The sequence below is a fragment of the Oncorhynchus tshawytscha genome, linkage group LG06 (assembly GCF_018296145.1).
Source record: "Oncorhynchus tshawytscha isolate Ot180627B linkage group LG06, Otsh_v2.0, whole genome shotgun sequence".
Lineage (NCBI taxonomy): Eukaryota > Metazoa > Chordata > Actinopteri > Salmoniformes > Salmonidae > Oncorhynchus > Oncorhynchus tshawytscha.
The window spans coordinates 44106410-44350202 of NC_056434.1; the positions used below are offsets into that span (position 1 = coordinate 44106410).

A 243793-nucleotide genomic window follows, 5' to 3' on the forward strand; every position below is an offset into this window, starting at 1 on the left:
AGCTGTAGGTGGCTGGGGAGCAGAGGCTCTTTGGGATGAATGCATTTCTTGTGCTCGGCAGTGTGGAGGTGACTGGGTATCAGGTCACACTCCTCCTGCTTCTTACTGCATAGCACAGACATTTTCCATTCTGTCAGCGCGAGCACACTGGCTCCTTCCAAACTCAGCGCCACTTCATTAAATGACTTTAGACTCTTGGCAGAGGCAGTGGGAAAAGTCTATATTAACTGTGTGTGAGATGCACTGGGCGGCCAACAAAGGCCATAGTTGTTCGTCTGCTGTGGGTGCTGCTGAGGGGGATTTCTAGGACTAGAGGGGTACCCCTGGCCTTTACACCACGGACGACTCTGCATCCCCACACCCCCCTCAGGGGGACTGACCCCTATCCCACCTCAGCGGAAGTGTGGTCAGAGAAGTGACTGAAACACCTGGCCCAGCTACGTATTGGGGGAGGGGAGGGGGGGCGACGTCACCCCGAAGGGTCCAGCAGGTTTCCTCATGTGTTTACAGGAGGTTGGTATGTTGTGCAGTAGGCAATGGCCATGTGGGGAACCTGGCAGATAAACTGGACCGTTTACTCAGCTCATTTGGAGGATTAGGTCATTTAAGAGTACAGTTCTGCAGAAAACATGCTGTAGTTACACCAGAAAGTCAGCATCATCTGTTCTAGTGTTCTTTCTATGTCCAGTTAACATACATCTGCAACCGCATCATAGCTTTTTAATCAAAGGGGAAACTATGTGAACATATTAGTGCATAAGCCAGATAACCGTAAACACACACTTCCAGCTCTGTGTATTACCATGCGGATGTACTGTAAGGAAGCATTTCACGGTAAGGTCTACACTTGTTGCATTCGGCGCATGTGACAAATAAGGTTGGATTTGATGTAAGCAGTGTACACTTGGTGGTGATAGATCTAAGAGCCTTACTGACCTAAAATGAAATCCCGCTGCAACATTCAAAGTTAGTATTAAAATTACTATTCTTTGAAGGCGTACTTCTGACCCTCTCTGCCATACACCCGTAGTGCTGGGCCATATGGCCAAAAAAGATTATCTGGATTTTTTCAAAGTTATGGGCAATTCACAATATATATATATATATACACACTGCTCAAAAAAATAAAGGGAACACTTAAACAACACAATGTAACTCCAAGTCAATCACACTTCTGTGAAATCAAACTGTCCACTTAGGAAGTAACACTGATTGACAATAAATTTCACATGCTGTTGTGCAAATGGAATAGACAACAGGTGGAAATTATAGGCAATTAGCAAGACACCCCCAATAAAGGAGTGGTCCTGCAGGTGGTGACCACAGAACACTTCTCAGTTCCTATGCTTCCTGGCTGATGTTTTGGTCACTTTTGAATGCTGGCGGTGCTTTCACTCTAGTGGTAGCATGAGACGGAGTCTACAACCCACACAAGTGGCTCAGGTAGTGCAGCTCATCCAGGATGGAACATCACTGCGAGCTGTGGCAAAAAGTTTTGCTGTGTCTGTCAGGGTAGTGTCCAGAGCATGGAGGCGCTACCAGGAGACAGGCCAGGACATCAGGAGACGTGGAGGCCAACAACCCAGCAGCAGGACCGCTACCTCCGCCTAAGAATATTTCATTCATTCAGATCTAGGATGTGTTATTTTAGTGTTCCCTTTATTTTTTGAGCAGTATATATATATATATATAGTGAATTGCCCATAACTTTGAAAAAAATCCAGATATATAAATATATTTAAGTTCTATAAATAAGCTCTGCTGTTAAAAGTCAATACATTGCATGTCAAACAGTCAGGCAATAATCTAATGAATGCAGGGCTTGTAAAAATATACCTAGGGTAAATATAAGCCTTCCACAACCATAAGACCCACTAATAATGTAAGTATTTTGTTCTCTCTGCTACAAGCGGTACCAGGCCGCCAAGTCTGGGACCAAAAAGGCTCCTGAACAGCTTCTACCTCCAAGCCATAAGACTGCTGAACACTTAATCAAATGGCCACCCAGACTATTTGCATTGACCTCATTTATTTATCATTTCTTTGCACTGACATCCTTACGTTGGATCTATTCACACTCACTGGACTCTACCCACACACTAATCACACTAACACACACTACACACGCTCACATACACACGCATATTGACACCACACACATACTTTTACACTCTTCACATACGCTGCTGCTACTCTGTTTATTATCTATCCTGATTGCCTAGTCACTGTTACCCCTACCTACATGTACATACTGTATTACCTCAACTACCTCGTACCCCTGCACATCGACTCGGTACTGGTAGTCCTTGCATAAAGCCTCGTTATTGTTACATTATTATGTTACCATTTCCTTCTTTTTTTTGATAATCTTTTCTTACTTTTTAACTCTGCATTGTCGGGAGAGGGCTCGTAAATAAGGATTTCACGGTAAAGTCTACACCTGTAATAAAATTGGATTTGATTCATCATTTGCTCCACAGCCAGAGATAAAGACAGGGAAGAAACCACAATTTAGCTACCTATAGGTCGCTATAGCCTTCATATTTATTTTGTCATTATATTGTTTTCATAGAACTTTAGCAATTAAATTATTAATTTTGAAATTATCAGAATAAATGTTCCATAAATATTTTTACTAAATAGTGCCATCTTCTGTATACCACCCCTATCTTGTCACAACACAACTGATTGGTTCAAACACATTTAGGAAAGAAATTCCACAAAATAACCTTTAACAAGGCACACCAGTTAATTGAAATGCATTCCAGGTGACTATCTCATGAAGCAGGTTGAGAGAATGCCAAGAGTGTGAAAAGCTGTCATCAAGGCAAAGGGTGGCTAATTTTAAGAATCTCAAATATACAACACCTTTTTGGTTACTACATGATTTCAAATGTGTTATTTCATAGTTTTGATGTCTTCCTTATTATTCTACAATGTAGATAATAGTACAAAAAAAACTAGAATGAGTAGGTGTATCCACACTTTTGACTGGTACTGTATTTTTATATAAGATCATCTTTGAGAACTAACCATCACCAAAATAATAACTAGACAGTCAGGGAGAATCTACTATTTAAAAATATGTCATGGCATTGTCCCCCATTGATTTTGTTATAATGTTTGGGTTTCTCAGATGGCATAATAACACGGCATAAGCCATGGCCAAATGTGTAGAACTGCAGGAAACTAGCTTTAAAACTGTAAAATTCTATGATTGGTTACGGTTTGGTCCGTTCATGGCGTAACGACCAATATTTCTACGTCCATGGACGTCTGGTGTCGGTCGGTGCTCAGTGGGTGAGGATGCTGGTTACAGTAAACGTAAAGAGGGTAGGTGTCACGGTAGGTGCCAGTCAGAGCTGGGAGAGGTGACATTAACTAGAGAGAGAGAAGAGAGAGTAGCAGAGAAAGAGAGAGAGAGAGAGTGAAGGGTTGTCTAGACTGTTTTCACAGTCTTGCTTTGACCACCAGACGACAGAAAGAGAAAAAACAGTTATGAGCTGAACATAACAGTATGTCAGTGAAAGGGTGGACAGTAGCAGGTGACCAAACTGTGTTTTGTGACTACTATGATTTCTCATTGTAGCCAATTCAATTGCAGTAATTCCGTTACTGATTATTCAGCATGATCATTACCGATTTGGTAGCAGAATTATGAGTTTTAATCACTTAATCATTCATTTAAAAAACTTTATATCAGTAAAAACACTATAACTAAATTGGTAGGTCTCCCTTTACTGGTTACTTCTGTGAACTTTCATTATCCTCCATCTTTCTAAGGGAGAGAAATGAGAAAATATCTTACCAAGATATGTGGGGTTTTGATAACGGAATTACAGGGCAATGTTTCTTAAACTTACAGAATGCAAATCATTTCTCCAAAACTAAATATAAAAGTGTCGATATTAGCTGGCAGGGGTATTTATTTCAACGTTGTGTTTTCATGTTTTAAGACTGTTTCTGGAAGACGTTGTCTAAGAACCCTTTACATCTGTTTGGTCAGAAATCAAAGCCTTTGCTTATTCCTAATTTTTGGGATGGAAAATGGTTGAAAAATGTATATTTGTGCCTTCCTTTCCCCAAAACATAGACTTTTAGCTTTAATTTGGCACCCAATTTGACATGCCCCTGTGAGCTTCACATGTTGGTGCTCATGGGTCCTTTTAGGACCCAAGCTAGACTAAGCTACCTCACCAAACCCCAGCTACTCAATGGTCACCTTTTATTGCAAACCCAACATCAAGGGCATTTCATATTCTTTTTCACCGCAGAAAGGCAGAGGTGATGTCAAGATTTACGGCTTGTTCAAGAGAGGTACAGTAAAACTGAAGTGTTGCCTGTGTCCAAGCACGGCGCAAGGCTGCCAGGGAGCAGACAGGCCAGGGGCAGCAGGGAGAGGGCGAGAGAGTTCTCCTGGGTCAGGAATCCATCACTGTCCACAGGTTCCCAGTCTGCCCAAATGCCTTCCCTAATTAAGATTTTAATCTTGCCGTGTCAAGACAAAAAGGAAAGGCCAATTACCCACAGGAAGGTTACTGATCCCCTCAATGCAGGAAGATGATTGGTCTGTCAGAAAGGGTTAACACAGAGGCACGCACGCACACACATACATACACACTCACAGAGGGCCAGTGTGTGGGATTATGGGGGAGAAACAATCAGAGTTCTCTGCTCTGCTTATCCAGACTGGCGGAGGAGCCCTTTCAATGAGCTGGTTCAGCTCAGACGAGCTCCCGCCGGCTCCAGCGCCTGTTTATGTAGACATTGTGGACTAATTTCAAGCCTTGAGCAGTATTTTGTTGGGCCTTTTTTTTACCGGGAATGTGTACATCGTCGTGCTGCAGACCTGAGTTTCACACTATAGGGTTGTTTCAGCCAGGAAGCAAAGCGGGCCAGTGAGTTGCACAGGGGGATTAGGAGCAAATAATGAAGAATAACAACACAACAATATAGCACAGTTCTTCTCACAGTATGGTTTTCGCACTGAAAGTCAAAAGCAGTAGCCTACTGTATACCCTATCCTTCGCATGAAATGTCAAGATGTGAATGGAGCTCTGTGCTGAGTTCTGACCATCTCTCTGCTTTATCAGCACTACCCACACAACCACCTACAGGATCAGTCCTCCCACATTCCCAGGTAATCCACAGGCACACTATATTGGTTTTCCAGTGTAAGCTTCCAGACGGGGGTCATCCGGCAGGTCAAGGAGACTTTAGTAGGCCACGTAGGTTCAACTTCAAAGGAGGTCAACAGGCCTGGAACAACTGAGCCCTCAATTGTGGCTTATTACCTTCTCGCTCGTCGACTACACAGACACATCCCAACACAACACACGCCGCATGTTCCTGGAGGCACACTGTCAATAGACTTCAACATGTCACATGGTTGAAAATAGTAAAGAGGCGACAAACGACTGACCGGCAATTATAACGCATTATGGGTAAAATGGTACTCAAATGGTCCTCGCAACACTTCTTCGCAATTTGAAAACAATGTAGAAAGAGGGTAGCATTGACATTGAAGTCACATTACTTTTGCTGTATCAGCGCCGATCAAACTGCCCGATAATATACATTTATAGAGTTGCAAAGGTGACAAACATGCTTGATGTTGTTTATATGTTTCCACAGCCAGCAACTTACTTAGACTGCATTATGTTGGGTAATGGTAGAACTTTACTGCCCCCCAGTGGTTATGAGTAGGCCAATGCATGGCTGGAAGAAAAAAGGCCTTAACTGAATACAGTTGATTTAATGTCCTTTAAAGAAGGCAACAAAAAAAAAGCTGAGGCAAGATAAGTGAAACATCCCATTGATACTGTCTGCTGTGTCACCTGCATTACCAATACATTTAAAAAATCACCTACCCTCCAATTGTCCATGGACATTAAACATCATTAAAGCATTTCTTTTTTCTTCAATCATAAATCATAATTGAGTTATGTCAAGATATTGAACATGTCCCAAAAGCATCGTAGCACTAAAATAATCTTTCATCCATTTAGTTTCAATAGAATTAAGAAGATCTCAGTGTCACGATGCTTTTGGGAACCGAGCCCAGGTAATCTAAATTGTCTGTCCTGTATTCATGTATTTTACAGTTGTTTTGGGAGTTCAGCGCCCTGTCAGTGTTTCCTTTTTTATGAAATTACATATTACTTATTACTCATCATATGGGCATTTCCATGTAAAAGAACCTATGAGAGACAGCGTGAAGTTTATAGGAGCAGTGTTTTCCATAAGCAGCGGCTGTTGACGAAATAGCTGATAACAGACTCGTTGTACGCTGGCTACTTTTCCACGTCAAAAAATACCTAGGCTTGTTTTAAGTTAAAAGTTTCAATGCGATGGTCAGAAAAGTATGTACAGCTTTCTCCCGTTAGAATGAGCATAGGCATCTTCTAGTAATCTATTGATAGGACAGGCGCCTGTCAGTCACAAAGCGAGCGATGACAGGGAAACTGCTGGTCTGTCCCACCTCTCTGTACCTGTGTTATTTTTGTACCCTCTGGTGAGTTGTAGTCAAATTTCTTTTCACGGAGGAGGGAGAGTTTGATGCTTCTTCATCATCTCCTGATTGTGATTTACACAACCCATGTAATGTAAGTGGTAATGATGAGTTGAAAACCACTTAAGTGTTGTTTTGTAGCACAGTCATTTATTTTGCGTGTTTCATAGGCCTATACAGCCACAGTCGGGCGCATAGGCTATTTACTGTGCTTTGACTGAAGACGGAACAGCAAGTGTTGACTACTTTATAAAAGTCAATCTCTCTTTGACATTCATAAATCATGCAGCGTATTTTATATGTCCATGGTATCGCATCGCGACAAGTAAACCAAAATCTTGTTTGTACTTTCCTGGCCAGGGCAATAAATTGCAATGTCTGTACTGTGAGACGCCTAAGACAGAGCTACAGGGAGACAGGACGGACAGCTGATCGTCCTCTCAGTGGCAGACCATGTGTAACAACACCTGCACAGGACCGGGTACATCCGAACATCACACCTGCGGGACAGGTACAAGATGGCAACAACTGCCTGAGTTACACCAGGAATGCACAATCCCTCCATCAGTGCTCAGACTGTCCGCAATAGGCTGAGAGAGGCTGGACTGAGGGCTTGTAGGCCTGTTGTAAGGCAGGTCCTCACCAGACATCACCGGCAACAACGTCGCCTATGGGCACAAACCCACCGTCACTGGACCAGACAGGACTGGCAAAAAGTGCTCTTCACTGACGAGTCGTGGTTTTGTCTCATCAGGGGTGATGGTCAGATTCGCGTTTATCGTTGAAGGAATGAGCATTACACCGAGGCCTGTACTCTGGAGCGGGATCGATTTGGAGGTGGAGGGTCCGTCATGGTCTGGGGCGGTGTGTCACACCATCCTTGGACTGAGCTTGTTGTCATTGCAGGCAATCTCAACTCTGTGTGTAACAGGGAAGACAACCTCCTCCCTCATTTGGTACCCTTCCTGCAGGCTCATCCTGACATGACCTTCCAGCATGACAACGCTACCAGCCATACTGCTCGTTCTGTGCATGATTTCCTGCAACACAGGAATGTCAGTGTTCTGCCATGGCCAGCGAAGGGCCTGGATCGCAGTCCCATTGAGCACGGCTGGGACCTGTTGGATCGGAGGGTGAGGGCTAGGGCCATTCCCCCCAGAAATGTCCGGGAACTTTCAGGTGCCTTGGTGGAAGAGTGGGGTAACATCTCACAGCAAAAACTGGCAAATCTGGTACAGTCCATGAGGAGGAGATGCACTGCAATACTTAATGCAGCTGGTGGCCACACCAGATACTGACTGTTAGTATTGATTTTGACCCCCTCCCTTTGTTCAGGGACACATTATTCCATTTTTGTTAGTCACATGTCTGTGGAACTTGTTCAGTTTATGTCTGAGTTGTTGAACCTTATGTTCATACAAATATTTACACATGTTAAGCTTGCTGAAAATAAACGCAGTTGACAGTGAAAGGACGTTTTGTTATATATTGTAATTAAGCATGATCCGGTATCACTACAGTATATCATGAATTTGAGCCAATTCTTGAATAGCTTTTCTTACTTTTAGAAAAAAAGGAATAGTCTTTTGTCAGTGGGAATAGTAATTTCCAGGTATCCTATAAATTATTTGTAATGTTGAAATTTTTTAGCCTCTTTGGAGGCTCCCTAAATTTGCCATTTCTATTACTATGTCTGTCAATCTTATCAAACGTGTGATTTAGGTCACCTGCTAAAATAATATATTGAATGCTATCTAAATCAAATCAAATGTATTTATATAGCCCTTCGTACATCAGCTGATATCTCAAAGTGCTGTACAGAAACCCAGCCTAAAACCCCAAACAGCAAGAAGGTGTAGAAGCATGGTGGCTAGGAAAAACTCCCTAGAAAGGCCAAAACCTAGGAAGAAACCTAGAGAGGAACCAGGCTATGAGGGGTGGCCAGTCCTCTTCTGGCTGTGCCGGGTGGAGATTATAACAGAACATGGCCAAGATGTTCAAATGTTCATAAATAAAAACTCAACATTAGAAAATGTCATTCTTGGTCCATATGCTTGGATATAAGGGGAAATTGTGTATTCTTATTTATCAAGATGGCTACACCTCTGCTGTTACTACAGTATGTGGCAGCATAGGTCTCTATAACTCGGCTCCTCTTTAAATGTAAAATGTCTCTTTTTTTATCTTTAGGTGTTTGAGTACCACCTGCTTTCTTTATTATTCATAATGGCGCCCGTGGACATTCCTTGTGATACGTTTTTTGTTGGTCTTTACTTGTACAAAATCAAACTTATCTGTTCCATCTATCATTGAAGAAGCAAGAAAAACATTTTAACAGACATGACATATGAGGGCTGTGGGCATTCCATAAAATGGGAGGATCATCGTATAAATACATAGTTATTGTATTTAACAAAAAAAACACACAAAAACAAAGTACATCTGTACTTGAGGCGCTATGCCTTTTTAGTACTTTTTTAGCTCTGACTCCTCTCCTAATGTACCCCCTAAAAATAGTCTGGATGCATACATTGTACATACTTTATTTTTTTTTCACCCCAATTTCACGGTATCCAATTGGTAGTAGTTACAGTCTTGTCTCATCGCTGCAACTCCCGTACGTACTTGGGAGAGGCGAAGGTCAAGAGCCATGCATCCTCCGAAACACAATTCAACCAGGCCACACTGCTTCTTGACACATTGCCCATCCAACCCGGAAGCCAGCTGCACCGGAGGAAAGAGGAAACACCGTACACCTGGCGACCGTGTCAGCGTGCACACAAAAAAACTAGTGAAACAGACGTCAATGATTGTTTCAGATTTATTCTGGTCCGGATCAACCAAATGTGGTCTTGTTTGGGGCAGAGCTCATTACAATAATAGCCTGTGTGTAAAATAATATCCACATATGCAAAAGAAGGATATTTCATATTAAAGTGAAAAATCTGAGTCAAAGCGTAATTCCATTACTGTGAAATTGCCCATATGGGAGATTTTCCCGGTCAGGTCTAGCCTCGCAAGCCGCCTGATCTTGCAAGTTTACATGGACATTCGCAACACAGATAACCTGCTATAATTACCAGACGGATTACCGCTGCGCTATGTCAAGTCATGTGGTCAGGAAAAAAAAAAGTTTACACGCTTACAACTGAAGTACAATTTGACCATAACCATTTGAGCATACAAAAGGCTGTTATCCAATTTCTACTGAATTAAATCCCACCTGGACTGTGTTTTAGCACTGCTGCACAGGGTAGATGAAGACATTGGTTGCAATATCTCCTAACTAAACAAAATAATCAAGGCTACTGTTACATTTTTAAAAACTCAGCAGAGGACAGAGGATGTATATGAGTTTTACAGAATCACCAAGACTATCTCTAGAGATTGTTAGGGGAATTGGCTGGGTTTACACCACATAGATATACAGTGGCTTTTGAAAGTACTCACACCCCTTGACTTTTTCCACATTTTGTTGTGTTGCAAGGTGGGATTAAAAATGGATTTAATTGTCATTTGTTTGTCAATGATTTACACAAAATACTCTAATGTCAAAGTGGAAGAAGAATTGTATCATTTGTAGAAGATTAATAAAAACTAGAATACTAATATATACTGTTTTGCAAAAGTATGTGGAGACCCCTTCAAATTTGTGGATTCATCTATTTCAGCCACACCCGTGGCTGACAAGTGTATATAATCGAGCACACAGCCATGCGATCTCCATAGACAAACATTGGCAGTAGAATGGCCTTACTGAAGAGCTCAGTGACTTTGAACGTGGCACCGTCATAGGATGCCACCTTTCCAACAAGTCAGTTAGTCAAATTTCTGCCCTGCTAGAGCTGCCCCGGTCAACTGTAAGTGCTGTAATTGTGAAGGAGCAACAACGGCTCGCAGAAGGAGACCGCCAAGTGCTGAAGCGCCTACAAATTGTCTGTCCTCGTTTGCAACACTCACTACAGATTTCCAAACTGCCTCTGGAAGCAACGTCAGCACAATAACTGTTCGTCGGGAGCTTCATGAAATGGGTTGTCATGGCCGAGCCGTCGCACACAAGCCTAATATAACCATGCGCAATGCCAAGCGTCGGCTGGAGTGGTATAAAGTTTGCCGCAATTGGACTGGAGCAGTGGAAACACGTTCTCTGCAGTGATGAATCACACTTCACCATCTGGCAGTCCAACAGATGAATCTGGGTTTTTGCAGATGCCAGGAGAACGCTACCTGCCCCAATGCATAGTACCAACTGTAAAGTTTTGTGAAGGAGGGATAATGGTCTGGGGCTGTTTTTCTTGGTTCGGTCTAGGCCCCTTAATTCTAGTGAAGGGAAATTGTACCTCTACAGCACATAATGACATTCTAAACAATTCTGTGCTTCCAACTTTGTGGCAACAGTTTGGGGAAGGCCCTTTCCTGTCTCAGCATGACAATGCCCCCATGCACAAAGCGAGGTCCCATACAGAAATGGATTGTCGAGATCGGTGTGGAAGAACTTGACTGGCCTGCACAGAGCCCTGACCTTCACCCCATCAAACACCTTTGGGATGAATTGGAATGTCGACTGCAAGCCAGGCCTAATCGCCCAACATCAGTGTCCGACCTAACCGCCCAAAATCAGTGTCCGACCTAACCGCCCAAAATCAGTGTCCGACCTAACCGCCCAACATCAGTGTCCGACCTAACCGCCCAACATCAGTGTCCGACCTAACCGCCCAACATCAGTGTCCGACCTAACCGCCCAACATCAGTGCCCGACCTCACTAATGCTCTTGTGGCTGAATGGAAGCAAGTCCTCCCATCAATGTTTCACCATCTAGTGGAAAGCCTTCCCAGAAGAGTTGAGGCTGTTGTGGCAGCAAAAGGGGGACCAACTCCGAATTAATCCCTATGATTTTGGAATTAGATGTTCGACGAGCAGGTGTCCACATACTTTTGGTCATGTAGTGTATCTTGATTACATAAGTATTTTACCCCATGAGTCAATAAATGTTAGAATCACCTTTGGTAGCGGTTACAGCTGTGAGTCTTTCTAAGTAAGTCTCTAAGAGCTTTGCACACCTGGATTGTACAATATTTGCACATTATTCTTTAAAAAAATGATCCTAGCTCTGTCAAGTTGGTGGTTGATCTTTGCTAGACAGCCATTTTCAAGTCTTGCATAGATTTTCAAGCCAATTTAAGTCAAAACTGTAACTAAGCCACTTGGTAAGCAACTTGTGTATATTTGGCCTTGTGTTTTAGGTTATTGTCCTGCTAAACGGTGAATTTGACTCCCAATATCTGTTGGAATGCAGACTGAACCAGGTTATCCTCTACGATTTTGCCTATACTTAGCTCTATAGCGTTTTTAAAAACTTTTTAGTTATTGCTGATGACAAGCATATGTACCCATAACATGATGCAGCCACCACCATACTAAGAAATATGAAGAGTGGTACTCTTCATATTGTATGTGTTGTGTTGGATTTACTTCATACATAATGTATTCAGGCCATGAAGTTAATTTCTTTGCCACATTTCTTTTCACATGTTCCACCACAAATTGTCATAAACAAATCACACAAATATGAAACCGCAAGCTCCCAGCTACTATCTAATCAATGCAACATTGGCATTATCCCCCTCTTCATTTTTAATTCATTTGTAAACATTTCAAAAACATTATTCCACTTTGACATTATGGGGTAGTGTGTGTAGGCCAGTGACACAAAATCTCAATTTAATCCATTTTAAATTCAAGCTGTAACACAAAATGTGGAAAAAGTCAAGGGGTGTGAATACTTTCTGAAGGCACTGTATAGGGGAATTCTCAACACTACCATATACGCATCAATAGCATTTACCAGAATACTGAGAATTAAACATGAGTCACTCCTTAGAACAGCTGTGATGACTGCCACACAAACAAACATTTTCACTTCACTGATCACTTCACAATCTACTCTGTCAAAAAGATGTCTCTTATTGCTGTCAATAAATGAAACAATATGTATTTTACCATAGGCTTTAGGCTATAATGTATAATTTAAAGTTGTCACAAGACCATGTAATGTTTGTTTACTTATTTCCATGTCACTGCGGTGATATTTCTTTGTATTTGAGATACGACAGGAAATGGTGACGTCAATCTGTTTCTACTAAAGCTGTTTGATATCTGAAGGACAGTGACTTATGAAAGTGAGAAAATGTGTAATTTCCTTCTTGAAAATTCACAAAATATTCCAGATAATACCTTTTCTGTTTTCAAGTCACTGCAAAGTATGATTTATTCATAAACAAATACAAACAATTCTTGTCAATAAGACCATTTGCACATTGCAGTGTGCAAATGAGAAAATGCATATGGGAATAAAGGGAATTCGTTAGTGTGTGCTCTTGAAAAAATACTACCAATGCATTCTAATGGAAATTATTTTGGTGATTTTAATATAGAAACATGTATTCTCCTTGACACCAGCTACAGTTGAAGTCTGAAGTTTATGTACACCTTAGCCAAAAACATTTAAACTCAGTTTTTCACAATTCCTTACATTTAATCCTAGTAAAAATTCCCTGTTTTAGGTCAGTTAGGATCACCACTTTATTTTGAGAATGTGAAATGTCAGAATAATAGTAGATAGAATTATTTCTTTCAGCTTTTATTTCTTTCATCACATTCCCAGTGGGTCAGACATTTACATACACTCAATTAGTATTTGGTAGCAATTCCTTCAAATGGTTTAACTTGGGTCAATTGTTTTGGGAAGCCTTCCACAAGCTTCCCACAATAAGCTGGGTGAATTTTGGTCCATTCCTCCTGACAGAGCTGGTGTAACTGAGTCAGGTTTGTAGGCCTCCTTGCTCGCACACACTTTTTCAGTTCTGCCCACAAACGTTCTATAGGATTGAGGTCAGGGCCTTGTGATGGCCACTCCAATACATTGACTTTGTTGTCCTTAAGCCATTTTGCCACACCTTTAGAAGTATGCTTTTGGTCATTCTCCATTTGGAAGACTCATTTGCAACCAAGCTTTAACTTCCTGACTGATGTCTTGAGATGTTTCTTCAATATATTCATATATTCATTTTCCAGCCTCATGATGCCATCTATTTTGTGAAGTGCACCAGTCCCTCCTGCAGCAAAGCATCCCCACAACATGATGCTGCCACCCCAGTGCTTCACAGTTGGGATGGTGTTCTTCGGCTTGCAAGCCCCCCCCCCCTTTTCCAAACAATGGTCATTATGGCCAAACAGTTCTGTTTGTTTCGTCAGACCAGAGAACATTTCTCCAAAAAGTACGATCTTTGTTCCCATATGCAGTTGCAAACTGTAGTCTGGCTTTTTTATGGTGGTTTTCGAGCAGTGGCTTCTTTCTTGCTGAGCGGCCTTTCAGGTTATTTCAATATAGGACTCGTTTTACTGTGGATATAGATACTTTTGTACCTCTTTCCTCCATCATCTTCACAAGGTCCTTTGCTGTTGTTCTGGGATTGATTTGCACTTTTTGCACCAAAGTACGTTCATCTCTAGCAGACAGAACGCGTCCCGTTCCTGAGCTGTATGACGGCTGCGTGGTCCCATGGTGTTTATACTTGCATACTATTGTTTGTGCAGATGAACGTGGTACCTTCAGGCATTTGGAAATTGCTCCCAAGGATGAACCAGACTTGTGGAGGTCTACAATTTTTTTTCTGAGGTCTTGGCTTATTTCTTTTGATTTTCCCATGATGTCAATCAAAGAGACACTGAGTTTGAAGGTAGGCCTTGAAATACATCCACAGGTACACCTCCAATTGACTCAAATTATGTCAATTAGCCTATCAGAAGCTTCTAAAGCCATGACATCATTTTCTGGATTTTTCCAAGCTGTTTAAAGGCACAGTCAACGTAGTGTATGTAAACTTCTGACCCTCTGGAATTGTGATACAGTGAATTATTGTCACGAGGGACTAGGTGGGTGCAGGAATCAGACGCAGAGAGAGTTCCACTGAGGTTAAGTGCTTTACTCAGGCACAACAAAATAATAAGCCCAACAAATACAGGGCGCTGGACACACAATGAGACAACCCAAAAACCACAGGGTGCCAAGTTAAAGAAAAGAAAATCCACCATTACCTAAAATGCACACACGTAACATAAAGACAATCCCGCACAAAACAAGGGCGGGTCTACCTACTAAATATAGGGAGGCTAATTAAACCAAACAACAGAAACACAGGTGAAACTAATGAGACAAAACAAACAGACAAATGAAAAAGGGATCGGTGGCGGCTAGTAGGACGGTGACGACGACCGCCGAGCACCGCCCGAACAGGCAGGGGAGTCAACTTCGGCGGAAGTCGTGACAATTATAAGTGAAATAATCGGTCTGTAAACAATTGTTGGAAAAACTACTTGTGTCATGCACAAAGTAGATGTCCTAATTGACTTTCCAAAATGATAGTTTGTTAACAATAAATTTGTGAAGTGGTTGAAAAACGAGTTTTAATGACTCCAAGTGTATGTCAATTTCCGACTTCAACTGAATATACCCAACCTCCATTTGGCAATTCCTGGGCGAGCTCAAGGCTCAAGGTCAACCATAAATCTACTGTCGTGGCCAAAGGTTTTGAGAATGACACAAATATTCATTTTCACAAAGTCTGCTGCCTCAGTTTGTATGATGGCAATTTGAATATACTCCAGAATGTTATGAAGAGTGATCAGATGAATTGCAAAGTCCCTCTTTGCCATGCAAATTAACTGAATCCCCCAAAAACATTTCCACTGCATTTCTGCCCTGCCACAAAAGGACCAGCTGACATCATGTCAGTGATTCTCTCGTTAACACAGGTGTGAGTGTTGACGAGGACAAGGCTGGAGATCACTCTGTCATGCTGATTGAGTTCAAATAACAGAGTGGAAGCTTCAAAAGGAGGGTGGTGCTTGGAATCATTGTTCTTCCTCTGTCAACCATGGTTACCTGCAAGGAAACACGTGCCGTCATCATTGCTTTGCACAAAAAGGGATTCACAGGCAAGGATATTGCTGCCAGTAAGATTGCACCTAAATCAACCATCATCAAGAACTTCAAGGAGAGCGGTTCATTTGTTGTGAAGAAGGCTTCAGGGCGCCCAAGAAAGTCCAGCAAGTGCCAGGGCCGTCTCCTAAAGTTGATTCAGCTGCGGGATCAGGGCACCACCAGCACAGAACTTACTCAGGAATGGCAGCAGGCAGGTGTGAGTGCATCTGCACGCACAATGAGGCAAAGACTTTTGGAGGATGGCCTGGTGTCAAGAAGGGCAGCAAAGAAGCCACTTCTCTCCAGGAAAAACATCAGGGACAAACTGATATTCTGCAAAGGGTACAGGGATTGGACTGCTGAGGACTGGGGTAAAGTCATTTTCTCTGATGAATCCCCTTTCCAATTGTTTGGGGCATCCGGAAAAAAAGCTTGTCAGGAGAAGACAAGGTAAGCGCTACCATCAGTCCTGTGTCATGCCAACTGTCAAGCATCCTGAGACCATTCATGTGTGGGGTTGCTACTTTCCTACTCACTAATGCTCTTGTGGCTGAATGGAAGCAAGTCCCCACAGCAATGTTCCAACATCTAGTGGAAAGCCTTCCCAGAAGAGTTGAGTCTGTTATAGCAGCAAAGGGGGGACCAACTCCAAATTAATGCCCATGATTTTGGAATTAGATGTTCGACGAGCAGGTGTCCACATACACTACATGACCAAAAGTACCTTGATTACATAAGTATTTTACCCCATGAGTCAATAAATGTTAGAATCATCTTTGGTAGCGGTTACAGCTGTGAGTCTTTCTAAGTACGTCTCTAAGAGCTTTGCACACCTGGATTGTACAATATTTGCACATTATTCTTTAAAAAAATTATCCTAGCTCTGTCAAGTTGGTTGTTGATCTTTGCTAGACAGCCATTTTCAAGTCTTGCATAGATTTTCAAGCCAATTTAAGTCAAAACTGTAACTATGCCACTTGGTAAGCGAATCTAGTGTATATTTGGCCTTGTGTTTTAGGTTATTGTCCTGCTGAAAGGTGAATTTGACTCCCAGTGTCTGTTGGAATGTATGCTTAGCTCTATTGCAGTTTTTTATTTTTTATTTTATAGTCATTGCTGATGACAAGCATATGTACCCATAACATGATGCAGCCACCACCATTCTGGTACTCTTTATATTTAATGTGTTGTGTTGGATTGCCCCAAACATAACATATTCAGGACATAAGGTTAATTTCTTTGCAGCTTTACTTTAGTGCCTTGTTGCAAACAGGATGCATGTTTAGGAATATTTTTTTATCATGTGCAGGCTTCCTTCTTTTCACTCTGTCATTTAGGTTAGTATTATGGAGTAACTACAATGTTGTTGTAACTGCAATCCATCCTCAGTTTTATCCTATCACAGCCACTAAACTCCAAATCAGGGTTCTCCAACAGGTTGAAATACATGCAATTTTCACGTGTTCCACCGCAAACAAATCACACAAGTATGACATTGCAAGCTCCCAGCTACTACCTCATCAACGCAACATTGTTGTGTTTGAAATGTACTGCTCGGATGAGGGACCTGAAAATTATTTGTATGTGTGGGGTACAGAGATGAGGTAGTCATTCAAAAATCATGTTAAACACTACTATTGCACACAGAGTGAGTCCATTCAATTTATTATGTGACTTGTTTTACTCCTGAATTTATTTAGGCTTGCGATAACAAAGGGGTTGAATACTTATTGACTCAAGACATTTCAGCTTTTAATTTTTAATTAATTTGTAAACATTTCTTAAAACATTATTCCACTTTGACATTATGGGGTAGTGTGTGTAGGCCAGTGACACAATCTCAATTTAATCTGTTTTAAATGCAGGCTGCAGGCTGTAACACAAAATGTGGAAAAAGTCAAGGGGTGTGAATACTTTCTGAAGGCACTGTATAGGGGAATTCTCAACACTACCATATACGCATCAATAGCATTTACCAGAAGACAGAGAAAAAACATGAGCCACTCCTTAGAACAGCTGTGGTGACTGCCACACAAACAAAAACATTTTCACTTCACAATCTACTCTTTCAAAAAGCTGTCTGTCTTATTGCTGTCAATAAATTAAACAATTTGTATTTTACCATAGTCTTTAGACTATAACGTATCATTTCAAGTTGTCATAAGTTCAACATGTACAAAACAAGACCATGTAATGTTTGTTTACTTATTTGTGTCACTGCGGTGATGTCTCTTTGTATTTGAGATATGACAGGAAATGGTGACGTCAATCTGTTTCTACTAAAGCTGTTTGATATCTTTAGGACAGTGACTTATGAAAGTGAGAAAATGTGTAATTTCCTTCTTGAAAATTCACAAAATATTCCAGATAATACCTTTTCAAGTCACTGGATCACACTGCAAAGTGTGATTTATTCATAAACAAATAAAAAAACAATTATTGTCAATAAGACCATTTGCATAGGGGAATGGTCTTAAGAAAATGCATAGGGGAATAAAGGGAATTCGTTAGTGTGTGCTCTTAAACAAGTATCACAAATGCATTCTAATGTGAATTATTTTGGTGATTGATTGTAATATAGAAACATGTATTCTCCATCACACCATCTATATACCCAACCTCCATTTGGCACTCCCTGGACAAAACGATGGGTTCTGAAGAGGACAGTTGTTCTTGCAAACTCAGGGTCAACCATAAATCAATATCTAGAATCACAGACACGCCTCACTGTATTCTGGCTCTAATATGATGTGGGTACACAGATGTGAGCAACTGATGCCCTTCATGATGATTTCAGATTGGTTGTGTCCCCCAACCCCATCAAAGTTTACAATCCCTGATCTAGAGGGAGTACATTATGGTAGGGGTTTTCAAACCTCTCCTCTGGGGACCCACAGCCGTTCCATGTATTTTAATTATTCCACAGCTAGCACAGGGGATTGTAAAATGTTCACCTAATCATCAAGCCCTTGAATAGGTGAATCAGGTGAGCTCAGGGCTACAACGAAATTGTGAATCGTTTTGGGTCCTAGAGGTTTGAAAACCACTGGCCTGTGTAATAGCCTATAGGTCCCAATTGTTCATTATTTTATCATGTGTAAACTATTCCAGACAGTTGGTATCCACTCATAATTTAGCCTACGCAGGCTCGTTCACACAATCGGAACACATCAGGAGCATACCCCCGATCTCTCAATTTCGAAAAGCATTTAAAACTGAACTGAGCAGGATTAATGGTTAGTTCACTTTTCTATTGTTACAAAAGGAAGACTATTGGGGCGTGACTGAGGTGCTTCAATGAATGTGTGTGCCAGAGCTGTAGCCGACAGCTACAGGCTACAGCCACTGTCATTTAACAGCGGTTACGTTACATAGTAGCGAGAAGCAGACAATTGCGCAATAGTGGGCTGGCGATTATCACGACAGTTTAGTTGGTTATTATTGAAAAATAATAATTGCCAATCAAAACTCAAGTTTGTGTTGCTACAGTTGAAAATTAGGGAAATTATTTGTGTAGGCTGTTAACTGAGATGTGTTTAACTATTAAGGTAGCTATGCTATCTCACCGGATGTCTGCCAACGTTTCACTTGCGCTCGAGCTCAATGCAACAGCATAAAAGATGAGCAGCAAAACATTTTGTTACAAAATATAACCACATTTTCCATTACCTTAATGAAGTCTTCCAGTCCTGCGGGATTCCCAACGATACAGCTCACTGAAACGATCAAATCAAATATATTTCCCACAACGTGTAAGACTTGTTTACAAAGTTTCTGCCAGATCTCTGATTGGTCCCAGTAACATAAAGGCGACGCCCCAAACTCCAGTCTGTCGGAGAATGACTATAAACTGTTTCATCAAAACTCCGCAGGGTGGTGGTCGTTATCCACGATTGAAGGATTTAGACCATGTCATCTGACCATAACACCGGTTCCAATCCAAATCCAATTCTATTGTAACTCTATGTCAACACCCAAGGTGCTAGAATTCTATAGATAAAACGTATCGGTGCTCATCGGCCATTGGACAGAAACATTACAAAACAAGTTGGAAATCGCAAATTCAACAATGAGTGGTTTGGAAGGAATCAGTGGCTAACTGCAAGCATTGTAAAGCAATCACTAGCCTGCTATTCAGTGGAGTAGATGTGTGGTCCAAGTCTAGGTTTTAACACTCCTTAAGGATCGGTGTCCGGCTAGCGGGACAACTTCCAGTGAAACGGGAGGGCGCGCAATTCAAATAAATATTGATAAATATGATGGATTTTAAACATTAAAGTACATATAAGTGTCTTATATCAGCTGAAAGCTTAAATTTTTGTTAATCTAACTGCACTGTCCGATTTACAGTAGCTATTACAGAAAAACATGCCATTCGATTGTTTGAGGACGGCGCCCCACATCAAAATATTTTTCCACCTGCACAGGTTTCATACATTCACATAAAAATCTCAAATATTCACTTACTTTTTGAAAATCTTCCTCTGATTTGTCATCCAAAGGGTCCCAGCTATAACATGTAGTGTTGTTTTGATAGATAAAAATCCTTCTTAATATCCCAAAAAGTCAGTTTAGTTGGCACCATCGATTTGAGTAATCCACTCGTTCAACTTGCAGACAACGGAATCCGCAAATCTACCCATAAACTTTGTTTCAACAAGTCAAAATACGTTTCTATTTATTCCTTTACTAAAATGTAATCAAACTAATATTTATTTCAGAAAGAAGTATGTTCAATAGGAAACTGTGTAATTTGAAGAGATAGAGGTGCTCGATGTTGACCATGACACATCCATGACTTCATCACTGAAAAAGATAAATTGTAGAGTATGATATCATTTGAAAGCTTACAAACAGGGTTGTCAAACTTGTATAATTTACTGAAATATATATATATTTTTAAACAACACTTTTTTCATGTTCATATATTGTATGTTGTAGCTTAGACCGTATTTTACATCAGAGGTGTTGTGCCCACCATTGATTATGACCGTGTGCTCTTCAATCACGGCTGGGTGTCATATTTTGGCTGATAAATTAACAAAAATCTGGATAAAATTCAAATGTCATCTTTTAAATGGTACCACAATTAACAGGATTATGGTTGGTCTTCACATCAGAGAATGTTGACTTGAGTGTGAATATCCATTGTCTTATATTAAACTGTCAATCTTCCATAGGAAACCTATTGAAATCATATAAATATAGATAATAGAATAGACATTCACATTCAAGTTGACATTCGACAGTGGGCGGACTGGCGAGCCATCTTTCTGGTAGTAATTGAAACCAGAGAGAATGCGCAAGAGAGGCCCAACTCCAAAGAAAACCTGTCTCCCTCCAGCAGGTGGCATTTTTTTTGTCGTTTTGCCCACCAAGCAAGGAATTTTTGTATGGAGGTCAATGAGTGTCAAATTTGGTCAACAACAAAATAAATGTATGGCTTATTTGCTCCATGAGGTTTATTTGACCGAATAGAAGTTTTGTAATGCTTACATTGTTGCGAGTACACTGATGTAAGTAGGACACGTGAAATCCCAGCAACTTTGAGAAAAAACACTGAGATGGCTATCCATATTGATGGCATGAGGCTAGTAGCATAGCATTTCTCTCCATTGAATACAGGCGGTTGACGTCAACAACCCTCATCGAATATTCAAAAAAGGATTACAATAATGAGATGCATCCACCAATCCAAAGAAAGGATAGGCAGGAGCTAGACAGCTCACAATGACACTTTGTGGACAACGACTCCCATTATTAGGTTGTAGAGACATCTATCTTGTCAGTATATCCATAACTTTGTTGAAACTTAAAAATTCTATGTACCAGCTAAATTGTAGTGGTCTGAAGTATTCTATGATTTTAGGCTGTTTCTGTCTAGCACTTTGTGACATCTGCTGATGTAAAAAGGGCTTCATAAATACATTTGATTGATGGAATTGATTTGTTTCTGTGATTGAAATGACACCCACCCTCTCTGTATTTAAGAGAATGCTGTGTCTCAACCAATGGCGGGCATAACACAAAACCTCAGATGATCTAAAATAGGATCTAAGTCTCAATATATGTGAACATGAGAAAATTCAGGGTTTACAATTTTAGATAATTGACTTTAAAGAAAAAAAAGTACATGTTTTATTTTTGCTTTCAAAAATATCAAACTCGACATGGATGTCTCATGGTAGCGTATGCAAAATGGGTTAGCTACAGATTATACGCAAGATAATGTGATATAATCAAATATTTTTTAAGTCCATTACTGGGCGTTACAGGAACACCTCACACCAACCGCCACCATAGATTTGTCAATGGACACCAAAAATCTTTGGTTATACTTTGGTGTACAATCTGTAGCTACAAAATTAGTCAACTTTAAGCAACTCTGTCTCCTAAATGTTTTGGCATCCGGGTCCAAAATGTCACTTTCTGACCACCTACCATGGGCAAACATGTTTGGAAGGTTTCGTTCAACTATAAAGGAGTATAGTCAGAAAGTTATTGAACTTATATGGAACAACCATATACATTAAAACTGCAATATGTGAATTCTAGAAGAAAGGATTCAGTAACTTTTTAACTAAAGCCTGTTATTGCCAATACTTTCTCTCTTCTCGATTCAGAAGAAAAGTGTATGTTATAAATGTACAGCTACAATGCTTACAAACACTACCAGTTGCAATGTTGTTCCTAGTGTGAGGACGTGGGTTGAAGGTCTTGTAATTGAAGAAGCTAACAGAATGCAGCACCAGTGCATCAGACTTCATATGTTAATGATGAGACTGTATATCTCATAAGGGAATATATTGAATACATAATAATGGGAGAGTGATTGGCACAACCCCACACACTACATCATGGCAGCGCTGACTGATCTTCTACCCAGAAGCCCTTGCTCTAATACAGGAGCCAATTAGAATACAGGTATGGATGGATATCACAATAAAAGTACTATACATATGCCACATCACACTCCAGTCCCACACTAGTTTCCATACTTTGGGTTAAAAAAGATTTCGCCGTTTGGTCCAACCGGAATCGCCGCTTTAGCCAAACGTTTATACCAGAGGCCACGCTCTTTTATTAACAATTTGGAGCACCTGGTGCCAATAGGCCACATCAAAGACATCTGGCTTATAACACTCTACAACTTGTTATTTTATTTAGCGTGCATGCAAGTTGAGTTAATATAGCCTACATTATGGTGTTGCGATTGTTGCTTGGATTGAATAATATTAAATTATTGCTTATTATGATTAACAAATATCATGCTTCGCAGAGTGGTCGTGTGGTCTCCTCCAACGTTATCGTAAATTATCGTTTCGCCCTCGGCTTTTTCCGTGTATGTTGAAAACAGTCCCCGCCCAACTTTCTGGCTGCGTTGTTTGTTTGGACACTAAGAAGATGGCGGCGGCCCCGCTGTACTGTGTCTGCCGGCAGTCTTACGATGTTAGCCGGTTTATGATTGAATGCGACATTTGTAATGACTGGTTTCATGGCAGGTAAGGAGCCGACATATTCCTTAATGACATACCTGAAAATGACAGGAGTGCGTCAACGACTGTCCTAATAATCTGTTAAGGAAAGTCAAGTCGTATTGCGATGTCAGTCTCGCTCTGTGAATAGAGGTTCGATCAAGACCGTGCAGAGCATCTCGCGAGCACCCAGCGCGAGCGAACAGACCTTTGCGCAGCTTGGCTACATATTCGTTTGTTTACCTACTTTCTTTTAGACGTACAACGGACGATGTGGTAGTTGAAATCGGAGTCATTAAACGTTTATTTTTTTAAATGTTTTATCCCAGTGCCAGATCTCTGCGCAAGTAAACACAGCACGCAATTATACGGAAATGAACTCCCTGCGGTTGCTAGTTATTTTATAGTATTTGGTTAGGAGTAGAATTAACAGTTGATTTGTCAGTCAATTGTACTTTATTTGCAGTAGATGTAACGTTATCTAGTCAGTTTTAGAGCAGAAAGTTCGAATCAAGCACAGTTGTCTCGGCTCTGTTGTCGTTTTAGTGTTTGTCAAGTTTTGTCTTGCGCCTTCTGACAGCCAGCCAGAAATCCTAAACCTTCATCTGTAGCTAAATGTTTTTGTTACTGTGTTATCTAGTTGTCATGTCACGATTCATGCCGTGAGGATGCCATATTAACTTGATTTTAACTTATTTCAAATAAGTGACTTTTGTGGGTTTGGGGGGCAATAAACAATAGGCAAGGCAATGGGTGTACTGCCGTCCACGCCAGTACAGGAAGAGGAAGTAGCCTGAATTCTAGAGACAACATTTTGATGTTGGAAAATGTTTGTCTCATCATTGAGAAATGGACCAAATGGGAGTGTTGGGTGGTCAAGTCGAGGACGGGAATTTAAATGTCCCTTCCCGAACAAAGATGTCCTCATGGCGAGAGCCATCTAGCGTTAGAATTCAGAAACACATTTTTAAAGCAAGTGCACGTGTTTGACGTGTCCCTCGAACATCATGTTTTCCCAAAGACGAAACTTGACATTGTTCCTAAGAGGCTTGGATAAGAGGTATGAATAAATGATCTATCACTACAGACACCCGGGTTCGTATCCAGGTTGTATCACAACAGGCCGTCATTGGGAGTCCCATAGGGCGGTGCACAATTGGCCCAGCGTCGTCCGGGTTTGTAAATAAGAATTTGTTCTTAACGGACTTGCCTAGTTAAATATATAAAATCTCACCCCAGTTGCTTGGTTCACGCCAATATGAGGCCTCTCATCATGCATGTCAGAGGTGGTCCACAGTATGGCACATTCTGTCATGTTTAGCTTTACAGAAAAAAACTATTCTGCACTGAAACAGCTGGGTTTAACTATAAAGTGTGGTGCCAGGAACTGAGCAAGGAATTCATGGCTTCTGCCTGCACGCCGAGAGAGATTGAGGCATGAACGCTGCACTACAACTCATTGTTTTCTCATTAACAAACAAGTGTGAGCAAGCTCACTATGGCCTAACTTAGTGCAGGCATGCCAAGGTTCACCTGGGACTGTGTGTCTGTCTACACACAAACGTGTTTACTGAAGGCTCTCTCAACAAAGGGATTGTAGTTAGGAGCTTTTATCTCTTACACCCTCTCTTCCCTTATTCCTCTGTCCCCAAGGCCCGGATTGCTCCCCTGCATGGTAGATTACGCGGGCCCATTCACATCCCTTTTTGGTGGGGTTGCCTTGCCTGAGCCTGTGTGTTTTCTGTTGTTGGGAAACCTCTTGTCTGCAGTGCTGCCTGCCACCAATGGGATTATGCTGTCTAGCCGCAGGCAGACGGTAGGCTGTGTTATTATCAGGAACTGAGCACAGGCCAGTTTGGGAGCTGGGGAGCTGCAGAGGGGAGAGTGTTCGGGGGGGATTAGGCTATTAGAAGCATTTTTGCTATTCATGCCAGACATTAAACTCTTACGGATGCTGTTCACACATTTTATATGCCTGGGTCTTTCTTCAGTCTCTTTCCTGGAGAGTGTTGCTTTCCTACTTTAATCAGTGGCATCAAATATGTTAGTATTTAGATGGCTGCCTAGAATTCTGACACTCCAATGTGTGTGTGTGTTACACTGGCCATTTACACTATACAAGCGGCACTCTCCTAGCCACGCTAGCCTCGCCCTCCATGTGGGTGCTAGCAAGCAATCGGCAGATAACATAGAGGTGAAGTGTTGAGCCAGTAACCGAAAGGTCGCTGGTTCGAATCCAGAGCCGACTAGGTGGGGGGGGGTGTGGTGGGTGTGTCGTCGAGCGAATTGATCCTGTAAGTTGCTCTGGATAAGAGTGCTTGCTAAAAACATACATAAAAAGGTAGTACTACTAATGTTCCCTCTAGTTTTTTAGGGCACTGAGTGCAAACTTGAACGATGTGAAAATTCTTTGTAACTTCTGGTGCGTGTTTACTGTGACCACTGAGGCTGTACCTATTTTAAGTTAAGTTTTTGACAGTGGCCAAGTAGGCTACTGTGGCTATTTGATCATAATGTGGGCTTACCAGTGTCGCCTACCATTTCAAAAATAAACTATGGAGAAAAACGCATCCCATAACATTTTTACATGGAAATAGCTGTTTTACCATTCAGCCTACAATTTTTTGCTTAAAATGACTTATCCAAATCTAACTGCCTGTAGCAAGGATATGCATATTCCTGGTACCATTTGAAAGGAAACACGAGGTTTGTGGAAATGTAAAAGTAATGTAGGAGAATAACACACAATAGATCTGGTAGAAGATAATACAAAGAAAAAAAACAACTGTTCTTTTGTATTTTTTTGTACCATCATCTTTGAAATGCAAGAGAAAGACCGTAATGTATTATTCCAGCCCAGTTGCAATATACATTTTGGCCACTAGCTGTGTATGTGCAAAGTTTGACTGATCAATGAACCATTGCATTTCTGTTCAATGTTGTATCAAGACTGCCCAAATATGCCTAATTTGTTTATTAATAACCTTATGTTCAAAATTGTGCACTCAAACAATAGCATGGTATTATTTCACTGTAATAGCTACTGTAAATTGGACAGTGCATTTAAATTAACAAGAATTTAAGCTTTCTGCCAATATCAGATAAGTCTATGTCCTGGGACATTTTCTTGTTACTTACAACCTCATGCTAATCACATTAGCCTACGTTAGCTCAACCGTCCAGAGGAAGGGACACCGATCCCAAAGAAGTTAACCCTTTACTCAGTACTTTATTGAAGCACCTTTGGAAGCGATTACAGCCTCGAGTCTTCTTGGGTATGACGCTACAAGCTTGGCACACCTGTATTTGGGGAGTTTCTCCCATTCTTCTCTGCAGATCCTATCAAGCTCTGTCAGGTTGGATGGGGAGCATTGCTGCACAGCTATTTTCAGGTCTCTCCAGAGATGTTTGATTGGGTTCAAGTCCGGGCTCTGGCTGGGCCACTCAAGGGCATTCAGAGACTTGTCCCAAAGCCACTCCTGCATTGTTTTGTGTGCTTAGGGTCGTTGTCCCGTTGAAAGGTGAACCTTCGGCCTCCCGGGTGGCGCAGTGGTTAAGGGCGTTGTACTGCAGCGCCAGCTGTGCCATCAGAGACTCTGGATTCGCGAACTCTGGCGCTCTGTCAGTGACCATTGGGTTCTTGGTCACCACCCTGACCAAGGCCCTTCTCCTTCGTTTGCTCAGTTTGGCAGGGCGGCCAGCTCAAGGAAGAGTCTTGGTGGTTCCAAACTTCTTCCATTTAAGAATGATGGAGGCCACTGTGTTCTTGGGGACCTTCAATGCTGCATTTTTTTTTGTACCCTTCCCCAGATTTGTGCCACGACAATCCTGTCTTGGCGCTCTACAGACAATTCCTTTGACCTCATGGCTTGGTTTTTGCTCTGACATGCACTGTCAACTATGGGACCTTATATAGACAAGTGTGTGCCTTCCCAAATCATGTCCAATCAATTGAATTTACCACAGGTGGACTCCAATCATGTTGTAGAAACTTCTCAGGGATGATTAATGGAAACAGGATGCACCTGAGCTTAATTTCAGGTCTCATAGTAAAGGGGCTGAATATTTATTTTCTAACATTTTTTACATTTCTAAAAACCAGTTTTCGCTTTTTCATTATGGGGTATTGTGTGTAGATTGAGAATTGTTTTATTTAATACATTTTTAAATAAGGCTACAACGTAACAAAATGTGGAAAAGTCTAGGTCTGAATACTTTTCTAATGCACTGTTACTTAAACAACCAAAGATTTCAAGAATAAAGACTGGTTTATACTACGTCTATCGACAGTTGTCGCAGTGACATCATGAACATTCTATTCTCGTCCAATGTCAAACTTGTCGTTATCAAAAAATGTAAACTACAGGCTGCATGACATCAGCAGCCTGGTGGTCCAAAATAGCATAACTAGTGTATTTTAACACCAATAAACTCATCTGTTTTAAAAATTAATTTACTAAATGGCAATCTTGCAAGCTTAAAGAACTTAAAGAAACTTTCTAAACAATGTTTTGGTTAGTTTCTAGCTTGTTAGCAGTTCAAATAATGACCATATCATATAGCAACATCTCCACAACGTCTTCACTTTAGCTCATTTGTCTTCATTTTTACAGGAAAATAAACTCACAACCTGATCATTATTTACAAGTTAATGGCGAGCCAAGTACAGAAAATAGCTTACAGATGTGAGTGTGACGAAATAATAAAAGCAGGGTATTCTACCAGAGAATTTCATAACTTGGACACTGACTCGTTGGCCTAACGTTATATCCCAATTTGACTTTGGTGCAGGTCATGTTCTTCACATTACTGTCTCTGGTAAACACATACACTTTGATTTGATTTTATATAGTATTTGTCACATGCACAGGATACAGAAGTTGTAGTGAAATGGTCACTTGCAAAGTGGAGTATTTTGTTTAGACAGCTATCTAGCTAAACATTGAACCATAATCCCAACTCATAACATTACCACCCTGCATGAATCTGCAGGTAGCTAACCTACCAGGTCCAATGTTAGCTAGCTAACATTAGGCTATAACTAGCAATGCCAGTTGAAAATGCTGTATCCCTGAACAGAATGTTAGCGTTTTCTGGTGACTCTGCATAGGCCATGTAATGGAGAGCGTTTCTATTTATTAAGATATATTTGTTTTAATATTTAGACTATTTGAAAATAATGAATGATTATTATTTGAATAGTGAAATAATGTCAAATGCCCATCACTAGTGTGCGTGTGTGACTGACTGAGGAAGACTGATTGCACTGCCACTGGCTTTAGGCAAGTTCAGCACTCCTCTATCAATGTCCTTGCAGGATGAAAATACTGGGGAGAGATTGATGATCCATGTGATTAAACCCTTAAGTTTTTAGTGGGATTGGTCTGGTGGTTTACTCTACACTATTTAGGCTGCTATTATGTTATTATGATTGCTTTGTGATGGGTGATATCATTTTAAGTGTGTGTGGCCACATACGAGAGGCTGACGTTTCATATAGATGTATTGCTTTACCTCTAATCATGCAATGTTGCACTAACATTCATTTACAGTAATTTGTTTTGAGTCCTTTTACCGTATCCATTGAAATGCTATGTCTGTGTTAATCGGATCATAATCAAGATCAGATCAATGTTGATTAAATAGGGAACATAAGCCTAGTTCACATGGACAATAAATCAATTACATTTTATGAATGAAGTACAGCACTGGGAATATGTCGCTGACTAGTCCATTTCATTAAGTGCTTGGATAACACATTTTCAGGACTTCATAGCCTTCATTCAGTGAGTCTCATGGTAACTTTCAGGAAGCCATTTAACAGGAGAGAAACTATTTCAGCCTTAACTGGTAACAATTTTCCTCTGCCGGTAGCCTAGCGATTAAAGCGTTGGGATATTAAACGAAAGGTTGCTTGTTCGAATCCCCAAGCCGGCAAGGTGGAAATATCCGCTGTTCTGCCCGTGAACAAGGCAGTTAACCCCCCCGGGCTCCAATGACGTTGATTAAGGCACTCTGATTCAGAGGGGTTGGGTTAAATGCATAAACGCATTGCGGTTGAATGCATTTAGTTGTGCAAGTGACAAAGTATCCCCTTTCCCTAACCAGGTTTTCCACAATGGCAAAGCGAGGTCAACCCTCTGCTCATTCATTGCTAAAGCACTGATGAAGCACAGGTTGTCATGTGAGAAACTCTTGACCTGTCAGAAATTCGATGCATTTCATGCATGGCCTCTGACTATGGTTATTGTTATTGCATTGTAGCCCACTTGCCATGCCTTGAGATATTTATGAAAACTAAGGAAACATAGTTGACGCATGGACATTGTAAATGATAGAACATTTTTCATACATGGGGTCCAAGAGTTTGTGCTGCTCCGGTTACTTGACGGTAAATCCTGGCCCAAGATTTCTGACCCATATACCCTGACCAAGAAAAACTCAGGCCCCTATAGGCTAATCATACAAGGGGTTTGTTGTGTGAAGCCTATATTCTCAGCTTGGACCATGTCACAGAAAGTTGTCTCTGAGAGGCAGGCAAGACAGTGGCTTTGTCAGCAGAGGCCAAGGGAGGGGCTGCTTCCTCTGGTGTGGAGGTGACACTTCCTACACTCATTATTCTCCATGGTCCTTAAGCTCTTAAGAAATTTCTCGGCTGAGAGAGGCTGCAGCCTGGCGGTGTTCGAACCAATGACTGTATGTTACTCACCACCTGGATTCGGTCTTATGTAGCAAAATTTTAATTTTAGTTTTTTATATCGGATAAAAGTAGAGACTCAGAGCTACAAAAGGGTATATCATACACTGCATTTTTTGAGGAACAATGGGACCACCTATGGGAGGAAGAATGTCAGCGCTGCTCGACTGTCGGAACGCTCCTTGGTGACAACACCAGGCTCCAGAGCATCAAAGCTGTAAAATAGGGAATAACAAAAAATCTGAAGACATTACAACCCTGCACAACATTAATTCACCTCCCACGTTTAGATAAGAATAACCTCATACAAATAAAAATATAATTTTTTACCCAGAAGTGCTGGTACTGCTTGATCTGTGGCAATGGCCTGAAGTACGGAGTCAGATGTTGTTGCCCTCCATAGTTTTCCACAAGCACCATACCATCCTCCAGTCCAATCAGCTGTGGGATGTTGACCCCTGTCACAGTGCTGTCCTTCACAACATCAGCAATCTCAGTGTTCACTCTGGTCTTTCTGAAGCGCTGCTTGATGAGGCCGAAGCACCAGTCCGGGGCGAACTTGGTGTGGCCTGTGATCAGGAAGTGAAGGTCCAGATTGTGATGGAGCTTGGTCCATCAGGCACAATACCAGAGCACACACTTGTTTTTGTTTTGGCCACTGCACTTATCACAATTCAGGTCCAACTCCGTAATTGGGGAAGAAATGGTGCATGTAGTTGAGGACTGCACTGCTGCCTTTGCTTGCTTGGGCCAGCTCTCTTTTTGATGATTGTATGACTGGCGGATTAGAGTCGGGCGTGTTCTACTGATTTAATGCTGAAAGACACATTCCAGATGCAAATATTTTAGCATTATTATACAATGGATGCGAAATGGCTTCCTGAGAACATCACTACACACAGTTCATACAGATCATGTTTGCTACTGTAGCTAGCCAGCCATTTAATGTCAGCTGGCTAAAGTTAACCAACAAGTTAAATGTTAACTAGCTAACATTAGGCTATAACTAGCAATGCAAAATGGCATTCTGAGAAAACATCACTAACGTTACACACGCTTCATACACAAGTTAATGTTAACTAGCAAGCCAGCCACCTAATGTTAGTGAGCTAACAGCAAGCTTTAACTTGGTATCTTTTGTTTAGACATGTCACGTTAACATTAGCTAGCTAGCTAAAAAATGAACTATAATCCCACTCTGTAGAGTAACGTTACAATACAATACAAACCGATTATCATAGCAAGCTAAAGTTAACCAAAAAACGTTAGGTTCAATGTTAGTTAGCCAGCTGGAGTTTGATGGCTGGCTTGCTATCTAACAGCAAGCTTTAGCTTGCAATGAAAACAACTTTCGGGCAAAATTAGAAACCTATAATATCTGAATCTGTAGCTAGATTCTTACCTGTATACATGGATGAAAGCTTCATGGCAGTCTGCAAACCCTTTTTATAAGACATCCTGTGTTTCCATTTAGTTTGCACAGCTTGTTTGGCCCGTTGTGTTCCACTGATTTCAAAACGTGTTATGAAATGAGAGTCAGCATTGTATGGCACAATTGTCATCCAGAAACGGACCTTTGTCAATAGCGCCTGATAAATTCCGGCCAGCAATGTTATTGAGAGCAGTAGCAACATATTTGCAGTTCTCCGTGGCTAACATATCTTTCGAAAAAAACTGCAGTAAAAGGATAATCTATGCATTATGAGCAGGTGATTTTCTAGACGCAAGATGCAACATCGCAAACCAATTCAAACTCCTCTCTCGGCATATCCAGCCCATTCATTATCTCAGCCAATCATGGCTAGCGGGAAGGTTTTCTGTGTCTAAACCAACTAGGCTTGTAATTTAACAATTTCATATGTATTTACAGATGACATAAGTTTGATATTAAGACACATGAAAGTTCACATGTTCGAGAAGGCATTCCTGCCAAAAAACACATTTTGATAAATATTTTTAGGTTCAAGACGCTCTCCTGTGAAGTCGTGACTTGCTACATACACCTAGTTTCCTGAATCGCGTCACATATATGAATGCACAAAGCCATCAATCACATGACACCATTCATTCCTATGTGAAGACTCAATAGTGCATTTGAAGCCCAGGAAATCTGCTAAGATGGTGTCTCGTGGGAGAGTTATGTAGACACAGTATGTGCAGTTTGAGCTACTCCCAGGAAGTGATGTTGCAGGCTAGCTCAGTGCTGCTCCCTCATTGAGTATCTCAACTTGGCCAGCAGCATACCACCCTGCATCCCACTGCTGGCTTGCTTCTGAAGCTAAGCAGGGTTGGTCCTGGTGTGTCCCTGGATGGGAGCCAGATGCTACTGGAAGTGGTGTTGGAGGACCAGTAGGAGGCACCCTTTCCTCTGGTCTAAAAAAATATCCCAATACCCCAGGGCAGGGATTGTGGACATTGCCCTGTGTAGGGTGCCGCCTTTCAGATGGGACGTTAAACGGGTATCCTGACTCTCTATGGTCACTAAAGATCCCCTGGCACTTATCGTAAGAGTTGGGGTGTTAACCCTGGTGTCCTGGCTAAATTCCCTATCTTGCCCTCATACCATCACGGTCACCTAATTTTCCCCAGGTTACAATGGCTCATTCAACCTCTCCCCTGTAATTATTCCCCAGGTTGTTGCTATAAATGAGAATGTGTTCTCAGTCAACTTACCTGGTAAAATAAGGCTAAATAAAAGGCCAACTGGAGTACTGCAGGCAGCCATTAGTTACTAAATTATCCATACTTCTGTGTATGATTTTGTTTTAAACAATCAGTTCAAAAACATGCATCTGATATAATATAACTAATTATTCGTACAATGATTGTCTTCAATTTTTTTAAATGTATTTACACAACGATTGACTACAAAGATTTTCCTATGTTTTGCAAACAATGCCTGCAGTACCGCAGTCGGCCTTGAACTTCTTGGTTTCAATGAGAGGAAGCAGTCGTTCCCCCCTGGTTCGAATAAAGGACACAAACCAGGAATGAGGGGGAAGAGTGAGTTTCTCTTCTGTTCTCTTCGCTGCGTTTCCTGCCTCTCGACTGTGAGTGAAGTCTTTATTTGTGAGAAGTTGTTCTCACAGATTCCTGCCCCTCGGCAAGTCTTTGTTTATGAATGACGTTAATTAATCAATAGGAAGCTAACCTAGAAGAGGATGTTAATCGTCCGGTGAAATCGGTGACCGATAACTACCAAGGTCATAGCCAGGTACCTTGACTCATAGCCATATGAGCTATGTGCTCATAGCAGCTTAGACTCCCAGCTCAAATTCCATGGTTTCATCTTGCGATGTGGTGGAAATGTGATCCAGAGAATCTGAAGGAGGAAATGTGTGTCTGGGGATAGGTTTGAGGCCCATTGTGGGAAACTAACCCTGGTCACGGCTGATTCTGATAATTCCGTTATCAAGCCTACCTTATGTGAATGTTCAGTGTGCTCTTGTGAATGAATAGGCCAGGACAGCCCTACCTATCACAAGCTTGGCACATACAAAGTTTAGCCTAAACTGAGAATAGTAGGCCTGTCTGTAAACTGGCCTCTTAGTAAGGTGCGGAAAACGTTTGTTTCCTCTATTCGAGTGAGAAAGACGTGCAGCTACTCAAAGCATTCACGTCTACAGTGCGTGAAACAGACGGAAACAAACGGAACCATTAGCCCAAAAATGTTCACCATTGTCACAATGATATTTGACAATTTAATGGGAACATCTCTTCTAAGCTGTCCATTTAGGGCTGTGACGGTCTTGGAATTTGAGGTTATGGTAATTGGCCAGGTCAATGTACGGTCATCCAACATAATCGTTGGGGGGGGGGGTTGGTGCATATCAGACTCAAAAGAAGCACTTGGCTTTTCTCTGCAACTTCCCTATTACCATTAGTTATTATTACCTCTAAATATTAGTCCAGTATCCAAATGAAGAAATGTCAGATTGGAGAGGATTGTCACATTTTCGTTTTGACACAACTTAATGTATAGGCTATCATGCTCAAAAGAAATGTGCAATTTCGCTTTGTTTAAATGTATGTTACTGTTGTCTTAGGCCTATAAGACCCAATGTAAAAAGGGGAGGTCACACTTGTTTACATGGATATGCTTATTAATAAAACCTATTTCAAACTAGTTTTGTTATTATCATGGTTCTTCATTATTATAATTATTATTCAGGTTATTACTTATAAATATTAATCTAAAAATTAAGAAATGCCAGGTTGGAGAGGATCTATCACATTTTTGTATTGACACACAATTAGCACATGATTGAGTCAACATAGATGTATGCCTAACTTATCCATGTCTGTCGGCTTTTCTGCAATTTTTTTATATTTTTTTTATTCAATACGGATCCTATTTCGACACAAATCCATTCGCGCGAAGTCCAATGTTTTTTTTTCTAAATGTAACGTCACACCCTGATGCTGCGGTCAATCGATGGACATCTAGGCCTATAGAGAGAATCAGCGAACTCTCTCTCCACACACACACACACACCCCTGTAAAAGGACCCGTCAATCAAAACCACCAGCGTATGTTAGACACAAGAAAATATTTATTCTTTCCTTAAAACATATTTTAAAAACCTAGGCCTACCTTAGGCTTTCTGAAATTAGGAAATAAGATGAATTGACAAGGAAAGTATGAAGGGGAGAGAGAGTTACGTGATAGTATTAAAATGGAAACAAATATACATGTCTGTAACTTAAGAAAAGATTACGCATTAAGTTATACCATGCCAGGTTGGAGAGGATTGGTGCATTGTCCATATTTATTTACAAGCAAGCAATGGAAACATGCATTGTATAAAAGAAAGTCCACACATCAAGTGCCATAGCCTATAGGCTAGCGCTTCTACACCCCCGTGCATCTAGCGGTGTAGCTGCTGGAGCATCAAGCGACATTTGGAGAGAGGAGATGCAGACCGTTTTAATAGACAGTCTAGCTTAAGTTAGCAGAACATTGGCTTATTCATTAGTAAATACCCCCGCTATTAGGTAAAGTGTATCTACACGAAAATAAAGTTAATACATTTAGCTAATTTGGTCAATAATGTAGGCCTATTTAAAAGTTTTTGACTTATTTTTTTTCTCACAACTGTCTTTATCCATAAGCGTCAATTACACGGTTATTCAATTACTGTCACAGCCCTATGTCCACCAACATTGTTCACCAACACTCAGCTTTGTCTAGAACTCTGGAATGGGGCTGCAGCTTCAGTCTCTGCCTGTATGGGTGTGTGAGCAGACGTGTTGTACAGGGAGACGGGAACGCTGCCAGTGTGTCTGCCATCACCATGGAGACACCTTTGTGCCACCACCAGTCTAGGTGAAGCAGAGGGCAGCCTCTGATAGATTGTGTTATTTGTTTGGAATCGCTTCTCAGTGCAGAGGCCAGGGGGAAATTACTGGAAATTTGAAAGTAGGGTGCTTCATAAGTGAACCCACCCAGTTATGTCCAATATCACCTTGATGACCCCCACTAACGGTACTCTCCAGGATTTTTTTGAGCACCATCAAACATGAACCAGTTTCTTGTAGCCGAATGTTGGCACCATGTCCTCACGGATGCTACTAATAAAGACAGATGTCTTATTTCCTACCATTGTCTGCTCAAATGTGTTTCTCCCCTTGATCAACACAATGAACCTCTGACTGCACATCTGACTAATGAACAACACCACTCGGACAAGATGGCAGGTCTCTTTAGAGCGAAGGCAATGAGGCGACGTATTTTCCGTGTCAGTCACTGGGTTCCTGGGCAGAGGAAGAGGATTTTCACCCTCATTGGCTCCTTATCTATCTCTGGAGTGCTGCTTCATTATGTTCCCTGCTTGTGCTGCTAGAACCCACCCCCCACCCACCCTCTTGGCAGACAGTCCCCATTGTCGCCTTCTCAAGCACAGACAGTCACTCTCTAGAGGGATTTAAGCATTTTAAGGCATGACGCGTGCAGCCGGGGGCCAACAGCCATGGACTTGTTTGTCTGTTTTTTCCCCCTCCTTTCTATCTGGCTAACATTGGCCATATTTGAGGAGGGTTTCTTAACATTTAATCTTTATCCTTGGTATTTTACCGGTATCCACCAGAACACCACATTTTTCACATTCAAGTCCAAAATAATACAAATATACACGTAGCCAAACTGATTTGTTTTTGTAACATCTCCGGTGTTTGTTTTTTCCAAAGACGTTCTCCCTCCCACATCAACAGTGGTGCAATACCACTGCAACCGCCTGATGTGTGTATGTAGGGAAACGCAACAGCAGCCATGCAAGGTGCAAATCCAACAGAATATCATTTATGTATTTAACCTTTTATATAACTAGACAAGTCGGTTAAGAACAAATTTGTATTTACAATGACGGTCTACCTCGGCCAAATCCTAACGACGCTGGGCCAATTGTGCGCCGTCCTATGGGACTCCCAATCATGGCCGGTTGTGATACAGCCTGAAATGGAACCAGGTGGTGACGCCTCTAGCACTGAGACTCGGGAGCCCTAAGTGGGAGAAAGAAGTCTCTGTTGTTACAATGGATATCCAAATCCACGATCTGGTTACTTCTAATTCCAAAAATAATGTTTTTGGTTTCAAAATATTGATTTACTTATTTTCGGTTACCTACTACACACAATGCACTATTGCTACTGTCCTTCAGGGAACCTACTCTGGTACAGAGTTTGTTTGCTAGCTCGAGCTGGCTAACGTTAACCACTCAACAGGCTAGCATGTAATTACATTCCATACCTAGTGTTGGCAGTGGTAAACTACAATTAATGATGTATATAAACCCTGGATTGCTGACGCTATGGATTAGCCAATGAGAGGCTTTGAGGCCACCGGTTGGCCATACTGGCACTCCCCCGAGTGGAATTCTACAGTATTTCAATTAAGTTACATGTATTTAAGTATTTTTTTGTTGTTGAAGTGGGGGCAGTAACATTAGAACTTTCAAAAAAGTATACTTCATGGAAAATGTTTTTTATATATTTTTTTAAGTTTAGCTCATGTCATTTTTAAAGTATGCATTAAGGTGTCTGTTATAGAATAAATATGGCAAAAACAAACGTAGACATTTACAAATGCGTTTCTATAGCTTCCAAAATATTTTTTACAATGTGGGAGAGTGCCAAGATAGAGGTGCGGTGGCTTCAAAACAGTGCCCCCTGTCAGTCATCTACTATGTGTATGTGTGTGTATAGATGTCTATCTCTCTCTCTCATTGGCTACAATCCACCAATAATGAGGAAGTGTGATTTTAAACAAGCTATTATTGGGATCACCAATCCATGAGCATTCCCCACATGTGGGAAATCTTGCATATTCAGCAGGCAGGCTCTTTGTCCCTTCTTGCCTCGGTCTCACGAAAAGGGAAAATCATTCCTGCTTGCTGCAACTGTTTAGTACCTTGTCTGTTCATAGTTTTTTTTTTTGTCCTTCTATTTGTTTCGTAAACTTTTCGGCCTGTTCTCTGTGAAGTAGACTAACCGAGTTTTCTAACCTTTCAAACTTGGGTTAGTGCTAGCTGACTCACAGCTGAGTCTGGACTGTGCTGTTGTGATAATTTCCACCTGCCTGTTCCACCTTCCTTCGATCGCCGGCTTGTTGAATGTTTCCCTCATCTCCTGTGCCCTCTGCCGCATCTGGACTATTGTCTCTGGAATCGGCCCGGTGAAATGGCCTCTACCTCTGAAGCACCTCTCTTCCTGGCTCTCGCATTAGTAACTCAGCCACTCTTTTAACATCTGATGGGACCCAGCTGTCAATCTGTAAGTCTCTGCTGTCTCTTTGCTTTTGATCAGCTCGATTTGTTTTAGTTGTGTTCTGTGGATTCCTGCCTATGCTAGTTGGTCTCAAGTTGTTAACAATGTTTGGCTCTGGCTTGCTACCTATGCTGATTGTGGTGGTTGGCTGGCTAGGCTAGTCAGCAGACTAAAATAGTTAATGATGTCAGATGGCTGGCTAGCTTGTTGGCTAAGATAATGCATATAACTGATTTAGGTGACATTATGTATCTCCAAAACCTTGGTGTACTTTAATGAGGCTCAATTCACTATTAAAGCCGTAAATTAGCTAGCTAGGTGTTGAAAGCTGCTGGCTGACTCATGCAATGCTAACGTAGTAGGGTTAGTAGGGCTAACGTTATTTGGCTAGCAACTTTGCAAGCTAATTTGTAACGGTACATTCATAAAACATAAAGTTGTCTGAAAATTTAATTGAAACCAGTAGTCATGAAGGCACACGATTAGGTTTAATTTGAAGTGATACATTTTGAGGATATGTCGAAGTACCTTGTAGGGAATAGACTGACTGGCTGGGTCCTCTGACACATTGCCCCTCAAAATGTTTTATGTAATGACTCGAAAAATAGAAAAGTGAGATTTTAACTTTGCGTTGGGCTTTTTGATGCGTATACTAATGCAAATCCATATGTTACATGTGGTTACGTTTTTGAGACCTGGGGTAACCACAGCACCAGGAAAGAGTGGAGCTCACCTCTGGATCTCCATCACATGCTCATTGCTCCCATCATGCTCCTTTCTTCGTCTGCCTCTAAGCTCACTGATTAGTCGCTCTCAGTGAGGTGCTGGTGATCTTGCTGTGTTTGGCTTCCTTCCGCTAGGCTAGAGACTCCTAGCCACAGGAGTGAGCTGCATGACTGAGAAAGTGGCATCATTCTCTCCATGTCTGAAGAGGAGATGAAAACAAAGGCAGAATGGTATAGCCTAGTAACAGAAGAATGTCACTGGCTCAGGTTGGAGGTGAGCCTGAAATGTTGTTGAGTACAGTTGTCTGTAGTTGCGCTTAATTTCTTCTGCCCCGTACTATTTTGATTTGTTCTGTTTCACTTCTTTTAGGTTAGGCCTAAGCCTACTCTGACATAATTACCGGGTTGCCTGGTGACTAATGTGTTTCCTGAGAGGGTGGTTGTTTCATCATTAGCCTGCTCTGCAACAAAGGGAGCTGTGAGTCATTATTAGCTCTGTCCTTCACACTCCGTAATAGTGAGTGGAAGTAGCAGTGTGTGAGAATACAGGGCCCACTGTTCCAATGCACAACTGCAGTCATGACGTAGGGAGAGGGTGTGTGGTTTGTAGTCAGTTCCGGACCGTCTCTCAGAGCCAGACATTCTCAATAACACACACTGCCACTGTGTGATTAGTTACCCGGTTTTCAGTGGGGCTATGTTCTGAAGATGTGGACTCTTTAGGTGAAATAAGATGACAAATCAGTGGTGTTGTCATCAAGAGTCTGCCAGACTCTCTCTTAAGGCCAGGTACTACCCCCCTCCCCTAATCATATCACAATCAACTTTTACCAGCTGAATGTAGACACAAATGACTTGTATTTTTTTTTCTGAAATATTTAACTAAATATGCAAATAAGGTGATGTCGTCTCATTAAATATGAACATATGTGTACAGTGGGGCAAAAAAGTTCTCCCACTTAAAAAGATGAGGCCTGTAATTTTCATCATAGGTACACTTCAACTATGACAGACAATGAGAAAAAAAAATCTGAAAATCACATTGTAGGATTTTTAATGAATTTATTTGCAGTCCCACAGTCTGACGAAGTATACTTCCAAGCAAGGGCTTTGGGATGAAGATGCAATATGGCAGTCGTGCCAACATATCTCATCAGCCACCTGGTGGAAGGGACTTTGTGTATCTGAGGCTCTTTCCCCTGTTGCCTAAATCATCCTCCAAATCCCACCAACATCAGCCGCCTCAGAGCGCAACTGGCCCTTGTTTGGGAACACGCACGCAACAGGCTGACCAATACAATGGTTGAAAAATTGGTGGTCATCCGGGCAAATTTTTGGACTTTTTGAGCCTGAAAACGAACCATCCTCAAGGTTGGAAAGTGACAGTGAAGATGAGGCCTAAGAGTCTGATGTTCAAGAGGTGGACATTGAGGAGGTCCAGGGAGAAGACATGGAAGCCTGAGCGGAAGACATCCAAAGCTTTAGTTTCTAGACTATCATTTTGCAGATATATGTTGAAAACGTTTTTGGGAGATGCGATGGATCATTGGAGATCATTCAATATTCCCTTTTGTTGTTCAGTGAAATCATCCCATGTGAAGAGTCAACTAATTTAATTAAAGTTCAATTCGTAACTAAATAGTTTCTTTTATTTCTATTGTAAGGATTTAATCATTTGCAATTATGTCTACTTATGATAAGGTAAAAGGTCAATGTTTCTGTCTCCATCTGATTTGTTAAATATATGCAATGCAAGAAACATCTACATTTAAATGGTATTTATTTGCATATATTCCCACGGAAAGTTTCCACCTCCTGAATATTCCCCAAAATGTGCAACCCTAGTTAAGGGTCAAGAAGATTGTTCTGAGAGAGACAAAGAGAAAGTTGATCAGAGACAGCACGCTCAAGTGTTTTGGAAAGAAAAGAAAGAAGGGATACAGGTCTATAGTTTTTGATATCAGATGAGTCGAGTGGGCAGGTTGGCCAGACCTCACTAGTTGTAGGATGTCATCTGGAGAGAGAGGGGAGAAAGAGGTCAAGGCGTAGCGTAGTTCTGTGTGAGGGAGACCAGTGGACTCAATAGGCTGAGTGAATGAGTAGCGGATGTCATCAACCTTTTATTTTCAAAGTGATTGACAAAGAAGCTTGAAATGGCTACCTCAGATTTACCACAGATTTATAGTTCTCACTCTTTATTGAGGGGGTTGAAGTTGTTAATGTTGAGAAAACAAAGGTGCTAAGGTAGTCAAAATGACTTGTGGATTATGATATCCTTATTTGACAAATGGATCAGGATGGCAGGATGTTTTGTATGTGAAAGGAAGTGAGCTGAAATCTTTTTATAACTTCGTTATGTGATTTTGATAAAGCCCTCTTAGATTTGGATTCCCTGCATTCCTAAAGCTTAAAACCGCTGACAAGTTTAAAGATGGCAACTTTTAGACTTTCCTTTCCTCCCGATCCCTGCCTACTACAGATGGCTGTTGATGTGTACCCTAGTTGGTTGACCACTTGGCTGGATCCCTTCTTGAATGAGAAGGGGTAGTATTTTACATTTTGCAACAGTTATTTAGGAACAGTAGTTTTGTCTCCGGATTCACAGACACTCAAATATCACCTATGTACATTTTGACGGCCTGTTGATTAACGAGACACACTTCCTCTTATTATTATCATTGTAATTGTTTTACTTTGTCTCAATGGGCCACTAGGCTATACATAGGAGCTATGTGCAATGGTCAGGTCACTGAGGAAGACGTCAGCTTGAAGTCGAAACATCAGTCACCTGTTCGCATCCTGTACAATGGATTCAAATGGGCAATAACAAATCAATCCTTTTTTACCTCGAATTAGTCCTTTTGGAAGGTTTTCTTGGTAAACCATTCTATTTGGAGGGTGATGTTGGATCACTCCCTACATTTAAACTATATTTACTACAGATATGTTGTGTGTTGAAAACCAGCTTAATTCATAAAACTGAGTCTAAATATCAAAATGTTCTCTTCCCTCTCCAGCTGTGTCCAAGTGGAAGAGCACCATGCCGTGGACATCGATGTTTACCACTGTCCCAAATGTGATGTCCAACACGGACCCTCCTTGAGTAAGTACCACCACACACTCTGTCACTTTGTATTACTCCAGCACGGTTGATTTAATATTTGGCTCTCCACTAGATGTCTGACCTCACAGAGCATACGGCGGGCGCATTAGGGTAATTGAATGATGGTGTAATCATCAAATTGAGATTGAAGATGGCCCTTGTTCGGCTAGAGATAATGTGGGCTTTATGATCTTCTGAAATGGTTTATGGAGACAATCCATAATGCAAGACTTCTATGTCACTCAGACACCTGCAAACTTGGTGTAGTATCTTCTCTGTTTGATCATTGACTCTGACGGTTGAGGAGTTTTACAACTCGCTGTCTTGTCTTCCCAGTGAAAAAACATAACAACTGGCACCGGCATGACTACACAGAGCCTGACGATGGCAGCAGGCCGGTACAAGCAGGGACCTCTGTGTTTGTACGAGAGCTGCAGAACAGGACCTTTCCCAGGTACTGAAGGAGCCACGATCTTGTAGAATTAGTTGAGGTAGATTGCCAATAACGTAATATAAATGCCCCTCTTTCCTGTGTTGCAGTGCGGATGAAATCATGGTGCAGATGCAGGGCCATCAGGTAACACAGAAGTACCTGGAGAAGCAGGGCTTCCGCTACCCCATCACCGTTCCCAAACTGGATGGACTTGGTCTCAAGCTGCCCCCCTCCAGCTTCTCTGTAAGGGATGTGGAGGAGTACGTTGGTAAGAGGAGAACACTTGAAAAATAGACTGCTTTCTGGACACTTTTCGATTGCCGTTAAGGCGGCGCTAGTGTGAAACGCACACTCATTGGCAATTTTCACTTGTAAAACCCAGCGCTCTGCTTTTTTCCAACCTTTGTGCAAGCGTTGTTAATTTACCCGTCTACCATCAGCTGCCTTGCGCTGAGGTAGGAGGTGTTGAAATCTGAAGTGTGTCCTTAAAAAAACATGCACCTATATGCCAATTTCAGCCAGTGCAACTAGAGATATTTAACACCGACCAAAAGCTGGTCTTAGCAGTAAAGCGATTTGCTGATGGCATTGAATTTGTCAGCGGAGGCACACACAGTAGGCTTATTGAAAGTATCATAATCAGCAAAAGAGTTAATGAAATCCCCCATTTTTATTTATTTTTGTCCATCTTCTATGAAATGTATGGACTCTGCATTAAAGGTGACAGTGACTGTAGGAAGCCTGTTTAGGATCATCAAGTTATTTTAAAAAGATTGCTATCAAAAAATGCCTCTTCCACTTTCCTTTGTTGGATTTCTGTCAAATCGCGGGAATTCCTATCACTGTCCATGGTTCTGGATCCGCATGTAGGCTATATTTGCTTGTTTGTTTACCTTTCACGTGGCAAAGTTACTACTGTCCATATCAACTGTGATGGTTGGCTTAGTGGTTTGAACATGCAATGCATTTATGAAAAGCGCTCAAAGGTATAAAAAAAATATTATTATTTTTCTCCCCAATTTTGTGATATCCAATTGGTAGTTAGTCTTGTTCCATCACTGCAAAGGTCGAGAGCCATGTGTCCGCCGAAACACGACCCCACCAAGCCACGCTGCTTTTTGACACTCTGCTCGCTTAACCCAGAAGCCAGCCGTACCAATGTCTCGGAGGAAACACCGTACAGCGACTGTGTCAGCGTGCATGCTCCCAGCCCGACACAGGAGTCACTAGAGTGAGTTGGGACAAGGACATCCCGGCTGGCCAAACCCTCCCATAACCCGGACGAAGCTGGGCCAATTGAGCGCCCCCTCATGGGTCTCCCGGTCGCGGCCGGCTACGACACAGCCTGGGATCGAACCCGGTCTGTAGTGACCCCTCTAGCACTGCAATGCCGTGCCTTAGACTGTTGCGGCACTCGGGAGACGCCCTCATACTCAACTATGGATCTCGAAGCCATGTCCACTGATTTAGACCTGGAATACCAGGTGGGTGCAATTAGTTATTGAAAACCAGCAGTAGTGCGGACCTCCTTGGGTAAGAGTTGAATACCCCTAGTCTATAGCCTAAGACTTCCATGTTGAAGCCAATTTAATGTAGAACACTAGATAGGCTACATGTTTGTTATAACTTGGCCTGTTGTAGGGTTAGGCTATTGTATAGTTTATTAAATAGTAGCCTAGGTATATCTTCAATGGATAGGACAAACATTATAGGCTACTCCTGCCAAAAAGCTCTTTGCCTTAGGCCTACGTGTGCCTGTTCATGGAACGAGAGATGCAATTCTTGATATCATGATTCTGACCCCATCCTATTTAGAAATATAGTTGCCGTTTAAAAAAAACAACATATTGCTTGTTTTAGTTTAATTGGATTAAAAACCAAACTTATTAGAAGGATTCACTGTCCATGGCTTTGTTAGAATGCATGGCTCGCATGCAATGCATTTTAGAAGCTGTCTGCTCTGTTTGGAGAGGTGCGAAAATGATCTCTAACATGGTTCCATGATGTTTATAAAACATTATATTTGGGTGCAGTAAGTGGACCCCCCACCGCTTTTTATCTTTATATTGGATCTGTTTACAGTTATTTTTAAAAGTGTAGGTATGAGTAAAACTATCCCTAGTCTACGTTGTCATAATATTATATGCCCACGGGGAGCAATTATGGTGCTTGTAACTGTATTTAGACACAGCCTACTTAAAACAAGTTGTTTTATTAGAATCGTTCACTGTCTTTTTAGGTCTTATTTAATCTTGTGTTATGTTTGGCATAGCTCAGACAAGGCAATTTACAGTAGGCCTATATCAGTTTGAATGCTATGTTTTAAAATATATATATATATTTTTTATTGAAGCCATGCAATTACCCTACTTAGAACAATGTGGATTGCAAACATGTTCAACCTAATTATCCAATATGGGATAGGCCTGCATTTTGTTTCTGTAGGCTATTTATTACGGACTAACATTTGATTTGTAGTTGATATAAAAAATACCTTAAATGCACAACTTGAAGCAACCACATATTTAGCCATGAAGCATGTTCTCATTGGCCAGTGAAGGGCCAAGCCTCGACACACCTGCAACTAATTTATTCATCAAAACCCAGCCCTTTTTTGCCACCGCCAGCTATTGCGCCCATAATTCCCGCTGTGAAAATAGCTCAAATATTTCTGATACACCCCAGAACCTGCAACGCTACCACCAGCACTAAGATTTACCATTACATTAGGTTTGTTAAAATGGAGCCCTCTCTCACAGAGTGTGCTGTTTTGGTGCCTTTGTTTTCTTTGTGTACATTTTACTGTGACATACTTATTTTCTAAACGGACCCATTTTCAAAAGAATTGTTTCAGTGTGCTAATGTTCTGTTTCTATGTACACCAGCTCTCTAGACATTTCTGGATTGTTTACCGCTGAGTGGGATGTTTAATCAAACGTGTTTGTTAATGAGATGCTAGCTGAGCATCTTGTCGAGGGTTAAATATTAATCCTAAGTGCTTGCCGTGTACCGTGTCTGTACATTACTGTAACTTAATGCGCCTCGGGACCATCTCAGTTCACAGAGCTGAGAGGTTCACTGGGTCCACCTTTTTACATGTTACATTAATCCACCAATAATGAAATAAGTGTGTCGCTAAAAGTGGCTTAGCTTACGGAGCACTGTGGTTTATCACCTCTCTCCACTATTGAAAGTCTGGTACTTATGAGATCCCCTTACATCCCCAGTACATTATCAGACATCTCAGGTTTATGTCCGGCTAAGTTTCTTTTAGGTTCAAATTACGTTCACTCTGCTCCTTCTGTCTACACAAACAGAAAGAGTGGAGACAAAACCGTCTCACTATTGCTGCTAACCTGAGAATTTGTCCCTGTGACCAGTGTATCATATTACCATAACCAGAAGACTACAAAAAGTGAAGCACTGGCCATTGTTTTTCTTAGCATGGGATTTATTGTGTCTCTGGGTTTTTTTCTTTCATGCCCACAGTCATGGTGTGATATTAGAACTGTAGATATTAGAAAAGATGAATGGTATGGTCTTCCTTTTTGGGAACTCAGGCTCCAAATTCGATCTCACATCTGTGTCAGAGATGTGTGTCAGAGACATTCTGCCCACTCCTCGGTTTCTGAGCAGCATATTATTTGTCACTGGCAGAAGAACAGTCTTCCATTCTCACAGTGATATGTTGTGGTTTTCATGGCTCTTGGACTCCTGAAAGCTCCTTGGATTAGGCATAAGCCTGTGGAGTTATCAGTCTAGGTTGAGGTGTCAGCCTGACAATGACCGTCAAATGGTTTAATGTATTCATGTGTGGGTCTATTTTGGGGGTTTATTAGTTGGAAAATATTCTTTAACATTGTTCATATTCACAATGTTTAAATGCCCCGTGCTTAACCAAGCATTCACCACAGGCCAGCTGCCCAAGCTCATCCATTCACCTCAGTTGGCACTCTGCCTGCTAGGCTCAGCAGGGACCTGTAAGTTAATTGTATTGAACGATATGTTTTTTTCCATGGCCGTCTCTCCATTTACCCTAATGGCAAACCTGTTGTAAAGTGTCTTTTGTCCTTTTGGAGCATGGTTTTAACATCACACTTTCCAAGGACCTCAGACCTGGGACCAGCACCGCCCTGTCTATTCTCCAGGAGACCTGTGCTCCTAGTCCCTGACTGTGTCACTGGATGGAAAGATAATTGCTAAAATGAGGACCATAAATATTCGCCTTAGGACATTGGTGGTTGGAGAGATTTTTTTGCCCCAACTTGTCGTTGGTGGTTCTACGCCCAGGCAGCTCCCCTTCCCATCTGTACACTAGTGCTCCTCTGGCTGTTCTCTGTATGTGAGGCTGCTCTGCCTCCAGCTGTTCCCTTTCATCAGGTGGTGGCCAGCAGGGCCAAACAGGGCTGTCCTTGCACAGCCACCAGCTGTCCTGTCATGCCCTGTGTTAACTGCAGGTCTGTTCACAACTCCCCCCTCCCCCTCCATTTTTTAAAATGTATTTGCAGTTTGCCAGCTGTACACAGGTGGCGTTATTGACACACATGAAAGACATTAGCCAACCCTTACTAGGCTCCTCCAGCGTCCATCAATGGAAGGACAGTAATGGGATGCGGAGAGATTGCCTTGAATGTTTCAATGCACTTCCTCCAGTGGGCAGGCTGCAGCAGCACTGAGGTGTCCATCAGGAGTATTATGGGGATTCTGAAAATGTCAGCAAGCTTCACTCCTTGCGCCCTCCATCATTGGACATCTGCGCATGAGAACTGTAGTCTGTCTCTGGCTGGCCCTCTGTCTGGGCTGGGGTGAGGGTGGTGGATTGGATCTGTGAGTATCCCTGGTAGATTTCAATATATTAAAGTATTTTTAGAAGCTAGATTTAGCATGTATTGGTCAGTAGTACTGTGCAGTAATGGGGCGATGCTGTAATATCATATCAAATCCACCTGGCACCTGTCCTTACTTAACATACTACGTTCTACAAGTGTTAATGCCTGTCCCATCCCATCTTGAACTTCCTCCAGACTACTTTCTGCATCGCAGAAACCATATTCTAAGCTGAAGCATTACTTTCTTGCAGGTGGTGACAAAATCGTGGATGTCATTGATGTTGCCAGACAGGCAGACAGCAAAATGAAGCTTCGAGAGTTCGTCAAGTATTACTACAAACCTTATCGGCCAAAGGTGCTGAACGTGATCAGTCTGGAGTTTTCAGACACCAAGTAAGTATTGGTTACTTTTCGCTATTAACACGTATATCCTGCTACTGCTTTGATCATTGTATAATTTGGATTCACTTAAGTATTTTTAGGATTCACTGAATTTTCACCATTTAGAATGATCCTATTTGTTATGTAAATGGGATATTATAGAAGGGTCTAGACACGTATTTTTTTTCCCGATTTCACTTGGTTTTGAGAAACTTACCGCACCCGCAATAGACTTCCTCATTGCTTGTTCTGCGGTATGGGAGTCACGGGAAAACAGGAACTAAGGCTCAAAAAACACCAAAATATATCATTTTAAAAACGACAAACCTCTCAGTATAGTGATGCAGGTCTTTAGATGTTGTACACATGAAATTGTGTAATTCCGAACTTTATCCCCAACATTATAGTCCATTTTGTGCGGTTTCCTTCCTACTGTGCTGCGTGGGCTACACAGAGAAGCAGCACAGCTGGTAGAATAAACCACTCTAAATTGGCAAAGAGGTGGGGAGAAATTAGTTATATTAAATGAATCTTCTTGGTAAATGCCTGGTTTAATTTGGTGAACAGTGATGGGTAGATATGAAGCTGTGTAACGTGATGAACAATACTGCCTTATTAGAGTGCAGTAATAGGTGTATTGAAAGATGAGTAGCGTTAAAAACGAATCAGCCTTACTGGTAGAACTTCCCTGAACACTATATCCTCTCAGGATGGCAGAGCTGGTGGTGGTGCCTGATATCGCTCAGAAGATGTCCTGGGTTGAGAACTACTGGCCAGATGACTCCTTCTTCCCCAAGCCTTTTGTCCAGAAGTACTGCCTGATGGGGGTGAAGGACAGCTACACAGACTTCCACATAGACTTCGGAGGCACATCCGTGTGGTACCACGTACTCTGGGTAAGCTGTGGAATTGCTATGCTCAGCATGATTTATATCTTCACAGACAGCAGAGTGTCCCTTTTGTAAAATGTGCTAGGGTTAGGCACCAGAGTTGTTTATAGTCTTCTTCAGGGCGTTTTGCATTGACTATGTAGTCTGACAGCCCAGCTTGAATATCCTCATGCTTCTCCTGTGGTTTGTCACCCCTCAAGTGTTTTACTGTAGCACCACTGACTACATGCTGGGTCTTGTTAATTTGCCTTCCTCTGAAAATCTCCCCCTCCAGATACACTTGTGTAAATTGTTTTGTATTATTAATAATTCCATTGCACTGGAATAATGTTCTGCTAATTTAAAAAAATATATATATATTTTTTCTTCTCTGTCCTGAAGGGAGAGAAGATCTTCTACTTGATCAAGCCGACCCAGGCTAATCTTGCACTATACGAGGCATGGAGTTCCTCCCCCAACCAGAGCGAGGTGTTCTTCGGCGACAAGGTGGACAAGTGCTACAAGTGTGTGGTGCCGCAGGGAACCACTGTCCTCATCCCGACAGGTTAGGAGAAGCTACGAGAAGCAGCGGTCTCCTTTTCCACCACAGGACAAAGTCAGGTTTTTTTTTTTAAAGGAACTTGTCTGAGTTCAAAGGGTTTAAGTTGCTCTACTGTTGCAACATTCCTCGTGTACAGCACTATATTTCCAAAGCTCTGCTGCAGACACAAGGGCATTCAAAAACATGAGCCGTAAAGCTGCTTTTCCATTTAGCACTGAGCGGAGCAGCTAGCCTTTGATATAGCGCCTCACAGGAAGACCTGTGTTATTTGTGTCTTCCACTGTGCGCTCTGAAGGGCCTGAGTGGACCTCCTCTGTCACCGAGGACAACAGCACCACATGACAACCACTGTTGTTAACAGAACTTCCCTACATCATATATATATATATGGTCTTTCGATTACATGGCAAGTCAAATAGGTGATGACACGCCAAAATGAATTGATGCACATCATGTAAAAGGGCATATTTAATTATTTGATCCAGCTTCTCTAGCCACAGGGTGGAGAAGCAGATTTCCAAGTTATTTATAGTGACACTTTTTTGACTTGAGGGAAACAACACAGCTTCCCACAAGGCTGCTTTTCCCAGTTGGATTGCTGGGGATGTGAAAGGTCTCTGGACTGATGATGCTAGCAGACACTGAGAGCGTGAGATTCTTAGTGGCTCCCTGCTGGGAGAGAGCCCTGGCCCAGTTCCATATTGGGTTACACACACACACACACACACACACACACACACACACAGGTCCTCAGTACATAAACACATAAAACCACCATTCCCCAGAGGAAAATGTCATTGTACAAATACAACAAATCTGTGTCTATTTCCTGATGTCAAAAATGAACGTTAATTTTTTAGTAAAGAGTATTTGATCATTTTAACTGTGGCACAATGATCCATCAGCATGGGCCCACCTGCTTTTGGATGAATGTACAAATTATGATTTCATGAACTGCATTCACAGGCCCCCTGCTGTACCATAAATACCATTTCTGAAATGGTTTATTGCGGGAAGCCAAAGGCCCCTGGTAGGGAAGGTCACACGGTTGGGCTCTTGATGGCTGATATGTAGCAGACAGGCAGCGGATGAGAGAGGACCCCAACCGTTATCAGCCATCCATATAATCACTTGAGTGGCTCCCGTCCTCTCTCTGCTGGGGCCACAGCAGCTCTCTGTGCACCCTCCATGGCCAGGCATTTATAATGTTTAGGGCCTCCCAGCCCAGCATCGTCACGCCTCTGTGGATGCGCTGCTGCAACGTGGAAGGTTTTTCAACCATTTCCTAAACCCTTTGATGTGGCTGAAACACAGCTGGAGAACAAGAATCCCAAATGAAATGTTGAATTTATTGCATGTTTGTCTTCTGCCTGCTACTGGCCTTTTGCTCCACATCTGTGGGTCAGCTGTTGATGTGGTCTATCCTCCTCTGTGTTCCCCAGGATGGATCCATGCTGTTCTCACCTCTCAGGACTGCATGGCGTTCGGAGGGAACTTCCTCCACAATCTCAACATAGGCATGCAGCTCAGGTGAGCACCCAGAAAACCCTCTGTCCTCTGCTCATTCTGTTGCCTTTCTTTACTTTTGTAGAGCAATAACATTGAAATGAATGGCTAAATACACCGCTCTTACCTTCTGCTCTTTTTAATGGCCAGCAATGAAGTGGTGGTTTCACTGTGATAGGTCTCAGCGTTGTGTGTGTGTGTGTGTTTGACCTCGGTTGCTGCATCCTCAACTACAGGTGTTATGAGATGGAGCGGCGGTTGAAGACTCCTGACCTATTCAAATTCCCTTACTTTGAGGCCATCTGCTGGTATGTGGCAAAGAATCTACTGGAGACTCTAAAGGGTGAGAGAAATACAACTTGGAGGAAGAGTTTGTTGCTGTGTCGGTGATGTCCCCTTTTGGTAACTTTCTGCACTTTTTTTTTGACATCCTTCTCATATGATTCCTGGCTTCTCAGAGTTACGAGAGGATAACTGCCAGCCCCCAGCCTACCTGACAGAAGGAGTGAAAGCCTTGATTACTGCACTGAAGAACTGGCTGAAGCGAGAGGTAAGATACTACAGGAAACCTTATTGTAGACGCCAAATCAGCTTCTTTTGTGCGTGTAACATCTGACTACAGAATAGGACGTTTGGTCACATTATATACATTCTAATGTCATCTACATTGGGCTCCTTCTATAAAGGTCAATAGTGGGCAGGTTGTATCCAATGTGGTGGTATGACTAAGACCAGGCTGGGAAACTGTAACCACCATCTGCAGACAGACTGTACGAGCCCTCATTGTCCCAACGCTCTCTGCCTCTCCTCAGGTCACAGAGCCGGCCAGCGAGGTCCCGGACCATATCAGACCCAACCGTCTAATTAAAGAACTCACAAAGGAAATCCGCTACCTGGAGGTAAGGCCTTGTGACGGGGCTGGGAGAGAGGGCCTCAAGCTGTTATGTGACGACTTGGAGCTGGTTCTAAACAATTTGTGTTCCGAGTAAAAGGCTGTCCCTCATTCTTTTTTTTTTATTTCCATTTTTCTCTTTTTTAAGTACCAGGTCAAAGGCACTGTGTTTCTTTCAAGCTGGTTATTTCAGTGTTCTGGTTCTGTACTGATTAGTATCTCTTCTTAACCACAGGAGGAGCAGCAGAGTGGTGCTGGAGGTAGCAAGCCAATGAAATCTCAGGGAAGTGGAGGATGCCCGCTGACGCGGTCGACTCTGGACCGGGCTAGCCATCATGCTCGCAGGACTGCCAGACGGCTACGGCACCACCACCATCATCACCACGCGCCCAAGACGCCCTCCAACCTGGAGATCCTGGAGCTGCACACGCGACAGGTGCTCAAGAGGCTGGAAGTGGGACCCTTTGAGGAGGTGAGGGTATTGACACACTACCATCTCCCCCATGCTGCTTTGGTCTAACCCAATGTGCAACTCCTACACTGAGGCTAGGTTAATTATCAACTTTTGTTAAAGTAAATCTCTATGCTCTTTTCGCAGGATGCCCCGTTCAGCTCCACGGTGACGGCCAAGTTCAACAAGGCATCTGTGGCATCTGCTGCAGCTGTGGAGCGGAGCCTGGACAACAACCTACGTCTGGTGATGTGCCACGGCCGGATTATCAGGTGAGCCAGAAGAACCCCACCCCCTCCCTGGCACCCTTGGCCCCCGGCTGCCTGTGACCTTTTCAGGGAAGGAGCCAAGGATCTGGAGCCTGGGTTAATGGTTCCTCTGCCAGCCGGCATCTCTCTGCCCGCACGCTAAGTCCTCAGTCATGCATCACCTCCCAACAGGTAGAGCAGTGACTCACTCTACTCACCATCCAACACCTCCGGTTGGCTTTGATAATGCTCACGTTACTGGCTGCAGTGGTTACATGTTTCAACACAGAGCTGGTGTTGTACAGCCTAAACACGTTCGGATGGACCACCTGTACTGTGCAATCTTTACATGTTTCAACTCACCACTTACGTCAAAATTTAGCCTAAATAAAATGAGGTAAAATGGCTTTCAATGCCAAATTCTGTTTGCCTCTAGGCTTTTTCTCCCCTTCTTACTAGTGTGTGTATGTGTGCACAGAGATGAGCGTTGTCACACCAGGGTGAAGAATAGTCCGGTGTGGGAAGGTGAGAGGACTGGTGGCCACCAGTTGGGAGGGGTCCTGGTGAAAACAGAAATCAATGACACCATGCAGGAACAGCACAGAGACCCAGAGAGAGGGGAGATACCGAGCTCTCTCAGCAGTGAGTCTAACTGGTCAAGTCACCGGCTGTCAATCAACGGTTTAGGTAGGCTCATCTTTGAATGCCAGAGAATTAAAATTAAAAGATCAAATTCCATTGCAGAGGTATGTAATTCATCCTTCTCTTTTTTTCCTCAGAGTTTTTCGAAAGAGTGAATTCCGATCTGAGGAAAGGAACCGCGGTGTACTCCGACATCTCAGACTCTGAGTCCGAAGAGCGTTGCTCTACACAGGTAACTAATCGCACTTCATCCCCAAAGGGCCCGGTCTCTCCTTCACACAGAGGAAGAGTTTTTAAGTTATAAAGGCTGACACATCTGTGTGACCTTGTGCAGAAAAGGGACTCTGGGAAGGATTCAGGGAGCTCAGATGAGGAGGATAAGGAGCTGTGCAGGACGGAGCGAGGCACAGGCAGTGTGACGGACCTGCAGCAGGCCAGCCAGGCCCTCAGCCACCACCACAAACCACTCAAAGGGTACGGGGACGCATGGATAAATGGACCAAATGGCCTTCTTGTTCTACGTATTCTGTATGCAATGCAATTCAATGCAATAGGAATCCAATGAGGATTAGTATTACATTAGCCACAGTGGCTGAGGAGTCATGCATGAATCATTCATTATCCAGTTGAGTTAAGAGATTTAATTAAGTTGTTCCTTTACTTGCTGGCCTTTGTAGAGAACATCCTACCTCGCCAACCACAGAAGAGGAGGCTGTTGAGGGCATGCTGTCCATGGCAGGGCTGCTGTACCCTCAGCGACCAGAGGAGAGTAGCACTGCCCAGGAGCCCTGGTGGTCCAGCCCAGCCCATCGCTCCCCTGACCGTGGTGCGCTACAGTCCTGAAATTCTTATAAACATCAAGATCTCAATTTGACTAAGGACCTAATTCAATCCATTTCAGATGAAGTAAACTTTCCCTGTGGTTGTCCTGTAGGTGAAAGAGAGCCTGCGTCAGGGGAGGAGAGCCAGGATTCAGACAGCAACTCCACACTGAGCCTTCAGGTAATGACAATAGCCAAGGTTGAATGGGTCAATACTGCACATGCTGATGCCGACACCTCTAAAGACTGACGTCTCTATTTTGAGAGGACATCAGAATCACTCACCCTGTATTGGAATGACTAATCTTCCTCTCTAGGTAACACGTTGGGATCTAATGTAAAGTAACAATGTCTCCCTGTCCTTTAGGATGAGCGGAGGGCCCAGCAGCATGTGCGTAAGGAGTGTCGAGCTGAACTCAGCCAGAGGATCCAGGAGAACAAGAACTTCATGGACAGTCAGAGCAGTGGGAGTAACAGCAGCGAGGCCTGGGGGGACCAGAGCCCCTCTCGGGCTGCCTCTAGCCCCCTCTGCCTGGACCCCAGCCCAGGGACTGACTATCAGTACTGTGAGACCACTCTGTCACCCCCCCTGCACCCCTCCAAGAGGTCCGCCCCAAACACCCCACCCATCAGTAATCAAGCGACTAAAGGTTTGACTCCATATTTTTATTTGACCTAGTTAATCTATAGTAGTTGAAATGAGTGTAGCATTCTTCTTCTCTCTCCTCCCTTTGTTATTGATCCCTGTGCAATGTTTCTTCTCAGGAAAACGTCCTAAGAAAGGTATGGCCACCACCAAGCAGAGACTGGGGAAGATTCTCAAGCTGAGCAGGAACAACCACTTTTTGCTATAGCACTCAAGACCCTTATGTCCCCAGTAAAAACTTTAAGGAACAACTCGACCCCTGCCCATATACTGAGGATGCGTCTCTTTCAGCTTCGACTCTCACATTCTATCAAAAATCATCGCTTGGATGGACTGCCCTGAATCACTGACTCCACATGCTAGATGACAAAGACATGAGCGAGCGCACCGTTTGCCATGGTGAAGTGATGGTTCCGCTGTAAAAACTACTGCATGGATTCTCAGCAGTGACATTGGATTGTATATGTTCTAGTCATCAAAAGAGAGACACGGTAAATTTGGCTTTGTTTCAGAGTTGAAGCACCGCAACAACACAGGATTGTCCAAAGATGCATGGCAGTGGGAATTGAAATTACGTCTTTTGATACAACAACTTTGCATCTGAGCCACACGCTTTTGTATCTGTTTTGGCTGGTGCTTTACCCAAGGCTTGCACTAGCCCTTCCAACCAACACTACTTGTTATGCCACGACAAGCAAAACATGTTGTGCTTAAGCCGAGAATGGCAAGTGAAGATGCTGCTTTCTGCGACCTGGTTTTCATCCCCTCTTTGGGAGATTGTCTTGTGTTAGTCTGACTGAAGAGCAAGAATGGTGCTATGGTGTTGGAACAAATTTGAAATGGTGCTATAGTGTATATTCATGCTATCCTTTTTGCCTAGCCTCCTGTCACGATCACAACAGTGATTGCATTTGAGAGAGGGGGGAGATATTTTGATGCAGCACTCTAGTCACCTTGCCTTATCAGCCTCCCAGTATGTAAAAAGCTATCTATGAAACCTAATGCATTAAGCCATTCCAAAAAATACCTCTCCCACCACATTAAGAGTACTGCTTCTGTTTACTAAAAGAGTTACGAGCCTTATTGCTCTATAGTTGATCACTCTATAGTTGATCATATCAAATGTGTTCCTTTGGTGCCATCTATTGGTCAAATTAGGGCAGGAGCTTGAGAGTGCTGTTATTATTAAATGTTTCTGAAATTGCAAAAAGCTTTTATATAAAGTAAAAAATGTACAGAATTTATTTACAGAAAATAAGTTATCCATAATTTATTTCACTTTCTCTTTTGGTTTTTATTGTTCTGTTTCTTTTGCTGGTATTGAATTCTGTATTGAGGGGGGGGAGTTAATGACTATGACAATCCTGTTACGATGGATAGTGTAACGGATGTGGAATTTTCTTCCCTAAGAGGTTGTATACTTTGCCTCTTACATTTGTATGGGTGGATTTCAGCAAAAATTTACAAAAGATTATACACATTTCCCATCTTCTACTTGGGCTAAGTATGATACTTTGATTAAAAAAGATTGGTCAAGAATATTTGGCTGTTTGTATGAAATTGAAAGAATATTTATTTTTTTATAAATGTGTCAAAGGAAAAATCCACTCAACTGTATTTTGGCTTTTTTTTTTTTCATTAGTCCACTGTTGATACTGTCCCAAAATGTTTTGCATGTCAGCAGTCAAGTTTTCAAGATAGGATTTTCAAGAAGCAAAGTGTCACTTGCCGCATCAAGTGACACTTTGCTTCATAAAATTATACCTTGAAAACTTGACTGCTGACATGCAAAACATTTTGGGACTGTATTAACAGTGGACTAATTTAAAAAAAGAGTGGATTTTTTTCTTTAAGTGACAGAAGTTTGCTATTGTATGTAATTAAGGCTACTGATCCAGTTATTGTTAAAGGGTATGCTTATTTTCCCTGTCACTATATATACCCTCATATTGGCTTGAAAGACCTCAGGTTGGATTTTGAATTGGTCTTTTTTTTTGGTGATAATGCCAAAAATGTGAGCACCATGAATGGCTTGAAAGACCTCTTACATTTGTAGTGAGAGATTGCTCCAGTTTGTGTCTTTCTCAGGGACCCATGCTCTTGACTTAAGAAACGTTTGTTTTGATAAGCAACATGAAATGACACATCATTGTGGACACATTTTCTGATCATTGATCTATTCCCTTGTTTTTATTTTTTTTATGTGTAGTTGGCATTACAAGTGTCACTAAGAACCCTTTTAGTTGTACCCTTGAGTCCTTTTTTATAGAAATGGAATTATGTAGCCTGTCCAACTTTCATTCCAAAATTGTTTGTTTTTTCATGTTAATTGTTGTCACTTCAAACCGTGAATGGTGGACAAAGTTACAACTGCTCAGGGCTGTTTGATGGTGACCGTTTCTAGACTAAGAACTTCAAATATTTAGGTCGACCCAAAGGAAGCAATCTCTTTTGAATATAAAAACATTTATTTAATTTGGCACAGAGCATGCCAACAGAGGGGACCCCAAGTAAAATTAAGCCATCACTAAATCTTCACTATTCTCGTGTGCTACCTGGCAAGACATATTGCACTAACTTCCAGGTTTAAGCATGTCAAATAGCTTTAAGTGCCACCCACCCAGAACGGAGTTCCCATCTTTGACTGACTTATTCTACACCCTCATGTTAATTGTGCTGCGCTCCTGTCTAGCTATTTAGCCATTTGCGGTTGCCTATATATGCTGTAGAGATTCAATCAGAGAAACTTGACTTCTCCTACTCCCAGCCCTTGTAAATAACAAAAAGACAAAGCTTCAGAGAAGCAAACTCATGAGTTGCTTTCCAGTTACTCAACTGTTTCACTTTTCAGCATCCAACATGTTTTATCGTGCATGGCATTACTGGCCTGCTGGCAGGGTCCTATTATCCAGTAGGCTACTATTAATTGTACAGTATTTATTTGACTGCATTTTAGATCAGTTTTACATTTGTGTGAAGTATTGTTGGTCATGGTATGTCTTTCTATTCTGCAGATTGCTTGTTTCAACGGCTATAGGTTGTGATCTTTCAAAACGAAATAAGCTTAAGTCTTTTGACACTGTAATCTTTGAACGTTTATTTCTGTATCCCAATGTGGCCTGTAAATAAAATATTTTTAAGCAATGTTTTCATTATTTATTCTCAGTCCAACTTCAACATGCATCAGTAAGACTGGCTAAGATATTTTGCATTGACGTGATAGCTACTCTTAGATCACTTGAATTTCATGTCTAATGTCATCCATGGCTACTGTAAAGCAGGTAAAGGACACCTGCTCGTCGAGTATCTCATTCTAAAATCATTGGTATTAATATGGAGTTGGTCCTCCCCCTTTGCTGCTATAACAGCCTCCACTCTTCTGGGAAGGCTTTCCATTAGAAGTTGGAACATTGCTCCCTGGAATTGCGTCCATTCAGCCACGAGCATTCGTGAGGCTCGACACTGATGTTGGCCGACTTGGCCTGGCTCTGTCGTCGTTCCAATTCATCCCAAAGGTGTTCGATGGGGTTGTGAGGTCAGGGCTCTGTACAGGCCAGTCAAATATTCTACACCGATCTCAACAAACCATTTCTGCATGGACCTCGCTTTGTGCACAGGAGCATTGTTATGCTGAAACAGGAAAGGGCCTTCCCCAAACTGTTGCCACAAAGTTGGAAGCGCAGAATTGTCTAGAATGTCATTTTATGTTGTGCTCATCTGCATAGAGATCCATATTTCAGCAGTAGGGGGACACATTCAGACACTCACTTTATTTGTATTTATTTTATGTCTTTTTAACAGGCAGGTCAATTAAGAATACCTTATCAACGAATGCCTGGCAAGAGGCAAAGTCTCCTGTGGGACAGGAGGGCGGTGATTAAAATGCACTGTACACTAAAGTGCACAGTATACTGCTAGTACTACTAATAATACTACTGTATTACCAGTTGATTTGTTGCCACCATGCCCTGCTCTCAATCTCTTCAGTGCTCACTGATCTGGAAGGACTGGAGTCTGGACAGCCTGTAAGCCAGTCCATGACCGGTGTAAGCAATATGCCTATCAGTTCTTTCAGAGTCGCCTTTATTTGGATGTATTGTGCCACCAGAGACTCTGTTCGCGCCCAGGCTCTGTCACAGCCGGCCGCGACCGTGAGGTCCGTGGGGCGACACATAATTGGCCTAGCGTTGTCCGGGATAGGGAGGATTTGGCCGGTAGGGATATCCTTGTCTCATCGCGCACCAGCGACTCATGTGGCGGGCCGGGCGCAGTGCACGCTAACAAGGTCGCCAGGTGCACGGAGTTTCCTCCGACACGTTGGATGTGCGCTGTGTTAAGAAGCAGCGCGGCTTGGTTGGGTTGTGTTTTGGAGGACACATGACTTTCGACCTTCGTCTCTCCTGAGCCAGTACGGGAGTTGTAGCGATGAGACAAGATAGTAACTACTAACAAACGGATACCACGAAATTGGGGAGAAAAAAGGGAGTGAAATTCAAAAAATGTATTTTAAAATTTTTAATTAAATAAACAAAAAAATAAAAATAAATGTACTGCTGGACCAACGTGTCATAACATAAATGCACCCCGCCACAGTCAATGCTACGCAGGGCTACGGGTCATAAAGGTTGAGGGTTTGCCAACCAATTCTCCCTGCATGTTTCATTAGGCCTACACTATGATCAGAGCCAGCTACAGACAATGATCAGCTGGAGGGAAATACGATTTTCAACATTATGATGCCATATTCATAATCATATAAAATATACAGTATATGACGAATTGTCCACCATCAGGTTTCTGTTGGTGGAAAATACCTACAGTAGAAAATATATTGTGGATATTAGATCGGCAGTCTCTCACCAGCATTTTGACCAGAAATGAGGCTTTCCTGAATTGGATCCTTTGTTCGTACCCACCGAGGCATTTCCACTCATCCCAGGGGTGCTCCAAGATGTCACCAATGAAGAAGAGGAATACAGAGTGTGCTTTTAGTCCGACTAAGGAGGCGTGCAAACCCTCCACCCTTTCCAAGTTTATTACTCGCTAATGTTCAGAGACTGTAACATACTCTGTTTCACGAAATCATGGCTCTCTTCGGATATACTATCCCCGTCCATACAGCCAGTGGGGTTCTCCATACACCGCACAGACATGAAGAAAGAGCTCTCTGTGAAAAAGAAAGTCAGAGGTGTATGTTTCATGATTAACTACTCATGGTGTGATTGTGGTAACAATCAGAAATACTTCACTATTCTCTTCAGTCATCGTCACGGCCGTGTATATTCCCCCTCAAGCCGACACCTCAACGGTTCTCAAGGAAATACACTGGATTTGTGCAAACTGGAAACCGCATATCCTGAGGCTGAATTTATTGTAGCTGGAGACTTGAGGAATCTGAGGGAAATGCTACATAAGTTTTATCAACACATCACCTGCGCGACCTGCTCATCAAGTATTCTTGAACATTGCTGCTCCCCAGGACAGCTACAAGGCCCTTCCCTGCCCTCCATTCAGCAAATCAGATCACGCCTCCATTCTGCTCTTCCCTTCCTATAGGCAGAAACTTAAACAGGAAGTACCCGTGGTAAGGACTGTTCAACGTTGGTTTGACCAGTCGGAAATCTATGCTTCAAGATTGTTTTGATCACGCAGACTGGGATATGTTTGGACCACCACCCAGGACAATGGATCTAATCCCATAAGCTGACCCAAAACAACGGCGCTGCAGAAGGGGCAGACGGAGAAGCCTCCTGGTCATGCTCCATAGACGGGAGCGGTGGTCGATGTGCACGAGTATACTACTCACCAATGTCCAGTCTCTTGACAACAAGGTAGACGAAATTCGAGCAAGTGTTGCCTTCCAGAGAGACATCAGAGATTGTAACATTCTCTTTCACGGAAACTTGGCTCTCTCTGCATATTATGTCGGAATCTGTTCAGCCACCAGGCTTCTCCATGCATCGCGCCGACAGAGATAAACACCTCTCTGGGAAGAGGAAGGGCTATATGCTTCATGATTAACGACTCATGGTGTAATCATAACATACAGGAACTCAAGTCCTTCTGCTCACCAGAATTCCTTACAATCAAATGCCGGCCATATTACCTCCCAAGAGAATTCTCGTCAGCTATCGTCACAGCTCTGTACATTCCCCCTCAAGCAGACACCAAGACGGCCCTCAAGGAACTTCACTATGTAAACTGGAAACTATATATCCTGAGGCTGCATTTATTGTAGCTGAGGATTTTAACAAAGCATATTTGAGAACAAGGCTAACTAAATTCTATCAGCATATTGATTGCACTAAGCGCAGAAGTAATACACTCGACCACTGCTACTCTAACTTCCGCGATGCATACAAGGCCCTCCCCCGCCCTCCCTTCGGCAAATCCGACCACGACACCATCTTGCTCTTACCGTCTTATAGGCAGAAACTCAAACAGGATGTACCAGTGACTAGAACCATTCAATGCTGGTCTGACCAATCGGAAGATTGTTATGTTCCGGTCAGCCTCAGAGAACAACATTGATCTATACGCTGATTCGGTGAGTGAGTTTATAAAGAAGTGCATTGGAGACGTTGTACCCACTGTGATTATTAAAACCTACCCTAACTAGAAACAGTGGATGGATGGTGGTATTCGTGCAAAACTGAAAGGGCGAACCACCACATTTAACCATGGAAAGAGGTCTGGGAATATGGCTGAATATAAACAGCATAGTTATTCCCTCTGAAAGGCAATCAATCAAGCAAAATGCCGGTACAGGGACAGAGTGGAGTCGCTATTCAACGGCTCAGACACGAGACGTATGTGGCATGGTCTACAGGAAATCCCGGAATACAAAAAGAAAACCAGCTACTTCACTGACACCGACATCACGCTTCCAGACAAACTACGCACCTTATTTGCCCGCTTTGAGGATAATACAGTGCCACCTTCGCAGCCCGCTAACAAGGACTGCACCCCTCTCCTTCTCCCTGGCCAATTTGAGTAAAACGTGTAAACCTCCGCAAGGCTGCTGGCCCAGACGGCATCCCTAGCCTCGTCCTCAGAGCATACACAGACCAGCTGGCTGGTGTGTTTACGGTCATATTCAATCGCTCCCTAGCCCAGTCTGCTGTCCCCACATGCTTCAAGATGGCCACCATTGTTCCTGTACCCAAGAAGGCAAAGAACTGAACTTAATGACTACCACCCCGTAGCACTCACTTCTGTCATCATGAAGTGCTTTGAGAAACTAGCCAAGAATCATATCACCCCCACCTTACTGGCCACCCTAGACCCACTTCAGTTTGAATACTGCCCCAACAGGTCCACAGACGATGCAATCGACATCACACTGCACACTGCCCTATCCCATCTGGACAAGGGAAATACCTATGTAAGAATGCTGTTCATTGACTACAGCTCAGTATTCAACACCATAGTATCTTCCAAGCTCATCATCAAGCTGGAGGCCCTGGGTCTCAACCCCGCCCTATGCAATTAGGTCCTGGACTTTTTTTTTTTCTAATTTTGTTTCATCAGACCAGAGGACATTTCTCCAAAAAGTATGATCTTTGTCCCCATGTGCAGTTGCAAACCGTAGCCTGGCTTTTTTATGGCGGTTTTGGAGCAGTGGCTTCTTCCTTGCTGAGCAGCCTTTCAGGTTATGTAGATATAGGACTCGTTTTACTGTGGATATAGATACTTTTGTACCTGTTTCCTCCAGCATCTTCACAAGGTCCTTTGCTGTTGTTCTGGGATTGATTTGCACTTTTCGCACCGAAGTACGTTCATCTCTAGGAGACAGAACACCTCTCCTTCCTGAGCAGTATGACAGCTGAGTGGTCCCATGGTGTTTATACTTGCATACTATTGTTTGTACAGATGAACGTGGTACCTTCAGGTGTTTGGAAATTGCTACCAAGGATGAACCAGACTTGTGGCGGTCTACAATTTTTTTCTGAGGTCTTGGCTGATTTCTTTTGATTTTCCCATGATGTCAAGCAAAGAGGCACTGAGTTTGAGGTTAGGCCTTGAAATAAATCCACAGGTACACCTCCAATTGACTCAAATGATGTCAATTAGCTTATCAGAAGATTCTAAAGCCATGACATCATTTTCTGGAATTTTCCAAGCTGTAGTCAACTTAGTGTATGTAAACTTCTGACCCACTGGAATTGTGATACAATGAATTATAAGTGAAATGATCTGTCTGTAAACAATTTTTTGAAAAATGACTTGTCATGCACAAAGTAGATGTCCTAACCGACTTGCCAAAACTATAGTTGAACAAGAAATTTGTGGAGTGGTTGAAAAACTATTTTTAATGACTCCAACCTAAGTGTATGTAAACTTCCGACTTCAACTGTATATGTGACCAATAAAATTTGATTTAATGTTCCCGGGTTGCGTCTGAGAATAACATTGACTCTGTGACTGAGTTCATCAGGAATTGCATAGAGGATGTTGTTCCCACTGTGAGTATAATTTATCCAAACCAAAAAACCTGGAAAGCGCAAACCACCGCATTTAACCACAGCAAGGTGACTGGGAACATGGATGAGTACAAACAGTCCAGTTATGCCCTCTTTAAGGCAATTAAACAAGCAAAACGTAAGTACAGAGACAAAGTGGAGTCGCAATTCAACGGCTCAGACACGAGACGAATGTGGCAAGGACTCCAGACAATCACATTTTCTAAAGGGAAAACCAGCCACGTGATGGACATCGACACCTTGCTCCCGGACAAGCTAAACACATTCTTCACCCTCTTCAAGGAAAACACACTGCCACTGCCAAGGACTGTGGGCTTTCGTTCTCCATGGGCGACGTAAGACATTTAAGCGTGTTAACCCTCATAAGTCTGCTGGCCCAGACGGCATCCCTAGGCGAGCCCTCAGAGCATGTGCAGACCAGCTGGCTGGAGTGTCTCCAGACATATTCAATCTCTCCCTAACCCAGTATGTTGTTCCCACTTTCTTGAAAATGTTCACCATTATTCCTGTACCCAAGTAAGCTACGGTAACAGAATTAAATGACTATCGCCCGGTAGCACGCACTTCTATCATGATGAAGTCCTTTGAAAGGCTAGTTACGGATCATATCACCTTCCCCGACAACTTAGACCCACCACAATTTGCGTACCGCCCCAACACATCCACGGATGATGCAATTGCCATCGCACTGCACACTGCCCTATCCCATCTGGACAAGAGGAATACCTATGTAAGAATGCTATTCATTGACTACAGCTCAGCATTCATCACTAAGGTCGGGGGCCCTGGGTCTGCACCCCGCCCTGTTCAACTGGGTCCTGGACTTCCTGACGGGCTGACCCCAGGTGGTGAAAGTGGGCAACAACACCTCCGTTACGCTGATCCTCAACACAGAGGCCCCACAAGGGTGTGTGTTCACCCCCTCCTGTACTGCCTGTTCACCCATGACTGCATGGCCATGCACATCTCCAACTCAATCATGACGTTTGCAGACAACACAACAGTGGTAGAACTGATTACCAACAACAACGAGACAGCCTACAGGGAGGAGGTGAGGGCCCTGGCGGAGTGGTGCCAGGAAAATAACCTCCCTCAATGTCAACAAAATGATGGAGCTGATCGTGGACTTTAGGAGACAGCAAAGGGAGCATGCACCCATCCACATCGACAGGGCCGCAGTGTAGAGGTTGAAAAGGCTTCAAGTTCCTTGGCGTGCCACTGACAGTGTGGTGAAGAAGGCACAACAGTGCCTCTTTCTTCTCGGGAGGCTGAAGAAATTCTTCTACAGATGCACCATTGCAAGCATCTTATCGGGCTGTATCAACAGCAGGGCTCTCCAGAGGGTGGTGCAGTCAGGGGGGGCTGCCCTCCAGGACGTTTTAATGTTTTTATTTAACTAGGCAAGTCAGTTAGGAACACATTTTTATTTACAATGACGGCCTACCCCGGCAAAACCGTCCCCTAACCCGGACGACGCTGGGCCAATTGTGCGCTGCCCTATTTCACTACACCCGCGATAACATCTGCAAAATATGATTTTAATTTGATTTTTGTGCCAATGCACCGAACAAAGCACACTGACTTCGGGCACTTCAATATCATGGTTTGCGTTTTCGACACCACAATAAATAGACTAGGTCAATCGCGACAGACAGAAAATACATACCTCCCTACCTTGTAGATCTACCCAGTATTTAAGGTTTGGTTTGACAATCTCCGAATGTCATTAAACTTTTGGGCGTTCTGTAAAAGCTCAGACACTCAGCCTTGTTAAAATGCACTCCAAAAAAATGTAGCTTTGCTTGACAATGCATATTCCTTATGGCCTAGATTCGAAGCTATCTGTGTAAATGTTGCTATTTTGAAGAAAACCCTTCTTGATAGTAGTCAGATGGCCACAGCTAACGTTAGATAACTACCTAGCAAGATGATGAAGAAACATTTAATTCACTCTTCATAATCTCAACTCGGCAGCTAACACAGAAAGCTGTTTCGTGGAAACTAGTTAATCCATTGTGATGTCATTCTAATGTCAATATTAGTTAGCTAGCTTGGAGGAAGTATTTGGTGTTGTGTGCATTGCCTATGTGCACTTAGCATGCTGCCATCCCATAGCCCATATGACGTGTGACTGACTCAAAGACAGTAGTGTGAATATAGACAGAAACTGCTCCTCCAATAGAAATACCCGATCACCGATGTCATCATGGCGACCTTGTCTAGCTAAACCCGGAAAACATGCCATTGGGTCTAACGGTCGTCTCGCACCAAACTACGCATGTGCAAACCGTCAAATTAAAGGCACTCATTCGATATGGTTGTTTTTCACGAAAATGAAAACGTGTCTGTTTGTCACTATCACGAGGTTGGAATAACAACATGTACAAATACTTTAGACATTGTGTCGAATCTAGGTTGTGCCTTTCGATTTCGAGAAAATTGCCAGCTAAGGAATAATTTCACTCCTCTCATTGATTTCTCAAACTCCAAACATCCGCCTGGTCTGCTTGGCAAGCGTTCCTGAAAGTCTCGCGATGTTACGTATCTGGGTTTGGAAACTGTGACTGGCTCATCCGTAGATATATGGAGAAAATAAATTATTTTTTCCTTTTTTTTGTTGGCTCACCCACGTGGTGGTTTGTGCTCTCTGATTGGCTCAAAGTCAAGTTGTTGGCCAATGATGAGCATTGCCATTCTACAAGTAGAATCCGTAAGTTCGTCGCTACGGGTCGGCAGCAAAGATGTATATCATTTTTATTTAACCTTTATTTAACAAGGCAAGTCAGTGAATAACAAATTCTGCCTTGTTCAGGGGCAGAACAACAGATTTACTGAAAATAAACGCAGTTGACAGTGAGAGGACTTTTCTTTTTTTGCTGAGTTTAGTGATCATACCACACAAAGACATTCAAAGCTACATGCTTTTTTTTATATGAACCGACAAGAACAAATAGGAATAGCTGATAGGCAGCAGAGAGGCCAGGTGCATCATTGCACATGAAGGAACAGTGAAGACATGAGACACACAAAATCTCCCTTATTGATCTTGTTAAGGGACAATACAATTACCCTACCTAAATGAGCCTACAACACCACAATGCAATGAATAATTGCTTTATTGTTTTCAAGTGAGTACAACCCTTACGGAAAAAAGATTTCAGTCAGAGGGTGCAGTATAACTACAGTATCCTTGTAAAGATGTGCATTGAATGCCGGGAAGCAAGTCTAGGGAATGAGTGTTTTAATAACTAAACTCAACATAATACAAAATAAGAAACATGGACAACGCACAGACATGACACAGAAACAATAATGCCTGGGGAAGGAACCAAAGGGAGTGATATATATTGGGAAGGTAATCAGGGAACTGATGGAGTCCAGGTGAGTGATGACGCGCAGGTGCGCTTAACGATGGTGACAGGTGTCATCACGAGCAGCCTGGTGACCTTGACACCGGAGAGGGAGCACACATGACAATCCTGCAAATACTGCGTCCAAAATAACAGTTTTTTTCCCCTGTAGTTATTGTGTAGTATACAATGCAGTTATTCTGAGTCCTTCCAGACTCATATCAAACATCTCCAATCTAAAATCAAATCTAGAGTCGGCTTTCTATTCCGCAACAAAGCCTCCTTCACTCACGCCGCCAAACTTACCCTAGTAAAACTGACTATCCTGCCGATCCTCGACTTCGGCGATGGCATCTACAAAATAGCTTCCAATACTCTACTCAGCAAACTGGATGCAGTTTATCACAGTGCCATCCGTTTTCTTACTAAAGCACCTTATACCACCCACCACTGCGACCTGTATGCTCTAGTCGGCTGGCCCTTGCTACATATTCGTTGCCAGACCCACTGGCTCCAGGTCATCTACAAGTCCATGCTAGGTAAAGCTCCACCTTATCTCAGTTCACTGGTCACGATGGCAGCACCCACCCGTAGCACGCGCTCCAGCAGGTGTATCTCACTGATCATCCCTAAAGCCAACACCTCATTTGGCCGCCTTGCCTTCCAGTTCTCTGCTGCCTGTGACTGGAACAAATTGAAAAAATCGCTGAAGTTGGAGACTTTTATCTCCCTCACCAACTTCAAACATCTGCTATCTAAGCAGCTAACCGATCGCTGCAGCTGTACATAGTCCATCGGTAAATAGCCCACCCAATTTACCTACCTCATCCCCATACTGTTTATATTTATTTACTTTTCTGCTCTTTTGCATACCAGTATCTCTACCTGCACATGACCATCTGATCATTTATCCCTCCAGTGTTAATCTGCAAAATTGTAATTATTCGCCTACCTCCTCATGCCTTTTGCACACAATGTATATAGACTATTTTTTGTGTAACTCTGTGTTGTTGTCTGTTCACACTGCTATGCTTTATCTTGGCCAGGTCGCAGTTGTAACCTGGTTAAATAAAGGTGAAATACCTGGTTAAATAAAGGTGAAATAAAATAAATACATAAAAAACTGCGTCCAAAATACCAGTCGACTACAGTTACTGAACTTTTACTGCAGTTTCAGAACTGCAACATTTTTTTGTTAGGAAACATTCTCGGCTACAGTGAAAATGTAATTTAAATAACGGTGCAAAAGTTTTGTGATTGGAATGTTTCATTCGATTTGGATCAGTTGTGGGTCTACTCTCTCTCGACCAGTGCTGATTTTAGCATGTAAATCTTGGTGGGGCATACTCAAATAAAATGTTTTTGATGCATGGCAGCAAAGCCACTACATGACACAACACAACACTAAACAATACATGCATTGCACTACAACGGTGACAAACTTTGCCAACATACTGTTAGGACCAACATAAAGCTGTCCCAACAGCAGACCTTTCTTTTCAGCACCGTGGAGTGAATTCAGGACTAATGAGCGAACTAGGACGGACGTAATCAATATAACTACTTGTTCAGCACTTTTGAAATGTACAGCAACAAAATTCAGAACATGGGCCCGTAATCTCCCTGTACACCAAGTCAGAACTGTAGCATAAATAAAGGGGACATATAAGCAGACAATGAAAGCTCTTACAATATTCAATGATTACATTTCTCTAAAACAGGCTATAGGCTACATGTGCACCATCAAGTCAGAACAGTAGGCTTAGTTATGAGGGGGGAAGTTACCAAATTATTATGGTGAGGCACATGGGCTATTAACAGCTTACTACACAACATACACTTATTATTTCTTTCTTAGCTACAATATACATATCTCCCTGACATATTACATAATTTATTACATAATTTATGCAGCAGCATATAAGACATTTTTGGACTCACCTTGTGCTGTACTCACATGAACTGGAAGGGGGCGCCTGTTGTTGAAATGCATTTCAGGTGACTACCTCATGAAGCTGGTTGAGAGAATGCCAAGAGTGTGCAAAGCTGTCATCAAGGCAAATGGTGTGTACTTTGAAGAATCTCAAATATAAAATATGTTTTGATATGTTTAACACTTTTTTGATTACTAGATGATTCCATATGTGTGATTTCATAGTGTTGATGTCTTCACTTTTATTCACAATGTAGAAAATAACAAAAAAATTAAGAAAGACCTTGGAATGAGTAGGTGTTTCCAAACTTTTGACTGGTACTGTAGTTGTGCCAAGCTTGTAGCATAATACCCAAGAAGAGTCGAGGCTGTAATTGCTGCAAAAGGTGTTTCAACAAAGTACTGAGTAAAGGGTCTGAATACTTATGTAAATGTAATATTTCTGTTTTTATTTATGATTTGTCATTATGGGCTATTGTGTGTAGATTGATGGGGGGGAAAAGGATTTAATCCATTTTAAAATAAGGCTGTAACGTAACAACATTTGGAAAAAGTCAAAGAGTCTAAATACTTTCAGACTCTATATTGGGGCAATCATGATGGAACATTTCTAGTGTAAGGAAGTTCATGGAAAGAGTACTTAGCTGCTCAGTTGGCCTTTGCCTGGGAAAAGAGCAGGCTGGGCAGGTAACAGGTTGGCTAGAGTCGAGCCATACCTGAGTTTTGTTACAGGCAAAGAGTTGTTGCTGGAATAGTTTACACTGAGAATATATTTGATTTGTTCATATCTTTGTCAAAGTCCTGTTTTTTTTCTTCTGTACAACGTTTATTGGCCAACTCATCCTGCATCTGTTAACATTGTAAATAAAAGCCTCTAAGAGCAGTGAGCACTAGAACATCCTGTCACTGTTTCTCCGGCTCACCAAGCGAGGAGTTTTGTATGGAGGTCAATGACTGTCGAATTTGGTTAACAAAAAATGGAATGGCTTATTTGCTACTTGTGGCGTCATTGATCCAATATAAGTTTCATAATGCTTATGTTGTTATGAGTGTACTGATATAAGTAGGACACGTGACATCCCGGCAATTTTGAGAAAAAACACTTTATATCGGAGTGTTGCAAAATTGGGGGGAGAGTTGTCAAACTTGTTCTTTTGCTTTGGGTAAGGTTGTGTGGTTTTTTTATTGTGCACAGGGGAGGGTAGTGCGTTTGCAGTGTGAACCCAAAGCCACAGATCGGAAAGTGAAACTGACACCTGCTGAAGAAAACAGATTTTGGGTCCAGTTATCCGTCTCGTTTTGCCTCTTCTTCTCTGGTGCCAAAGACAATGGACACACTGACAAGTACGTGTCTCTCTCCCAAACAATGGGAGTAGTTGTCCACAAGGAGGCGCCGCGGGCTGACTAGCTCCCGCCTATCCTTTATTTGGATTGGTGGATACATCTCGTTGTTGTAATATTTTGTTGAATATTCGATGAGGGTTGTTGACGTCAACCACCTGTAGTCAATGGAGAGAGACGCTATGCTAATAGCCTTATGTCATGAATATGCATAGCTATCTCGAGACAACTCCAATAAAGTTGCCATTGTGTCACGTGTCCTACTTCTATCAGTAGACTCGTAACAACTTAAGCATTAAGAAACTTATATTCGATCAATGAAGCCACACAGCAAATAAGCCATTACACTCATTGACCTCCATAAAAAATTCCTCGCTTGGTGAGCGGGGAAAAACGCCACTTGCTGGAGGGAGACAGATTATCCATCAGTTGGGCCTCTCTCTTCCTCTTCCTCTCTGCTGGTGCTCATGTGGAAGCATGCCATGCACATCTATGGTGGGATGGCTTGAATTTGAAGTGGAAGTAGTACAGGGCTTAGCATGTCTCACGAGGAGGCTAAAAAGGGTTTTAGGGAGTTTTTCCGAGCCACCGTACTTTTACACCTGCATTGCTTGCTGTTTGGGGTTTTAGGCTGGGTTTTTGTACAGCACGTTGAGATATCAGCTGATGTAAGAAGGGATTTATAAATACATTTTATTTGATTAAAAAAATTATTTAAATATTTTTAAAAGGAATCTGGTAATTGGTTAAGGGAGGAAGATTGGAGGGAAAGAAAGAGAAGGTTGAAAAGACTGAGGGAGGCAGAGGATAGGTTTGAATCTGTTGAAGCTAGCAATAACAAGGAAGAGGGTATGTTGAGGAAGATTGGTGTTGGAAAGCGTTGCATTGATGGACATGGTTATGATAAAGATATGTTTAGCCCAGTGGGAGTGAGATTTTTCTAGAGGGTGGAACCAGGCCTTTTGTCTGATCCATGGGTGGTTTCAGGTTAGGTGGGAAAAAGGGTGGGTGCTGTTGAGTCGGCGAAGGTAACCCAAAGTGGACTTGTGATGTTTGTTTGTGTTTCTTCAGATCAGAGGGAGCAGGCACACCGTGCGACGCAACTTGGGGAAAGTATCTTACTATGCGCTTAGGTACAGGGCACCATTGAAAGAAGTGATTACTGGGGTGGCGTTAAGTGTGGAGGTGGAGCAATTTAAGTTGCAGATTCCTGGTGTTTGTGACTCCCACCGTTTGGTGCGACGCAGGTCCAGTTGGGAGCGTGGTGAAACAGAGGGGAGTCTGTTCTTTGAGCTTGATTCAGAGGATTTACCTGATAAAGTAATGTTAGGATATATCAGTTATGCTGTTAGAGCTTTTGTGCTGAATCCACTGCAGTCTTACAGGTGTCATGTTTATGGGCATGTCACAGCAGTATGTAGAAGGGAGAATCCAAGATTTGGGAAGTGTGCAAGAGGACATGGGACAGAATAATGTTAAGTTTCGGTAGGAAAAGTTGTGTGTGTCAACTGAGAGAGAGGCAGGTTGAGGTGGCCAGGGTCAGAGAGGCAGGTGTAGGTGGCCAGGGTCAGAGAGGCAGGTTGAGGTGTCCAGGGTCAGAGAGGCAGGGTGAGGTGGCCAGGGTCAGAGAGGCAGGTTGAGGTGGCCAGGGTCAGAGTAGTGCAGAAGGTGCCGCATGCTGAGGCAGTGAAGAAAGCAGAGGGAGGTTCAAGGGTAAGAGATTCTGAGAGGAACCCTGTGAATATTAGGTCTGTGCTAGAACAGAGGGATAGGCCAATGAGTGATATGTTTCAGTAAGGTTAGCTTCTTAGTGTTCATATGTAATGTGAAACGGCTAGCTTAGTTAGCGGTAGGCGCTAAATAGGGTTTCAATCGGTGACGTCACTTTCTCTGAGACCTTGAAGTAGTAGTTCCACTTGCTCTGCAAGGGCCACGGATTTTGTGGAGCGATGGGTAACGATGCTTCGTGGGTGACTGTTGTTGATGTGTGCAGAGGGTCCCTGGTTCGCGCCCGGGTATGGGCGAAGGGATGGTCTAAAGTATGTTACACATAGAAATGGTTACCAACTATGCCGCAGAGATGGATGTAATGGCTTGATCACACTGATCACATTGTACAAAATGGTACGCAGCATCATCTTTGTGTGCAACAATAGTTCAACATTTACCTTCTGCTGCCATTTCTGTCAAGCTGTCTACGCATACAGTTTGATGCATATGTTCGATAAATACAAGGTATGCACCACACAGAACGCACTGCAACTGCCTCTGCAACGCAATGCTGCAAGGCAAACGCAGAGTTCCATTAGAAATTAATGTAATTCTGGTGTACCAAAACGCAATAAGCTGTTGGTGTGATCGAGGCATAAGTCACAGAAAATAGATTTTGTGGTGGCAGCTGCAGAGAAGTACCTGGGGGTACAAGATTTTACTTCAGAAGAGTTACAGGATGTGTTGAGTGGTAGTGTCCGTCCTCTCAAGTCAGTGGCCTGGGGTAGGATCAGATAGGTTTAAAGTAGTGGAATATGTTGGTGGGTTTTAATAATGAGTGTAGGGTGATTTCAAAAATATATACATTTTTTCTCATTTCCCCTTTTTCCATTTTGTATGACAAAGTGTAATGGGTTTTACTATAGTTCAGTTGGGGGCGTAATGCAACATATTGGATGTTGTTAAACTCCACCGAAGAAGAAGAAGAAGAACAACACAATGGCGTCGCGAGCCCGGGCTCGAGCACTAAAGTGCAGACTGCACTGTGTGCGCGCGGAGATGACAGTCGCCATTTTATTTTGAAAAATTTAACCGAACTGGAAGGAGAGCAACCCTTTTAATTAATCAAGTTTGGGCGCAGAAACCAAAAGGAATGAACATAACAAATACATTTTAGGAACCATGGTAAGTTTAATATTTGTTTTTTTAACAATCGGGGATATTTATTCAAATTAAGACATTAGTAAGATAGCAATTGTGCAACTAGCCGTTAGGCGTCATAGCTAACTACTGTAACGTTCGCTAAGAAAATAAAAACTGGCTAGCGTTGGCTGAACTTGTTTTTGCAGCTAACGTTAGCTATGTTTGATGGTCCCATGTCAAAAAGCAGAGTTGGTTTTCTATGAAAATGTCCAGTCATATTTAAGTTAGCTAACGTTAACGGTAATTATTTCTATCCCGTAGATGGTGCACATTGACAACGACATGTTCATGCCAACGTCTGATCTAGCTAACTACTAGTAACGTTACTGTATCTTTGCTAGTACTATAGCTAGTTAACGTTAGCGCTACCTAGCCATACATGGCTAGGTCATGTACCTAGCGAGTTAGCTAACGGTAGCTACATTTAGCTAATTAGTTAGCTAGGCATCGAGTTAACGTAACGAACTACTCAGTAATACTAGTAACTTAGTACTGTAACTATATATTTTATTGACTATTTTCATGGACAATAGCATAATCACTCGCTACTAAATTGATCAGTGAGCTAACGTTAGGTTTTACTGTATATAATTGTTGGATTTGCAGCGGTACCAGATATTAACCAGCCAGCTACAGAAAACAGCCTAACATTACGGCCTTCTGAGAGTTAACGTTACTGTCTGTAGCCTGGCTGACGTTGGTCACATCTAGCTAAGTTAGCTGCAAAATGTGCTTAGCTACCGTTAGTTGGCTAGCTCTTTGTCTCAGTGGGTAAGTTAGCTTGTTACTGTCAGATGGTTAACGTTAACAAATTATACTTGCTAGTGTGTAGTCAGGTCAATTCTGCAGTTAGCAATCATGGCTAACGTGACCGTTGGTATTATTAGTTAACGTGAGCCAAGTTATGTTGCCCAAGATAGCTAGCGGTAACGTTAGTTATCTGTTAACGTAACTGGCAAAAATAAGGTTAGCTAACGTTAACCCTTAAATTGGCTACGTGGACGGTTACGGGGAAAAATGTTTTTAGATTACACACACGCAAGCTACTGTTAACTTAGCTAGCTAGTTGCCGTTAGTATTGTCTCGCTAAGCTATAGTAGCTGACTATTTGCATTATTGCTAGGACACTGAAAACACATCTAACGTTTGTAATTACTATAACTAGCATTAGCTAGCCAAATAAAGTAAACAAATTCACAACGACTTTAGCTTGTTTATTCATTGATTAACCATGTGTTGCCAGTGTAGAACATAGTTAATCATCCGCATAAATATCAGCTCACACGATGCTGATTGAACTAGGAGTAGTGGGTGTGCAGAAGTCAAGGCCCGACTCTCGTGACTCTGATACTAGAGCGACGTTGGGAAAGAGTTTTGGTAAACATTTATCATTTGTTTGTGCAAACTGTCATGGTGACTTTCTTACCTGTCAGTTTAAAGGTAGCTAGCTATGTTTCTGTTTTGTTTAGTGTTGCGCAGGCGTATGAATCAGGATTACTCCAGGTGAGTAGTAGGCCCAACGGGGTTTATTACCCATGGCTGTTGTACGTCGTTATGCGCTTTTGGTATTTACAAACCCAGTTGATCATATAAGTGTAGTATTTGCTCCATTATTTTGGAATACTTTACCACACAGTTTCTATATGTAGAACTGTATTGCAGATTGCAGCTGTATTAACTACTTTTCTCTCTTGGCTATTTTCAGATGCTGAACTTGATTTTGCACTGAGGGACTTTACCTTGTATCAAGATCCATTGACAGAAGAAGCTTGTTTTAAAACAGACATTTCACACCTGGGGGGGGGCAGAAGTATCTTATCACTGAAGTGACTAAAGGGGAATAATGGTGATTTTGCGCCGGGCACGGCCGCCTGCTTCCGCCCCAACCAGCAATGAATCTTGACTCGCTCTCGCTGGCTTTGTCTCAAATCAGCTACCTGGTGGACAATTTAACAAAGAAAAACTACAGAGCCAGCCAGCAGGAAATACAGCATGTGAGTGGCATGTAGTATTATGCTCGCAAATTGTCATTTTCTTTTGTTGTATTTCCTGTTTTGTCAAAACGGTACACATATTTCACAAATTTAGAGCGTTGCAGGGCTATAGACACATTTTTATTATATATCACATTTCAGAAATGATTATAAAACAAATATGATTCTGTGGTTCAGAATTGCATTAGGTCTGAGTTATCTTGTCAATAATATTTTGGCAGTGCCAGCCAACCTGTTGTTCTTTTGGTGAATGCGTTTTCTGTCCCAACAGATTGTGAATCGTCACGGCCCTGAGGCGGACAGGCATTTATTACGCTGTCTCTTCTCCCATGTGGATTTCAGTGGTGATGGTAAAAGCAGTGGCAAAGATTTTCATCAGGTAATTTTTTATTAGTAATACTTATTACACCAGTGGCTAGACTTCAACTGATTTAGCTCTTATTGTTTTAGAAGTTGACTGCGTTCCTATTTTGTCCTTAACCTATTTTATGTTCCCTCTCCCTTTTACCTTTGTTTGTCCACTTGCCCGTGATACAGTTTCTGATCCAGGAGTGTGTTTCACTGATTTCAAAGCCTAATTTTATTTCAACACTTTGCTACGCCATCGACAATCCTTTGCACTACCAGAAGGTAGGAGGCATATGTGCTTATTTTCTCACTCACCTTTGTAAAAGATTTCTGCAAATCAAAGACAATGTGTACATTTTTCTGCAGTGATGGAGTGGGTCCAAGTTATGCCTTGCTTCATGTCCCAAAATTACTGTCTGCGTCAGAATAACTGATTGTTTTCTCAACCTTTATCATTTTCAGAGTTTGAAGCCGTCGGCCCACTTGTTCACTCAGTTGAGTAAAGTTCTCAAGCTAAGCAAGGTTCAAGAAGTAAGTAGTTATGTTCTAGAGAATTAAGTCTGTATGGAAATGTATGTTATCAGATAAACATTTATTGCAGTAAAAAATAATTGTCTTTTTTTCCCCAAGGTGATATTTGGCCTTGCTTTGCTCAATTCGTGCAACGCAGACCTTCGTGGTTTTGGTAAATTTTTATATGTAATCTTTTGACTATACCAGCTGACTTGAAAATGTGCAAGTGTGTTTGTTATTCTGTAATTATGGTATCTAAGCAAGTATTTCTTTTAAATATTTTCCCACCTGTTTTTAGCCGCGCAGTTCGTCAAACAAAAGCTCCCTGATCTCCTCCGCTCGTACGTGGACGCTGACCTTGGCATTAACCAGGAAGGTGGCTTCCAAGATATTGCCATAGAGGTCCTGCACCTGCTCCTCTCCCATCTTTTGTTTGGCCAGAAGGGAGCCAGTGGCGTCGGACAAGAGCAGATTGACGCTTTCCTCAAGACACTGTGCAGAGGTGAGGGGCGTGCTACTTGACGGAAAATGTAAATTATTTCCAGAGGTAATATACTCTTCCTTCATTCACACCATTGTTGCCCTATCAGTTAAACGCTGTCTGTGTGTGGTTCAGATTTCCCGCAGGCGCGCTGCCCTGTGGTGCTTGCACCGCTGCTGTACCCTGAAAAACGGGACATTCTGATGGACAGGATTCTGCCAGACTCGGGAGAGTTAGCCAAGACCATGATGGAGAGTTCTCTTGCAGAGTTCATGCAGGAAGTTGGCTATGGCTTTTGTGCAAGGTGATTATTTAGTAACTGAAATGCCCATTACAAATTCAATTTATTGAGTCCTTTTTGGTGTCATACATGACCACCACAACAGAAGGAATTGAATGACTGTTACCCCTGTTAATGAACCATTTTGCTCTTTCTCAGCCTTGATGAATGCCGCAACATAATTCTGCAGTATGGGGTGCGAGAGGTTACTGCCAGCCAGGTGGCCAGGGTCCTGGGGATGATGGCTCGTACCCACTCTGGCTTGTCTGATGGGATCCCCCTACAGGTGAGGGTTGACCTGATAGTAACTTAATAAACCTTCTCAAAGCTCTGTAAAAATAATCCTGTATCTGCTTTCTTTATATACTAATGCATTCTTTACATCTTCCTCAGTCCATCTCTGCTCCCGGCAGTGGCATTTGGAGTGATGGAAAGGACAAGAGTGATGGTTCTCAGGCCCACACTTGGAATGTAGAAGTTCTGATTGACGTGGTCAAAGAAGTTGTAAGTTATAGTGGAATTACTTGATATTCCCGTTCAGTTGGCCATTCTCGTCTTATACTTTGTTCATAACATTTCCTTTTTATATTTAAGAACCCCAATCTGAACTTCAAAGAGGTGACCTACGAGCTCGATCACCCTGGCTTTATGATCCGGGACAGTAAGGGACTTCAGATGGTGGTGTATGGGATCCAGAGGGGCCTGGGTATGGAGGTGTTCCCTGTCGACCTCATCTACCGGCCCTGGAAGCATGCTGAGGGACAGGTAAGGAAGAGGGGATCATTGTTGTGTAAAAATGACCACATACTTAATGCTTTGGGCTCTTGTCCTACCACTGGACTTCCTCCTCGGCCCTCCTGACCTTTCTCTCTCCCCTCCTTTCCAGCTGTCATTCATTCAGCACTCCCTCATGAGCCCAGATGTGTTCTGCTTCGCTGACTTCCCCTGCCACACCGTAGCCATCGACATACTGAAGGCGCCACCCGAGGACGATAACAGGGAGATAGCCACCTGGTGTGTGAAACACAGCCCTCCTGACCACCACAGTTCCAGATACTCCTTTACATGAATTATTGGTCAAATGTCATGCCATTTCTGATGGTCTTTATTTGTGATTTTTCGCCGCACAGGAAGAGCCTGGACCTGGTGGAGAGCCTCCTGCGCCTCTCTGAGGTGGGCCAGTACGAGCAGGTGAAGCAGCTCTTCAGTTTCCCCATCAAACACTGTCCTGACATGCTGGTGCTGGCGCTGCTGCAGATCAGCACCTCCTGGCACACCCTGCGCCACGAGCTCATCTCCACCCTCATGCCCATCTTCCTGGGCAACCACCCCAACTCCGCCATCATCTTGCACTATGCGTGGCACGGACAGGGCCAGTCCCCCTCTATCCGCCAGCTGATCATGCACTCGATGGCAGAGTGGTACATGAGAGGAGAGCAGTACGACCAGGCCAAGCTGTCCCGCATCCTGGATGTGGCCCAGGACTTGAAGGTAGAAATCAGGGATGCTCTTAAGGAAATATAATGACAACTTTGATATAGTTTTGTACAAGGCCACGTTGCAAACTTTTTATGTTGCAAAATCCAAACTGTTCCTCTTGTTTTTCAGTCTCTTTCAATGCTGCTAAATGGTACTCCATTTGCCTTTGTTATTGACCTTGCTGCACTTGCATCTCGCCGTGAATACCTCAAACTTGACAAATGGCTGACTGACAAAATCCGAGAGCACGGGGTGGGTGGCGTGAGTTGAGCCTTTAATTTACAACAATTATACATGCACATTGCTACAAAAGTTACTTGGATATAGTGTATGACAGTTATTTACCTGTTTGCCGTTCTAGGAGCCCTTCATCCAGGCATGTGTAACGTTCCTGAAGAGGCGCTGTCCCTCTATTATGGGTGGTCTGGCCCCAGAGAAGGACCAGCCCAAAAGCGCCCAGCTCCCCCCGGAAACGATGGCTACCATGCTGGGCTGTCTGCAGTCCTGTGCCGGGTGAGTTTTCCGTGTTTCCATCAGAGGTTGAATCATTAGACCTATGATCACATTTGTGACCGGTATGCTCCCTTTCTTTACTTCAATCATATTAAATGGTTGTGCCAAAAGGTCTAGGTTCCATAATACAACATGAACTTGAAATTAATTATCTTTCTAAATATGAAACAAGGTCATATAGTTAAATAATTGATGTATTTTTCAGGAGTGTGTCTCAAGAGCTCTCTGAGACTATCTTGACCATGGTTGCCAACTGTAGCAACGTCATGAACAAAGCCCGCCAGCCACCACCGGGGGTCATGCCAAAGGGACGTGCTCCCAGCACCAGCAGCCTAGACGCCATTTCCCCTGTGCAGGTATCGGTGTCTCCTCTCCAGGTGAAGGGCATTGCATCTATGTTCTCTAACACTGTTATTGGGTAATGTGTATCGGCTAGAAACATTGTACTTTCATCATCCCCTAAATTTACATTTGTTCCATTCTGTGTTCTAGATGGATCCCCTGACAGCCATGGGTTCGCTGAACCTGAGCAGCTCTGCCACCTCTCACACACAGAGCATGCAGGGCTTCCCTACCCCGCTGGGCTCTGCCTTCAGCAACCCCCAGTCCCCAGCTAAGGCCTTCCCTCCACTGTCCAACCCCAACCCCAGCACACCGTTTGGGGGGATTGGAAGCCTCTCTTCACAGCTAGGTAACACAGGTATGAGTAGAGAAACTGCCATAGAGATAATTTCATAGTGTTTTGATTACAATATAATGGAGGACTAAACTTGTTTTTTTTTTCTTTTGTCTAGGTCCGCTGGGATCAGGCATTGGTTCTGGTCTTGGAATGCCAGCGGTGAGCAGTGATCCGTTTGGGACGAGGAAGATGAGCACACCGGGCCTGAATCCGACCACCTTTCAGCAGAGTAAGATGAAGGCCTGTAAGTGGTGGTGGTGTGACTGAGTGTGCTAGGCGCCTCAACTGTATTTCCTCCCAAAACGTTCTCTTTATCTCCTAATGGGCTCTTGAAGTAATGTGGTTTTACTGGAGTCAATTACAAATGCTTTAACATTTCTCATCTGAAAACATTGAGTACAATCTGGGAAGAAAAACAGTGTCTTTCACACATTGAATCAGAGGAAATACAGGTCAGTCTTCCATTAAACACAAATTGGCAAATTCCTATGCTCCTAATTGACAGGAATTTGAACTTGTATTTTTGGTACAATCCTTGTACATATGTTTTTTTTGTGTGGTGTTTGTTGGTTTGATAGTGAAAAACATCCTAAGCTTGTTTGTAATAACCTTGCAAATGTTTTATTTGTTGCAATTGAAACTACTATTGAAATAGTTCCGAAGGGTTTTCTATGGCAGTGTTTGATTTAGTCTGACCTTTTTCCCAGCTGACTTATCTCAGGTGTGGCCCGAGGCTAACCAGCACTTTAGTAAGGAGATTGACGATGAGGCTAACAGTTACTTCCAGCGCATCTACAACCACCCTCCGCACCCCACCATGTCTGTGGATGAGGTGAGTCCCTGAGTAAAATAGTCTGCAGTTGTTTCAGGCACTGACCCAGTGATGGTGTTTAGCCTCAAGCTGACAGCTGTTTAAGTCATGGTGCCCCTCTCTTTGCAGGTGCTGGAGATGTTGCAGAGGTTCAAGGACTCCACCATCAAGCGAGAGCGGGAGGTCTTTAACTGTATGCTGAGGAACTTGTTTGAGGAGTACCGCTTCTTCCCCCAGTACCCCGACAAGGAGCTGCACATCACTGCCTGCCTGTTCGGGGGGATCATTGAGAAGGGTCTTGTCACCTACATGGCCCTTGGACTGGCCCTCAGATATGTCCTTGAAGCCTTAAGGAAGCCATTTGGATCCAAAATGTATTACTTTGGAATCGCTGCTCTAGATAGATTCAAAAATAGGTATGGACTTGCTGTTGCTATAGAACGTTGTATATGTATGATTCAAATGATCTGTGGTCTGCTGTAGGGGTAATTTGATCTCTCCTTCTCTAGGCTGAAGGACTATCCCCAATATTGTCAGCACTTGGCCTCGATCGGCCACTTTCTGCAATTCCCCCTTCATTTGCAAGAGGTAATTGGATTTCCTGTGTATTTGTGAGACAATTTGTCATTCATCTGTACAAGTACCTTGTCTTTTATACTGATCTCCGCACCACCTTAGCCAGAGGTGCGGATCCTACTTCACGATAAATAAGTCTCTCGCTCTGGCACTTTCGAATATCCTGTGCGTGCAGTATATCGAGTATGGCCAACAGTCACGGGATCCTCCAGTGAAGATGCAAGGATCCATCACCACCCCTGGAAGCCTGGCGTTGGCTCAAGCTCAGGCCCAGTCTCAGCCTCCCAAAGCCCCCCAGCCTGGACAGCCCAGCACCCTGGTCACCACAGCTACCGCCACCACCACTGTCGCCAAAACCACTACCATCACCCGACCTACCCCTGGCAGCTTCAAGAAGGATGTGCCGGTGAGTACCTGAGACAATTGTACCATGTGAAATATATATATATACATATATATATATATATGCCTATGCTTTTAGCTGGCCATGTGAAATGACGCCAGCGACCTAGTGCTTCAGTGTTTGTTTACTGCGTTGCTATAGTTTCATTGTCAATGGCAACACTAAACAGTTCCGTGAGGATGGTTCCCTAATTTGTACAACGATATGCTGCTCATTTTTGTGTGCACGCAAACATGCACAGAAGGGGAGAGGGTCAGGAAATTTTTTCAAGCAAATGGGGCAGGTCTAAGAGAATGAGAATTTGTTTCTAATGCGGTCATTGAAGAAATAATTAATATACTGGGATTGTTTGGCAATAATGCACTAAGTAATAATTTTATGGGAATTTGAGCTAGTGTAAAATTATGATTTCCAAAGTGGAGGTTAGTAGATTGTAAAACATTTTGTTCTGAATGTATATTCTAATCTATTAATTTCAGCCTTCCATCAACACCACAAACATTGACACTCTGCTAGTAGCAACAGACCAAACTGAGAGGATTGTGGAACCCCCAGAGAATGTTCAAGAGAAAATTGCTTTCATCTTCAATAACCTGTCACAATCCAACATGACACAGAAGGTGGGCCGTAGAGATACATTTTTGTTTGCTTACTCTATATTGCTACTGTGTATTAAACATCTTGGTTTTGGTCAATTTAAATACATTTCTGTAATTTTACAAATGCTTGTGTCTTTTCATCCAACTCCCAAGGTCGAGGAGTTAAAGGAAACTGTGAAAGAGGAGTTTATGCCCTGGGTTTCCCAGTATCTGGTCATGAAGAGGGTCAGCATTGAGCCCAACTTCCACAGCCTATATTCCAACTTTCTAGACACCCTGAAGAACCCTGAGTTTGTCAAAATGGTCCTGAATGAAACTTACAGAAACATCAAGGTGTGTGATTATTCACTTAAACAACATTTATGGAAAACGTTTAAGAGAGCTACTTTAACACTAGCCTTTTCTCTCTCCGTGTGTCAGGTTCTCCTTACCTCTGATAAGGCAGCTGCAAACTTTTCTGATCGATCCCTACTGAAGAATTTGGGCCACTGGCTTGGCATGATCACTCTGGCTAAAAACAAGCCCATCCTGTACACGGTGAGTACATTTCCTCACTTTTAAATGTTGGCCTGTATAGAACTTTCCATTTGTTTTCCTCCCAACAAATACCAAATGCTTGTAACTGTGCCCCTAGATGGTATTTTGTTTATCCTGCCTTTTTTGTAAAACTTTTTTTAGGATTTGGAGGTGAAATCCCTCTTGTTGGAAGCCTATGTCAAGGGGCAGCAGGAGCTACTCTATGTGGTCCCGTTTGTGGCCAAAGTCCTGGAATCCAGTTTGCGTAGCGTGGTAAGACCACATCTCACAATTTTCAAATGTATCAATAGGTATCTGAATTCACATTTTAATTTCTAGGGAACAACTTTAGCAATGTTATCAAAGTGATAATGACAAAGTGAGCTTAGGCCCAACACAGACAATGCCAGCCCCGGCAGGCAGGACCTACAGGAATAGCGAGACAGCCAATCCAACAGACAATATGGTTGGGTCTGGAGTTGAACTAGCTACTAGTTTTTCCTGGTCATGTCCCATGGTCAAGAGAAACTATGGGCCCTAAGACTGACTCAGTCCCATCAGGCAGAGTACCTACCGGAGCTGACAGGGAGCCAGTCCTTCCAGGCAGAATACCTACAGCAGCAGACAGGGAGCCAGCCAGAACTAGATGATGTAGACCATTATAGGCAGTATTATAGCCCATCTCCAGAAGAAGCAAAGAGGCGCAAAGTATGTGTGCTATTTTTGCTCCATAAAAATACTATTTGGTTAAACATTGTTTTGGACCAAATGGCTCTCTGGGTACATTATTTATGCCCACTGGAGTTATGTATTTGCACACTTTTTTTCTCTCTGTTATGCCTAATTTCATTGTTTTTAAGAGCAGGTTAAATGTTTTCTCAGATCTTCCGACCTCAGAATCCCTGGACCATGGCCATCATGAATGTTCTGGCAGAGTTGCATACGGAACATGATCTAAAGGTCCGGTAACCCTTTCTCTTTCATCCACCAGCATCGACATGTTTTTAACACGTTTTTTGACTTTTCACCTACTGATTGTCATTGTGCCTCTTTCCCCACTACAGCTGAACTTAAAGTTTGAGATTGAGGTGCTGTGTAAGAACTTATCACTGGACATCAACGACCTGAAGCCTGGCACCCTGCTGAAAGACAAAGACAAGTTGAAGAGTCTGGAGGAGCAGCTCTCTGCACCAAAGAAAGAGGCCAAGCCCCCTGAAGAAATGATCCCTATTGTTAGCACAGGTATCCAGCACTTTCAAACTGGGATGCCCCTTGTCGGTGTGTGGATATCTTTCTATCAATTTTATTTCAAATGTTTGTTTAATCTGAATGTCATCATGTATATTGAAATGTTAATATTTAATCACAATTGTTGAATAAGATTTTAGCCCATCTTAAGTTCCATCATTTGAATGTAGAATGACAACCTGGATTTGTAGTGTTTGGCCAAGAACATTTAACCCGTTTCTTTTTTTGTTTTGTTCAAGCCGCTGCGTTTGAGCTCTTTTTTTCTTCTTCTGTATTTTAATCACAATAGTGTTTTTGTAACCAACAGGAGACTTTCTTCCATTTGCAGCTGCACCATCCACTCCTGCCCCAACCACCACTTGCTCAGCTACTGGGCCCCCTACCCCGCAGTTTAGCTATCATGACATCAATGTGTACGCCCTTGCAGGGCTAGCCCCTCACATCAATATCAACATCAACGTAAGTAGCACCTTCACTCAAACACCTTGTGACGAATACACATGGTAAGTCGTGAGTTGTGGCGGTACTAACTCTTCACTCCCTGCAGATCCCCTTGCTTCAAGCCCACCCTCAGCTCAAGCAGTGTGTGAGACAGTCCATTGAGCGGGCCGTGCAAGAGCTTGTCCACCCTGTAGTGGACCGCTCCATCAAGATCGCCATGACCACCTGCGAGCAGATCGTCAGGAAGGACTTTGCTCTGGACTCGGAGGAGTCGCGCATGCGTGTGGCAGCTCATCATATGATGCGCAACCTGACCGCCGGCATGGCAATGATCACCTGCCGGGAGCCCCTGCTCATGAGCATCGCCACCAACCTGAAGAACAGCTTTGCCGCTGCCCTCAGGGTAGGCATCTTCATTCTCTCCCATTTCACATGCACGAAGAGCTATATAAAATATTATTAGTGGTGTTCTTGCTTATAACTGCTCCTGTCCCCCTCCAGGCCCCCACCCCCCAGCAGAGAGAGATGATGGAGGAAGCTGCTGCCAGGGTTGCCCAGGACAACTGTGAGCTGGCCTGCTGCTTCATCCAGAAGACTGCAGTGGAGAAGGCTGGCCCAGAGATGGACAAGAGGCTGGCGACGGTGAGTTTAGTTATAGGCACGTTTGTGTTCTCACTGGGATGCTACTCTTTTCTGTATACTGTCCAGTACTTTATCTAATGGCTGACTGTTGTACCTGTACCCTTCCTCTCCTGTAGGAGTTTGAGCTGAGGAAGCATGCCCGTCAGGAGGGCCGTCGCTACTGTGACCCCGTTGTGCTGACCTACCAGGCTGAGCGCATGCCAGAGCAGATCAGACTCAAGGTGAGCACACCTAGCACTCCATTGGTTTCTTTCCTAGTAGTGGTATAGTCAGACATGAATTTACAAATATATATTTCATGAATGGGATATCAAACATTGCTTTTGCATCTGGACTATTTACTGAGTGATATTTCTGATACAGGTTGGAGGCGTAGACCCCAAACAGCTGGCGGTGTATGAGGAGTTTGCTCGGAATGTTCCAGGCTTCCTACCCAGCAATGACCTGTCTCAGCCCACAGGATTCCTTGCCCAGCCCATGAAGGTAAGGCTCTTCGGCCCTGGAAGAGAACTCACCAATATTGCATTTGCTGCTATCTTGACATAACCCAACCTTATTTTAAGGTTAAGGACGTTACTCAAGTACCATATGAATGTGTCTCTCCTGTGTTTTATTACAGCAACAGGCATGGGCCACGGACGACGTGGCTCAGATCTATGACAAGTGCATGGCAGACCTGGAGCAGCACCTCCACGCCATCCCTCCAGCGCTGGCCATGAACCCTCAGACCCAGGCTTTGCGCAGCCTACTGGAGGCTGTGGCCCTAGCCAGGAACTCCCGGGACGGCATTGCCGCTCTGGGCCTGCTGCAGAAGGTCAGGGACTAGTTCTCACACAGTCACATTGGAAATGCATGCATGCATAGACAAGTAGCTTAGGTCTCAGTAGAAAAGCTTTTCTACTAACTGTCTCTCTCGCTCCAGGCTGTGGAGGGTCTGCTGGATGCTACCAGTGGTGCCGATGCTGACTTGCTTCTGCGGTACAGAGAGTGCCACCTGCTGGTGCTCAAAGCCCTCCAGGACGGCCGGGCATACGGGCCACTGTGGTGCAACAAGCAGATTACCAGGTTGGTATCCCCCATAAAACCGACTCATGGTAATCTTTCTGGCTTTAATGGGGATGGAAAACTAAATCAACTCATCGATTTTTGTTAACGTTTGGGGTATGTTTGATCTGTTCCAGGTGCCTGATTGAGTGCCGTGATGAGTACAAGTACAATGTGGAGGCTGTGGAGCTGCTGATCAGAAACCACCTGGTCAACATGCAGCAGTACGACCTGCACCTGGCACAGGTAAACACCACTACACACACCTTTTATTAAGGGTTGCGATGTTTGTTTTCGGGTGCACAACTCAATCTGTGAATAGTCTGTCTCAATTCTATAAAACTGTGTAATGGGCTTAGTGTGTTTTGTACCTGTGTCAGTGTCTTACAACCATGTGTGTCTGTATGTTTCTGTCTAGTCTATGGAGAATGGGCTGCACTACATGGCGGTGGCGTTTGCCATGCAGCTGGTGAAGCTGCTGTTGGTGGATGAGCGCAGTGTGAGCCACATTACTGAGGCAGACTTGTTCCACACTATCGAGACTCTGATGCGAACCAGCGCCCACTCCAGGGCCAACGCACCTGAGGGGTAAATCCTTTTCTGTCCGAATAATATATTTTTTTGTCTGGGTCGTGTTCTTTAGTGCGCACTCCAGCAAAACCTTTTGAAATGGAGAACAAAAATGGGCGTTTCTTAATAGACTAGTTCAGTTAGTCCCGTGCTGTCTTGTCAGTTTTCCATTTTGTGCGTTGTGAATATGACCCTGGAGATGTGTGGTGGGTGTACATACGTTTGTAGTTCTTTCTAACTGATGTATATCTGTCCTTTTACCTTAATTAAGGCTTCCTCAGCTGATGGACGTGGTCCGTTCCAACTACGAGGCCATGATCGACCGGGCCCACGGAGGACCCAACTTTATGATGCACTCTGGCATCTCCCAGGCATCCGAGTACGACGACCCGCCGGGCCTGAGGGAGAAGGCTGAGTACCTGCTGAGGGAATGGGTCAACCTGTACCACTCTGCAGCCGCCGGCCGGGACAGCACCAAGGCCTTCTCTGCCTTTGTGGGCCAGGTACAGGACAGCACACACTTGTCTTTATTTTAGTTTCACAGTCTTTGCCTTATGATGACCGCCTGTCTCCTCCAAGCCAGTCAGAGCGCTGTTTGCCTTCACAACACGAGCACAGCTCCAGTTGCGGTCTTCACACAGTGGGGCCTTAGTGCTAGAGTAGTGCACATAGCAGCAACTCCATTTTCTTCCAAACCACTGCACCCAGCAGCAGTGTTATGAGACTGTACATCAATATTCATACAAAGATAATCTTAGTAAAATTTACACAATTTTAACTATTATGGATGACTAGACGTGTATGGCCATTCTCACTACTGTACTTACTGTCCTCCCCAGATGCACCAGCAGGGCATTCTGAAGACCGATGACCTGATCACTCGTTTCTTCCGGCTGTGCACGGAGATGTGTGTGGAGATCAGCTACCGTGCCCAGGCCGAGCAGCAGCACAACCCCGCGGCCAGCGCCGCCATCATCAGGGCCAAGTGTTACCATAACCTGGATGCCTTTGTGCGCCTCATTGCCCTGCTGGTCAAGCACTCCGGAGAGGCCACCAACACTGTCACCAAGATCAACCTGCTCAACAAGGTTAATATCAGGAGGCTCCTCACCATGGAGTCTGTAGAATCTTTACAACGCAGAGCTGATATCTCGGAAAGACAACCGTACATTTGAAATCAGCAAACTGACAACGCAGTTCATAGTTCTGAGTTTTCTTCAAGTACCTTTAAAACCCTTCACAGATTTCTGATAAAGGCTCTTGGGAGATTACATTACTGGACTCATCAATGTGTCCCTTGACTGTTCTCAGGTTCTAGGAATTGTGGTTGGAGTGTTGATCCAGGACCATGATGTGAGACAGACTGAGTTCCAGCAGTTGCCTTACCACCGCATCTTCATCATGCTGTTGCTTGAGCTCAATGCCCCCGAGCACGTGCTGGAGACCATCAACTTCCAGACCCTCACCGCCTTCTGGTAAATGCCTGTTAGAAAAGCCATAGGAGATCCAACGTTTCTTTGCGGACTACAGCATAGAATTCTATGATTGGTTTTCACTGGGGGTATTTTATCACTGATTGTCAGGATGTCTTAAAGCTCACTTTCCTTAACTGTAAATGTGTGGTGCTCATCTATACTGAGTTGTCTACCTTTTTCCATGATTCTATTTTGTTATTTTTGTCCACAGCAACACTTTCCACATCCTGAGGCCTACCAAAGCCCCTGGCTTTGTTTACGCTTGGCTGGAGTTGATCTCTCACCGTATCTTCATCGCCAGGATGCTGGCGCACACCCCACAGCAGAAGGCAAGGAGAAGTCACTGATATGTTTTGGGTGGATGTTTTTGGTACTGAATAGCAACCATTGATAACCTGTTTTCTCTTCTCTTAGGGTTGGCCCATGTATGCCCAACTTCTCATTGATCTGTTCAAGTACCTGGCGCCCTTCCTGAGGAATGTTGAGCTTAACAAACCTATGCAAATCCTCTACAAGGTTGGGAAACGGCTCATAATTTTTCTTTCCCTTGAAACCATTAGTAACATGACTATGACTTGGATTTGACTGAAATGTTTCTCCTCTGACCTCAGGGTACCCTGCGTGTCCTTCTGGTCCTACTGCATGACTTCCCAGAGTTCCTGTGTGACTACCACTACGGCTTCTGCGACGTCATCCCACCCAACTGCATCCAGCTCCGCAACCTGATTCTGAGTGCCTTCCCACGCAACATGAGGCTTCCAGACCCCTTCACTCCCAATCTGAAGGTACAGCCGAATGAGAGACCCTAAATTCATTACACTGCAATTTGTTTGGTATTTTTCTGTAAATGTTTACTATTTTTCACTTTTTGTCTACTAGGTTGACATGCTCAGCGAGATCAACATCGCACCGCGCATCCTCACAAACTTCACTGGAGTGATGCCCTCTCAGTTCAAGAAGGATCTGGACTCGTACCTGAAGACACGCTCCCCCGTCACCTTCCTCTCTGAGCTCCGCAGCAATCTGCAGGTAGGGGGCGCCACTCTGGGTCCCTGGAAGTATTTGCAGCACAACGACACATCTTTAGAACAGGTTAAGTTTTGAGTCTTTGCGCAAATGTTCAAATGTCGATTTGTCTTGCGTTGTATCTGAAGTGTCATTGTACTTGGGTGTTTTCAGTGCGTCTGTCTGTAGATTTAGTTCCAGGCAACTCAATCTGGAAATAAAACGAGTGTCTCCTTCAATTGCAAGTGTTGGGGGTTTTACATTCTGTTCTCCTTTTTACCCTCCAAACCTATTCTAGGTGTCAAATGAGCCAGGCAACCGTTACAACATCCAGCTGATCAACGCTCTGGTGCTGTATGTGGGAACCCAGGCCATCGCACACATCCACAACAAGGGCAGCACCCCCTCCATGAGCACCATCACTCACTCAGCCCACATGGACATCTTCCAGAACCTGGCTGTGGACCTGGACACTGAGGGTAAGATGCGCGCACACACATGCATACAGTTTTCTCTCTTTGTTGTTGTGTGGTATTCTCATCATTCTCTGTTCCCAGGGCGTTATCTCTTCCTGAATGCCATTGCCAATCAGCTGCGCTACCCAAACAGCCACACCCATTACTTCAGCTGCACCATGCTGTACCTGTTTGCTGAGGCCAACACTGAGGCAATCCAGGAGCAGATTACCAGGTAAATGTTCTTCTCTACAAAGAACAATTGCATTTGAAGACATTGGAACTACCTACATTTTTATGGATCAGTTTCCTTTCCAAGTGTCTTTGTTAACAGGATTTTGCACCTCTTTGCAGGGTTCTTCTGGAGAGGCTGATTGTGAACAGGCCTCATCCCTGGGGACTGCTCATCACCTTCATCGAGCTCATCAAGAATCCCGCCTTCAAGTTCTGGAGCCACGACTTTGTACACTGTGCCCCGGAGATCGAGAAGTATGTGCTCATTCACTCTCTACCAGAGTTGGCTTTTCACTCAGCTGAGATGACTTCACCTGCAGAGTAGTAGCTGGAGGATAACCAGTTAGCAGCACGTTGTGTGTTCATGCTCTGCTTTAATAAAATAAAATCAATATCATACACGTTCTAAGATAAATTGCTGCAATGGAAGGACTTGGATTAAACACCCTCCGCTGTCTCTCTCTCTCAGGTTGTTCCAGTCAGTGGCTCAGTGCTGCATGGGGCAAAAGCAGGCTCAGCAGGTGATGGAGGGCACTGGTGCCAGTTAGTCAGCCAGCCTGCAGGAGAGATAATAGGGCCAAACCCTCCATCCCTGGAACCCACCCCACAGATGCCCCCCTACATTACTGTTAGCACTGGATGAACTGGCAATGCTGATTTTTGAAGTTTGACTGCTGCTCATGGATCTAAGAGTTTGTTTTGCCCTGGCTATGGAGAAGTTATTTGGACATGCTGTTTAATATTTTTATGCTTCGATGTAAATATTAAAAGGGAGATGGAGAGCTTGATAGTACGAGCAGATATGTGAATGTAGTGTCCAACAAATGATCTAACGTGTAAAGACGACGTGTACACACACATTCAGTCACTACCAAAGGTCCCTGGCTGTCTCCCTCCTACAGATTTAATTTTTGCATATTTGATGATTGATTTATTTGCATTCAGAGGCTTAAAAGGTAGTGGATAAAGAGGGCTGTTTTTTTATTTTTTATTTGTTGAGTGGGAAAAGAAAGGCAGTGCACTAGATTCTCTCATGGGTTCACTCCTTTGATCTACTTGGGGTGTGGTGGGGGCAATGGTCTTTCCATTTTAAATAGTGGGTTAGAGGTTCTCCCCGGCACTTGTAAAATTGTGGAAAATTTAAGATGGCGAATTAAATCTTAAAATTTGTACAAAGATCCAAATTGCAGAACAACAAAAGGACCAATACAGCCCATTTTGTAAGGATTTTGAATGTTTTGTAAATGTATTGGTCCGTGTGTATTTTGTAGTCCTTTATAGTTGCCTTTAGTTCTTGCTACTTATTTCCTGTATGTATGCATACTGTAGTTAACGCATTAAACAATTGAACTGCATTTTTGTTTGTATTCATGCTGATGAGAAATTACTTGACTGTTTGTTCATTGTTTTACATAACACAATGTAAATTAGTAATTACAGTACGTAAAAGGATAAGCATTTCACTCCACAGCTGCAGCCTCATCACACTTCAGCTCCACTATCAGTGTTGCAGTGCTGTTTCTATCAGTGTTGCAGTGCTGTTTCTATCAGTGTTGCAGTGCTGTTTCTATCAGTGTTGCAGTGCTGTTTCTATCAGTGTTGCAGTGCTGTTTCTATCAGTGTTGCAGTGCTGTTTCTATCAGTGTTGCAGTGCTGTTTCTATCAGTGTTGCAGTGCTGTTTCTATCAGTGTTGCAGTGCTGTTTCTATCAGTGTTGCAGTGCTGTTTCTATCAGTGTTGCAGTGCTGTTTCTATCAGTGTTGCAGTGCTGTTTCTATCAGTGTTGTCAATTTGAAGTTCTACCTACTCCACAGCACATTGTTTTGAGAGCGGAGGAGCATGGAAGTCTTTGACCAAGTTTGTTTTTCATTGGGGGGGAATACAAACTATGAAATAACGTAGTAACCTGAAGTGTTAAACAAATCAAAATATATTTTATATTCTTCAAAGTAGCCACCTTTTGCCTTGACAGCTTTGCACTCTCAACTAGCTTCATGAGGTAGTCACCTGGAATGTATTTCAATTAACAGGTGTGCTTTGTTAATTTGTGGAATTTCTTTCCTTATGTTGTGTTGTGATAATGTATGGAGGTATACAGAAGATAGCACTATTTAGTAAAAGACCACGTCCATATTATGGCAAGAACGGCTCAAATAAGCAAAGAGAAATGACAGTCCATTTAAGACATGAAGCTAAGTCAATATGGAAAATGGAAAATGTTCAAGTGCAGTTGCCAAAACCATGAGCTATGATTGAACAAGAAAGAAAGCCCCTGAGTTACCTCTGCTGTAGAGGATAAGTTAATTAGTTACCAGCCTCAGAAATCAGCAATATATTGCAGCCCAATTTTTTTCCCCCCAGAGTTCAAGTAACAGACACATCTCAACAAACTTTTCAGAGGAAACTGAATCTGTCCTTAATGGTTGAATTGCTGCAATGAAACCACTACCACTGTGTGTACTTTGCTGGTGACACTGATTTATTAACAATTCATGACACACTGAACCAACGTGGCTACCACAGCATTCTACAGCAATACGCCATCCCATCTGGTTTGCGCTTAGGGGGACTATCATTTGTTTGTCAACAGGACAATGACCAAAAACACCAGGCTGTGTAAGGACTATTTTACCAAGAATGAGAGTGATGGAGTGCTGCATCAGATGACCTCCACAATCACCTGACCTCAAACCAATTGATATGGTTTAGGATGAGTTAGACTGCAGAGTGAAGGAAAAGCAGCCAACAAGTACTCAGCATATGTGGGAACTCCTTCCAAGACTTTTGGAAAAGCATTCCAAGTGAAGCTGGTTGAGAGAATGGCAAGAGTCTCGGTCTTCCTTTCATGTGGCGATCCTCCTGAGAGCCAGTTTTGCGACTGCACTTTCAAAATTCCTGAAATTTTCCAGACTGACTGACCTTCATGTCTAAAAGTCATGATGGACCTACATTTCTCATAACATGGACTTGGTATTTTACCAAATAGGGCTATATCTAATGTATACCACCCCTACCTTGTCACAAAGCAACTGATTGGCTCAAACGCATTAAGAAGGAAATAAATTCCACCAATTAACTTTGAACAAGGCACACCTGTTAATTGAAATGCATTCCAGGAGACTACCTCATGAAGTTGGTTGAGAGAATGCCAAGAGTGCAAAGCTGTCAAGGTGGCAACTTTGAAGAATCTAAATATATGCTTTTTTGGTTACTTCAGTGATTTCATATGTGTTAATTGATAGTTTTGTCTTCACTATTATCCTACAATGTAGAAAATAGTTTTTAAAAATAATGAAAATCCCTGGAATGAGTAGATGTGTCCAAACCATTGACGAATTGGGAGAGTGACATAATTGCCATTAACAGCCAACGCGTTTGTTTACGGCAGTGCTACCTGCCAGCAGAAATTCTCTCTTAATTGGGAGATTCGAGGAGTTAACATCGTACAATCATGCACTTTGAAATACATTTTGTAACTTTGTACATTTTTCCGGGATCGCTTACATTGCCATATACATTTTGAAACCACACTGGATTTTATCCCAATAGCCTGAAGGGAGAGACATGGTAAGCATTGAACTACAGAAATTCAGCCCTGGAAAAATATTAATTTAGCCAGTCAAAGGAACTAGGTTGTTAGTCCATCTGAGGTCAGATTGAATTGATTAGAGCTTTCTGACAACGTTTCTGGCAATGATTTTATATAAACAAGGAAATATATATACTCCCGAATATTTACAATGGGAAACAATTGGGATTCTATAGGAAGAGATGGAGTCCTCCATCAGGGGTCTTCAGAGGCAGATTAATTTAATAATATGAGATCAAGATGAATGTATCTATGATCTTCAATGCATTTGGGAGCGATTGAGATACATTGCCTCGATATAGTAAAATGATCAGTAGATTTTAGGGAAATTTGTGTTATTTCCTTCGATTAGCCCATTGCCTGGGCCACGGGTTCCATGGATGATCAAAATAGCAATGGAGAAATCAAATCAAACTTTACCCAATCAAACTTTACTGTGAAATGGATACTAACAAACCCTTAACCAAGAATGCAGTTCAAGAAAGAGTTAAGAAAATGGTTACCAAATAAACGAAAGTAAAACACAATTAAAAGTAACACAATAAAATAACAATACCGATACCGAGTCAATGTGCGGTGGTACAGGTTAGTCGAGGTAATTTGTACATATAGGTAGGGGTAAAGTGACTGCATAGATTAAACAGATTCCAACAGAGAAGACAATAATGACATACACCGTAAGTATGTACTTGCAATTATTCTCGAATGAGCGGCCATTCATGTGCGAAGGATTAGTTTACATACAGTTTAGCCAAACACATTTAAACTCAGTTTTTCACAATTCCTGACATTTAATCCAAGTAAAAATTCCCTGTTTTAGGTCAGTTAGGATCACCACTTTATTTTAAGAATGTGAAATGTCAGAACAATATCACAGAGAATTATTGATTTCAGCTTTTATTTCTTTCATCACATTCCCAGTGGGTCAGAAGTTTACATACACTCAATTAGTATTTGGTAGCATTGCCTTTAAATTCTTTAACTTGGGTCAAACGTTTCAGGTAGCCTTCCACAAATCAAATCAAATTTATTTATATAGCCCTTCGTACATCAGCTGATATCTCAAAGTGCTGTACAGAAACCCAGCCTAAAACCCCAAACAGCAAGCAATGCAGGTGTAGAAGCACGGTGGCTAGGAAAAACTCCCTAGAAAGGCCAAAACCTAGGAAGAAACCTAGAGAGGAACCAGGCTATGTGGGGTGGCCAGTCCTCTTCTGGCTGTGCCGGGTGGAGATTATAACAGAACATGGCCAAGATGTTCAAATGTTCATAAATGACCAGCATGGTCGAATAATGATAAGGCAGAACAGTTGAAACTGGAGCAGCAGCACAGTCAGGTGGAAGTTGAAACTGGAGCAGCAGCATGGCCAGGTGGACTGGGGACAGCAAGGAGTCATCATGTCAGGTAGTCCTGGGGCATGGTCCTAGGGCTCAGGTCAGTTGAAACTGGAACAGCAGCATGGCCAGGTGGACTGGGGACAGCAAGGAGTCATCATGTCAGGTAGTCCTGGAGCTCAGGTCCTAGGGCTCAGGTCCTCCGAGAGAGAGAAAGAAAGAGAGAAGGAGAGAATTAGAGAACGCACACTTAGATTCACACAGGACACCGAATAGGACAGGAGAAGTACTCCAGATATAACAAACTGACCCCAGCCCCCGACACATAAACTACTGCAGCATAAATACTGGAGGCTGAGACAGGAGGGGTCAGGAGACACTGTGGCCCCATCCGAGGTCACCCCGGACAGGGCCAAACAGGAAGGATATAACCCCACCCACTTTGCCAAAGCACAGCCCCCACACCACTAGAGGGATATCTTCAACCACCAACTTACCATCCTGAGACAAGGCTGAGTATAGCCCACAAAGATCTCCGCCACGGCACAACCCAAGGGGGGCGCCAACCCAGACAGGATGACCACAACAGTGAATCAACCCACTCAGGTGACGCACCCCCTCCAGGGACGGCATGAGAGAGCCCCAGTAAGCCAGTGACCCAGCCCCTGTAATAGGGTTAGAGGCAGAGAATCCCAGTGGAAAGAGGGGAACCGGCCAGGCAGAGACAGCAAGGGCGGTTCGTTGCTCCAGAGCCTTTCCGTTCACCTTCCCACTCCTGGGCCAGACTACACTCAATCATATGACCCACTGAAGAGATGAGTCTTCAGTAAAGACTTAAAGGTTGAGACCGAGTTTGCGTCTCTGACATGGGTAGGCAGACCGTTCCATAAAAATGGAGCTCTATAGGAGAAAGCCCTGCCTCCAGCTGTTTGCTTAGAAATTCTAGGGACAATTAGGAGGCCTGCGTCTTGTGACCGTAGCGTACGTGTAGGTATGTACTGCAGGACCAAATCAGAGAGATAGGTAGGAGCAAGCCCATGTAATGCTTTGTAGGTTAGCAGTAAAACCTTGAAATCAGCCAAGCTTCCCACATCACAAGCTTCCCACATTAAGTTGGGAGAATGTTGGCCCATTCCTCCTGACAGAAGCTGGTGTAACAGAGTCAAGTTTGTAGTTCTGCCCACAAATGTTCTATAGGTTTGAGGTCAGGGCTTTGTGATGGCCACTCCAATACCTTGACTTTCTTGTCCTTAAGCCATTTTGCCACAACTTTGGAAGTATGGGGTCATTGTCCATTTGGAAGACCCATTTGCGACCAAGCTTTAACTTCCTGACTGATGTCTTGAGATGTTGCTTCAATATATCCACATAATTTTAATTCCTCAAGGAAGCCATCTATTTTGTGAAGTGCACCAGTCTCTCCTGCAGCAAAGCACCCCCACAACATGATGCTGCCACCCCTGTGCTTCACGGTTGGGATGGTGTTCTTCGGCTTGCAAGCCTCCACTTTTTTCCTCCAAACATAATGATGGTAATTATGACCTAACAGTTCTATTTTTGTTTCATCAGACCAGAAGACATTTCTCCAAAAAGTATGATCTTTGTCCCCATGTGCAAACCGTAGTCTGGCTTTTTTATGGTGGCTTTGGAGCAGTGGCTTCTTCCTTGCTGAGCGGCCTCTCAGGTTATGTCGATAAAGAAGTCGTTTTACTGTGGATATAGATAATTTTGCAACTGTCTCCTCCAGCATCTTCACAAGGTCCTTTGCTGTTGTTCTGGGATTGATATGCACTTTTCACACCAAAGTACATTCATCTCTAGGAGATGGAACTTGTCTCTTTCCTGAGCGGTATGATGGCTGCATGGTCCCGTGGTGTTTATACTTGCGTACTATTGTTTGTACAGATGAACGTGGTACCTTCAGGCGTTTGGAAATTGCTCCCAAGAATGAACCAGACTTGTCGTCTACAATTGTTTTCTGATATCTTGACTGATTTCTTTTGATTTTCCCATGATGTCAAGCTAAGAGGCACTGAGTTTGAAGGTAGGCCTTGAAATACATCCACAGGTACACCTCCAATTGACTCAAATTATGTCAATTAGCCTATCAGAAGCTTCTAAATCCATGACATAATTTTCTGGAATTTCCCAAGCTGATTAAAGGCACAGTCAATTTACTGCGCGTTAACTTCTGACCCACTGGAATTGTGATACGGTGAATTATAAGTGAAATAATCTGTCTGTAAACAATTGTTGGAAAAAAGACTTGTCATGCACAAAGTAGATGTCCTAACCGACTTGCCCAAACTATAGTTTGTTAACAAGAAATTTGTGGAGTGGTTGAAAAACGAGTTTTCATGACTCCAACCTAAGTGTATGTAAACTTCTTACTTCAACTGTATATATAAGAATTTGTTCTTAATTGACTTGCCTCGTTAAATAATGCTTGAATAAAAATGGTTTAACTAGGCTAGTCAGTTCTTATTTACAATGATGACCTACACCGGCCAAACCCAGATGACGCTGGGCCCTATGGGACTCCCAATCATGGCCGGTTGTGATACAGCCTGGAGTAAATGTTGTAAAAAGTACAGAAAAGTACAAAAAACTACTGATGTTAAAAACTTTAAAGTACTACCTAAAAGTACTTAACACCACTGCAAGTTGCTTTTGTTCACATTGTGAACATAGTCAATGCAATGTAGCTAACAAGTTTCTGCTAGCTACTTTGTTCTTGACTTAAAAATCGTAATACAATAAGCAGCGGTGTGTAGTCCAGGCCCTATGCAACCAAAATCAACTTTATTTGTAATTATTTCGATTCACAAGATAGAATGAATGCACGCGTCAGCCATCGAATTTGAGCCTTGGCAGTTCTTGAGCTTGGACGCTGCCATTGGACGTGACGCAACACAAGCAGAATAGCAGCTTTCATTGATTTCAGAGATGGGTGATGGCAATACCGGACACCCGATGGCTATAGCATAGATAGAACCATGAGATAGATATTTCACCGGTTGTATAAATGTGAAGCATCCAGTTGGCGTTTCCACTCACTAATAAATATGGTGGTGAGAGGAAGCCCAGTGGCTGGCAGTGGGAGAATTAAAAACATTTCATTTTTTAAAAACCTTTATTTAACCAGGTAGGCCAGTTGAGAAAAAGTTCTCATTTACAACTGTGACCTGGCCAAGATAAAGCAAAGCAGTGCGACAAAAACAACAACAGAGTTACACATGGGATTAACCAAAGTACAGTCTGTAACACAATACAAAAATCTGTATACAGTGTGTGCAAATGAAGTAAGGAGGTAAAGGCAATAAATAGACCAATAGTGTCGAAGTAATTACAATTTAGCAATTTACACTGGAGTGATATATGTGCAGATTAGGATGTTCAAGTAGAAATACTGGTGTGCAAAAAAGCAGAAAAACAAAAACAAATATCGGATGAGGTAGGTAGTTGGTTGGATGGACTATTTACAGATGGGCTGTCTACAGCTGCAGCGATTGGTAAACTGCTCTGACAGCTAACACTTAAAGTTAGTGAGGGAGATATGTCTCCAACTTCAGTGATTTTTGCAATTCGTTCCAGTCATTGGCAGCAGAGAACTGGAAGGAAAGGCGGCCAAAGTAGGTGTTGGCTTTGGGGATGACCAGTGAAATATACCTGCTGGAGAGCGTGCTACGGGTGGGTGCTGCTAAGGTGACCAGTGAGCTGAGATAAGGCAGAGTAGGTAACATCTCCACCCCACTTATCCTCAGCACTGAGGCCCCACAGGGGTGCATTCTGAGCCCTCTCCTGTACTCCATGTTCACCCACGACTGCGTGGCCATGCACACCTCCAACTCAATCATCAAGTTTGCAGATGACACTACAGTGGTAGGCTTGATTACCAACAACGACGAGACGGCCTATAGGGAGGAGGTGAGGGCCCTCAGAGTGTGGTGTCAGGAAAATAACCTCACACTCAACATCAACAAAACAAAGGAGATGATCGTGGACTTCAGGAAACAGCAGAGGGAGCACCCCCCTATCCACATCGACGGGACAGTAGTGGAGAGGGTAGTAAGTTTTACGTTTCTCGGTGTACACATCACAGACAAACTGAATTGGTCCACCCACACAGACAGCGTGGTGAAGAAGGCGCAGCAGCGCCTCTTCAACCTCAGGAGGCTGAAGAAATCCGGCTTGTCACCAAAAGCACTCACAAACTTTTACAGATGCACAATCGAGAGCATCCTGTCGGGCTGTATCACCGCCTAGTACGGCAACTGCTCTGCCCACAACCGTAAGGCTCTCCAGAGGGTAGTGAGGTCTGCACAACGCATCACCGGGAGCCACTGCCTTTTCACCCCGCTATCATCCAGAAGGCGTGGTCAGTACAGGTGCAAAGCAGGGACCGAGAGACTGAAAAACAGCTTCTATCTCAAGGCCATCAGACTGTTAAACAGCCACCACTAACATTGAGTGGCTGCTGCCAACATACTGACTCAACTCCACCCACTTTAATATTGGGAAAATTGATGTAATAAATGTATCACTAGCCACTTTAAACAATGCCACTTAATATAATGTTTAATACCCTACATTACTCTTCTCATATGTATATACTGTACTCGATACCATCTACTGCATCTTGCCTATGCCGTTCTGTACCATCACTCATTCACATATCTTTATGTACATATTCTTCATCCCTTTACACTTGTGTGTATAAGGTAGTTGTGGAATTGTTAGGTTAGATTGCTCGTTGGTTATTACTGCATTGTCGGAACTAGAAGAACAAGCATTTCGCTACACTCGCATCAACATCTGCTAACCATGTGTATGTGACAAATTAAATTTGATTTGATTTTAAAGCGGCTGTAGTCCGAGCTAAAGGTAAAGATTAGTTTCGTATTAGAATCTGTTACAGACAGAGTAAACTAAGTTGTGTAGACTTTACCCTTTGCCAAAGTAAAAAAAAGTTGTTTTGTTTAGAAGGATTGCAAGGCCTAATTGAGTTCTTGCACATGCATTTCAGAGTAGGCGTTCCCTATCGGAAATGCAGATACATGCGCCAATAGGCTCTTTCTAGCTCGTTCTTGGCTCTGCCCACGTCGTTGCTTGTTCTGCCCACTATGATTCATTTGCTCCTATTGGAAACGACAGGCTGGGGTCTATCTTGGGTAGTTATAAAAAATATTTGGCAATAGTGTAGTAGGGCTGTAAGAGGGTCCATTGCAGGTTTGGGTAACTTAATGACCCATGAAGGAAATGGAGCAGTACTTACCCAACTGTCTATAGGGGGCTCTTAAAGAAGAAAATGCTCATCAGTCTCATACAAATTCACAAGGATACAGTATACAGTAAAATCACTCTTTTCCAAATATGTTCAGTTAAAATAGAGCCACTGGCCAGCTTTATTCAAATAGTCTTATTAATTCCTTCAGGCTTGTTTTGAGTAGATGTCTCTACAAATCAGTGAGTGCTTTGGGATGGATTGAGTGGTAGGGTTTGGTGAGCTCCAGAAGCTGGTGCAGGATAGTCTTTTGGCCGTAGTGGACTTGCAGTGCCCTCCTCTCCCGGCTACTCAGTTAAGCATGGCCATCTTTATCCTCCAGCAGTAGTTCAGCAGCAGTTCTTGTCCTTCTGCATGTCCTCCCCAAATGGGTCCAGTATTAAAGGGACTGAAGCGTGCACTAGACGCCTCCACAGAGGGTCCAGACTTGGCAGGCCCTCGTTGGACAGTGCCTGCAACATTTTCTCCTCATCGTCGTCTTCTGCCTCCTCCCAGCCTTCGTTATCACTAAAGTCCTCAAACTCCTCCACTGACCTGCACAGGATCTAGGGAGAGAGGCAAACACCAATGCAAACTGGATAGTCTTAAATAGATGTCTGCCTGCACTCTAGTGAGTTACTATGGTTATGTTTTGGTCATGGTTACCTTGAGTGTTGTTTATTTGAGGGACCCTGACTTTCCAAAGATGAAGACTCCCTTGTCTCCCACAATTTCCATCTCAAGCAAAAACTCCACTTCTCCACCAAGAGGTGCTGTTCAGCTTCAGACTCAGTCGCTGGGATGGGGAAGCACAGGATAGGACAGACTGATTTAAAGGTGTCAATGGAAAACCATAAGGAGATGTGAAGAACTCAGGATCATTTAGAAATGTGGTCTCTTATTTGTTTTGAGTCAGTGTGAAAATATTTACGTGTAGTGTATTAGGAAAAAAATGTGTCAGGTGTCTCTATCCACCCCTACTCATCTGTCTGTGTTCAGTCTGTTACAGTCACCTTGCACATCTGCTTTGTATATGTTGGACAAGGGTATGTCTGCAGTGTCGTTGCTGTTGCTTTGATCTGGCTCGGCAAATCATGTGTAGGAGCTGCCAGTTGGCCATCTGACCATACGTGTTGAAGACTTCCTCTCCTTTCCGGGTACTTTACATGGACACAATCTTCAAATACTCCTGTAGATGCAGAGAGAAAGGAGAGAAAGGGACATATCATCACAGCATAACATATCGTATTCTTGCTTTAAACCCACTACATAAGATCAGTTTACAGAATATCAACTGTAGTTTTTTACATACAGGTGTGTACTCCAGATTGCCGTTGTGATTGGTGTAACATGTACCGAATGGCCACCATCATGGGGGGATTGGGGCACTCATTCAGGGGCTCCTGGAAACTGCAGAGTAAAAGAAAGGAAGGAAATGAGAAACAGTGGATTATGGGATTGTATTCAGACCCAAGCGGAAAGCACTTGAAGCATATCCGCAGCACTACAGTACAAGTGTCAAAACAGTTGTTACTTCTGTCAGTAACCACCGAAATGGACAACATACATAGGAAACTCCTTTTCAAAATCTTCACAAGTAAATCACCTCCACTCCATAGAGTGATAGGCCATGTTTTGGGACACAAGCAATGTTGACTGTTTAACCTCTAAAAAGCCAGAAAAGAGAGAAAAGGTGGATATGTCAAATTTAAACAGCTGTAACCCTTATTTCTGGTTGTAGATATTTTACACGACCTCCACTGGAGGACTTGTGGATTTGGCAGTAAAGATAAACACGGGTTACCACTGAACTATAACTTGTAGTTTCTCTGGACCAAGTGATATAGCCAGCAGTCACGAACAATTTGCTTTACCTCTTTTTCCTTATACTGTATAGTAAGACACTGATCTCACCTGGGGTGTGGTGTGTGGAAACAAATCGCTCAATCACACAAGAGGGGTTTGATGTGAGGAAATCATCACCCAATCACAGGAGTGGCTTTTAAAAGGAATATTATGGAGAATCTGGTTTGCATGTATGGTGCCAGAATCAAACCTGTTTCCCCAAAAACAAGTTGCAAATATTAATTGCAATAGCTATTCTAGCCAGTTAGACTTCAGTTTTATATTTTACTGGCAATATGTTGGTGTGTCTAAAATGTATCCCAATGTGGGTCTTAATTGTGCTTAAGTAGGGTTGCAAAGTTACCGGCAATTTACCAAAGTTACTGGAACCTTCTGTAATTTTTGTTATTAACAGATGGCAATCGATGGTAACTTATACTTGAATAACTTCATTTTTTAAAATTCATATATAGTATTAATTCTTTATATCGGTGTCCATATTGTCCATGTGTTTGAGTTTCTAGTGGATAGACCATATGGTTCAAGAGATAATTGCATAATTCATTAAAAAACAATGGCATTATTTATAACTCTGCAACTCTTCAAACCATTAACCTTTTTTCAACTGCTACCAGTTTGGTGCCAAAACATTTACAACAAAGACATAGAGGGTAAAATAAATAAAAGTGTGCAAAAATATATATAAAGGAAGCAAGTTCAGGGAGTGAGTGTTTTAATAAATAAAATAAACTATGAACACGGAACACAAACAACGCACCAACATGAAAACAAAATCAAGAACCAAGGGGAGTGACAGATATAGGGAAGATAATCAAGGAGGTGATGGAGTCCAGATGAGTGTCATGAGGCGCAGGTGCGCAAGACGATGGTGACAGGTGTGCGGGATAATCAGCAGCCTGACGACCTAGAAGCCAGAGAGGAGGTATACGTGACAATACCCTTCCTTTGCAACCCTATGCGTAAGAATCATATATTGTATCTTATATTTTGGATGTATGATCAACTTTGTCAATTATGCTGCATTAACAATATATGTAAATTGTATCAAACAGGAGGAAAATATCAAACGTCTATAATTTGGGTGGACTGTTTTGTAATGATGAACAAACAGCATTGCAGAAAGCCAATCATCCCACTATTCTATAGCCCTTCCTTGATGACAGAGTCATGCAACTTCTCACCTGTAAGCCATGACAAAAGCCACCATGCTTCTGTAGAGGTAAAGTGTGTGTCTCTCTGGGTCCCACAGGTTATGGTGTAACGCGATGAAAGGTAGGACGATGTCTTTGTACTCTTTCTGGATGTTGGTGAGGTCAGTGTCCACCGCCTCTGGGATACCAGTCCACTTTGAGAGTCTATCCCTCTCATCCTTTGACCTACAAACCACATCCACAAAATACAACACAACCAAAATACCAGCAACTGGAATCACAGAGCGATCAGAGTATTTAAGTCTACTCAACTAAGAATATAAGATGTGCGTATGTACTGTATGTGTTTGACCTTACCAGAACATGGGGTGATCCAGAGCTGTGAAGTGAGGCCAGAGGGATAGGTAAGGCCTTCAGTGGGACTGGGGAGATGTGTACTCATACATCAAAGCCAGGAGGGGCACCCAGCCAGAAGTGCTCTCCAGAGATATTTACCTAGGGAGGCAGAGGACCAGATGTTTTTTGGGGGCCTCTGACCAGAGGTGTGTGTGTGTGATGCAGTCTCACCTTCCAGCATTTGCCAGGACTTTGGTGGTGCAGAAGAGCAATTCTGGGTATAGTGAAGAGCAACTCCCCCCTCATCTATGTCCTACCAGCATGCCATACTCTGCTACTGTGTCCTCCGTGCTGATGTGAACACAACTGAATAAGCATGAACACCGAATGCACAGAAGTCAGCTGAAGACCCTCTGTATTCAGGAAACAAGGATCATCAGACCCCCACAACAACCAACAATGCAGGCTGGTTAGGTAGGATTAAATATCTTGACACGTAAAAAAAAAACCAGCACTATCAAAGATTCTTATTAATCTAGCTAGTTACGGGTTATTAAACTTGCTAGCTACATAACATTCATAAATTGCAAGCTACATAGCATTCATAACTTGAAATCGTTTACCAAAGCACTAACGGTAGCTAGTCACATCATTGCCTGGAAACCCGACGTTGAATTGCATTGAATTCTATCAAATCATGACGTCAGTAATCTTCAAGTCGGAAAGTCGGAGCTCTAGAAAGATGCCAGAGTTTCCGACTTGGAATTCCGAGTTGGATGACCGTTCCCAGTTTGAGCTCTTGTTTTCCCCCGAGTTCCAAGTTGTCTTGAACGCACTGAAGTCGGAGATTTCTGAATTACCAGTTGTTTTACATAATCAGAGGGGAAGAGAGATGGCCTACTCGGCGGAAAATCCCTCCAGCAGGTGGTGTTTTTCAATGTTTTTCCAACCAAGCAATGAGTTTTTGTATGGAGGTAACGGAGAGTGTCGAATTAGGTCATAAAAAAAGGAATGGCTTATTTTCTACGTGATGTTTATTTGATCGAATATAAGTTTCGGAATGCTTAAATTGTTATGAGTGTACTGACATAAGTAGGACATGTTACACGTGGACCATTTCAACAAACTGAAATGGTCCACCCACACAGAGAGTGTGGTGAAGAAGGCACAACAGCACCTCTTCAACTTCAGGAGGCAGAAGAAATGTGGCTTGTCACCTAAAACCCTCGCAAACCGCCTGGTACTGCAACTGCACTGCCCACAAACACAAGGCTTTCTAGAGGGTGGTGCTGTCAGCACAACGCATCACCGGGGGAAACTACCTGCCCTCCAAGACACCTACAGCACCTGATGTCACAGGAAGGCCAAAAAGATCACCAAGGACATCACCAGCCACTGCCTGTTCACCCCGCTACCATCCAGAAGGCGAGGCTAGTACAGGTGCATCAAAGCTGGGACCAAGAGACTGAAAAACAGCTTCTATCTGAAGGCCATCAGACTGCTAAATAGACGTTACTGACACAGAGAGGCATGCTGCCTACATACACTCGAAATCATTGGCCACTTAATAAATGGATCACTAGTCACTTTAATAATGCGTACATATCTTGCATTACTAATTTATTTAGCGAGGCAAGTCAGTTAAGAACAAATTCTTATTTACAATGACAGCCTAGGAACAGTGGGTTAACTGCCTTGTTCAGGGGCAGAACAACAGATGTTTACCTTGTCAGCTCAGGGATTCGATCTAGCAAGCTTTCAGTTACTGGCCCAATGCTCTAACTACTAGGCTACCTGCCGCCCCTCATACAGTATGTATATACTGTATTCTATACCATCTATTGCATCTTGCCTATGCCGCTCGGTCATCGCTCCTCCATAAATTTATATGTACATATTCTTATTCCTTTACTTAGATTTGTGTGTATTGGGTAGTTGTTGTGGAATTGTTAAATTACTTAGATATTACTGCACTGTCGGAACTAGAAGCACAAGCATTTCGCTACACTCGTATTAACATCGGCTAACCATGTGTATGTGACCAATAAAATGCGATTTTACTTTAAAAATATATATCGGAGTGGTCTCGAGATGGCTATGCATATTCATGACATTATGCTATAGTAGCATAGCATCTCTCCATTGAATACAGGCGGTTGACATCAACAACACTCATCGAATATTTAAAAAAGGATTACAATAATGAGATGTATACACCAATCCAAAGAAAGGATAGGCGGGAGCTAGACAGCCTGCTATGTCGCTTTGTGGACACTGACTCCCATTGTTAGGGTGAAGAGACATGTACGCTACATGAACAAAGGTATGTGGAAACCTGCTCGTCGAACATCTCATTCCAAAATCATGGGCATTAATACGGAGTTTGTCCCCCCCTTTGCTGTTATAACAGCCTCCATTCTTCTGGGAAGGCTTTCCACTAGATGTTGGAACATTGCTGCGGGGACTTGCTTCCATTCAGCAACAAGCGCATTAGTGAGGTCAGGCACTAATGTTTGGCGATTAGGCCTGGCTCGCAGTCGGCATCCAATTCATCCCAAAGGTGTTTGATGGGGTTGAGATCAGGGCTCTGTGCAGGCCAGTCAATTTCTTCCACACCGATCTCGACAAACCATTTCTGTATGGACCTTGCTTTGTGCACAGGGGCATTGTCATGCTGAAACAGGAAACGGCCTTCCCCAAACTGTTGCCACAAAGTTGGAAGAGCAGAGTCATCTAGAATGTCATTGTATGCTGTAGGGTTAAGATTTCCCTTAACTGGAACTAAGGAGCCTAACCCAAACCATGGAAACAGCCCCAGACCATTATTGTTCCTCCACCAAACTTTACAGTTGGCAGTATGTATGGGGAAAGGTAGCGTTCTCCTGGCATCCGCCAAACCCAGATTCATCCGTCAGACTTCGATGGTGAAGTGTGATTCATCACTCCAGAGAACGCGCTTCCACTGCACCAGAGTCGGCAAGCTTTACACCACTCCAACCAACGCTTGACAATGCGCATGGTGATCTTAGGCTTGTGTGCAGCTGCTTGGCCATGGAAACTAATTTCATGAAGCTCCCGATGAACAGTTCTTGTGCTGACGATGCTTCCAGAGGCAGTTTGTAACTCGGTAGTGAGTGTTGCTGAAGCGCGTAGCGAGTCCTTGGTTGCAATCGGTGGTCCTGTTCTGTGAGCTTGTGGCCTGCCACATTGGAAATGTGGCATTCTTTGACGGTGCCATGTTGAAAGTCCCTGAGCTCTTCAGTAAGGCCGTTCTACTACCAATGTTTGTCTATGGCGATTGCATGGCTGTGTGCTCGATTTATACACCTGTCAGCAATGGGTGTGGCTGAAATAGCCAAATTGACTCATTTGAAGGGGTGTCCACATACTTGGCCATGTAATGTATCTACTCTAGAATCCTGTCCTCCCTGGACTGCTTTCCCAGACCAACATTTCTCAGGATCATCAGGGCAAAGCAACAGTGATCTCTCCAGCTAGGTCCATAGTTCATCATGATGACTCCTGAACCTGCAAATATTGTGCAATGTTTATGCTCTGTCATGCTGTGTTTGTCATATTGCTTGTCTATTACAAAGTAACAGCTTCTTCCATTTGAGTCGCCAATCTCATTCAGGGGAGCTACCTGACTGTTGCATTGTTTTAGTTACAGTAACATTAGATGAGGACATTTGTTGTACTAACACCTTTGCCTCGTGTGATTTGGCTGAGTAGGAAGAGTCCATTGGGTCACCCAGCAACATCTACAGCCCTCATAGCCTTTGTTCCAGTGATGATCACAGAAGGTCTGCCTCGAAGTAGAGGCTGAACACCTTCCCATAGCGCGTTGACAGCTGTTTTGATGAAAAACACATGTAAAAGTGTCGATTATTAGAAGAAATCTGATGTTTCTCATATATCCCTTTCTTGTCACCAGCTTGATTGAAATCTCTGTAACATTTTAGAAATTTACTTTGCTAAAATGTATTTAAGATGCTTTGATTCGTGTATCAAAGCATGGATGTAATTAATTTCAAATTCTTATTCTAATAAATGTATTTCCTCGTGTCAGTTGTGTTGTGACAAGGTAGGGGTGGTATACAGAAGATAGCCCTATTTGGTAAAAGACCAAGTCCATATTGTGGCAAGAACAGTTAAAATATGCAAAGAGAAACGACAGTCCATCATTACTTTAAGACGTGAAGGTCAGTCAATCACGAACATTTCAAGAAAAGTTCTTCAAATGCAGTTGCAAAAACCATCAAGCACTATGATGAAACTGTCTCTCATGAGGACTGCTACAGGAAAGGAAGACCCAGAGTTACCTCTGCTGCAGAGGATAAGTTCATTAGAGTTACCAGGCTCAGAAATTGCAGCCCAAATAAATGCTGTCACGTCCTGACGTTACTTCCTTTTTTATGTCTCTATTTTAGTTTGGTCAGGGTGTGAGTTGGGGTGGGCATTCTATGTGTTGTTCTATGTTTTTGTATTTCTGTGTTAGGCCTGGTATGGTTCCCAATCAGTGGCAGCTGTTTATCGTTGTCTCTGATTGAGAACCATACTTAGGCAGCCTGTTTTCCCACTATGATTTGTGGGTAGGTGTTTTCTGTTTTGTGTTTCTGCACCTGACAGGACTGTTTAGTTTTCGGTCAGTCTCTTTGTTATTTTGTTTTCTGTTCGGTTTTAAATAAAAGCTGCGCTTTGGTCCACTCCTTCCTCAGACGATCATCGTTCCAGAACTATCCACCACCAAAAAAGGACCAAGCAGCATGGTAACCAGGAGCAGAGGGTTCTGGACTTCTGGACTTGGGAGGAGATACTGGAAGGCAAGGGACCCTGGACACAGGCTGGGGAATATCGCCGCCCCAAGGAAGATCTGGAGGCAGCGAGAGCTGAGTGGCGGCGATATGAGGTAAGGCAGCGCAACAGGCACGAGAGGCAGCCCCAAACATTTTTTTTGGGGGGGGGGCACACGGGGAGATTGGCAGAGTCAGGCGATAGACCTTACCGGAAGAAGCGTGCTTACCGGAAGAAGCGCAGTACTGGTCAGGCACCGTGTTATGCGGTCAAGCGCACGGTGTCGCCAGTACGCGCTCATAGCCCGGTGCGCTATAGGCCAGCCCCTCACAAGTGCTATGCGAGAGTGGGCATCCAGCCAGGGCGTATTGTGGCGGCTCAGCGTGTTTGGTCTCCGGTACGCCGTTTCGGCCCAGGGTATCCTGCGCCGGCTCTGCGTGCTGTGTCTCCGTGCAGGGAGAATGTGGGCATTGAGCCTAAGGGAGAGGTGCGAGTGGTATGCACCTGATCTCCAGTGCTCACCCACAGCCCGGTTCAACCTGTGCCTGCACTCTGGAGGGTCCGGGCTAAAGGGGTCATCCAGTCTGGAGGAGTGGTGCCAAGGCTGCGCAACAGAGCTCTAGTGCTCCCCCACAGCCCGGTCCATCCGGTGCCGCCTCCATGCACCAGGCCTCCTGTAGGTCTTCCCAGCCTGGTGGGTCCTGTGGCAGCCCCACGCACTAGGCTGTCTCTCCATCTCCTCCCTCCAGGTTCTCCCTCCTGTCAGGAGCTGCCAGAACCGCCCTTCACTCCGCAGCTGCCAGAGCCGCCCTTCACTCCGGAGCTGCAAGAGCCGCCCTTCACTCCGGAGCTGCCAGAGCCGCCCTTCACTCCGGCGCTGCCAGAGTCTCCCGCCCTTCACTCCGGCGCTGCCAGAGTCTCCCGCCTTCATCCGGCCTATTCGGGGCCCGCTGTAAGGGCCCCCAGTCCTTACGAGGGTCGCCGCTCCAAAGGCGCCACTTAAGTGGGCCAAGACTATGGTGCCAGAGCCACCACCGCAGCCAGATGCCCACCCAGACCCTCCCCTATGGGTACCTTTGGGGGGGGTACTGTCATGTCCTGACCTTAGTTCCTTTTTTATGTCTCGATTTTAGTTTGGTTGTTATTTTGTTTTGTGTTCAGTTTAAATAAAAGTAACATGAACACTTACCACGCTGCGCTTTGGTCCACACCTTCCTCAGATGACCATCGTTAAAAATGCAGAGTTCAAGTAACAGATACATCTCAGCATCAACTGTTCAGAGGAGTCGTGAATCAGGCCTTCGTGGTTGAATTGCTGCAAAGAACCCACTACTAAAGGACACCAATAAGAAGACGACACTTGCTTGGGCAAAGAAACAGGAGCAATGGATGTCCATAGACCGGTGGAAATTTGTCGTTTTTGGTCTGATAAATCCAAATTTGAGATTATTGGTTCCAACCGCCGTGTCTTTGCGAGATGCAGAGTAGGTGAACGGATGATCTCTGCATGTGTGGTTCCCACAGTGACGCATGGAGGATGTGTGATGGCATGGGGGTGCTTTGCGGGTGACACTGTTGGTGATTTATTTAGATTTATTTATTTAATTACAACCTGTAATTAAAATAGATTTTTGGGTGGGGTTGTATCATTTAATTTACACAACATGCCTACCACTTAGAAGATGCAAAATATTTTTTATTGTGAAACAAATAAGAATTTTTTTTAAACTTGAGCATGCATAACTATTCACCCCCCCAAAAGTCAATACTTTGTAGAGACACCTTTTGCAGCAATTACAGCTGCAAGTCTCTTGGGGTATGCCTCTATAAGCTTGGCATATCTAGCCGCTGGGATTTTTGCACATTCTTCACGGCAAAAGTGCTCCAGCACCTTCAAGTTGGATGGGTTTCGCTGGTGTACAGCAATCTTTAAGTCATACCACAGATTCTCAATTAGATTGAGGTCTGGGCTTTGATTAGGCCATTCCAAGACATTTTAAATGTTTCCCCTTAAACCACTCGAGTGTTGCTTTAGCAGTATGCTTAGGGTCATTGTCCTGCTGGAAGGTGTACCTCCGTCCCAGTCTAAAATCTCTGTAAGACTGAAACAGGTTTCCCTCAAGAATTTCCCTGTATTTAGCGCCATCCATCATTCCTTCAATTCTGGTCAGTCCCAATTCTGGTTGCCCAGTCCCTGCCAATGAAAAGCATCCCCACAACATGATGCTGCCACCACCATGCATGGTGTTCTCGGGGTGATGAGGTGTTGGGTTTGCACCAGACAGTGTTTTCCTTGATGGCCAAAAAGCTAAATTTTAGTCTCATCTGACCAGAGTACCTTCTTCCATACGTTTGGGGAGTCTCCCACATGCCTTTTTTCTTTAAGCAATGGATTTTTTTTATGGCCACTCTTCCATAAAGGCCAGCTCTGTTCTATAGACAGATACTCCAATCTCTGCTGTGGAGCTTTGCAGCTCCTTCAGGGTTATCTTTGGTCTCTTTGTTGCCTCTCTGATTAATGCCCTCCTTGCCTGGTCCGTGAGTTTTGGTGGGCGGCCCTCTCTTGGCAGGTTTGGTGTGGTGCCATATTCTTTACATTTTTTATAATGGATTTAATGGTGCTCCATGGGATGTTCAACGTTTCAGATTTTTTTTATAACCCAACCCTGATCTGTACTTCTCCATAACTTTGTCCCTGGCCTGTTTGGAGAGCTCCTTGGTCTTGCTTGGTGATGCCCCTTGCTTAGTGGTGTTGCAGACTCTGGGGCCTTTCAGAACAGGTGTGTATGTATGTGTGTGTGTGTGTGTGTGTATATATATATATATATATATATATATATATATATATATATATATATATATATATATATATACTGAGATCATGTGAGATCATGTGACACTTAGATTGCACACAGGTGGAATTTATTTAACTAATTATGTGACTTATGAAGGTAATTGGTTGTACCAGATCTTATTTAGGGGCTTCATAGCAAAGGTGGTGAATACATATGCACGCACCACTTTTCTGTCTTGAATTTTTGTAATTTTTTTGAAACAAGTCATTTTTCACTTCACCAATTTGGACTATTTTGTGTATGTCTATTACATGAAATCTAAATACAATCCATTTAAATGTCAGGTTGTAATGCAACAAAATAGGAAAAACACCAAGGGGGATGAATACTTTTGCAAGGCAATGCATATTACAGAATGTCACGATCGTCGTAATGATTGGACCAAGGTGCAGCGTGGTAGGTGTACATTATCCTTTAATAAATGAACACGGAACAAAAACAACAAACTACCAAACGAAACATGACGCTACTGGTGTGTACACAGGCAACTAACTGTAGACAAGATCCCACAAAACACAATGGGGAAAATGGCTACCTAAATATGATCCCCAATCAGAGACAACGATAAACAGCTGTCTCTGATTGGGAACCATACCAGGCCAACATAAATCATTAATCACCTAGATGACCCACCCTAGTCACTATCACGCCTCAACCAACACAGAGAATAAACAGCTCTCTATGGTCAGGACGTGACACAGAAACACTACAGACAAGACAGAACTGTCCGATCTGAACAGCCATTCAGTGGTCCTGGTAGTCTGGGTAGAATAAGAGCAGAAGAAAACATGAGCAAAATTGAAATAAGAGACAATAGTATATGTGAAATACTTAACAACATAATAAAGAAATAAGATGATGATGAGATTAGGTTGGTAGTATATTATGTAGTTACCAATCTGTATATTTCTCAGAAGAATGTATCTTCTTAAGGATTGCTCTGTCTTTGGCCAGCTTCTCCATGAACTCCTGGCAGGGGAGGGTGACGTTTGTCTTCACAATAAGCATGGCCTTGATGGTAGGAACAGTGAACCTATTTCTTGCTGCTGTCCATATATCATTCATTTGAGAGAACACTCTTGACTGGTGCATTACTTCTAGGTAAGCACATGACAACAGACACTAATCTAGCCAGGTTAGTGTGTGGGATGTCATTCTCTTCGAAGTGGGTAACCACCATGTCTCAGATGTTTTCCATTCTTCAAGCGATTCCATTCTTCAAGCGAACTCTTGCAGGCCGGTAACCGCGTCAAACAATGCATCCTCATTGATGGTCACATTGGGGCATTTTTCCTGCAGTGTGGCTGCTGCTTTCTAGATCTCTTCACGTTGATGTTGCCTTTTTAAAAGGAGACAATGTAAATCTTTTAGATTATGTAAAAATGATCTTACAATATCTGACTACTATTGGCAGCAGCTTTACATGTCCATGATTGACGCATCAATGGACAGGGACACAAATTCAACCTGGTCTAGGTCCGGGTGTTACCAAAGTAGTTGCCCATGTTGCTAACACGTTACTCACTATGGCGTAACTATGATTGTGTCGCATAGTGTGGTATGCAAAGACACCCTCCTGCACAGCTAAATCATATTCTTCTTGGGAAAGCTCTACCTTCTTGAAGAATGTGGTGACAGAGGGCCTACCAACACGGGCAATCGGAGAGGCTTTATGCTTTTTCACCTGTTGATGTTCTACCCCTGTCGTTCTTCCTCCGCTGCCAATTGAAAAAGAGGAATTGCAGGGTGCAGTGAGGAATGCCACTAGATTGTAGCTTGTGCTAGCCTTGCCCAAATCTCAGTGTTATCAAGGTTGGTGTGAAACTGTTATAACATGTGTTCTCTCTCTTCCCTGTGAAAGTCAATATGGTTTCTAGGTGGTGTGGAACATGTGAGTGACCATTGTTCCAGATGAGGGATTGTTGGAAACTGACATTTTTTGTAACTAACTAATTGACTTGAGCAAGTTTTTACTATGTTTATAACTATATAAGTGGACCAATTTAATTGGTTAGATGGAATGATTTATGAGCAAGTGTATATGTGGCCGGAGGCAAAGTACAAAGGGGGCCTGTTGCTGAGACAGAATGTTTCTATAAGGGTGAGGTAAGTCCCGAGGCAAAGGAACCTACGCAGGCCCAGAGTAGTGGCCTAAAAGATGGTAATAGTAGAAGGAGTCCTGAACCAAAGGAACAAATGCAAGCCTGGAGTGGCCCAGAAGTTAAGGTGGTTAACTTCACTATAGCATTGGCAGGAAAAATGCCTTTTAAGACTATGATCAACAATGTATTATGAATCTTAATGGACCAAATGCTTGCTCTGTTGGGTTTGTGGTGACAGCTATGAGAACCGTTCCAAACAATGAGAAGATCTGAAGGATCCGTTTAAGAGACGACAAACCTCCTGGAATGAGAAGTGACATCACTCACACTTAGGCACATACCTCCAGGTACTTTGGTGTGTTTTCCCTGGGTATGGAGTTGCATGACCTAATTCGTGATGTAGAGAATATTGGCAATGCTACTCGAAATGCCTGGGACCAATTGAATGGGGAAATAAAATAATTGCGTAAATTGGCTCTGCAAAACAGAGAGGCTCTTGGCTATCTTTTGGCAGGTCAATGGGGGCACTTGTGCAATCATTGGTGTTGAATGTTGTACTTTTGTCCCAGATTACTCTTCTAATATGACTGATCTCGCCGAAATACATTGCCACTGCAACTTGGTTGGAATCCCTGGAAGTTGGCGATCCCAAATTGCCAAATGGGCTGCAGCATGTGTTTTATGCTTAGTTTGCCTAATTGTGTTATTAACATGCTGTGTATGTGTATTAAAAACAAAAAATTCACTCCTGTCAATAGAAGTACAACCTTTATTATGATACTATTACCATACTAATTCGATTGTATAACCCAGAATGAAGGGTTTGAAGGTGTCGGTCTCATTACATTTAGGGAGTAAGGGAATGTGGAGGAAAATGGATCGTCTGGAGACAGCCTTGAACTGTATTTCTTGTCTCATAAAATCATGAGTTCCTGTAGGTGCTGGGTAGAGGTATTAAGGGGAGACGCTCCCTCCTCAGACCTTTTGGCAGAACCCCCAGAATATGTTCTATAAGTTAAGATAGGAGACGGTGCTAGACACATGCAGGAACCAACCTATGTAGCTTGTCTGTGTAAGCAGTATATTAGAGAACTAACGGGACTGCCCCATAGAAGCTCACTTCAGAACCGTACTTTATGCATCTAAGTTTGACTGTGGCCTCTCCAGCTTGCTGTTAATAAAGAATGATTAATTTAAGATTGACTTCTGGTGTCCCTGGTGGTAATTTCCACAACATTAGTATGGCTGAGGGATTGGTATATAGTATTTTAATCATATTAATTAAATTGGAGCCGAGTCCCATATGTTCAGAAACCGATCAAAGATATGACAATTCTAGTCTATCAAAAGCTTTTTCTGCATCAAGATGTATAATTGCCAAAGGAGCTTTGGTTTCTGATGAAGCATGTAAGATATAATAGACGACGGCGGTTATCTGAGAATAATTGTATTTTAACAAACCCGAGAAGGGACGACAGAATTTTTGAAAATAGGTTAATATCTGTGAGAGCACTGGATTGTTGGAAAGCGTATGTCACCTTTCCAACAACCCAGTTCGTCAACTTTTTGCCCTGCTAGAGTTGCCCCGGTCAACTGTAAGTGCTGTTATTGTGAAGTGGAAACGTCTAGGACCAACAACGGCTCAGCCGGGAAGTGATAGTTTACATAAAGCTCACAGATTGGGACCGCTGAGTGCTGTAGCGCGTGAAAATCATCAGTTGGTTGCAACACTCATTGTCGAGTTCCAAACTGCCTATGAAAGTAACATCAGCACAATAACTGTTCGTCGGGAGCTTCATGAAATGGGTTTCCATGGCTGAGCAGCCGCACACAAGCTTAAGATCACCATGCACAATGCCAAGCATCGGCTGGAGGGGTGTAAAGCTCGCCACCATTGGACTCTGGTGCAGTGGAAACGCGTTCTCTGGAGTGATGAATCACGCTTCTCCATCTGGCAGTCTGACGGACGAATCTGGGTTTGGCGGATGCCAGGAAAACGCTACCTGCCCCAATGCATAGTGCCAACTGTAAAGTCTGGTGGAGGAGCAATAATGGTCTGGGGCTGTTTTCATGGTTCGGGCTAGGCACCTTAGTTCCAGCATATAATGACATTCTAGACGATTCTGTGCTTCCAACTTTGTGGCAACAGTTTGGGGAAGGCCCTTTCCTGTTTCAGCATGACAATGCCCCTGTGCACAAAGCGAGGTTCATACAGAAATAGTTTCTTGAGATCGGTGTGGAAGAACTTGACTGGCCTGCACAGAGCCCTGACCTCAACCCCATCGAACACCTTTGGGATGAATTGGAACGCCGACTGCGAGCCAGGCCTAATCACCCAACATCAGTGCCTGTCCTCACTAAGGCTCTTGTGGCTGAATGGATACAAAGCCACGCAGTGATGTTCCAACATCTAGTGGAAAGACTTCCCAGAAGAGTGGAGGCTGTTATAGCAACAAAGTGGGGACCAACTCCATATTAATGCCCATGATTTTGGAATGAGATGTTCGACGAGCAGCTGTCCACATACTTTTGTTCATGTTGTGTGTGTATATATTACATAACTCAAATATACTTACTTAAGAAAATGTTTCCCGACAAATGACAAATTAAAACACATCTGTGTATCAAACACAAATATAAAACAAATGATAGCTGGCTAGACTAACTACCGGTCTAAAAGATTGACATGGCCTATTGTCAGCTAATTGAGTGACTGACATAACGAGAGAAACTGTTGATGCACAACCAAATTTCGAAATGGCACCTGGTGTATTCTTACTCTCAATAGTAAGTTGAGAGGGGCCCTAAGTAACCGCTTATATGGCTTATGCCTGGAGCTGGCCCTGACTACCTAGCATGCTATTTTGTTGCTAGTAACCACATGACAAGCCATGCTGGACAATGCTAGCTTGGCTAGGTTAGCTTGGCTAGGTTAGCATGGCTAGTTAGGGAATGTTGGCCGTGACTCATCCTTTTCTTGTGTTTGTGGCCAAAGCATAAATTACAGGGGGAAAAAACACTTTAAAAACTTGCTTGCGATTTCCTCGTATGAGGTGACCTCACATACTTTGGCCAGATGTCTCATTGGCTAATTTGGCCAATCAGCTGTTTACCGGTATTTGCCAACACCATTTTGTTGTTTGCGTACAGCCACACCATTCAAACACAGAAAAGTTGCTTTTTAACATAATACATTTTTTACATTTTGGAAGGAAGACAAGTTTACTGAAATTGTAATTAATTATATGTAATATTTCATACAAATCTGGAAACAAGTGAACAGCTACTTTAAGCTACCTAAACTCCCATGAAAAAACACACACACACGTTGTCTAGTTCATCCAGGTAGCTGTCAGCGAAGTCCATTGGTTTACTAGGAACTCGGATCGTCTTATGCTCAGTGACCATGTTAATGGCAATCTGTTTACATGATTCTACAAGTTAAGACAGGAATCCATACTTTGGTTTTGTGTACCTGGCCACTGTCTCCAAATGCTCAGTTTGGATTGGATTTGTACCACATGTGCAAAAATGTTTACTTTTGGAGACAGTGGCCAGATAAACAAAACCAAAGCATGGATTGCTATCTTACCTTGTCCATAGACTAATTACAGGGCAAGGAAACCATTATGCAAATTGGGTGAAGTATCCCTTTAAGTCCAAGTCTGACTAACATGAAGTGATAAACCTATTAAATTGGTATAATACCATAGCCCAGGGTCCATTAGTGATCTTCGCTTTCTCAGTGAAGATAAGAATAAAGAACTTAAGAAATTTGTCATCATAATCATAGCGGGACCCAAATAGTACAAGATCAAGGATATTGAATGAAGATTTATGGAAGATAGTGTTGAACGTCCATGGTTTTCCCTGTACAAAATACAAATATATAGTAGTATTTATTCACGATGAAATCAGTTAAATTACTAATATGATACGTTTCTTTACCACAAAGACAGATTCATGTCCATTTTAAATGTTCTACTTTCGTACCAACACTTTTCTCCAAGGGTGCAATGATGTATGATGTCTCCTCCAGAATCCTCTCCTCCATTGACTTCTTTACCAGACCAAAGTTTCTCAGGGTCATCAGGGTGAAGAGACTTTGCTCTCACCAGCCTGAGTCCTATTTCGAAAGAATGAAACCTGGGGAGGGGATTTTTTTTAAATCTGACGAGCAGCTTACATTATATGATTTTGAAGAAAATAAAAACTATAATCAGAGGGTAGTTTCAGGAGCTCTGCACAGTAAATAAAAAACACAATTTCTAAATTATTAAATGTATTTCTGGTTGATTCTAAAAATAGAAGAGTTTTTGTTGCTATTACCTTCCCCTTGTGGAGTGGTTGAGCATAAGGTTTTGGGATCTTCCTGTAAAGTCCACAGCCTTGGTAACCAGGGCCTCCTTCATAGATTTAAGCCCATTGAGAATCACAGCTGGCCTTCCACCAATATAAAGTCTGAAAACCTTCCCAGAGTGATCTGCCAACTACTTGGGAAAGGGCACATGAGGACACATTGCATATAACACAGTAAAACTGTGATTACAAGCGATGCAAGATAACATCACCCTTTGATGAAGAAATAACAATAAAAATATGAATAAGAATAAGAAATAAAAGGAACAAGTAATTAAAGAGCAGAAGCAAAATAACAATAGCGAGACTAAATACAGGGGGTACCGGTACAGAGTCAATGTGCGGGGGCACCGGTTAGTCGAGGTAATTGAGGTAATATGTACATGTAGGTAGAGTTTATTAAAGTGACTATGCATAGATAATAACAGAGAGTAGCAGCGGTGTAAAAGAGGGGGGGGGGCAATGCAAATAGTCTGGGTAGCCATTTCATTAAATGTTCAGGAGTCTTATGGCTTGGGGGTAGAAGCTGTTTAGAAGCCTCTTGGACCTGGACTTGGCGTTCCGGTACTGCTTGCCATGCGATAGCAGAGAGAGCAGTCTATGACTAGGGTGGCTGGAGTTTGAGAATTTTTAGGGCCTTCCTCTGACACCACCTGGTATAGAGGTCCTGGATGGCAGGAAGCTTGGCCCCAGTGAAGTACTGGGCCGTACGCACTACCCTCTGTAGTGCGTTGAGGTCGGAGGCTGAGCAGTTGCCATACCAGGCAGTGACTGTAGAACCTTTTGAGGATCTGAGGACCGATGCCAAATCATTTCAGTGTCCTGGGGGGGAATAGGTTTTGTTGTGTCCTCTTCACGACTGTCTTGGTGTGCTTGGACCATGTTAGTTTGTTGGTGATGTGGACACCAATAACTTGACGTTCTCAACCTGCTCCACTACAGCCCCGTCAATGAGAATAGGGGCGTGCTCGGTCCTCCTTTTCCTGTAGTCCACAATCATCTCCTTTGTCTTGATCACGTTGAGGGACAGGTTGTTGTCCTGGCACCAAACGGCCAGGTCTCTGACCTCCTCCCTATAGCCTGCATCATCGCTGTTGGTGATCAGGCTTACCACTGTTGTGTCATCGGCAAACTTAATGATGGTGTTGGAGTTGTACCTGGCCATGCAGTCATGAGTGAACAGGGAATACAAGAGGGGACTGAGCATGCACCCCTGAGGGGCCCCTGTGTTGAGAATCAGAGGATGTGTTGCCCCCGACCTTTACCGCCTGGGGGCAACCCGTCAGGAAGTCCAGGATCCAGTTGCAGAGGGAGGCTCCTTGAAAGCGGCAGCTCTAGCCTTTAGCTCAGTGCTGATGTTGCCTGTAATCCATGGCTTCTGGTTCGGGTATGTACATACGGTCACTGTGGGGACAAAGTCATCAATGCACTTATTGATGAAGCCAATGACTGATGTGGTGTACTCCTCAATGCCATCGGAAGAATCCCGGAACATGTTCCAGTCTGGGCTAGCAAAAGAGTCCTGTAGCTTAGCATCTGCTTCATCTGATCACTTTCTATTGACCGAGTCACTGGTGCTTCCTGCTTTAATTTTTGCTTGTAAGCATGATTCAGGAGGATAGAATTATGGTCCGATTTGCCAAATGAATTGACGAGGGAGAGCTTTGTATGCGTCTCTGTGTGTGGAGTAAAGGTGATCTATTTTTTCTCATTCTATGTATTTATTTATTTGAATTCATTAGATTTATGTTTACTGTTATTGTATTTTAATTTGCCTCATTTAGAAAACGTAGGACTATTGCATTTTCACACCTTTTTTTTATTTGATTTGTTAAGCACTTTGAAATGCATCTCTTGTAAGAAATGTGCTCTATAAATAGTTTTATTAAATTTGTATCTTCACAAATTGATTCTAATTAAATAGCAGCCATTTTGATCCAGTTTTGAGTTAAAGGCATAACTTGGTCCTTGTCACACAACCCCATTTACACATTTTCAACTGTATTAAGGTTTCAACACCTATTGTCACGCACAGAAGAACAACGTCTGGATATTGAAATCATGTCATGTTTTAACTTACTTTCAACATTGTCATTATGTTAATATTTACAGGTCTGATAAAAAATCTATCAGGCTTATTGGCAGCTACAGTTAGTCTGAAGTTTACATACACTTAAGTTGGGGTCATTAAAACTTGTTTTTCAACCACTCCACAAATTTCTTGTAAACAAACTATAGTTTTGGCAAGTCGGGTAGGACATCTACTTTGTGTATGACACAAGTCATTTTTCCAAAAATTGTTTACAGACACATTATTTCACTTTTAATTCACTGGATCACAATTCCAGTGGTCAGAAGTTTACATACACCAAGTTGACTGTGCCTAATTGACATCAGTTGAGTCAATTGGAGGTGTAGCTGTGGATGTATTTCAAGGCCTACCTCCAAACTCAGTGCCTCTTTGCTTGACATCATGGGAAACTCAAAAGAAATCAGCCAAGACCTCAGAAAAAAAATGTAGACCTCCACAAGTCTGGTTCATCCTTGGGAGCAATTTCCAAACGCCTGAAGGTACCACGTTCATCTGTACAAACAATAGTATGCAAGCATAAACACCATAGGACCACACAGCCATCATACCGCTCAGGAAGGAGAAACGTTCAGTCTCCTAGAGATGAACGCACTTTGGTGTGAAAAGTCAAGTCAAAAATCAATCCCAGAACAACAGCAAAGGACCTTGTGAAGATGCTGGAGGAAACAGGTACAAATGTATCTATATCCGCAGTAAAACAAGTCATACATGTGTATATCGACACAACCTGAAAGGCCGCTCAGCAACGAAGAAGCCACTCCTCCAAAACCGCCATTTAAAAGACAGACTACGGTTTGCAACTGCACATGACCTCAATCCTATAGAAAATGTGTGTGCAGAACTGAAAAAGTGTGTGCGAGTAAGGAGGCCTACAAACCTGACTCAGTTACACCAGCTCTGTCCGGAAGAATGAGTCACAATTCACCCAACTTATTGTGTGAAGCCTGTGGAAGGCTACCTGAAACTTTTGACCCAAGTTAAACAATTTAAAGGCAATTTGACCAAATACTAATTGAGTGTATGTAATCTTCTGAATGTGATGAAAGAAATAAAAGCTGAAATAAATCATTCTCTCTGCTATTATTCTGACATTTCACATTCATAAAATAAAGTGGTGATCCTAACTGACCTAAAACAGTGGATTTTTACTGGGATTAAATATCAGGACATGTGAAAAACTTTTAAATGTACTTGGCTAAGGTGTATGTAAACTTCCGACATTAACTTTAAGTTTTGTTTTATTTTACCTTTATTTAACTAGGCAAGTTGTACTATTATAAACTGTCCATGAACTATGTGAAAGGTGCTGTGTTGATAAAGTACACTGCAGTAAAATATCCCACATTACATTTTTTTTTTTAGAATTCATCAAGCCACAGATTCCCACAATAAGTTTTGAAAGTACTATCCCATAAAACTGGTACTGAAAGCCTATTAGTATACCTTTATTTCAACAAGGAACACAGACTGAGACCAAGGTCTCTTTTACAGCCCTGCGTACACATACAGTTCAGGTACAATGATTAAGAAATTGCACAAGACAAACAAAACCATCACAGATAACACAAAAAACATACAGCAGCAGATTATTACATTTACACATCGGTTATACCCCTAACAGGTTATTCACCTGACAGGTTATTCCCCTAACAGCACAAGAACTTGCATTACCCAAAACAGTTACAGGCAATACAAAAATAAAAATCCTCTAATAAATGTTTAAAATGGGCAAGTGGGACAAGAGTCTCAAGTTGAAGTTTAGTCTGCAGGCTATTCCATGGGCAAGGAGCGTGACAGGAAAAGGCAGCCATACCCAACTCTGGAAACCACATGGGCCTCAAGTGTAATCCATACTTGAGACTTGGTTTTTAGGAATTCTAATTCTAATATTGATGAGTGATGATAAGAAGGTAGTTTATTCAGAAGTGCTTTATAGACAAACACGAGAGCATGTTGTTCTCGTCTCACGGACAGCGAAGTCCAATCCACATTTTGACATAAAACACAGTGGTGAGTTCTGTAGCTAACACCCGTAATAATCCTAAATGCGCAATGATAAGTAGCATCCAGCGATTTAAGTGTTGATGCCGTAGCATGCACGTTGATAATATCCCCATAATCTATAACAGACATAAAAGTAGCTTGCACAATTTGTCTTCTATTTGTAGAGGACAAACATGTTCTGTTTCTAGAGGAAGCCTAGCTTGATTATTAGCCGTTTACAAAGTTCGTCAATATGCATTTTAAAAGACAGGGATATGGTTGGATGATAAAGTAAGTATATTTATATGCAGAGACCTTATTCATTTGAGAACCATCTAAGCTCGTAAGTGCAAGTGTATTTTCAAACAACTTTTTGAACCTGTTAAAAATCATAAACTGTGTTTTCTTTTCAGCTGTACAAAAGACCCTTGTAATATCTTAAAATCTGTCTCCAATAGTGATAATGCTTGGTCAACCGTTGAAGCGATAGAGTACATGACAGTGTCATCAGCATATAAATGAATTTGACACTTTCTTATCTCATCACCGATATTGTTTATGTAGAGAGTGAACACTATAACATCAGAGATTCCCCATCAATGGTGTGTGTAATGAGTCCTTTATTACATATTCAAATAAGCAAAATGTGACAAATGAAAAACAAAAATGTGTTAAGCACAAATACATATAGATAGTTGAATTAAGTAGAATAATTATAATATTACATATTATATTACACCAATTCTATTTGATCCCTGTCTAGAATAGCTTCCTCCTAACTAGTTCCCTCTCAGTCTAACACCCAGTCTGTAGGGTTTGGGGGACAGGGTTACACCAAACACAGGGGTGTAGTCAGGTTCCCCCGCATCCTCAGGCCAGACAAACTTGAAGCGTCGCAGCAGAGTGACCATGATCAGGAAGAGCTCCATGCGAGCGAGTCCTTCTCCAAGACACATTCGGGGCCCTGCAACAACAACAAACTGTATGAGCCCTTTATGTATTATGATGTCAACAACATCAGTGAAGCACTTTGTTTTGCTCTATCCCTCACCTGCAGAGAACGGCATAAAGGCCTCGGGCTTCTCAAACTCGCCCTGCTCGTTCAGGAAGTTTAAGGGGTTGAACTCATGGGGGAACTTCCACTGACCCTCTTCAGACAGCACAGAGGTAAGGTTTGGGATGATCAAAGTGCCCTGCAAGTAAGAAATGGAGAGAGAGTATGAGACATATCCAAGTGGAGAAGAAATAAGGAACATTATGTTAGAGATTTTGAAATGAGAAGACAAGACATTTTAGATGTATTGCTGCTTCTCACCTTTGGGATACTGTAGCCCATCACCTCAGTGTCTCTGGTGGTGCTATGAAACACACTGAGGGGGACAGTACTGGCGATGCGCTGACTCTCGTGGGTCACTGCCTGAGTGTAAGGCATCCTGTGCCTGTCCTCAAAAGATGCGTGTTCTTTCCCCTCCAGTACCGTGTCAATTTCCTGCTGACACCTCTCTGAGAAGACCAAAGGGAAGGGATTTTGTCAACAAAAGGACTTAAGTCAAAAGTGCTTATCAAAATTGCTTGACACCTTTTTTTTTTAGGAATGAGATACAACAACTCTATTAGTAGAAAGACACTTTCTGAATGTCAGCATTAGAAGATAAAGCAAACAGACCCTGAATCTCTGGATGGGTCATGAGGTAGAGGAAAGCAGTGAGCAGTGTGTTGGAGGTGGTGTCTGTTCCAGCAAAGTGCAAGTCCAGGACGTACATTATGAGTTGGGCCTCTGAAAAAGAAGATCCATCATCTCCTCTCTGGTGGGGGAGAGTACAGCAGTGTCAGACAAAAACTGTGATGATTTTGAAGGCACTGTACAACCTAGTCATAACGATAGATGATGTGGTCAAACCCGCTAATCTAAGCACTTAAACTCCCATAAACAAAATGAACACACTTTGTCTAGTTCATCCAGGTAGGAGTCAATGAAGTCCCTTGGCGCCCCAGGAATCCTGGTTTCCTTATGCTGAGTGACGAGTCCAAGAGACATCTGTCTGCAACAAATTGCATTTTGAAAGGCCTTCTGGAATGGCAAGGGAAGGTGTCGGAGCATGGGCAATGTGTCGTAAAGCTGTGGAGAAAGACCAAGTAATGAGTCAGAACTACTATTGCACCATCCATTAACTATGCTTCCATTAACTTTTCCTGTGATTTTTTTTGTCGACATTTAGTAAGTGTGCATAAAAAAATAGATGTGACAATTGCCTGCTAGGGTGCGTTTCCATTTAACTATCTTGTGTCGATGAAAACAGCTGGACGCAATGACGTCACGATTAAAATACATACAGACATACACTTATATATCGCAACTACACACACACACACACACACACACACACACACACACACACACACACAACACACATACATACATACATACACACATACATACATACATACATACACACATACATACATACATACATATACATAGTTGAAGTCGGAAGTTTACATCTTAGCCAAACACATTTAAACTCCGTTTTCACAATTCCTGACATTTAATCCCAGTAAAAATCTCTTGTTTTAGGTCAGTTAGGATCACCACTTTAATTTAAGAATGTGAAATGTTGATAATAGTTGAGAGAATTATTTATTTCAGCTTTTATTTCTTTCATCCCAGTGCGTCAGAAGTTTACATACACTCAATTAGTATTTGGTAGCATTGCCTTTAAATTGTTTAACTTGGGTCAAACGTTTTGGGTAGCCTTCCTCAAGCTTCCCACAATATGTTGGAGGAATTTTGGCCCATTCCTCCTGACAGAGCTGGTGTAACGGAGTCAGGTTTGTAGGCCTCCTTGCTCGCACACGCTTTTTCAGTTCTGCCCACACATTTTCTATGGGATTGAGGTCAGGGCTTTGTGATGGCCACTGCAATACCTTGACTTTGTTGTCCTTAAGCCATTTTGCCACAACTTTGGAAGTATGCTTGGGGTCATTGTCCATTTGGAAGACCCATTTGCGACCAAGCTTTAACTTCCTGACTGATGTCTTGATATGTTGCTTCAATATATCAACATAATATTAATTCCTCATGATGCCATCTATTTTGTGAAGTGCACCAGTCCCTCCTGCAGTAAAGGAGCCCCACGCTTCACGGTTGGGATGGTGTTCTGCGACTTGCAAGCCTCCCCCTTTTCCCTCCAAACATAATGATGTTCATTATGGCCAAACAGTTATCTTTTTGTTTCATCAGACCAGAGGACATTTCTCCAAAAAGTACGATCTTTGTCACCATGTGAACTGTAGTCTGGCTTTTTTTATGGCGGTTTAGGAGCAGTTGAATTCTTCCTTGCTGAGCGGCCTTTCAGGTCATGTCAATATATGACTAATTTTACTGTGGTTATAGATACTTTTGTACCTGTTTCCTCCAGCATCTTCACAAAGTCCTTTGCTGTTGTTCTGGGATTGATTTGCACTTTTCTCATCAAAGTACGTTCATCTCTAGGAGACAGAACACGTCTTCAACGATTAGCAAACACATCCAAGTATAGCTCCTTCCTGAATGGTATGACGGCTGCGTGGTCCCATGGTGTTTATCCTTGCATACTATTGTTTGTACAGATGAACGTGGTACCTTCAGGCGTTTGGAAATTGCTCCCAAGGATGAACCAGACTTGTAGAGGTCTACAATTATTTTTGAGTTCTTGGCTGATTTCTTTTGATTTTCCCATGATGTCAAGCAAAGAGGCACTGAGTTTGAAGGTAGGCCTTACATCCACAGGTACACATTCAATTGACTCAAATTATGTCAATTAGCCTATCAGAAGCTTCTAACGCCATGACATCATTTTCTGGAATTTTCCAAGCTGTTTAAAGGCACAGTCAACTTAGTGTATGTAAACTTCTGACCCACTGGAATTGTGATACAGTGAATTATAAGTGAAATAATCTGTCTGTAAACAATTGTTGGAAAAATTACTTGCGTCAGGCACAAAGTAGATGTCCTAACTGACTGATTATTTTTGTTGTTGAGACATTTTTTTATTTTTTATAAACCTGGGTCAATAGAAGAAACCTGCATAACGATCTACCATCCATATTTACTTTCAAACCAAAAGGTGTGATTTACAGGAAGCAATGTAATTAACATTGTTCTCTGCTGTTTTATGTAAGTATACAGTTACCAAAAAGCTGTAATTATGTATAATACCATAGCCCAGGGTCCATTGGTGATCTTTGCGTTCTCAGTGTAGAGCCTCACGAAGGTCTTAAGAAACTCATCGTTATAATCATAACGCGACCCAAAGAGGACAAGGCAGATGATATTGGATGCAGCATTGTGGAAGAGAACCTGTGGGTTCATGGATTTTCCTGTGGAAAAATAACAGTATTACATTGATAAGAGATACTTTGTTCTCTTTAACGTTGAGCAAGAGGGTAATCTGTATAAGGACATCTGTTAAATGGCTATGTTCCTACAAAACAAAACACAATTTTATATGTTCCACTTTCATACCAACGTTTTTCGCCAAGGGTGCAATGAGGTGTGATATCTCCCCCAGAATCCTCTCCTCCATGGACTGCTTCCCCAGACCAAAGTTTTTCAGGGTCATTAGGGCAAAGCGACGATGCTCTTTCCAGCTGGAGCCATAGTCCACAAGAATGACACCTGGGATAGTTTATTACAATAGGTAAGTCTTTTTTTGACACATCAATCAAATTATAGTTATGTTCTAAAGGGCAAAAAAATGGAATAGAAAGAAAAGGTTGCTTCAGAATAGAGCTCTTCACAGTAATAGATTCAAATGTTTTCTTGTTGATATCAATAATGTCCTGTACTGTATTTTTTGATAATATTACCCTTTCCTTCTGTGACATGGTTGATCATAAGGTCTTGGGGTCTTCCTGCAAAATCTGCAGCCCTGGTAACCAGGGCCTCCTTCATAGATTCAAGCCCATTGAGAATCACAGCTGGCCTTCCACCAATATAAAGACTGAAAACATTCCCATAGCGCTTCGCCAACTACGGAATGGGACATATTAAAGGATTTGTTCACTATTTTTAAACCAAATCTTATTTTTTTAATGTAAATGGCATGTTATGGAATGGTCCAGACACTTTTTTAGTAATTTAATTTGGTTTTTCAGAAACTATCCTCAACCCCAATAAACTTTCATCATCTCTCATTCTGCAGTATGGGAGCTACAGGAAAACATGAACTGTGTAATTCCAAACATTATCTGTAAAGTTATATTCCATTTGTGCAACTTAGCTGCTTCTCCGTGTAACCAGGTCAGCACAGCTGGTAGGGGGAAACCGCTCAAGTCGTGAAAATTGATAAAGTTCGGAATTACACAATTTCATGTGTACCAAATCTAAAGATCTGCATCACTATACTGAGAGGTTTGTCATTTCTAAAAGGGCGTATTTGGATGGTTTTGGAGCCTTTCTTGATGTTTTCCATAACTCCCATACTGCAGAATGAGCAATGTGGAAGTGAAATTAAAGTCTCTGGACTCTTCTAGAGACCCTTTGAGGCAGCAGGTAGCCTAGTGGTTAGAGTGTTGGGACAGTAACCGAAAGGTTGCTGGATCGAATCCCCGAGCTGACAAGGTACAAATCTGTCGTTCTGCCCCTGAACAAGGCAGTTAACCCACTGTTCCCTGGTAGGCCATCATTGTAAATAATAATTTGTTCTTAACTGACTTGCCTAGTAAAATAAAATAAAAAATTCTATAACATGCCATTTACATGAAATTTTTTGATTTGGTTAAAAAAAAAGTGAACTAATCCTTTAAGAATATTAAAGTTGCATAGTGTTGAAGTTGCATAGGTGTACCTTTAAAGGCTATTTTGTTATTGAAATTGTTGAATTGAGTAAAACTGTGATTAGAAAATCAGTTCTTTGTCATACCAAGGCCATCAAAGTATGGATTTAAGATTACAGGAAACATAAACAGCATACAGAGCACCACTTATTACGCAATTATAGACATACGTGCAAAGGTTGCTTAGATTTGATAGATGTTATGTTCATATTGCAAAAAGGAAATATTAATTTAGCCTGACACATCCAAGTAATGCTTATTGATTCTTCAGGAGAGTTAAAATAGCATAATAGAGTTTTATACAAGGCATACCTTCTCCAGGTCTTTCATAGGATTCCCCAAGCTCAGATGCAGCAGATTCCCAAATATTGGAATGGGTTGTGGACCAGGAGGAAAGTTTGGGGGTCTATTAACCTTCAAGAAGAAGAAGAGGAGGCAGATGCATATCCACAGCAGAACGAACGAGCCCAACATACTTGTTGTTCAGTTCCAACCACAGCAGTGACTGCACTCTGCTCTACTCTTCTCCAAAGCTATAGACATGCGCGTACACGGATGCGCGTACACGGATGCGCGTACACGGATGCGCATCCGCGTACGCGCATCCGCGGATGCGCGTAGTCGTCCAAAGTTTAAACATACATTTTCACTAAAAACTAGTTGTGTTGTATAGACGACTCTAATTATCACACTTGTCCTTGTCACTAGCTAGGTTTCCATGCGAATATTCTAAAATATACACGTTTTCCCACCAGTAAAAATCAGTGCGTGATGCAGTAATACCCACAACATTTACTTTTTCGCTTCAGTTTTCGTGTACCGAATACAAATCTAAAGTTCAACCTGTTTCCATGGTATTTTCAACTCATGGTATTTGTGTCACAAAAACGGTTGTGTTGAATAGCAAATGTGTCCACTCTGGTCTTGGCACGTGCGCTCTAGCCAATAGTTTGCAGATACAGTACAAGTAAACTGCTGGTAGGCTAGTCTACATTATGAGATTATTATGGATAAAAGCCATAATATTTTTCTTTGTCAAACGGCTATATTCATTGGAAATGAGCATCAAGATCACCATGCACTTTCATCACCCTGTGAAGTTAATCATAATTTATTAGCCTAATTAACCGCGTGTTTTCCCGAGTCATAGTGGGAGGACCACACACCATATTATGGCGACTCCAAGTCTAAAAGAAAATGGAGATAATATCTAGATGCATTTTACTGTGGAGATCAAGTTTATAAATTGTCTATCTGGGCTGATGTGATTAGACAGTGGGTTGTGCAGTTTGGTGGAACAGAGTGGAATAGACACCGGCTGGAATGCGTACCCGCCCGTTGTACAATGCATCAATATTTGCGCATAAAGGCGTATAATTATGGTCTCATTTATCAGATGTGATCAGGCAATATTAAATATTGCTAAATGTTTTAATAGAAACAGTTTACTTTCTTGTCAAGTACATCGATTACATTTTACAGTGTAGTTTTTCTAAGTAGCTCATATTTTGCAGACGGCCCCTTAGCTTCAGTTTCACTAACCAATTAAACCAAACCATCCCAGCATACCTCGCGTGTGCAACGGCTTCTGACTTTATGCGCATTTAAATATTTTGTAGGCCTGTTCTGGATTAACAGGTCAAGAGTCTGGACCACATTGTATTCTCCTACCATTACCGTGCAAAGCACTTTATATAGTCAAACAAAGCACGGCGTGTGATAGAGGCCACCTGCTGAAGCTAGCTAACGTTGGCATTGGCTAGCAAGTGAGTTCGGGACTAAACGGGGAGGCAGCTAGCTACGGATCTGAACAAGACTTCGTAATCAGATGGAACTGGAGTCGGGAAGAACCGAACTTGGAGCTATGGGAGATTCGCTTCAACCTCAAACCCCAAGTCGACACGAGAAGAGTCTAGGATTGCTTACAACTAAATTTGTAACTTTGCTACAAGAGGCCAAGGATGGAGTTCTAGATCTGAAAGCAGTAAGCATGCTTCACTCTTTGTTGTTGACACGCGGATGTCAATTTACCTTGTGTGGCTAGCATTGCTAGTTGCCAGCTCATCAGTGATACGTTGTGTCAAGTGTTTATTTTATTTATGTCTAACGAGGTCATTGAATAGTTCAAAGCTTGTTTTAGCTACCTAGCCCTTCCTCTGAACTTACGAAAAGTTGGACGTGTGTGTTGTGAACAACATTAGCGTGAGCAACAATAATGTAGTTCGCCGTCAAAATAAAAGTCCCAATCGAAACTGATGCAAACGGATACAAATAGTGTCGTCATGCCACAATTGAACTAGATAATGCTAAACAAAGTTGGAATGCTGTACTGTGATATAAATTCAACTAAAGACAATAAGTAAAACCATTTTTTAAAGAATCATTTATTTATTTATATCACACTGGATGCATTAGACTTCAGAATTTCATTGGGACATACTTATATTGCAATGTCAAATCAAATGTATATGTCACATACACATGGTTAGCAGATGTTAATGCGAGTGTAGTGAAGTTCCGTGTGTGCTTCTAGTTCCGACAATGCAGTAATAACCAACGAGTAATCTAACCTAACAATTCCACAACCTTATACACACAAGTGTAAAGGGATACAGAATATGTACATAAAGATATATGAATGAGTGATGGTACAGAACGCCATAGGCAAGATGAGTAATGTAGGGTATGTAAACATAAGTGGCATTGTTTAAAGTGGCTAGTGATACATGTATTACATCAAGATGCAGTAGATGGTATAGAGTACAGTATATACATATTAGAAGAGTAATGTAGGGCATGTAAACATTATTAAGTGGCATAGTTTAAGGTGGCTAGTGATACATTTATTACATCAATTTTTTCCAATATTAAAGTGGCTGGAGTTGAGTCAGTATGTTGGCAGCAGCCACTCATTGTTAGTGGTGGCTGTTTAACAGTCTGATGGCCTTGATAGAGAAGCTGTTTTTTAGTCTCTCGGTCCCTGCTTTGATGCACCTATACTGACCTCGCCTTCTGGATGATAGCGGGGTGAACAGGCAGTGGCTCGGGTGGTTGTTGTCCTTGATGATCTTTATGGCCTTCCTGTGACATCGGGTGGTGTAGGTGTCCTGGAGGGCAGGTAGTTTGCCCCTGGTGATGCGTTGTGCAGACCTCACTACCCTCTGGAGAGCCTTGTGGTTGTGGGCGGAGCAGTTGCTGTACCAGGCGTTGATAGCCCGACAGGATGCTCTCGATTGTGCATCTGTGGAAGTTTGTGAGTGCTTTTGGTGACAAGCTGAATTTCATCAGCCTCCTGAGGTTGAAGAGGCGCTGCTGCGCCTTCTTCACAACGCTGTCTGTGTGGGTGGACCAATGTACAGCCTTACCTATGGCTCTTAGGTTCATGAAATTTGGTGTCAGCCGACTTAGTGATATCCACGTCGTAGCTCTTATTGCGGGACTTTAACTGTGAGAAATCACCTCACAATTCAGTCTATTGTGTGTATTGGACTTTCATATTGCAATGTACAGCCTTACATATTGATCTTGGGTCCATTAAATGGTACGGGACTCTGAAACTACTGCAAAATGAGCAACATTAAGCTCACCAGTCAACCTATGTGTTTTGAACATTCATATTGCAATGTATAGCCTATGGATCTTGGGTCCATGAACCATAAGGTAGGCTGATACCCCATTTCAAGAACCCAAGATCCATAGGCTATACATTGCAATATGAATTTCCAATACGCACAATAGTCTAAATAGTAAGGTGATTCCCACAGTTAAAGTCCCACGATAAGAGCTACGACACTAATATTTGTGTGACACTCTTTTTAGAATTGGAATCTGTGGGTGACAAGGACCCAAGATCCATGGGTATGGCTGTACAATGCAATATTTTTGTCATCTTTTTAAATTGAACCTTAATTTAACTAGGCAAGTCAGTTAAGAATACATTCTTATTTACAATGACGGCCTACTGGGGAACAGTGGGTTAACTGCCTTGTTCAGGGGCAGAACAACAGATTTTTACCTTGTCAGCTCGGGGATTCGATCCAGCAACCTTTGATACTGGCCCAATGCTCCAACCACTAGGCTACCTGCCACCCCCCTCAATGCAATTCTGGAATCTAATACAAACAGTGTGATTTCAACATGCATTTTACAAATTGTCTATTGTTCCATTTTTATATAGCGTTCCAACCATTTTTTTGTTTGTTGCATTATCGAGTCCAATTGTGGCATGAATCCACAATTTTTATCCGTTTCAATTGGGGACTTTTATTTTGAAGGCGAACTACCATGCCACTATTGTTGCTCACGCTAATGTTGTTCACAACACGCATGTAAAAGTTGGCTAGCCAGCTTACTTGTTCTATTCTGCCCCCTGCAGACTCAATCAAGTAAGCAAGGCTGCACATTGTTATGAACTGGATTTGGTCAGCCAGCAACCTGTTACTTGGGTTTTGAAACCACAACCCGGTTTCAGACTCAGCCACACACACACACACACACAGACTTTTATGTTGAAGAGAAATCAAACCGCAAGTCACCATTAATTTAGGTTCAATTATACTGATTACACCTTGCTCTTTATCTAGGGTAGGTCCCTGGATGTGTTGTTTTGTTTAGTTTAGGCTGGGTGTGACAGACTACAACGGAATAGATGTCATCCCTAGCAGCAATGGGTATGAACCATCACAGTTATCAGCACTAGCCATATGTTTATTTCTGTAAGTGCTTGTTGAACACAAGCATGAAAGGACACTACTATTTGTGACTTTGCAGCTCAAAAATAGTGAAGCTCCCTTGCTAGTTATAGAATCTACTATGTATAATGCCATTTGTTTTTCACTGGAATTGGTCAATGGACCCCCAAATTGCTCTATACACTGATGTATGAATAACATTGACCGCTCTTTCTCTCCCACAGGCAGCAGACACCTTAGCTGTAAGACAGAAGCGCCGCATCTACGACATTACCAATGTGCTCGAAGGCATCGGATTGATCGAGAAGAAGTCCAAGAACAGTATTCAGTGGAAGTAAGTCAAGGACATGCAGAAGAAAATGGCATTACGAGCTCTGTTAGTAAATCTTGCGTGGTACCCTTTCCCCTTGAAGATAGTGTGTTTAAGTGGTCTGTTACATAAGTAACCTCATAAGGAGTTGTCTGCATTCCTACCTATGCCTAGTCCTTGTTGTTGTGTGTGTTCTCTTTGTGATACCTGTGTTTCTTGTCCACAGGGGTGTTGGTCCTGGCTGTAACACACGGGAGATAGCCGATAAGCTCATTGATCTGAAGGCAGAGCTGGATGATCTGGACAAGAGGGAACACGAGTTGGATCAGCAGAGGGTCTGGGTCCAGCAGAGCATCAAGAACGTTACAGACGACTCACAGAATAGCCCATATCCTTTACTACAATCCCTCTAGCTAGTTGTCACAAAGCTTATTAAATGGGTTAAGGTGCACTGCACCTTAAAATGCTTTAGATCAGTGGTCACAACCAGTCGACCCCCCAAAGCATTTCTGTAAAAACCGATAAAGCCTGGTGTTCCTATTGTTTTTTTTGCACGTTGTTGGTGGTAGCACTTGATTCAGCAGCCCTAGTACTGGCAAGGCAAAGTGTTCCCATTTTAAACCATTTCATGTATCTGAAGGTAGAACTCCGGCCAGAGAGCAGGTGAAGTGTACCTATAGGCCTACCACTGGCCAATCAGTTAGCTCAGATCACCATGTCTGCACAGTTTCTTCGAGCCGTAGACTGTAAAAAGAAGCCTCGAAAGGACAGCAATGTTGATACTGTGAGATTAAAACTCTTAGAACCATGACTAGAGAGAGACTCAACGAATAGAGCAAAGAGCTGCTGTTTGTGTAGAGTCATGTTTAAATTGTTATTTAGAAATGTCAACTTTCTCAACACCTTTTTATAAGCCATGAAATGCACATTCTTCATACTTCCACACGCTACATCCAGCACTGCAGCGGCAATGAATGATTATAACAAAGTGTTCCGATAAGCTTGTGCTGTTGTTATTAGCGGGTTGTGTCTTTTTGAATCTTAAAAAAAATATATATATATATATATATACACACACACACACACCACTGCTCAAAAAAATAAAGGGAACACTAAAATAACACATCCTAGATCTGAATGAATGAAATATTCTTATTAAATACTTTTTCCTTTACATAGTTGAATGTGCTGACAACAAAATCACACACATGACCAATGGGAATCAAATTTATCAACCCATGGAGGTCTGGATTTGGAGTCACACTCAAAATTAAAGTGGAAAACCACACTACAGGCTGATCCAACTTTGATGTAATGTCCTTAAAACAGGTCAAAATGAGGCTCAGTAGTGTGTGTGGCCTCTCTACAACGCCTGGGCATGCTCCTGATGAGGTGGCGGACTCCTGGACTCCTGGACAGTCTGTGGTGCAACGTGGCGTTGGTGGATGGAGCGAGACATGATGTGCTCAATTGGATTCAGGTCTGGGGAACAGGCGGGCCAGTCCATAGCATCAATGCCTTCCTCTTGCAGGAACTGCTGACACATTCCAGCCACATGAGGTCTTGCATTAGGAGGAACCCAGGGCCATCCGCACCAGCATATGGTCTCACAAGGGGTCTGAGGATCTCATCTCGGTACCTAATGGCAGTCAGGCTACCTCTGGCGAGCACATGGAGGGCTGTGCGGCCCCCCAAAGAAATGCCACCCCACACCATGACTGACCCACCGCCAAACCGGTCATGCTGGAGGATGTTGCAGGAAGCAGAAGTTTACCTATTGTATTGGTCAGCTTGTTCAGAACGAAATAGCCTATTCCAAACAAATTCAGGATAAGTTGTGGGAAGATGGATCCCAAATTCATACAAGCGGTAGGCCCTAGGCTACATAAAAATAACAATGTAAAAAAGCAATGAATCTGATACAACAGATCAGAACATTTAGCTTAAAATGTTGATGAACTATTATTTCTTCACATTATAAGCACAACAATGCGTACAAGCAGTAGGCTACGCTTTGTTCTAGAGGTCGACCGATTATGATTTTTCAACACCGATACCGATTATTGGAGGCCCAAAAAAGACAATACCGATTAATTGGCAGATTTTAAAATAAATTAATAAATAAATAAAATTGACAAATGTATTTGTAATAATGACAATTACAACAATACTGAATTAACATTTATTTTAACTTAATATAATACATCAATAAAATCAATTTAGCCTCGAATAAAGTGAAACATGTTCAGTTTGGTTTAAATAATGAAAAAACAAAGTGTTGGAGAAGAAAGTAAAAGTGCAATATGTGCCATGTAAAAAAGCTAACATTTGAGTTCCTTGCTCAGAACATGAGAACATATGAAAGCTGGTGGTTCCTTTTAACATGAGTCTTCAATATTCCCAGGTAAGAAGTTTTAGGTTGTGGTTATTATAGGAATTATAGGACAATTTCTCTATACGATTTGTATTTCATATACCTTTGACTATTGGATGTTCTTATAGGCACTTTAGTATTGCCAGTGTAACAGAATAGCTTCCGTCCCTCTCTTCGCCCCTACCTGGGCTCGAACCAGGAACACATCGACAACAGCCACCCTCGAAGCAGCGTTACCCATCGCTCCAAAAAAGCCCCCCTGCAAGGGGAACAACCACTCCAAGTCTCAGAGCGAGTGATGTTTGAAATGCTATTAGCGTGCACCCCGCTAACTAGCTAGCCATTTCACATCGGTTACACCAGCCTAATCTCGGGAGTTGATAGGCTTGAAGTCATAAACAGCTCAATGCATGAAGCACAGCGACGAGCTGCTGGCAAAATGCACGAAAGTGCTGTTTGAATGAATGCTTACGAGCCTGTTGGTGCCTACCATCGCTCAGTCAGACTGCTCTATCAAATCATAGACTTAATTATAACATAATAACACACAGAAATACAAGCCTTTGGTCATTAATATGGTCGAATCTGGAAACTATCATCTCGAAAACAAGACGTTTATTCTTTCAGTGAAATAAAGAACCGTTCCGTATTTTATCTAACGGGTGGCATCCATAAGTATAAATATTCCTGTTAACATTGAAGGTTGTGCAATGTATGTCATAATTACGTAAAATTCTGGCAAATTAGGCGGCCCAATCTGTTGCATATACACTGACTCTGCGTGCAATGAACGCAAGAGAAGTGACTATTTCACCTGGTTAATATTGCCTGCTAACCTGGATTTCTTTTAGCAAAATATGCAGGTTTAAAATATATACTTCTCTGTGTTGATTTTAAGAAAGGCATGGATGTTTATGGTTTGGTACAGTCGTGCAACGATTGTGCTTTTTTCGCAAATGCGCTTTTGTTAAGTCATCCCCTGTTTGGCGAAGTTGCCTGTCTTTCTTAGGAAGAAAGTCTTCAGAGTTCACAACGAGCCAGGTTAGCAGGCAATATTAACTAAATATGCAGGTTTAAAAATATATACCTGTGTATTTATTTTAAGAAAGGCATTGATGTTTATGGTTAGGTACACATTGGAGCAAGACAGTCCTTTTTCGCGAATACGCACCGCATCGATTATATGCAACGCAGGACACGCTAGATAACTACACATGGTTGATGATATGACTAGTTTAACTAGTGATTATGATTGATTGTCTTATGAGATAAGTTTAATGCTAGCTAGCAACTTACCCTGGCTTCTTACTGCATTCGCGTAACAGGCAGTCTCCTCGTGGAGTGCAACGTAATCAGGTGGTTAGAGCGTTGCAAGATAGAATCCCCGAGCTGACAAGGTAAAAATCTGTCATTCTGCCCCTGAACAAGGCAGTTAACCCACCGTTCCTAGGCCGTCATTGAAAATAAGAATGTGTCCTTAACTGACTTGCCGAGTTAAATAAAAGGATAAATAAGTGTGTAGATTTTTTACTTTTTTTAAATCGGCCAAATCGGTGTCCAAAAATACCTATTTCCGATAGTTATGAAAACTTGAAATCGGCCCTAATTAATCGCGATTCCGATTTAAATCGGTCAACCTCTAGTTTGTTCCATAATGAAATTAGCGGAAAACGCAGTTGTCAAAAGTTCATGTGACATACAGTACCAGTCAAAATATTGCACACACCTATTCATTCAAGGGTTTTTCTTTATTTTGACAATTTCCTACATTGTAGAATAATAGTGAAGACATCTAAACTATTAAATAACACATGGAATCATGTAGTAACCAAAAAAAGTGTTAAATCAAAATATATTTAAAATTTTAGTATCCACCTTTTGCCTTGACAGCTTTGCCCAGGCATTCTCTCAACTAGCTTCGTGAGGTAGTCACCTGGAATGCATTTCAATTAACAGGTGTGCTTGTTAAAAGTTAACATCTGATGCAGCACTCCATCACTCTCCTTCTTGGTCAAATAGCCCTTACACAGCGTGGAGGTGTGTTGGGTCATTGTCCTGTTGAAAAACAAATGATAGTCCCACTAAGCGCAAACCAGATGGGATGGCCAATCGCTGCAGAATGCTGTGGTAGCCATGCTGGTTAAGTGTGCCTTGAATTCTAAATAAATCACTAACCAGTATCACCAGCAAAGCACCATCACACCTCCTTCATGCTTCAAGGTGGGAACTACACATGCAGAGATCATCCGCTCACCTATTCTGCGTCTTACAAAGACAAGTTGATTGGAACCAAAAATCTCAAATTTGGTCCTCACGAGAGCCAGTTATATCATATCGCTTGATGGTTTTTGCGACTCCACTTGAAGAAACATTCAGTTCTTGAAATGTTCCACATCGACTGACCATGTCTTAAAATAATGATGGACTGACGTTTCTCTTTGCTTATTTGAGCTGCTCTTGCCATAATATGGACTTGGTCTTTTACCAAATAGGGCTATCTTCTGTATACCACCCCTACCTTGTCACAACACAACTAACTGGCTCAAACACATTAAGAAGGAAATAAATTCCCCAAATTAACTTTTAACAAGGCACATCTGTTAATTGAAATTCATTCCAGGTGACTACCTTATGAAGTTTGTTGAGAGAATGCCAAGTGGCATTTCATAGTTTTGATGTCTTCACTATTTTTCTACAATGTAGAAAATAGTACAAATGTAAAGGAAAAACCCTTGAATGAGTAGGTGTCCAAACTTTTGAATGGTTCTGTCCGTTAGAAATGTGGAAAGAGGGATCTAATAGGCGACTTTGAAGCAAGGTAAGACATGCCTCATATGTATTTAAAACGCTCAGGTTTCAAACAATTACACTGCATTCGGTAAGTATTCAGACCACTTTCACATTTTGTTACATTACAGCCTTATTCTATAATTGATCAAATAATTTTTTCCCTCATCAATCTACACACAACCCCATAATGACGAAGTGAAAACAGGTTTTTAGACATTTCTGTGACTATTACAAATAAAAAAACATACCTAAGTATTCAGACCTTTTGCTATGAGACTCGAAATTGAGCTCGGGTGCATCCTGTTTCCATTGATCATCCTTGAGATGTTTCTACAACTTGATCGGAGTCCACCTGTGGTAAATTCAATTGATTGGACATGATTTGGAAAGGCACACACCTGTCTATATAAAGACCCACAGTTGACAGTGCATGTCACAGCAAAAACCAAGCTATGAGGTCGAAGGAATTGTCCGTAGAGGTCAGAGACAGGATTGTGTCGAGGCACAGATCTGGGGAAGGGTAACAAATATTTTCTGTAGCATTGAAGGTCCCCAAGAACACTTGCCTCCATCATTCTTAAATGGAAGAGGTTTGGAACCACCAAGACTCTTCCTAGAGCTTTCTGCCTGGCCAAACTGAGCAATCAGGGGAGAAGGGCCTTGGTCAGGGAGGTGACCAAGAACTTGATGGTCACTCTGACAGAACTCCAGAGTTCCTCTGTGGAGATGAGAGAACCTTCCAGAAGGACAACATCTCTGCAGCACTCCGCCAGTCATGCCTTTATGGTAGTGGCCAGACGAAAGCCACTCCTTAGTAAAAAGGCATGTGAAAGCCCACTTGGAGTTTGCCTAAAGGACTCTCAGACCATGAGAAACAAAATTCTCTGGTCTGATGAAACCAAGATTGAACTCTTTGGCCTGAATGCCAAGCGTCACGTCTGGAGGAAACCTGGCACCAACCCTACGGTGAAGCATGGTGGCAGCATCATGTTGTGGGGATGTTTTTCAGCACCAGGGACTGGGAGACGAGTCAGGATCAAGGCAAAGATGCATGGAGCAAAGTACAGAGATCCTTGATGAAAACCTGCTCCAGAGCGCTCAGGACCTCAGACTGGGGCGAAGGTTTACTTTACAACAGGACAACGTCACGAAGCACACAGACAAGACAACGCAGGAGTGGCTTCGGGACAAGTCTCTGAATGTCCTTGAGTGGCCCAGCTAGGGCCCGGACTTGAACCTCATTGAACATCTCTGGAGAGACCTGAAAAATAGCTGTGCAGCAACGCTCCCCATCCAACCTGACCGAGCTTGAGGGGATCTGCCGAGAAGAATGGGAGAAACTCCTCAAATACAGGTGTGCCAAGCTTATAGTGTCATACCCAAGAAGACTAGGCTGTAATTGCTGTCAAAGGTGCTTCAACAAAGTAGTAAGTAAAGGGTCTGAATACTTATGTAAAAAAACATTATACAAATTTCAAAAAGACGTATTGTGCTTAGATTGAGGATTATTTTTAAAAATTACATTTTAGAATATGGCTGTAACATAACTGGAAAAGTCAAGGGGTCTGAGTACTTTACGAATGCACTGTAGGTTGGAGAGGTAACCACCTTTGTTGAGAGGGAGCACATGGGCCACCTTCCAAACCCTGGGGATAGCACCGAGATAATGGTCAGATTAAAAATGTCACTAACCATGTTTCCATCCAATCTTTTTATGCAAGTGGATGGAAACCTATCTACTGATTCCGCAATCGGGAGCAGAAATCTGCAGCAAGAAAGGCTCAAGCAAATCGGCAAACCAGTGGATTTTTTTGCATTAATCTTAAACAACCTCTAGTGACTCCCCATCCCGCATGCGGGAGCGTAATCATCGTCTGACACTAATTTGCATAACGCATAGGACATAAATATCCCTAGAAAATATTCCTATTCATGAAAATCACAAATGAAATATATTGAGACACAGCTTAGCCTTTTGTTAATCACCCTGTCATCTCAGATTTTCAAAATATGCTTTACAGCCAAAGCTAGACAAGTATTTGTGTAAGTTTATCGATAGCCTGGCATAGTATTTTGTCCAGCTAGCAGCAGGTAACTTGGTCACGGAAATCAGAAAAGCAATCAAATTAAATCGTTTACCTTTGATGAGCTTCGGATGTTTTCACTCACGAGACTCCCAGTTAGATAGCAAATGTTCCTTTTTTCCCAAAATATTATTTTTGTAGGTGAAATAGCTCCGTTCTTCACGTTTGGCTGAGAAATCGACCGGAAATTGCAGTCACGAAAACGGCAAAAAATATTCCAAATTAGCTCCATAATATCGACAGAAACATGGCAAACGTTGTTTATAATCAATCCTCAAGGTGTTTTTCAAATATCTATTCGATAATATATCCATCGGGACAATTCATTTTTCAGTAGGACCGATTGGAGTAATGGCTACCTCTGTATTTTACGCGAGAATCTCTCTGGGAGCATCAGGTGACCACTTGCGCAATGTAGGGTATTCTTCAACGGGTATTCTTCAACATAAATGTGTAAAACTACGTCACAATGCTGTAGACACCTTGGGGAATACGTAGAAAAAGTAATCTGGTTGATAGCCCATTCACTGCTCAATAGGGACTCATTGGAACGCATCGCTTTCAAAACAGAAGGCACTTCCGGATTGGATTTTTCTCAGGCTTTCGCCTGCAACATCAGTTCTGTTATACTCACAGACAATATTTTTACAGTTTTGGAAACTTTAGAGTGTTTTCTATCCTAAGCTGTCAATTATATGCATATTCTAGCATCTTGTCCTGACAAAATATCCTGTTTAAAATGGGAACGTTTTTTTTTTCTTCCAAAAATGAAAATACTGCCCCCGAGTCACAACAGGTTTTAAGCAAGGCATCATGCACATCCCAAGTAGAAGGTTAAAAAAAGAATCACTAGAAGTTGATTGATCTTCCAAAGAGCCAACTGGAGGCTGGGATAGGGAAGCACAGTTTACTGACTGACACGGGTCAATTTAACCACCATTTCTTTCTATCGTGATAAAATGCTGATTTAAAAGCATCACTTGTCTCATTTTTCTCAGTAATGATGTCAGTCTGAGACAACTTGCTTAGTCAGGGAAGGAGAAGAATTTCCACGCTTGAGTGTATGAACTGTTTTCCAAAATTGACGGACCACCAGCAGATTGAGAGAATTTAGGAAGGAGCTTATTAATTTAGCTTTTCTTAATTGAGGAAGTGCATCTATTTCTCAATTGCCGGAAATGCTGCCAATCAGCTACTGAGTGAGTTTTTTTCCTAGCCTTGGCCCAGGCCTGATTTCTCATTTATAATGAGATCTGAAAGTACTATAGAGAACCAAGGATTTTCTCTGTATTTAACTCCAAGGCATTAAAAGGGGGTGTGTTTGTCTGCCAGAGATATATAAAATAGATTCAGTTCTAGAGATAATTCAAGGTCCGGCATGCATCTTTTAAAGGAAAGCTTAGGCTGGGGATATTAATAATTTTGTTTATTTCGCTTCATAATTATAAAGGATCAAAGTTTCTCTGTCTGGTATCTCTAATACATGCAATAGAACTGTGATAACTGATGTCATTAGCAAAGACACCACTACATAAGTACTTGTGGGGGCTATTTGTAAAAATGTGGTAAATCAGCGAGGAGTTTGCTAGGTTTCTTACATTATATACACAAACTCTTTCCCTTAACACAAACACACTATGGCTTATGTAAAACATGAAGACCTATGCAGTGCATTCAAAGGTACATTTCTCTCATACTTGTGTTTGTCTGTTTTTCCCCCTTTTTTTATTCTGCTTCCTCCTTTGTTTTGTTTTCTTCCCACTCACCTCATCTCTGTTTGGTCTCCATAGGTGACACCCTCCTAGCAATCCGCGCTCCCACAGGCACACAGTTGGAGGTGCCCATACCGGAGTCTGTAAGTGTTTGCACTATAATACCCATTTCAGAAGATGTGGTATATTACCTATACAAAAAAAATACAATGTTTATGATCACCTTTCAAACAGACCCTTTTTAACCACTTTTGTGTGCTAATTTTCCCTTTTTATGAATATCACTGGGTAACTGGCAAATGGGGGGTGTTGTAAGACCATAGGGGCTGTTTGCATTTCAAATTAGGGAGGTGTAACCGACTGTTAACTGACTGTAGACGTCAAAATAAACTAATTGTCTCAACAACAAAAAAATTGGGGTTGGCGGCGGAATGAACAGCTGACTGAAGATGGGACGGCTGGGTATTCATGCGGTTGAGTCCGTTTCTGCAGTAACATGGACTCTTTAAGGTGCTACACATAGGATTTTTTTGCATTGTAATTTCATAAAATGTCCATAAGATATGATGCTGGTATGATTGGGTTTTGCAGTATTACCTACCTGCCAATTTGCTCTGTCATTTCCTGGTTGTAAAAATTCCACACTGTTCACTCAATTTCATTTTACGCTGTCAAATATATTTTCAGTAACAAATATCGTTTTTGAAGCTGTTGGAACAAAACAAAGTAAAAGGCTCAAGGCTTGCTAGTAACAGATGACATTCATGTACAGACTATCTTTGAAACTCACTTGGATTATACCTTTTGATTATAGTCGTAGAAATACATGGTTATAACATCTACAGAAGACACAGAAATGCCAACCGGGGTGGTGTTGCTGTCTATGTTTAGAGCTACATTCCAGTAAAGCTTAGAGGATCTCATGTCAATTACTGTTGAAGTAATATGGCTAAGTAATATGGAAAAAATAAGTCTATATGATGTGAGCAAATAAGGTGAGATAAGGGAGGTAAAGGCAAAAAAAATGCCATGGTTGCGAAGTAAATGCAATATAGCAAGTAAAACACAGGTAGATTTGCAGTGGAAGAATGTACGAAGTAGAAATGGAAATAATGGGGAGCAAAATAAATAAATACAGTAGGGGAAGAGAGTTGTTTGGGCTAAATTATAGATGGGCTATGTACAGGTGCAGTAATCTGTGAGCTGTTCTGACAGCTGGTGCTTAAAGCTAGTGAGGGAGATGTGTTTCCAGTTTGAGGGATTTTTGTAGTTCGCTCCAGTCATTGGCAGAGGAGAACTGGAAGGAGAGGCGGCCAAAGGAAGAATTGGTTTTGGGGGTGACCAGAGAGATATACCTGCTGGAGCGCGTGCTACAGGTGGGGGCTGCTATGGTGACCGGCGAGCTGAGATAAGGGGGGACATTACCTAGCAGGGTCTTGTAGATGACCTGAAGCCAGTGGATTTGGCGACGACGAGGGCCAGCCAACGAGAGCGTACAGGTCGCAGTGGTGGGTAGTATATGGTGATTTGGTGACAAAAGGGATGGCACTGTGATATACTGCATCCAATTTATTGAGTAGGGTATTGATGGCTATTTTGTAAATTAAGTCGAGGATCGGTAGGATGGTCCGTTTTACAAGGGTATGTTTGGCAGCATGAGTGAAGGAGGCTTTGTTGCAAAATAGGAAGCCAAGTCTAGATTTAACTTGGGATTGGAGATGTTTGATGTGAGTCTGGAAGGAGAGTTTAGTCTAACCATACACCTAGGTATTTGTAGTTGTCCACATATTCTAAGACAGAACCGTCCAGAGTAGCAATGTTGGACGGGCGGGCAGGTGCAGGCAGCGATCGGTTGAAGAGCATGCCTTTAGTTTTACTTGTATTTAAGAGCAATTGGAGGCCACGGATGGAGAGTTGTATGGCATTGAAGCTCCTCTGGGGGTTATTAACACAGTGTCCAAAGAAGGGCCAGAAGTATACAGAATGGTGTCGTCTGCGTAGAGGTGGATCAGAGACTCACCAGCAGCAAGAGCGACATCATTGATGTATACAGAGAAGAGAGTCGGTCCAAGAATTGAACCTGTGGCACCCCCATAGAGACTGCCAGAGGCCCGGACAACAGGCCCTCCGATTTGACACACTGAACGCTATCAGAGAAATAGTTTGTGAACCAGGCGAGGCAATCATTTGAGAAACCAAGGCTATCGAGTCTGCCGATAAGGATGTGATGATTGACAGAGTCGAAAGCCTTGGCCAGGTCAATGAATACGGCTGCATAGTATTGTTTCTTATCGATGGCGGTTAAGATATCGTTTAGGGCCTTGAGCGTGGCTGAGGTGCACCCATGACCAGCTCTGAAACCAGATTGCATAGCAGAGAAGGTATGGTGGGATTCGAAATGGTCGGTAATCTGTTTGTTGACTTGGCTTTCGAAGACCTTAGAAAGGCAGGGTAGGATATAGGTCTATAGCAGTTTGGGTCAAGAGTGTCCCCCCCTTTGAAGAGGGGGATAACCGCAGCTGCTTTCCAATCTTTGGGAATCTGAGACGACACGAGAGGTTGAACAGGCTAGTAATAGGGGTTGCAACAATTTCGGCAGATCATTTTTAGAAAGAAAGGGTCCAGATTGTCTAGCCCGGCTGATTTGTAGGGGTCCAGATTTTGCAGCTCTTTCAGAACATCAGCTGACTGGATTTGGGAAAAGGAGAAATGGGGAAGGCTTGGGCGAGTTGCTGTGGGGGGTGCAGTGCTGTTGACCGGGGTAGCCTGGTGGAAAGCATGGCCAGCCGTAGAAAAATGATAATTGAAATTCTCAATTATAGTGGATTTATCGGTAGTGACAGTGTTTCCTATCATCAGTGCAGTGGGCAGCTGGGAGGAGGTGTTCTTATTCTCCAAGGACTTTACAGTGTCCCAGAACATTTTTGAGTTTGTGTTGCAGGAAGAAAGCCTTGGCTTTTTGTTAAGGGAATTTTTATCAATGATGACTAATTATGTATACATTTCAATCAGGACTGACTAGCCCAAATGCTATTATGTACAGTACATGTATGAATTTTCTCTCTTGCTCCCATTCCCAATTGTATATAATATAGTCAGGAGTTTAGAACAATGCCTTGGTACAAATTAACTATCTCCAGACTGTCTAGAATGCTTATCTACACTGACTGACCTTGGCTTTAGGCGAGGAGGGAAGGCTCGAGAACTATAGGGCCTCTCTACCAGTGTCAAGAAGAGATAGAACATTTAGAAAACGCTGACGTCATTTTCAGTTTATAACCTGTGGTAAAATGTGTATGAAGGCAGTACTCTCTTGAATTAAACGCTGTTACCTGACTTTTAAGACCGGGGCTCTGTCCATTCTTAATGCATTGACAGAGTGTTTCATTTTGATTGGGAATTAAAACAGAGGAACTAAGAATTCCTTCAACACTTTTCTAACTGCCTGTGTGTATTGGTTTCTAGCTTCCCTGAAAAGTTGCATATCAAGGGGGCTGTTTGATGCTAATGCAGAACGCCATAGGATGTTTTTGTGTTGGTTAAGGGCAGTCAGGTCTGGAGAGAACCATACCTGTTCCTGGTTCTAAATTTCTTGAATGGGGCATGCTTATTTAAGATGGTGAGGAAGGCTTTTTTTTTTAAATAACCAGGCATCCTCTACTGATGGGATGAGGTCAGTCCTTCCAGGATACCCCGGCCAGGTCGATTCGAAAGGCCTGCTCGCTGAAGTGTTTCAGGGAGCGTTTGACAGTGATGAGTGGAGGTCGTTTGACCGCTGACCCATTACGGATGCAGGCAATGAGGCAGTGATCGCTGAGATCTTGGTTGAAAACAGCAGAGGTGTATTTAGAGGGCAAGTTGGTTAGGATGATATCTATGAGGGTGCCCGTGTTTACGGCTTTGGGGTGGTACCTGGTAGGTTCATTGATAATTGGTGTGAGAATTGAGGGCATCAAGCTTAGATTGTAGGATGGCTGGGGTGTTAAGCATGTTCCAGTTTAGGTCGCCTAGCAGCACGAGCTCTGAAGATAGATGGGGGGCAATCAGTTCAGATATGGTGTCCAGAGCACAGCTGTGGGCAGAGGGTGGTCTATAGCAGGTGGCAACAGTGAGAGACTTGTTTTTAGAGAGGTGGATTTTTAAAAGTAGAAGTTCAAATTGTTTGGGTACAGACCTGGATAGTAGGACAGAACTCTGCAGGCTATCTCTATATGCATATCCTATATTCTTGGACTGAGTAGCAGACAGTTTAATTTGGGCATGCTTTTCATCCAAAATTCTGAATGCTGCCCCCTACCCAAGTGAAGTTAAAGAAGAATCCAAATCCATCGGATGTAGTGATCACAATATGGTAGCCATATCTAGGAAAACCAAAGTACCAAAGGCTGGGCCTAATGTTGTGTATGAGGTCCTACAACTGGTTTTGTAGTGATTCCTATGATGATGTTAAGTATTTTCTACACTTGACACATTTATGACATTTCTTACTCCATTTACTAATTAACATGCACCCATTTAGACAATGGCTGTAAAAACAGTTAAATCCTCATGAGTTGATGAGGAATTGAAAAAGGTTATGGTTAAGAGGGATGAGGAAAAAGGAGTGGTAAATAAGTATGGCTGCATAACTGATTGGCAAACCTATTGCAAATTGAGAAATAATGTGACTAAACAGAACAAAAAGAAGAAACTATACTGTAAAACAAAGATGAAAGATAGTTGAAGTCGTAAATTCACAGTAAAATCCCAGTAAAAATTCCCTGTTTTAGGTCCGTTAGGATCACCACTTTATTTTAAGAATGTGATATGTCAGAATAATAGTAGAGAGTGATTTATTTCAGCTTTTATTTCTTTCATCACATTCCCAGTGGGTCAGAAGTTTACATACACTCAATTAGTATTTGGTAGCGTTGCCTTTAAATTGTTTAACTTGGGTCAACCGTTTCAGGTAGCCTTCCACAAGCTTCCCACAATAAGTTGGGTGACTTTTGGCCCCTTCCTCCTGATAGAGCTGGTGTAACTGACTCAGGTTTGTAGGCCTCCTTGCTCACACACACTTTTTCAGTTCTGCCCACAAATTTTCAATAGGTTTGAGGTCAGGGCTTTGTGATGGCCACTCCTAATACCTTGACTTTGTTGTCCCTAAGCCATTTTTCCACAACTTTGTAATTATACTTGGGGTCATTGTGGAGTGGTAATGAATCCAACATAAGTGTATGTAAACTTCCAACTTCAACTATATATAAAGACTGATTAAAAAGCTTTGGAGCACCTTAAAACCTGTTATGGCTGCAATCCCGATACCGGGATCGATATGATAACTACCAGTGAAAATAGAGGGTGCCAAATTCAAACCACAGAAATCTCAAAATTACAATTCCTAAAACATACATGTGTTTTATATAATTTTAAAGCTATTCTCGTTGTTAATCCCACAAGTTTTCGATTTCAAATCGGCTTTTCAGCGAAAGCACTACAAACGATTATGTTAGGTCTCCACCAACCCACAATAAGCACAGCCATTTTCCAGCAAAATATAGCATTCACAAAAAACAGAAATAAAGATAAAATTAATCACTAACCTTGACTTATCTTCATCAGATGACACTCATAGGACTTCATGTTACACAATAGATGCATGTTTTGTTTGATAAAGTTCATATTTATATAAAAAAATCTGAATTTACATTGGCTATTTAGATTCACTAGTTCCAAAAAAATCAAGTGATTTTGCATAGCCACATCGTTTCAACAGAAATACTCATCATAAATGTAGATGATAATACAAGTTATACACATGGAATTATAGATATACCTCTCATTAATACAACCGCTGTGTCAGATTTTTAAAAAACTTTACGGAAAAAGAAACGCATGCAATAATCTGAGACGGCGCTCAAAAGTAAAAACACCACAGCCGCAAAGATGGCGTCAACATAAACAAGAAATGACATGATAAATATTCCCTTACTTTTGATCTACATCAGAAAGCACTCCAGGAATCCCAGGTCCACAATAAATGTTTTTGTTCAAAAATGTCCGTTATTTATTTCCAAATACCTTCTTGTGTTAGCGCATTTGGTATACATATTCAAACGCTAATTCTGGTCAGCGTTAAATCGGACAAAAACCTCAAAAGGTGATATTACCGGTCGAAGAAACATTTCAAACTAAGTACAGAATCAATCATTCGGATGTTTTTAACATATAGCTTCAATAAAGTTCCAACCGGAGTATTCCTTCTTGTCTTCGTGAGCAATGGAACGCAAGTAACTACCATGAGGAAAAAGCGCAATCACAAAATGGCTGCTTGATGGACATCTGATATATTCTGCTCTCATTCACTCCCACAACAACATAGAAGCCTCATTATAATTTCTATTGATGGTTGACATCTAGTGGAACCCCTAGGCAGTGCAACATCATTCATATCTCAAGGGGATTTCAATGGGGACTCTGGTGAATACATACAAGCTCAGATTTCTGACATCCTGTTTTGATTTCAACTCAGGATTTTGCCTGCCAATATGAGTTTTGTTATACTCACAGACATCATTCAAACAGTTTTAGAAACGTCAGTGTTTTCTATCCAATACTAATAATAATATGCGAATATTAGCAACTATGACTGAGGAGCAGGCCGTTTGATATGGGCACCTTTCATCCAAGCTACTCAATACTGCCCCTGCAGCCATAAAAAGTTCAATTAAAATTTGGACAGAAGGGAAAACTGTTGCATTATTCATTGAGTTAGATGGCTCATTCATCACAAAACCCACTGATATTGCCAACTACTTTTAAAAAAAAATGTTGGTAAGACTAGCAAACACATCCAAGTATAACTGGCCAAATGATGAAAGACAAGCCTTGTCATTTTGAATTCTGTAAAGTGAGTGTGGAAGAGGTGACATAATCAGTCGATCAACAATTACTAGCCACTTGGGTCTGACAATTTAGATGGAAAATTCCTGAGGATGATAGTGGACGATATTGACACTCCTATTTGCCATTTCTTCAATCTAAGTTTACAAAGTGTGTACCCTCAGGTCTGGAGGGAATCGAAAGTAATTCCGCTACCCAAGAATGGTAAAGCACCCTTCTCTGGCTCAAATAGCTGACCAATCAGCCCCTTTAGTAAACTTTTTGTGTTTGACAAGATACAATGCTATTTTACAGTAAATAATTAGGGAAGGGCATTCAATATGCACGGAATTGGCTGAGAGACATTGACTGTGAGCTGTTTTGTTAGACTTCAGTGCGGCTTTTGACTTTGTCGATCATAGTATTCTGCTGGAAAAACGTATACATTATGGCTTTACACCCCCTGCTATGTTGTGATCAAACCTTACCTGTCTAACAGAACAGAGGGTTTTCTTTATTGGTAGCTCCTCCAACATAATCCAGGAAGAATCAGGCATTCCCCTGGGCATCTGTCTTGGCCCCTTACTTTTTTCAATCTTTACTAATGACCTGACACTGGCTCTGAGTAAAGCACATCCGCTACCACAGCAAATTAAATCACTGCAACACTTAAAGTGCTGCAGTCAGTTTCAGAATGGGTGGCAAGAAATAAGTTAGTCCTAATTATTTCAAAAACTAAAAGCATTGTATTTGGGACAAATGATTCACTAAGCCTTAAACTTCAACTAAATATTGTAATGAATGATGTGGAAATTGAGCAAGTTGATGTGACTTAATTGCTTGGGGTAACCCTGGATTTTAAACTGTTATGATCAAAACCTATTGATGCAACAGTAGCTAAGATGGGGTGAAGCACTACTCTGCCTTTTTAACAACAATATCAACAAGGCAGATCCCACAGGCCCTAGTATTGCACCTGGACTACTGCCCAGTCATGTGGTCACGTCCCGCAAAGAGGGACTTGGGAAAATGAAAACTGGCTCATAACAGGGCACCATGGATTGCCCTTAAATGTACACGTAGAGCTAACATTAATAATATGCATGTCAATCTCTCATGGCTCAAAGTAGAGGAGAGATTGTCATCACTACTTGTTTTTGTAAAAAGTATTGACATGTTGAAAGCACGAGCTGTCTGTTTGAACTACTAGCACACAGCTCGGACACCCATGCATACCCCACAAGACATGCAACCAGAGGTCTCTTCACAGTCCCCAAGTCCAGAACAGACTATGGGAGGCGCACAGTACATGGAACTCTAGTCCACATCAAGTAACTCACGCAAGCAGTAAAATCATATTTAAATAAATAAATACACCTTATGGAACAGCGAGGACTGTGAAGTCTCTCTCTCTCACACACGCACTTATTCAAACACACATTACATACACAGTATACACACACGTACACCTGGACTGTGTGTTGTAGTGCCGGAGGGCACGCACTTAATGTTCAAAAATGAATTATAATGTATATTACTGCCTTCATTTTGGCTGGACCCCAGGAAGAGTAATGGGGATCCATAATATATACAAATATCCAGCAACTTTGTACAGCCATTGAAGAAGAGTGGGACAACATTCCACTGGCCACAATCAACAGCCTGATCAACTCTATGCGAAGATGTCGTGCTGCATGAGGCAAATGGTGGTCACACCAGATACTGACAGGTTTTCTGTTCCACATCCCTACCTTTTTTTAAAGGTATCTGTGACCAATAGAAGCATCTGTATTCTCAGTCGTGAAATCCATAGATTAGGGCCTAATTTATTTAAATTGACTGATTTCCTTATTTGAACTGTAACTCAGTAAAGTCTTTGAAATTGTTCCATGTTGTGTTAATATTTTTGTTCGGTGTAGTTAGTTTATCTACTGATTAGGGCTCTGTGATACAACCTAAAAATCATGATTCCCCCCTCAAAGTTATGGGCGATTCACAATATATAACCCCCAAAAATCTAAAATGTTTTCTCTAAATAACCTTTTGTTGTAGAATAAAAGGCCAACTACATTACATTTCAAACAACAATAATCAAATTAATTTAGGGCTAGTGGAATGATACCGTGGCTTAATATAAGCCTTCTACAACCATAAAACCCACTAATAATTGTATTAAAATAGTTTAACCTGTGTTAACCTTATCAGTTATAATTACAAAAAAAATCAATGCAAGCTCTTTTGAGTCTGAAAATGCCCTTTTTGTTATAAATGTAACCCAAACCATGCATAATCCACATTCACTAATAATGACTAACTTCTTATAAGTAAGCATTTCACGGTAAGGTAATACATGTTGTATTCGGCGCATGTGACAAATGCATTTAGATTTTATTCTTGTAGCAGGCATTATAGAAATTTAACACAGGTCTCATAAACACGTTTACAAAACAGACTAGACCACTAGTATAACAGTCTTTGTCTAAAATGCTGCTTGTGGTACCGCAATGCAACAAACTGAGTATTTTTATTTTTTTTGTACCAGAATCAAGGTTCATTGATACGCCCATTTTAGTAGTGTCTGCTCTGTGTGCAACTTGGGAAATAAAAAATTGTATCTTTAGAAAGGTTAACTTCTCTATTACACAAAAATAATCTGTGTGTTTCGGTGTCCATATGACCAACCAAACCTGAAATGCAAATAGCGAGTTGAAACCGCTTGTCAGAGAAGAAGTTCTCTCATCTTTGTTATTGTGAGTGGCAGGGGCTTTGTTTGTGTGCAAATGAGAAGGTGCATACAGCACAGAAGGAGCAAAAGGGGACAGCCCAAAAAGATATGAGAACGGACATAAACGCTCATAAAAACAAGAAATAAAAAATGTACTTGCAATTCAGGCATTTGGAATACCGCGCTAAAACGTACATTCTAATCAATCAAATTAATTTGATATATTGCCCAACCCTACTACTGGCCACCCCATTTAGGAGGATATATAAATGACTGAAATCTAGCTAGCTCACTGGCCAGGCAGTAGCCACTACTAGCCAACTAATTGTGGATGACCTTTTTATTTTTTTATTAAGCAAAAGATAGTTTGTGGAAATGTAAAAAACTAACAATTACTGGACTTGTTTTATGAATGATCGGACAGTGAAACGTAAATAGATTGGTTGGTAGCTAGCTGTTGAGTCTTTCACTTATTTCTCAAATAATTAAGCTGAAGCTAGGTTTCACAAGTCATTTGGCACTTACTGTTCATGTCGGCGAGCAAGCTACAGATGGCTTTGCTTTGCAGCAGATCTGTGTGATGCACACACCCAAGACGGCTCAACCAATCACCCAATGTAACTCATGACTATTAATGACTCTCCCTCCCGCTATCATACAATTTTTTTTTTGCTATTGGTACAATTGCAATGGCCGCCAGACCAACCATTATGCCATCTTTGATTTGAATGAGGACGCCCATTTTATTCATTTTATTTCTAAGGTAGCCCATGCAGTCAGGAGTGAAGGAGAGGAGAGAGAAAGTGTTAAAAAATATTTTTTTTTACCTGAATGGTCCACCACCCAAAGGACATTCAGCCAACTTGACACAACTGTGGGAAGCATTGGCGTCAACATCGGCCAGGATCCCTGTCGAATGCTTTCGACACCTTGTAGTCCGTGCCCCGACGAATTGAGGCTGTTCTGTTGGCAAAAGGGGGTGCAACTCAATATTAGGAAAGTGTTCCTTATGTTTTGTGCACTGTGTATAGATATAGCTACTAAATGGAAATGTGGAAGCATACAAATACATCTAGGAGCACAATGAAAGTACACTACATGACCAAATGTATGTGGACACCTGTTCATCAATCTCATTCCAAAATCATGGGCATTAATATGGAGTTGGTCCCCCCCGTGGCTGCTATAACAGCCTCCACTCTTCTGGGAAGGCTTTCCGCTAGATGTTAGAACATTGCTGTGGGGACTTTCCTCCATTCAGCCACGAGCATTAGTGAGGACGAGTGATGAGGCCTGGCTCGCAGTCGGCATTCCAATTCATCCCAAAGGTTTTCGATGGGGTTGAGGTCAGGGTTCTGTGCAGGCCAGCCAAGTTCTTCCACACCAATCTCAACAAACCATTTCTGTATGGACCTTGCTTTGTGCACGGGAGCATTGTCATGCTGAAACAGGAAAGGGAAAACTGGCCACAAAGTTGGAAGCACCCAAACTGTAGGGTTCGACAACAGGAAAAGGGGTTGCCCGAACTCATTAAAAAAACTACCCCAGACCATTATTCTTCTTCTACCAAAAAGTCATTGTATGGCTCCGCTGAACCCAGATGAAGTGTGATTCTTAATTTCTGAGAATTAGTTTACACTGCCCCAGAGTCCAATGGTGGCGAGCTTTACACCACTCCATCCGGCGCAAGCCGTTGCGCATGATCTTAGGCTTGCGTGCGGCTGCTCGGCCATGGAAAACCATTTCATGAAGCTCCCGACGAACAGTTCTGGTTCTGATGTTGCTTCCAGAGGCAGTTTGGAACTCGGTAGTGAGTGTTGCAAACGAGGACAGACAATTTTTACGGGCTACGCATTTCAGCGGTCCCATTCTGTGAGCTTGTGTGGCCTATGACTTCGCGGGTGAGTCGTTGTGGCTCCTAGACATTTCCACTTCACAATAACAGCACTTACAGTTAACCGGTGCAGCTCCAGCAGGGAAGAAATTTGACGAACTGACTTGTTGGAAAGGTGGCATCCTATGACGGTACCATGTTTAAAGTCACTGAGTTCTTTAGTAAGGCCATTCTACTGGAGATTCCATTGCTGTGTTGATAAAAAATAAAAAAAACATTTATACAACTGTTAGCAACGGTGTGGCTGAAATAGCTGAATCCACTCATTTGAAAGGGTGCCCACATACCTTTTTGTGTGTGTATGTACAGTACCAGTCAAAAGTTTGTACACCTGCTCAATCAAGGGTTTTTCTTTATTGTAGAATAATAGTGAAGACCAACTATGAAATCACACCTATAGAATCAAAAGTAGCCACTCTTTGCCTTGATGACCGCTTTGCACACTTGTGGCATTCTCTCAACTAGCTTAAAGGAGGTAGTCACCTGGAATGCATTTCAATTAACAGGTGTGCCTTGGTAAAAGTTCATTTGTGGGATTTCTCTCCTTCTTAATGCGTTTGAGCCAATCAGTTGTGTTTTGACAAGCTATGGGTGGTATACAGAAGATAGCCCTATTTGGTAAAAGAGCAAGTCCATATTATGGCAAGAACAGCTCAAATAAGCAAAGAGAAATGACAGCCATCATTACTTTAAGGCATGAAGGTCAGTCAATCTGGAAAATGATAAGAACTTTGAATGTTTCTTCAAGTGCAGTTCCAAAAACCATCAAGCGCTATGATGAAACTGGCTCTCATGAGGACCGCCACAGGAAAGGAAGACATGGAGTTACCTCTGCTGCAGAAGATAAGTTCATTAGAGTTAACTGAACCTCAGATTGCAGCCCAAATAAATGCTTTAGAGTTCAAGTAACAGACACATCTCAACATCAACTGTTCAGAGGAGACTACATGAGTCAGGCCTTCATGTTTCTTTGCAGCAATTCAACCAACTACTAAAGGACACCAATAATAAGAAGAGACTTGCTTGGGCCAAGAAACACGAGCAATGGACATAAGACCCGGTGGAAATCTGTCCTTTGGTCTGATGAGTCCAAATTTTAGATTTTTGATTCCAACCGCTGTGTCTTTGCTGTGTTATTCTGCAGCAATACGCCATCCCATCTGGTTTGCACTTAGTGGGACTATCATTTGTTTTTCAACAGGACAATGACCCAACACACCTCCGGGCCGTGTAAGGGCTATTTGACCAAGAAGGAGAGTGATGGAGTGCTGCATCAGATGACCTGGCCTCCACAATCACCGACCTCAACCCAATTGAGATGGTTTGGGATGAGTTGGACCACAGTGTGAAGGAAAAGCAGCCAACAAGTGCTCAGCATATGTGGGAACTCCTTCAGGACTGTTGGAAAAGCATTCCAGGTGAAGCTGGTTGAGAGAATGCCCTAGAGTGTTGAAAGCTGTCATCAAGGCAAAGGGTGGCTACTTTTGAGGAATCTAAAATATTATTTGTTATTCAAATATTATGACCACAAAAATATTTGTTTTTAATACATTTTTGGTTACTACATGATTCCATGTGTTAATTCATAGTTTTGATGTGTTCACTATTATTCTAATAATGTTGAAAATTGTAAAAAATAAAGAAAAACCCTTGAATGAGTACGTGTCCAAACCTTTGACTGGTATTGTGTGTGTGTGTGTGTATATATATATATATATCTTTAGTAAGGCCATTCTACTGGAGATTCCATATATATTACACACAAACGCAGCAAAAAAATAAACATCCCTTTTTCAGGACCCTGTCTTTCAAAGATAATTCGTAAAAATCTAACCTTTACAGTTCTTCATTGTAAAGGGTTTAAACACTGTTTCCCATGCTTCAATGAAGCATGGGAAATGTTCAATGAACCATAAACAAGTAATGAACATGCACCTGTGGAACGGTCGTTAAGACACTAACGGCTTACAGACGGTAGGCAATTATGGTCACAGTTATGAAAACTTAGGACACTAAAGAGGCCTTTCCACTGACTCCGAAAAACACAAAGAAAGATGCCCAGGATCCCTGCTCATCTGCATGAACGTGCCTCAGGCGTGCTGCAATGAGGCATGAGGACTGCAGATGAGGCCAAGGCAATACATTGCAATGTCCGTACTGTGAGACGCCTAAGACAGCGCTACAGGACGGACAGCGGATCGTCCTCGCAGTGGCAGACCACGTGTACAGACCACCTGCACAGGATCGCTACATCCGATCATCTCACCTGCGGGACAGGTACAGGGTGTTGGCAACAACTGCCCGAGTTACACCAGGAACGCACAATCCCTCCATCTGTTTTGAGAGTGTCCGAAATAGGCTGAGAGAGGCTGGACTGAGGGCTTGTAGGCCTGTTGTATGGCATGTCTTCACCAGACATCACCAGGAAACAACGTCACCTTTGTGCACAAACCCACCGTCGCTGGACCAGACAGGACTGGCAGAAAGTGCTCTTCACTGACGAGTCGCGGTTTTGTCTCACCAGGGGTAATGGTCGGATTTGCGTTTATCGTCGACGGAATGAGAGATACACCGAGGCCTGTACTCTGGAGCGGGATCGATTTGGAGGTGGATGGTCTGTCATGGTCTGGGGCAGTGTGTCACAGCATCATCAGATTGAGCTTGTTGTCATTGCAGGATATCTCAATACTGCATTACAGGGAAGACATCCTCCTCCCTCATGTGGTACCCTTCCTGCAGGCTCATCCTGATATGACCCTCCAGCATGACAATGCCACCAGCCATACTGCTTGTTCTGTGCGTGATTTCCTGCAAGACAGGAATGTCAGTGTTCTGCCATGGCCTGTGAAGAGCCCGGATCTCAATCCCATTGAGCACGTCTGGGACCTGTTGGATCAGAGGGTGAGGGCTAGAACTTGCAGGTGCCTTGGTGGAAGAGTGGGGTAACATCTCACAGCAAGAACTGGCAAATCGGTTGCAGTCCATGGGAGGAGATGCACTGCAGTACTTAATGCAGCTGGTGGCCACACCAGATGCTGACTGTTACTTTTGATTTTGACCCCCCCCTTTGTTCAGGGACACGTGACTAACAGAAATGTAATAGTGTCTGTGGAACTTGTTCAGTTTGTCTCAGTTGTTGAATCTTGTTATGTTCATACAAATATTTACACATGTTAAGTTTGCTGAACATAAACGTAATTGACAGTGAGAGGACGAGTTTACATACCTTCCAGAAGGACAATCATCTCTGCAGCACTCCACCAATCAGGCCTTTATGGTGGAGTGGCTAGTGGAATCCACTCCTCAGTAAAAGGCACATGACAGCCCGCTTGGAGTTTGCCAAATGCACCTAAAGGTCTCTCAGACCATGAGAAACAAGATTGAACTCTTTGGCCTGAATGCTAAGCGTCACATCTGAAGGAAACCTGGCATCAGCCCTACGGTGAAGCATGTTGGTGGCAGCACCATGTTGTGGGAATGTTGTTCAGGGACTGGGAGACTAGTCAGGATCGTGGGAAAGATGAACGGAGCAAAGTACAGAGAGATCCTTGATGAAAACCTGCTGAAGAGCACTCAGGAGCTCCGACTGGGGCGACGGTTCACCTTCCAACAGGACAACAACCCTAAGCACACAGCCACGACAACATAGGAGTGGCTTCGGGACAAATCTCTGAATGTCCTTGAGTGGCCCAGCCAGATCCGGACTTGAACCCCATCGAACATCTCTGGAGAGACCTGAAAATAGCTGTGCAGCGACGCTCCCCATCCAGCCTGACAGAGCTTGAGAGGATCTGCAGAGATGAATGGGAGAAACTCCCCAAATACAGGTGTGCCAAGCTTGTAGTGTCATATCCAAGAAGACTAGGCTGTAATCACTGCTAAAGGTGCGTCATTAAAGTACTGAGTAAAGGGTCTGAATACTTATGTAAATGTGATACTTAAGTTTTTTTATTTGTACTAAATTAGCAAACATTTCTACACCTGTTTTGCATGGTCTTAATGGGGTATTGTGTATAGATTGATCAGGGAAAAAATAAATGTAATCCATTTTAAAATAAGGCTGTAACGTATCAAAGTGTGGAAAAGTCCAGGGGTCTGAATACTTTCCGAATGCTGGGTGTGTTATAACCCAATAGGTCCCACTGTAATGCCGGCGCGTTTTGGACGTCTAACCCCTTAGAAGTTTTGTGTTTTTGATTTTGGTTGTACCATTTGGATTGGTCTATTTCTTCTCTAGATATCAACCATTAGTCTGGTTCATTTAATGGGGGCTGAGCTAGAGCGGCGTTTGTGAGACACGGGCGGATCCCGAAGGGGCCTGGGCCGGGTTTTTTTTAATACAAGAACATCTGCAGAGTCCAAATAGTTTGTAGCTCAAACCATCTATGAAAAGCTGAGAATCTCATAACACACATGTTTTGCTCTATAAAGCTCACAAACCACACGAGTCGTTAGAAGGTAAGGGGTTCCCTCGACATAGAAGTAGGATATAGTGCCTATAACACTGTAATAAGCTCACATAGTTGCTGTCACAAACTCAACTCCACACAGTTGTTGTTGACTAGTTGTATATTAATATCCCATTTAGCACATTTCTGTACTTACATAAATACATTTTTATCAGGATTTTGCTTTGGCGGGCCTTATTTTTTGTTGACATTTTTCAATATAACTCATGAATGCAATAGTTTATGTCCAATTGTTGCGTGTTATATTTAGACCTGGTTGTCCTGAAAATAAAATGGATAAGCAGTTCATTGTGAGGCTAAATATAAGGGAGATAAATGCAGATAAAGGAAAGTCTGGGTAGGTTTGAGAGGATTCCATATTTTCATATTACTGCCCTAGCACACAAGGGGGTGCTAAAAAAGATTAGAAAGCCCATTGGGCCTCTATTACCAGAATGTTAATTAAATTAGTACAAACTAATAGCAAAACCACATAGAAGCGGTTTGCTAACGAGCGAAAACAAACATAAACTAATTGCAAAGAGAGGCTAATTCAGCTCAAAGTTAAGCATAGCTAATAGCTACCGAATGTCATTTTCAGTGAGTGTGGACATTTACAAGTGAAAGTGAACGAGAACAATTCTGCAAATGAACAAAGTTGTGATGCTGCTTTTCTGAAGGAACACTGCATATAACTACATTTTAATTATTATTTTTTTACTTAAAAGAAATTGTTTTGAAAGTATTGGTATTGAAAAACCATTACCGTGGCTTTTTCCAAATACCCGCCTTAGCCTAGTCTCGGGAGTGATAGGGTTAATAGGAAATTACTAAAAGTTTATAAGGTTTTTGGAGTGATTCATGCTTAATCAAGCAGAATGTTTCCCTAATATTTGAGTCATTAGGTGAGACACAAATGTTCTGCTTCCCCTTTAAGGGACGGGCTGTTATTGTCGTAAATCAAATCAAATTTTATTTGTCACATACACATGGTTAGCAGATGTTAATGTGAGTGTAGCGAAATGCTTGTGCTTCTAGTTCCGACAATGCAGTAATAACCAACGAGTAATCTAGCTAACAATTCCAAAACTACTACCTTATACACACAAGTGTAAAGGGATAAAGAATATGTACATAAAGATATATGAATGAGTGATGGTACAGAGCGGCATAGGCAAGATGCAGTAGATGGTATCGAGTACAGTATATACATATGAGATGAGTATGTAAACAAAGTGGCATAGTTTAAAGTGGCTAGTGATACATGTATTACATAAAGATGCAGTAGATGATATAGAGTACAGTATATACGTATACATATGAGATAAATAATGTAGGGTATGTAAACATATTAAGTAGCATTGTTTAAAGTGGCTAGTAATATATTTTACATCAATTCCCATTATTAAAGTGGCTGGAGTTGAGTCAGTGTGTTGGCAGCAGCCACTCAATGTTAGTGGTGGCTGTTTAACAGTCTGGCCTTGAGATAGAAGCTGTTTTTCAGTCTCTCGGTCCCAGCTTTGATGCACCTGTACTGACCTCGCCTTCTGGACGATAGCGGGGTGAACAGGCAGTGGCTCGGGTGGTTGTTGTCCTTGATGATCTTTATGGCCTTCCTGTGACATCGGGTGGTGTAGGTGTCCTGGAGGGCAGGTAGTTTGCCCCCGGTGATGTGTTGTGCAGACCTCACTACCCTCTGGAGAGCCTTACGGTTGTGGGCGGAGCAGTTGCCGTACCAGGCGGTGATACAGCCCGACAGGATGCTCTCGATTGTGCATCTGTAGAAGTTTGTGAGTGCTTTTGGCACTTGTCTGTGATGGGGAGAAAATCTCAGACTGCGAGGTCTCTTCCCTAGGAGCAGTCCTTTGCAGCAATCTCAAACATTGGAAAAACAACCTAGCGTGTGAACAAAACGATGTTACTGGCCAAGAACATAAGGATAAAGTCACACTTCAGTAGCCTTTCTTGTCAATTCGATAACTTCTACATTGGTGCTTTGCCAACATGGCTGGTGAAATAGACATTCTTACCCACCAATCACAATCTGCCTGTATTTGGCAGGTGTTAATTTCCCGCCCTGAACACCCACCAACGTGGCGGGTGAAATTGTAATCTTAACCGCCAATGCCAAAATCATAATTTTAAGCACTGTTTAGGTGGCTTTTGTTTTTCCATATTCTTTTTTTTGCCCCCTACTACTTTCAGATAAACCAAAAGCAGGTGAAAAGAAGCAGGCATGATCAATTTGTGGGATTTTGGTCTGTTTATGAAAGGGATATAAAAATGACTCTCCCCTTTGTCTCACTGTCCTCCGACCATGTATCTCCAACTTGGATTCTGGTGAGCTACTGGTTGTGCAGGCTTCTGTTCCAGCCTAGCACTAATAGACTTTTTAAAAGCAATCAACTAAACACAGTCTGGACAACGATTATATGAATCAAGTGTCAGTACTGAGATGAAACAAAGGCCTACATGCAGCAGCTCTACAGAATCTGAGTTGGAGTTCCCTGTGCCTCTACCATGTGTCTGACTCTGAGTGACTGTTGGCAGGTACTGAATGGACAGAAGAAGTATCAGATCCGTCTCAAGAGCTCAGCAGGACCCATTGAGGTTCTTCTAGTAAACAAGGACCCGTCCAGCCCATCTCCAGTGGTACTGCCCGTCCCCCCACCAGAGGACATGCTCCAGAGCCTGCCAGTGCCTGCTGCTGCAAACCCAAAACCAGCACCCGCTGCCCCCTCCCAGCCCAACCAGCCTCTGACCCCCTCCTCCAACCCCAGTTCTGCCACACTCTCACCGGCTTCCACAGCTACTACCAACCAGGCAGTCACCACCGCAGGTACGATTTGGTCTGAAAAAGGGCAGACTTCTTACTGTATGCTTGTCTTTATCTGAGCACTGGAAGGACAGCAAAATGTCATTCTCATATCATTGTCCTACTTTTACAGTGTCTAGCAAAAACGTCAGCACACTGACTGTTTCCACACCCACTACAAACACAACTGCCCAACTGACAACTCTGTTGGACACCCAGCCTCTCCAGTCCTCTGCCTCATTGGATGGCTTCTCTTCCTCATCTTCAGCAATCTTTGGACCAATCAAGACTGACCCCTCAGAACGTAACTGTCACCTGCTGTTTCCTTAAGAGTATAATGCTTCTCTATCCTGGTACAAAATCATACAAGGGGGACACCACAGAACTACAAAATATACATCAAAGTCTAGGTTTATTTAGGGAGTGCGTGCACTCTTTATCAATCCTTTTCTGACGTTATTGAGTGAGTGACTGTTTTTTGTCTTCTGTTTGTAGTGCTGGATTTCCCCAAAGAACTTTCTGATATGTTTGACCCAAGTAAAGGTAAAGATCACCTCCACAAATTATGAAATCTATTGGGAGTTATTTTTCTATGGCAAATGTTATCAATGCTGGCAATTACTTGAGATTATAGCTACCAGAATAAATGTTTTGCACCTTTTTTAATTCTAACCCCTCATCCCCATATCTCTCCCTCTCACACTGTCTCTCGGAGTAGAGATCATGAGTGCAGACCTGTTGGAGGAGTTGATGTCTTCTGAAGGTAAGTTGCCATGCCTACAGGTCTGCTTATTTGGATTTGTGGATCAGTAGAGATATACTTGACATATCAAGTTGAGAAATACATTCCTCCTCCCTGATCTCTTTGTACCGGTCTCTCTCTTTCCCAGTGTTCTCTCCACTCCTCCGTCTGTCTCCCCCGCCGGGTGACCACGACTATATCTATAACCTTGACGAAACCGAAGGCCTTTGTGACCTCTTTGATGTTCCTATCCTTAATCTTTGACCTCTGAGCTGAGTTCCCAATAGTGTATTATGTAAGGAAATCTAAGAACAAAACATGTTGACCATTTTTATATGGGAAAAAAAACAAATGAGTGATTTTATTTTTGGATCCCTATGTATTAGAAGATTTTTCTGTGTAAAAAAACAAACAAAACAAGTGTTGTTAGTCTGATGCTCTTCTTTCTCTTACCCAAATCGTTCCACTTAACATTGGCAGCAAATGTTTCAGGGCGTAGTGGCTCTAAGTTAGATGAAAAGGGGGATAAAGAAATATTGTCCTCTCCAAACTGAACTGATGATCTCTCTGGTGAAATTCCTTTCTCATGCTGGTCTGTGATGAGCTATATTCCCTCCTTCCATCTATGTTTTGAAGTAAGTTACAAACTGGCAAAAGCAGTCATCAACGCGTTCTGATCCTCATCAACACAGTGTCAACAGATTCAGAGACACCCAGGCAGCTGCACACACACGTACGTGTGAATGTGTACACACACAGCTGATCAAATATGCACTGTTCTGTGTATATAGAGAATATATATATATTTTGTATTACCAGCATTTGTGGAGTTAATGTGTAATGAACTACATGTGTGAGACCGCAATAGTGAACCAGGGTTCGAGACGAAGACAGGATAAGAAGGTTTTGAGGGGTTTTAGGTGTAATGCACATTGAATTAACTGCAACGCATCTATCATTCATCTTGGTCCCCTTGCCTTTGTCGTTGTTTTTCTTACCCGTTTCACTCACTTTACAACATTATCTGCGGCACTCTTGGTTTGTCTTACAATTATTATGTATATAAATATTTTATTTAGTCTATGTAAAATAATGTTTGTAGTTGTTAAAAAAATACATGAAAAACAATCATTAATTCCTATAAAGTATGGTAGCGTTTTGAGTGTTGTCTATCGTCTTTGTATATGTTGCTTCTATCCGTGTTCAATAGAAAAGGTCCCCCACATACTTTCACCGTGACTATGGAAATGTAGTGTGAGAGAATAGTTGTTCTTAATTTCATTCTGTTCATTTTTGTTTTATTTCCTTCCCTAAAGCATTTATTTTGTATACCTGTCAGATATATTACCGATTTGGGTGTATAAAATATATTCTCAAAATACGATAATCTGTATCAAACTGCTCTCACATCATTGCACTTTACAACACTCCAACCAGTTAGCATTGCACCATCTGTCGTTTGGGTGGTGTTGTCAGTTCGCTGAAGCCTTCAATGCCCAGGGAATTCAAGAGGAGTCTGCTTACATGTAACATTAGATGTGTTAAGAGGCTCAGAGGATCTATAGTATCATTGCATTTGCAATAATAGGTTAATGATGACTAAAACGTTAGTTGCATTATGTAAAAAAAAATATTTAAAAAAGTTCTGTCAATTTCCTTTACTTGTCTTGTTGTTGGCAGAGAAGGCCAAATTGAGGGTAATGCAATGTTATAACTGAATATGGATAAGGAACCCTAAATAAAACTAATGACTGCATTAATTGAATTGTGAAAAATTCCCCAACATGCATATTGGCTACTGCACAGCTTTATGTAGTAGGCTATCTTTACTGAACAAAAATATAAATGCAACAATTAAACAATTTGAGTTAAAGTTCATATTAGGAAATAATTCCATTTAAATATATTAGGCTCTAATCTATGGATTTCACATGACTGCAGGGGTGCAGCCATGGGTTGGCCTGGAGGGGGGGGGGGGCATAGGCCCACCCACTGGGGAACCAGACCCAGCCAATCAGAATTAGTTTTCCCCCACAAAATGGCTTTATTTCATCAGCTGTCCAGGGGGCTGGTCTTAGACTCCCGCAGGTGGAGAAGCTGGATGTGGAGGTCCTGGACTGGCAATGGTTACACGTGGTCTGCGGTTGTGAGACCAGTTGGACGTACTGCCAAACATTCAATTCTCTGGCAACAGCTCTGGTGGACATTCTTGCAGTCAGCATGCCAATTGTACACTCCCTCAAAACATAAGACATCTGTGGCATTGTGTTGTGGGACAAAACTGCACTTTTTTTATTGTCCTGGGCACAAGGCGCACCTGTGTAATGATTATGCTGTTTAATCATCTTCTTGATATGCCACACCTCTCAGTTGGATGGATTATCTTGGCAAAGGAGAAATGCTCACTAACAGGGATGTAAACAAATGTATGCACAACATTTGAGTGAAATAAGCTTTTTGTCTGTATGGAACATTTCTGGGCTCTTTCATTTCAGCTCATGACCCATGGGACCAACACTTTACATGTTGCGTTTATATTTTTTGTTCCTTATAAAACACAAGATATATATATATATATATATATATATATATATATCTCTAACAGATATATCTATATATATCTAATAATATAATCTAACAGGCAATGTTTATCAGAAGCCAGATTAATATAATTTAGGGATTAGTAGCCTATATAATTGAAATGGCATATACAGTATCTTTCAATCTGGACAACTATCTCACATCAGTCCAATAAAAATAAATAGCATTTTGGAAATATTCAATGTGGAGAAAAAAATCGCACAATACTTTAGTTGTTTCTGAACCTGTCCGTACTCAATTTTGAGCGCTCTATAGGCTTTTCAAACAATTTTCCCTTAAATGCACATCCGTTTACAGTAAACCCACTATGTCGGAAAAGTTGGGGCTGGTCGATCTATGGTCAGTACACGCTGCTTCCTACAGGGGGGCGGGTGTGACTCGACTCAACCCGGAACTTTAAATAATCAATTACTTTTTGAAATTTGTTAAAGACATTTCTCCGCCTAGGGGAGCCTTCTCCAAGATTGCGCAAATTCAAAATATAAATCTCGCGGATTATTGTCGTCCTTTCTAGGGAGGGATTGCAAATGCTTTCATTCTCGAACTCTGGGCTTTCGCGAGGACACTAACTTCTATTTTCAAAAAGGTAAGAACTAAATTAATGTTCAACTCAAATATAGATTTTCTTTTGATTGTTCTCTAAACTTTGCGAACGAGAAGGAACAAATATGTTTAGTATTCCTGGTACGAATAGCTCCGGGGGCCCAGTACAGCATTATCCGTGTCTACAGCGAGCTAGAATAAACGGGTTGACATTATCAATATAACGTTAATCAGTCACCCTAATTTTTATGGGTGATCCTAGGAAATCGAATCAATCTACATAATGAGTAGTTTAATTCATGGTGGGTATTTTGGAAGTAGTTTACATTGTATGCCAGCATCTGCTGTAAAATGGCTAATGCAGAGAAATTAGTATATTATCTTACCAAACATTTCACAAAGATGGAATGTTAAATAATTTCTCTGCATTAGCCATTTCACAGCAGATGCTGGCATACAATGAAAACTACTTCCAAAATACCCACCATGAATTAAACTATTCATTATGTAGATAGATTTGATTTCCTAGGATCACTCATAAAACCCTCTGCCTGTCCCATTAGGGTGGGGAGGAGGGGGGCCTTCTTGGAATTCCAACCCTGACAGACCTCCACCTACTACTGCCACCACACACACACTTTGAAGTCGGTTGTCATCGGCACCGCCAGTTGAATTTTAAAAATGTATTTAACTAGGCAAGTCAATTATGAACAAATTCTTATTTACAACGACGGCCAAACCCTGACGACTCTGGGCCAATTGTGCGCCACCCTATGGGACTCCCAATCACGTCCGGATGTGATACAGCCTGGATTCAAACCAGGGACCTCGGTGACACCTCTAGCACTGAGATACAGTGCCTTAGACTGCTGCTTGACTCTTTCAATATACATTTTAAATGAGTCATGCCAGGAAATGACTGGCTCTTAATCCATGGATAAATTTTCACTAGTGTGTAGACAACTGCCATTTGCCCAGCACCCAGAATGTAAAGTCTCAGGCAGTAATAGTCCTTCTCAATTGGTGGTGCCGATGTCAGACTTCAAAGTGTGTGTGTGTGTGGTGGCAGTTGTAGGTGGAGGTCTGTCAGCGTTGGAATTCCAAGAAGCTAAAGGCCCCCTCCTCCCCACCCTAATGGGACCGGAGGGTCAAGGGGCATGACACAGTTAGTTCTGCAGGCTAACCGAAGGGATACCCGAAAGTACACATTAATGCATAGCCCTATATGGTCATGGGCGCTATTACGATGTGGTTCACTATGATAATCACTAACACTGTTACAGTGAACAGCAGTAATACACAATACACCATGCTGACATGGCCAAAAGTATGTGGTCACCTGCTCGTCGGACATCTCATTCCTAAATCATGGGCATTAATACGGAGTTGGCCCCCCCCCCTTTTCTGCTATAATAGCCTCCATTCTTCTGGGAAGGCTTTCCACTAGATGTTGGAACATTGCTGCGGGGACTTGCTTCCATTCAGCCACAAGAGCATTAGTAAGGTCGGCACTGATGTTGGGTGATTAGGCCTGGCTCGCAGTCGGTGTTCTAATTTATCCCAAAGGTGTTCGATGTTCTGCCTGCGGCTATGAAATCCTGACCTGTTCACCGGACGTGCTACCTGTCCCAGATCTATTATTTGACCATGCTGGTCATTTATGAACATTTGAACATCTTGGCCATGTTTTGTTATAATCTCCACCCGGCACAGCCAGAAGAGGACTGGCCACCCCTCATAGCCTGGTTCCTCTCTAGGTTTCTTCATAGGTTTTGGCCTTTCTAGGGAGTTTTTCCTAGCCAACGTTCTTCAACACATGCATTGCTTGCTGTTTGGGGTTTTAGGCTGGGTTTCTGTACAGCACTTTGAGATATCAGCTGATGTACGAAGGGCTATATAAATAAATTTGATTCGATGAGGTTGAGGTCACACATTCTCTCTCTCTGTCTGTCTCTCTATCCTCTGTCTCTTGCAGTAGCAGCAGTTTATTGGTCACGTACACAGTTTAGCAACTTCAGCAGGTGTTATAGCGGGTGTGAAATGTTTGTTACAGCCACTTAGTCTCAAGCCCAATGCATGCTGGGACAGGCAGGGGAGAGAGCCTTGGAAACCCAAACACCTCCTTCCCTGCCAGCCTGTCATGTAGCCTATACCAGGGTTTCCCAAACTCTCATGCCTCCCCCCCGGGTGCACGGTTTGGTTTTTGCCTTAGCACCACATAGCAGAATCAAATAACCAACTCATCTTCAAGCTTTGATTATTTGAATCAGCTGTGTAGTGCTAGAGAAAAAAAGCAAATGTGCACCCAGGGGGGCCCCAGGACCGAGTTTGGGAAACACTGGCCTACACTATCGACACCTCACCCTATCCTTGTATGGATAGGCTACTAGGCTACTGCATAGGAATGTTATGGGTCAGGAGATCATTGTCTCTCACAAGGCTTCAAGAGTATTAGTATATGAAGTGAGTGAGAAAAATTTCAGGTTAGTTTCCATCAAAGCCAAAACACTGGTGGTGATCATTGTAAGTAGGTTATTTCCATTTCCCGTGGATGGGAGACACACACACACACACACACACACACACACACACACACACACACACACATTTTCCTTTTCATCAGGTGAAACATGTGCAAAATTGTTTAACAAACTTTTGTGTTTCCATATGTGCTGGAGAGCATGAAAAGAGTTTGCCTGTCTCCTTTCCTCTGGGACTCCTCTGGATGCATGTGTGTGTCTTGTCTGTCTGTCTGTCTGTCTGTCTGTCTGTCTGTCTGTCTGTCTGTCTGTGTGTGTGTCTGTGTGTCTGGCCTTCAATTGTGTGTAGTCCTATACACAGAAAGGGCCATGTTCTCTGTGCACACTGAAGAAAATACAGACATACTACTTGTAAAAGAGGAAGATAAAGTTTCATTTGGAAAATGGAAGCTCTCATGACTCGAGGACCATGCTGATCTGATCTGGTCTGGTCAGAAACCTACAGAAACCCCTATTTTACTGTGTGAATTATTTGATAGTAAAAGGTTATTATGTCTCAGTCTTAGGAGGACACCTATAAACACACTTCAAGATGCCGCAACAGAAGGATATCGTGAAAATTGCCATCCAGATGCCAGGTGCATACCCTCAGCTCATTCAACTGGACCAGGTAAGCATTAGCACACAGGAGAGGAGCCTGAGTCAGAGAGTTGAAGGGAAAAAAACCTACTGAACTATCAAATCCTGAGTGGAAAGTTACAGTAGAAATCAGCACTGCAGCCTGTGGGTTGTATTAGAGCTGTGGTTTATGTAGCAAGACAGAGATGGGCGGGCTATTAATGTGGTTTATGAAGGGGTAGTGCACCTCAGCATGGATGCAGTGTGTTCAGAGTTGTGAAGCAGCTGCTGCCATAGAAACATGCCACCCTATCAATAGAGAAGTTATCATAGTAAAGTAGGGTGCTAATGTAATGGTTGTTTATGATGTCAAACTGTTAATAGACGAGGGCCTTAGCTGAGTAAAAGGTGTTCGCTAGATACGAGTGCCTGTGAAGTTGATGTCATGCAGTATGTTGTCGGAGCTCTGGTAAGATCATTACACGCTCTGTAAAGAAAAACATGGCGGTTTTGGCACAAGGTATTTTCAAAGGTAGAATGTTAATTTGAGCCAGTTTGCTACAGCAGTAAAATAATCCTGCAGCAACAGGACATGTTCACTATTATGTGGAGAATAATTCATGTCCATTTTTGCAGGGGTTGATATATTTATGTTGGGGTTGATCCATTTTAGCAGGAGTTGATCCATTTTAGCAGGAGTTGATCCATTTTAGCAGGAGTTGATCCATTTTAGCAGGAGTTGATCCATTTTAGCAGGAGTTGATCCATTTTAGCAGGAGTTGATCCATTTTAGCAGGAGTTGATCCATTTTAGCAGGAGTTGATCCATTTTAGCAGGAGTTGATCCATTTTAGCAGGAGTTGATCCATTTTAGAGGAGTTGATCCATTTTAGCAGGAGTTGATCCATTTTAGCAGGAGTTGATCCATTTTAGCAGGAGTTGATCCCATTTTAGCAGGGGTTGATCCCATTTTAGCAGGGGTTGATCCCATTTTAGCAGGGGTTGATCCCATTTTAGGGGTTGCAGGGGTTGATCCAATTTTAGCAGGGGTTGATCCAATTTTAGCAGGGGTTGATCCAATTTTAGCAGGGGTTGATCCAATTTTAGCAGGGGTTGATCCAATTTTAGCAGGGGTTGATCCAATTTTAGCAGGGGTTGATCCAATTTTAACAGGGGTTGATCCAATTTTAGCAGGGGTTGATCCACATTTTTAGCAGGGGTTGATCCAAATTTTAGCAGGGGTTGATCCACATTTTTTAGATATATTTATGGGGTTGATCCATTTATTTTTAGCAGGGGTTGATCCACGTTTGCAATTTTCAGCAATAAATAATACTGAGCGATTAGTGCTGTTTTCAATTTAGTGCTTTTTTTTTGGGGTTGATCCATTTTTGCAGGGGTTGATATATTTATGTTGGGGTTGATATATTTATGTTGGGGTTGATCCACATTTTAGCAGGGGTTGATCCACATTTTAGCAGGGGTTGATCCACATTTTTAGCAGGGGTTGATCCACATTTTTATCAGGGGTTGATCCATGTCCATTTTTGCAGGGGTTGATCCACATTTTTAGCAGGGGTTGATCCACATTTTTAGCAGGGGTTGATCCACATTTTTAGCAGGGGTTGATCCACATTTTTAGCAGGGGTTGATCCACATTTTTAGCAGGGGTTGATCCACATTTTTAGCAGGGGTTGATCCACATTTTTAGCAGGGGTTGATCCACATTTTTAGCAGGGGTTGATCCACATTTTTAGCAGGGGTTGATCCACATTTTTAGCAGGGGTTGATCCACATTTTTAGCAGGGGTTGATCCACATTTTTAGCAGGGGTTGTTATATTTTGTTTTGATTAAAAAAATTGTTAGAGCACATCAAGTCTGAACTTTTAAAGTTACTGAAAATACACTACACGTTTGCAATTTTCAGCAATAAATAATACTGAGCGATTAGTGCTGTTTTCAATTTAGTGTTTTTTTTAAAACATGCACTATGCATTATAAAAAAATGTTTTATCAGGATCCCCATTAGCTTTTGCGAAAGCAGCAGCTACTCTTCCTGGGGTCCACACAAAACATGAGACATTACCATAATAAAGAACATTAATAGACAAGAGCTAGAGGACAGAACTACAAGCATTTAAAAACGTCACACACAGCCTACATATCAATACATGCACACAAAATATCTAGGTCGAATAGGGGAGAGATGTGCTGTGAGGTGTTGCTCTGTCTGTTTTTTTAAACCAGCTTTGCTGTTCATTTGAGAAATGAGATGGGAGTTTCATAATAATGGCTCTATTTAATACTATATGCTTTCTTGAATTTGTTCTGGATTTGGGGACTGTGAAAAGACCCCTGGTGGCATGTCTGGTGAGCTAAATGTGTGTGTCAGAGCTGTGTGTAAGTTGACTATGCAAACAATTTGGAATTTTCAACACATTAATGTTATACAAAGATGCAGTCAGTCTCTCCTCAACTCTTAGCTAAGAGAGACTGGCATGTATAGTATTTACATTAGCCCTCTGATTTCAATGAAGAGCAAGATGTGCTGCTCTGTTCTGGGCCAGATGCCGGGTCTTTCTTTGAAGCACTTGACCACATGACTGGACAATAATCAAGATAAGAAAACCTGCAGGCTATAGGACTTTTGGAGTGTGGTGTCACACAGCCCTAAAAGAGCATTTCTTTTGGGGCTGTCCCCGAAGGAAAAAAACCTTGGTAAACCGAGAGTCGTCTGTTCTTTCGACCAATCGATTGTTTAAACGTGTATTTTTCCATAGACAGACACGTCCTATGTATGTAAACCTCAGACTACAGTCGAAGTCTGAAGTTTACATACACCATAACCAAATACATTTAAACTCAGTTTTTCACAATTCCTGACATTTAATCTTAGTAAAAATTCCTTGTCTTAGGTCAGTTAGGATCACCACTTTATTTTAAGAATGTGAAATGTCAGAATAATAGTAGAGTGATTTATTTCAGCTTTTATTTCTTTCATCACATTCCCAGCGGGTCAGAAGTTTACATACACTCAATTAGTATTTGGTAGCGTTGCCTTTAAATTCTTTAACTTGGGTCAGACGATTCTGGTAGCCTTCCACAAGCTTCCCACAATATGTTGGGTGAATTTTGGCCCATTCCTCCTGACAGAAGCTGGTGTAAAGGAGTCAGGTTTGTAGGCCTCCTTACTTGCACACGCTTTTTCAGTTCTGCCCACACATTTTCTATGGGATTGAGATCAGGGCTTTGTGATGGCCACTCCAATACCTTGACTTAGTTGTCCTTAAGCCATTTTGCCACAACTTTGGAAGTATGCTTGCGGTTATTGTCCATTTGGAAGACCCATTTGCGACCAAGCTGTAACTTCCTGACTGATGTCTTGATGTTGCTTCAATATATCCATATAATTTTCCTCCCTCATGTAGCCATCTATTTTGTGAAGTGCACCAGTCGCTCCTGCAGCAAAGCACCCCCATAATATGATGCTGCCACCCCCATGCTTCACGGCTGGGATGGTGTTCTTCGGATTGCAAGTCTCCCCGTTTTTCCTCCAAACATAACAATGGTCATTATGGCCAAAAAGTTACATATTTGTTTCATCAGACCAGAGGACATTTCTCCAAAAAGTACGATCTTTGTCCCCATGTGCAGTTGCAAACCGTAGTCTGGCTTTTTTTATGGCGGTTTTGGAGCAGTGGCTTCTTCCTTGCTGAGTGGCCTTTCAGTTTATGTCAATATAGAACTAGTTTTTCTGTGGATATAGATACTTTTGTACCTGTTTCCTCCAGTATCTTCACAAGGTCCTTTGCTGTTGTTCTGGGACTTTTCGCACCAAAGTACGCTCATGTCTAGGAGACAGAACGCGTCTTCTTCCTGAGTGGTATGACTGCTGCGTGGTCCCATGGCGTTTATACTTGCGTACTATTGTTTGTACAGATGAACGTGGTACCTTCAGGCATTTGGAAATTGCTCCAAAGGATGAACCAGACTTGTGGAGGTCTTCAATTTTGTATCTGAGGTCTTGGCTGATTTCTTTTGATTTTCTCATGATGTCAAGCAAGAGGCACTGAGTTTGAAGGTAGGCCTTGAAATACATTCACAGATACACCTCCAATCAATTCAAATGATGTCAATTAGCCTATCAGAAGCTTCTAAAGCCACATCATTTTCTGGACGTGACAAATAAACTCGAAACGGGGGAATGTTTACTGGTTGCTCAGGAGGTAAAGGGGAAGTCAGACTTGTGGAATAAATGTGACTAGTTGTGTAAAATACTGGAGATCAAGAAAAAGAAGGTAAGGAGCAAACACGGCATATTATGCCATTAGATTACAATATCATTTTTCTGACAATTTGAACAATGTAAACAACACTTAAAAACATTAGAAGCGTACCAGTGTTTTTTTGTAACGCCTTTTTTACAGCGAACATTAAACAGTCGCATTCATTTGTGAATGCTTTATTTATTGTTTACACACATTTTCCAAGATTCGCTTTTATTTTAAAACTAGTATGCTTGATCGCATTTGACATCATGCATGACCCGTATGCTGTGTAATGGCATGAACGAATGAATGATTGATTGATACAGTTATCATGACACAAGGCGAGACCCAGATGCAGACACAGGAGGCAGATGGTTGGAGTCTAAGATGTTTAATAATCCAAAAAGGAGTAGGCAAGAGGGTGCCTGTCCGCGACCAAAAGGTCAAAACTAGTTCCAAGTCCAGGAGGTACAGAGTGGCAGACAGGCTTGAGGTCAAGGCAGGCAGAATGGTCAGGCAGGCGGGTACAGAGACCAGAAACGGGCAAGGGTCAAAACCCGGGAGGACTAGAAAAAAACACTGGTTGATTTGAAACATACAAGACGAACTGGCACAGAGAGACAGGGATAAATACACTGGGGAAAACAAGTGACACCTGGAGGGGGTGACGACGATAACGAGGACAGGTGAAACAGATCCGAGTGTGACAACGGTAGCCTATATAAGTATTGAAATATAGGCCTAAGTAAGTTACGGTATTAAAGACTAAACAGGATGCGCTCTTAAGCCTACAGCTCAATGGTGGTTATACAAGGCTGCTATACTAAGCCTACTAATGATGATGATGTTTCTTATTATTATAATGATGATCATAATAATAGTAATAACAACAATAAGGATATCCACAAAAATGAGTTATTATTATGAATATAATTTTTCTGATCATTTGGAACAATGTTAAACAACACTAAATCATTGTATGCTGATGATTCATGTGTTCTTTTAAATCCACAACTTCTCTTCACAGCCTCATAGAGGATCTAGATACTTTTCTTAACGTCTCTGGATTACAACCAGATGATGATAAGTATGATACAGTACGTATTGGATCAGTAAAACAGACAACTTTTATATTACCAGGTAGTTTACCAATAAAATGGTCTGACGGTGATGTGGACATACTCTGTATTCATATCCTGAAATAAATAAATGATCTCACTACAATACATTTGAATAGAAAATTAGCAAAAATAGGTCATCGTTCTACCATGGAAAGGAAAATACCTGTCTACTTGTGGAAAAATCACCCTAATTAATTATTTACTCATATCCCTATTTGCTTATGGTCTTGCTTACACCTACAGACCTGTTTTTAAAAAATTATTATCGAAGGAATTGTCCGTAGAGCTCCGAGACAGGATTGTGGCGAGGCACAGATTTGGGGAAGGGTATCAAAACATTTCTGCAGCATTGAAGGTCCCCAAGAACACAGTGGTCTCCATCATTCTTAAATTTAAGAAGTTTGGAACCACCAAGATTCTTCCTAGACCTGGCCGCCTGGCCAAACTAAGCAATCGGTTTGACTGACAGAGCTCCAGAGTTCCTCTGTGGAGATAGTTGTTCTTCTGGAAGATTCTCCCATCTCTGCAGCATTCCACCAGTCATGCCTTTATGGTAGAGTGGCCAGGCGGAAGCCACTCCTCAGTAAAATGCACATGACAACTCACACAGCCAAATGCAAGTGTGGAAAGCTTGTAGCGTTATACCCAAGAAGACTTGAGGCTGTAATTGTTGCCAAAGGTGCTTCAACAAAGTACTTAGTAAAGCGTCTGAATACTTACTTCCCCCATAAGCATTACTGTCTCATCTATAGATGTTATCATTGTATTGCTACTGCAGTATAATCAAAGGAATTATCGAAGGGAGTCTCAGAAATGGCTAATATAAGAATGTTAGCGAGTTATTGATTTCATTAACCTTATTTCTAAGGCTACATATATTAATATGGGCTGTTTTCAGGCCTTCCCTGGGTACTTCTCAGAGATAGACATTAATATGGAAAAGAACAAACAAAGCAAGAGAAAAAAAACCCATTAAGCAGTCCATAAACTGTTTGTGTGTAAGTGTGTGTGTTTGCTGTGGGGTTGAAGCTACAAACCCATAGGCTTGGCTCTGTCATCCCTTCCAGGCTGTTGGTAGGGAGGGTGGACAATGTGCCTGTCATAGTGGATAGGTTATTTTCTCTTCTGGCTCACAGCTTCAGGATAGTCCTCGTTGTGGAAGATGTACGTTCCTCTCAAATTCTTGTCTCTTTTCCAGAACAGCTACCTTGTCTTTGAACTTGGCCACTATCGGCCTGGGCCTGTCACCTGGGCCGGCGGAGGGTTTCCCAATCCTGTAGGCGCACAACACCTCAATCTTCCTGTGGTTCGTCTTACATTTCTTAGAGATAATTTCTTCACTTTATCCTCAGACCCCATCCAGGTCTCATGGAGATTTTGCAATTCTGTCCACAATAATGTAGTTCCGCCTTGATCTTCCCTCAAAATAATCTCAGTCATTGTTATCATGGATTGAATGCTGTAACAACACTGAATAAAACAATTAATAAATGTTCCATGATGGTATTGACTGCCCATTACTGCGTATCACTTATTAACCATTTATTTACTATTCACATTGCTTTACTTTAATAACACATTTGATTACTTTATTTAATTCCAAGTTACCATCTTCTCTATAGAACTGCTGCCCATGCTGTCTGACTATCACTATTTTATTTGTTCTTCAAAGTAGATAAGGCATACTTTTATGACTGCTTAGATAACGTCTTTTCAGGCTTGTGAAGCACCTGCTTTTGATCCCTCTCAGTCTCCGCACAGACAGGACAAGTTTTACGTGGGCCCGCAGTGGATTATGGTCATTGTAGTTAATTACCACCTCAGTTTAGCACAGTGTAGAATATTGGCCTGTTGGAAAACTACAACTCTCAACTACATCGCACAGTTCAGCCTTGATCTGATTTATCTCTACAGAAACTGCACATCGAGTTCACAGAAACGAAACCAGAATGAAATAATGTTTGTACCATGTTTTGTGCTGCTGCCATGTTGTGTTGCTACCATGCTCTGTTGTCATTTGTTGGTGTCTTGCGATGTTGTCTTAGGTCTCTTTTTATGTTGTGTTGTCATGATGTGTGTTCTGTCCTATATTTCTTTATATTTTTAATCCCAGCCCCTGTCCCCGCAGGAGGCCATTTGGCTTTTGGTAGGCCGTCATTGTAAATAAAAATTTGTTCTTAACTGACTTCCCTAGTTAAATAAATAAATAAATACAATTTGAATTCAACTAATTTTAACCGAAATGTCAGTTAATTGCTCAGCACTTGCAATAAAAGATTGATCAAATTAAGATCGGACTTGAGCTGCACGATAAGCGCCTTGGCGTTGCAGCCCAGGATCATATCCAGGATACCAACCTTACTCCAGTTACCCTTCTCGGTCGAGTGGATCTGTAAGTGTCCCTCTACTACTTCATTGAAGTTAAAAACGTTTAAAAGTTTTAAAAATCATATCCATTCAAAACCTCAATTTAGCGTCCAAACATTGAGTTGTTTATGCAATCACTTACAGTATGTTTTATCCATTCAAAGATATACAGTACGAGTCAAGTTTGGACACACCTACTCATTCAAGGGTTATTCTTTATTTTTTTTTTACTATTTTCTACATTGTACATTAATAGTGAAGACATTAAAACTATGCAATAACACATGGAATCATAGTAACCAAAAAAGTGTTAAACAAATCAAAATATAATTTTGATTTTAGATTCTTCAAAGTAGCCACCCTTTGGGCCTCCCGAGTGGTGCAGCAGTCTAAGGCACTGCATCGCAGTGCTAGCTGCATTACTACAGATCCATGTTCGATACCGGGGTCGCTACCAGGAGACCCATGAGGTGACGCACAATTGTCCCAGCATCGTCCGGGTTAGGGGAAGGTTTGGCAGGCCGGGATGCCCTTGTCCCATAGCGCTCTAGCGACTCCTGTGGCGGGCCGGGCGCATGCACGCTGACACGATCGCCAGGTGTACGGTGTTTCCTCCGACACATTGGTGTGGCTGGCTTCCCAGTTAAGCGAGCAGTGTGTCAAACAGCAGTGCAGCTTGGCGGGGTTGTGTTTCGGAGGACGCACGGCTCTCAACCTTTGCCTCTATCGAGTCCGTACGGGAGTTGCAGCGATGGGACAAGGCTGTAACTAACACTTGGATACAACAAATTGGGAAGAAAAAATGGCACAAAAAAAAAGTGGTCACCCTTTGCCTTGATGACAACTTTGCACACTCTTAGCATTCTCTCAACCAGCTTCATGAGAAATGCTTTTCCGACAGTTTTGAAGGAGTACCCACAAATGCTGAGCACTTGTTGGCTGCTTTTCCTTCACTCTCCAATCCAAATCATCCCAAACCATCTCAATTGGGTTGCGGTTGGGTGATTGTGGAGGCCAGGTCATCTGATGCAGCACTCCATCACTCTCCTTCTTGGTCAAATAGCCCTTACACAGCCTGGAGGTGTGTTTTGGGTCATTGTCCTGTTGGAAAAACAAATGATAGTCCCACTAAGCGCGCACCATATGGGATGGCGTATCACTGTGGTAGCCATGCTGGTTAAGTGTCATGATTCTTAATAAATCACGACAGTATCACCAGCAAAGCACCATAACACCTCTTCCTCCAAGCTTCACGGTGGGAACCACACATGCGGAGATCATCCGTTCACTTACGCTGTGTCTCAGAGAGACAGCGGCTGGAACCAATAAGCTCATATCTGGACTCAGACCAAAGTACAGATTTCCACCAGTCTTCTGTCCATTGCTCATGTTTCTTGGCCCAAGCAAGTCTCTTCTTTATTATTGGTGTCCTTTTAGTAGTGGTTTCTTTGCAGTAATTCAACCATGAAGGCCAGATTCACGCAGTCTCCTCTGAACAGTTGCTGCTGAGATGTGTCTGTTACTTGAACTCACATTTATTTGGGCTTCAATTTCTGAGGCTGGTAACTCTTAATGAACTTATCCTCTGTTAACCTCTGCAGCAGAGGTAACTTTGGGTCTTCCTTTCCTGTGACGGTTGTTTTGTGAGCCGGTTTCATTATAGCGCTTGATGGTTTTTGGGATTGCACTTGATAAAATATTCAAAGTTCTTATAATTTTCCAGATTGACTGACCTTCATGCCTTAAAGTAATGATGGACTGCCATTTCTCTTTGCTTATTTGAGCTGTTCTTGCCATAATATGGACTTGGTCTTTTACTAAATAGCGCTATCTTCTGTATCCCACCCCTACCTTGTCACAACAGAACTGATTGGTACAAAGGCATTAAGAAAAAGAAATTCCACAAATTAACCCTTTAACAATGCACACCTGTTAATTGAAATGCAGGGTCGGCAGGGTGGCCTAGTGGTTAGAGCGTTGGACTAGTAACCGGAAGGCCGTCATTGAAAATAAGAATTTGTTCTTAACTGACTTGCCTAGTTAAATAAAGGTACAATTTTTAAAAATCCAGGTGACTAGCTCATGAAGCTGGTTGAGAGAATGCCAAGTGTGCAAAGCCGTCATCAAGGCAACTGAAGAATCTCAAATATTTAAGTAGTTGGATTTGTTTAACCATTTTTAAAATTACTAAATGATTCCATATGTGCTATTTCATAGTTTTGATGTCTTCACTGTTATTCTACAATGTAGAAAATAGTACAAATAAAGGAAAACCCTTGAATGAGTAGGTGTGTCCAAACTTTTGACTGGTACTGTACTTAACACTTGATATTAAGATGTTTAGTACTTCAGTAACAGTACCACAGAATGTTCTTGGAGTTAGAGAGTGACCCTTAAAACTTTAATGTAATGTCCAGGATTTGTGAACAGGCTGGTTCTGTAGACATTTCATGGGAGAAAATAATAACTAACCGCAAGCCCCTCAATCACTCCTATTGGACTACCAGACCTCACCAAAAACCTCTGATTGGTTGACCCCCTACAGATCGCTAATTACAGAGCAGCGATAGGTCTACCACAGTACACCAAAACCTTTGATTCGTTGACCACCATGTATACCACAAATTACAGGGCAATTGATGTGTAGACTTTGGAGTAGTTTGCCTCTTATTTATTCAATGCACTGAATTTCCATGCTGCCTCAAATACATTAGTCAGCAGCATAGAGGAAGTAAAAGATCTGAGTTTATCTAGGATCAGCAGGCTCGGGTCATGGGACTGGTGTACTATAGTTCCACCGTGGTTTACAAAATGAAGGCATGATATCTAAATCACTTCCTACTTCCTGCTGCTCATTGATCACACCTGTGCTTGTCTTCTGACAGAAAAAGCCCCTTTCTGCTGTAATTAAGGAGGTTTGTGACGGGTAAGTGTGTTCATGTTTAAAAAGCGCTTTCTATTTGGTCTAATGCTGTTCTTGTGGAGTTCAAGCAACTACTTTGTCCTATTGCAGTAGTTACAGTGGCTATGATGACTGTGTTTTAAGGTGGAATCTTCCGGGCCCTGATAACTACGCCCTCCAGTATGCCGACGGTGTTCAGACCTACATCACTGAATCTGTGAGTTGATTGATCTTTCTTTTCTGTGATCACGGAGGCTGTCTGTGAACAAACCGGTCTTTGGCTGTTCAGTGTGTAGCTTCTGTACTATAACTTGATAGTAGAGGATGTCACTGTCATGCCAGTGATGTCTGAAATGTCATCAACGCCAGTGACCTGGGTGTGGGTAGCTGTTGGAGCTAAACTATGCTGGTGACCTTTGGAGAGGTCAAACAAACCCCTCGACCAGGGGCAATGCAGGTAATTTCCAAGGGCCTAAAGTAAAATGCCTGCCATAAAAATGTGCACATAGGAGATATATGCGCAAACATGACATATGGCAAACCTGCAACTCCATATTTGGAAGCGCTTAGGTCACCTGACTTTTGGTAGGGATTTGACGACAAGAAAAATACAAAAAGTAATCACACGTAGAAAGTAATTTATATTTGTATGAAACAGTTTTGTACCCATAGAAAGCAGTTTCTATAAATCGCTGGCAGACTCTAGTTCGGCCATGTCGATGCCTGCCTTTCAAGGCTGCAGAAATGATAGTATGGTAACCATATGTGTATCTATAGTACGTCCAACGTAAATAATCAAAGCCCTAGAGGACTCTATATTTGCAACACTATTGCGGTGTACACCCGTTAATCACCCAACTAGTTGAATTAGCTGGCCAGTATGATAGCACCACTAAATGTGAAGGATATGTCATACATTGTAAGGGATTATAATCCATCCGCTGTCTCATGTTGCACAGACGATGAGCATTATGGAGACATAAGTATTCCTGAGGCCTCTATCCGTTTCCCCCGGAGAGGCATGCAAAAGGTAGAGGTGAGGTGTAGGATATGGGCTCAGACTTTGTAACGGTATTGCTTTTGTCACTCTCCTCGCCTCAGTCTGGGCTTGATCCAGACAAAGCATCGTTGCCCATCGCTCCACAAAAGCCACAGCCATTGCAGAGCAAGGGAAATGACGACTACAACTCGCTTTCTACGCGTGATAACTTTCTGTCTTTATGCCAGTCATTTAACTTGAGGCCCTTGGAAATGACGTGCGTATTTTCAGTTATAAAAATATCCGAATGCAATTTATCGATTTACAAATACTAATCAAAAGGTGTTTGTTTGTGGATTAGTGATTTACATTTGTGGATTTGTACTTATTTGTACAGATCATGATACACAAATACAAAATGCATGCTGTGAGTTCACAATACACTTGGCATGATATTGATCCCAAAGCTCAATACAAACAAAAGGTGTTTTTTACGCACGTGAACCAGTGTGTACACACTGGAATTAGAACGCACAGGAGTTAATGAGAGAACAGATGGGCTGCAAGCGTCAACGGCGTCATAGCGTGTCAAATTATAAAGTAAGTCTATTTTTGCGTTTGTGGGTGTCTGGTGAGAGATGTTGAGCTATTTCCTGGGCTATTCATCTGAAACTAAATTAACTCCATCTCTCTCTCGCTCTTTTTTTTCTTCTCCTCTCTCTCTCTCCTATCTCTCGCTTGCCCTCTCTCACTTTATAATTATGTCCCTTAGTACAGTTTGAAAACAGTAATCAGTCTAAGCCATTTCTAAGTTGGTCTTTATTGCCTGTATGACTGTGTGTCATTGTCTTCTAGAACCGTCTGGACATAAAGAATGGCTGCATTCTCCGTCTGACCAAGGCACCGGTGAGTCTGCAAACAAGAGCCTGACAGATAATCCCCTCATGGCTGTGTGTGTCTGCACACTATGTAGGCCTATTACAATTGCATTATCAGTGTAACTACATTGTCCATCTTTTTGTCTGGGGTTTTATGTTGTGCGTGTTGTAGGGCCGTTGTGCCGAGGACCTCTACAAGGGCATCCAGAGCTCCGACTCAGACGTGCGCTGTGATTCGCTGAAGCAGCTGGCCTGCGTGTCTACTGATGTCACGTTTGCTCAGGAGTTTATCAGCCGTAATGGCCACTCTCTGCTGGTGAAGATCGTAGAGGACGCTCACGAGTCAGTTCCCTTCTCGATGTCTCTCTATATATTTCAATGCGTCTCAATGTGTCTCTGAGTCTTTGTCTCAGTTTGTCTTATTTTCTTATTTTGGCCTTTTCCTCACACTGTTAGCATAGTTACTATGGAGGAATTCAAGGAAGCTGTAATTGGTTTCTTTAGTTGCATTATGTGAGTCAAAAAAGGACATCAAGTTGGTATGGAGAATTTGGCTCTGAAGAATTTTCAGCTTTGTGTTGCATAGCTAGTGATGGGGTTAAGATGTTTATCAGAGACCCAATGGGATGCCATGGATATGAGCCTGATGTCATGCTTTTGACGATGTACCATCATGCCTTGTTTAGAAAACACACTTTCCCACGAATCAATTATACCACTTGAATCGCAGTGAAGGCATGAAACACATTCTGTTAATATTTTTATTTAACTAGGGAAGTCCGTTAAGAACAAATTCTTATTTACAATGACGGCCTACCTTCGTACCAAACATGGGGGAAAGGTATCAGCCTGGGACGGTTTAGTCTGGTTTAGTCTTCTTATCTGTACCTGGAACCCAATCAGTGTAAATGCTCAGTGTTGTCTATGGTTTTCTATGTCAAGGTTGTATTCAATGATGTTCTAATGTTCTGGTCTAAGAGTTTTTTTGTGTGTGTCTGTTCTGTGTTTTGTTTGTAAGGGCCCCTCTGATCATGGCCCACACACTGACAGGCTTCATGGAGCTGATGGATCATGGGATTGTATCATGGGAGAACGTCTCTGCTGTCTTCATCAAGAAGGTAGGTTCCTCAACTATTGGCTCCTATAGATGAAGTGGAGGACATATACATATACATATATATATATATATATATATATATATATATATACATATATACATACATACATACATACATACATACATACATACATACATACATACATACATACATACATACATACATACATACATACATACATACATACATACATGTATACAGTGGGGCAAAAAAGTATTTAGTCAGCCACCAATTGTGCAAGTTCTCCCACTTGAATAGTTTCAACCGATTCCATTCCCATGTTATCCCATTTCATTCCCACGCTACTCCTCCTGTATCTATCTCACCCGGTGTCTGACTCATCGTACCTTTCAGATTGCCAGTTTCGTCAATGCCACGGTGCTGGATGCGTCCATCCAGCAGGTGTCCCTGGCCATCCTGGAGAGCATGGTGCTGAGCAGCAGCAGCCTCTTCCAGCAGGTCAAGCAGGAAGTCACTCTAGAGAGACTGCTCTCACAACTGCAGGTGTAAGTGTGTGTCGTCCATGGGTAGCATGGTGGCAACGAACAACGTGCAGTTCCTCCAATGAATGAGCGTGCTTATACTGTAAATGCTTACAAACATAGAGACCCCATTTCCAAATCATTTTACAGTTAAATCTAGCTCTGAAACATGCAATTTTAAGCTTGCCCAGTGTCTGAAGTCTACTCATCGTCGAAACAACACTCATACGCCCACCCATACTATCTTTATTCCAGGTCAAACCAGCAGATTCAAACCAAAGCCATGGCCCTCCTCATGGCTCTGCTACAGACAGCTGGACATGCAGACAGACAGGTACAACATGGTATCTCTCTCTCTTTTCTTTCCCTATTGCCTGCCCTGGTTTCCAGAGTGAGGTGCAAGTCACTTTAATCTGTTTAACCAGGCTGAGTGAGTCTGTTCAAAACAAAGGGTTTTAGACTGATTTATGTGACCATTATGTCACGGCAGCTGGGGCAAAGACCTGCTGTGTCCCTCCCCCTGACCTGATTTTTGACAGAGTAGCTTTTACTGCCTCCTTGTGGAGAAAGTAGTGTCGCTGCATTTCATTATTAATAACTGACGGTACTAGTGGTAATTATCAGGTAATAACATAAAGTATTGCTTTTCAGGAGCTGTTTGTCTTCCTAGGGAAGAAAAATCTTCGACAGTATATCTATAAGGTAAAGCCATTTTGAATGTTCCTAGATTGAGGTGCAATGATACCTGTCATTGCTCCCTTTCGAATATCAAATTGGAGGAAATACAATTGTCGTTATAGCAGAATTATTATTATTTTTTTGCCTCCTTTCAGTCATTTTATCCATAGTAAATACCGCTCTGTTTTGAACCTGTTCCTCGTGGTTTGTTGTGACCCACAGAACATCATCCATAGTTCTGCCTCCGTGGGGGATGAGATGGCCCATTACCTGTACGTCCTCCAGTCTGTCACTTTGAACCACCTGGAGTCTCGCATGAGGATGCCCCTGGACTCCTACAACCAGGTGAGTTAGATGACCCCCACCAACCACAGCAAACCACTGTCTCTAACCCACTCCAGGAGAGAGGAGTTTAATGAGAAGTGCTGAATCAGTATCCTTGAAATCCACTTAGTTAGTTATTTTTATATATATATATATATATATATATATATATATATACTCCTTCTCATTACCTCTTTGTCTCCCACTACTGTTATCGACCCCATCCTTGTCCTCCCCCTTCCTCCTCCAGGACCAGAGGGAGATTCTACATGGCCTGCGGCAGGCGGCCTTTGAGACGGAGAGTGAGAACAGCTTGAGTCATGAGCGACGACGCTCTCTCTGCGCCAAGGAGTTCAAGAAGCTGGGCTTCTCTGTGAGTCTACTCCATGAGATTCCACTTACCACCACCTCATTCGGTCCCACTCACTGGGCCTCTGTGTCTCTTCACTCACCTCGTCTATCACTTACTGTAAACAATAAGCTGTCGCTTTCAACTGAGTCGTATTCTCATCTATACCAACCATTGATGGTTGATAAAATTGCCCCGCTATCAGACGTTGTGATTCCACTCTTATCACTTACTATTAATCATTCACAGTTGCTAAACTTGTCTGAGTCTTATTCTTATCTATACCGTTCTTCATTGTCTCCCACCATACACCGTGTGTGTGTTCTTATCCCTGTTCTGTCCTCTCTCCCTCTCCAGAACAACAGTAACCCAGGTCAGGACTTGCTCCGGGCCCCTCCAGGCCTGCTGGCCCTAGACACCATGGCCCACTTTGCCTCCCGCTACCCCGATGCCTACAGCAGGGTGAAAATAGGGAGGGGAAGAGAAATCAAGGGAACGGAGGGTGTGGGAGGGAGTTAAAGGGACTAACATGGGTCTTTTGTTAGGGTGCAGGTTAGGTAGGTATGTCATCTTCATGACACTTTCTCTCCCTTCTCTGTTTCTGTCTCTTAGTTTGTTCTGGAGAACAGCAGTAGGGAGGATAAGCACGAGTGTCCATTCGCCCGCAGCAGCATCCAGCTGACTCTCATCCTGTGTGAGATCCTAAGCATCGGAGAGCCCCGTAAGTCAACCTGAGCTAGTACATGTGGTGTTGACGCATATCCCACTGTAGTTATTGGGGTCAAATTTGTCTCCACTTTTGTGGATTGGGGCGATCAGTCCTTGGTTCTAAATATTGGGGAAGATGCCAGAGCTAAGGATGACGTTAAGGAGTTTAAGTATAGCCAATTGTAAGTTGTGGTCTGTATATTTTGTTATTTCATTGAGGATACCATCTACACCACAGGCCTTTTTGGGTTGAAGGGCTTGTATTTTATTCTGTAGTTCATTCAATGTAATTGGAGAATACAGTGGGTTCTGGTAGTCTTTAATAGTTTTTGTTTTTGCTGTTTGTTCTCTGTTATAAGGCTAAAAAGATTGGAGAAGTGGTTTACCCATATGTCTCCGTTTTGGATAGATAACTATTCGTGTTGTCTGTTTAGTGTCTTCCGATTTTCCTAGAAGTGGTTAGTCTATGGATTCTTCAATTACATTGAGCTGATTTCTGACGTGCTGTTCCATCTTTTTACGTAGTGTATATCTGTATTGTTTTAGTGATTCACCATAGTGAAAGCGTAGACTCAGGTTTTCTGGGTCTCTATGTTTTTGGTTGGACAGGTTTCTCAATTTCTTTCTTGGGTTTTTGCATTCTTCATCAAACCATTTGTCGTTGTTGTTCATTTTCTTCAGTTTTCTGTTTGAAATGTTTAGATTTGATAGGGAAGCTGAGTGGTCAAATAGACTGTTTAGGTTTTCTACTGCCAAGTTTACACCTTCACCATTATAGTGAAACGTTTTGTCCAGGAAGTTGTCTAAAAGGGATTGAATTTGTTGATGCCTAATTGTTTTTTGGTAGGTTCCCACACTACTTTCATTCCATTTATAGCATTTCTTTATATTATTCAGTTCCTTTAGCTTTGATGCCTCATGATTGAGTATTGCTCTGTTCTGTGGTCTGGATGTAGGTCAGGGGGGAGGTGTCTCGCTGGTCTGGATGTAGGTCAGGGGGAGGTGTCTCGCTGGTCTGGATGTAGGTCAGGGGGAGGTGTCTCGCTGGTCTGGATGTAGGTCAGGGGGAGGTGTCTCGCTGGTTTGGATGTAGGTCAGGGGGGAGGTGTCTCGCTGGTCTGGATGTAGGTCAGGGGGGAGGTGTCTCGCTGGTCTGGGCAGGGTGTCTGTTGCTCCTGTGTGAGGTGTTGGGGCTGCAGTTGAGGGCGATGTCCTTTAGGGTATGTACAAAGGTTTGCACTGCGGCCTTGTATAGGTGGACCTGGTCCTAAAGGCTGGGCCAGGTCTACATTTGCTTTTGAAGGAAATACTTGCATTTACCCGCTGTATGGTAGCAAGGTGAAAGTATTTTCATGGTAGCAGGGTGGAGTTAACCACTTGTGCTTTGGGGAAGGTAGAAGAAGCATTTTAAATTACTGCCTTTAGTGCTGTGGCCACCCTTTTCTCCTGTGTTCTCAGGTCATTTGTGCCTGTGTGTATTATTATGTGGCTAGGAGAACCTTGTTGGACAGAAGGTCTAGGGTGCGTTGGGTGTTTGGACACCAGAGTTTAGACACTGTTTGGGGAAAAAGTACATTTTCTTGTATATATGTCCTGTTTGAGTCCATAAGGAGTACGATCTGTGTCTTGTGTATGCCCTCAGTGGGTGTGTGTGTGGGGGGGTGGGTGTTAGGAGGGCTATCAGGGTGGCTGACAGGAGGGGTGCTCAGAGCGGGTGGGATCCCCTGGGCTTGGGGTTCTTCATGTGTCTGTCTTACTGGGATGTCGAGGCTATGGTCTGGGGTGGACTGTTCTGCTGTGGTGTCCAGACTTTTGTCAGGGTCTGAGGTGGGCTGTTCTGCTGGCTTCTTTGTGGGGGTGGCCAGCTCTCTAATGGGTTGTTCTCTGTCACATGTCATCGTTCTCACCTTCTCCTCGAGCACACTCACCTTCTCCTCTAGTGCTCTGTTCTTCTCCTGCTCCTGTTCTTCTTCTCCTGTTGATGTTGTCTCACCACAGTCCAGTGTCGATATGTTTCTCTCCACCTCCAGCTCTCTGTGTCTGGTTGAGGGGGTGTTGTTGAGCTGGACTATTTTTTTGTTGTGCTGACTGGAGTGTGTTCACCTGCTTTTCCAGCTCCACCTGCCTTACTTCCAGCTGGGTGAATGTATCCTTCATTTCAATGAGGGGGTAGTACTCTGTGCTGGGAGGTTTGACATTCCTCTTGGGGTTGCTCGTCTGTGGGGTTGAATAATGAAGAGGTCTGGTCTGACACTCTCAGGGGGGGGATATCTTTCTCAAGAGAGAGCTTATCCTGCTGAGCTACCTCTTTGATTATGTGAAAGTCCAGCTGAAACTGTTTGGGAATGCCCTGTACCATTACTGTTCCAGACTTTTACAGGTTGACGTTGGCTGACTCCGAGTCCTCGATGTCTAATATCCTGAGTTTCCACCCATCGCTAACACCCCCCCCCTCTCTTAACAGAGGGATAGTGTGTTAATGTAGCTCTGCACCATGCCAGGGGATGGTCTGGTTAATATAGCACTGCACCATGCCAGGGGATGGTCTGGTTAATATAGCTCTGCACCATGCCAGGGGTTGGTCTGGTTAATATAGCACTGCGCCATGCCTGGGGATGGTCTGGTTAATATAGCACTGCGCCATGCCAGGGGATGGTCTGGTTAATATAGCACTGTGCCATGCCAGGGGATGGTCTGGTTAATATAGCACTGTGCCATGCCAGGGGATGGTCTGGTTAATATAGCACTGTGCCATGCCAGGGGATGGTCTGGTTAATATAGCACTGTGCCATGCCAGGGGATGGTCTGTGTGGAATATTAAGTTGCTTATGTTCCCATTTTTATAATAGTCACCAAAGGGTGTCTCTTGATGAGCTTATTTTTTTTTTCATGCTTTGTCATTTTTTTAACATCCAGAGTGTACTGCATTGTAATGAACTCTGAACAGCGGGAGGGGGCTTCAGATGCCTCTGCATTTGGGTGGGGTAGGCTGTGATACTCTCCTGCCATTGTTGAGCTCACTTCTCACTTCACACCTCAGTGCAAATTGAAGTTGCATTCAGATATGTTCTGTCCTAGCTAAGGCTTTATCTTAGCATTCAGTCCTTATAAAGACAAATATATAATTCTAATGTATTTTTCTTCTTTGGTTTAAATGTAGCTTCAGATTTAACATTACTCCGTTCCAAGTTGGATGGTGTTTTCAGGTTTCTGTTGTTTGTTTGCCAGAGCATTTGCTGTATAGCTTGGAAATAAGAATCTTTGGTAGTATGAATCCAAAATCAGGTTGTGGGTTTAGAGTTCTGATTTGCAGTGAAGGTTATGTTGTGGAGGGTAGTATCCTGTATATGTCCTTGCTGAAAAATCCAAGTTTATCTGACTCTAAATCTATATTTTGTAAAAACATGCTGAAAAATGTGAGAGCTCATCTGCTCCTCTCTCTCTCACTCACTCACTCACTCACTCACTCACTCACTCACCACTAGCCTCAGAAACAGGTTCAGACTACCACCCCATCTTCTTCGCTCAGGACCAGCTGCTGGACGAGCTCTTCTGTATCTGCATCCAGCTGCTCAATAAGACCTGGAAGGAGATGAGAGCCACGCAGGAGGACTTTGACAAGGTAACACAACCCACACTGCAATGTCACCATATAGCTCCCTCTTTCTCCATGTCTCACTCCCACCCCATGTCTCAGCATCACATCTGTCTCACTCTCACCCTATATCTCACCCTTTTCCCACACTGTACTCTAATGTACAAGTACAAGAAACAGCCTCTTGCCATTTGAAACAAAGTAGTTGAAGGGTACAGGGAGCATGTCTACAAGTAGATAGCAGGTATATTACCTGACCAAAGGTATGTGGAAACCTGCTTGTCAAACATCTCATTCCAAAATAATGTCCATTAATATGGAGTTGGTCCCCCCTTTGCTGCTATGACAGCCTCCACTCTTCTGGGAAGGCTTTCCACTAGATGTTGGAACATTGCTGCAGGGACTTGCTTCCGTTCAACCACAAGAGCATTAGTGAGGTCGGGCACTGATGTTAGGCGATTAGGCCTGGCTCGCAGTCGGCGTTCCAATTCATCCCAAAGGTGTTCGATGGGGTTGAGGTCAGGGCTCTGTGCCACTGTCAAGTTCTTCCACACCGATCTTGACAAACCATTTCTGTATGGACCTTGCTTTGTCCGCAGGGGCATTGTCATGCTGAAACAGGAAAAGGACTTTCCCCAAACTGTTGCCACAAAGTTGGAAGCACAGAATTGTCAAGAATGTCATTGTATGCTGTATGGTTAGGATTTCCCTTCACTGGAACTAAGGGGTCAAGCCCAAACCATGAAAAACAGCCCAAGGCCATTATTCCTCCTCCACCACACCTTACAGTTGGCACTATGCATTGGGGCAGGTAGCGTTCTCCTGGCATCCGCCAAACCCAGATTCATCCGTCGGACTGCCAGATAATGAAGCGTGATTCTTCATTGGTGAGAACACGTTTCCACTGCTCCAGAGTCCAATGGCAGCGAGCTTTACACCACTCCAGCCGATGCTTGGTATTGCACACGGGGATCTTAGGCTTGTGTGTGGCTGCTCGGCCATGGAAACCCATTTTATGAAGCTCCCAACGAACTGTTCTTGTACTGACGTTGTTTTTAGAGGCAGTTTGGAACTCGCTAGTGAGTGTTGCAACCGAGGACAGACTATTTTTACTAGCTACGAGCTTCAGCACTAGGCAGTCCCATTCTGTGAGTTTGTGTGGCCTACCACTTGGCTCCTAGACATTTCCACTTCACAATAGCAGCACTTACAGTTGACCAGGGAAGCTGAAGCAGGGCAGGAATTTTACGAACTGACTTGTTGGAAAGGTGGCATCCTATGACGGTGCCACGTTGAAAGTCACTGAGCTTTTTTTTCTCGATTTTATACACCTGTCAGCATTGGGTGTGGCTGAAATAGCCGAATCCACTCATTTGAAGCTGTGTTCATATACTTTTGTGTGTGTATGTATGTTGTATATCATGTCCAAGCGTGATGCAGTGTATCGTCTAAAAGATGGTCTATTTGTTTACATTGCCAACTGTGGAGCGGCAAAGTGGTAATCTAATTTAGAAAATCTAACTTCAAAGCACTCCATGGCATCCGGAGCGGAATGGCATTTACCTGCATGCGCTACACAGAAAACAATAAGTTCTCTGTGTCCTGTCTGCCACCATCGTATGCAGGATAATACCATCCATCTGCCACAGCCACACAGAGTAGGAAACAGAGTTTAATCTATAGAGGGCTGTGGGAGGCAACCAGCTGGGGTATAATTAGTCAGTTGTAATCGTTAGAACGGGACATCGATTAGTCATCCAGAATGGCTACCACAATGGAATATCGACTGGCTGCCCTATCTAAATGTATAGATACCGTGCTAGGGTAATGTAGGAAAGACGGCTGGATGGGCCAAATCCAGGCTATTTCCATTCCAATGTTAACTACAGTGGACTCACTCAGACAGAACTATTCATTAACACCAAAACCACACAACAGGCCCATGTTTTACAAAATGCTTTCTGGTCATAAACTCTTAACCTTTTGACCTTTTGGTTTGGAGCGAGTGTCCAGCCAGCAGGCCCTGTCATTGTGTTGCGCCCTCTACTGCCTCCCACAATCCCGTGGAGCAGGGACAATTGGGCATTAGAAGCACAAAGAGAATCCCACTCCATAGCAGAATCAGAGCGAGGGAGAAAGGTCCTTCACAATCAATTGGTTCCATCAGCAGTAATTACACAAGAGAAAAACCTCTGGACACTGACAATGGAGAGATGGACAGTGGTCAGCCACAGTGGTCAGCCATGTTAAAAAGAGAGAGAGGACAGAGGGGGGGGGGGTACAAAGCAAAGGCATCTCCCTATTTGTATTTCTTATCTCCTTTTTAGATTTGTTCATCCTCAAGTCAGATACTTGTTAAGTCTGAGAAATGTTAAGGGGATGAATGCAGAGTACTGGTGCTGAGAGAATTTGTTTACAGCTTGAAGAGTGACTGGTATCTGTCTCCACCGTGCCTGTCTCACAGAAGATTCCATACCTCACTGTCAACAACCCATAATGAGATTCTACACTCTTAGAGACTCAGGCGCCCTCTAGAACATAAATGGTTCTTCGACTGTCTCCATAGGAGAACCCTTTGAATAACCCCTTTTGGTTTCAGGTAGAACCCTTTGTGTATATTTGGCTTTTACTACCATGTCCCTCAGCCTCTCCTCCTCCTCTACCTCTGTTGCAGTCTCTCTGTTTCTCTCTACTCATTCGATCACAAACCCTGTCTCTTCCTCTCTCTCTCCCTCTTCCCTCCAATAAACCCCTAACTGTGCTGTCGATTTTCAGCCGTTAATCACTCCTGGCAACACGCTGCTGCCAGCTGGGTGCCTCCAACTAGGACTTTGTGTGTGACCCCCCCCCCATCATGCACTTTCCCTCCAATAACAGTCATCCTCCACACACTCTGCTGGGTTATGAGGGAACAGAGACAGCTGCTCCTCACTATGGCTGAGGTAAACGTCTCCTGTACTGGGGTTCTCCTCTTTCTATTGGTTAAAGCAGAGGAGTGACGGCAGGGGAGAGGGGGGGGGGCGGACGGGGTGTGAGTGACTATCAGGGTGTCTGTTTACAAAATAACCTCATCTCTGCTCTGGACTGCTGATGCCATAAAGGTGATACTCACTCTTATCCCTCTATCCGCTGTCCTCTCTGTTTCACTCCTCTCATATTTCATTTTTTTCTTTCTCTCTCTCTCTCTCTCTCTCGACTGTGGAACTAACATTGTTGGCCTCTGGGTTATACTTGAAAGACACAACATGGAGGTGAGATACTCTATTTGGATTCATTAGTCATTTCTACGTGGTCTTTACACAGTATGTGAATAATGTTGTTACACAGGATTATACCTGGGGACATTTTGAGGGAGGTGTCACTGAAAGCTTTGTTTTGTTCCAAGTATATGACAGTCTCAATTTTTAGTTACAGTTTTAGTGCCATTCTCTTTGGATGTGTTGTTGTTAATATATTTTTCTCTGCCTACATGGATGAATATATTGGCTATTACGTATTAGTATGGTTTAAAGCTCTTTGAATACTATAAAGCGCGGTGTAATGTAGTTGCTGTGTTGTAGGATACCGATGATCGAATTCTGTGTTTTTAATATAGAATCTTTTTTTCTGCAGTCACTGGTTGTACAGTTTTTAGTAATATGTACAGAATGTTTTAAAAACATACCTCTTAATCCTCGTTGATTGAAGAGGTGAATTATTCCTTCCTGCTGCATAAGGAGGGTTGGCAAACCAGGTCCGTGGTCTGAAGCGCAATTTTCCTGTGTGGTTGGGTTATGCCAAGCTGTCCAAATCTCAGGGGGAGATGAATGTTCCCTGGGTTTATTTCTGGTTTATGCAGGATTCTGCACTATTAATTGAAGTGTGTGTATTTCAGAATTGCCAATGTGATTTCCTGAATATGGTGATAGATCATTTAATTTGTGTAATTATGCCATTCATTTGTGATTGGTTGTGATGGTATGGTCCGTGTGGAAGTATCCCAGCTACTATACTTAAGCTGTGTCGGTCCTGTCTTGGCAGAGAGGGGACAGGTTGCTGACAGGTATTATTGAGGCCTGGTGTTTATTGAGCTCAACCTTTTATTCATTTTCAGTCAACCCCTTGTTTATGTTTCCTGTTCTGTCCATCGTCATGTTTATTTTGTTTGTACATAGGTGTACAATTGTTTTGGTGTCTCTTCTCCACAAATAAAAGGCCACTCCTGGGCACTGCACTGGGTCCATTTTGTCTGCCTCCTCACTGAAACCTCCACTGCTAGGTGTGGTCTCCATTTTGTTTTTGTTTTTTTACGTAACCTTTGTTTAACTAGGAAGGTCAGTTAAGAACAAATTCTTACTTAATAACTGCCTACCGGGGAACTGCCTTGTTCAGGGGCGGAATGACAGATTTTTACCTTGTCAGTTCGGGGTTCGACCACTAGGCTACCTGCCGTCCATTACTCTGAGACAGGAACACACTCACACCCTTTAAACCCCCCTATGCTCTTTTGAGACCATTCTCTCAAGTCACTGAGATCTCTTCTAGCCATGGTAGCCTAAATAATGTGCAACTGGGCATTTTTATACATAACCCTAAGCATGATGGGATGTTTTAATGGCTTAATCAACTCAGGAACCACACCTGTGTGGAAGCACCTGCTTTCAACATACTTTGTATCCCTCATTAGCTCAAGTGTTTCCTTTTATTTTGGCAGTTACCTGTATGTTGTTATGTTTTTCATTCTATTACCTCAAACCTTTGAGGTGGGATTATTTTAGATTGAACAAATACCGCTATGTGCCTCCATGGGTGCGGCATGCACAGCAGATACCACGTGCTCCATAGAGGATGAGTGCGCAATTGCTGAACATTGTTTGCTCCATCCCTCTTGCTCCATAAGGTAGTGGGCTCTCCATGGATACTGTAATTCGGAGCCTGCTTCATGGGTCATGGTTATTGTGTGCCCAACACACCTGTACGTACAGTACCATTTCATTAAAGTCCTCCAAACTGGTGCTGCTGTACATTGGAGGGGGGGGGGGATTTGGGGTTACCATGATGCACAAACAAATGACATTCCCATGGCGACGGCTGCTTGGTGTCAAGTGCAGTGTCATTGAGAGACACTCGGAGTATGGCCACACTGAGATAAAGGGAGAGAGAGACCGAGGGGAGGAAAGAGTGAGTGGGGGGGGGGTGATCGACTTGAGTTTGGTTTGGTGTGTTCTCATAGATTTCTTTGAGGGATTTTGAAACTGTGGCTGCAGTTAGTAGAGAGAAACACCAGATTTTCCTGTCTCTCTCACACACACACACACACACACACACACCCTACCGTATTTCCTCCTTCCTGTGCTTTGTCATGTGGCCTTCGCCTCAGAGAACTCATGTTTTGGGGGACCCGAGGTCAAGCCTTGTCTGAGTTTGTAAGCGTCACTGTGCCCAGCAGAGCAAAGAGCGGGAACAGTCTGCTTTCTTTCAACTCAAACCCACATTCACACGATAGCTAGCTACTGAAATATATGAAAACATACAGTACATACACTAAGATATATTGTATACTTTAATATAGCTCAGTGGTTCCCAAATGTTTTTGCTTTGTCCCACCCAAGGGCTTTTGAATTGTCTTGTTTACCCACCAGAGAAACCATGTCTATAGCCATAACATAGCTGGTATGTTTTCCCTTTAAATAATCAAATGTTGACTGATTCTGTCCATCTGTAGGTAATGCAGGTTGTGCGTGAACAGATCACCAGGACTCTGTCCAGTAAGCCCACGTCTCTGGAGCTGTTTAAGAACAAGGTGAATGCCCTGAACTACAGTGAGATCCTCAAACTACGCCAGACGGAGCGGCTGCACCAAGAAGAGACCCTCGCCCCGCCTGTATTGTAAGTCCTTAAATTGTTCAGCAGAATCTTTTTCTTGCTCTCTCTATGACACACACACACACACAACCCTCGTAAGCCTGTACTTCCTCCAATGACCCCTAGAGGGCAGGGATCAGCCCCTTTTAGTGTATGTGTATGTATACTTACACCTGTATTTGTACCATTTGTCTCTAGTCCAGAGTATTTTTCACCCCTATGGAATCAGAATCAGTGCTGTTGCTCTGCGTCTGCCCTGTTTGTCACCAAACAGCTTGGAAATGTCATGTGACTCTCCCAGTCACAGGTCCACAACCCATTCTACCCATTCCCAGTCAAACAAGTAGCACTGATCCTACCTACTTGTCCTCGTCCTATCTGATCCATATCTATTCCAGTGTCTGACCTTCTAATACGTCAAATAAAGCTCATCGAAATGAATCATGTTGAGTGCGTCATGGTACTTGCGGTGGGCGTGACTCTCTCTACCCCCCTCTGTAGAGAGCTGAAGGAGCGTCTGAGGCCAGAGCTGTTGGAGCTGATTCGCCAGCAGAGACTGAACCGCCTGTGTCAGGGAACCCTCTTCCGCAAGATCAGCAGCCGACGCAGACAGGGTGAGATCACTCGCACCTCTGTGAGAGGGGTGGACAGGTTAAGAGCATACGCGTTAGAACTCGAGAGGTATAAGAATAGGGGGAAGCTGGACAGCACGACACGGTGAAACATAGGAAGACTAATGAAGGACGGTAGAGGAAGAGATAGCTGGCCTTTCTTACACCATGCTGCCAATTAAAAAAAAATATATATTTTTTTAAATTCAATAAAAAATAAATTATTGGTCATTTCAGATAAGTTGTGGCACTGTCGCCTATCGCCCAATCACAAAGTCCTGCACTTTGGCGACGTGGAGGAGGAAACAGAAACACCCACCATCGAGAGTCTCCAGGAGAAGAGTGAGTTATTACTCACAGCAATATACTCTTCCACTGTAGCCTTGACACTGCCTTGACCATAGAGATTCTATTAAATTAGTGTTGTCGCCCCTAATTCTATGGCCTCGACACTGAAATGACATCGCGCTCTGTCATTGGCTCTGTGTACGAAGCTGAGGGGTGCCGGTAGACCTGCTCTTCCTCTTTTTCTCTGGCAGTTCCTGTGGCAGATATCAAAGCACTGCTGACGGGGAAAGACTGCCCTCACATGAAGGAGCACAAGGGCAAACAGACCAAGGTTAGTGCACCATCATCACCAGCACCACTTTCCCTACCGACAACAGCCCCTGAACACTCCCTCGGCCCTACCCCGCCCCGACTTCCTCTTTCACACTATGTACCTGGCCCTCCATAAACGGCATTGTGCTGTGTCATTCTTCTGCAGGAAGTGTTGGCACTGGCGTTCAGCGTCACGTATGACGTGGAGGAGTACAGCCTCAACTTTATCGCCTCGTCCAGAACCGACGTGAGTAGTGATGTCATGTCACAGGAATATCTGTACTCATTCACATAGATAATTCTCTCTCTCTCTCTCTCTCTTTTCCCAGAGTTAAATCCTACATCTTTCTCTCTCGCTCTCACTGTGTTTCTCTCTTGGTCTTTATCGCTCGCTCTCTCTCGTCCCTCTTAATTTAAATTAAACTTGGTGTGGAAAGTTAAAACGCATACATTACCAAAGTAAACATTATGGTCGAATAACAAAGGTGATCTCTGTGTCGCTCTCAGTTCTGCCTGTGGACGGATGGACTGAGCGTGCTCCTGGGACGGGACATGAGCAGTGAGTGCATGAGGAGCGAGCTGGAGACCCTGCTCTCCATGGAGATCAAGCTCCGCCTCCTGGATCTGGAGAACGTGCCCATCCCAGACAGTGCCCCGCCGGTGCCCAAACCCCCCAGCAACTTCAACTTCTGCTACGACTTCAGCCAGGCTGAGCAGTAGGCCATGGCAGGGCAGAGGAGTAGACCTGGGGCCTGTTCAGGAGGATGTAACGTTACAGAATGCTCAGCTAGAAATGTATGAATTAGAACAGATATGGTCTTGTCGTCTGTAGAATAGGCAATTGTGTCAGCTCTATTCATTATATTTCTATTTGCAACGTTTGGAATGTTTCATGTCATTAAATGCACCCTAGTAACGACCAAGCCTGTAGACATCTACACAGCAGGAGTGGACATAGAGGACTGGATCGACAAATCTAATGCGTAGGCAAAGGTTTCATCTTATATGAGCGGAATCGAGGCTGAAGACTATTCCTTGGGTTCTATAGGAGTGGTCATCTATTTGGGTGTGGTCAAGTGTATTGTAACTGTACAGTGAGAGTGTTTTCTGTTGTTGGATCGATCCAGATGGCTTATGACCAGGCTGCAGCGGGAAGGCTTTAGGTTTACTTCAGTCCCCCGCTCCATGGCTCCAGTCCTCCACGCTCCTCTGTGCATTGTCTTTAGGCGGAGAGTTCATTTTTCATTTTTGCCATATCCATGTTTGTTTTTCTACTTTTCTCGGGTGTGATTTTCCTTAAACTGAAAGCTTTGTGAGGCAGGATGCATGACATCCCTTCTGAAGGTACTCAACCCAAGGACTGAGACCGAACAGAGCCAAATACATATGTGGGTATATACTGTATATGGCTCGGAGAGCAAATCCCTTGGATTTACCGACCTACTCAAACAGAATCCCTACTCCCTGTTCTAAAATGGTACTTTAATGAGTTGAAGAAACAAGAAAACATCATCTGGCTCCAAGCCTATTCAAATCCCTATTTATAATATATTAAATCCTCTTTTTAAGTGTGTGCAGATAGTATTTGAATGAGTTCCATTGGCTCACGAGGAGCACTTTAAATAGAATACCTCAGAGAGCTTCCCATGGGCTGGTTTTAATGATGGTCATGATGGATTGATCTTTTGTACTTTTTATGTAAGGTCGTTTAAGTTTGATGGCTGTTGTTCAAACGGTTCTCTTAGGCAACAGGGTTTTATTGCGCAAAGAACTTGATCAACGGTACAGCCAACTGACTTGCTTTTATAGTACATTTAACAGATGACGTAGCGAAGGTACAGATAACTGTTGTGTGTCACAGTATGTATCGCTGCTAATTAATTGTTGTCCTGGTAGTTTTTTTGCTCCAGAGTTTGTCAAAGGCAATTATAGGTACATTATGAATTTCAGGCCATAACAAATGAAAAATGAATATTAGTTCAATATTGATGTTATTGTAGGGTACTTTATTTCCATGACTGAATGATCCTGACAGAAATTTGACCTCAATTTGAACTAATGTACTGTACAACAGTAAACAAGTCCAGTCAGTATGATGACCCTTCAACTTTTCATATTCCAAATCTCATTGGCCAATGAATAATAATAGGTTTTTGTAGCTGGCTAACAATCATAAATTCAGCTGGAGTTTGAGGTGATTTTGCTATTCATTGCATGTCTGTTCATGTTAAAACACCCAATCTCCATGGTAACCCCTAACTTATGCTTTACTAAGATCAGGGTTGACATGAATAAATATGATTTATACAAATTGTCCTTGTCTAGCTTGGTTTATGGTCTGGCGGAATCCTAGAAGAAACAAGCCTACTGTACTCATGATTCTAAGCAAGAGAGAAGCATACATTTATTGAAACTATATCTTATATTTGATACATATTACATTTTCAAAGAAACATTAACAGTTTTGCTTCCTTCAGTGGCAGTGTTGAATAAAAAATTACATATTAAGCCAGCTAAACAAAATATGAATAGATATCAATATTTCTCTACAGTGTGGCCATTTAAGAATGAACATGCAAGATCTGGTTCTGAGATCAACTACAAGGTGCTTGTTAAAGCCGAGCATATCTTCTAGGCCAGTTAAAGGTTTGTGCAGCATCTACCGATTTGGTCCCTCAGCTCCATAAATCAGACACATTCTAATCAAACAAACCTCGAGATTAACAGTGACCTTATATCGCACAGTTTACACCAGCGATGGGGGTGGGGGGGGCCACAAAAAAGAACAGAATGAGTGTCCACAGTGGCTCGTGGGTCTGCGTACCCACATCCATAGACTAACCAATAAAATGTTAAAAATGCTGACATGAACTAATTGAGTGACTGATGCACAACCACATTTTGAAATTGCACCTTGTGTATTCTATTATTCTAACTCTCAACAGCAGTGGATGCTGCCGAGGTGAGAACGGCTCATAATAATGGCTGGAACGGTGCAAATGGAATGGCATCAAACGCCTGGAAACCATGTGTTTGATACCATTCCATTAGCACGAGCCCGTCCTCCCCAATTAAGGTACCACTAACCAACCTCCTGTGTTCAACAGTACACCTGACAGTTCTTATTTTTTTGGTGGGCCTGCATGCCGAAAGTTGCCCACCCCTGGCATACACCGAAGGAGGACTTTAAGGGCCGGTTTCTCAGACTCCGATTAATAATGGTCCTAGACTAGACTGACTTTTAGTCCACACAGGATGGAAATTTGCAGATGCAGATTCTCCAATGAGAATGATTTTTAATTAATTAAAAATACCTAATTTGAGTCTAAGACACTGGCCATATGGGTCCTTATACATACACCCCATATTAGGGTTTACAGGGGTTAAAACTAAGAGAATTACTGAATCTAATACAAATAAACTCTGGATAATAAGAGCAGGTACTGAATTGCGATTCAAGCAGAACGTTTCTGGATCATTTTTTGTTGTTGGGGACATTCAACCCATCAGACGGTTGTGACTAAATTGAGTACAGCTCCGACCAGAAGTTACTTTTCGTAGCAGGTTAGGAGAACATTTTAGCTAACCTTAACATCATTCTCCTAACCTGGTACGAAAAAGTACCTTCTAGTCGTAGTTGTATTCTACCTAGTCAGAACCCTATCAGAGTGTGAGGGTCAGGTCAGCTCCGCCCACAAAGCGGCAGTGGACATTCTCTAGGAAGGGCAGCTGGGATTGGAGGAGGTCCACTGTTGTTATGGAGATGTCTTTACACATGGAGATGTCCAGCGTCCGCAATCTCTTACAGTGTTGGACGAGCATGGAGAGAGACCTGCGGGAGCATGAGTTCACTGCTGTCAAACACTGATACACAGTCTGTCTCTCTGGGGTTCTGTGTGTGTGTGTGTGTGTGTCCCTCACCTATCTGTGACTGCGTCGCAGCAGGACAGATAGAGGTGCTGCAGCCTGGCGAGGTAGGGGGCGGCGCGGGCGATACCCTGGTCACTGATCTGGGGGCAGTGGCTGAGTGCCAGGCTGGTGAGGCTGCGGCAGTGGTAGGCCACCGACGCCAGGCTGTCATCACTGATCTCAGGCAGCATGGAGAGAGAGAGGCGCTGGAGGTCTGGATAACGCAGCACCTGCTCACAACAATTGCCCGGTTAACTTATAGGGAAATTGCTAAATTGTTAAACTTCATATTCATCATATCTAGCACCACTCCATCATCAACATGTGAAAATGGCACATTTCTATGTTTTGTAGGGGGAAAAAAGATAAGAGGAAGCTAACTATTTCCAAAGATAACATCAAACAATTAGTAGGCAATGCCTACTCAAAATTGTTTATATGAAAAATAAACAAAATAAAATTCACACAACGCACACCAATGATGTTTCTACAAAACATAGAAGAGCATCATTTCCACATATGTTGATGTTGGGTTGGTGCTGGAGATGATGAATATTAAGGTTTTTTTTAAATATATATTTTTAATGTTCCTTTAATGGAGTGTTTCTGAACCGGACCAGGAAAAACTATGGTCCCTGGTAAATAACCTAAAACTCCTTGCCCTAACCATAGCCTGTATATTCTCATGGTAGACCAACCTGTGTGATGCTGCTGTCAGTGAGTTTGGAGCAGGCAGACAGGTCAAGCTCCTGGAGGCTCCTGAGGGCCAGCAGTGAGGACCCGTCCTGTTCCTTGAACACCCCCAGGTCCTCGTCCGTCACCAGCCGGGGCTTCTCCTGGAAGGGCATGCTGGGAGGCCGGAAGAAACCCATATTTCCAAAAGTACGGGTGAAGCTGGGCCCCTTGTCCTCCTACAAAGCCAGGGTGAGAGGTTGAAGGTCAGGGGCGCACGGTCGTAGTAAGCTACAGTGGTGGTAACATGAATATAAGCGAAGTCTAGACCAGCTAGTCTGCTTATTCCCTATTCCCAAGACATCTAGACTTTTCCCCACCCAGCCCTCTCTCACCATTTCCTTGCTGGGATCACACTCCTTGGTGAGCTCCACCATGCCCAGCAGCCCCCAGTCTGTGATCTCCTTGCACCAGCCCAGTCGCAGCACCACCAGCCCGGGCAGGTAGGTGGCGATAGCACGCACGCTCAGGTCTGTGAGGTAGACGCAGGAGGTGAGGTCCAGCTCCCGCAAACTGGAGCCCAGCAGCCGAGCCAGAGAGAACACAGCCAGATCCTGGGAGAGAGATGGGAAACAAAGGAACATAAGGGATGATGTCCTGAAACATTTCATTCTATAAAAGAGAAATCCTGAAAGAGTCAGGTAAAACAGCTCTGGTAAAGTCATAGTAATGTGAGGGAGAGAGCAGCACACACTGACCCTGATATAGGTGCAGCTCTTGAAGCTGAGTGTCTCCAACCGTGCCCTGGGCTCCAGGGCAGAGAGCCCTTTCACTATCTCAGCCCCACTGACATGCAGGCACTCAGACAGATCCAGGTTCCTTAGCTCCGGCAGCATCATCAGGTCGGCCAGCCCTTTATCCGTCATCCTCCAGTCCCGGGACAGAGAGAGGAACCGGAGGCCCTTCAGGCTCAGGGCCACAGCCAGTACAGCCCGGCTGGTGAGCTCTGTACAGGCGCTGAGGTCCAGGATCCGGAGGCCAGGCTGGTGCTTGCAGAGCACCTCCACGGAGTAGTCTGTCAGCTCCTTGCAGCCCCGCAGACGCAGCTCCTCTAGAGACAGGCCCCCTACCTGGGCCACGGAGCGCAGCGACTCTGGGGTGATGCTAGTTCTGCTCAGGTCCAGCCCCCGCACAGTGGAGGCCTGCTCCTGCAGCAGCCTGCGGAGGTTACGTAGGGAGAGCAGGGCAGAGGAGTCAGGCCCCACGGGGCAGCCACGGTACGGGTCAAACTCAAAGGCGATGTGGCAGCCGGCCAGGGAGAGACGGCGAAGTCTGAGAGTGCAGCCTGTGAGTCGGTTGAAGGTGAGATCTGATAGATAGCGCAGGTCAGAGAGATCCAGCTCCTCAAGACCTGCTAAAGCTACCCCCACCTAGGAAAAGGACAAACTATTTTTTTTCAACTGGCATGTGTAAAAATACAATTTAAAAAATAATTAGAAAAGGAATATTCATCATCATCATCTCCAGCCTACAGGGTCTGTCTGACCTGCTGGCGGTGCTCTTCTTTGGACAGGAAGGCTCCAGACATGAAGAGGCTGTCCAGGCCACGGAGGTCAAGCCTGCGCAGGGCGGTCAGGTGGGGCAGCAGGGCCAGGAGGGAAGACTCGGTCACACTGCTTCCTGGCAGGGCCAGGCTCTCCAGCCGAGGGCCTAGATGGAGCCCTATCTCCTGAAGCACAGCCCGGGACATACTGGACCCATCCAGATGGCTTATGACCAGGCTGCAGCGGGAACGCCTACTCAGGCCCCGGATCAGATCCAGGGAGGAGATAGAGGCTGGGAACTTGAAGGTGTCATTCCTCTGGAAAATGGAGTCAAAATTAGGATTAGGTTGTTAGTGAGATTGATGAAATTTGTGAGATTAAGGGGAAATTGTGGAATAGAGTAGTACCTGAAATTGGAGGTCTTGGCTTGCATCATACCAGCTCCAGCACACCAGAGAGGCTTCCTTCCTGTCTGATGCTTTGAGGAAACTTAGGATGTAGGTGACGATCTAGACAGAAAGTTGATTGGACCACCAGGTCTTTTACAACAGTTCTATCATAGTGCCATGCATAAGGAAATGGATCAAATAAGGTGTGCCAAAAACATTAAATAATCAGTGCATTATAACTTGCTAGCTAGTTAGTTAACATCTATTGTGCTGGTAGTAACATATCAAGTTGTTGACGCAACCGTGCTAGTCAGGACACCCAATGCATTGACAACCAGTGACACCAACTGTTATTTTATGAAGCAGGCTACTAGCCTATTTGCTAGTCTTACCTCAAGAGGTAACTCAGGCGTTTCCATGGTTATTTCTCCCATCCCCAGTCACATCCTTGGATTACAAGATGGAGTGTAGTCCATTATATTGATCATGTCAATATCTGTCAAGCATTTTCAATTCCGATGTTCGCTGATGATCTAGCTACGACATCAAGTGCTGTCAGCTAACTAACGTGAACGGTAGCTCTCCAGCTAGCTAGCGTCCTCTCGGGCTAGTTTAGTTAATCATTACATTAGCTAGCTATCTTCAATCGTGCTAGTTTCATTCATTCATTCACGTCCCAATCAGACCTGGTTCGCCAAGTTGAGCTCTTTTGATGCATTTCAATTCTCACTTCAACAGTTATTTAATTTAGAGCACGAAGATGTCATCACCCTCTTCACTTTGCCAGCGCCACAGATCAAAACAAACCCTCTGACGTAACACTAAAATCAGCAGCTTCTTCTTGGGTATCAGGGTAGGATTCTTCTTCTTTTATGGAAGATTGGCAATCGCACAATTGAATGTGCATTCTGCCACCTACTGTGCGGGATTGAAACAGGATTCCCCAAAAATGTAACGAAATACAAAAACTACAACACAATAAATGAACTAAACTAAATCAAAACAACTTTTCTGTAAAAAACAACAACAACAAAAAACAGATCTGATCCCTACAGGCTCAAGGGGAACCTGGGAGGGCGGGTCTTCCGGCGCCAGTACCCCAAGCAAGTCTTCAGATGTAAAATCCTTAAATCCCCAAAACTTTTCTGCCGCAGCCACAATAATTTCTTTGAAACGTGTGTGTAACAGTTTAGAACTGTGGCAATGAATGCCACAAAATCCACCTTTTTAACACACAGGGTATATTTTGCCTGGCATCAAACATTTACCACAGGCTGCGGTGCGTCCACTACAATCACTTGTTTACTCAATTATTTTAATCGCCTCCGCATAGGAGATTCGATTTATCTCGCTAACTTTTGCTACCTCAATCTTCTTCATCCCTCCTCCTTCTACACACCGTTCTTCAATATACTCTGTCCGTCTGCACACACTTGAAACATGGCGAAATCCTTTACAATTCTTACACTGCAATGGTATGGGAACGAAAGCACGCGTATGTATTTGCTCTTCATCAAAAAACAACAGGACTGAAATACTTTATTTTTCTCCATTCACCCAACGGGTCAGATGCCGGGTACCAATCACACCAGGAATTCTCTTCAGGGAGTCAACATGAACATTCGTTGTCACATCCGAGATGACTCCTGTGACTGGTGCTCTACTCCGAAGTTCAAAACAAAATGTATGTTGTCCGGATTCTTTTTAGGCTCACTGCAATCTTCCTCTGTTTTTCATAAACACAATTCATAAAAATAAGACCACTCCTGGTCACTGACATACTACACTTTTCCCAGCGCATACTTGACCATTTGACACCTCAAAAGTGTGAGGCCAGTCACGGCCTACCTACATTAAATTATCTTAATTAGTCCTGTTCCTCTAAGAAAGTGAAATAGAGCCCAAGACACAAAGGGGCTTTCAGGAAGAGGTAGTTGTTAGCTAGCTTCTTTATTATTTTATTTTCTGCGTCATTTTCAGACTCGCATCCCTGTGCAGTTTTACTAAGCTGCTAATTGTAGAAATCAAGCTAAACAGATGTATAAATTAAAACAGATTTGTTCGTGAGTTATGTTACTGTGGCGTGTCCATTTTCCATTGTAAATCTATATCCATTTCTCAAGTTTCATATCACCAGTAATATCACACAACCACACAAAGGCGACAGGGATTCATTTTTAATCGCGTAATGATTTATTTGTAAAATAATCCACAAAAACATCAAACATTCATCATGGTGATATCAACGCATTCAGATTTGCTGCGTGGTGAGTCACAAATGCAATTTTTCTCAGCATGTGTTGCATGCTGCCAGCTTTTGTCACCTACACCAGTGGTTCCCAATGAGTAGTACTAAGACCTCTGGGGGTACTGGGCCTATCCACAGGGGGTACTTGAGAAGATTCATGAGACCATAGACCTACTGGTAAAAATGCACATGGGGCACTCCAGGCAGAGCAAAATTCAGTTGGTGGTACAATAACCAAAAGAGGTTGGGAACCACTGACCTACACCATACATACCATTTAAACACACATAAAGAACGTAGTCAACCAACACGATAACAATATTCACATTCAATCTACAGATTGTCTGGCAGTTTCGGTAGCTGGTTTTTAGACCCTATGTATTCCAAGTGGGAATATAGGATCTATATAATTATGTAAAACCTTGCATTGATTTCTGAAAAACTAACACGCATGGTTCTAAGAATTTCCCTGTGAAAACTAATGGAATATACACACCCTTTAGTTTACAATGTATTTACAAGCCAAGAACTTATGAAACAGCATTTGATTAACAGTATGAAACAATAATATCATAATATCAAACTTAAAAACATGTAATGTACATGTATAGATTGTGGTCATGAGTCTTCTTCTGATCTGTCAAGTTAGTAAAAAAAATGATAAACAGTCATTTTAAACATACCCCTCATGTCAAAAGCTGTTGTAACCGTTGTCATAATTTGTTCAGCTAAATTCCAAATGAATTTGTTAGCTATAGCTGTTGGCTCTAAAGTAAATCTTTGATTATCTGGCATGGTGAACTGACAGCATACCAGCCCTGGTGAAATTATTAGCTGCACTGCTACCTGTGCACATACAAAACAATATTTAGATTTACATGTTGACATTTGTTTACATTTTTTAAATCTAGGCCTGTACACTTTTCAACATTTACATATTTGACCCATTCACCCCAGAAACACTAAACACTACCTCAAGGGCCATGAAAAATAAGGCAAAAATAACATATTCCATTGAACAAAACTCTATAAACAACTGGTCATCTTTACAAAACGTAAACATTTCTTATAAACATCAGCAAAATCTTTCCTCACATTCCAACATCTTTATAGTATTTCCCAATCACAATCCTCCCCTTGCTGAATAAATAGGAAATTAACAAAACTAGGGTTTAAGAGAAGGAATTTGTTTCCGAAAGCAGACATAACAGAAGACCTGGAGAGACACCTCCCCTCACCAACACACACACTCCCCACACACACACATACAGCTCTACCCTGTGTGACCTCTTTGTTATCTCCATAACGAGATGATGTCTGTGTCAATTATTGCTGATTGGTACATTTACCCCTGGGATTGTAAACACAAACATATAGTGCAATGTCGAAGACATCAGTTTAGCACCCGTTTCGTCACCCCTGTGGATTTAGGTAGCCTAGGCCCTATACATAAGTGTCAAGGGGATAAGACAGTCAGTGAGGTAAAAAAAAAAAAAAAAGAGTCTATAGGTATAACGGAACAGGAACTGTGACTCTGTGACTCCTGAGACATAATTGGATGATCTTTAGGACCCATGGCTCTTCTCTCTGGTCTCCCTCTCTGCAACAGAGTACAGAGGGATAAACAACTGCATCCATTTCTCCACATGAAGACTGCTCTTAAAGCTTTTGGAGACAACTCATGGCTTTCTCTTTTCTTTCCTCTTCCCACTCTCTCCTGCCTCTTCTTCCACCACGTTGTCCTGCTCCTTGGACAGCGTCTCACCTCTGTGACAATGGGAGGCGGGGCGGAGCAACGTGGAGCTGTCTGAGGTTGGGGACATGATGCTAGACTTGCGCTCTGGGTCCACACTGGAGACTGGAGAGACTGGGGATAGGGGGGTCAGGGAGGAGGACATTGAGGGCTGTGGGGAAACGGAGAGGTTAGCTCATTCAGTGTGTGTGCGTGTGTGTGTGTAGATTGTGTGTGTATAGACAATGTGTGTGTTTTTGTACAGTGAATACCATACCTGTAGCGAAATACTGGATATGTTGGTGTTCTCCTTAATCTTTGCAAGGGTCCTTTTGAGGCCTGTTTTCTGATGAGCCATCTCCAGAGCAGCTTTGAGTAGCTTGGGTGTCTCTGTCCGAGGAGGAATCACCTGGGCCGGCTCCTTCGGAGGCTCCTGAGGCTTCTTGTCTTTTGTCAGCATATTCCTGTAGCCAGAAACATCAAACAAATCAAATCAATCAAATCAAATTGTATTTGTCATATGCGCCGAATAAAACAAGTGTAGACCTTACAGTGAAATGGTTACCTACAAGCCCTTAACGAATAATGCAGTTTTAGGAAAAAGCCTTTTGGACCTAGACTTGGCGCTCCGGTACCACTTGCCGTGCGGTAGCAGAGAGGACAGTCTATGACTAGGGTGGCTGGAGTCTTTGACAATTTTTAGGGCCTTCCTCTGACACCGCCTGGTATAGAGGTCCTGGATGGCAGGAAGCTTGGCCCCAGTGATGTACTAGGCCGTACGCACTATCCTCTGTAGTGCCTTGCGGTCAGAGGTCGAGCAGTTGTCATACCAGGCAGTGATGCATCCAGTCAGGCAGGATGCTCTCGATGGTGCAGCTTTTGAGGATCTGAGTACCCATGCCAAATCTTTTCAGTCTCCTGAGGGGGAATAGGCTTTGTCGTGCCTTCTTCACGACTATCTTGGTGTGCTTGGACCATGATAGATTGTTGGTGATGTGGATACCAAGGAACTTGAAGCTCTCAACCTGCTCCATTGCAGCTCCGTCGATGAGAATAGGGGGGTGCTCGGTCCACCTTTTCCTGTAGTCCACAATCATCTCCTTTGTCTAATCACATTGAGGGAGAGGTTGTTATCCTGGCACCACACGGCCAGGGCTCTGACCTCCTCCCTATAGGCTGTCTCATCGTTGCCGGTGATCACTGTTGTGTTGTCGGCAAACTTAATGATGGTGTTGGAGTCGTGACTGGCCATGCAGTCATGAGTGAACAGGGTGTACAGGAGGGGACTGAGCATGCACCCCTGAGGGACCCCCCGTGTTGAGGATCAGTGTGTTGTTACCTACCCTTACCACCTGGGGGCGGCCCGTCAGGAAGTCCAGGATCCAGTTGCAGAGGGAGGTTTTTTAGTCCCAGGGTCCTTAGCTTAGTAATGAGTTTTGAGGGCACTATGGTGTTGAACGCTGAGCTGTAGTCAATGAATAGCATTCTCACGTAGGTGTTCCTTTTGTCCAGGTGGGAAAGGGCAGTGTGGAGTGCAATAGAGATTGCATCATCTGTGAATTTGTTGGGGCGGTATGCAAATTGGAGTGGGTCTAGGGTTTCTGGGATAATGGTGTTGATGTGAGCCATGACCAGCCTTTCAAAGCACTTCATGGTTACAGACGTGATTGCTACGAGTCGGTAGTCATTTAGGCAGGTTACCTTAGTATTCTTGGGCACAGCGACCAATGTGTTCTGCTTGAAACATGTTGGTAATACAGACTCAGTCAGGGACAGGTTGAAAATGCCAGTGAAGACACTTGCCAGCTGGTCAGGGCATGCTCGGAGTACACGTCCTGGTAATCCGTCTGGCACTGCGGCCTTGTGAATGTTGGCTTGTTTTAAGGTCTTATTCACATCGTCTACGGAGAGCTTGATCACACAGTCGTCCGGAACAGCTGATGCTCTCATGCATGCTTCAGTGTTGCTTGCCTCGAAGCAAGCAGAGAGGTAATTTAGCTCGTCTGGTAGGCTCTTGTCACTGGGTAGCTCGCGGCACTGCTTCTCTTTGAAGTCTGCAATAGTTTGCAATCCCTGCCACATCCGACGAGCGTCATAGCCGGTGTAGTACGATTTAATCTTAGTCCTGTATTGACGCTTTGCCTGTTTGATGGTTCGTCGGAGGGCATAGCAGGATTTCTTGTAAGCTTCCGGGTTAGAGTGTACTCTGAGCATGCCCTGACCAACTGGCAAGTGTCTTCACTGGCATTTTCAACCTGTCCCTGACTGAGCCTGTATTACCAACATGTTTCAAGCAGACCACCATAGTCCCAGGAGGATATAATTATGATCAGATTTGCCAAATGTAGAGGGGAGGGAGAGCTTTGTGCGTGTCTTTGTGTGTGGAGTAAATGTGGTCTAGAGTTTTTTTCCCTCTGGTTGTACATTTTAAAATGCTGATAGAAATGAGGTCAAATGGATTTAAGTTTCCCTGCATTAAAGTCCCCGACTACTAGGAGCGCTGCCTCAGGATGAGCATTTTCCTGTTTGCTTATGGTCTTATACAACTCATTGAGTGTGGTTTTAGTGCCAGCATCGGTTTGTGGTGGTAAATAGACAGCTTTAAAAAATATGGATGAAAACTCTTGGTAAATAGTGTAGTCTACAGCTTTTTATAAAATACTCTACCTCAGGCGAGCAAACCTCAAGACTTCCTTAATATTAGATTTCGTGCACCAGCTGTTGTTTACAAATATACACAGACCGCCACCCCTTGTCTTTACCGGAGGAGGCTGTTCTATCTGTCGATGTAGCGTAAACCCTGCCAGCTGTATGTTATTCATGTCGTCGTTCAGCCACGTCTCGGTGAATCATACGTTATTACAGTTTGTAATGTCCCGTTGGTAGGATATTCGTGATCGTAGCTCGTTGTACGTTAGCTAATAGGACTGATGGTAGAGACAGATTACCCACTCGCCGTCGCATCCTTACAAGGCACCCCGACCAACATCCCCAATATCTCGGTCTCTTTCTCCTGCCAATGACGGGATGAGGGCCTTGTCGGGTGTCTGGAGTAAATCCTTCGCATCCGACTCGTTAAAGAAAAAATCTTCGACCTGTACGAGGTGAGTCATTGCTGTCCTGATATCTAGAAGCTCTTTTCGGTCATAAGAGACGGTGGAAGAAACATTATGTACAAAATAAGTTACAAATAAGGCAAAAGAAATCTAATTCTTATAGTGTACTACATTACACTCTAAAAATGATGAACTTCGAGGCAGCCATAATATCAGTGGATTCCCGTAAATAAATAAAGTAGGTTTTAGTCACTTTTTCCTCTCTCTCACCTGGCCTTCTTGCGGAGCAGCTTCTGAGACTCGGGGTAATGCACTAAAATCTCATTGAGGTCCTTCTTGTCCAGGATGAACAGGTTGGCGAAGCCATGAGCCACTACGTTGGCTGTTCTCCTGTTTCCTCCACCCACTGCAAGCAAGCTTTCAACCCAAAGAGAAAACATTTAAGGAGGGAAAAGCACTTTTTCCTGGATAAATGTGTGCGCTTGCTTCAGCGAAATAAAGAGCACACGTCAGACTTGACATCAGGATGCTCACCTGATTTCCCCAAACACTGACCCCGACTTCAGTGTGACAAACACGGTCTTTCCGTCTGGCCCGCCCACCACCTGCACCTCCCCAGCCTTGATGATGTACATCTCCCGTCCAACCTCGCCCTGAAACACAGAGGGGCAGTCAGACAACTGGACAGATCTCCTGTTCTTTACAGTTTGCCTTACACAAAGAACAAGGAGCAGAGTGCATACAGACTGCACAGTAAACACATTGAAAAAGAGACTCGCTAGAGAGGTGGATCTAGCTTTAGCCTTTACCTTTTTGCAGACATAGTCCCCCGGGAGGTAAACGACAGACCTCAGACTCTTTAACATGTCAAAGATCATCTGTCTGTCGCAACCCTGAAAGGGAGAAGAAAGCGTTGATTGATAAATATAGAGAGATAGAGATCTTTAAATCTTCTGTGGTCTGAGACAGCCTGAAGAGGCCCTAAAACTTACGCACCTGGAAGAGAGAGACTTTACTGACAATGTCATAGTTGACATCCACAGCGATGTCCAGCCTCATCTTGTCTGGGAGCTGGACCAGAAGCTCCTGTTCATCTGTATAGAGACACTAACAGAGTCAACACAACACAAGACAAAGCAATGCAACACAACCCAATGAAAAGTAACATGTCCCTACCCAGCATGCCCTGGGACTGCCAGGTGTAGTTGTACCAGGTTTTGACCCGGTTTTGCACGTCTTTGGGGATACGGTAGGAGGCCATGTATTTGACAGTGTTGTCCATGCATGCTCTGTAGTACGTCTGTCCGGAAGTGGCTGCACCAACCACATCTCTCATCTGCAAGAGACGGTCATTGTCCAATCAGGAGTCGACACCAATCACAACACCCATTGACAACAGTTTAATCAGCTTATAATAGCACAAATGGTCAAATAAGGATTCAGAGCTAGATAACAAATAGTAGTCTTAAACAGCAAATATCATAACATCTAGATATTTCATCCATAAACACTATCATATTTTACATAATGCACTCTCAAACACATGTTTTGATAATGTGATAACCAACCTGTCCTATCATGATGGAAAAGGCAAACACTCCTACAAAGTAGTTGATGAGCTGAAAGATGATTTCAAAGAGCGTTGTGGGCTCCGGCAGTCCACCAATGGTGATCAGAGTCTTCACAGCAAAGTAGTAGCAGCGGATGTAACTGAGAAAGAAAAAAAAACAGGATTACAGTGACAATTAAACGATGATAGTGTAAAGATATGAGGTTAACGAAGGGGATTCCACACACCTGTTGCCCTTTCCATCATAGACCCACTTCGTGGAGCCCAGACCTTCATACGCAGAGATCCAGTAGAACAGACAGGCGTTACAGTGGAGGCAGTACAGCAGGTAGCTGGTGGTCCGGATCACTCTAATCAAACAAGACAGAAGGAAAGAGACTGGGTTATACATACTGAGATGCCCCTCACTTCTCTCAGAAAGACCAGGGCCTGCATTCTAAAAGTATTTCACACTAATAGGAGTGCTTATCTAGTATCAGGCCCCCCCGTCCATATAATCCTATTCATTGTGATCTGAGCATGGCGATACAGATCAAAACCTCACGTTGACTGTGCTCACCTGTAAACATAGGCTTTGGTCAGGATGGCCTCAAGACGGTCGTTGAACTCGAAGAAAGACATTACCTGGAGAATTCAGAAAGATTACATATTTTCATCGCAGTGTGAATAACACGATTGTATGCGACACGGTCTACCCAGGTGGACCACACAGATGGCAGGTGAGCCTTGCCTTTAGTAGCCGTGGGAAGCGGAGGAGTGGGTTGATCCCAGTTTTAAAATAGAACAATTCCAGTGGCACAAGACTGATGACATCCATCTGGAACCCAGGGAAACGCAGTCAACACAGATACGCTCAGAAAATAAACGGACACCTCATTACATCGCTTGAAAAAACAGCCTCTCATTCAAAGCTGTTCAGTAGTGAATTCTGTAACATTTTCAGCTGAAGATCTACCTTGAACCGGAAAGTTTTCATGTAATTCTTTCGCATGTCCTTTTTGTCAAACTGCAATGTAAACAAAGAAAAACACATGCATCAATGCTTTTGATTTGTGTGTGTTGTATCTGGAAAATCTATTTGAGACATAAACTCTCGTCTGGCAACATGGTCTCCATGGAAACTGTCAACATGGTGCCATTTTACAACTGCAGTTATATGTGGTCTTAAGCTAGCTGAATCACCACTATGTCGCCACCGCGGACAAACTGCAGGCGGGGCTGGAAGACCATGATATCCAGGATGTAGATGAGGTCACACAGGTAGTCGGCTAGCAGCCACAGGTAGATGTTACTAGGGGTCTGGTAGGGGAAGGCCCAGCGCATCGGGATCAGCCACACGTTCCAGTTCCATGCCAAGGTGACGAAAAATAGCCACAGCACATAGACCAGATCTAGAGAGAGAGAGAAGCAGTGTCAACCCCCTAGCAAAGGCTGAAGTCCCCTAAGCACCATCCCCACACTTCAAAAGAAAGAGCAGGTACAGTACCAGTCGAAAGTTTGGACACCTACTCATTGAAGGGTTTTTCTTTATTTTTAAAATTTTATACATTGTAGAATAATAGTGAAGACATCAAAACTATGAAATATTACATATGGAATCATGTAGTAACCAACAAAATGTTAAACAAATGAAAATGTATTTTCTATTTGAGATTCTTCAAAGTAGCCATTCTTTGCCTTGATGACAGCTTTGCACACACTTGGCATTCTCTCAACCAGCTTCATGAGTTAGTCACCTGGAAGGCATTTCAATTAACAGGTGTGCCTTGCTCAAATATAATTTGTGGAATTTCTTTCCTTCTTAAGACATTTGAGCCAATCAGCTGTGTTGTGACAAGGTAGGGGTGGTATACAGAAGATAGCCTTATTTGGTAAAAGACCAAGTCCATATTATGGCAAGAACAGCTCAAATAAGCAAAGAGAAATGACAGTCCATCATTACTTTAAGACAGGAAGGCCAGTCAATCCAGAACATTTCTAGAACTTTTAACATTTATTCAAGTGCAGTTGCAAAAACCACCAATTGATATGATGAAACTGGCTCTCATGAGGACCGCCACAGGAAAGGAAGACCCAGAGTTACGTCTGCTGCAGAAGATAACTTCATTAGAGTTACCAGCTTCAGAAATTGCAACCCAAATAAATGCTTCACAGAGTTCAAGTAACAGACACATCTCAACATCAACTGTTCAGAGGAGACTGCATGAATCAGGCCTCCATGGTCGAATTTCTTCAAAGAAACCACTACTAAAGGACGCCAATAAGAAGAAGAGACTTGCTTGGGCCAAGAAACACAGCAATGGACATTAGACCAGTGGAAATCTGTCCTTTGTTCTGAGGAGTCCATATTTGAGATTTTTGGTTCCAACCGCCGTGTCATTGTGAGATGCAGAGTAGGTGAACAGATTATCTCTGCATGTGTGTTTCCCACCTTGAATCATGGAGGAGGTGTGAGGGTGTGGGGGTGCTTTGCTGGTGACACTGTTGGTGATTTATTTAGAATTCAAGGCACACTTAACCAGCATGGCTACCACAGCATTCTGCAGCGATATGCCATCCCATCTGGTTTGCGCTTAGTGGGAATATAATTTGTTTTTCAACAGGACAATGACCCAAAACACACCTCCAGGCTGTGTAAGGGCTATTTGACCAATAAGGATAGTGATGGAGTGCTGCATCAGATAACCTGGCCTCCACAATCACCCGACATCAAACCAACTGGGATGGTTTGGGATGAGTTGGACCGCAGAGTGAAGAAAAGGCAACCAACAAGTGCTCAGCATATGCGGGAACTCCTTCAAGACTGTTGGAAAAGCAACTGGTTGAAAGAATGCCAATAGTGTGCAAAGCTGTCATCAAGGCAAAGGGTGGCTACTTGAAAGAATCTCAAATATAAAATATATTTTGATTTGTTTAACATTTTTTGGGTTGCTACATGATTCCATATGTGTTATTTCCTAGTTTTGATGTCTTCACTATTATTCTACAATGTAGAAAATAGAAAAAAAACTTGAATGAGTAGGAGTTCTAAAACTTTTGACTGGTACTGAATGACAGGATCAACAATTTAGGTCACTGAAAGATCAACCCATTAACCACTTGGTGGAGCCAAACTAACATTCTGATAAAAGGAAGTCTACACAGGAAATGGCAATAGAGTTGGAGTCGAAAAGGGAGGAGATGAGAGGGTAGACTACAAGATTATGAGCAGGGAGGAGGAAAGCAGGAGGATGAGAGAGGAGGGTTAAAGGAGTAGAAGAGGAGGTAGTGTATGCTTGGCGGAGGGGGAGCTCACTGGTGAAGGGGTCGATGCTAGAGGGGAAGCGGTACTGAAGCAGGGCTCTGATCCAGCGAGGAGGCGTCACCTTGCAACACAGTCTAGACTGGGGTTGCTGCTCCTCCATCTCCCTCTCAGGGGAGGCTGGTTGTGCTTCCTCCTCCGGCTCCTCTGGAGGCGCAGGAGGAGGTGTTGGAGCTCTCACAGGGGCTGCCGTTGAGACAGAGAAGTCACAAGTCAGAGGTGAAAGGTCAGGTTAAAGGGATACTTGAAGTTAAAAGTAGCATATCGTTAGCTTAGTGTAATTGCTGGAAATCTCCAGGAACTACTAACCAGCTCTTCTCAAAAGCAGGGAAATATACCTTCTAACTACACCAAAGCTGGGTGGTTGGTCATGTATAGTCTTACAAAGCTATACATGGTAATCTATATTTTATCCCCTTCCTCACTCTGTTCAGTTGACACAGAGATGTATAGAGATCGTAACGTTGTATCTGTCTCATTATGGCGTCCGTGAGAGCACGGCCATTGAGATAGACAAAACGTTACGATCTCTATACATCTCTATGCGACAACGGGACAGAATGAGGAAGTGGAGAATCTCGTTCTTTAGGATTATCAGTAAAATTAACGAATTGATAAAATATAGATTACCATGTGTAGCTTTGTAAGGCTTTAAATGACCAACCACCCAGCTTTGGTGTAGTTAGAAGGTATATTCCCCTGCTTTTGAGAGGAGCTGGTTAGTAGTTCCTGGAGACTTCCAGCAATTACACTAAGCTAACGATATGCTACCTTCAACTTCCTTCAAACTGCACCCGGAGACATAAAAATGGTATCCATGAGTTCGTCTGACTCTGGGGAAGTGGAAAAAAAGGAAGTATTTGCAGAAGTATTTCCTGATGCGGCTCACCTGTGTGTGACCGGAGGGCCCGAGCTGTGCTGTGTGTGGCTGTGTGTTAACACTTGGAAATAAAAGCTATTGTAACCCTTCACAACAACTGTCTTTTATTAGCCATGGAGTGAATTACTTTTTCGAAATGCCCATTTGCTTTGGGAGTATTACGGTCTCTTTTGACATTAGCGCCCCTATTGGTAGTATTGTTAAACAGGCTCATTGTTCGTAACCCATGTGTGTTTGTAACTGTATCTTTCTATGTGTTGTGAGTGTTGTGTATGTTGAGCACATGACCAGAGTGTAAACGTGTTACACACAGGCAGTGGGACTGTCATCATCAGAGTCATCTGGGTCTATGAGTTTCTCTTTGGCCCTCTCTGTCCTCTCCTTAAACATCTTGACCAGCTCCTGTAGGCGCTCGTTCACCACGTAGCTGGCCTGGCTAGCGGACGACGCAGGCCGCTCCTTTAGCCTTCAAACACAAAACATCCATGGGTTAATTAACACGCACGCACACACACACACGCACACACACGCACGCACGCACACACACACACACCTGTCCCAAACACTTTGCCTGACATCACACATCACTGTCCTTCTGAAGTAAATATGAACAACCCACAGTCCCACACGGACTCTTCTTATGTTGGTGTGAATAAAAGCACCGATAAACTGGAAAAATGTCTCCCACACACTTCTAAGTGTCAGAATTTCCGTCAATACGACCTTTCTAAAAACATTCACTGATGCTATGAGAAAGGTCATTCTGACCACATTGTCGACGCCCACTGGCCAACACATTTTGTGCAGGAGACACATTTAGCTAGCTAACAGTGGAAATGTGGAGGTATCACTATTCACCCATCGTCTCCACTGAGGATGCTGGACTGGCTAGGCCACGCCCTCACTGCGGTCTCAGTCTCCTCTTCATCATCATCCTCACTCTGAGAGTGCAGGTTCTTTCTGTGGAGGGGAGGCAGGGAACAACACTGAAGCACAGTAGGAAACTACGCACATAACTGATCCAAAGACAGATGGAGAGGAAAGACCAAGGCTGCTCTTATTTGGACCCTGCCCTGTTACCAGTGTTCCCTGCAGTCTTGGCCTTGCCATGGGCATTACAATCTACACAGGAAGGGAAATACAGTATGTGGAACATGGTCGAACATGATAACATTATGTTGGTTTAACATGCATGTACTCTGAATGAAGCCCTGAACTACCTCGAGCATCAGCTCTTTTGAGTATACTGTAAACAAATTATAAAAACTATACAGAGAGGCACACAGGTTAGGATGGGGTGAAAGAGTGGCGCGATGTAGTCTGGGGGAATTATTGATGATTGGACAAACAGTGACTTGTGGATGGATGGATGGATCCTTGACGTGACAATGACTGCATATCTTACATCTTCCCGGGATTCTACTCACTAGGTCAGCCCATGGTTCCATCAACAGGGACAGAGGAGTGTGAGAGTGAGAGTGTGCGTGACTGTGTGTGCGTTTGATTGTGGAATAACTCCAATGGTTGGGGAAGAGAGGAGGATGAAGCAAATCCGAGAAACAGAATGAGGTAGAGGAGGGAGAGAATCCTAATCACAAACAATCACCAAAAGCATTCGTATAGTGAGTCACAGGACAGACGACCAGATGCCGCACTGAAGATGCAGTGCAAGATACTCCTCATCTGTTGATTGACTATTAGTACTTACATGACTGACATAGCAGACAACAGAAACACGGAAGAGAACAAACACATCACAACATGAGACAGAACAGAACAGCGCAAAGCAATACAAAGCTGCCGAAAAAAGAACTGCAAACGCAGGTGAACATGCTATTGAGAGACACAGCCAGTAGAAGGAGAGGTAAAGAGACTCTACACACGATGTGGATGGGGCTATCCACAAACAAAACAGAGAACACGGCACTTTTGAAATACAGTCTAAGACAGGGAGCATCAACTGGATTCAGCCGCGGGCCGTTTTTTCCTTGAGCGGAAAACACATTATTTTTATTTTAAAAATTTGCTCAGAAAACTTGGGGGGCCAAATAAAACCACCCGCAGGCCACCAGTTGGGGAACCCTGGTCTAAGATCTACTATAGTGTATTCATGCTCCGTTCTTACTCTTTATCGGCAACTTTGCTGTTTTGGCCAAAGCAATATAGGAGAGAAAAAGAAAACATACATTTAGAAGATAGAATTATAGATTAGATTGGGAAATAAATAAATTCAATGGTAGTAGAACTAGTATAGAATTATACATTACTTAGCCAGCGGTTATGTGTTTAGCTGCTTTACATTTATACAATACCCTTATTCCATGTGGAAGCAATTTAATTTGGGAGTGTGGGCTCACCTCTGACGGCTGGCTTTGGACACTCTGGGTACGGTCAGGGTCTTGAGGTTGGGGTCCTGGGGGGTAAGGATTTGGCGAATGTGTCGACGGTGCCCCCCTCCGACTGAATCCACGTCCTCCACGTTGACAGCAGGGTGCACACTGAGCCTGGAGCTCGCTGGGGAAGAAACAGGAACACACTAATTTGACTCAACTATTCTCCAGGGATGTTATGGGGAAGTGGAACAAAGCTAGTAATGAGGCTTTTGTACTGTGGTAAACACATGCTAGACACTAAACAGGGCACTACAAGTGACCTATACTCTGACTCTTCCTCTGTTGTTCAATTGCCACTTGAAGGCTTACCTATCACAAAACAGACATTACCTATCACAAAACAGAACAGACATTACCTATCACAAAACAGACATTACCTATCACAAAACAGACAGCTGAAACTAATCTATAAGAACAAAAACAAAACAAAACACACAAAGAACAAACAGAGTAGACCATTTAAAGCAAGAGCTTCCTGGAACCACAGGATCCAAACAACAACAACAACGAACGCAGTGCTAGTGTCAACAACGGACGACAACACAACATAGCCCAGTAGATCTAAGCACGGCACAGCACTGAACGTGGCAGCATGCCAGAGCGGGACGTCTGTGGGCTGCCGCTGAATCACCTGAGGACCGAGCGGACGTGGGGTCGTCCTCGATGTGGAAGGCGGGGTTGGAAAGCCCTGACAGCTGCCTGGACAGGCTGATGGGGGCAGTTGGGGTAGGAGGGCACGTTGGGCATCTCCAGGGTACTATTGGGGGAGGACGGGGAGGGGGTGCGGTGGTGGAGGGGGACCTGGCGGATCAGGTGGTCCATCTCCAGGTCAAGATTCTGCTGCTGCTGCTTAGGCATCCTGAGGCATAAGGCTGTTCAGGCGGTTCTGCACGTTGGCGTAGGATTGTCCCGCTCGCTGAGGTATGTTGTATATCTGGCTGGGGATATTGGCCAGGGTTTGGGGTAAGTTCGATAACTGCTGGGTTAGGTTGGTGGGTAGACCGGGTAACTCCTGAGTTATTTGAACTTGGAGCTGCTGGGGCAGTTGGGACATCATTTGGGGCAGTTGAGAGATCTGTTGTGGCAGTTGGGAAACACGCTGGGACATTTGGGTGAATGGCCGAGTGTACTGGGAGAGCTCTTGGGCGAGTTCTGGAGGGAGAGAGGGCACTAGCTGGGTGACCTGGGAGGTGAACTGGGAGAGATTGGTGGGGAGCTGGGGCATGGGGGGAAGTTTAGGAGGGGTGATGTTGTGCTCTTTCAGCAGGTTGTTGAAGCTGTCGAGGCACGCAGGCGCGTGGGGAACACTCATGAGACAGCTCTTTACTGCATCACAGCTGGCAGGGACTGGGAGGAGAGCACAATACCGTCAGTCAGGCAGCACTAGACAACACTCATCCTAATTAGGGCCGGCCCTGGGAAAAATCCACAATTAGCGGTCACTTAGGGCCCGGCTGCTAGGGGGCCCCCGGCCCCCTCCTCAAAAAGTATATATAAACAGTCAGGCCCATAATTATTGTCACCCTTATTTATATTTAAACAATAAATAATACAAAAACTGGCAACCAGATGTTTGTCTAAAATGTCCTGTTACTGGGTAAACTTGCCCTTAAAAAGGGCGCCAGGACCAGTGGAAGCGAAATAGCTCCATAACATCAAAGGTTATTTTCTGCATATGCATCTTTCTTTCAACGCAAAACCCACCACTGGTGTGCGTGGACAAAGAGCTCTACTTTCATGTCAGCTGACCATGATCAGATGGTTATGAAAATAGAGGTCTTTGACACACACACCAATGGTGGGTTTTGCGTGGAAAGAAATATACATATCAGTACATAGACACAATATCTAGGTCTATACATAGTACAGTGCACATTTCAATTCAAGATATATAAAATGGCTGTGTCTCTTCACAGTCCCCTTTGTGCGGTAAGGTGTTGTTTTATCTGTTTTTTTAAACTACATTTTTTCAATTGACATTTCTTTGTATAAGCTTATTCATGATTTCGCCCGCCTCTCTCTCTCGTCCCGACTCCCGACCCCTACTTGTTCATTACTATCGGACAGTTGGAGATCCACTTTGAATATTGAAACGATGTTGCAAATATCAGAGAGACTGACAGCAAGGTTTATACAAATCTCCTCTGTTGAAAACTAAATGTTAGTCAAAAATAAATGTGAGATAATGTCTCGATGCTTTTTATAGTGGGGATCAAGTTTATAACTTCCTTGCCTGGGCTGATGAGACAGTGGATTGCGCAGTCAGATGGAACAGAGTAAATAGGCATTTTAACTCATAGATTTAGCTAATGGTAACTTGTGGAATAGACACCGTCTGGAATGCACTTTTAACCAATCAGCACTCAGGATTAGACCCACCTGTTGTATAATGATATTTAAACAGTTTCCACTCTTCATCTCCCCGTTATCCATGAGCTGATCTGCTATCTGTATAATCATCAACTCGATTTTGCCAAATATAGGAGATATCTCATTCGTTGAAGGAGGTTATCTAGCAATTTTGGTCAAAGTTACTCTATCATTTCTAAATATCAGTTTAATTTACTCTGAAATCTTTACATAGTGGTGCAGCCAAGCCAAAAAAGTGGCACTGAGCCACTCTTATTTCGGGAGAACCCTGGCATAGTGACCATATCTTGGTTTTAAACACTTTAAATAGGCACTTTGCTGTAATTCCCGGGCGCTCTGGATAAATATGAATTATTCCCGGTATTGAAGCTTGGTAGAGTTTGGGAAAATATGAATCCCTACACTGTGAGAGATCATGAATGCACGCAACACGCACGCACACATACGCACACACACACACACACGTGTTGGTCAATGCATTCTCCGCAGATAATGGATTGGTCAGGTCCATCATGGGACTAGCGACTTTCAAACCAAGAAACACATTAAATTACAATATTCCCATACAAACATAAACACAACCGTATTATAATGAACAAATACTTACCACCACAGCCACCCTCATCTGCAGTCTCCCCCTCCTCCTGCAGAGACAGTAAGCAGAAATGAGGAACAGAACAGCCATGAGTGACAGGTACCACAGCTGCACAGGCCTCAGGAGAAACCATTGCTGGGATTTCACCTTGGTAGTGGTGTCAGGTGCGGTTCCGTCCTCTGCCCCCTCTGCTTTCTGTGGTTGTTGGGTCACCGGTTCAGGTGCTACTTTGGCATCCTGTGCCTTTGGTTTAGGTTCAGGCTCTGCTCTCTTGACTGGATCTGGTTCTGGGCTGGGAGGAGGGGATGGAGAGGCCCTCTGGGACTCTAGCTCTTCCTGGGGCTCTGGTTCAACGTCGGGTGATGCAAAGTCGCTCTCTGACTGAGCGGCACTCTTTGCTGGATCCACTGGTTGCTCTTTAGCAGGACACACCTGGCACCTACAGTACATGGGCAGTTAGGGCTACATTAGAGAAATATGCACACAGTGATATGAACACAACAGAATGTTTCTCCCTGATGATCATAATGCCTCCCCCCTATAACCACCTGACACCATATCGCATAGGTAGTAGAGCAACAACAAAACAGCTCACTTGCTAATGCCAGCCTACTAATGCCCTGCATTATGTAATCAACCTAGCAACCAGTTCAGTAGCCAATCAAGATAATTCCCTAGAAGAAATAAGTGTACAGTTTGGAATAAACTAAACATATTTTCAGACATTTAGTTTCTTGCCAGTAAACGGTTAGCAACAGGTACATAAGTGTTACATCTGGGTCAAAAACATTTTGCATAATATGGACAAGGCATCCTTGACAGGCTAATTACAGTACTCACTTGGACACTCAAGATATTTCGAAGTGCATTATGTAATAGTATCCCTCCTAAGACGCATCTTTGCGACATGAACGAATACGTTGTCAAGTCTGCAAATGTTCTGCTGGGTTTAAAAATGTTGAAATAGAGAGAGAATCGTCTCCCTCAATGGATTCAACTCGAGACAAAACCTGCGCCATCCTTCACCCGCGTCAAAGCGGAAAAATAGGAAGTGCGCTCTGTTACTAAGGCAACCGTCGAGAGGGGACCATTTTGCCAAGGGAAGCGATGTGGTTTCTATGAGGAGGAGGATACAAATTACGCTAAGCGGGCATCCACGAGAGATTTGGAACGAGCCTGGACAAGAAATGCTCGATGTGAATGTGATTACACAAATTGTTGTTGATAAACTAGTTTGCAGTCAATTATGGCAGGGTTTCCCTAACTGGGTCATGAGCCCCCCTGTGCACGTTTTGGTTTCTGCCCTAGCAAATACCTAAATAATATGACACACAGCACTTTCTCAGGTCCTGCAGATGAAAATGCTTTACATTGGTGTAGTAAGTTACCAATTTACAGTCCAAACACATAGCCTACTGTTGTTGTTTTTCACGCTGAGAAGCATTGAGGCAGCTAGTGAATTTCACAAAGGGAATGTAGAACCTTTATGGGCATATTCCGCTCTCTTTGTTCTGGTTATTCTTAAACCATCTTATTCTACACGCTTAGAAAAAAAGGTTGCAAAAGGGTTCTTCGGCTGTCCCCATATGAGAACCCTTTTTGGTTCCAGGTAGAACCTTTTTGGGTCCCATGTAGAACCCTGAAAAGGCTTCTTCAAAGGGTTCTCCTATGAGGACAGCTAAAGAACCCTTTTAGGTTCTAGATAGCACCTTTTTTTTCTAGGAGTGTATGAGTAGGTATATCTTACTCTGTCATCTTATTCTTAGTGTGCTCCACCTCACTCTCCTCCTCCCGTAGCATGTGTAACCTGTTCAGGGCATGACATGGACACAGATAAGACAAACACAGCCCTACCTCCCCTCACATACGTGTACAGGCATATAGAGACTTCACACGTTTATGGCCAGTTGTCTCAAACCAGGACCCCGATAAATGTTACATTTTCTTCGATTTAAGTCTAGGGGAGCAGGTGGTTGGATCTAGCCTATACATTCTCTCTGGAGTAGGCAGTGGACCCTGAGGACGTTGAGGCCTGAGTGACAACTTACTCTGGGTCCTCGTCTTCTTCCAGAATGGCTTCCTGGCTGTGAATGGAAAGCTTGATTGATTGTGCCTCTTGCATCTGCCTGATAGCCGTCTCAGCTGTGTGTCTGGCCACCTCCTCCGCCATTCGCACCAAATCCACGCGCTCCTGGGTCATCCTGCATAGATGTGCATGTTCTGGGATATTACTAGTATGTCATGTGTAGCACCCAAGTTAATTTTATTGAGCTAATTGTATTACTCCATCAGACTGGGAAAAAAAACAATCTGGTTAACCCTATGAGAAGATATGCAAGTTTTGTTGGTTCACCATAACCCGACTGAATGTGTGAATTAGTGACTGTGTGTAGGCTGCTGTGATATTCTACATAAATATTTGATCTTGTCTGACTCCTTCCTTACCGTTCCTCCATGGTAGCCATAGCTACGCCCTCAGCCTCTCTCTTGATGCTCTCTATGAAGGGAGTCCACCTGCCCGTCTGAGTCTCAGCATCCTCCAGCGATGGTGTTGTAGACTCTGGCACATTTGGAAGAGTCTGTTCAGGCTCTTCTGGTTTCACTGGTTGTTTTGGCTGTGCCGGCTGTGACTGAGTCGTCTGTGTTGGCTGTGTCGTCTGTGCGGGCTTAAAAGGCTGTGGTGGTTCTGACTGCATAGCCTTGGATGGCACTTCCTGATTCAGATCCTTCAAGTCTGCTTCTACTACTTCCTCCAGAACCAGATCCACTGCTTTGGGTTGTTTAGAGACTGTGGGACAAGCAGCCACACAGTAGGTCACTGTCTTTGTCTGGACATGACATGGCACCCAGAGTCAACATGTTAATGTGAAGAATCAATTGGGTTTGAGGTGTAGCATTTGAATTGAGGGAAATATTTGAAACCCACAATTAAAATATGACATGCTCTTATTTTATATTCCATTTAAACGCAATACGCCCAAAGGAATACTGTGCAAAATGTTTTGTTGAATTTCATATCATCAATCTCTTAACATGACACATAATATTTAATATGACATCATTTATAATCTATTTTATAATAACTTGATTGCCTTGACTGTGTTTGTCAAATCGTCTCTGGTGGATTTCACTAAAAGTCAATTCAATCAAATCAAAATAAATAACATTACAACTTTAGGCCATATAGTTCAAGGCGATGAGAATAGGTCACAAGGGCAAAACATGTCGGGTTTTTTGTGTGTGTGCGCTTTTTTAGTGTCATAAAATAATCTCTCGTGTCTTAAATTTTTGATGTGAAATGATGCCACAAGCATACCATACAAGATGGCAGCTTAATATGTTCTCTTTCATGTACAAAAACTATGAGTATCAATGTTGTCTGATAGCTCTATGTGTCTGTACGCATTTTCTAATATAATCCCTTAATGTATCCAAATTGTTGCAAAGATTACTTCAATGAAGACAAGACACCATTTCTTGCTACATATCGACAAGAGTTGAATAACTGACATCAACAGACAAAACAGTTCATGTTAATAAACTGACATACACTGACTAAATACATTTCAAATCAAACAAAAATATCTGAAATCCATAAAGAAAGGGGAGTTCAATTTCTTTTCAAGCAATGTCTCACAGCTACCGGGTTGATCAGTTGAGCTGTATAAATGTCCACAATCATCTATGTCAGTAGGAGAAGATGGACTGCGTTAGGCTCTGTCTAAAATGGACCAACAGAAGATGGACTGAGTTAGGGTCTGTCTGAAACAGACCAACAGAAGATGGACTGAGTTAGGGTCTGTCTGAAACGGACCAACAGAAGATGGACTGAGTTAGGGTCTGTCTGAAACAGACCAACAGAAGATGGATGAGTTAGGGTCTGTCTGAAACGGACCAACAGAAGATGGACTGAGTTAGGGTCTGTCTGAAACAGACCAACAGAAGATGGACTGAGTTAGGGTCTGTCTGAAACGGACCAACAGAAGATGGACTGAGTTAGGGTCTGTCTGAAACAGACCAACAGAAGATGGACCAACAGAAGATGGACTGAGTTAGGGTCTGTCTGAAACAGACCAACAGAAGATGGACCAACAGAAGATGGACTGAGTTAGGGTCTGTCTGAAACAGACCAACAGAAGATGGACTGAGTTAGGGTCTGTCTGAAACGGACCAACAGAAGATGGACTGAGTTAGGGTCTGTCTAAAACAGACCAACAGAAGATGGACTGCGTTAGGCTCTGTCTGAAACAGACCAACAGAAGATGGACTGCGTTAGGGTCTGTCTAAAATGGACCAACAGAAGATGGACTGAGTTAGGGTCTGTCTGAAACGGACCAACAGAAGATGGACTGAGTTAGGGTCTGTCTTAAACGGACCAATAGAAGATGGACTGAGTTAGGGTCTGTCTGAAACAGACCAACAGAAGATGGACTGAGTTAGGGTCTGTCTAAAACGGACCAACAGAAGATGGACTGAGTTAGGGTCTGTCTGAAACGGACCAACAGAAGATGGACTGAGTTAGGATCTGTCTAAAAAGGACCAACAGAAGGAGAGGGTTACGGTCTCTTCGGTTCTTTAACACTTTATGGAATATAGAAGAAATAGTAAAAAATACAATTAAATAAATGAAATAGAATGTGAGTCTATTATGTGATTTAAGATCTGATTTTATTTTGAACTGGGACATCAGTTTGAAGGGAAGAGAAAGAGAAATGTAAAAAAAAAAAAGTAAAAATAAATAATAAACACTTACTATTCTGCACAACTTCAACGTCATCTCTTGATCTCGCGACAGGCTGTGGCATCTTGAGGCCGAGGCCCGTCACAAACCAGCCCACGACACTGTGGTACACACAGAGAAACACCTTACTAACGGGCCAAAAGGAACACAGAAACTTACAAACAGACACATACAGACAGCTGAGCCTACATTGTGACAGGAGTAGCATAGCGCTCTCGGGTGAAACTTACTTGGAGTTTTGTGAGTCCTCGTCACCTTTGAGAGACTCAGGAGGTGGCGACAAAACTGAGAGGAAAGGAGAAGACAGGTGTACAACAGTAGCGTAGATGTACAGCTAGTAGATTTAGACTATAAGGACAAGTTTCCTGGACACAGATAAAGCCTAGTCCAGGACTAGAAAGTTATTTCAATTGAGATCCTCCACTGGGTATGCTTCTTAGTCCAGGACTAGGCTTAATCTACACTGAGTGGACAAAACATTAGGAACACCTGCTCGTTCCATGACATAGACTGTAAGCTATGATCCCTTATTGATGTCACTTGTTAAATCCACTTCAATCCGTGTAGATGAAGGGGAGGAGACAGGTTTAAGAAGGATTTTTAAGCCTTGAGACATGGATTGTGTATTTGTGCCATTTAGAGGGTGATTGGGACAGACAAAAGAATGAAGTGCCTTTGAGTAAATGGGGTATGGTCATAGGTGCCAGGCGCACTGTTTATCAAGAATGAACCACCACCCAAAGGACATCCAGCCAACTTGACCCAACTGAGGGAAACATTGGAGTCAACATTGGCCAGGATCCCCTGTGGGACGCTTTCGACACCTTGTAGAGTCCATGCTCCAATGAATCGCGGTTGTTCCGAGTGTAAAAGGGGGTGCAACTCAATATTAAGAAGGTGTTCCTACTGTTTGTACAATCAGCGTATGTCCAGGTAACCGGCCTCAAACATTTAAACTCTGACTGTACCTTTGTCAAGAGATGACCTCTTGCTCTGAGCCTTACTCTGGGCCTCTACGTAACCTGCAGGGAGCATCACAGGCTGAGGAATAACATTCTTAATCCAGTTAACCACTCTGCAACGCAAGACAGACAGGGAGGAAGAGGAAGAAAGAGAGGGGGTAGAGAGAGAGAGAGAGAGAGAGAGAGGGGAGGGGGGTGGGAGAGGATTAGGATTAAGACAAGCTTTGTCAGCAAGTAAAGGTGGATTTGGCTGTGGAGATGTGTCTGTTCAGTGAGGTAAGGATGGAAGGCAAGGTGGGAGGGGGTGGGGGGGAGGGAGGTCTCTGTGTGACTCACTTGAGGGGGAACTGTGGTACCCGATCCTCTTCCTCATCGTCTGAAAAGATCTCCACCACAGGTATGTGTGGGAGGGGCTCTGCGTCTAGACAGAAAATAGACCACATCAATAATAACTAGTTATAAGTCATCCATAATAAGTCAAAGAAGTTACAACACAAAAAAATGGGATTGCTGTGTGACAAATGTAAACATATACCTGGCACATCTTTCATGTTATAAACCTGGAAAAAAAGAAGCCAGAGTCACAAACGTCCATTTTAACAATGAAGGTTAGATGGAATATTTACCACATTACTGTTTTGATCATGTTATGGTGTGTTATTACATGATAATAGTTTAAAATGCTCCTCTGATGTCCAGTTACGTATGACAGGGTGATGTTTTAAAGGAATTAGGAATCTACCGATATGATTGTACCCATGAATTTGAAACTTTCTTTCACCACAGGATCTGGAATATGTGAATTGTGTGCAACTTATAGGAAGGTGCAAAAGAATGCTGTTCACATGTTCAGAACAATGTTTTCGTGTCATAATCATTATTATTATAATGTATCCTATTGCACATGTCTGTAAGATGAAGGAGTAGATTTCATCAATCATTGATATCATTTGTCCAGAACTTCACCATTTTTTAAAATTCTATCCTTGAATCCTTCAAGTGAATGTTTGAACGTATGTGAAGCTTTTTGAGCAAATGCTATGGTGGATTGATTGCAGACTACTGATTGTAAGACTACTCAGACTACTCAGGGGGTAGATGGGTGTCCTGCCCAGATACAGCCTGTTATTTAGCTGTACTTACACATGGCTCTGCGATATACTCTTCGTGCGTCTTAAGTACATAAAGGAACATAAAGTCAAAAAAAAACTCGTTACGGAGATTAGAAAAAGAAACTCTAGCAAAATGGCATTTTTATTATGTCATATATGAGTAATCAGCCCCCCCCCTACAGCAGTCGGACCTCGGGAGAGCCTGGGAAGCCATGACCACTCCGTTTTAAGAGGGCTCGATGCTTTTAAAACTAACAGTAGGCCTACTGTAAAAGGAACAGTTAAATGGAGTAGATACTTATGAGATAATGGCGCGAGGAAGTCGGCAACGTCTTAACACCATGGATATCATAACAGATTATTACATTTCTAAACCTCTCTCGTGGTATTACGTTGCTATCGCGTCTCACTCACAGCTCTCTGAAAGCCCTGTGACACCATTGGCTTTGATTAAGCGAGTTATTCAAAAGCCTGTTACATCATTATAGACCATCGCCGGTTATTCATCAAGCCGGGGGAGCAGAATTATTTTACAAAAAAGTGATTTTAAGTGAGAATATTGCATTATCGTGGGGAGCTAAGATTTTAATGTAGCATCATTACTAGGCATGTAGTAATTATGTTTTAAAAGTTATTATATTGTTTAAACGCTATTATGAGGGCAACCTGACAAAAATTATGTTTTAAATTTATGTTTCATCTAGGAAAAAAGGTTGTTGGGTTTTTTCACCTTTATTTAACCAGGTAGGCCAGCTGAGAACAAGTTCTCATTTACAACTGTGACCTGGCCAAGATAAAGCAAAGCAGTGTGACAAAAACAACAACACAGAGTTACACGTAAACAAATGTACAGTCAATAACACAATTGAAAAAATCTATGTACAGTGTGTGCAAATGTAGAAGAGTAGGGAGGTGAGGCAATAAATAAACCATAGAGGCAAAATAATTACAATTTAGCATTAACACTGGAGTGATAGATGTGCAGATGATGATGTGCAAGTAGAGATACTGGGGTGCAAAAGAGCAAGAAGATAAAATAACAATATGGGGATGAGGTAGTTGGGTGTGCTATTTACAGATTGGCTGTGTACAGGTACAGTGATCGGTAAGCTGCTCTGACAGCTGATGCTTAAAGTTAGAGAGGGAGATATAAGTCTCCAGCTTCAGTGATTTTTGCAACTCGTTCCAGTCATTGTCAGCAGAGAACTGGAAGGAAAGGCGGCCAAAGTAAGTGTTGGCTTTGGGGATGACCAGTGAAATATACCTGATGGAGCGTGTGCTACGGGTGAGTGTTGCTAAGGTGACCATTGAGCTGAGATAAGGCGGGGCTTTACCTCGCAAAGACTTATAGATGACCAGTGGACCTGGAGCACCACGTGTTCTCCTGAAAAAATGCATCTACAATCTACTTCCACAGAAACCGTGACATAGTGACATGATAGTGTCAACTCACCTCTGTCTCCTCCTCCTCCTCCTCTCGAATATCCTCTCTGTACTTATCATCCGGCTGAGGCACCACCTTGCTCAGTCCCTCTGCAATCCACTTAATCACCCCATTCCTGTTGGAAGTAGGAATCGTCAGTCAATTAATAGAGCTATCAAACTTTTTTTTGAAAAAGATGATATATTTCCACATTTCAACATACTTTGAAGTAATATACAACAACAAAATTGTCAACAGAATTCACAAAACCAACACATTAAAAAAGGCCTCTCTTTGTACCTTTCATCCTCTCTTTGTACCTCCTGCAGTGACTGATGGATGGAAGCAGAAAGTGGAGGGATGGAATTAGAGAAACATAGAATCACATATTAACCCTTTATACAGCTTAAAAAGACCTACACTGATTCAATTAGAGACTGGTTGATTGATACAGGCAGTGTTTGGTACAGTCTAACATTCACCCTGGATACAGAGTTGGATCTGCTGAGGTTAGGGCTGCCTGTTGGTTGAGGCAGAGCACTCGTGAAGCCATTGGAGAGCCAGGTCATCACTCCACTCTGACTCTGAATACTGAGAGAGAGAGAGAGAGAGAGAGAGAGAGAGAGAGAGAGAGAGAGAGAGAGAGAGAGAGAGAGAGAGAGATCACCGCCACCTTCATCACCATCATGGCAAAAAGTCTGTATGCAAGCAGACCAGACTGCTCACAGGTCAAATTCTACACACATACCCATTGTCCTCTGAAATATCCTCTTCCTTCTGTATGGCTGGTTTTGCATTGACTGTTGAGATTCACGTACATAAAACAGAATTGAAGAAGAGGGTTAACAAATTGAATAGGCATTTATAAAACACACGTATTCACGGTTGTTTCATTGTTTTACAAAGCTATGATACACTGTTTGAAGAACAGAAGCATCACCTTCTTTTTTGACTTCATCTTTAGACACTTTTTGCTTTTGGAGAGAAAGATGGAGACAGACAATCAGGTAATGTGAAGAGGACAAGTCATAATATTTTTTTTTGTGATTTTTAAAATCTTTTTGGTAATATCATGTGAGGTGATCAGATATACAGGTGAGTTGATTTGTGAGCAGGTGTGATTAGTGTGTTCTTACTGGTGAAGCAGGTGTGATTAGTGTGTTCTTACTGGTGATGCAGGTGTGATTAGTGTGTTCTTACTGGTGATGCAGGTGTGGGATTGACTGTCTCCTGTCCCAGAGAGCCAGGGGCGTCAGGGGGCTGAGGAACCACTTTCACCACCCAGTTAAACATCCTGTGACAAAGGCAAATACCAGGACAACAGCTCAGTAACTAGGGCAACATCTGCTGAAGTGAGCATCCCATAATATGAATAAACCAGATTTGTTTCTATGTCGTCCGGTACCTCAGAGACAGTCAGAATGTCACATATGCTGCAATGGAGCATGAAACTCCTGAAGGTTCATCTAGCCACTTCAGAGACCATGCTGATTATAACAGTCATTGGTGAACAATTTTTCATGCACGTGAAATCGTTTTTGCAATGCCATGTCATGTGGGATCTTGTGGGGAGCTTTGACTTTGGCTTTTTCTGGCAGCTGTTGCGTTGTTGTGTATTGGCATTGCCAATAATCGCTCTCCACATCCTGCTTGAAGATAATAATTGCCAGTACTTGAGCCTGTGATTAAAGAAGCTCTGCTGTTTTGGTCCTATGAAGCTCCAACCACATTGTTTGGCAAAGCCTGACGTTTAAAGAGGAAACAGAATAGCACGTTTCAAGGCATAACCTTCATCACACACTACTGACAAGCTGCTTTCGAGGACAAGCGAGTTACCGCAGAAGGGAAGACAGGAACAACAGTCAGGAAAAGGATTTCATCCAACTGTTAGAGAACACGCTGAAAACCAACATCTGTGGCTGTTCTGCCTTTTTGTGGGTCTCTAAAACAACAATTTCATTATTTTATCTTGAATATAATCAAATTCAAATAAGATAAAATGTATTCTCCAACTGTACATGTCATCCCATGTACAGGCCAAGTGAGATCAGGTTGCACCCACTCTGTCGCACCAACAAAACATGGCCTCTGCCACACTAGTACACCTGTAGAGAACCTGTGCATGCTGGCCATGTAATCCCAGACTGACTTTCTCTGATAGATTATCCCTTGCCACTTGATATTTGGCCTAATCTGAGGATCATAGCTCAAACGGTGCACCTTTGATTTCTTTGCATCAAAGCAGGCGCCAGCAAATGACTACATTATAAAGTCACAGAACACACTGCAGCAGTGCAGCCTCAAGTGCTCTGCAAAAGTAGAGGATTCGCCCCTGCAGACCGTAGCACTAGGAGTGGTCTGTACCACCTTCGTCCCTGCAGACCGTAGCACTAGGAGTGGTCTGTACCACCTTCGTCCCTGCAGACCGTAGCACTGGGAGTGGTCTGTACCACCTGCTCTGTAACAAACAACCGCGCGCACATCATCAAAATGAACTATTCAAGTGAACTATTGCAAGGCAATGAACCGTCGCAAGGATTATCAATTTGCGCAACACCACCCACGACTACTTTTAAATGTTCACATATACCTGTAAATGTCTACACACAAGCCTCACAATCTGTTTTACAATAGAAGCACACCACAACGCTGACGTCTCACCAACACATTTGACAAGAAACCCCTTAGTAAATCCAGTCAAGTTACTCAACGTGCAGAGGTTAGGTGAAAAGGTAGTAGCAACATATCGTACCTGTATGTTCAGTGGTGCAGCAGCATACCTGACAGGGACACAAGAGCCCAGGACGGACAGCGATGTTCTGGCTGGATTAGGATGAGACTCGCCTAACGGGATTATGGACCTGAAGGACGGCACTATCCTGCTGAGATTAGCAATGAGAATAAAGAAAACCTCAGGCCATATATGTAACCCAAAGCCCCAGGTCCAAATTTACAAGGTTCTATACTGTAGAAGTTTGAATAAAAGTAGCTGTTTGAGTTAATAAAAACAGTTTGAACCTTTAACATGAATACGGGGGTCACTGTCAGCGGAGTGCCATTTGGAGTGGTACTCAGTGGTTAACACTGTAGCTACTGTGTACCGAACGTGTCTATCTCTCGCCTTATAACTGTCTGTCTGCTCGCTGCTAGTATAACTGTTTCTCACGATTGTGAAATGTACATAGCACAGACGTCACTCTTGTTGTGGTGTGTGGTTACAGTTTGGGCTATAAAAAGGTGTCCTTGTAGTAGCCAGTGTAAACCCTGTAGCACACGCCAGGGGATCATTACCTGTGATCCATGTCTGTCAGGTACAATCAGGGACTGAATTACTTCTAGGAAATAGGACATGCACTCATCACGTGGCATTACAGTAGGTTTGCCTTGGGCAAATGAACGGCCATTGGTTTCCTGATATCTGAATAGTGTGTCCAGGAAGATTACCGTGTGATAAGCCACAGGTGTAGCGCGAGAGAACCGTCAGCCTCAGCAGAACAGGGGATTGAGCATCCAGGTTAAACCCATAGCAATTTAGAACATCTATGACGTGGGGGTGGGGGGACATCGGTCCCTTACAGCAATCTCCAAAGGCTGCATCTTGTTCAGGCATCCGCAGATGTTTTGTATTGTCGGCAGACATCAGTGAAGAAGCCCCGTCCCCGGGGTTCTTTTGTAGGGTCTGTCAGATCCCCTAGAACCCCTGTCTTCGAGTACCCCCAAGTTTGCACTTAAAAAACAATAATAATAATCCCCACACAGGCTAACCTGGTTCAACTACTCAACTAATCATCAAGCCCTTAGTTAGTGGAATCAGTGGCGTGAATGTGTGGTGTTAGAATACAAATGTGCAAACTTTGGGGGGGGGGGTCCACAGTTGGAGAAGATGAGAAACACTGCTCTATGGCTCGGTCTCTAGTGGAGTTCTATAGGGCTGAGCAGCCAAAAGGCAGACGATCCTATAAAGAGATAAGGAGGGATAAGCCAGGAGGAAGAATGAACGTGGTGGTGCCATACCGTCCTCGATTCTGATTGGACAACACGCAGTGGCGACAGGTAAGCGTTAGCCAGTCCCATTAGAGGAAATAAGCACGCCAGAAAGGGACTGCTTAGAGACAGGGTCGGAGGACAGCATGGAGAAAACGATAGAGAGAAAGTAAGAAAGATGGGTAGTCTGTAGAATCCAGAAGGAGAAAGGTGGCGGCAATGTCTGAGCTGGTCGATTGAAGCTAATCCTGATTCACCGTGGCGCAAGTCGTCAGTGAGGTGCTCTCATACGCACACTTTAAACCATTTAAGTCTATTCCATTTTAAAATCAGGCTGCGTTTAAAGTAACTTGACGTCAGAGGTTGTATCTATAGTAAGTCACGGTAGCGTAGAGAAGTCATTCAGAGCAAAATAATACTGTCCAGTCAGTTTTCCATGCGATACTACATTGATAATGCTTAGAAAAACAGACATGAACTGCTGTTGGAATACAGTGGAAAATACAATGAAAGAGAATGAGAAACTGTTCATACTCATAATAGCATGCTCACCCCAAATTGCACGCAAAGACTTGTTTGCCATGACTCATGTTTTATTTTGAAATCCTTATACATTTCATACATTTACATGTCCTGCATGCATCATTTAACTCTGCTAATGTACAGAGAGCACAACACAAAATGTTGTGAGAATTTTCAAACGTTTTTTAAAAAATATGTTTTTAAAAGTATTGGTTCCTCTCCAACAACCGACTAATACAAAACACAAACAATAAATGACAAAACACGAGTGATTCACAACCGACCACAAACCTGAAGCATATACAACCATTTTTTATTTACTTGTGCATAGTGGCTTTGCTGAGGAAAAACCTCTAGGACTAATGGTCTTCATCTGTCTATTGTGCAAAAAAATAATTGCACTCTGGGTGTAGTATAAAAAGTGTTTGGCCTTTGAATGAGGGAGGTTGGCACACAAAGAGTTGGCAACGAAGGAAGAAGTCCCACAGAGGGGCATTTTAATAAAAGAAAATAAAAAAATGGCAACACAGAGTTGTAAGACATCATTTATGATTAAGTTCAACGTAAATACTCCAACAGTCCTCATCACAAAGCCCTGTGACACCATCATCACAGATTAGAACTAAAGCCTCTACTAGGTATAGAGCAGATTCTCAGATCGAAACAGAGACTGCAGATGGAGAATGTCTACAGTGAAACATAGCGGCAGGGGAGGGGGAGTCTCACAGGAAGACATCACCAGCCAAACCGCTCAGTAAAATAAGTTTTGAAAAATAGGAGTGGGCCTCGCTAATCTAGGTCAGGAGGCACAATGCCAATGTAGCTCCGCTCAGCCCCTCCCCTTGCCCCCCCTCCCCCCTCCCCCTCCCCTCCCAAGAGAAAATAACTCTAACTCAGGAAAAGGAAATGCTGGCAGGCATCCTAACCCCTCCCCGGCTCTGCAGCCAAAATGACTAAATCAGCAACATCTGGGTAATGTCAACCAGACTCCGTTCTAGCAGACTTTCAGCCTTCCTAAATATGTGTACAATGAGATATACCACTTTTTGAACCCCTGTATTTAATTTCACCCCAAGGGGGTCTGAATATCAATATCTAAATCCGCCCTTTTATGGATAAAGTCTGGGCTGTTGTAGACTAGAGGAAAGACACAGTGGGAGGTGGTGGTCTTGTCTTTTCAGCACACACAACAGTTAGACATTCCTTTGCTGGTTGTAGACAGGCACCACCACTCTGTTTTATAAGGACATTCGTGGATATCCTTGGCTTGAACACATAAAACTACAACAGGGTACAAACTAACTAACAACAAAAAAATCAAAACACTGGGTGTTAAAAGTGCAAATTGCCTGTTATAAACTGGTAAAGGAGGAACGATAGGGAGATTATGTGCTTGTGTTTGTATGCAATGTTTGTGTGTGTACTGTATGTGCCTGTGTATGTGTGTGTGTGTGTGTGTGTGTTTGTGTGTGTGTGTGTGTGTGTGTGTGTGTGTGTGTGTGTGTGTGTGTGTGTGTGTGTGTGTGTGTGTGTGTGTGTGTGTGTGAATCCATTTCTGGAGCACATCAAACCCACTCTTGCAGGGATCGTTTGCAATGGACCAAAAGTCTGGGCGCCTCTTTCTTCTGCAGGGTGTTGATAATAGCATAGACCAATAGTAGGATGCACAGCACCAGGACCAGGGGCACGGTCACCATGATCAGGGTCATAACCTTGGCCTCGTTCTCAGCCATCCTCACCACCACATCCACCTCTTTGTCCTCTGCATCAGGTTCATAATCCACATCGTTGGTGTAATCCGTATCTGTGTCACGGTCCACATCATCCGGGTCGGAGCCAATTGGTGGTTGTGGTTTTGGTTGGTCGACTGTGGGCCACTTGCGGCCCGTTACTGTGTCATCTGTATCGGGGTCCACATCCGGTGCTCCCTCACAGCCCATAAAGTCTTTAAGGATGGATCTAGGATAGCCTGGGTCATCTTTCATTTTCTGGTTATCAAACCGCCAGTACTTGGAGCCCTTGTAGAAGTAGGTGTAAGCTGGTTCGTTATGGGGAAGACAGAAATACGGTTGAGGCAACTGTTGAAATGCACTGTGGGAATTTACTGTAAGCATGCTATTTTTTCTCTCAAATTATATATTTTTTTAAAAAAGGTCTGAGCCATTGTTAATCTTTTTAGGGTTTTGCGTCTTCTGATCCAACTGTTTATTCATCATGACACAAGTTCGTCACACTTCACAGGATAGTGTCATTGCCGAGCCGTGCTAGTAATATTTACAGTACGGTGAAGCTTCAATTGGACTAGAGGCTGTTTTTAATTCCCCTTCACAAGTACCTTTCCATTTTGATTTTTAAAAAATAATAAAAACGACTTATTAGGAAGACATTTGGGCCGTCAGATTAGTTTTTTTTTTTCACTACAGGAAACCACTTTGAAAAGCATTAGCTGGGGTGGGACTTTAGGATAGATTCTGAGACATTTACATTAGAATACTTTTGCCAGGCACTCGATTTCTGGGTGAAGCATGGGCGACCTCTCCAAACCTAAGATCTCATGCGTCCCAACCCTTTCCCCTCTCAGCTCAGAATCTATAGCCTCCCTCCATTTTTACAGACAGTTTCCCTTATAGTGACTCACTCACCGCCATCGTCGCTGAGGAAGGCTCCTTTAGGAGAGGATGGGACCTTGCCCCACCTGGAGACAGGTTTAGGGTAGTCTCTGTCACCGGTGCGGGACTCTTCATCAAAACGCCAGTATCTGCAGGAAAAGACGGTGACAAGACAGTTAAATGGGCTGATGATTACTACCGCAAGCAACTTATGACTTTCTGTCTCTCAAAAGTCAGGGCTGAAACGGCTTTCCCTCGACTAAAGGAATGTCATTTCACTTTTATATTTATCATTCCACACTACATCAGTCAGTTAGTGGAGATTGAATATGGTAGAGTAAGGCAAGGCATTCGGGGGCATGTGGTCACCTGTCTCCTCTGAAGAAGTATGTGTAGCCGGTGGGCTCCCACCAGATGGCTGTGTCGATCCTGTCTGAGGGGATGCCCTGACCATACTCTACCAGGGGCTGGGGGTAACCAGGCACCACGTCAGCCTCCCTGAACACCCAGTACTTGTCCCCTACAGAGTGAGAGGAGGAGAGGGTAGAGGACAGATGAGAGGGTAGAGGACAGAGGACAGAGGAGAGGGTAGAGGACAGAGGAGACGGTAGAGGACAGAGGAGAGGACAGAGGGGAGGGTAGAGGACAGAGGGAGGGTAGAGGACAGAGGACAGAGGGAGAGGGACAGAGGACAGAGGAGAGGGTAGAGGACAGAGGAGAGGATAGAGGACAGAGGAGAGGGTAGAGGCCAGACAGAGGAGAGGACAGAGGAGAGGGTAGAGGACAGAGGAGAGGGTAGAGGACAGAGGAGAGGACAGAGGAGAGGGTAGAGGACAGAGGAGAGGACAGAGGAGAGGGTAGAGGACAGAGGAGAGGGTAGAGGACAGATGAGAGGACAGAGGAGAGGGTAGAGGACAGGGGGAGGGTAGAGGACAGAGGAGAGGACAGAGGAGAGGACAGAGCACAGAGCACAGAGGAGAGGGTAGAGCACAGAGGAGAGGGTAGAGCACAGAGGAGAGGACAGAGGAGAGGGTAGAGGACAGAAGAGAGGATAGAGGAGAGGGTAGAGGACAGAGGAGAGAGTAGAGGACAGATGAGAGGGTAGAGGACAGGAGAGGGTAGAGGAGAGGGTAGAGGACAGATGAGAGGGTAGAGGACAGAGGAGAGGGTAGAGGGCAGAGGACAGAGGAGAGGACAGAGTAGAGGACAGAGGACAGAGGAGAGGGTAGAGGACAGAGGGCAGAGGACAGAGGAGAGGGCAGAGGACAGAGGAGAGGGTAGAGGACCATCAAGAAGAGGAAGATGTGAGAAGAGAGGAAAGAGAAGTTAAGCACAGGTTTCATTTGCAACATTTGATGCCAGTGATTTGTTACTATCTCAGATTCAACAAACAAAGTTTACTATAACAGAGCCCCCAAAAAATGTAGCACTCTTAAAAACACTAAAGAACATTCAACTGCTGTAAACACACTACTGATGCAACTCGTGGTGGTCCTTTGTGCGAGAACACACAGAAAGTTAAAAGAGTCCGAACACATGAAGAAATGGTGCAGCCCGTACCCCTGCTCTACTCTATCCCCTCCAAGTCTTATTCTCTACTCAGACTGAAACCTAGGAAATCAGCATCTGGAGCAGCGACTGATGCAATCCATCCAGGCCTGCCAGCTGCTTTCCACTGCTGCTAGCTGCACCCCATGAGCCTCTTCCCGACTGTAGTTTTTAACATGAGGAATGCGGTGGAGAAGGATGATATCTCAGTCCCTGTGTTTCTAGAGTGAACGCACCCAAGTAGATTTCAACAATTTTACAAACAAAGAAACTTCAAGGAAAATACAGACCTTTGAAAAAGACAAATTTCCCATCGTGCCGTTCATAGCCAGAGTCTATATCATCAGGTAGTCCAACCCAGAAGACAGAAATGGGCATTGGGTAGTTGTCCAGAACATGGTTCCTTCTAACTCTCCAGAACCAGCGACCCTGGAAAGGACAGAAGACACCATCAGAACATATTGACTAACTTCATCCTCTTTTGGGAGATTAGTATGAAGTATGAATTAGTACAGCTAAACAAACTAAAAACCCGCTGTATTCTTAGAATAGCTCTGCTTCTCACCTTGAAGACGAACATCTCCCCTCGCAGCATGGTGACCGTATCAAAGTCCCCGTCACAGATGTCCAGGGCGGTGTGGTCTGGCTGCACAGGGCGACGAGGCTCATCTCTCCTGATGTAGGGGGTCACCGGCACAGGGTCGGGCCAGGGGATGGTGGGCTCTGGGTCAGGTATTGGAGGGAGGTGAGGTGCGTCGGTGGGATCTGGTTCAGGTTCTGGTTGGTCTGGGGTGTCAGGGTCATAGGTGGGGCTGGGGGGGTCTGTCTGGAGAGAACTATAAGTGGGGGTGGTGGGGTTTAGATCTGGAGGAGCAGTGGTGGTGGGGTCTTGGTGAGGGGCGGTGTCATCACTGGTGGTGGTGGGGGTCCTGAGTGGGAGCATCGTCTGGAGGCCCTGCACAATCCAAGATGATGACGTTATAAATTCCACTAGTTTGAATGAATTAATCTAACACATATCCCTGCTTGCCCCCTCCCCCTTCTGTTGCTTATTAGCGTGCGCGCGCACACACACACACACACACACACACACACACACACACACACACACACACACAGGGAGAGTCTAATTTTCCACTCCGTGCTGTGGCAGGAAGCCCATGGAGCTTTTTGGAAGGAAGCCCTTCTGGTTGCACAGTGACAGAGAGAGGAAAAACAGACATACAGTACTTACACAAGACGTACAACCTTTAAAGGGATACTTCAGGACTGTATCTACTTCCCTAGAGTCAGATGAACTCGGGGTTAGCATTTTTGTGTCTCTGCGTGCTGTTTGAAGGAAGTTGCTAACTAGCGCAACTGCTAACAACAGTGCATCTGACTCTGAGGAGGAAGATAAAGGGCCTCGTTGCCAAAACCCCAAAGTATCTGTTGATCTATGAGTGTGAACTACGACAAGGATCCCTAAATACTATCTTCAGTGTGTCTGCAGTGCACATACAAACATTCACTAGTTCTACGACACACAAAGGCACAATGACTTCTATTCAGTCATGGCCAGAGTAGGATCATTGTAAAAGCATGTATGGCATGCTGTGAGGGAGAATCTCAATTGAAGGGAGTCTATTGTGTATGTGTATGTGTGTGCACGTGCACTGTAGGGGCCTGAGGAAGGGCTCCTCACCATATATCTTCTGTATTCCACTCCGGTCATCGTCCGGGAGTGAGAAGGTCTTTGTGTCCATGTACTGGTAGAGGGGAGCCATGATGGCACTGGGGTTGTCAGAGTGCTCCAGGCCCAGAGCATGGCCCAGCTCATGCACCGCAACCAGGAATAGGTCAATACCTGGGAGCAGAGGAGGGAGGAATGGAGAGCAGGAGAGAGAAAGATGGGAAGAGGAGAACCAAAATGAATGTCAAAAGATATCAATAAGGAATTCATTTAGAAACAAATGACATGGAAATAGTAACGGTCATTTGTCTGTGTGTAATGACTGACCGAGGAGCCAATGGGGGCAAAGGGGACAACGTGTCTATCTAACCTGATGGATTATGGTTGTCAAGGGTCCACGGTTCGTCTGCGTCAAAGTGTGTGTCTCCGCCCATCCCGGGCCCTGGGTAGTAGGCATGAGCCAGGGATCCCCCTTCGCCGTCGAACAGAGACATGTCTCCATGGAAACCAGAGGCAAACAACAGCATGATATCTAGCGCGTCCTGGCTGCTGTTGGTGACGTCTTGGAAGGCGATTTCTTCGAAGCTCAGTGGTGTCACATGCTCCCACACCAAAAAGGCCTTGCGGATGGCTTCTCGTGTCCGCTCCTCACCGACGTTTGGGGTAGTATTCATAATGCTGGGAGAGGGGGGTTGAGGAAAGGACAAGATATTCTTAGTACTTACACATACAACACTGAAAAAATATAGAAGTGCAACATGTAAAATGTTGGCCCCATGTTTCATGAGATGAAAAAAAGGTCCCAGACATTTCCCATACGCACAAGAAGCTTATTTCTCTCTCGATTACATCCCTGTTAGTGAGTATTTCTCCTTTGCCAAGATAATCCATCCACCTGACAGGTGTGGCATATCAAGAAGCTGATTAAACGGCATGATCATTACACAGGTGCACCTTGTGCGGGGGGGGGGCAATAAAAGGCCACTCTAAAATGTGCAGTTTTGTCACACAACACAATGCCACAGATGTCACAAGTTTTGAGGGAGTGTGCAATTGGCATGCTGACTGCAAGAATGTCCACCAGAGCTGATGGCAGAGAAATTATTGTTAATTTCTCTCAGATATGCTGCCTCCAATGTAGTTTTAGATAATTTGGCGGTACGTCCAACCGGCCTCACAACCGCAGACCACCTGTATGGCGTTGTGTGGGCGAGCGGTTTGCTGATGTCAAGGTTGTGAACAGAATGCCCCATCGTGGCGGTGGGGTTATGGTATGGGAAGACATAAGCTACGGACAACGAACACAATTGCATTTTATTGATGGCAATTTGAATGCACAGAGACACTGTGATGAGATCCTGAGGCCCATTGTTGTGCCATTCATACTCCGCCATTACCTCATGTTTCAGCATGATAATGCACGGCCCCATGTCGCAAGGATCTGTACACAATTCCTGGATGCTGAAAATGTCCCAGTTCTTCAACGGCCTGTATACTCACCAGACATGTCACCCATTGAGCATGTTTGTGATGCTAATGACTAATGTGTACGACAGCGCGTTCCAGTTCCCGCCAATATCCAGCAACTTCGCGCAGAGGAGTGGGACAACATTCCACAGGCCACAATCAACGGCCTGATCAACACTATGCGAAGGAGATGTCGCACTGTATGAGGCAAATGGTGGTCACACCAGATATGGACTTGTTTTCTGATCCATTCCCCTACCTTATATTAAGTATCTGTGACCAACAGATGCATATCTGTATTCCCAGTCATGTGAAATCCATAGATTAAGGCCTAATGAATTTCTTTCAATCGACCGATTTCCTTACATGAACTGTAACTCAGTCAAATCTATGAAATTTGTTGCATGTTGAGTTTATTTTTCTGTTGAGTATATATAGAGAGGGTCATTATAAATGATGTATGTGTTGTCAGTGGTTTATACACATATGGGAATGCAGGTCTCTTTGACACATTGTTAATACTGACGCTTCGCACGGCCGTCAGTTCAGTCAGGGGGAAATCTGTGAGATTCCCAAAATGGATTTCTGAGAATCCCCCAGCATACATAGACCTACCACACACCTGTAGGTCAGATGGTTCTTCTCCCACTTCTGGTCAGTGAGAGTGTATCGTTTCCGCCTCATACCGTTCTCATTCTGCCCAAAAGATTTGTCTGGGACTCCACAGCGAGGCCTTCTCATGGCCCTAAAGGGAAGAGAGAAAAACAAAATTGAAAAGAGCCCTGATAACCACAGATAGGATTAGATACATTGATGTTAATTGAAGGCTAGAGAGTGGTTCCATACTCCTAGACCAGGAGGTGCAACTTTTATCTGCTTCTGAAATGCTCTATAAATGTTATCCTGGCATCATTATCAATTTAGTCAGGCTGTACAGTCAACCTGGAGTGCTTAAGACACTAGGAGAAGAGTATAATTTTGGCTGTCAGTGCCATCCATACGTCAGTGTGGCATCGTCCATCTCTCCAGTGACCTCCAGACCATAGAAGCGCTGCATGTCGCTGACAGCATTTGACAGGATCTGAGAGGACTGCATGGTGGACATCTGTCTGCTGGCCTGGGACAGGTAGCCAAAACTCCGCAACCATGACTACAATTACACAACAGGGATAGAGAGACGGACAGATGAAGAGATATTGAGCGAGTGAGTGTGTGTGTGTGTGTGTGTGTGTGTGTGTGTGTGTGTGTGTGTGTGTGTGTGTGTGTGTGTGTGTGTGTGTGTGTGTGTGTGTGTGTGTGTGTGTGTGTGTGTGTGTGTGTGTGTGTGTGTGTGTGTGTGTGACAGAGAAAGACCCAGAGAAAGAGCCAGACAGAGATAGAGAAAGCGAAAAAGAGAATGAGAGAGAAACAACAAATGGAGAGAGAGGGAGGTTAAAAAAAGAGAAGAATAGAGACCCGAGAGAGAGGACAGAGAAACAGATGGTTTCTATGGCATTCCTCCTTCGAGTCCTTATTGGCAGCTTAGAGATCTACTGATCCGATCCTGTGGTTAATAGGACCGACAGAGCAGAAGTCACGGGGTCCAACAGTAAAAGCTTTGGAATGTAAGCCGTTAAAGGGACTGTTCACCCAAATGACAAAAAGACACATTGGTTTCCTCACCCTGTAAGAAGTCTATGGACAAAGGTATGATGGGAATCCATGCCTTGATTTAATTTCCCTGGCACTGTTTCCACATGATAATGTTTTAGCATTTGTGGTACAAATCCCATTCAAGTATTGGGACCGATATTAGCCTTGTTCGTGCATCATGTTCAAAACAGCTATGTGACTTTGTTGAAGTTACAGTCAATTTGAGATACTTTCGGGTGATTTGGACATGATGCGCGAAAAATTATAATGTCAGTCCCATGACTTGAATGGGAGCTGTGCCACAAATGTGGAAACAGTACCAGAGAAACCAAACCATGGATTGTTTACAGGGTAAGGAAACCAACGTGTCATTTTGTAATTTGGCTGAAGTCTCTCTTTAACACCAAACAAATAACTTACAGTATATACAGGAAATGTAAAAAAAGAAGAAGATTAAACTGTCTATATTCAACTGTACTATATATATATATATCAAATCAAATCAAATCAAATGTTATTTGCTGAAAACAACAAGTATACAACAGAATACAATCTTACCATGAAATGTTTACTTACAAGCCCTTAACCAATATTGCAGTTCAAGAAAGAGTTAAGAAAATATTTACCAAATAAACTAAAGTAGAAAAGAATAAAAAGGAACACAATAAAATAACAATAATGAGGTTATATACAGGATCAATGTCAATGTAACCCTTACACAGCCTGGAGGTGTGTTTTGTTTCATTGTCCTGTTGAAAAACAAATGATAGTCCCACTAAGCGCAAACCAGACAGGATGGCGTATCGCTGCAGAATGCTGTGGTAGTCATGTTGGTTAAATGTGCCTTGAATTCTAAATATATCCCAGACAGTGTCACCAGCAAAGCACCCCCACACCATCACACCTCCACCTACGTGCTTCACGGTGGGAACAACACATGTGGAGTTCATCTGTTCACCTACTCTGCATCTCACAAAGACACAGTGGTTGGAACCAAAACTCTCAAATTAGGACTCATCAGACCAAAGGACAGATTTCCACTGGTTTAATGTCCATTGCTTGTGTTTCTTGGCCCAAGCAAGTCTCTTCTTCTTATTGGTGTCCTTTAGTAGTGGTTTCTTTGAAGCAATTCGACCATGAAGGCCTGAGTCACGCAGTCACCTCTGAACAGTTGATGTTGAGATGTTGTCTGTTACTTGAACTCTGTGTAGCATTTATTTGGCCTACAATCTGAGGTGCAGTTAATTGCAGATTTCTGAGGCTGGTAACTCTAATGAACTTATCCTCTAGCAGCAGAGGTAACTCTGGGTCTTTCTTTCCTGTGGCGGTCCTCATGAGAGCAGGTTTCATCATAGCGCTTGATGGTTTTTGCGACTCCACTTGAAGAAATTCAAGTTCTTGAAATGTTCCGTATTGACTGACCTTCATGTCTTAAAGTAATGATGGACTGTCATTTCTCTTTGCTTATTTGAGCTGTTCTTGCCATAATATGGACTTGGTATTTTACCAAATAGGGCTATCTTCTGTATACCAACTCTACCTTATCACAACACAACTGATTGGCTCAAACACATTAAGATTGAAATAAATTCCACAAATGAACTTTTAACAAGGCACATTCTACAACGTAGAAAATAGTTTAAAAAAAATAAAAACCCTTAAATGAGTAGGTGTGTCCAAACTTTTGACTGGTACTGTATACACTACTGTTAAAAGGTTTGGTGTCCCCCATTAAAATAACATCAAATTGATCAGAAATACAGTGTAGACATTACTAATGTTGTAAATGACTATTGTAGCTGGAACAGGGTGATTTTTAATGAAATATCTACATAGGTGTACAGAGGCCCATTATCAGCAACCAACACTCCTGTGTTCCAATGGCACGTTGTGTTAGCTAATCCAAGTGTATAATTTGAAAAGGCTAATTGATCATTAGAAAACCCTTTTGCAATTATGCTAGCACATCTGAAAACTGTTGTCCTAATTAAATAAGCAATAAAACTGGCCTTTTTTTAGACTAGTTGAGTATCTGGAGCAACAGCATTTGTGGGTTCGATTACAGGATCAAAATGGCCAGAAACAAATAACTTTCTTCTGAAACTCGTCAGTCTATTCTTGTTCTGAGAAATGAAGGCTATTCCATGCGAGAAATTGCCAAGAAATTGAAGATCTCGTACAACGCTGTTTACTACTCCCTTCACAGAACAGTGCAAACTGGCTCAGAATAGAATGAGGAGTGGGAGGCCCCGGTGCACAACTGAGCAAGAGGACAAGTACATTAGAGTGTCTAGTTTGAGAAACAGACGCCTCACAAGTCCTCAACTGGCAGCTTCATTAAATAGGACCCGCAAAACACCAGTCTCAACGTCAACAGTGAAGAGGCGACTCCAGTATGCTGGTCTTCTAGGCAGAGTTCCTCTGTCCAGTGTCTATGTGTCTATGTTATTTTGCCCATCTTAATGTTTTATTTTCATCGGCCAGTCTGAGATATGGCTTTTTGTTTGCCAGCATCCCAGAGTTGCCACTTCAAATTGCCATGGATAAAATGTAATTGTGTTCGTTCACCGTAGCTTATGCCTGCCCATACCATAACCCCACCACCACCATGGGGCACTCTGTTCCCAACGTTGACATCAGCAAGCCACTTGCCCAAACAATGCTATACACACTGCCATCTGCTCGGTACAATTAAAACCGTGATTCAACCGTGAAAAGCACACTTCTCCGGTGGCCATCAAAGGTGGGCATTTGCCCACTGAAGTCGGTTACGACAACGAATTGCAGTCAGGTCAGGACCCTAGTGAGGACGATGAACATGTAGATGAGCTTCCCAGAGACAGTTTCTGATAGTTTGTACAGAAATTCTTCGGTTGTGCAAACCCACAATTTGATCAGCTGTCTGGGTGGCTGGTCTCAGACGATCCGCTGGTGAAGAAGCCGGATGTGCAGGTTCTGGGCTGGCGTCGTTACATGTGGTCTGAGGTTACGAGGCCTGTTGGACGTATTGCCAAATTCTCTAAAATTATGTTGGAGGTGGCTTATGGTACAGAAATTAACATTTAATTCTCTGGCAACGGCTCTGGTGGAAATTCTTGCAGTCAGCATATCAATTGCACGCTCCCCTCAAAACTTGAGACATCTGTGGCATTGTGTTGTGTGACAAAACTGCCCATTTTAGAGAGGCCTTTTATTGTACCCAGCACAAGGTGCACCTGTGTATTGATCATGCTGTTTAATCGGCTTATAGATATGCCACACCTATTAGGTGGGTGGACTATCTTGGCAAATGAGAAATGCTCACTAACAGGGATGTAATCAAATTTGTGCGCAACATTTGAGAGAAATAAGCTTCTTGTGTGCATGGACTTTTTCTGGGATCTTATATTTCAGCTCAACATTTTACATGTTGCCTTTTTTGTTTGTTCAGTATATATATATATATATATATATATATATATATATATATATATATATATATATAATATACACATATATATATATATATATACATACATACATACATACATACATACATACATACATACATACATACACATACATACATATCTGGCATATTACATATATATACACACACACACACCATTAATCTAGCCAGAACCAGAAATGTATCTGGCTGTAAAATCTGGCATGCAAGATTAATATACCATTAATAATCCAATGGAAACAAAGAAAGACACCCGACCAAGACATAGCACAGAGAGCTTGCCTTGCTAACTCCTTGAAAGGGGAATTTAAAAACGTAATGGGCTCACTGAGCACAGCTGGAAAGTTAATGCGTTCTCTGTAAACAGGCATGCATTGCACACACACGCACATGCGAGTGAGCGAGCGGGAGAGTGAGAGAAATCAGCCACCATAAAGACAACTGATCAAAAGTGATAAATCTGGATGTCTTGCACAACATGCCTGTAGGAAAAACAGCACAGTAGGTAAGGAACACATTCTGTGATTTATAGGCGTGTAAATTGAGTTTTAACCTACAGATCAAACTTTTCCCCAGCACATAATTACTCATAATATGCCTGCCATATGAAGTGAGAGAGTTAGGAAAAGGTCAAGGGTCATAAATCTGCGCACCAAATAGTTCCATTAATTTGCGCATGACCTGTTGACCAGCGATGACAAGACCATGAGAAGTCATTAGAAGATGAACAGATTAGTGAAGACCATGTAGATCATCACTATCTGACCACCAGAATAATATGGTCATGGTCATGCAATGCCGGACTGCCACAATTCCATAAAAAAACATCCACACATTCATATAAAATACTGCACCTCTGCGTTGAAAGTGTCATCGTCCGCATTGGTCACAAGCCTGTTGCACAAGAGCAAGACGAGCGGAGCCATTATTTGTTTCCACAGCCCCAGAGAAGCGCGCCTCCAAAGGATTGCCATCTTTGTGCGCACTCGTTAGCCCGTCCGAGGGATTTTCACAGTCGGTTATGATTGGAAAGTTCTGTCAAGTGATGAGTGAACCGCTATGTGACTACATACACTTTTTTTTTTGTTAAATTGAAAATACAGTTTTTCCTGTATGTTTTAGAAGTTCTCTCCGCACTTCAACCCCTGGCCATTATTTAGGTCGCGGTGCGCTCAAATCAGATCGCTTGCAAACTATCCAAGTTTCCGAAACAGTTCGGCTTAATCTCACAGGAAGAAATACTTAATTTGCAATTTTCCCCAAAGATGTGATCACGGGTTATTCAAAGCCCGGAGTCAGTTTTTCTGTTAAATCCCATGTCCTAATGTCCCACACGGTCTAATGTTTAAACGGTCATTTCCTCTGGCATATTACAGATATCAGACTGCGTGCTCCTTCCACTCTACACATTCAACAATAGCTTTCCTGCACGAGGAAGTATGAGGGAGAAGACCAGGAACGGAAAAAAAGTATTTTAGTTGCAACAAGCTTTGTCTTCTTTGTGGTACGATTATGTATCCATCCAATGCACAATACACTTTGCTGAAAAACTTCAATGTGGAGGATAACCTGTAGGCTAATAAAAATGAACAAAAATGCAATTGTCTTAAATTATTTCCCCCCAAGTAGCCAGAAGGCATCCATTAGATTTCCTTATTTCCCCTCAACCACAGCATGCCTCTTGCAGGCTGTGTTGGACATTGATAGTCCAATAAACTCACTGCCTTCTGAGATCTGCTAGAAAACAAAAAGGGAGTAGTGACTTTCTGCTAGAAAGAAGGGGAGGATAGCGGTGTACATACTGTGGTGTGTCTATTGGACAAAGCAATTTTCCTCTGGAAAGTAACTCCCCTTGTCTGGCAACCCAAACTCCTTGATCCAGCCAAAAACGCTGCGCCCACGGACGAGCGAACGGCAAGATTTTAAGGGCAAGTGCTACTCGGGATCCTTGGGACGTCCACCCCCTAAATCCGAACCGTATAACATAACCATAACCCTTCCCTAACCATAACCATGTTACATTTCAACTTCAATGGGATAGGGACGTCTCAAGTACTCCGGGTAGCGCAGACCAAGAAGAATCTAGTGCGAGTCGTCA

The 243793-nt window shown here is 43.0% G+C and overlaps 9 protein-coding genes and 2 pseudogenes across 33 annotated transcripts in view; 4 read left to right on the forward strand and 7 right to left on the reverse strand.

Annotated features, from left to right (window-relative positions):
* LOC112252585 (G1/S-specific cyclin-D2) overlaps positions 1–19294 on the reverse strand; it is a 203656-nt gene extending 184362 nt beyond the window's left edge. Inside the window, exon 1 of the mRNA XM_024423928.2 lies at positions 19165–19294. The gene's annotated coding sequence lies outside the window, so the exon portion shown is untranslated. The remainder of the gene's footprint in view (positions 1–19164) is intronic.
* A 3571-nt stretch (positions 19295–22865) lies between these two features.
* kdm7ab (lysine (K)-specific demethylase 7Ab) lies at positions 22866–56680 on the forward strand. The gene is made up of 20 exons (XM_024423929.2): positions 22866–22997; positions 41171–41256; positions 41593–41710; positions 41797–41957; positions 46770–46911; positions 47609–47795; positions 48171–48333; positions 49773–49860; positions 50073–50179; positions 50295–50386; positions 50649–50735; positions 50964–51200; positions 51327–51451; positions 51906–52114; positions 52207–52301; positions 52404–52543; positions 52747–52895; positions 53004–53071; positions 53258–53540; positions 53656–56680. Exons 1-20 carry the CDS (start codon positions 22900–22902, stop codon positions 53742–53744), a joined length of 2724 nt encoding a protein of 907 aa, XP_024279697.1. The 5' UTR covers positions 22866–22899; the 3' UTR covers positions 53745–56680.
* Positions 56681–71386: 14706 nt separating this feature from the next.
* On the forward strand, positions 71387–89217 carry cnot1 (CCR4-NOT transcription complex, subunit 1). 20 transcript variants are annotated; one of them, XM_024423931.2, is made up of 49 exons: positions 71395–71538; positions 73026–73059; positions 73262–73550; positions 73822–73929; positions 74088–74180; positions 74361–74429; positions 74529–74583; positions 74710–74913; positions 75028–75196; positions 75332–75458; positions 75566–75676; positions 75767–75937; positions 76059–76186; positions 76303–76663; positions 76781–76912; positions 77013–77164; positions 77370–77541; positions 77657–77864; positions 77959–78087; positions 78551–78675; positions 78784–79070; positions 79164–79242; positions 79397–79636; positions 80113–80253; positions 80386–80565; positions 80653–80769; positions 80911–81021; positions 81631–81708; positions 81813–82026; positions 82304–82455; positions 82544–82840; positions 82939–83079; positions 83196–83300; positions 83443–83562; positions 83699–83893; positions 84002–84144; positions 84261–84369; positions 84542–84711; positions 84965–85196; positions 85533–85781; positions 86005–86168; positions 86380–86497; positions 86583–86684; positions 86780–86953; positions 87048–87260; positions 87472–87652; positions 87731–87863; positions 87983–88117; positions 88332–89217. In XM_024423931.2, the coding sequence occupies exons 3-49, from the start codon at positions 73449–73451 to the stop codon at positions 88408–88410; spliced, it is 7275 nt and encodes a 2424-aa protein (XP_024279699.2). In that variant the 5' UTR covers positions 71395–71538; positions 73026–73059; positions 73262–73448; the 3' UTR covers positions 88411–89217. The 20 variants fall into 20 exon arrangements, with proteins under 20 accessions (XP_024279698.2, XP_024279711.2, XP_024279706.2 ...); XM_024423930.2 differs by lacking the exon at positions 73026–73059 and having other exon boundaries at positions 71387–71538; XM_024423943.2 differs by lacking the exon at positions 73026–73059 and having other exon boundaries at positions 71387–71538; positions 87048–87197.
* Positions 89218–97625: 8408 nt separating this feature from the next.
* Positions 97626–100528, reverse strand: LOC112253374 (annotated as a pseudogene).
* Positions 100529–100767: 239 nt separating this feature from the next.
* LOC112253484 lies at positions 100768–101554 on the reverse strand (annotated as a pseudogene).
* Positions 101555–119033: 17479 nt separating this feature from the next.
* On the reverse strand, positions 119034–125931 carry LOC112252589 (cytochrome P450 2F2). Its single transcript, XM_024423952.2, has 9 exons — positions 125717–125931; positions 124436–124598; positions 124092–124244; positions 123786–123946; positions 121533–121706; positions 121254–121392; positions 120903–121090; positions 120639–120780; positions 119034–120551 (listed from the first exon to the last, which is right to left on the reverse strand). Exons 1-9 carry the CDS (start codon positions 125876–125878, stop codon positions 120367–120369), a joined length of 1467 nt encoding a protein of 488 aa, XP_024279720.1. The 5' UTR covers positions 125879–125931; the 3' UTR covers positions 119034–120366.
* Positions 125932–126939: 1008 nt separating this feature from the next.
* e2f4 (E2F transcription factor 4) lies at positions 126940–160234 on the forward strand. 2 transcript variants are annotated; one of them, XM_024423953.2, is made up of 10 exons: positions 126941–127388; positions 130320–130429; positions 130632–130793; positions 139290–139333; positions 139444–139508; positions 157844–158132; positions 158242–158412; positions 158604–158651; positions 158827–158871; positions 158999–160234. In XM_024423953.2, exons 1-10 carry the CDS (start codon positions 127233–127235, stop codon positions 159112–159114), a joined length of 1206 nt encoding a protein of 401 aa, XP_024279721.1. In that variant the 5' UTR covers positions 126941–127232; the 3' UTR covers positions 159115–160234. The 2 variants fall into 2 exon arrangements, 1 of the variants encoding a protein (XP_024279721.1); XR_002953860.2 differs by lacking the exon at positions 158999–160234 and having other exon boundaries at positions 126940–127388; positions 158242–158440.
* Positions 160235–161817: 1583 nt separating this feature from the next.
* Positions 161818–194227, forward strand: LOC112252591 (engulfment and cell motility protein 3-like). Of its 3 annotated transcripts, XM_042323292.1 has the most exons (21): positions 161818–162037; positions 165035–165144; positions 175734–175774; positions 175895–175967; positions 177585–177635; positions 177780–177949; positions 178626–178725; positions 179080–179231; positions 179463–179541; positions 179859–179909; positions 180108–180230; positions 180460–180582; positions 180916–181020; positions 181171–181279; positions 184752–184888; positions 190566–190729; positions 191207–191319; positions 191554–191658; positions 191856–191935; positions 192083–192163; positions 192424–194227. In XM_042323292.1, the coding sequence occupies exons 2-21, from the start codon at positions 165067–165069 to the stop codon at positions 192634–192636; spliced, it is 2148 nt and encodes a 715-aa protein (XP_042179226.1). In that variant the 5' UTR covers positions 161818–162037; positions 165035–165066; the 3' UTR covers positions 192637–194227. The 3 variants fall into 3 exon arrangements, with proteins under 3 accessions (XP_042179226.1, XP_042179228.1, XP_042179227.1); XM_042323294.1 differs by lacking the exons at positions 161818–162037; positions 165035–165144; positions 175734–175774; ... (10 more) ...; positions 181171–181279; positions 184752–184888 and adding an exon at positions 187872–187962; XM_042323293.1 differs by lacking the exons at positions 161818–162037; positions 165035–165144; positions 175734–175774; ... (10 more) ...; positions 181171–181279; positions 184752–184888 and adding an exon at positions 187969–188112.
* Positions 194228–194295: 68 nt separating this feature from the next.
* Positions 194296–199516, reverse strand: lrrc29 (leucine rich repeat containing 29). Its single transcript, XM_024423955.2, has 8 exons — positions 198823–199516; positions 198449–198550; positions 198044–198358; positions 197256–197927; positions 196893–197111; positions 196524–196736; positions 195838–196055; positions 194296–195748 (listed from the first exon to the last, which is right to left on the reverse strand). Exons 1-8 carry the CDS (start codon positions 198862–198864, stop codon positions 195580–195582), a joined length of 1950 nt encoding a protein of 649 aa, XP_024279723.1. The 5' UTR covers positions 198865–199516; the 3' UTR covers positions 194296–195579.
* A 1076-nt stretch (positions 199517–200592) lies between these two features.
* Positions 200593–227677, reverse strand: LOC112252594 (cyclic nucleotide-gated cation channel beta-1). Of its 3 annotated transcripts, XM_024423956.2 has the most exons (35): positions 227566–227677; positions 226014–226107; positions 225754–225787; positions 225562–225613; positions 225296–225404; positions 225114–225145; positions 224844–224949; positions 222814–222838; positions 222615–222699; positions 222285–222391; positions 221547–221601; positions 221329–221417; positions 219021–219363; positions 218624–218776; positions 218323–218382; positions 216723–217014; positions 216588–216624; positions 213575–213731; positions 213343–213360; positions 212076–212177; positions 211529–211683; positions 210332–210523; positions 208219–208427; positions 207992–208042; positions 207767–207853; positions 207596–207660; positions 207264–207386; positions 207035–207176; positions 206643–206802; positions 206463–206560; positions 206276–206359; positions 206001–206119; positions 205737–205883; positions 202688–202874; positions 200593–202582 (listed from the first exon to the last, which is right to left on the reverse strand). In XM_024423956.2, exons 2-35 carry the CDS (start codon positions 226104–226106, stop codon positions 202358–202360), a joined length of 3993 nt encoding a protein of 1330 aa, XP_024279724.1. In that variant the 5' UTR covers position 226107; positions 227566–227677; the 3' UTR covers positions 200593–202357. The 3 variants fall into 3 exon arrangements, with proteins under 3 accessions (XP_024279724.1, XP_024279726.1, XP_024279725.1); XM_024423958.2 differs by lacking the exon at positions 218323–218382; XM_024423957.2 differs by lacking the exon at positions 213343–213360.
* Positions 227678–229368: 1691 nt separating this feature from the next.
* On the reverse strand, positions 229369–243458 carry LOC112252595 (matrix metalloproteinase-15). The gene is made up of 11 exons (XM_042322758.1): positions 242550–243458; positions 237617–237765; positions 237238–237360; positions 235519–235826; positions 235161–235322; positions 234949–234962; positions 234042–234431; positions 233767–233905; positions 232298–232448; positions 231962–232077; positions 229369–231357 (listed from the first exon to the last, which is right to left on the reverse strand). The coding sequence occupies exons 1-11, from the start codon at positions 242667–242669 to the stop codon at positions 230885–230887; spliced, it is 2145 nt and encodes a 714-aa protein (XP_042178692.1). The 5' UTR covers positions 242670–243458; the 3' UTR covers positions 229369–230884.
* Between the last annotated feature and the right edge of the window lie 335 nt (positions 243459–243793).

Excerpts from the sequence above, each read along its gene's own strand:
- cnot1 (XM_024423930.2), top strand. The coding sequence starts at position 73,449 with ATGAATCTTGACTCGCTCTCGCTGGCTTTGTCTCAAATCAGCTACCTG. Across the intron at positions 74,430-74,528 it reads AGCTAAGCAAGGTTCAAGAA|GTGATATTTGGCCTTGCTTT; the intron begins GTAAGTAGTTAT and ends TTTTTCCCCAAG. Across the intron at positions 74,914-75,027 it reads CCTCAAGACACTGTGCAGAG|ATTTCCCGCAGGCGCGCTGC; the intron begins GTGAGGGGCGTG and ends TGTGTGGTTCAG.
- LOC112252589 (XM_024423952.2), bottom strand. The coding sequence starts at position 125,878 with ATGTTGGGCTCGTTCGTTCTGCTGTGGATATGCATCTGCCTCCTCTTC. Across the intron at positions 124,245-124,435 it reads CCATGTCACAGAAGGAAAGG|GTGTCATTCTTGTGGACTAT; the intron begins GTAATATTATCA and ends AAACTATCCCAG. Across the intron at positions 123,947-124,091 it reads ACCCTTGGCGAAAAACGTTG|GAAAATCCATGAACCCACAG; the intron begins GTATGAAAGTGG and ends ATTTTTCCACAG.
- e2f4 (XM_024423953.2), top strand. The coding sequence starts at position 127,233 with ATGGAACTGGAGTCGGGAAGAACCGAACTTGGAGCTATGGGAGATTCG. Across the intron at positions 139,334-139,443 it reads CCTATGCAGTGCATTCAAAG|GTGACACCCTCCTAGCAATC; the intron begins GTACATTTCTCT and ends TGGTCTCCATAG. Across the intron at positions 158,413-158,603 it reads CAAGACTGACCCCTCAGAAC|TGCTGGATTTCCCCAAAGAA; the intron begins GTAACTGTCACC and ends TTCTGTTTGTAG.
- kdm7ab (XM_024423929.2), top strand. The coding sequence starts at position 22,900 with ATGGCGGCGGCCCCGCTGTACTGTGTCTGCCGGCAGTCTTACGATGTT. Across the intron at positions 51,201-51,326 it reads AAGTGGGACCCTTTGAGGAG|GATGCCCCGTTCAGCTCCAC; the intron begins GTGAGGGTATTG and ends CTCTTTTCGCAG. Across the intron at positions 52,115-52,206 it reads GCTGTCAATCAACGGTTTAG|AGTTTTTCGAAAGAGTGAAT; the intron begins GTAGGCTCATCT and ends TTTTTTCCTCAG.
- LOC112252595 (XM_042322758.1), bottom strand. The coding sequence starts at position 242,669 with ATGGCAATCCTTTGGAGGCGCGCTTCTCTGGGGCTGTGGAAACAAATA. Across the intron at positions 237,766-242,549 it reads ATGACACTTTCAACGCAGAG|TCATGGTTGCGGAGTTTTGG; the intron begins GTGCAGTATTTT and ends GTGTAATTGTAG. Across the intron at positions 237,361-237,616 it reads ATGGACGATGCCACACTGAC|GGCCATGAGAAGGCCTCGCT; the intron begins GTATGGATGGCA and ends TCTTCCCTTTAG.
- LOC112252591 (XM_042323292.1), top strand. The coding sequence starts at position 165,067 with ATGCCGCAACAGAAGGATATCGTGAAAATTGCCATCCAGATGCCAGGT. Across the intron at positions 178,726-179,079 it reads CTGCTGTCTTCATCAAGAAG|ATTGCCAGTTTCGTCAATGC; the intron begins GTAGGTTCCTCA and ends CGTACCTTTCAG. Across the intron at positions 180,231-180,459 it reads CCCTGGACTCCTACAACCAG|GACCAGAGGGAGATTCTACA; the intron begins GTGAGTTAGATG and ends TTCCTCCTCCAG.
- lrrc29 (XM_024423955.2), bottom strand. The coding sequence starts at position 198,864 with ATGGGAGAAATAACCATGGAAACGCCTGAGTTACCTCTTGAG. Across the intron at positions 197,112-197,255 it reads AGAGCTGCACCTATATCAGG|GATCTGGCTGTGTTCTCTCT; the intron begins GTCAGTGTGTGC and ends TCTCTCTCCCAG. Across the intron at positions 195,749-195,837 it reads TGCGACGCAGTCACAGATAG|GTCTCTCTCCATGCTCGTCC; the intron begins GTGAGGGACACA and ends ATGCTCCCGCAG.
- LOC112252594 (XM_024423956.2), bottom strand. The coding sequence starts at position 226,106 with ATGTTTAACTGGGTGGTGAAAGTGGTTCCTCAGCCCCCTGACGCCCCT. Across the intron at positions 225,788-226,013 it reads ATCCCACACCTGCATCACCA|CAAAAAGTGTCTAAAGATGA; the intron begins GTAAGAACACAC and ends TCTCTCCAAAAG. Across the intron at positions 206,803-207,034 it reads TTTCCATCATGATAGGACAG|ATGAGAGATGTGGTTGGTGC; the intron begins GTTGGTTATCAC and ends CGTCTCTTGCAG.